At 30.8% G+C, this 230,039-nt stretch overlaps 13 protein-coding genes and 1 non-coding gene across 39 annotated transcripts; 9 read left to right on the top strand and 5 right to left on the bottom strand.

Annotated features, from left to right (window-relative positions):
* Positions 1-440: 440 nt before the first annotated feature.
* LOC116772432 (spermatogenesis-associated protein 20) lies at positions 441-5,554 on the top strand. 2 transcript variants are annotated; one of them, XM_032664637.2, is made up of 6 exons: positions 441-707; positions 1,420-3,030; positions 3,099-3,307; positions 3,374-3,594; positions 3,969-4,086; positions 4,555-5,554. In XM_032664637.2, exons 1-6 carry the CDS (start codon positions 559-561, stop codon positions 4,671-4,673), a joined length of 2,427 nt encoding a protein of 808 aa, XP_032520528.2. In that variant the 5' UTR covers positions 441-558; the 3' UTR covers positions 4,674-5,554. The 2 variants fall into 2 exon arrangements, with proteins under 2 accessions (XP_032520528.2, XP_032520521.2); XM_032664630.2 differs by having other exon boundaries at positions 3,969-4,101.
* Positions 5,555-5,624: 70 nt separating this feature from the next.
* Positions 5,625-14,004, bottom strand: LOC116775066 (ubiquitin carboxyl-terminal hydrolase nonstop). Of its 6 annotated transcripts, none has more exons than XM_061521143.1 (8): positions 13,951-14,004; positions 13,454-13,630; positions 12,914-13,149; positions 12,553-12,718; positions 10,215-10,325; positions 8,386-8,525; positions 7,336-7,968; positions 5,625-6,897 (listed from the first exon to the last, which is right to left on the bottom strand). In XM_061521143.1, the coding sequence occupies exons 2-8, from the start codon at positions 13,571-13,573 to the stop codon at positions 6,840-6,842; spliced, it is 1,464 nt and encodes a 487-aa protein (XP_061377127.1). In that variant the 5' UTR covers positions 13,574-13,630; positions 13,951-14,004; the 3' UTR covers positions 5,625-6,839. The 6 variants fall into 6 exon arrangements, with proteins under 6 accessions (XP_061377127.1, XP_032523799.1, XP_032523790.1 ...); XM_032667908.2 differs by having other exon boundaries at positions 13,823-13,960; XM_032667899.2 differs by lacking the exon at positions 13,951-14,004 and adding an exon at positions 13,810-13,941.
* Positions 14,005-15,161: 1,157 nt separating this feature from the next.
* On the top strand, positions 15,162-45,066 carry LOC116771576 (cytohesin-1). Of its 4 annotated transcripts, none has more exons than XM_061521148.1 (9): positions 15,162-15,322; positions 15,452-15,525; positions 34,194-34,326; positions 37,461-37,659; positions 38,335-38,596; positions 40,304-40,422; positions 40,632-40,743; positions 41,929-42,059; positions 42,908-45,066. In XM_061521148.1, the coding sequence occupies exons 1-9, from the start codon at positions 15,244-15,246 to the stop codon at positions 43,044-43,046; spliced, it is 1,248 nt and encodes a 415-aa protein (XP_061377132.1). In that variant the 5' UTR covers positions 15,162-15,243; the 3' UTR covers positions 43,047-45,066. The 4 variants fall into 4 exon arrangements, with proteins under 4 accessions (XP_061377132.1, XP_032519366.1, XP_061377133.1 ...); XM_032663475.2 differs by lacking the exons at positions 15,162-15,322; positions 15,452-15,525 and adding exons at positions 17,387-17,538; positions 19,366-19,688; XM_061521149.1 differs by lacking the exons at positions 15,162-15,322; positions 15,452-15,525 and adding an exon at positions 18,985-19,176.
* A 14,587-nt stretch (positions 45,067-59,653) lies between these two features.
* LOC116773892 (protein yellow-like) lies at positions 59,654-61,596 on the bottom strand. Its single transcript, XM_032666459.2, has one exon. It carries the CDS (start codon positions 61,529-61,531, stop codon positions 60,191-60,193), a length of 1,341 nt encoding a protein of 446 aa, XP_032522350.2. The 5' UTR covers positions 61,532-61,596; the 3' UTR covers positions 59,654-60,190.
* Positions 61,597-66,878: 5,282 nt separating this feature from the next.
* On the top strand, positions 66,879-66,950 carry Trnae-uuc (transfer RNA glutamic acid (anticodon UUC)). The gene has a single exon. It is a non-coding gene; the product is annotated as a tRNA-Glu (tRNA).
* Positions 66,951-70,001: 3,051 nt separating this feature from the next.
* On the top strand, positions 70,002-96,379 carry LOC116776569 (G protein-activated inward rectifier potassium channel 3). 5 transcript variants are annotated; one of them, XR_009752616.1, is made up of 10 exons: positions 70,004-70,379; positions 80,173-80,700; positions 89,173-89,614; positions 90,513-90,692; positions 91,268-91,457; positions 91,933-92,057; positions 93,696-93,801; positions 94,128-94,500; positions 94,801-95,714; positions 95,759-96,379. XR_009752616.1 is itself a non-coding variant. In XM_032669796.2 (9 exons), the coding sequence occupies exons 2-9, from the start codon at positions 80,303-80,305 to the stop codon at positions 94,874-94,876; spliced, it is 1,890 nt and encodes a 629-aa protein (XP_032525687.1). In that variant the 5' UTR covers positions 70,002-70,379; positions 80,173-80,302; the 3' UTR covers positions 94,877-96,379. The 5 variants fall into 5 exon arrangements, 4 of the variants coding, with proteins under 4 accessions (XP_032525687.1, XP_032525677.1, XP_032525703.1 ...); XM_032669796.2 differs by lacking the exon at positions 90,513-90,692 and adding an exon at positions 90,137-90,316 and having other exon boundaries at positions 70,002-70,379; positions 94,801-96,379; XM_032669786.2 differs by having other exon boundaries at positions 94,801-96,379.
* Positions 96,380-96,470: 91 nt separating this feature from the next.
* Positions 96,471-113,875, bottom strand: LOC116776561 (G protein-activated inward rectifier potassium channel 3-like). 11 transcript variants are annotated; one of them, XM_061521331.1, is made up of 4 exons: positions 113,660-113,875; positions 109,265-109,705; positions 100,253-101,310; positions 96,471-96,906 (listed from the first exon to the last, which is right to left on the bottom strand). In XM_061521331.1, the coding sequence occupies exons 2-4, from the start codon at positions 109,564-109,566 to the stop codon at positions 96,689-96,691; spliced, it is 1,578 nt and encodes a 525-aa protein (XP_061377315.1). In that variant the 5' UTR covers positions 109,567-109,705; positions 113,660-113,875; the 3' UTR covers positions 96,471-96,688. The 11 variants fall into 11 exon arrangements, with proteins under 11 accessions (XP_061377315.1, XP_061377321.1, XP_061377322.1 ...); XM_061521337.1 differs by lacking the exons at positions 109,265-109,705; positions 113,660-113,875 and adding exons at positions 101,531-101,762; positions 105,998-106,013; XM_061521338.1 differs by lacking the exons at positions 109,265-109,705; positions 113,660-113,875 and adding exons at positions 101,531-101,762; positions 105,878-105,990.
* A 5,025-nt stretch (positions 113,876-118,900) lies between these two features.
* Positions 118,901-130,050, top strand: LOC116771356 (hepatocyte growth factor-regulated tyrosine kinase substrate). Its single transcript, XM_032663201.2, has 13 exons — positions 118,901-119,056; positions 119,301-119,385; positions 119,480-119,583; positions 120,178-120,338; positions 121,907-122,022; positions 122,143-122,263; positions 122,332-122,439; positions 125,280-125,427; positions 125,869-126,029; positions 126,435-126,568; positions 127,718-127,844; positions 127,936-128,133; positions 128,234-130,050. The coding sequence occupies exons 1-13, from the start codon at positions 119,023-119,025 to the stop codon at positions 129,593-129,595; spliced, it is 2,859 nt and encodes a 952-aa protein (XP_032519092.1). The 5' UTR covers positions 118,901-119,022; the 3' UTR covers positions 129,596-130,050.
* Positions 122,575-123,001, bottom strand: LOC116771376 (U6 snRNA-associated Sm-like protein LSm5). The gene has a single exon (XM_032663224.2). It carries the CDS (start codon positions 122,899-122,901, stop codon positions 122,614-122,616), a length of 288 nt encoding a protein of 95 aa, XP_032519115.1. The 5' UTR covers positions 122,902-123,001; the 3' UTR covers positions 122,575-122,613.
* On the top strand, positions 123,261-124,993 carry LOC116771366 (targeting protein for Xklp2-like). Its single transcript, XM_032663212.2, has one exon. It carries the CDS (start codon positions 123,380-123,382, stop codon positions 124,823-124,825), a length of 1,446 nt encoding a protein of 481 aa, XP_032519103.2. The 5' UTR covers positions 123,261-123,379; the 3' UTR covers positions 124,826-124,993.
* Positions 130,051-130,652: 602 nt separating the features above from the next.
* LOC116772496 (serine/threonine-protein kinase ATR) lies at positions 130,653-150,225 on the top strand. Its single transcript, XM_032664711.2, has 29 exons — positions 130,653-131,024; positions 131,285-131,410; positions 131,485-132,904; positions 133,392-133,910; positions 133,979-135,449; positions 135,803-136,005; positions 136,078-136,214; positions 136,298-136,387; positions 136,705-136,889; positions 137,034-137,152; positions 137,237-137,340; positions 137,690-137,880; positions 138,679-138,815; positions 140,135-140,290; positions 140,917-141,143; positions 141,685-141,838; positions 141,939-142,049; positions 142,134-142,300; positions 142,571-142,700; positions 142,775-142,932; positions 145,946-146,102; positions 146,348-146,581; positions 146,978-147,209; positions 147,578-147,823; positions 147,918-148,074; positions 148,632-148,696; positions 148,991-149,174; positions 149,525-149,705; positions 150,004-150,225. Exons 1-29 carry the CDS (start codon positions 130,891-130,893, stop codon positions 150,130-150,132), a joined length of 7,524 nt encoding a protein of 2,507 aa, XP_032520602.2. The 5' UTR covers positions 130,653-130,890; the 3' UTR covers positions 150,133-150,225.
* Positions 150,226-157,567: 7,342 nt separating this feature from the next.
* LOC116774662 (sodium-independent sulfate anion transporter-like) lies at positions 157,568-181,285 on the top strand. 3 transcript variants are annotated; one of them, XM_061521296.1, is made up of 12 exons: positions 157,568-157,589; positions 162,959-163,133; positions 164,217-164,412; positions 164,502-164,722; positions 167,877-168,048; positions 170,475-170,639; positions 173,019-173,180; positions 173,394-173,534; positions 177,513-177,658; positions 177,741-177,989; positions 180,562-180,706; positions 181,135-181,285. In XM_061521296.1, exons 2-12 carry the CDS (start codon positions 162,960-162,962, stop codon positions 181,182-181,184), a joined length of 1,821 nt encoding a protein of 606 aa, XP_061377280.1. In that variant the 5' UTR covers positions 157,568-157,589; position 162,959; the 3' UTR covers positions 181,185-181,285. The 3 variants fall into 3 exon arrangements, with proteins under 3 accessions (XP_061377280.1, XP_032523271.2, XP_032523280.2); XM_032667380.2 differs by lacking the exon at positions 157,568-157,589 and adding an exon at positions 157,766-157,992; XM_032667389.2 differs by lacking the exon at positions 157,568-157,589 and adding an exon at positions 162,613-162,854.
* A 33,595-nt stretch (positions 181,286-214,880) lies between these two features.
* Positions 214,881-215,566, bottom strand: LOC116773776 (uncharacterized). The gene is made up of 2 exons (XM_032666242.2): positions 215,216-215,566; positions 214,881-214,984 (listed from the first exon to the last, which is right to left on the bottom strand). Exons 1-2 carry the CDS (start codon positions 215,505-215,507, stop codon positions 214,974-214,976), a joined length of 303 nt encoding a protein of 100 aa, XP_032522133.1. The 5' UTR covers positions 215,508-215,566; the 3' UTR covers positions 214,881-214,973.
* A 3,954-nt stretch (positions 215,567-219,520) lies between these two features.
* LOC116773084 (uncharacterized) lies at positions 219,521-220,254 on the top strand. Its single transcript, XM_032665470.2, has 2 exons — positions 219,521-219,868; positions 220,141-220,254. The coding sequence occupies exons 1-2, from the start codon at positions 219,577-219,579 to the stop codon at positions 220,149-220,151; spliced, it is 303 nt and encodes a 100-aa protein (XP_032521361.1). The 5' UTR covers positions 219,521-219,576; the 3' UTR covers positions 220,152-220,254.
* The last annotated feature ends 9,785 nt before the right edge of the window (positions 220,255-230,039 follow it).

Below are 230,039 nucleotides of genomic sequence, written 5' to 3'. Positions count from 1 at the left end.
AAAATACGTTAATAAAACTTTACTATTGGTGTTCGAAAATAAAATTAATGACTCGGTTGAAATAATAAAATTTAGGTCCTTTAAAAAAATACTAAGACGCAGAAAATATTTTAGTCTATATTCAGAAATTAGTTTTAATGGTTCATATAAAAGAAATGTAATAAAGTTTTTCAGAGTTTAGTCAGTAAAAATAAAAAGAATAGAGGTAACTTATTACATTAACGCCTAAATAGATTTGGTTATTTGTACTTTTTTTATGAACTTTCTCCCCAGTAAAGTTTGTGCTCCTATTAAATATAAAAAACTTTCTCTATTCCTTTTTCCTTTATTAATTTACATCACTTTTTTAAAATCAATTTTTGTATAAATTTCTAGTCTAGCAACTCTTGTAAGGGAACGACTAAAAGTATTAATATCGAATGTCAATTGTCATTTAAAGTTTGACATAGTCTTGTTATTTAGTTATTTACATACATACTATTATGAATCTTGTTATAAACAAGTAAAGAGCCTTATAGTAATAGGTGTCAAAGTGGCACTGTTTCAAAATTAATTATTATGCCTACAGGCCGTGCTGTATTTTTATTGCGACGTTTGTCGACAGGTGATAATCGATTAAAAAATATAAACTTCAATCAAAATACGTCAAAGGATACATTACTGTCTCACCCGGTTTGTATACATCGTGATTTGGCTTACAATAAAAGGTAAGTAAATAAAATTTACAATAGAAAATTATATACTGTAGTTTATTACACAATAAAATGATCCCGAGCGTTCAATTTTTTTAGTGTTATGTAAAAACTTCTAAGTGACCTTGTTTTCTTGACATATACGGACGTATATTTAAATTAGATTAAAGACACCGTTTAAAATGGGTGACGGTATGAGCTGTTCCATGAAAATTATTAAAAATATATATATAAGTTTGGAGTACAATATCTAGTAAGGGACTGGATAAAATTAAAGAAAATACAATTTAATTATGTACTAAATTAATTTGGTAAATGATTTATAATGAAATGTTTGGTGTGTTGACTATTATGTCATGTTGTATTCATGCTATAAATACTACCTTTACATTTATATAGTGAATTTTGCACATGGAAATGACTAAAATTGGAACAATAAGTATATAAAAACCACAATTTTCTTGCATTTTTATAAACAATAAGTAAAAGGGAAGTCGCATAAATTTTGCTAATGAGTTTAATGTTTTATGTAACTCACCAGCGCTATGTACATTTATTTGACTTTAAAATATTACATTCAGAGTTTTCAACACATGACTTGATTGCAAATTTTACATGGTCCAATTATGCTGATTGATAGCTTTAATAATAAGTAATATAAATTTACATGCACCCTATTGATTTATTTTTAGTCATACTAAAATTTGTCTAAAATATTAATTTTCAGAATCTCTGGATTTGGTCACTATAATATTAACCCAAAGCTCACAAGAAGTTACAGTGATAACATAATAAAAATGGCTTCTTCAGAATCAAGTGCAACTCCTAAGAAACACACAAATAAATTAGTGAATGAGAAGTCTCCATATTTGCTGCAACATGCTCATAACCCTGTAGATTGGTATCCATGGTGCCAAGAAGCGATTGATAGAGCAAAACAAGAAAATAAACTCATATTTCTGTCTGTGGGTTATTCGACATGCCATTGGTGCCATGTTATGGAAAGGGAGTCATTTGAAAGTGAAGATGTTGCAAAGATAATGAACGAACATTTTATCAACATCAAAGTGGACCGCGAGGAACGTCCTGATTTAGATCGTGTGTACATGCTCTTCGTTATGGCGACCACTGGCGGTGGAGGTTGGCCTATGTCCGTTTTTCTAACACCAGATCTACGTCCGGTGACTGGCGGCACATACTTCCCTCCTGAAGATAGGTGGGGACGGCCAGGATTCAAAACAATCTTGCTCTCCTTGGCTAAGAAGTGGAAAGAAAATCAAACCCAATTCTTGGAGGCCAGCATCAACATAATGGATGCCTTACAGAACATTTCAAATGTTAAAGTCGAAACGAATTCGGTGCCTGGTGAGGCCACTTGGAACAAATGCGTTAGACGATACATCACCAACTTTGAACCTCATTTCGGTGGCTTTGGAACAGCCCCAAAATTTCCTCAAGCCTCAATATTTAACTTTTTGTTCCATTTCTATGCACGCGATAAACAAAATCCGGAAGGCAAGCAATGTCTAGAAATGTGCTTGCATACTTTGACTAAGATATCAAAGGGCGGTATCCACGACCACGTGGCGAGTGGTTTCGCTCGATATTCTGTTGACAATGATTGGCACGTGCCGCACTTTGAGAAGATGTTGTACGATCAAGCCCAGCTGATGGTCGCCTATACTGATGCATATCTCGCAACAAAAGAGGAATACTATGCTGACGTAGTACGGGACATTGTTAAGTATGTAAATAGAGATTTAAGACATGATTTAGGTGGTTATTATAGTGCGGAGGATGCAGATTCATATCCAGTTTTTGGGGCCGATAAAAAAAAAGAAGGCGCTTTCTGTGTTTGGGAGTATGATGAAATCAATTCGCTGATTGGAGATAAAAAAGTTGGTAACGTCTCGTATTTGGAAATTTTCTGTGATTATTTCAATGTAGAGGAATCAGGTAATGTGTCCCCCGAGAGCGATCCGCACGGAGAACTGACGAATAAAAATGTTTTAATCATTTATGGATCGGAGGAGGAGACCGCTAGTAAATTTGAGATCACGAAAGATCAGTTGAAACAAGTCCTGAAGGAATGTATTGATATCTTGTATGAAGCTCGTTCAAAAAGACCGAGACCACATCTCGATACTAAAATGTTGTGTTCTTGGAATGGTCTTGCAATATCTGGCCTAGCACACGCAGGGCAAGGCTTGGGAGAGAAAAGTTTCGTAGAGGACGCCATAAAAACTGCAAACTTTATCAAAGAACATTTGTATGATCAAGAAAATAAAACGCTCCTCCATTCATGTTACAAAGCAGAAGACGGCAATATTACTCAAACGTAAGCCAAATGAATCTCTATAGTTTGTAAATATTGAACAAACTTATAGTAATAAATGTGTTTTTTAGGAACCCACCAATAAAAGGATTTTTGGACGATTATGCGTTTTTAATAAGGGGTCTGCTCGATTTGTACGAAGCGTCTCTAGACTTGCACTGGTTGAACTGGGCGCGTGAATTACAAGAGAAACAGAACGAATTGTTTTGGGATTCAGATAACGGTGGTTATTTCACTTGCTCCGCCGAGGACACTTCCGTTGTTTTGAGATTAAAAGAAGGTAAGCATATATTTTTATCTACTACCTTTTTATGTAAGAATAATATTTCATTTTACTATTTCACAGACCAAGATGGCGCAGAGCCTTCAGGCAACAGTGTGTCCTGTCATAATCTTCAGCGCTTGGCAGCTTACGCTGATAAGAGTTCGGCGGAAGAGGGGGGAGATAGAGAGAGGGATATGGCCAAAAAAGTGTTGATGGCATTTGCGAAACGGCTGATTGACTCTCCTACTGCGTTACCGGAGATGATGTCGGCTCTTATGTTCTTTACTGACTCACCGACTCAGGTAAAAAAAAAGTTTCTTATCCTGGTTGTTAGAGGTTATAGGTTTATGTTGGTATGACATTCGATGTTGTGAAAACTATCAGAAGTATTGACAAAAAAAATTTTAAGAGGCCGCAAAAAGTAAATGTGTTATTATTGAGGATTCAAAAATCACACATTTACTTTGAGTAACACGATCCGTAGACCTAAGAATAGAATATAATTGAAGCTCTAGAAATAATTTAATGTTTTATAATATTTCCTTAAACTTAACAATATCGGTATTAAAGTATACTCTTCTAATACATACTAACTACATGTATTACAATTATATACTTAGTAGTCAACCCTAGTTAAAGACTTGGTTGACAACCCTTAATCAAATTTGAATTCTAGGTGTTAATATCTGGTGGTTGTTCTGATCCCCGCACCCTTGCGCTGGTCCGCGCCGTTCGCTCCCGTTTACTTCCAGGTCGAGTGCTGGCCGTCGCAGATCCCAAGGATTCGCCAGCTGGTATGTCGGACATACGTGAGTCCACATCCTTATATGTATCATACACTATACCATAATACGCAGGTGTTTTATAAACGACTAGATATCCTTGTAACTAGGACGATAAGGATAGTTATTTTTTGTTAGGCATATATATATATTGCTAAGGAGAGACTTAGGCTACTGAAAAAAAAACCTAATTGGTTCCTTACCTAAACAGCTATCTGTCAGTAGACGTCCAGTGAAAATCGGTCTAGCCATTTCAGAGATCACCACAAACATACAGGGGCAGTTTCAAAAAAAATATATGATGGTACATTTATCGTGTATACATCTATGATTATTAAATGAAACGCAATTGCTTTATATTAAAAACAGAGTCCAATTTATTTTATCTGTCTAGGTGTGGCATATGGCAGGAGACTATTGTAATAATATTAGAATATTATTATGTTTGTGACATTAATATCTATTAATATTGTTTTCCAGTATTGAGTCGTATCCGTAGTACTGGGGAAGCTCCCACGGCGTACGTGTGTCGTCGCTACGCGTGTTCGCTGCCCGTCACGAGCGTTCAACAGCTGGAAACGCTGCTCGATGAACCTTAGACATGCAAACGTACATTTGGATCTTTATCAAATCTTTTTCATTCTTCTCCACCTGACTCGATTGAGATTTTTTTATCACGCAAACAAAATAACTAATGTTTGAAAAAGTCAGAATAGTGTATGTAAACCTTTCAGGTCATTTCAGTAGCAGTAACTTAACGTGTCAATTCATATCCATGGTCCCAAATGATTTTCGGAGTGCGACCTTTTTTGTCGTTTAAAATTTTCTAGTCATAAGTAATGAAACGTTCGAAATTTAAAAATTAAATAATGATACAATTGAGAAAAATTATGATCATTATTTGAGTTAAAAAAATATTGGTTCTAAATCAATATTACTTCTTCGTAAATCTTCAGCAATAACAATATATAGAGTATATAAAGTCACCATTTTTATATTTAAAAACATTATTTCATTCATAATTATTATGACATAAATATAAATCAAAACATTTTTCCTCATCTGTGACTCTAATAAAGCTCAAATTGATTTTCTTCTTAGTTCTTAGACTTGTACTCCATAAGAGAAATGTAGTAGGTACATTCAGCCTTTAGAATGTTTTAGTGTTTAATGAATCTCATTTTAATCAAATCTGAAAGAGAATAGTCGAATATTATTGTAAGAAATTAATTGTATTACCACTTAAAGTGGATCATATTTGATGTGATAGTTTATATATTTATAATGTTGTTAACACGGCCGAGCGCTTTGCTTCCGTAATACTCTAAATTAATCTCGGCCAAAAAAAATTGTGGTAGACTTAGACAATACATGTTATATATACATTATGTACTATTGTACTAAAATATTTAATTCTCAGTACATATGTTTGAGCATGTTTTTTGTTCTATTTGTGATAATCAATAAAAATAAAAAATAATTTGTTTTTAATTCAACCACACTTTTAAGGAAGTTATTTTTATTCAGAAAATAAGTAAAAACAAGAGCCATTGAAGAGATATATTTATTAGACAATTACTTCTCTCTCAGAACCATTTTATTTGAACGGATTCAATATGCATATTACAATATAATGATAGATAGTCATTTGATTATTTATTTCTTATACTATTACAAGTAAGCATCATTTCTTACATCCTGAACATTTTATAGTATACTTTAAAATATAGGGTTGTCACAATGTTAGTGACAACCCTATATTTATCAAAATTATACACCACAGATATTAGAAATTATATAAATGATTAATAGAATACACTATTAATAATAAATGCAATGTCACAAAGACGAAACAACATACAACTATTTAAAATTGTAATTCAGCATACATTCAATTATAAGATTATTAAAAATTTGCATGATTTTGTAAGCAAAATAGGTTGATCATGAATATTTTTCTTATATTTTATTACCTCACCTGTCTTGTATTTTCTGTTCTAACTTATACAAATATTCATTACATTTCAAATTATTATCAATCGACAGTCACACAATTGTTAGTTGTGAAAATTTTAATAAGGACACGAATTATAAAACAACGATAAGAATTTAATTTTTACGTTAAAAAAAAATCACTTTAAAATCGTGTTTATAAATATTAATATCACATTAACCTAATGTCAGTTCAGTCTGTTACGATCTAATCAATAGAATAATTACGAATAATAATAATGAAAAAACAAAAAAAAAATAAAAATTAAAAAATATCTATTATCCTTTCAAAATAAAATAATGCGAATGTCCCAACACTATCTTCACATGCAATTGAACGTCGAGGTAGTAAAGTGTTTCCGACAATTGATCGATGATTAAAACTATTGTTAATTTAAAATATATGATATGTCGATTGCGGTTTAATATTCACTAAATTGTCGTAATCGAATAGTTTTAAAACCATGTTATCTCATCAGCTCAATAAAGCAATAAAAAAATAAACTTACAGAGAAATACATCAGTCTACGTAAAATAATTTACTGGTCACAAGGATATCTACAATAGAGCTTAACTAAGAGAAATGTCAGAACTAAAATTTGAATACGCTAATATCACACGAGGAAATATTTACAAATACAGCGGAATATTTTTAATATTAACATTAAAAAAAAATAGACAAATAAAAAGCATTAAACATCACAAAACACCGAAATACGTTATGTTGAAAACATTTAAACTAGGGACCGTTTTATAAATTTTAATACTAGAGTTTAGCTCGAGACCTCACACTCGTACTCCAACACAGTCTTGTGATAGAACAGGAGATACCTGGAAAATAAACAAATACACATTTTTCATTATTATTATTATTTAAATATTTATTTAAAAAAATCCAAATCACTTGTGCACTAACTAGTTACCTCTGTAACTGTCTTAAGAAATAACTTAAATACTTTTTACTTTAATCTGACAGCCGATTGAAATCTGGCCAGTGACAAGCCAGAAAAAAAAAGTTTGGCTCATGAATTGTCCATTTATCAAAACTGGCCACTGTTTTAGTTTAATTCCATAATTTGATACAATCAAGAGCACAAACCTGGACCTGCAGGCTTGTAAAACGACTGCGGTACATTATGTATGAGACAAACTAACAGTTATAGGTCACAACTGTTGAACAGAAGCTAATATCAGACTCGCTAACCGTATTCATCGTGTAATACATTTAGGCTTAGATATTAAATGTATTGTTTTTTATTCACTACCCACCCTTCACTATCGAGAACTTCCCTCAAGGAGGCGCGTGTTATCATGTGATCGTCACACTTGAACCAGCTGCCCTTCATCTGTCTCACGTAGGCGGTGTAGTGACCAGCGTCCAGTGACCCCAGGTGGTTGACGACCGCGAACAACGAGTAACGATTATCTTCAAACACGCCCTCGGGGGCGTTGTTATTATCGGCCGCCTCCACAGCTCTCCTGTGAGTGGACATGAACGGCGTCATATCTAGTTCAGCCGGGAAGGACACAAAGGCGGATATCTTCCTGTCTATCTGTGAGGAATGTTCGAATCTTTTGAGGTGGAAGCTGGCTACTATCGGCAGTGTCTCCAGCGTCAGCTGTTTGGTCGATTCGCGGTACGCCCGGCAGTTTGAGCATTTTATCTTGGCAGCCGAGCCGAGGTGTTCGGCTCTGGTGAAGCGCTCGAGGCAGGCTTGCAGCGAGCCGGGGCCGGCCACGTCTAGACTTATGTCCCAGAAGGGGTCGATGGTGGTCGAGACCCCTGAGCACGAGGTACACACGACGTCGCTCTGCAACCCGCCAGTGAATATCTGATCTATGATGCAGTTACAGCGACCGTTCTCCTTCTTCTCAGTGTCCTCGACGCCGTTCATGCAATGTCTGGAAAATTATAATGGATAACATTAAAAAGGAATCTTCGTCTCGCGACAGTGATACAAAGACGGTCTTTGTGTATTGTAGGTGATGTTACATAAACAATAAACAATTTTTATAAGTCATATTTACTCTAAATTATTAGTTGTGCATACAGGTGATGTTCATGTAAGAACTTGTAAGACAAGTGGACAATGTCCAGTTTGTAGGACTTTATATTTTAGGTATACAAAAAAAATTTGATTTTTCTTCCTTTTTTCTCATGATCATAGCAAAGGATTGAAACCGTTCCCCCGTACTATATTTCCTCCCACTAACAAAATAAGTTTCTAACAGGCAAGAATGAATAAGACCCACCACCAGGTGGGGTGATAATCAAGAAGTATTTATAGCGTACTAAATGTAATTTTTTCATTACAGTACCTATGTAAGACGTCAAGCGTCGCTATGAAGAACTCGTGAGCGTCTTGCTGTTCGTAGCCGGCCAGGTGACGCGCGTGGGTCCAGATAAGATGAAGTAAACGGTGTAACGTCAGAGGGGTCTTCGCGCCGGAGTAGAACTCCTAATATAACATTAGGTCATCGATTTACAAGGTTTTCTTAAAATCAAATCTATACATACAAACCGTATAATTAAAACGGTCAATACAGAATGCACTATCATTTACAGGAAAACTGTAAGGTTGAAGAGAGGACTTTGATAATATATATGCCGTGTGTACAAAAAGTAGGCGAATCAATTATGTATAGAATTTTATATTTTTTAATAAACTTATAGATTGTAATCTAAATGAATGTATTTTTATCGATATATTGTTTTTTATGCTAAGGCTTCACTCGCACTGGAAACGTAGAATACTTTGCCGATGCAACGTGCTTTTTTGTTCGAGATAAATTGTCTACAAGTCATCACATCACACAGCATGTCGCATAATTTGTTTTATTTCATTATCAACAACTGGAGATATTTACGTTGTAGGTCAAAAGCACATTGCTTTTTTCTCACTTTAAGTATCAAAATAATCTATATAAAAAAATTACAGGCTAAGAACATCTACTTTTATCATAAACAAGGTACCAGCCCCGGCTTCGCACGGGCTCTTTACAAATAAGATAAAATAGAACATTTAATTTTGAGAATTATTAAACTTATATGATGACTTATATATCAAATGGTTTGCCCGATTCAAATGATTAAAAAGTAATTGACAGATGCTGATGTAGGCTTGAAAACGAAGTAATTTATTTTGATAAGACTTAATACCGTATTTATGTAAACAGCCTTCCAATAAACGTTTTAGGAATGCCAATTTTTAAAAGTTGTAAAATGGATATAGTCTGTTATCCTTAAGGTATAGACATATGCCATCGCGGACTTTAGTGTAACCCTCTATAAGATACACAATTCCACCATGTATTATTTTGTTATATCTCAAAGACTAGGCAGCGTTTTCGTTAAAAGCTTTCAAACGGCTCATGTTTTCCCAACATCTTCAATAAATATCTTTAAGGTACACAAAAGTAAATATAAAAACTTAACAAATTATATATTAAAACCTTCTTTGAGAGTCACACTATTGGGTGGTAATTACTGTTTGATAATCAGTGCAGTAGTTTTTCCGTTTATCCCGAACAGACAGACAGACAGACGCGGCGAGAGACTTTGTTTTATAATAAGTATTTATATATTTATAAATACTATTCTATGATTTTAACGAGTGTGTTAAATGGGAAATTGTTTCATTAAGACAGATGTATACTCGTAGTTTTAAAATTAGTACCTTACTAAAATAAAAAAAGTAACAAACTAAAAATACTCGTAGTAAGATAACGATATATAAAACACGTTCAAAAATCTGTTCCAAGATAACATACATTGACATGATATTGCCCTATACTCCTAGTGTTCCTAATAATATAAAAAAATAAAAAAAAATGCATAAGTGTAAGCATCAATCAAACAATGACGTATATCGATTTAAGGACTGTAACGCAAACGCTGTATTGTTTATCGTCTCTAGAATAAAGCACACACCAAATGGAAACCGGTCCGATGCTGAAAACGAGATCATATCAGAAACGCTAACATTTGAATATTCAACTAAATCAATATAAACGTAGAGGCGAAACAAATTCAACTCAATGACAACCGAGTGTGTGAATCTGTTCGCTCCTACTTGATACAGACATCCGTAGCTTGTAACTCCGACGAAATCAATAATGCATATAGCTGTGAGTTATTTATAGTTTACCTGGAAAAGCTTCGAAACCTCGCAAACGAGACATTTACCGGAGCCCTGGGTTTTGCATTTGTGCTTCTCGCCCAGGAAATAATCTCGTAACAGAGGTGTATGGATTAAAGTCTGTGAAACAAAAATATTCCTATATATATATTCTCCTAGAGTAGCCTTCAGTGTCTGCTAAAATTTAATCAATTTATAAAATCAATGAATCAGTTGTATTTTTGAAAGTTTAATTAATACTCAAACCCTAGATTTTGCGTGATAGAGTAAAATACATATATTATATACTTATATCTCTACATACTTTTTCGTTCATAAATATAGAAAGGCTTGATTAAGAATAATGACCTTAATATCGTACCTTATTATTTTTATCCAAACAGATACATAAATGATATCGTTCCAGTTTCGTTAGGATATTGCATGCGTTTTAGCTTTCACACTATATATATATGTTTCCTTTAATAGAATTATATTTTTCAATTTTTAGACAAAAGTGTATTATTTAACACTGTCCTTTTAAAGTAACTTTTTAAAATATAGAGCTTCTAGATTGTTTTTTCATAGAAAAAGAAAATCATTTCTGCAGAACCTAGGCATAATACACGTCTGTGTTATTAAAGATCTATTTAATATAAAACTTTACCAGAGTATTTTCTTCACAAAGTCAAAATTATATTTAATATTTATGAAGATATTTAAAATATTATTACACAATGTTCTAATCACAGCCTCTAGGAAACACTGAATAGATTTAAACGGATATATTGAAGGAGAGATCTGACGCGAAAATTTATGAAAGAAGTTTGGAGGGGGAAATAATCGTGTGAAAGCGTAAAAAGTCTTTGCCGGAAATAATCTGGACAATGAAAACATCCAAATATCAAAATCAAAACGGATACTTTGTTCAATAAATTAAAAATTAATGAAATAATTAGCTACAAAAGGCGGGGAGCTTTAAAGGGAGAGCTGTAATTATTATAGATAAAATTAACACTATACGGTATATTATTGTTAAAATAATATAAGGTAACCTAAGAGTGTCTGTTTTGGATATGATGTGAATTATTGGAGAGTCATTCATTCTGCTAAGAACATTTATTTAAAAAATATTAATATGGATTGTCTGGATCTCACAACAGACAGGAAATACAGAACCTATCTCTGCTTTACCTATTCATGATGAATGAAAAGATTTCGCATAGAGAGATTCTGACACATCAGCTAATTTTGGAAACGGTATATTACAATTAAAGTTTCAATATGGTAAAATCATCCAAGCCCTATAAGAATACCAAGGTTTAAGCAAAGATGAGCACCCAGCTTACAACAATAGCATAATTGGTTCATGGTATGACAAGTGGCTAGCAATAAATTCATACAACTGCAAAAGCCATACAAAATATGTTTAAATAAGCGATAGCCTTATGCACTTTAAAAAAAACGGTCAACACTATTACACTATAGAAATTTTACAACAATGCTTGTTGCAAATGAAATTCACTGATTATTAAATTATAATGACGCTCAGTCCCAAATTTTTTACCCTTTTGCCCATTTTTCCACCCTACACTGAGAGCTTTTATGTCTCGAGGCTCCATATTATATTTAATGATTACATACCTTTCATACAAAATAAACCAGTCTTATACAAATGATAATATTATTTACATAAGACTGGCTTATCATGCAACTCTTCAAACATCTTTCGTTTCAGGCATTCAGGAAACTTATCAGCACATTTTTTGCCAAAAAAATAGGGCCAAAGTTACCTTTGGTCGTTTGGTGTAAAAGCAGCAAGGTATGTTTATAGCATAAACTTAACTTTGATCTTTTCAGTTCTTACTCTATTACTAGGAAACTAAAATATAATAATTTTTTATTGATTTAAGTATACCACTCTTTAATCATTTACTTTTTTTACTTATCTCTATGAAAGGACGCAGTACATTGGCCTTTACAAAGTAGCTTTTGAAAGATTGTTGTTAAACTACCACCCTTTTAAGACAAAAAGATATCACCATTTTTGAATAAACTGCCATTACAATCTCATCTTATACAAAAACATACTTTGGCCGTTTTAGCATGAGTTTTCACAAAATTATTTGTATTTACTAGATGTGGTGTTAGGTACAACAATCAGAAAGAACCATTGAAATACTTCTTCATTACCTAATTTATTGAACAAGAAGAAAATTATTTAAAACATATTTCATATTGTTGTGCTATTTAATATAGATATATAGTTAACAAAAAAGTTAAGCACTCAATGTGTTTACTGAAATCTTTATATCATAAAATTGTCATGCTATACAATTTTATATCTAACTTTCTAAAAGTTACTAACCTGAACAATGCAATTCATGAAGCATGTTGATCCAAGGTTCTGTAATCCACGAAGGCCGATGGTGGTGTGAGGACTTATGAGACGTCTCTTACGCAATCTTCTCAGAGCCATTACCTCATTATTGTTAGGCAGCCATGGTGTGTATGGCACACTGATTCCTAAAGCTCTATACAGACAGAAAACACATATTACTTCATTAAATATTCAAAACATATTCATTTTCATTCATTCCATTGGCTGTCACAGATAAATTAATTTTATTAATGGTTAGAAACCAAATTATAGTCTATATATTGTCGCAAAATAATTGTGCTGCTTTGGGAAGTTTGAGAAAATATTATAATTAAAATTCAATACTTACTTAGCTTCTTTTAACCTGTAATTCCTTGATAGCTCAGTCAATTCTCTGTCATAAATGTAATCTTGGCACTGAGCACAAAACACATTACCATAACTGAGATCAACATATAGGAAGTGTTTTTTAGACTTGGAATGATCCTGAATGTGTCCATTGTAACAAGCAAAAAAAATACAATGCAGGCACGAATGCATTCTGGGACCTGCCTTGCCACAAGTAAAGCATAGACATGATGTAGCCTAAAAAACATGCTTGAATAAATTTAATTTTAATAACAATTTAAACTATTTGCAGAAACTTACTTCATTAGTGTTCATAATTTAGTTTAAGTAAAAATGTATAAGAGGTAAGGTATTCGATTTCGATGCATAAAACACAAAACAAACCATCAGCTGTTTTAAGGTCAAAGATTAGGAATCAGCTGACAATAGAATCAACAGTTAACTCTTTAACAAAAAGGTTTTTGAATTTAATTATGTATTCAACAAACGATCGTAATTATTATGAAAAAATAAGTATCAATGAATTTAGTTTTTCAAATACCTTATATCTTCTAGCTTCGTAGGAAGTGCATGACACAAAAAATGCATGTACTATTTTGTAGGGATTTGTGCCCTTTGCTGCTTTAAAATTGTTCAAATGTATACATCCAGTGTCATTCATTATTTCAGTAATAAAACTTGTAACCGGCTGGGTAAACTTTGCCTTTTATATATTGATCTAAAAGGAAAACAGTAATCTCAACAAGTTAAAACAAACAACAAATTAAAAATACGCACTTATCGTAACAAAAGTTAACAAGAAAATATAAATAGGATAAGCCATACGGGGCGTGCTACTTTTCATTACATATAAACCGCAAGAGCAAAATTGGTTGCATAGAAACAAGGCAGTCTTGCCTTGATTACACACAGTTCACTTCGAACAACGGTCTCTGTCTGTCCACTCCCTACTAGCGACTGCCGTCATACACAAAGTTCAGACAACTGTGAGTTGTGACAAACTGACAAATGCGTACGAGAAATAGATGAAGTAGGTACCGTAGTTAGGTAGGATGTGGACCGTCGCACTTCACGACGCGCAGACTCTATTCCTTTGAGTACCTACTATTCTTTCAATCAGATTTTATTATTTATAATCTGTGCCATGACAGTTCCAGACTTAAAATAAGAACTAGGATATATGCTTCGAAATATAAGAAATAAATAATTTAGTGATGATTGCCTTTTTTATAAAGCAATCGACTTAGTCGTTTAAATTTATATTAAGAACTATAAAAAATATGCAATACTTATGGTCAGCAAAAGTAATGAAAAGTGACTTGCAAATTGATAAAATATATATTATTAATCGAAAACTAAAAGAAACATTTTTATGTCTATAAAGCTTTATTAATAATTTACTATAAAATGCTAAATGTTTAAAATTGCCTTATAGCATTTCTTTAAATGTCTTATAAATTTGTTTGTCTCTTTATGTACTTTAAATTTGTCTCTTTATGTACTTTAAATCAATTGGTTGTTCTGTCTTAATGTACATAATAATAATAAAAAATACCAAGTAGTATTAATGATAGTCCATATATACAATACAATTCACTTTATTAATCTCAGTAATTACTAATTATTTCTTAATGAGTGGATATATATCAATGATCACATATTGGCTGTTTTTAGATAACACCTGCATTCAGAAAAAACATTAGGAGATTTTCATGTTAATTGAATAAAATATGTAAATAGGTGTCAAGCGTAAGTTAGCATTGTCCTATATGATAGCAAAATTCAGAACAGAATTCCTTTATAATATTTTATAGAACGAAACGTTATTTTTTGTTTGTACTAAAATAACAAAATTTGGGCCCTAGTAGTAATGTTACCAAAACAAAAAATACTTTTGCGTATTGGTTGGCAGTTACAACTTACAGTTCATCTAAATCAAATTTTAGTCTTTTATTATAAATTCTTCAAAATAAATAGAGATTTTTATTTCTACTTGTTATAAGTCGTTAATTTATTATTAAACTAAATATTGACTTTTTTATATGAATATGTATTCGATTATCTTTTCCTAAATTGCACAAACATAACTGAAAAATGACCTTCAATACAAGAAATGCACTGAAAGTAGACTATTTTTTAATAATTTTTACAATTATTATATTGATGGGAAAACTAATGTTTTAAATCAGTAAGTAAGCCTTGTACAAACTTTATTATAGACTGTGGTGGCTGTGTTTGACTGATGAATGATGATGAGTAGTAAATAAATATGGCTGCCAGTCAATTTTAACGATGTAAACTTTTGTTTACTGTTTTTAGTAAATATAAGAAATGATAAGTGAATTCGAAAATTTGTCTCTCGGAGGAAATAATGCTGCGAGTAATCATGGGGATCCTTTTACACATACGGGTATAGTACTGTTATATTTGTATGTTTCATGCATTCTGACCTCGAATGAATGCTATTCAATCTTGTACTGGGCAGTACATAATTATTAATTGTAAGACTTTTATCATAGAAAACTTGTACATTTTTTAGAGCTGACACCGGAGCAGCAAAAAACCTTAATAGATATACGACGCCGAAAAACTGAACTACTGCTAGAAATACAGGTTAGTGAGGATATTATGTTCTTGATTAATATAAAGGTGTGTCGTTTATATGTTTATACACTACCGTGAATCTTGCAAATATAGTTTTTGATTAATTCATCCATAGTATTTAGAAATCTCCTAATGTTTATGTACAATGTACAGTGCATTGAAAATAGACAGTTAAAGGGGTTATGCAGGGCCCTTTTACTTACCAAATATATAATGTTAATGCTCTGGCTAACAAGAAGAGACTTCCCTCATTCTTAATCTGTAAATCTTTTGCTTTAAAATTATATTAACTGTATGTTCACTAGTCTTAACTGTCTTTATACAAATGAAAATTTCACTCTTTCGAACTGAAAGTGAATCTGTAGCAATTTAATAAAAAACTTTTTTATTACTTGATTATTGCTACCTTTTGTTTCCAGTTAATTTTATTATTTGTATTATTGTTTTTCTTATTTTTGTTAAGATAAGGTAAAACATATTTGAAATATTTTAATTTATATCTTAATTTAATTTATGTTGAAATATTTTACATATATTAAATAAAGAATGTGTTGTTGACAATAAACATTCAATAATAGTTCAATGGATGCAAAACAACTGTAAATTCTACATCAAGCCTTAGACCAAATTATAGGCTTTTAAAATCATATTCATACATATAATAGTCAAGATAAATAAAAAAATATAACAAATAAAAGCCTACTTTTGACTAATGACATCTAAGATTTCCGCGATTTTTATTTATTTAAATGAAACTAGTATTTTTCGGATAAACTACATGTGATTATTGTAAAACTTTTGTACTTAGACTTCATATTAAACTACTTTTTGCTATTAAATCTCTTATGCCTCTAGACTATCTCATGATTTCTGTTATAACAATCAATTCATGCTTTGTATTTTACACTATTTAAATATGAGTATTAAAATCTGTTATTTTGTAATTAAAAAGTTTTTAAAGTTAAAAGTAGGATGATCCAAGTAAAATACCTAAGTCCTAAAATTTTAAATATGTCTGAGTATAAGCATATATTAATATGTATATCATAAAGAGTGAGCAAATGATATGCCTCATATATTACTTGTTTATCTTTGTGTCTCTCTGTTGCTATAACCGCAGTCATGTATTGATATGAACCTTTGTTTAGTCTTTGTTTCCCATGTTCATAGTTTGTAATTGAATTGTACTAGACAAACTTTTGACACATTTCATTTTATGTCCGACCGAGATGGAATAATGGCTTTATAATCATCAATTTTAAATAGGTGAGGATAATCTGCAATCTCCCGATCTATATCAATTTTATATATATATTGATTACACAATTATGAAATATGTAACGGATCATCATATCAGTTTTATAAGCTGATTTAATGTAATTTTTTTTTTTAATTTATTTATATGTAAAAGTTAGCACCTAATAATTTAAACATATTTCAAATAACATGTGCACATAAATTTTAAGAGCCTATTCTGCATGCTTCGTTTCTTTCATTTATTTACTAATTTCAATTAAAACCTATTATCGTAATTTTTAAATACCTCATAAAGAGTAAATGATTCATAGACAGTGTATGAAAATTAATAATTCTAAATTATTATCGTTAATTCAAGACTTAGGGTGTGATTGTGTAGGAAGTGTACAATACATATAAATATACAAAGCCTTCGTTTAATATGAATATAAGTATGCTAGTAATGAGGATATATATTTTTATCTATAAAAAGATTAGGTACAATGTAATTTTTGGTTCTTCTACGTCACTATGTTAAAGGGCACCGAGTCCTTTTTTTCTCCGTCCAATAGTAAATCCCGGTCCTTTCCATTCAAGCGACTGCGGTGTCTGACGTAAGCCGTCAATGTTTAGCTTACTACGAACGAGAGAGAGGCAGATAGAGGTTAGAACTGGCTCGCCAGTCGCCAGTCAGTGAATCAGTTAAAGCCGGCGTGCGGTGCGATAGCGTTGTCTCGGTTAGACGGTTACGGAAGCGTTCAAATTTCATAAAAATACGTGTTGTATGTAAGTGAAGTGATACAAATGTATTTTTTTTTTGTATTAATTGATAAAAATAGTGATGTTTTATCAATTAGTCGTGCTCGTCATTGATAACATTGATAAGTGGAATTTTGCAATGACTACATAGTAATTTCGCCATCGGTACATTTTACTAATGATTTTTGCAAAAAATAAATAAAATAATAGGTGAAGTTATCGATGTTTGGTTTAGAGTTGACACAATTTTATTGATTTTTTATATAGAGTTTTATTTTGTATAATTGCATGACTCATACTGCGTGTGTAAGTTATTGATAATAATTGTCAATGTTGTTAATTCCATACTGGTTTAAAATTCCTTAAACACAACTATTATCCTGTCTTGATATTCACTCCATGCGGGTAAACCTTCATGTTTCACAACATTGAATACAAAAAAAGAAAACCTTTATAATTCAAGACGCGTATATAGATGTAAAGTCAATCACTGGCTCCTAAGTAAATGCAAAATGTGATTTAAATTTTTTTGACGGTATACTTAAAAAAAATACTATGTACAATTAGGACTAAATTATTTTTGAGGTATTAGAATTTTTTAAATGATGTGATTCATAACTCATTAATACATTATTGAAGTAGTTATAGATTATTGTATCCTCAATTGAAAAATTATCTATTTACGTATTCTGTGGTTTTAATGTATGTGTCTATAATTTAGTTAAAACTATTAGTTGTGCTCGTCACTTAGCGACATGATTCATTAGCAAAAACTTGTACGTCAACTGTAACACGTAAGATTAAGTATTGCAGTAATATGTAGTTAAAAAAGTCTGCATTTAATACGTTGATTAATGTGTATGAAGTTCAAAATTTTGCAATTGTTCAATATTAAAACTTTGCTATCATAATATTTATGTCTTTCACAATCATGGATTCCCTCGAATTGTTAAACGAGTCATTGTTGATATCGTGTTTCCTCTGTGAACTTCCTGACTGTATTCTGCGATAACAACTGACCGTATTGTTTTGCAACATATTTTTTGATTTTACTACAATACTAGATTTGTTTGTTAAGATTTCAATTGATTCCATTTAAAGAATTCCAATAACACTTCCTCATTACATTTTCTATTAAGGCGTTTGTTTACTCACTGTGACATCATTAATTTACCTACATAGATGTGTTTGCGAGGCACTATCTAGAAAATACTTATAACCTTTCAACATTTTCGTAATAGAATTCTAAGTTTTGGTTTAACAAAAAGATTTCCTTATTTTTTACTGTAAACAAAACCACCATCGACAATGATCTTTGACTTTTTGCTTCAGCATGTTTCCAAAAAAAAATAGCAAGAGATAAACGAATGTAAACAAGCACATCGTATTTTGCTTAAAAATAAAAATGTAGGTACGTTGCCGATAAACGTCAACGTAAGGTGTTTGTACATACAGACTTGTATAAAGATAAGCTACGTATAGGTAGTTGTCACGGTGCCAAAGACGGTGGCGCACGCGGCTCTCTTCAGTCGAGTGCGTTCCTTAGCGGGAAGTGTATGGCGCGCGATGTGTTTACATTTTCGGCTGCTGTGCGGGGCGCTCTGGTGGCCGGTGCTGATGCGCTGCGCTCGCGCAGCACGCTCCTATGACGACGATTACGATCAGGTCTGTCTGCTGTCACTGAACCCGCTTGTTATGCACTGGTATCTATAAAGATGTCGTATAGCTTCACCTTATATTTTGGCAACAATCGTTCTAGTTCTAATCCTTGGCGAGTCGACCATATGTAGTCCTCCACTTATCACATGTTTGGCTTTGTTTGCTAATTTTTTTTTCTTATTTTACGGCTTGTAGGTTCGTGTGATTTTGGCTTTATATCGGGGGTTTTGTTCTCGAAAGGTTAGAGCCACGTTGTGAAATATTGTGTGATGTGCGTGGTGAGCTAGTGCTTCCGAGTAATGTTTATCAAGGCCGTGCCCGTGGCCGCCGAAGAGGAGCGCCGTGGTTCAGTGTCTAATTGGTTCTCGTCTTTGAGACGGGGCGGTCGCCGTAAACGTGAAGACAGCGCCGTGCCGACTGTTACTGTCGGTTACGGTTCATTAGGCAGGCGGAAGGATGGCGGCCAGGCACGCGGGAAGACGAGATCGGCATGGGATCTCACCACCGTCACCAGGCTGGTCTGTATATTAGGATATCACATTATATGTCAGTGAAAGGCGTCCGAAATGCGAACGCCACTGGAGTCTACAGATTGGCAGTTATCCAAATGCGCTGGATCGATCATGCTTTTCTCTGTCTGCGGTTAAAATTATTGCTATACACGATCGCTGTCATTTGTTTAAATTTCTTATGTTGAATATAATGTTTGATACAATATTACGACCTATGAATACACTATACATTATTAGATAGTTGACTATGAGTCATATCTGATAACTCTTATTGAATCTAGGTCTGTCGGTATGTTTTATTTTTCGAGTCTAAATAACAAACAAAATTTATCACTACGATTATTACTATCAGTTTACATAACTTTATAAAAAGAACAACTGAATTAGTAGCTATCATCACTCCATTGCGACATAAATCAATTCCACCGAGCGAGTTTTTACTTTCAAGGGCAATGAAATTAGGCTGCAGAGTGCAGGTTGTGGTGCGTCAGTATTTTATTTATACGTATATGAGATCAGCCTCCAGTATTTGAAATGAAAATCATATTCATTGCACCTATAATGAAATATATGTATATAAATGTATACAAAATTAAAAATCCCCTATGCCTGGTTCTGTTATCAACAAATGACTTGTTTGGTTTGCTATAAAAAACTTAACGTATGCGGATGGGACTGTTTGTTCAAAGATATATATATTTTGATAAGGACGAACTTTTCTTGAAAAATATTAAAAGTCGAGCGTCGTATGTTATCGTCTATGTTATTAAAGTTGTCGCATACATCGTTAAAATACGGTTTCAATAGAAACAGGGCACAAGACAAAGGTGTATAATAAAATATAAAACATTGTAACGTATGACATCATTTTTATATAGATGTGTGTGTTGACTTGAGAATGTTTGCACAACCCAATTATATGCACATGTGGAACTAAAAACAATATGACATTCACAGTTTGCGCTAGTGTGTGTATAACAATAGAATTTAAAATTATTGCATATTGAACTCTATTACTGAATGTATTGATGTTAAAATAAAATCCATCTGCTGCAGAACAAAATAAGCGTCGACTAACATTTATAGCGTCGCATAATGACGGTGGCGCTAAGATTTTTAATAGTAAACTTCTTTATTATATAAATCATTTTTTATTTCGTATAGTTTTAGTAAGAAATATGCTAATTATAAATATTAAGTAACTATTATTAAATATGTATTTTTTATGTAAAATGAATATACTTGTGTTTATAATATATTTATTAATAATATTAAAATCATCAAAAACATCAAAGTCCGTATTTCACCGTTATTGTAAAAAATGGGGAAGTAAAAAATTATTCATTTTGGAATTTCCATTTGCGTCACGAAGAGACCGGTGATTATAATTTGATATTAAATAAAGGTCCCTTTGAGTTTTTATTTTGAAGTTAATAAATTAGATTTCTCTCGTCGAAAACCTTTTTAAATGAAAGAAATTGTTGGAATATACCTAGTTCAACGAAATGTGCTTTGAGTTGCTTCGAAACATCATATGCGATGAGGTTGATTTTGGTCATGACAAAAAAAAATCATCATATAGAGTGATCCAGCTTTGTAGCTGATGCATCATATATGAAAAATCAGGTGACAATATTTTGGCATAGTAACTAACCCAGGACACGTTGTGCGGTCTTTGGCATTTCCGTAAATTTAAATTCATATACTCAGTTAGTGGATGTGCGAGCCAACAAAACGTCCGATATCGGTTTGCTTACCTTGTTAGAGTGGCAGAATATAAAGTTATCTATCTGCATTGCGTTTGGCAACACAAAAATGCCTGGCCATTATTGAAAGTGTTTGTTAGCGGATGCCAGATGCATCAGAGTCGGGGCTGATTGCCTTTAGTTCATTCACTCATATGATAATGAATAACACATCTCAATCCATTCCTCAAGGTGACGAATAATTATAACCACAGCGAGAGTTTCTTATTTTATATATTTTGTTTGGTTTTCGCAAGTTTTTAATATTTCCATTTATATATTTAACGTATAGCGCAATTAATGCATATTGGATTTACTTTTGTTTCTGCTGAATGCATAGCTTTTACTTTTAGTAAAAGTTTTGATTTTCATTCCTCCGTTTTGTTAAATTATTGTGAATTCTTGCCAAGTCTTCTGGTGCCGGGCGTCTGGGCTTCCGTCCAAGGTTTCTTTTGCCGTATATCGAAATAATGTTACCGAATTATAACCGTCACCGTTTTTATGTATTTTTTGATAAAGAAAAAGCTTCGCAATCCTCTTAGAATCTATATGTTTGAATAAGGGCAGGGCTCTCGGTTGAATGCACGTGAGCGGGGCGGAGCGCTGACCTTGGAGGGGCGAGGGGGGAAGTGCTAACATACCGCACGGTCACCAACACGTCAAACGAGTTATTCTTGCATTGCTTTACGAATGCGATTCTACAACGGTTTACGGTTAACAAATGATGCTGCAAATTAATGGGAAAAGAATTTGTTTTAATATAACATAGATCATATTTATTGCACTTCATATATATCTAACACATTGTATTTAAAAATAGACTACGAGCTAATTATGTCGTAACTTTAATGGGAAGTGCAGAACAAAACAAGTAAGATCAAGAAAAACTTATGAAGTTAAATACTTAAATGACTTGAGTAAGGACTGTGTTGTAGTTTATGAAACCCTTGCTTTTTAATAAAAAACCGGATGTCTTAAGTCAAACGAAGACTCTATACGTCCTCTGTATTTGATCTAATGTAAAATACATTGATTATAATGATGCATTTTTTAATAATTTATAATATCCATATTTTTTTGTCATTTGAGATATTCACGTTTTTCAGAAGCGTTTTTTTTTGTTCTTGCGAATGACGTCGGCTGTGTTTTGTGGTCGGTGAAAAATATAAACTTCATTATATTATTTGAAATACAAAGAATTAAAAATTGCTTACAATGATTTATATCGCAATATGCTTTTGTTTCGTTTTGAGGGGGGCGTGAAGCCGCTTTTCTAATTCTCTCAAGGGAGCATTTAAGGGTGGTTACCCAGCTAAAGAAATAAACGACTTCACGCTGTTTACCGTCCAAGGTACTTGTCATGGGACGTCTAATTTTTTGCCTACCCATGTCACCTACATCTGTTAACAGCACGGTAACAAATACTCGCTAACTCTCTTAATTTTAATCTTCCTAACGAAGATTGCATAGGATCTTTTTTACTTTTCATACCGTTCGTCTGAATTTAAATTTAGAACAGCACAGTTGATAGAAAACAAAACACTTCTGTTAAAAATTGACAGTTGTGTTTTAACATTTGTTTTACATCCAGGATATGTTTTTATTGTGAGCAATTATTTTATTTGTTGCTTTTAAAAATATACAGCACAATACACTCTATTATGTTAAAATATTTCAATATTACTCATAGAGTGAACATTTCATTATGTGTTATTTGAACTACAATCATTCATAATTTATAAAACAAACAGTCAAATAAAACAATATTAATATCCTGCCGACGCGCCATTGAACTTTGTCACCAAATTGAATGAGACGAATGGAAGATATTAAAATGTTCTTAGCTCAATGAACACATGTACCACCAATTGGGTCATCTCTGTATCTTATTATTATTAACAATGAATAGTTTTTGAATTGTTACCATACAAGATATCTCGTACCATATTTCGGTTATAAAAACTAAACCGAAGTTCACGGTCGCGATAAACATTAGATACTTATGGTCTGCCACATGGCCCGTCTACACTCCAGTCCACGTATAACCATTAAAATTAAACAAGTTTCTACCGCAGAAGTAGTTTTTAAATAAAACTTTAATTATAACAAGATTAATGAGCATCAGGTGTTTTGTTTACCGTTAGTTTAGTTCAACCTGTGCAATGATATTACGTACAGCATTTTAAAAGGAATAAATCAAACATATCTATCTTATGTAACAGATATTGTCATATAAATATTACTACAATTCAGAAATATCTTTCCTTTCTTCCCCATTCATTAATTAAGTTTTATATTATTTCATATGAATCATATACGATAAATGTATGGGATTATGATGAAGCACAATTAATAACTTTGAACGAATAATCTAACTACGCTATAAAATATTAAACATCGTATCTCAAGCTGCGATCGATTCAGAATGTGTCTGTTAAATTATAATCTAAAAATGTTAACTTCTACACATTGCAGCTGCTAAAGAAATTTTAACTAAGCTGAATTCACCTGTCTATGATAGATTACTATCTTTATAATAAATTATAAAGGAGAAAGTTTTCATATTTTATTGCACGTGATGATATTTCAGGGTTTCCAAAACAATCGACAAAGCCTATAAAATCTACTATATACGAAAATTCGGATAGTCCATTATATAAAAAATAAGTATTTTGGTTTATTACAAATATAGTTACATGCGTAGTACTGAATCCAGACGCCGCTGGAATTCCACATTTCCATTCGAGACCACGTGCTACGTTCTCATGATCCGTCAATATGAAACAATCATGTGTTTAGCGAATATCGCCTTTACATATTATATGATATATGTAAGTTAAGTTCATTATCCCTGGTTGTCAATGGTTGTTTGAATTTGTGAGGGCGTTGGCCCGCGTTCTTTGCATGTTGACTCCACACGCTTACTCCCATACCGACTGTCATTAATTCCCTCCGCTAATATTTTTATTCTTATTGCGCCCGGACCCTCGTTACATTTGAACGTAATGCGGCTATTGTATTCGGTTTTAAAATTTATTGCTATGATATTTATTTTTAGATCCATCTACAGGACTCCCCCTTGAGTGTCATTTATATATAGGAATTAATTGAAACCAATTAAGATATTCGTTTCCCTTAATGTTTTGTTATTATTATTATTATTATCAGTGTCACGCAGTCTTTGGCTGCTGGCGGTTGTTGAATCGAAGTTCATTTATCCATAAACCGTAAGAAAGAGTCTGTGTGAAGCTAAAATCTGTAACACTCGGCTCTCGATGACCGCTGGCCGGAAATATGAAGCCATTGTTAGGATCTTTTTGTGCTTCGACTTGGTACGTGTCTCGTATTTTTTCATTGTTATTCACATTTCTTTATTTACTATTCATTAATACTTGGAATGTGGTTTACTATGCTGTCCATGTGTTACATTTTTCTATATAATTTTTATATTTTTAATAAAACATTCCAATTATAAAAAATCATATATTTAAAGGTTTCAATCGGGTGTTATTATCGGGAACATAGTATTTGTTATCGAATACCGATTAGTTTCGCGGTAAAATACGTGCTAAATAACTTTGTGTACGAGACGATATGTCGTACGTAGGTCAAGAATGCGGTGACAGTAACTGGTAGTTACTTGGAGGGGCGCTTAGTATGAAATAGATGAATCAATAAATACACATATTATGCACCTACATTTTATTTAAATTTTTATGTTATTCGTGACCGCATACAATGAGCAAAGTAACATTTTATTATTTGATTTAAATATGCAAATTATTTACTCGTTAGCACGCTATGAAAATGTTTGGCACGCAAGTTATATTGTTTTTATAATAATTATAAGGCAAATATTATCTCATTATTAAGGTATTATAAGTTTGTAGTGTTCCTAGAAGTGTTATGTATGATAACAGCTTCGCAAGGTTTGTTCATGATAATATGTGACAAGATTTAAATCCTTTTCCTACGTACATTATAAACAAGTTTGTTGTCAAAAATATCACTTCAGGAAATCGTTAATTATGTTCTAAGAATTATTGTTGTTTTAATAAAGCATTAGTAGCTGGTAAATAATTTGTTATCAGAGAATATATTAAAGTCAAAACTTTATTTTTGAGTTTGATTTTCTAATTCTCATCGAAGCAGATTTGGAGCGAATGGAATATTTTATAAACTTTAAGGAAAAACAAACACGATCTAAAAATTTGGATGTTATATTTACAAGTATAATAAAATGATGAATTGTAATAATGTTTCAGATAAACATACTTACGTATGATATGAGAGGTACCTTTGGACCTCTGTGTCCATATATATATATTTAACTGTCTGTGAATAGCACTGTGCACATTAATCTTCCTTTGGAACTAATTTTCTTGGTATATAGTCAGTTAAATTGTTCACTTGGTAGTAAGATTTAGTCTGTTGTTATCAATTGATTTGTAAAAGATTAATAAAATATAAAAGGGCCTAATTCTATGACATTATTTAGAAATATTATGAAATTCTACTGAACCTAACATAACTCGGATAAACCTGTAAAAGTAATATTACCAAAAGGGTGTTTTTATTAACGATAAAATTTGTTCCAAACAACATCCTGGACGTGTGTTAATCATAATTTTATTTATAAAACTCAGGAAACATTCACGCTGTACATGAATATAACAACGACGTACTTAGTGGGATGTTTACAATACAAATTAGGGAATATAGTAATAGTGATCCAACGTCTAACATTCCCATCGTTGAACTTTAAATATTTATATATTAATTTATATATGACTATTATAACAGACACATAAAATTTATGAAGCGTTATAATAGAATATTACCATTTAAAGTAATTCTTATGTATAAGTATACTTTGTTCGTAGTATCCTTGAAGGTCAGATACTTCCTTGTCGCACGTCAAAGGTATAGCGTGAATTCTTTGCAAATTACTTCATCAGTAAACAACAAATACGTTTTATAACAGATGTTATATTGCGTGTTATAAGAATCTAATAACATAAAAATCTTTTAATGGATATATTGAATCAAATCTGATGCTAAATATAAAAAAATATAATAAGTAATTATATTATGTATCTAAGAAAAAAGAGATCTTGTGTTTGTTGTTTGAGAGGAATAGACTTTGTTACTACATTAAAAAATGTGAAATATAAAAAAATATATCACGCAATTGAGTTTTCTTGTCCTCATTTAAAATAGGATTGTACTTTTGTATATATTTTCTTAAATATTTAGTAGCTATTTCACACGGTCGGTACTTTATCATGTATCGTGAATTTTCGTTATCTCCGATTCAAAGAGCTCATCCCTTTGCAATTTATCTTAGTAATTTAATCAGGGTTTGAGACTGATCCTTCTTCGGGAACAGTTTCTAATATCCTATGCCATCAGGTCGAAAGTGATATTTATCTATGTAGGACACAATATCAGCATTCACAGCAAGTACACTACCTATGTCTGAATGTAGTAAATAAGTAGCGTCTTGAATAACAAGAGCCGTGTGCATTGAATTGTTTTAATTGCCTAAATTGTAAGTATTCATTGGATACTGAAACCTTACAAGTTTGTCTTGACTAATTCCAGCCTCCAAGTATCTTATCTCCTTCAATGCAACTACCTCTTCAACTTTTCTTATCTCGTAACCGGAGTTATATTCTCAAGTGTAACAATTGATGTTTCTTAACTTTCAGTAGCACTGTGTTTCATGTAAACTTAACATGTCATAATTTTCTTCACCTTTCACCGTTCTACTTACATAACTCTTATATTACATACGTTCTTGGCCTCTTTATAAATGTGTTCTCATATATTCGTATTAGTTAATTATATGATTGAAGTCTGCATCATCTTTTGTTCACAGACATATATAAAATACAAAATAATCAATATCAAATAATGTATCAATGTTTATGCGTGATTCACATAAAAGCCAAGAAACTGTTTATGTAGTTATTTTATAAGAAATATGTTCCACTTTTATATCTTTCTCTTGTAATCAAAAAGACGAAATAAAAACTATAGTTCACAGTTTGCGAGTTAAATCTAAAAATATAGTTTTAATTTCGTAGTTCTAGCGGAATGTACTCAGTTTACAGTATCCATAACATTGTCTTGTCAAAAACAAATAATTATCTATTGTTTTGAACTGCGATAGAAGCGGTCGTGTTATAATGAATCAGTCACTAATTAGGCATTCTAAAGAATATTTAATTATTTGCATGTTATTAACATTTTTTAGCTCGTTAAAACGTTATTAACTAATGGGCCTTGATAACATTTATTATTATGTATCATATTTTGTTTTTATTGTACTGTGGTCTAAAACTGTTAGTCTGATAATATAGCTGTTGGCAGTTAAGCCAAATACTTCAACGTAGCCGTAAATATCACTAGGCCAGACAAAAGGGCTAAGCCAGAATAATCCGTTTAAAAAAAAATGTGTACAAGAAATGGCCGGTATGATGCTTTAAAAATAAAAATGCTCTTCACATTGTTTGAGCACAGGCCGTGCTATTTATTTGAACAACTTTCAATATTCTCTTTATGCTTTAACATCATCTACTATAAAGTACAATTGTAACAATTGGTGTCTTCTCGAGTTTTTGAAATAATTATTTTAAAATGGTTTTTGTGTACATTCGTGTCGGTTTAAATACGTTCGCTCAGGTAATTTTTAGCTGATGTATTATTCAGCAGGAATTTCTGTTCCGTTTACTTTAGACCCTAGTCCCTGGTCCCTAGACTCTGCTTATTATTTGTTTCGTTTGAAATAACATCGTGTGGTACCTTTCGTTTCGTTCTGTATTTTTTATGTTAGAATAATTATACAATTATTCTCTGTATTTATATAATGCATGCTATTATACGTATGAGTTGGTTATAAACGGGTTATTTTGACTTCACTGACCTTACAGGTGCCTACATCAAATGTTATTAACACGTATGTATTTATAAATTTAAAATCAGTGCTATTTTTGTTTTCGAGTTTTTTTAATATTCTCGTTTCCGGTTGCAGAAAAAAAAGTTAAATAAATGGAAACTATAAGTAATAATATCGTAAATTATATTCAAGGGTCTTAGAAAAACAAGTGCTCAATTATAAACGTATACATAATATTATCTTTCCATTTTCAATATATGTATTTTTAGAAGGAACATGGAAAAGATAAAATTTTGTTCATTTATGATAATGAATTTGTCGTTTTGCTGTGCTGATTGCGTTCAGCTGTCCCGAAATAACAACTAAACTACGAGGTTTAAAAAGTAGGCGATATTATTTATAAGTTGGCTATTAGCCGACCATTAGTCCGAGAGTTTCGCGTTGAATACCGTGTAATGACTGCTCCTTTTGTTAGTAATTTATTTCATGGGAAATTGAATTGCGTTCATATTATAAACAAGCCGACTGCGCCACTTGCATCCGCAGTTTTAAAATGTTTTTGCATCCGTCTATTAATATAGGGTGTAGTTATATTTCCTAACAGTTTTATATTACACAAAACTAAACTTTCAAAGACGTTACAGTGTGCAAATAACAAAATTTATTGTTATGTATTAAATGATACCGTCAGAGGTAGTTTTGCAATAAATAATTTACCTATTGCAACACTAGTACTAATAATTTCTTTTTGTGTAATATTTGCTATCCATATACTGATTAGTACAAAAAAAATGTTCGTTTCCAGGATGATGATACTTAAAAAATGCAAACATATATCCTGTCTTGAGGCTACCGCCGCTTTGCTTGTTCACGTGAAAACAACTCATTACTTCAATTACATACGATGGAGGTACATTAAAATTATAAGACACAGTGTAAACTCGACCTTAGCTTAATAATATTAGAGTGAATAATGTAACTATTTATATTACAAAAAAATATATGGACGAATAGTACCTAAAATAATATCCACAATTCGGTAAATTTTCACTGGTTTATTTATAAACCATTAACCATTTTTTCTATACATATAAAGATTCAACAGCACTTTCATCGTTTACAATAGTAGTCCTATACGCATCCGGTTGCGGAATAGAAGCTGAATGCGGGGAAAGTGAATTAATAGGGGGAAAGTCTCGAAGGATTCGCAAACTGTCGATTGATATTACACCAATACGACAGACGATTTCTATAACTGATACATAAAGTATGTGTCTTTAAAGTAAATTGGATTTTTTTATGTCGTCAATTAAATGATAGCGTCTAATACGTTTAACCAATTATAGTTAGGAATGATCTGATGAGTATGAAACGGTATTACAAATGGTCTTTTGCAGTCTCGCTTCACTATACTTTGACTCCTGATGTAGATTTATGACGACTGCTCAATGAACCTGATTGGCTAAGGACTGTGATACTCTGAGTGACACTACTAAGGTGCGGGATCGAACGCTTGGAGTTTCATTATATTTCATATAAAATTAAATATTCAAAACATTATATATGTTTAACTAAAAGATTTGAATATTTTCATACAAATAACTAAAACAGTAGTTACGTATAGATTTTTTAAATGATGCTACGCTCTCTATATGTAATGTACAATGATGTAAAACGTGTAGGTATGTATTTTGTAACAAAACATTCAAGTTGATGGTAACGAATTCTATAATACAAAGATGTTATATAAAGTAATAAAATTTTCCTTAGAAGTAATTGGTTAATTAATCTCAATGTAGGAAAGTGTGACGGTGTCTGATATAATAGTGCAATTCTTTTGATGGATTAGATCAGTTCCGGATAGAGCATTCTTTGAATTTATGACAGTACATTTAGCACAGCCATTTAAATGATTTATCTTTTAAAGCAACTTTAAAACAAAAATAATAGTTCCAGGTAGGAACAATTCTAAAGTTAAAAGCCTGTAGAGTATTTATTTCGTCTTTATATCTTAGGCTGTATTCTCGTGATTAAAACCCGACAAGCCGTAACGCGTTTTTTTACGGTCAATCGTTCAAAGCATCGGGGAATTAGGTGCTATGTATTATATGCACGTTTTTCTCGTGTAACCGTACCTATTTTAAGTTTGAATGATATTATAGAAAATGTTATAAACGCCTTGATTTCCTTTCTTTTTTTTTTTCTTTGATATTATAAATTATAAGTAATATAGCATAATAATCGCTACATCTTTTTTATTTTTAATCATTCTTCCAATTTTAAATATCTCAATTTATACTTTTTAATAATAAGCAATCAACTACCCATTCTGATTATACGAGATTTAAAAATATTTTATAGGGATAGTGCTAGATCGATAAGTGAAAAATTGATTGGTCATAATATATTAAATTAATGGTTTATATCAGCCGTCGTGGATGCTGTAGTATACAATGTCGGGAGAGTAGTATAAGTAGTAGTTTGGGCTTAGTTAAAACTAATGCGCGGGTCGAAACTGTTCTGAACTATCCTGGACTTTGCAATACAGCTCAGCGCCTCCACGCTAGATAAACTTTCTGATCGAGCGACTGTCTGTAAATTAATCCCCGCAACGGTGTCTACGTACGAGACACAGTATTTATTTACTTTGATAATATATTTTATATAAAATATCATGTTTATATTTTCGTTATATAATAAGGTTAGTGTTTCTGGTTAGCGATTTCTATTTAAATGCTCTCTCTCCATTTGAATATTTAATTTCCATGGTATTAAAAAGCATTTCGTCACGCGATGTTTACAATTTTATTGACATTTAGCAAATTCATTTTTATCGGTGAAAGGCCTCGGTGCATATATGATCTCACAAGTATGATAGCAATTGTACTTTGAGAAAGCTGAGTGAAATGAACCAATTTTATTGGAGGTTTTATCAAGAACATTTATGTTCGCATTGTGATCCAATATGAATACTTGGTTATCCAAAGTGATTTTATTATTTTAGAAAGTATATATATGAAAGCTTCAATTGATTCCTAAAGGTCAAGGTTATTTCGAATCTATCCGAGAGACTGTTAACTGTAATCAGTCTAGTCGGATCTATTTTAGCCTGAGCTATAAATCTATTTAGGTCCAATATACAAAAAAACGCTTTTTCCTCACATGAGATCACAAAAAAGATAAACTTTCCTTCATCCCAATACTTCAGATGCATGGTTTGACATACTTTATAATGTTACGTGTTAAAAAGTGGTACACGTCTTCCCGTCTAACCGTCTTAACGTTTTCAATAGCTATAAATAAATGTTGTTTGATTGCTTTATAGAGTATTCAGATTTCTAAGCTACATTTCAAGTTCGCCTCGCAACTTTCAGGCATCTGCCGTACAAGTAAAAAGTTGTCTAGACGGTATTTTAAACATAGAATAGTATTGTATCTATGTACACACGTAGTACGTTAATTGCTGTCTTGCATCGGCTCCTTATTGTTAACTGAACATCCTTGTTATATTTTCTTACTCTTATTATTCCGCATAAAGCTTTTAGTGAAATGACCATTAATTGAGATAGTTTTTAACGTTATTCAGTAATCGTGTTTATTTTAATCTTAATATTGACTGGATAAGATTTCGCAAACACTGAAAGAAACAATGAGTGTAAACAGTAAATGCAAGGACGTGGACTGGCACACTGACATTCTCTTTGCCACCTCCGCAAAATGTCTACTTAAATTCTCTTTAAAAACAACAACACACTTTAGCATCTAGGCTGTTTTCGGAAATGTAAAACATAAAAAATGTTTTAAAAAGACAGGCCCGTTTCATTTTTTTATTTTTTTTTCGTATTAATTGGTTAGATCGCAGAATGTTTATTTTTATTGAATAGATATTGTTACCTTTGTCATAAATGTCGTCTAGACGAGGAAGAGGGTATCGTTCCCGAGGGGGACGGGTTGCCGACCGCAAATGATGTTACCCCCTCACTAGACCATGAAGGCGCTTTGTGTTGCTAATTAAAAACTATGTCTACATACTAAAAATATTATTGTTATGCTAAATATAGAATTATTGAAAACGTTTTACTCCTAGAACGTAAATAATATTTTCGTAAATTATTTAACACATATTTTCAATTGAAATTAATATTATCTTTTTTAATATATTAATTAATAAATTTGAAAAAGTCTAAATAGTTAGAATAACTATGCTCATTTTATTATACCTTCTATTACTATGTAGTACGGGTTTTGTCCTTTGTATGTCCGCATTGCGCTCTGTTGACTTGATTGCTTCAAGCATTATTTGCGCGTTCTACTTTCAAATGGTTTGTGATGAATTTATATCTATTAATTCTAATTTATTACATTAATATCTATTTTGTTCTCGTTATTCATTTTAATTGCAAAAAAATATGGGACTAATTTTCAGCTTAATTCTTAAATACTAACATACTTTAATAAATCTAGGTGAGTTTTGAATAAATAAAAATATATTTTCTTTTATGCATTAACTTTCATGCTAATATAAAAATGTACGAAAGGTGAGTTTAATGCTCATACGCGTTCCTTAACAGCTATCCCAAAACATAAAGAGGAAAAAAAGTTATGCTGTGCAAAAAAATTACAGAAGATTGAACAAGAAATAAACCTATTATTATATATTCTTTTATATTTCAACTATAGGAAAACTTTTTTATTATAAAAACTCTGAGTATAGAGTATAATTTGCGTCAATTTCGTTCCTTTTATTTTTCTATATATAGACTACAGCCTTTATGCAGAGTGAATATATAAATAAACATTCCTATTTATAAGTATAAAATGATGTGAAAAGACTATGTGAGTGACTATGCTAGGCCAGGGTGGGAATAATATTTAAAGTATGAAATCGTTGGTTTCGCGTGGGATTTTCTCTTTTAGTTTCGCTGCAATTTTACTGAATGTAAATTTTCTTTATACCCGTTCTATTGTATTTGACGCTCAGAAGAAGAGCATTTCCAACAATGAAATTTAGCTTCTGTTACATTCATAGATTAATTATGATGTTCTGCTTACGTAATGATCTTGAATATTTTCTTTGTCCGAATGAATCTGTTTACATCGCAAAGGCTTTAAGTAATCAGCGGACTGCTCTTTGAATTTTCATTATATATATTTTTTTTGTATCAAATCACAGAGCGTATAATAAACGAGCAATTAAAGCGATGTTTCAATTACATTTCACGTTATAATATAACAGTACAGTTACATCGTTCTACATAAAGAATTATCATAAAATTTTTGCCCAACCATCAACATTACAAGATAATAATGTGTGGCAATGTATCGTATAATGTGTAATTTATTCGAACACGCAGACGTGTCAGTTATAAAATTACGTTTAATTAATTAGTTGCGAAAAATCCTTGTTGTTTTTGAGCTTAGCCTCTATCGTATGATACCTACCTTTATTATTTTTATTAATATTTGAAATGTCTTAATTAAATTTTTTAAAACGATTTAATACTTAGAAAATAATATATATAACTTTTGCCTTTAGTAAAGTTGCTTATTATTAATAAGTTTATCTAATATTTCTGAGATACATTTTCTATAATGCTATTAGAATTCTGTTACAATTTCATTAATCGTACACCGTTTGATAGATACGACCGCTGCATTCCCAGTCGATAGCGGTTTGCCTTGTGAGCTCACTGACGTTTGTTTTGTAATTCAAACCCATTTATCAAATATGAGAAATTTTTGTCTATCTATAATATTCTAGTGATGCTTCACCTCTGATATTTATATAGCCTGTGAAAAATTTCAGCTATTATGTTCATTGTGTATTCAATTAGATTAGTTGAAGGTATTTTTCTTTGTTTACAGCAACTTAAAGATGAGCTCGGCGAGGTGGTGGCCGAACTGGAAGCCCTCGATGGACAGGAGGAGTGCAAACAGAACAGCAAAGCCAAACAGATGAGCATAGGAAGGAAGAAATTTAATATGGACCCTAAGAAAGGTACGTAACTATACATTAACATAGTTTGAAGGGTACTTTATTCCATAAAATGTACATTTCAAGATGAAAATTGTATATAGTGGATGTAATTATATGGAAATAACTAAGAATGTGTTGGATATCATTTTATTGTACTAAGCAAAACGTAAATGAACGCTTGTGTTATCATTACTGAAGTTTTGTTGCAAGCGCCCGTTAGTTGATTTTTGCATATTGGTTTTTTTAATATGCTAATAGCGACCGTAGATTCCATTGTACGTGAAGGTAACGGATTACGTGCGCAGAATAAAGTATTATCAGTGGTCTGTGCCATACGATGCTTCATTGGAGTTTACATCATGCAGCAGGTGTGTCTTTCCCACGTTAGCTGTCACTACATTGTTGACATAATTTGACCCGTCCCACGATTCTTATAATATTTCTTTAATATCGTTTATTGTGCAAACCTTGAATGTGACATATATGTGGATGTCGTTGTTCCACAGTCGAGAGTAGGGCATAAACAATGAATATAATACAGCGTTTGTTATTGTATTGAATATTATCTGAATGGTGTTTTGATTTTTCATATCACTAACGTAAAGCACTAACCTCGGAACATTTATATGCTCTGTATGTCAAACGAAGCATTCATATTCTAGATGAATACTGATTTCGCTGTTATAACTAAGCATCTTTGACACTATTAGCTTTGAAGTTATCCTCTTGACACAAACGAACCCTTCAGTAATTGAGTACCACTCGAGATGGCGAGGAGCGCAGATGGCTGTTTAGAGATTGTATATGTTTGTTATAACTTAACTTTGTATGTTGAGATATTGCTTTCCGCTTTGTTTATTCATACGTTCATAAAGCCGATATTTCAACAGGATGCTTGATTAAACGCAATTATGTTATACCCTTATCATATATAACACTCCGAGCTAAATATGTTCATTAAGTCTTTGTTGTTTTAACATGTAGGTATATGCCTAACCCTTTAGATTTTGATAAAAACCGCTACCAAAGATTTCTTCTTTATATAATGAATACACTATCAATTTGAATGATGGTTTATGTTAATTTTATCCGTTGGAATGCAATTTCAGCATCCGCAGTCCTAAAACTCAATACTGATCCTCATAAGTCTTAAGAGAAGCTTCTCAGTCTTGCTATAATAGCGTGTATTGTGTGAAAAATAAAAGTCATCATTTACGACTTACCGTATTAAGTTATCCAGCCGTCTCTTGAGATTTGCAAGCGACTCAATGCTTTTGATGAGGTTCGTTATATTCCACAGCTCGGATTTATTAGAGCTACGATATTATATCTAAATTGTTAATAACAGAATTCATTGCTTTGTATTACTCGTATATGTTAAATGGTTTCATTTTATCAATGAATTGCAACCCGTATTCCGTCTGGATGTCTGATGAGCCTGCGGTTTAATTAATTGTTACCGCCAGAATTCCTCAGTATTTTTTTTCACTTTAAATCCAATCTCTGGTTTCTCTCATATATTTCCTTAATTCCAAAAAATCTGAATGTTACAAATGTATAATAGACAAAATATACCTACAGATTTTTTAAGCGTAGCAGTTTAAATAAAGCAATTAGGTATAAATATTCTATATTTTATTTAAAGTTTTAACGTGAAATATATTAGAAACTAAATCTGTATATTAGTTAATGTCACCGTTTCCCCTGTAATTTTATAGTAGTGGGAATGAAGGGAGCCTCCTATAATTGTAATGTAATCATTTAATTGTGTCATTAGTATGGTAATTACGGCAGAATACATTGTGGTGAAGGTAAAATTGCTAAGTAAATTGTTGCACTTCTGCTGTAGGGGAATAGGAAATAGGATGCAATGCCACGCCACGGAATTCCAGAGTTATCACAAATACAAAAAACTACGCTGAATCTCCATCATATTTTGTGTGGCATTAATTATAATTAATATTGTATTTCAAGTTAAATTGATGACATAAAAATCGGAAAAATTTCGGTTACTTTGCAGCAGCTGTCATCACCGGAAAGGTCGGGAGTATGTAGTTTTTAAAAATAATAAAATAAAGCGTAGTAAATCGAAAATATTAGTTTCATTTAAATGAATATTCGCGAAAGTCTTGATCGCATAAAAATCGCAATCCGCAAAAAGACGCCCCGTTATTTTTGTTATATAACGTAATTTGGAAACGATCAAGCCCTACCCTGTTATCATGTTCTTGAACAGTCTAGTTGTAATCTGTCACTGTCATTATCAATTCAGCACACCTTCAACATTGTAAGGACTAGATTTTTTCAATATGACTAATGACTATGCTCTATGACGCGTGAAAAACTTTTTTAAACCGTAATGACCTGTTCACAGTAATGACTTTTTTTCTGCTTATTTACGTGTAGAATATTATAAGTTTGTACGTATATTATACTAGCTTTTACTCGAGATGTGCCTTCCTACACTACGGTATGGGTTTCATAGAGAAACCTGTCTGTTTAGAAAAATGTATATAGTCACTAACTAGCAATGCCATCTATATTCTGTATATTGGGACTTATAAAATACAACTCTTATAACACGTTCCCTAAGGAAAAACCCGGATTTTAGCTATACATTACTGTATAACTTCGTAAAAATCCATTCAGAGTAGATTATGGATGAAGAGTAAATAAAATGTTATTTGTTTCATCGAGTTTATTATATATAATGTGTTATTACTTGTCTGTTCTTAGGAAAAGCAGAAATATTTTAATGCTTACGGATTTCTTACAGTCAAACCCACCCGTCCGCCCCTATCCCAAGACGAGTGTGGGTTGTATGACGTCATATACACATCAGCGATATAATTTATAGCCTGTGACGTCATAGGGATGAATTTCTAATCCAGACATTCATATAGAGCTTTCTCTTAAGGATTCGTTTTAATTAATTGTGTCATTTTCAACTTTATATTTTGTTTGTATAGTGACCTTATTTCCTCGATATTACTATACTAAATACAAATTTAGATGCTGTGTACGGTTTTCCCAAACTGGTTGATATTGAAATTCCTTCGTCAGTGACTAGCTTATCGCATACTTTAATTTTGTTTTTATTAATAAGCAATCCGTATTAAATTTAGGTTCTCATATATGAATATTAAAATTTTCAGGAATCGAATATCTGTACGAGAATGGTTTATTACAAAGGACAGCGGAGGACGTGGCACAGTTCCTTCACAAGGGCGAGGGTTTGAGTAAGACGGCTATAGGGGACTATCTGGGGGAGAGATCAGACTTCAACGAGGCTGTGCTCAGAGCTTTCGTGGAACTTCACGATTTCACGGACCTCATACTAGTTCAGGCTTTGAGGTGAGATGCACATGTAGTATGATTAAAATAATCAAAATATTTGTATTAACTCGTCGACGATTACTATTCTTTGAAATTATTTGTTATGCGACATTATTACGTGTAAATAATTTTTATATTAGTCTTACAAAAACCAGTTTTCGTTTTTATACGAATATATATATATATATATATATATATATATATATATATATATATAATATAATATATGTATAATATTTTATATGTATTATATATTTTACAATAAAACCAGCGCCTATAACTGGATATAATCCTTTGGCATCTGTCTCATCTAGAATTCTGAGCCGTTACAACCTTAAAATTGAGGTTGACATTTATATTGATCCGTTACGTGTGTTATGGAATAATAAAATACTGTTATTTTGATGTTTTCTAACTTTATAACGTTACACGTATTACAAGGGACTTGTTCTATAGACATGCTGCTTAACTTAAAGCTTTGCTTTTAATATAACAGTCCTCTGAATTTGTATAACATTGAGACTGTTAATCTCATGGTAGCGTATTTTTCCTTTACTGTTGAACAACTAAAATACTGCAATGTAATGACTAATATATTCTTCTTTAAGAGTAAATCTGTTTTCTTCGATGTGATAATAACAATAATTAAATATATGCTATATCATCTACAGTAACCAAATTCGAATGTTTCAGACAATTCCTATGGTCTTTCCGTCTACCGGGCGAGGCTCAGAAGATAGACCGTATGATGGAGTCGTTCGCCCAGCGCTACTGTCAGCTCAACCCTGACATATTCACCAACGCCGACACGTGCTACGTGCTCAGCTTCGCCATTATAATGCTGAACACGTCGCTACACAACCCCAGCGTGAAGGATAAACCATCGCCCGAACAGTTCGTCGCCATGAACAGGGGCATCAATAACGGAGGGGATCTACCGCAGGAACTGCTCTTGGTGAGTTTGTAACACACGTAGGGACACTACGTTTTTTTCTTAAATAAGAAAGCAAAGGTCCATCGTTGAGGTATAACTTTTTTTTTTTTTGCCAAAAGGTAAGGTTCAACAATGAGGTATTATTGTTTTTTTTTTCTCTTCCTTTTATATATTTTCTCGTTTTAAGATCAAAAGTTTTTTTATTTATTTCAATTAATTTATGTTTTTAAATTTAAAATGTAAGATTATTAATTTTATTTTTATTTGAAAGAACAAAAGATAGTTGTTATGCTCGTTACCGTTTTACGTCTTTATATACATATGTATATATTATCTGACATAGATAATAATGTTAGCTGATTGTTTTATTATGTACATATAAATTTTAGTAACGTCTTATCAGTGTTAATTTTGTTTTAAAATATTTTGAACATAAAATTGCATTCGGTTCGCTATGTTTTTAAACGTTTAAAATTTATAATTAGGTTTCAGATACTTTAGGAAAATTCAGAATTACTTTCTAGAAACGTGTATGTCCTATGATTAACATTAAACGAGTCTAACAGAGTAAATTTGGCCGTTTATTGTATACAAATAAAATGTCACAAGTAAATTTATTAACAAAAAATAAGACTCGTTGTATAATATGAATATTGGTATAATACATAATGTACCAACGACGTATTATTATATACATGCGAGAAATATGTAAGATTATTATATATCTCGTGTGTTCACAGTCCGGGGCCGCGTGATAACAGAACAAACAGACGAACACAATGTTAGAGGTCTCATTGAAATGTATATAATATTATATTATACATAACCATTTTATAATAAATTTATCATATAATTATACATTGTATGTATACACTGGTGTATAAGAAACACAAAGAGTGTTATACTTTGACGGATGTCATGGTAATTTCTGTATAAAACAGACACGTATAAGTAAAAGGTGGGTGTGAGAGAATGTTAAAAATCAACGATTTTTCTTCAAACTAAATCAAATAAAACGTTTATTTCGTCTTTTAATAAAATTATACACTAAATTGACGTAAGCTGAAAAATGTTTACAAATAAATTAACACAGAACCGTTACATAATAAGTTATTAAATACATAAAGTTTGCCTCGAACTAACCTTTTGTGACGCATCTGTTAGATGTCAATAAAATTGATGTTATCATACTCAAAGTAAACCAGCATCCACACCCCGACTCCCATTCAGTTATAAACAAACAATGACTCAACGGACGCATTCTAGAGCTTGTTATTAACAATCAATATTCTATATCTTACATGTCATAAGAAAATGTATCAACAGAATGACAGTTTCATTATAATATTTGATAAGAGTGATAGCGTCCAATGTTTAGTCACATCTGAGCGTTGAAAACGTTCAGTCTGTATTTATATTATTCTCTTATGTAATGTATGTCATTATATATTTCTGTTCCAATATGTGCTAATATATACAGAGTGAGTAGAACTATCGGTGGGTTGTTAGTCACAGTCTTAAGATATGTGCACACTGATACCATTACACACATTATATATGATAATGATTATTAATTAATTATTTATTAAATATAAGCTATAAAAAATTATTGTCATTAAATATTAATGGATACTATTATATATATTTAATTTCTCCTTGTCTTAAAATTAATCTCAGAATGTGTTTGTATAGGTCATATTAATATAATTTTATATGTAAATTTTTCAGTCTCTATACGAGTCTATAAAGACGGAGCCGTTCAAGATACCAGAGGACGACGGGAACGATCTGATGCATACCTTCTTCAACCCGGACAAGGAGGGGTGGCTTTGGAAACAGGGCGGAAGGTACTCGTAACATACATACATACACATACTTACACATGTTCACATATATAATAATATATTATAAAAATTGAACGTTTTGACAAAAATAAATAAAGTTTTAATTTTTAAAATACATTAAATTTTGTATTTATACTGTAATTTTTTTTATTTACTATTATTTCATCTCATTTCTTATTAAATTTGTTTTAATTGGTTTTTATAATTTGTAGGTATAAATCATGGAAGAGGCGATGGTTCATATTGAACGACAACTGCTTGTACTACTTCGAGTACACCACTGACAAGGAGCCGCGGGGGATAATACCGCTGGAGAACATATCAGTTAGTATTTATAATGTAACATACATACATACAGAAATTTATAGATGTTACATACAAACTATATCATTATAAAAACAATAAAGTAATCATCATATGATACGATAAGAAATAAAAAAGTATAATATAAATAATCTAAAAATGATATGATGCAGTATGCTTATATAAATATTCATATATGGAAAGTTGGAACATACCCTTGAGAAAAATTACATATAGAATGTTCAACAATTTTGTGCAGTTTAAAATGTACATCAAACTTAAAAATCAAAATAATAATTATCAATATATACATAACATATGTATGTGGTTGAAAAAAGTCCTAAATAGATATTAAACATCATATAAAACATGTGGAAAATGATGTAAGATATGGAAATATATTAGGTTGGTCAGAAAAACATAGATTTCTTGTATACATACACTCATACACACTCACATATATATATATAAAGTTTTTAATTATATTTATTTTAATACATTTATAAGTAAATTGTTTGAATTCTATATCTTCTGTGTTTGTTACCTGAGTAAATAAATACAAAAAAGTGCAATGGAAAATAATCTTATCATCCAACTAAGTATGTTAGTATGTTATACTCACACTGATAAGTCAACTAAAATGAAGAAGTCATTGACTTCTTTTTAACCACTAAAGTAAAAAAATGTGTTTATATGTGTGTCCATCTGTGGCAATATAGATGAGGTCATTTACATTTGATAACTCTAGCTTTAGATTCTTTGCGGTGCGTCTTATTTGTATTAAATTGATATCTGTCCAAATGTGTAATGGTATCAGCTCTTTTCAAAGATGTTGTAAGCCGTTTTGGCATATGATTACTCGAATAAGAGCTCAACAAATGTTTAAATTTTCTACTGACTACAATATTCATATAAATATTCAATACATTAACCCATATATCTAATGATTAATAGTGTCATATGATATCATACTGCACTATAATTTTATTGCAACTGTAATTAACTGATTTTAAACTTAACAGAGACAGACTCACGATGTCTCAACAAATGTTGAAGGTTTAGTCACAAATGACCTTGAGTTCTTCTTTTCTTGCGCAATAAGTTCATGGTAACTATAAATGCAGCAAAAATAATTTATAATATTAGTAATAGTAATTGATATTTGACTGACTGTGATGTAAAAATTGTGTATGTTTTTATAACCAGGTCCGTGCAGCGAGCGACCGTCAGCGTCCTCACTGCCTGGAGCTGTACGCGAGTGGTGGCGCGGATCTCATCAAGGCTTGTAAGACTGACTCCGAAGGGAAAGTTGTAGAAGGGAAACATACAGTATACCGGTGAGACATATGAATTACACCTTAGACGTAACCTTTCAGCATTCCATGGATTCACCGTGCGGGTGCCGGGTCCATCGCGTTGCAGGGAGAGGAGCTTCAACAGTGCGTAGGACTTGCGACCCAGGTGTAGGTTTAACTGGGCCCTATCTAAAACGCATTAAACGCTCACCTCCGCCGTCCAAATACTGTTAGGATAATTAGTGTTTATTTTCTGCATTCAGAAGCGACACCTCACAAATATTATAATTAAAGGTCGCTAGTAGGATAAGGCATTTGTTGATTAGCGTTCGTATGGGAAGATTCTCGTTGTGAGGTGTCGGCGGTATTAGTAGTGAGTGAGTGAGTTTTTGGTGCACCCACATTCGATTTATTTATGTGTGACTAATAGCTGTTTGTTCTGTTTAATTATTAATATTGATAGAGCACTATTTGGTATTTGTTCTTAATTTAAAAATGAAATTCATGACGTAGCGGTAAATAATTTGATTTTTTATCACTAAATTGTTTTTTAATAAAATTCGGCTTCTAAACCTAAAATATAGTATTAATTAAATCAATCATATGATATGTGAAAAAGTGTAAGCTTGAGCCACGTATTTCTTCAACACGTATGGTCAAGTAATAAGTTCCTGTTACATTAAACATCCTATAAGACTGTTTATACACTCAATATAGCGGGATGTGTCTTGACTTGACATTTGTTGTTCACATTACTTATGTCTTATGTATAAAACATACGCATGTAAAAGTAAAAGATCTGTTCGATGGCTGCCTATTTTGTTATAAAATTCTCTATCACATTGTAAATCCAACCATATATCTAATATCTAATGTCTATTTTTCCACAGCATGTCAGCGGCCACGGCTGAGGAACGCGACGAATGGATAGAATGCCTAAGACGGTCCATCAGTCACAACCCGTTCTACGACATGCTGGCACAGAGGAAGAAAAAGGCACAACACAACCTTCACTCCGGATCACACTAGCGTTGGCACACCGAGCATGTTTACTACACTGTGGCACAGATTATACATACCTAGGACATTAAGTGTGGCTTTGGTGACGTCATCGCCTCAACTATACCGGGCCAATGATATGATACAACAAATATTGAGCTACAATTTTATAAGTCGGTTTAACATCATGCCTACCTCATGTTGTGGTATTAGTCACTGGCATTGATGCGTTCGGGACGTGTCGTGTTCTGAGTTGCAATCGTCCGAACGGAATTATCATAACACCAATCGAAACCAGTTAATTTATATGAGTAATAATAATATATTGTACTCTAATGATTATATTATATGAAAATACAGCTAGTGGTCGGACAAATTACGTTTATTAAGGGATGGTTTGAATGTTATATTTAAAGACGTAAGTGTATCGAATGGTTTGTCACTTTCTATTCGATTGATAAATATTATGATTAGAAAGAGATAGGAAATAGCTTTAGGGCGCTGTAAATATAGAGAGTAACGAAGTATGAGCCGACCGGCAACTGAGGTCAATGAACACAGACAAGTAATAAATTATACGAATACAATATTGAACACTTCATTGAATTCGTCATACAAGTTCACAACAGTGCCCCTACCATGAGTTTCTATCGACAATCTAAACAGTTTTCAGTCTCTCGTTTATTAATCTGAAAACGTATTATCAACGCAGTTATTTGAATGAAAAACTTTAAACTGTCTGCATTCAGTTCGTCGTGGACACTGATGGTAGGGGTGTAGAATCCTGATCGAGTCGTCCATCGTGATCGTTCTGTCTTAATAAATGTGATGCGTAATATACTTGTGCAATGATTTACAGAAAATTACAATAACACAAGTATTTTCCGCATCATATTTAAATACAGCATATACATATAATATTGTGATATTTACATGTAATTGTTTTGTGCGTCCGTGCATCACAAACGTTCTTATTATTGTCCATGTATATAACGAAAGCAAGACTGAAACATTGTTTGTACGATAACGAATTTTTTATATGTATTTTCATTTTATTTTTTGTACATCGTTTCCATATCATGTATTAAGTCGCTAAACGTCTATTGTTTCAGTTCGTATTGATGACAGCTTCGATGTATTTATTATAGAAAATTAATAAATTACTTTTTTTTTGGTGAATATTTATATTAATTCTTATTGAAATTGCTTTTCGTTGCTTCGACAATAAAGTTTGATACCATTACCGGGCGACCATTGAATGTTTACACGGTTGCCCGGATAGTCCTAACGATTGTATTCTGTTAAGTATTATAATGTATAGATATCTAGTAGTTAATGTAACATAGCGCTGCTCGTGGTGTAAATACGGCTTAAACGTTTATTTTTTTTTTTAATATATTTATCATACTTTTTTTTTTGGTAACGCTGAATATTATAGAATTGTATGTTAGATTCCGCGTTTTTTTTTATTATATATATATCATATAATATAATTCTAAACAAAACTTCTACGTATAATAAATTATTGTCTTTAGTCTCTAATACTATTTAATGTCTACTGGATCTTAATCTTAATATTGTTATATTTGTAACGGGACGTGTATGTATATTTGCTTGTTGATTATCTGTGTAATGGCATCATTAACACAAATCACTCGGTTAGACTCGTATCAGCTGCGTTTATCCATTGGATGTGATTATGCAATAATTTGTTCTTCATTAATTTATATATATATTTAAAAATGGCCTACACTGCACAATGGCTATATATAAAAATTTTCTTTTACTATATGTATGGAAGTTCATTAGTTGCATAGTACACTCGCTGTGGACAACAGGACATGTAAATATAGTTTTAGTTTTATTAACCGTATTTAGGGAAAGGTGCCTAACGATCTGTTATAGTTTTATAATAAGGGTAAAGCTGTGTAAATTCGCGTGGCAAAAATATTAATTTATCTCAATTGTAATGATTTATATGACAACTGATATGCGCATAATAATGAAGTTGTAAATAATTTTGTATGAAAGGAATACATTATTATCATTATATTGAGTTTTTATTAAGACCTTATAATATTTTGTTTCAGGTTACAGTATATATATATATATATATATATATATATAAATATTCAATACAGACGTATTCTAGTTACAATTGAAAACTATTGAAAATTAAGATGCAAGACAGGTTTGTATGTAAACAAATTAATATACAGTAGGAAATATAAATACATGCATGTGGGGAACTTGACTGTGAGTGGTAAATAATTGCATACTGGTATTGAATATAATGGGACAGGTTTTTGATGGTTTTGTTATGGAATATTTTGCTATGGTTATTAAAGTGTGTAACGTACATATCTATTATTTTAAAGGCTGACTTAGAAAAAAATATATTTTTCGATTATATCGGATCATTAACGATATTAGATCTGAAAAATTTCCAATCTTTTCCACGTAGTTTATATAGCTCCAACATAATTTAAAGATTATATTTTCGTTAATTTTTCTACCTCGCAGTATTAATGTCGAGGTCGATGTAAATAAAGTATTAGAGTTGGTTGCATGTTAGAGGAAAAAATATGACAAACCAATAATACGATAATACGAACTACGTAATAAAATGATATATAACAAGGATTGAAAGATTTCCTTTTCTCGAAGCAACTTTACAATTATATTCGTCAACATTGGCTTAGTTAAAATTTAAAGTTAGTGTAGATTTAGACCATAATATGGAGTTATTTTGTTATATTGAATAATATTAAAAACTTGATGCTGTTTGGATGAATGTACGTGTCTTCGCCAAAAACCTTCTGAACGTATTTAAATAAACTTAAAAAAAAAATTAGCTATAATTTATACCGAAGTACTATTTATTTCTCGAGGAACCATGTCATAATAGTTGTATTTAGTCCTAAGCCACGAGATATAAACTACAGATGGCGCTACCAGTTGGTTAGAATATCTATTTCCAATAATACAAAAATATTAGTTTTTGTCTAAAACTAATGAAGCAGTCCACTCAGTGGAAGACGTGTGCAAAAGTTTCTTTTCGATATTTATTGTTTAATAAACATTTACTTGAATTTAAAAATCAAATGCGTTTTATTTATGATCGTCTCGATAAAATTTCCACATGTTTTACAATAAATAATGAAATATCTCCGTAAAATAGATATAAAAAAAATCAGTGCTATACTTTTAAAATCAGCACTTGTTCGAGCGTGACGTTCGAGTTGGCTTCCTTTTCCGACGTCGGTGAAACGTTGGTTGTGTAAAAATTTGCTGAAACATTTAGAATAAATACAGTTACTAAACAAAACAGCATGATTATAGTCTGATTTAAAATTTATTAAACTTAGTGTCACGACAACAATTTTTTTTTTAATTTAGTCTAATTTGTTATTGATTGAACGAAAGACCTATCTTTATTAGCTGTAAAATTAATGTAACTTATGAAATGATTTCAGTCCATAATATAAAGACAAATAATATACTTATTTTTCCTTATTAATAAAGTTTATAAAGGGGCGGATCAATATGAATTTATAACGTTATTAGTTGTGAAGTCACGTTAATATGGACATAAAAATAAACCATTATAATTTTATAATGGTTATATAAAAATAAAGTGTTAGATAAGAGTCTGAATGTTGGCGTATTCTATTGCAGTTCAATCAACCAGGTTTACGAGTTTGTGCTCTTTAAACTACTATAAGAAAAAGCTATTACCGATAGTTAAGTGATGTCCACAGTTCAACGCTCTGTTGACATTCATATTTTTCAATATCGAGACGAGCATAATAGCTAGATTTCTTCTGTATTTCTTCCGTTTTTAACGCATTCGTAGTACATATTATTATATTATTACGGGTTCAGAAGTATTTTTTATACTTCTTTTGGAACTATTTGGTATATAGAATATATTTAAAAAATCTCACATTTGCAGATATAATGAAGCTGTATTTTCGTTCTATCATTGTAAAATTTTCATACCATAAGCATTCCATACCGTGCGGTACGATACACAAAAAATATTTGCGCTATAAAGCGCTGAAGGTTGTCCATTTTTATAGAACTGGTACTCCACTGGAAGTACCTTATTACACATGCGAATAGCGCATGGAGTTAATTCTTAAAATGTTTAAACCTCATCAACATTAGAATGTTTGGTGCATCAGAGATATCCTCCAAGTATATTGAGATCTTGAAACCTAAAAATTTTGATTTATTGCTGCAATTATAGGCAGTAATTTGTAGTTTTATCTTTATTAACACGACGATTTTGACAAATGATTTCAAGAAATTTATAACAAACTTATTTGCGGGAAGGGCGCGTTTTATTCGTCATAGTTTATGCTAAACGTCTTATATTTAACCTGCGCCGGGAGACAGAAGAACAAATATATAGCTATTTGTCTGTATTGATAAATGGGTGCGACACATCTGTTTTAAGAACCTAATTTGTATAACAATCATTATTTACTCATGTCTTATTTATACTTATTATAGCAAAATGGAAAATTAACCAGTTGACAAATATATTATCGGATCCGAGAGTTACTTAGAAGCAATAGTGATGTTTCTCGACAGTGAGTTAGTGTTTGTTATGAAATTTATTGTTAGATAACTTTTTATAGCACCGTTGTAAATTTGTAATCTTTTACACGGGTTCGCCTACGTTTCAGAACGTAAGATTGACAGGTTTAGAATCATTGTATTACATTGCATTCATTTTAAAGTTTGGACTGATTGTAACATAGTAACATTTTATTTACTTTAACAAACAACTAGGAATACTTCAGAGAATATTATTGAAATACCTTCAAATGTATTGAATTAAAATTTTATTTTTCAATTAAATAAGGTCTTGAAAATAAAATCTTATCAATATTGGTGGAAAATTCCTGTCAGGGTCGCGGGGACAAATATTAAGAAGGCTTTAATTCTAAAAATCTTATAAAACACAAAACCCTTTTTTATCAAAAATGTATACTTGTCCATTATATTAATCAAACTAAACCTGAAATGTCATTATATATATAGTGGTTTTTGCACTAAAAGTAAGTGCGCTAAAACGAAATTTTGTTTCATTTTATTGCTTTAAGCCTCTAGTTCCGGAGCCTCTAATCTATCTTAGCGTTCTCATATACAAGTAGGGTTGGACAAGGCCAATTTCTCTTGACGCCCTCCATATATATGTTCCCGTGGTTTCTCCATATCATATATAATTTCTAGTTTGTTTTTTTTACATATATCTGATATATTTATTTATTTTTGTTCCGAAATAGTAAATATATACGGTATAATCTGTTCACTGTTTCTGTAATATTATACCCCGTTTGACAGTCTGCAAAATAGGAGTTCTGATAAAAATATTCTAATAAAATGCTAATTGAAAGGCTGTTCTGATGTCAAGGCGAAATGCTATGGACACACATTTAGATTTTCGTGGGGGGAGGCAGCCACTTATCATCAAGTAGAAACTCTGTTTTTTTAAACCTCTATAGTTAAGGAAAAGAAATGTAAGAATATGGTTATTGAATATTTCTTCAAATAAAAGTAAAGAAGACATATGTAAGTTCATCATATTATTAAATATTCCTTCAATTGAAACTATGCCGTACATAAATGTCATTTTTCTCGACGCCTCACACAGGAGTCACATTTTATAACAATGCAGAGCCACTTGACCTCTGTAATCTGTCAAGGTTAAACCAGTTACCAATATAAGGTAACCAATTAACCAATTATTGCTTCTAATATTACCTGTTTTAGGTTGTGAACGCCATATTAGGTTAAAAATTAACACAATCGATTATTACATGAATGAGGAGAAAGTATAAGCCTAACAAATCTGAAATAACAGCAACATTTTAAGCTGTTATGATACAAAGCGATTACATTGAACACAATCACTATTTACATGCAATGTATTACGTAACACTTAATACTTAGATTACTTTTTGACACGCTTCATCTGTTTCTTTGTAACGGGCGAGTGAAAAGCTGTTGAAATGTTGCCTAATGTTACTCCCATAGTATAAGGAAGTGAAAAAAACAGTCTAAGAGCTCACTGTGATCGGAGCATAATTTTCATTAACCATTAAGTATGAAATAAAGAGTTATTGCTAGAAGGGATTAGATCTGTTAGTTATGTGGGCAAATTCATCATCATCATCAGCCTATAGGAGCCCATGCTGAGCAAAGGCCTCTTTTCACACGGAGAAGGTTAGAGCATTAATCACCACGCTTGCTCAAGACGGGTTGGCGATTTCAATCTTATAATTTGAAATTATAAGACCAGGTTTCCTCACGATGTTTCCTTCACCGTCCGTCAGTGGTGTCTAAATACTCTTAAAAAGTACATATAATTCGGAAAAAGATAACATTGGTTCTTGCCAGGTTTCGGATCCGCGTCCTCATGTATGAGAGGCGGGCCTTTAACCTCCAGGCCACCACGACTCTTTATGGGCTAATTATATATCTTTAAACCATATTCATTTTCAACGATGGCTTTAACGAATTTACTTTATATTGCAGGATTTTTCAATTTCTACAGAAGGCTATTAATTACAGGCCATCACAATCTACCCTTTTACACTCATTAACTGTAATATAAAATTTGAATTCAATTGTACCTACATATCGTATTGGATTGGAATTTTCAAATTTTTTTAAAATTTGGTGATCCTTTTTACGTATAAATTATTTTTAGGCACATAACACGTTAACTTAAGACGATTTATATATCAAAATTAGCTCACTATTATATAAATAAACAAAGTCTGTAACAAAATTTTACGTAACTTTTTCATCTATAGAGATGAAGAAATGAATTGGTTAAAACGAATTTTGATAATGAGATTGTCAATAATTACAAATATAAAAAAAAATTCACATCGCATTTTTATGTAGGTAAAAATATTCTCGACTTTACCAAGAAAAACAATTTTTCCTCTGTAATGAAGTGCAATTATAAACACGGACATCTGTCAAGCTATGACATTAATAGAACGAATTTGCTTTTAGGATTTACCAGCGAGATAATATCAAGGAGCTGCTTTCTGTACTTCTTGTTTTATTAGAGACAATAAAAAAATTAAAAAACAATCTGTAAAACTCCAATAAATTTCATACATTGCTTATGCGACAGTGATGTTTATATGAAAAGAAAGAAAAATTATGTTCAGTGAAAAAATAAGATGATATATATTAAATTTGTTTCATAAAGTAAATGACCATAAAGTATAAATATGAAACCACATTATATTTTGATATATTACCTGTAACTTTAAAGATCACCCTCCACTTCTTTCAATTAACGTGTCTCCACTAATCATGGCCTTACAGGGATCACGTGTTATAGTCATGAGGTAAAGATTACGAGATTCTAATAAAAAATACTTATATGAATATTTATTATCAAAAATAACAATAAATACCAGATGATACTAGATTTTTTGCGGCTCGAATTTAGAAATAAGGAGTAGGCAATGCTATTCCGAGTGTGTAGGACTCTAATAAGAAAATTACATCATAATAAGTTCAGTAATTTCATTCTTACACAATTTATATGATTACATAGATATATTTCTAGAGATTATACTTCTTTGATATACATTCTGGAATTAAACGGTCGAAGAAAAGATAATTGCTATCACTTAATCGTGGTAAGAATGAGATGTGGAAGTTCAAATTTTTACTATTTCTTATTGAAACCACCTACTTTGTATAAAAATGACCTCTATTTACACAGTGTTATGATCCAATTTACATAACATAATATGTACTATGGTTTTTTACTACTCAATAGATTAAAACCAAATTTTTTTATTGCTCGCGATGAAGTGTTCGTTTCTTTTAACTGCTGTTATTTTTAATATTCTTATAAAGGATTCTCCTTCGCAAAGGTCAATTAAAGAACTTACATCAAGACATTGTGTGATTTTTTTACCGATTTATTTATCACCTTTTCCAGATTCGTAACGTTATTTATCGTGATGGCTTCAGAGACACTTGGCTATCGTTAACTGTTGAATTAACCCAGATTGCCATTCATTAGACAAAAAATGCTCTGCTTATTTTAAGTTCAGGACATTTAATGAATCGTCGAGAGCAGATGTTATTTTTGAAATATAACTCAAAGTGCTATTAAGGTAATGTGTACTTTGGTTTTTATTTATTAATATAGTATAATCAATATTTTACGTTTGTTTTGTTTTTTTTTTTTATTTTGGTGTTTGTATAATTTGTTTAAAAATCCAAGTCTGCTACAAAAATCATAAAATATGACTTGGTCCTACAAAAAAAGATTAGCTAACAATTTGTAAATTCCTTTTGTATTCCATACACCTTTTTACCGTTGTCAATAGGTCATTCGCTAGTGCTATTTTAGTATGATTTATTCATGTGTTTGTAATAAACGAGCCGAAATATGCAAAGGTTGAAGCTATTTGTATAACAAACGTCTTTGAGAAAGAGCGAATTAAATAACGCTGTATCGTGTACATACCGCAAGTACCTAATATAAATTAATTTTTATTCAGAAAAAAATAGCCATTTCGAGTAAGGACTTAAATATTTGTACGACCTCTTTTTAATTGCCTTTTGTTTCTTATTTAATTTCATATAAATGTAAATATTAGTTCTTCAAAAGTTTAGTTTAATTTCGAATATCTAAATATGACCTTATTATTCAAATGCAACAAAGGTGCAATAGGGTTTTTTTTTTTTATAAAATTCAGCTTCTTTTAAACTGAATTAAAAAGTATTTAATAAATCTGGAAGTACCTATATAAGAAGCAGACTGAAAAAGTTTAAAAAGAACCTGGAGCTGGGATGTTCTTAATTCTTTTTTTTTTTTTGTGAAAACATTGTACGTATTTTATTATTTACAAGAAAATATCATGTAGCATCTCGAAATCCGTACCTACCGAACGTATAAATTGGTATTGCATTGAACAGTGAAATAAAATAAATACACGTTTCCTCCCCGTACATGATCCCCTTTCATTTCCAAAGTTAGATTGCTTGTACCGTCAAACTGAACTTACATTCAAACTTGTGATTAGATCCGCGAGTGGTGTTTGTTCCTACTTTTGCCTTTTAGAGCCAATGAAATCAGGGTATTAATTATTATTATCGAATTCATAATAAAAGTTATTTTTTTAATACTTTAATGTTTGACTTAATTTTTTACAATTTAAGTTCTATGTAAATTAAGTAATATGTATTCGTGTATTAAATTTAAGAATACATTTAAATATCAATAGAGTTTAATGTTTATAAATATGATTTTAAGTATTTTTTTATTATTTTTTTTTATAAATAAAAATATGTATATTACGATATACGATATTTTATAAAAAAAAAAGTCATTTAGCGGAAGTTTTTGTTGAGCCACTTCGACATTTCAATAATTTATTATTTAAATCGAAAAAGTAGCAACTTTAAAAAAGTGTAGAATTGTTTAAATTAAAAAATTTTTTCTTCAAAATTTGGCATTGACATTGTTTTTTGTATTTTGTTTATAATATAATGGGTTCGATCAAATGTTAATACACAGAACAATAATAAATAGAAAGAAACATTGCTTAAGTTATTGGAATATTGAACAATCTTTTAACGATACTATATTTTTTTATTTAAATATACTTATAAGAATTTCATCATATAAGATTAACATAAATATTAAATTACAAAACGTTTTCGACATCTCGCCATAATTTATCCGGTAATATAAATAATCAATGTCACGTCACGTCTGGTTGGGTGCGTTTCGTTTCTACATACGAGAGACACTTTACACAGACAATACGACAAGCTAACGAGCTAGAATACAAGGGACGCTGAAGACTGGCCGTCATTAAATATTTTGCAATTTCTGTTATTTATAAACCGGGCCGTGGGACACATTATTCTGTCAGTTTATGGGAAGCTTTCTTATTTATTAGATTTTTGTAATCACAAGCGTGTACTTTTTGCACAAAACATAACATATTGATATGAATATTCAGTTATTTGGGACCAATGTTTATCATCGATCATGTTTAAGGCACTTTTCATGAATATGCAACTCACAATGAAATTATGAACTATAGTTAAGAGAGTCTCATTATATTTTTTCTTAAATAATTCTATAACTCTTTTCACTATAACTAAATTCTTAAGTAAAGCTTGGTCTTGTTAAATAATTTACAATAACACTTATTTTAACATTTATTGAATATAAACGAATTATTTAATTAGAAAGCCGACTTAGGAAACAAAAATGTTTAGAGATAAATTGTATCAAAATAGCAGAGGCATCTTTTGCTCGATACATACAATGAATTATAGTATTTAAACATTAAACAGACGTCACGTTTTTAAGTATTTAAAATTCGATTAAATGTTTTGAAACTCAAGAGATACAAAAATTGTTGCAAAAAATTAATACAAAATAGCATTATTGCTGGATAGTTTTACGATTTTCCGTTATTGTATATTGTAACATTTTTGTTTATTTATTGACATAATGTGCAGAAGCCTTCGCGTTGCACAGTCACAAAAATTGTTACATTAATCATTTGTTTGTTCTATTAAAATCGTAATGGACATGTTTTGGAGTAAAATAAAATGAAATTTATTTGCAATCAACAATAATCATGTATATATTTCCTCATTTTAGCCGGTAAGCTATCAAGTCCTAATTAAAATTACGTATAACGGTCTTAATTGGGTCACAGAGCTTTATTAATCTACAAGCACATGCGTAGGCTGAGTCTTCAGTCGTATAAGCATTCAGCATTTTTGTTGAAGATAAAATTTATATTAATATAAAATGTTTTTCATATGATAATAGTTGAGAATGAACGTTGTATAAACACAATCTCTAGAAATACTGTTACACAAACAAATGTATAAACAATGCTATAAAACAATAACAGAGATGACAAGAGAGCATTGTACAGAAATGTTGCTCGGATATAACGAGTAAACAAATAAAAAATATATATAAATAACATATAATAATCTCATTATGCGGGTTGAAAGTGATTTTATAATTTAAATGTTCTTATTTGTTACAATTAAATACATAATGCATGTATATTTACTTTCACGAAACGAATTATCTTACAAAATTCATTACGAATAGAGAAAGTTGACGTGTTTATTATTATTGTCAGTATTAGAAGGAGAATTGACTCTCATCCGGTTCTTGCACCGATATAAAATTATACTTAAAATTTTACTCACAGCAACTCATCTTCCATAGTAAAGGTATAGATAAATTATAAATAATATTACTTTGTTTTCAAACTCACATACGTACTTAACCATTTGGCAATTAATTATCTGTTTGTCGTCACGAATATTTTAGTCAACTATATTAACTATTGTGCTGTGTCTGTCACAATATATTTGTGTGGTCTTTTAATAAAAAATTAAACGATTATGACTGAAGTATTTTTAAATTGTGTTGCCAGCTTAAACTATATCTATATATCCCAATCGTATTGATAAATTTTTAATGCCTTTAAATTTTATTGAAATTTAAATTTTAATATTTCCTCAATATTGCTTTTATGTTAAAAACAAAACATAATTGTGATAGTGATGTCGTATCCTTAACAATTTCGTCCTTGGCTAAGGTTAGAGACGCCTTATAAACAATTATTTAAAAATATGTATTGATCAAATAATACTGAAATAAGACTATGCTTTTCTTTTAGCATGCTTTCCAAAATGATTCTAAATTTAGTTAAATAATGTAACACGTTAATAAATTTTCATCAAATAGTTTACAATAGGTATATTTTTATGGTTGTCACGACTTGCGTGCGGCTAAATTGGTGACTTGGCAACGTAAAAAGTCCACAATACACTTACAACTCATTATGTTAAAATATTCTTGGATTTAATTTTTTATTGCGAATGACATGTATTTAATTTCGTATAAAACTGTCTTTATTTTCTATCATATTTTTCATTGTAAATTCATTTATTTTCCTGCTGAAATTATTGCAGATCCAAATCTGTATCTTCGATTTTATAATTCTGTTCCGAAATTTAAACAATTGTTTTTCTGCAAAAATCGTAGTCTTATTTACAATACAGGTTTTTTCGCACTGAAGAAAAGATTAAATTGTCGCTGTATAATTGCAATTTTTTAGTTAATAAATTATTAAGTACGCGATAAACCTGACACACATTACAGAGGAACAAATTTAACCTTACTTTTGAAAAACTGTTGGCAAAATTGATTTTAAGTAAACTCAAATCCATAATTATTTCAGAATGTTATTATAAATATACGATTCTCAGATTTCAATTTTAAATAGTGCTAATGTTATAAAATGCAGGACAAGTTTTAAGGTTTACCCACGGATAATCTCTCATAGTTATATTTTAAACCTTTGATTTATTTACAGCTGCAAGAGGTAGAACTGAGTATTCGTTATCATTACAGTTCGTAATCTGTATACTTTTTTTAGAAAGCGATCTTGTCCGTCGGACAAACAGGTAGAGAACATAAATATTCTGATTTTTGATTTTGGCAATTGAGATATGGAACCCTAAAATAAATATGTCCTATAATTTATTATTGTATAACTATTTAAGTTGATTAGATTTACTTTATGAACTATTTATAAAATAGAGGTGCACCTTTGACTTAATAGTAAGTCTCTCTCTTAAACGGTTGAATTTATTTTAATGGAGATTTTTATACATGGTACATTAGTTTTCTAGAACTAGAACCTTCTCGAACTTATTAGAAGGGCGAGGGATCAATTTGGTTTTGATTAAAGAAAAAGATGACTTAGAACTTTAACACTCGTCGAACAACAGCCTCTTGTACTCACTGCAACATGTTAATCAACGGTGAGCAAAATGTACGCGCATGCTTGTTTCATAAAGATCTTGCTTTAGTGCAGCAAGAGTCTACATATAATATCTCTAGTTATGCATTTAACATCCTGCTCAATAACCTGCTTTAAATATACAAAATTTAAAATTAGAATATCGTTCTGTCGATGACATAATTAATTGAAATTCTTATCTTTTTTTTTTATTTTAATTTTTGAATTATATTAAACCGAGCAATCGATCGTTATCTCAGATTAATTTGTTTATTGTATTAAGTGCTAAAAAATCGCATGCATATAATATATGATAAAAACACGTGTGCTGGAATTCTTAGCTAATTAAATACAACATTATGATAAGACATTTCATTAGATAGGTACGTCGTGTGTTTTATGTTAATTAGTTTTATGAGGTCAACTGCTTAGCGCAGTAAGGAGGAGGAATTTATATACTTAAGTCCGTTACATTCAGTTTTTATTCAACAAAAGCAAAACAGATTGTGGAATTTAAATAACTATATAAAGAAACAATTTAAACGTTTGAAAGTGAGTTAAATTTTCTTAACTTTGTTACTTATGGTATTCCATGGATATGTTATATAACATGGTATATGTATAGTTTTTGAATACATAATAGATACTTTTAAACGTGATAAAATAATTTAACCTTCACGCTCAGGAACGTCACACGTCTGCTATCTGAGTAATGCTTAATTTGTAGCAAAAATTTTAAAATTTTATGCTTTTTTACTTTTTAGGTACAATGAACGCATTTATTTGACGAAAATTTTGTGGTTTCCACGTTACTTAGTTTTAATGTAGTATTATGTTATATTACGATAACAAGGGTAAGTTACTGTGCATGTTTCTCAAGATATGTATTAAGGTTGCATGCATGAAAACTGTTTGGCCGAAGTACTCTTGACTTATCTGTGTACTTATACTGGTTTCGTACATTTCAATGTGGGCGTCCTATTTTGCATAATCAATTCTAAGTATTAAAAATAGTTTTTTATTATTGTATTTTTTTATATTAATTATTATTGAAATATATTTGAAATACGGATGCCCTAAACGCAAAACATTAAAGTATGTGCTACACGTGTGGATGCTATGATAAAAATTTCAATAGTTTAAAATTGAAAATTTTAATAGAATTTTTTATATATAACCTTTTTTTAATATATTAAATAATTATTAATTTCTTATTGACATTTTGTTTTGAAGTTGTTTTTCACACAAACTATTTCATATACTTCATAATTATGTAGTTATAATGTGTGCATATACTTTGAAACAATGATGAATTATTATTTATAGCTTAAGAAATGATTTGCATGTTGTATTAAATTTTATGGCATAACATAAATACTTCTTTGAAGTAATCATCTCATTGTATATAAAGAAATAGCAATATGAACTATTGAATAATAGATTTAATCTATTGCTTATGTGGTCCATAGTGTTGAAAAAGGATTAAGACATGTGTTAGGTCAAGCTCCCACAACAGGCCTTCCAGAGTGACCAGGAGAACATGATATCTAGGAGTATCTAGTGTTCTCTTTAGATCCTCAGTCCTAGTGATTCTGGTTATGACATCTATCACGAATGTCGACTATCTATAGCTGTTGGTGCTATAGGCTATAGACTGTAGTTTTGCTGAAGTATGCTTGATATAGCCGAATGTGTTCCACTCAGAAAGGAAGATAGCAAGACGGATTATAAGACGTGATCCAATAATGTAATAACGGAGTAAAATCTACCAGAATTATAGAAGTTTTACTTCTGGATGAAATCTGTTCTTCTGCATTAAATATAGTTCAACACACAACTTAAGATTAATCTAAGTTGTTAGTTTATGTCATGCAGAAGTTAAAGGGTTCATGATGATTCGAAGCTAAGAAAAGATATATGAATTTCATTATTTATGTATAATAAAATATAATAAAACAACTGTGATTGTATTCGTTTCTATCCACCCCCTTAAGATTTTTGTACGTTCGGTATGAACGTGACAAAATTATTGAATAGTAATCTCTCGAAACGAGTCATAGGACAAGTGTTTGATATATAATGACATGGGTTTCTTTGTTGTACTTAAATAGATTTCGGTGAGCACCGCAATTGGCCAACACTGTTGTATGTGTGATGAAATAATATTGCTAATTTATACCATTATATCATCAACAACACGACACTTACTGTTTTAATAAACTTACAACTAATTGTAGACTTAATTTTTAATATTTAAATCGACCTTACTTACTTGTACTTCATATTTCGAGAATTTCATTGATGCTTATAGTGACAAAGGTAATATAAAGTTGGTTTTATATGTACAGAAAATGATTCCGTTGAATTCTCTTTACTTAATTTCTTTTAAGTTCTAATATTATTAATTGAATGAAATTGAACGTTGATAATATTTCTTGAGAAAAAAAATGTATAACATACTTATTTTAATTTTCTCTGACAAAGTTAACTTCGTCTATGGTCATATTAATTGCGACGTTGGCTAAAGGTAAGCAAATTATGTCATACTTTATTCTTAGACAACTGCAATGATTTTATACATCGCGTTGTAAATACAAATTGTTTTGAATGTTTATATTGTGACGTTTAGTTACTAAATAAAAAAACACTGTATGAAATTAGACGAAGAAACAAACAAAATGACTATAGTAATGTTTTGAACATAACAATGTTGGTCTAAAAACTTGGGTTACATCCCAAACAGACAATATGTAATATTAATTACATCGAAGAGGCTGATTTGAATGCTAGGAGACAAAAAATGTAATGTTTCAGTAATTCAATTAATGTTCGTTAAACATTTTTGAATGATACATCTAAATCATTAATAAGATCACTCCCTTTTATGTCTAAAAACAAATCATTCCTGGAAAAGAAATCGGATTAGCGGATGATAAAAAAGGCATTAGAATATTTTCTCTTATATTAATCAATAAACATTGTCAAATGTGATATTAAGGTATGATCATTAAAACACGTACAGGCACTTTCATTGACAGAACCACTTTCTAAGATCACATTGCGAGAGGATGCTTTAATAATAAAAAAAAAAAAACTTGTTTATAATTGACATACTTATATCAAGTATTAATTTATATTAGCCATAACATTAGATGTATAATGAACTTTTTACATCGGTGAAGACAAAGAAGTTCGGGAAGTCTAAATAATGTATTTAAAAATGTAATGTGTTTAATTGTTTGCCCTCAAATGGTAATTATTAACAGATTTTTACACATTATAACATTTCCCTTTGCGATACTGTAGTCATGATTGACACTGACAATTCAAAATGGCGGGAAATGGTTCGCTGTGATATAAATATTTTTCTTATATGAGAAGTTCCAAAATGAACGATCGAATTTTGATAAAATTCTAGTAAATATTTTAAATTCTTTTAAATATTTATTTTATTTGATGCTAAGGCTCCATCAGGTTCGGACAGAGCAGTTAGTAAAACATATGTAACCAATAATCTATGGTACGGTATTATTAAATAATTAATAAGGGAATGTTATTTATTGCAAATCAATTAATAATTCTAATAAATAAAAATATTAACGGTAAAAGCTCATAAATTTATTTTTGAATATAAATTAAAAATATATTTAAATCCGCATTAACACTCGTGGCCTCGTCAATGTTATAAGTTATGCAAGCTTCAGGCTTGTTTATGCGTTGTGCTTGCAGAACAAGCTGTTAACACTTAATGTTAATCTGCGAAGCAAATAAAAACAGCAAACAAAATAATGTGATAAACACGTTTATTTCACACACGTCACAACCGTACATATTACATAGTTACATACATTAATATTATTATAATGGAATGCTTTACACTCATTTTACGGCTACATTACAATGATATGAGATAAAATAAATTAGATTTTTACTTTTATTTTATCTGAGCAGATTAACAATAGAATATAAACTATAAAACTCATTGTAGAAATATATTAAGTAATTTTAGGACATTTGTTTAAGTTAGAATGTTTACTGTAATCGCGACTTTGGGAATGCGTCCCCGACCTTTTGAATCACAAGACGACTCGGATCGTCTTGAACACGTTTTACAAACGTTCAAAAAGTGATATCATATTATCGTTAAGTTACAGTTACACTTATTTATTATAAAATTATAATATACAAAGCTATCTATATTGCGCTTTATCACTGAAAAGACCTTAAGGTCAAGGTAACTTTTAATATTTGGTAATTTACACGCACACTGAGCGTATTTAGGTTCATTCTTACGGTCAAGTTCGACCGAGAATGTCCAAAGTACTAAGCGAGTAGATGTGCTAAAGCTAGCAACACCATGGAAGCTACAAGTTTTGTAGCCGATGAGGCACCGTGCGTTGGCACGGGTGACTCTGGTTGAAGATCTTCACCGAATACGTAGCTTTTCAAACCCGTATAAGACTTAAGAATTCTGTAATTGACTTCGTCCAATGATACTTGATTTTTCACAAAGTTGTGAAGTCTGTTTACAACGACGTAAACGTTACCGCGGTCGTCGAAACTGAAACGGTCAACCCACTGTATGTAGTTAGGATCGCGGGCGATAGTCCGCTGACCTATTGAAAAATCTGTTGCTGTGTTCCATTCCGCAATAGTCGAGTTACCAATCAGACCGAAAAAGAGTATGCCAGTGGAATCCATCTTCATACCGTCAGTCTGAGACGCCTTGGTACCCAGATCGACTACATACGGACCGATAGCTCCATTGCCTACAGCAAACGATTCGTTCTGCAGAACCGAAGCGTTAATTGCATAAAGGTGAAAACTTGACAGCGGGCAGTAGTAGACAGTTCGGTCGACAGCTTTATCTTCTGTGTAAAATTGTGGCCCGAGGGCGATCCCGTCAATGTTTACAGGTAAATTCACAGTGGTGCCATTGATGCGGAATATCGCAGCCTCTGGTAACGAAGACATTGACTTAGTGTCTCTTAATTTCCATGATTTTTTGTCGCTCAGTCTAAATACGATGATGCCGGGGTCGACAGCGCTGTTGTCGGTAATGTATGCGAAGTCACCGTCGCGATTATCAACAACTAGGTCGTTCAAGTATGCTGTATTAGGGTTCACTACGTCCAAGGAAAATGGTATGCGTTCTAATTTATTTTCACCTGATTTTAAATCGATTAAAACTATCGAAGGTGGACACTTGGAGTTTGGTCTCGATGTAAGGGTGCCAATGCGTCCGTTGTCCAGAATCCACATAATTCCATTCCGGTCAATTTCAACGTTTTGAACGAATTGTAGAGATTCGCAATTCCCTACGGCATTGTCCTTCCAACTGGGGAAGGGTTTCAATTTTGGTGCCGTTGTTTCATTTTGGAAGGCCGGTATGGTCGCTAGGGTAGCGGGAACGCCGTCCAGCATACGGGGTAGTGTTAAGAATATGTTATTTTCATAGTAATTTATTCCTGATATTAAAACGTTTTGTGGGATGTATCGGCTGGAGTTAAGATAGGCATCACGGTCTTCGGGTGATTCCCACTCGAAGTCTATACTGCGCCACTCATAGATGACTCTGAATTGTTCTCTATGAGTCGGCTTCCGGGGCTGATCCCCTTGTGCCGCTGCGGCAGCGACGATCGCGAGGAGCACTACAATAATCATATTGCTACGAAGTCGCTTGGAAGCGTGTTACCCGCCCGACGCGAACGATGCGACTGACTTTGTATACATCGCTCTGCGTGACTCGCGAGCTAAACTCTACGGCACAGCTTTGCGTGTGTCACTATAGCACGTCATTGTTATTGACAACGGACGATTAAAAGATTCATACCTTAAAGATTATCTCATTCCAATAGTTGTTAGTATAAACGTAAACACGCACAGGGAAGGGTGCATCAAGGTCACATGTTCGCCCTCGCTAGACGGAGGGTCCAACAGTCTCGCCGGTTATGTATAAACCATTTATACAGGGAATCGATTCAAGTGTTCGTTAGCTTTGCATTTGAGAACACTCTAAAACTTTCGTTAACTGAAATGGTTTATCTAAAGACTTTAATTACTTTAAAGTGTCCATTAAATTGAATTAACAGTTTGCTTTTGTTATTGGATGGTTCTATCAAGTTTTTTTTTTATATTCCTACCTATGCGTGTCTTAAGTGCATTAGTTTCTTATACGCGGATAAACAAGCGGATACAGATATAAAAACATATTATTATTTAATTAACGTCCAAGTAACAGTAACGGGTTCTTTTGAAGTTTTCAATAAATCTGATTGTTTATGGATTTACCGAGTCATGAGTAATGTTGATGAGTAGGAATTATTGCTACTGCCTTTTTTTTATATAATTGTGTCATTTATTGTCACTTATTGTTGTTCAACTTTACAGGAACATATTATTTATGTATATATATTGTCATCTACTAATATTATGGTATGTAATTGTATTATAAAAATATAAATAAATTGGCTCACGATTAGAATAGTTGGTAGGAAAGAATTTTAATTCGAAATAGTATAGTGTTTGTTTGGTTGAGATTTTGTTTGAGTTCAAGGTGAGTCAGTCAGTGAGTACGGGTTTATTTGTTGACTCATCAAAATAAAGCAACGGTTCGCATGAGAACAATGTTTAAATATTCTGCTTTATAAAGTAACGGAGTTACATAGACTGGTCGCATCTAAAGTATATTTTTTTGTTATATAGTGATAACATGATACTTTAAATCATAAGAGATTAAACTAATAAAAGTTCGCAATGATTTTTGTTGTAGACATAAGTTTAAATTCCATAATTAATTTCGTTATTTAAGTGAGTTTTTTTCCTTAATTAATAAATAAATACTATTTAATTAAATAAAATAAATGCCTTGAATTTCTTCACGTCAGAAACGGGTGAATGATACTTAAAATGCGTTACAATTTGAAATATCAATCATTTATTTTACCCTTTTCACGACACTTTCAGCCCCAGCTTTAAAAGAGTGATGTAATGAACTGTGAACCTCGTTACATTTAAGTGTATATAGGAACTCCTTCCTCTGATGTACTTTAAATTTTATTTTTTTATTGAATTTATTTATTAATAATTTGACTATATTTTTGATGAAAATTTTAAATACTTTAAGGCTGTTTTCACTTTAGATGAATTGAACAGTAAATGACAACTGTTGTGACTGCTTGTGTTACGAGGTTAAAAGATTGCTTAGTTTATTTTTTTTTAAATAAGCTGTAATTCATTTAAATTTATTTATAACATTGCGATGTGGACTCTTCAAAGTTGATGGCATTGAATTATATAGTATAAAATTATTATAGATTGCTTTATTTACTGAACACTTAGTAAGATAATGATGAAAAAGTGCTTTCAAACTTACCAAAGTTAATTATCAATGAGATAAGGCTTGTGGGTGTTTTGTAAATATTTGAATTATTGAACGGCCTTGTAAGGTTATTAGAACTATATATATAAGCTTACTTTATATATATATTACTAATAATTTAGACATTAAGACCCTATTGTGTCAATAATATTAAAAAGGATTCACGAATTTGGTTTAAATTCAGTACGTGGACGAATTAAGGTCATTTTCATCATTTAGAATGTTATTTTGGGCGAAGTAGTTCAAAATAATTACGAAAGTTATGAAAACTTTAATAATATTTGCCTATATTTAAAATAAATATTATTTTGTTTAATATTTTTATTTATATTTTCATAATCAAATTTATTTAGTTACTCTATAATATTGTACATTTTAATTCATCATTGTTTTATTCGTTTTATTATATGTCAGGCATTGTATCATTAGTTCAGTTGATTGATATTTTACATACTAAAAATATAACAAAAACAGTGAAAAACAAAATTATCCATTTATATGTATTATAAATATAAAATATCACAATGTATTAAGGGTACATTGGATTTACGATGCATAAATATTAGAAGCGCATTAGCAATATGACCTTTACTGCGTTATAATAAGAGTGTTCAATGTTAACTATATAATTTAAAATTCAATATCACGTTCTGAATCCGACGCCAAAGGATCTTCCGTAGACGCGTTCAGAAGACAGAATTTGTTTGATGACTAAAGAGATTGTTTCTGTAAGGATTTTTGTTATTAAAAACTACTTTGTTTTAACGTAAAATACGCTTTGAATATTGATAGGATCGTTTACGTAATGGTTACTCAGCTTCGATCAATTTAATCGACTTAATTAGTGATAATAAAATAAATATAAAATAATATCTTTAAATTAAATCAATTGAATTGAGGTAGAAATTATATATATATATATATATATATATATATAATTTCTATATATATATAAATTTTAATATTACCTAACTCCACGCTTACAAAAAATATTTTGCGGCTAAAACTAGCCACATCGACAGTACCTACTAGTACTGTCTAAAAGAGAATTTTAATCGACAAAATACATAAAATTGCGCTAGGTATTTAAAAATATAACGTAATCTTAAAATTGCATAAAAGATTATTCTCCCTGGGATGAAAATATAATGAAAATCAACACATTTGACGTGCCATTCCCCTTCCGTTACAGACTTTTGTGACTATTTGTTAGGGGATCGATCCCTTGGGCTTTTTATATAAATCTAGAAACAGACTGATACTAATAGTAACCATTACAACCACGCAGATTCAGATAAATCAGGTTTTATATTTTTAGCTTTATATTTTATATTGGTTTAGATACTGATTATTGTGCCAGTTACAACTTTTTGAGTACTATAAATATTTAAAAAAGAGTCCGATTTAAAAATAGAACTCCCTATGTTCCTCAAAGCAGCATTGAATACTCAAAGAGATAATTGAAACGTGTGATATCTTGTTTTTTTTTATTTCATAAAGTCCTGATTTTCGTTGCTCATGTTAAACTTATTTAAAATCGATTTTAAAAAGGAAATTATTATTTAATGAATGTGTGTTAGAAAAGAAGGAGGCTATATTCGAGCTTCGTCCTTTTTTTGAAGTTCGATACAAATTAAAAAAAACACTTTATGTGACAGTGTAAGAGATATTTATGAATAAAGTAAATCAATTTTTTGTTTAAATTAATTTTGAATTTTTTATTCCTTCTGTACTTTCAAATATACTTAATATAATATATAAATGCAGCTGGATTTGTTTAGTAAAATTGCCTCTGATTAGTACCTGTGATTTTTGTACTTACTATACCAAACTACCCAAGTAGACATTTTATATTTGTGGCCAACAACAAACAACTTTGTATCGTCTCTACAAACAGCACGTATATAGTTTTTCATTCATAAATCTTCGTGAACCCTAGTAATAACGTAGAGTTAATTATAAAAATTACAAACGCGCCGTATGTACGGAATACTACCAGCAACCTGGTAATAGTAACTACTGTCATTAAAAATATGGTTTCATACTCAAAATAGAAGTTGGTACCTATTTGGAGTTTAACTTCTATTTTTAGTATGAAAACATATTTTTAATCCAAATAGGTAACTTAATTTCTTCAGATTAATAGTACATGAAAGACCGCATACTACATTTTTTTCTATTTGGAACATATTCGTTTTTCAATACATTTTTATATTAATAATTTAATACACTAAAACCTAACATTTGTGTGATGTTCTTATAAATTACCCCTCCAATACGCCTTGTAAACTCGGAGGTGTATAACAAAATTATCCATGCATATTATGAAGCAAATGTATTTCTGCAACCCGGAAACGATTTCTTTCCTTACGGCCATTTTAATGCACGCGATATTTAAGTAGCTATAACACTTATTTGTTATATTAAACACGTTATCACATGCATACGGACATCTAAATTCCAAATATTTAATTCTTTATTGCGATATAAATAATATTCGCATTAAGTATAGCACTCACCGACTTATACGTATACATGTATAGGCGATTTTCAATTATTGTCAGTAGTCTTAGGAAACTTCCATACAGGCTTAAATCCTTGAATTTTAGATAAACATGTTTGTATACACTGTCAGTTGTGTCTTACAATCTTTGCATGATTCTTGAATAATTTGTTTAAATGAAACTAATATAATTTAGGATTTTATTATTTTAAAACTACATAATCCCGACGTTTCGGTTACTATTCAGCAACCGTGATCACGGTGGTATATCCGAAAATTTATAGTTTCATTTAAATGAATAAAACTCGTGAAGTCTTAGATCTCATTAAAGTAATTTGGTTGCTACGACATATAATAAGGTACCATATTTAATAGTGTTATTATTATTTGGCGGTTGCTAATAATATTTCAGGGAATTGTGAAAAATACCATCTGAAACCTTTTATTATTGAAGAAAAGAACACAAATATTCCCTCTCCATACATATATATTTTTTAAAAGTTCTCTTAAAAATACTCATTGAAATAAACAGCAATTAATTCATAATTTCGGTACACTCAATATATATATTTTTATCAAAGCTTATTTCTTTTTACAAAGTTATAATAGGAAAAAGACCTTGGTATTGAAGTTACAAAATAATTTAAGTTTTTTTTCTATCAATTCCTAATAATCAAATGTAAGGAAAAATAGTCAATTCGTTATTATGTTACGTATAGAAGATTAACTCTGGCAGAAAAAAAACATATTTACAATGGTTGTTGCTCAACATTGAGTAAATATTAAGAAATCAATGCCAATAATGAAAAACTAAAGAAAACGAAGGATATAATTTATGTAACTATATTTTTGTGGTAGCGACATCTAGTAGCTAATGGACAAAATATATTTGTATTAACCAGGTAAGTGAAAAATCCAGTACATGGTTAGAAGCAGAGATGGCATGTTGACGCTGTATGGAATGTTTTTTATACGCTCTTTTATTTAATACATTGAATATATTATTTAATCATTTTATGTTATCATATTTATGACAATTTAAAATAACAATGATGGAGATAAATAATTATTGATTATTTATATTATCCACTAAGAAAATATAAGAAATTTTTAACTTCTCGTCTATCTCCCGTATGGTCTAGTGGCTAGGATACCTGGCTTTCACCCAGGAGGCTCGGGTTCGATTCCCGGTACGGGAAACTCCTTTTTGAATTTTTTTTTATAAATATATATTTGTATTTAAGTGATACCTCTTTTACACCACATTTAATTTTTAACCATCTATCGCTTCTTTCATTAGAAATAACGAAGGAGTAAGGAAAAAGGATAACGACGTTATGGCGGGGCTTAATAGTGGCTTGCATTTTTTTTCACTCTTCGATTATTATCTGAATCATTATATATATATATATATATTTAATTTGTATAATGGAATTAAAGGTAATATATCAATATTTTAGACTTCTTTTAATTAATAATACATTTTCCATATATTAAGTTAAGATTAAAAGGAAAATTTTAACACCCTGATTTTTCGAAAATGTTCTGTTATTACCTGTTGTTCCTAAAAAGGTTTTATAAAACCTCACTACACTTAAAATTGCAATCCATAGTTTTTTATAGTACATATTTTTTGCATACTCAAATAAGTATGAAAAAAAAACGAGAAAATGTTTAATATTATCTTTAATTTAATATTTTTTTGTTAGCTCATAATAAGCAAGTATGTAAAAATGGTGTATTCAGAAGAAAAAAAAATCAGTTTTTATTAAAATCCACTCACTATATTCTTGACTCAGCCAACCAACCCTTTAACAAGAATCTCTACCTATCTCTACACCTCTCTTTATTTGGTTTTTTAGACAATATTACTTTTATTTAATTTTTTTAACATATTATCTTTTCATGAGGTGATTTTTATTTCAACACATTGCATTAAATAAAAGAATACCATTGTTATTTTAGAACATATTTTTCTGTTCTGTTTACGTTCGGATGTGAATGTATATTTGTAAAGGGGATTCAAGGAGCAGTTGAAAGTCAAAATATTTACTTCACATTGTATAGCTCTGCAAAACAACAGTAATTTTAATGCTATACATAAAATAGTCGTGTTGTCTGTAGTTATATAACCAAGAATCAATATCATATGAAATTAAAGCTGAATATGTCGTGACATCTACGTGCAACGAATCATTTAATTTACAGCACTCAGCTTACTCTGTGGCAGCTTACTCTGTACTTTATACTATTGACGTAAGCATTTTCCGTGTATTTACTCCAAATTAAACGTAAATATTAATTTTATTTATACGAAACCAGCTGTTTATTGTCAACTCTTTTAGTTGTCTAATGCGCGGTTGACGGCAGACGCAATTATTAAGGCCAAAATAAACAAAACCTTTATGATTTCGGTCTATTGTTATGTATAAGCTAGGTTGTTTGTTTCTTTTTACCTAAGACCTATTAATAAAATTTTCTTGTAATATACACAGACATTGGTATTTCATATGGTTTAAAATTAATACTTACGTTCCGTGTAAATCTGATCTGATCCGATATGAAATACACACATATATATATATATATAATTCTTTTGTATTTTAAGTAACTCAACATGCATCTTACGTTACATGTCGAAGGAATAACACCGAGCGTCGATACTCGTGGCACTGTGAAAACCTTGGCCTACACAAGAAATTGCGAGAAATAACAAAGTATGCATAATTCAACAATTTGTATGCAAAAGTGTTTAAGATTTCGTCTAATTTATGTAATGAATCTGTAAAAAGAAATCGTTTTGATAACCATGTCCGAGAAAAAAAAGAAATTTTCTCCATCTAAACAAGGAATAAAAGCAAATACCTAGTTATTTTCATATGGCATGTTGTTTAAATGTTGATAAATAAGGGAGTATATTGTAGTGCTTACAATGGTTTTAGAATGTCCATGAGGGATTATATATCAAGCACTTAATCGGTTAGTCGTTGGCTGAAACTATTTGTAAACATGAATTTGTGTACTGGATCGAGAAAGTGTTTCTGTATATGCAACAATACTTGAAATTTACAATTTGTTTACCTTAAAAGATTTACTAAAATAACTTGGGGCTATAGGTTATCAGAATGCTTCAAGATCATTTATTTACATCGGACAAGGTTGAGAGATGCAGAGATATGGTCCAATAATTAGTTTACTAAAGGTTTACATTGTATTATCAACATAAGAATTTTTATATATAAAATATATAAAGATCAATTCAGTGTCTATAATAATGACATTGACATTGCCACTGCAAAGAGCAGCTGAAAATCATGAATGTTAACTTATTCTTATAAATTAATCAATAATGCAGTAGTTTGATAATGTTTGAAACGTTTGGTTCGAGGCGTCTACTAAAAATCGAAATATTTATAACGTTACATACTATATTACTATTATGTATTGCCTCAAAATGAAATTAAGTCACAAAAAAGAATAAAATATGTACGTGTTTTTACCGCTGAAAAAAGATCTCTTCCAGACTTCTCACAAGTTTATTAAGATAAACCATTTTTAAATATCTGTGAAATATCTATGAACATAATATTTTCGCTATAATAATACACGTGAGCTGCTATTTTAGATTTTCACTCTATCATTGCATATATATCTCTAGACCGTTTCTACTATAGAGTTCCTAATGTAAACATTGTTCTTTAAGTTTTTCGTGAAACGTTGACACACTAACACACTGCCAGGTTTTATATGCTTGTAGAATAATTATATTAAGGTAATATGCTCATCTACTTAAATAAAATCGGATCTCTTGCCCAATTCAAAATTGCGAAAATTTGTTAAAATTATTCAAGCGTCTATTTCAGTTTTATTTTTAAATTTCACGTTCATTTTGTTGTTATAAATTTTATTCGAGTAATGTATTCCTATAATTCATATGAACTGAATTCATATACTATATCATACTAAACCAAACCAATGCGTAGTTCGTATTGCGAATGTTTATATTAAAGCAAATACTTTTTAGTATCGAATTGAAATATAATTTTCACCACAGATAAATAATATTACGGTGCCAGCTCATTCCATATGTAGAGGAAATTGAAATGCCGTCATTCGATTTCGCCAAAGCCATTGGGAATGTTCATTAGATAACAGTTCCTTCAAACATACAACAGGCCTTCGATCATCGCACCTCGTGTTTATTTTTTAACGGCTGCGAACATACAAGTATAGGATATAACATTATTCAGCCAGTCACTGTTCTGACAACGCACAGTCGACATTCGACTCGTGAACGCGAATATTTTCCCGCTTATATTTCAAAACGCGAATTCATTTAGTGAAAATTCGGTTTGATACTGATCGCATTTTTAAGTACAAATATGCCTAAGAAGAAATAGTTATCCAGTGTTATAAATCGTTTTTTATATAGTTACATATACACTGAGCTGTGGAAACGTGTTGATGACATTGCTACATACATAACAGTGCCGTTTAAATTAATCTGTGATAGTATTTGGAAAACTGTGAACTAACCGTCTGTCTATATAACATTTTCGTTTAGTTTCGTGAAGTTATTTCGCGAAACGCTGTAACAAACGTTCTTTATGATAGGTCCATATATGAAGGTGAGTGATACATTAACCTCATTTATTTTATTGGTTATATTTAACGTCAAATAGAAATGACAGTTACGATAATGAGTGTTTTATTATTAAAGTAGGCAGAATGACGTGAAGCAGAATAGTGGTTATTTTATTATTATATTATGTTATGTGTTCAATTATTGTTTTTTTGTTAAATAATTTACACTACAATATAAAGTTTATAGTTTAATAGTGTAGACTATTCTGCATTCAGTTATCAGTATGAAAAACTTAATTCTTCACATCATCATTTATTTCAAATGTTATTTTCAAAACTCGTTTTTCTACAGATCTCTATTCTCAATTTAATAATTTCGATTCGTTTTAATTAAAATAATATTATTAGTTGAAGCAGTATCTATAAATACAATTGCAAAAATATTAACTGGTGCCTACCTTTAATATGCGAATTCTTGCATTTATTGTTCACAATTCGGTGAAGTCCCTTTTTTATAATAAGCCCCTTGCGTAAATTCTTGACAAAATGTAAGCAGATATTTATACGATAGGTAAATTGACCTTTAAAATTAGTATACTTACTTATTATTGAAAAAAGAGCCATAAAGAGGTTTCATGTTTTATGTAAAAAAGGGGAAATTTTCTTTCATGTAATATTTAATTATTCTACATACATATTTGAATTTTTCTCATAAACTAAATAGTTGACAGTTCCCAAATTATAACAGGCATGATGAGACACTCGAGTTCAAACTTTATTTGAGCATATGTAAAAAAAAAGTAATAAATTTAAGAACGAAAATAATCTTTTTCGATTTACTTCGTATTTGCTTTATACAACCTCTAGCGTATGTAGACACCATATTTTGGGGTTTTAATATTATTACTCGCAAAATTATTTTCAAGTGTATATCTTTAAAAATTTCTACAATTAGCTTATTATCTGACCATTAAAATTATCTATAAATATTTAAATTTAATACATGAAAGTTTATGCTACAGATGAGAGATCCACCATATATATGTTTCTCTTCTCATTTTCCAAGATATTTTATTTAAAATTTTTATTTAAAAGTTGAGTTTAGTCAAATCCTATAAATAGAAGTGTGATTAATATACTACGAATTAAGATGTAGCTATCAATTACAATGCGTCATCACAGACACGACGAGCGTAAAAACCTACATTGGCTGTACGTTACAAGCCCAAAACTCATTTCCGATTAAGTTTGTTTTCTATGATTAATACTACTTTTAAATCTTTTTTCATTTATTAATATTTTTTTTTGTAGACTGTACATCATTTACTGCTAAAAGGATAAACAGTTTCCTATTTCGATAATGGTACACCATTTTTTTAAGTTTCCGTTAGTATTATATAGCATTATGATCTATGAAATTGACATACTTTAGAGCAATTAATAGTATACTTATATACTCATAAAGTTACTATTTGGTCATCAATTATAACTTAAAATATTACTAATAAGTGCATATAATTCAAAAAATATCGCAGTGGCCGTTAAATTAGTTCCAATCATTGTGACCGATGTCCATGGCTTATGTAGTTTTTATAGTTAATACGAAATATTTACAAGGTCGAAACAATAAAGAACACGACGAACTTAATATGATAAAAATAAAAATAATATTCATTTATTATAACCGAATGAAATCAATTAAGAGATTGCTATTTCTTAATTAACGACTGTTTTATTTTGGAAATTTCATAAAATAATACTCTGGAATTATTTAATAAATATAAAAGGGATTTAATCAATTTTATTTCTGGAATAATACTAGCAACTGCTTGTGTGTATGTTCGTTTTACAATGTATAGGAAGGTTTTATTTTTATGTTAACAACAAGTTGTATCGCAAAACTCGTTTTAACTGATCAGCTCTATCGTAAACGAGCCGTTTAACACCTCATCCGTCAAAGACATTTAAACAAAAATAATATACAAACAAAATTTATTCTTATACCTTTCAAAATAAGATTGGATTTAGATGTACACTACAACAATATAATGATATTCTACGTGTGCGGCACTGATAACAATTTAACGATGTGATTTTTAAGATTGATATTTATTTTTGCTTATTAATAATGTGACTTAATTTTAATGATATAATTGACTCACACACACGCACACACGTACTAAAGAATATTATTCCTGTATTATATACACATATGTAAATATACATATGTAAATGGGAGTATGTCTGTGTTTATTTATTTTTTTTACACACTGAATTGGATTCTTAAATTTTATATCGAAATAATCGGTAATATTTCCGACAAATATTTTCTTATCGGATTAATAAATATAAATGTTATTTAATGTAGAATTGTAAACCTTTTTGTATTTGGTTGAAGGGTATGAGCTAGCGATGGGACGAACGAATGCAAAGATTGATATTATCATGAAGCTCCCAAGAGAGTAAAGACTAAAGTTTATCATATATGTTTAGATTACAAAGTGTCGTTCGATTCATGCGTCACTCAGACGGCCGTTTACAATAGGTATAATCACATCCACAACTATTAAAATTGATATGTAGCTTAAAACGATAATTGCATCACGAATGAGTGATTGGCTTAGTAACAAAATATATCGCCGTTTGAAATTGAATACAACATCATTGGTATTGGTAATATTATGGTTCTTTACGCGATGACGTCTTTGTAGAAGCCTGTACGCGTACGTAATATTATCCATACTAATATTATAAATGCGAAAGTAACCCTGTCTGTTTGTCTGTCTGTTACTCAATCACGCCTAAACTACTGAAACAATTTGCACGAAATTTGGTATGGAGATATTTTGATACACGAGAAAGGACGTAGGCTACTTTTTACCCCGGGAAAATGACGCATCTTCATGGGAAAATTAAGGTGGCCGACCTCTTTTACGCCTTAACTACTGAACAAATTTAAATGTAATTTGGTAAGGAGATAGTTTGAGACTTAAGAAAGGACATGTTACTTATAGTTACTTTTGATCACGGGGAAACCACGCATTCCCATGGGAAAAATTACTTTTCTGGCCAAGGAAGGAAAAACAAAAAACATCGTATATAAAAATGTATTGCAGTAACCTATCTTCTTCTTAAAATGTGTTAACCTAACCTATCCTATGACAATCCGATTAGTATGGCCTCATCCCATCTCGGCACAATTCAAACATACGTACAAAAAAGTACAGCTCAGGTTTTTTCATACTACTATACAAAAAAACTATCCAATGCGGACGAAGTCACGGGTAAAAGCTAGTAACATTAATAATTTCGAAAAGTTAGATTTTAATTAAAGACAAAAAGACACTTAACCGGTTAATAATTGTCTCAAATAACACACGTTATTGTAAAAGCAGTGTGATATATACATATTTATGCTTGTGAAATTAATTTTGCTAATTTTTTTTTTACAAAATATGATCCCTCAAGCGTCGCGTTCTCGCTTTACGTAACACTGAATAAACTTTCTCCGCACAAATACTTGTAAGCGATTTTTGAAAGCGTGTCCCAGTTTATCTTTATCCGAACATAAAGTCCTTCGAAGAATCAGTGGAATATATGATAATGTATAGTGTATTTATATTACTTTTCTCTGCGACTTCGTCTGTGCTATTTTTGATATTGCTCAGAGGGAAATTAGTGATGTCTATTTAATATAACAGATAAGTTAATCAACACTCAGCTTTTATCGTGTCATACGACTTCACACTGAGTGAAAAAAAAAAAAGTTATACCCTATATGATATTCTAATGTTTACACTATATTATTAAATATTAGAAAGTTTCATCACATCCGTTCAGTATATTTGTAAGTGAAAGAGCATAAAACATCCATACATTATCAATATTTTGCATTAATATCTGTAATAATAGAAAAAATAAAAGAGAATTTAATGTTATTTATGTCTGAGAAGGAAGTAATTGATAATCTCATAAATATATATGTAACAATAACATCTTATAATAGGAAAAATACATGTTGTTCCAAGAATAAATATGAATATAGTATGAAACAATAATCATAGTTTTATGGTGTACTTGTGATTCGCAGTTTCTTCAACAAGCTCTGCCAAATTTTAACGACATAGCAAGAAATACGAGTTAGTGTCATTTTGACGTATGTTTAAATAAAACTCCCTTCAGCCTCAATATAAGTTGTACGGGTGTTAATGAAAGCCTTCGTATACTTATTTAACTAACCTTATAAAAATTTCCTTACAATAATTTATTTTTTACAAAGCTTCAAATTAGCTATATTTACGTCTCTACACTATATACTTAGTATTAGTTTATGTTTTTTTATTGGTCAATAAAATCTGCGAAAACTAAAATATAATACAGGCAAAGGATTTAAAGTAAATAGATTATCTATTTGTACAGGACAATCTTTGGAATGGACACTTTCTATAAAGATAGCATATGATTTAATTAATTCTATATATAAAAATCCTTGCAAGAACAAATTCGATATCACGTTGGAAATAATTTTTTTTTCACAATTACAACGTGTTGTATAACTTAAACATAAGTATGCATTTATTTAATTAAATAAGGCTGTGTGTGTTGCATATAATGGGTTATGCATTAAAATCTGAAGTCACTGACTAACAAATCCATATCGGGCCACAGATACAGCAAAATAACCAACTTCGCAATTTATATATTCCTCGTGTAAAATACATTTGCGTAGACATTAAAAAACGCATTCGTTTACATATGAGTATTATATGCAAAGATACATGGACATAGTTGAAAATACATGAAAAAATAAGTGTGAAAATTTTACGCATTATTTACGAGTCATATCAGGTTTGTTAGTTAGAAATTTGGTACTAAAACTTAGTAGAAGTAAAAATCATTAAATTTAATATTTTATACACAACGCAAACTGTAGCAGGGTAGTTAGTGTTTATGGTATAATTAAATTTGATAAGTCAGTAGAAATATTATTATGAAAGCGTGGTCACCCTCATATGTTATTTGGTTCATACAAAATTTTTTTGTGCATTATGCCAAATTTTACTCATACTGCTAAAAATAGTAACTATATACATACGTCATATGTTCCTATGTTCCTTCCGTCATATGTATTTGTGTTATATACCTACCCTTTATTTTTCAATACATTTCGGGTATTCGTTATAAAAGAATATAAAAAAGTTGCTTTCGTATGGACAAGAAACAATATCCACTATTATTTGAAATATTTTTTTCATATATAAGATAAATATATCAACCATTGCAGTAATTATATGCAACCTTCTAGATTCGCATTGAAAATGTATTTGAAAAATGTTAATACATTTTACTTGTTTAAAGTTTGAGACAAGTATTCTTTGGGTAAGGTCCAAAGGTCACGTTTTATACCAAAATTTCAACGCAGCTAATGTCAAGCTATAATTAGTATACCACTAGCCTTGCAAGTATTTTTGCAAGCATTTTTTTATGTAATAGAGAAATTTTCCTTTTTAATTATTTAAGAGTATAAAATATATATCATTGTTTCAAGTATTTTTACATTCCCAAATATTTACTTCTTTTTGCAAAGGTCCATTTTGCTCATGTATCTCCTGTGTGTATTGACAATAACTTTTATTCGGGTTTTGAAAACCGGGTCTTATATATGGATTAAAAAAGGAATAGATGTCAGAAAATATTGAAAAACAACAGGTTTTTGAACGACACGGTTTGGTCATTTTTTTATCACCCAACTGCGGTGAACGAACGCCGGGGCCAACGCTCCGCTTCTTTTACTCAGAAATGAATTTTCATGCACGCGGAAATCTAAATGTGGGTTAAAAATATCAAATTATATATATCTTAAGACTTTACGTATTAACATGCTCCGTATAAACTCCGCGCTACATATCATGCTCTCGTGAACTTTATCGCAAACGGCCGTTCTAAAATTGAAATTAGCTCAAAATATTATACCGCTGTTTGGAAGCGTTTAGTAATTATTAAGTTTCAAATACTTTTATCTACAGCATTTATATAATCAACTGCAGAATAGTTTTTTTTCTTATAATTTGAAATCAATTTTCATTATGTTATTTAATAAAATTACTTTTCAGCTTTAGAATAATATTTTGTAACATTAATCGATAACAACGATGCTATTTTTTCCCCTTTTATATAAGTTCATAGTAGTTTCTCTTTGGTTGTGTCCGTCCAAATACAACCAAGTTACTCCGTTACCGATTGACATGTAAATCATATAAGTCATTTTCCGACAAAAAATAGCGCATATTAAGATGAAAAAATGTTTATTTAAATGATTTCAACTAAACAATAAGCAAGAATAATTTTATAATTGCATTGTTCACCGCAACGTTGATAATCACACAAACAAAAATGCGTGGTTAATTGAAGGTTAGTTTTGAAACATATACTGATAAAGTTCACCAGCCATAAACAACACGTGTCACATACGGAGCTCATGAACAACGACAATATTTAATATTTCATAGCTACTTTAATTAAAATATAATTATATTTTAAATTAACTCGGATAATTTTAAGTTATATTACATAACTATTTCATAACTGTCCATAATAATTTCCTTAATTCTGATGTATTTAATGATTTAAACTATTATACCTCGGACTAACTGTCATTGATGGCGGGACATCTATTTGGTTTGATAAAACTCACTTCGAATATTAATTTCATGTACGTTGTATGATACATTTGTTGCGTAACATTTTTTATTAAATTATTTCATATTTATAATTTTATATAAAAAATCATACAGCGGTATTTCAGTGTAAGGGTAAGAATGCGATTTCACACAAAATACAACATCCTTCAGTGGTTCCGCTCGAAACTTTACGGAATTTTAAATGAATTATAACCTATACGTTATCCCGGTTACTAAGTTACACGACTCAATAGTTTCGCCAAAATCCGTTCAGCAGATTCTGAGTGACAGCTACAAATACATAAAACCTCACAACATTCGCTCTTATAATTTTTAAAGGATTAAGAACGATTTTGATTTTTTTTTTTTAAAGTTTCATTCTGTACCAAGCTTTATGTTTACGATGTAGATATGTGAAACGCGCATTTATTATTGTCCATAACATATACAATATAATGTGCTATGAAGAGAGGAAGACATATATTAAATAATTAAATGATATTAAATTATATCAGATGTGACGTCCGTTTCTTTGGATTGCAGCGGGATGTGAGGATATAAAATATGCATAATGTTTGATGCTTCAAAAGATATGATAATAGTTTAAATGATGATGCAATTATTAATATTCTCACGGTTTTTTTTTTTAATGTAAACAATGAACATTTATTGTGTTTTAAATTTGCAGCTTATTTCCACTATCTGTATTCCAATTAAGGTAATTGCGAATTGGTATGGCAATTATTAATTTACACTAACAGTATAAAATTATGCTGACGTCACATTTTCTATAATATTAACTAGAAATCATTCAATCTAAAAATATGCTCTCAAATAAGACCATTGTTTACATCGCTGTTGTTAAATCATTTACCTCTCATATATTATTAATGGTTAAGTATTAAATAGATTGGTCGTTAGAGCTGGAATACTGGAATTAACGAACTGGAATTCGTCGTTGGTATCCACTGGTTGGCCTCGGGTTTTCCAGTTGTTTACTGCAACGAAATGCGGTTAAAGGTAATCAGCCGGCGCCAGCTAACCAGAAACGAATGGCAAGATGAATATAATATATCGGATTATGAAGACTGGAAAGGAATTATGTAATTTAATATAATTCACTACTATCGAAGTCTGAATTTTATTACTAGTTATAGCATTTGTAACTAACTATCCATTTTCAAAATATTAATAATAATTAAAACCATTTTTTAAATATTCAGACCAAAAATGTTTAAGAATAATAAAAAATTACCTAAAACGAATGATGTTCCGATACTTAGAATATGAAATTTTTAAATTTGGATATTTTCATTAATTTTTTGTTATGTAAAATTGTATGTTACAATCGATATATAACACTATATTACTATCTTACAAGTGACTATACTTACTAGATATACTTTGTACCGGCTTAGGTATCAACTATTAATGGATTCTAGAATGGAATTCAGACGAGAACTATTCCGTGTACAAGCTAAAGAAGACGTTTAATATTGCGAAGCATTAAAAAGCTGTGTTCATACTTTGTCTCAAGTGGACCGATCAAAAATATTACACCGTATCTAATTCAATTTTAGAACACATTTTAAATTTTATTAAAAGAAAACCGAGGTTATCCGATATCTGTATAATATTAATATTGATAAAAACTCTACCGTTCTCGTTTGGAGCGGGAACATTGACCTATATTCGGACGGGACACTTGGCACTCGAATGATACGAGTTCGAACGAATGTATGAAATCGAATACAGTTGGTATTTCAACGTATTTGGTTTAAATTTACATTAATTTGCACGTTTAATTTTGTTATTTAATTCATTGTTATCAACTAATTCTAGAATAAATGTTCGCATGCCTATGTATTTTTAAACTGTTGATACCTCTTGATATAAAAAAAGTAATAAGATTATTTGCTTATTTCTAGACAGTTCAGAAATTGTTTTATCAATATTTCAATAAATTTGAAAGGGTAATTCACAATGACCTATTATATAAACCTATTGAACTCTTTTCCTATATCCGTCTTTTTAACACTAAGGAATACTATTTAAATTAAATATAGTAACATATTGAGACTTACATATAAAAAATAATTATTTTCAATTCTTTATCTATTTATAATAATTTACGCACGTCAAGTATTTTTTTTTAATTAATGGTTTTGTTACTTTAATAACTTTTATTGTAAAAAGTAAATGTTAAACATTTATAAGTTAATAAACATTGAAACGATTGTGTTTTATAACACTCATATAGAGCGAGGAACAACTGAAATTATGTTTAAAAAATAAAAAAGTTTCCCTTAATAATCAATATATATATATTTTGTACTGTGACAGCAACTAAGAGTTTGCTGTGAAAGGTCGAATAGATTGTTCGTGTTACTAAACGTCTAAATATAAATTAAAAATATATCAATTGTGTAAACTTATAACAAAATGGAATCAATGTTCATTTTGTCATCAAGTGCATTGATAACTATAAGGATATCTGGTTTGAAATAGCAACCGTTTTAAGACGTATCATTGATTGAATGACTGACTTGCTCTAGATCAAATACAAAAATCAGTAATAAAAAACTATACTTACTTTATAAAAATATATAAATCAGTAAGTTTCCTATTACATACGATAACTAGTCAAGCAAATAATATGATATCCTAGCAACAATAAAACAAGTCTATCTGTAAATGTATACATATGTATATTTAATACTACAGCATTTATCTTTTTAAACACACGGGCAAATAAATTATTCTAAGTCCACCTTGTCGCAAAAATATACACGTGATAAACAAAAGCAACTGAAGGTTTCTTTGTCTTTTTTTTTTGTTAATTGGTTATCAGTAATGTGAGGTGTGTGACTAAAAATGACATTGATTTAAATAGTAAAGTTAAATAACAAAATTTTATTCTATAATAGTTACCTTAATATGAACTCCTCCGTTTTGTTTCTAATTGAGTCAGTGAGATTTTTTTAAACGTTTTTAAAAAACATGTACTAGTTTTCTATCGTATGATTTTTCTGTTACACCTTTCTCTTCATTCGTATGGACGTAATTAGTAGAAAAAAAATTAGAAAGGCTTATTAGTTAAGTAAAAGTTGCTACATCATCAATTACAGAAACTTATATATCCTTCTCTTTGTTTCAGTGTCAACATTTTTATCCCAAACATTATGATTTACAAATGGATATTATGATAAGAGTGAAGTGCTGTCAAGAAACTAAAAATCCAAAGTGACGAAGTGTTTTGGTGTCTGTTTTGCTGCGTTCCGTTACTTATGCTTTTCTCATTAAACACTACAAACAAAATGTCGGATAAAACGTCATCGTCTCTCGGTCCTAGAAGTATCGAGACGATTTCGGAGGAGGACGGTGAGTCGCCGTGGGAGAGATTACTGGGAGATGTTAAGGCTGTTCCAACTATTATAAAAACGAATGCGTCAAGCACAACTATTTGTAAGAGCGGTGACGAGGTGGCCATACCATCGGTTGGCGATCTTGAAGCCAATAAACTGACGCGGTCCAAGAGCCTCAATCAAAGAAGAAACAGCAGTGGCCTTCTCAGTACAATCCCTCGACAACTTCGACTTTCTCTCCGAGGCGTGCGTAGTGAACCTTCCAGTGTCAAAGATGTACCGACAACTAGAAACGATAGTGCTCTAAATCTTTTTCTTCGGTAAGTTCTAGAATTTTATCGTCCTTCAATCCACTTCAAAAAGAGAAGATGTTCAATACGACATCCCGTATTTTATTTACCTCATGACTCATGCAAAAAAAATCAAATTAATTTTTTTTTCGGTAGAGAGGTTGTATGGTATATCAGGGCCAAAAAATTTTGTTAAATTCTTATGTTTCTAATTCTAGTGTTCTACGAAATGCGTACGAAAACTTTTTGTTCGAAGACGGTATAATTTTACATTTGAAAATCATTTACCATTAACAGTTGAGACATACATATGGATAATAACAATTATAATAATTATGATGGTTGTACGTGTCATGTCATAAATGGCAAATGCAGAACGTGTACGTCTTCTAATATAATTTTCATTTAAAAAGACGTTAAGGTCACGAACAAAGGCGCCCACATGGCTTCACGCGTCGCCAGGGTTTATTACTTCCATATCGACCCCGCCTTTTATAATTGCTTTTCACATTTATAGCCTCCAAGTTTATTACCTTAATAACTTTTTATACGGGTCTATATGCCGAGATTTCTATGTAATTTCAATAATATATCAAAGCTTTAAAATTTACTATTTGAAAGTGACCGTTTCGATCGTTTTTTTTTTAGCTTATTTTTATCAAAGATCGGCATAATGTTACGTGTCTATTTGATTCGTATGCAAAATTCAAAAGGAAACGGACGTCCTTCTATTAAGTACGGCTGGTAATGATTTACAGGAAACTTGACGCCGCTGTAGACGCTACCGAAACAATAATTCTTTGACAATGAGAAATAGCAGCCTTATCTTTAGTGTTCGGTCAGGGTTAATATGCAATTTGTCCTGCTGAGTATTGAATTCCATGGTTTTTATTAAAAATAATTACTATACTATTGAAGCAATTCCTTTAAAACTGTCGCTCATTACAGTTTTTTTAACATTCGTGAATGTTATGTAACTTATTATCAACCTATGTAAAAGTTTTTAATCGTTCGTAAATGACGTTTATTTTATTGGCAATATTATATTAAAGAATCACTTATAAATTCAACACTCAACATGACCAAAAGTAAATAGAAAGTTCCTAGTAATCAATTCCTATTGACGTTTTTATTAGCAGTGCGAATTCTTAGCACGAATGTACCAAGAACGTCGCGAGGCCGTTCACTTCCTTCCAACTAACACTAAACGATTCCGAAACCCGAATACGATGTATGTTTTAGATGATAGGTACAAGGCAAAAATAACTTTGTGATTCTTATATCGTTTCGCACTAGTGACTAAATTTCTCTGCAGTTTGATATTCATTGTTTTCTAAACTTTATTATTTGCAAAACTTATTCCCACCTCATTTCTTTGGCGTTGCACGCGATACAGCCGGCCTGTATTTTTTCTGAACACGTCCTGTAATTTAGTTCTAAATAGATCTATTAAAATATTTTTAAATATGAATGACGAATAGAGGGCAATGAATAGAATAATTACAATGAGGACAATAGAACATCCTTTTGTCAGAAAAATATTCTTTACTGGTTTATATACTGCTTTGAATGCTAAAAGTTTGTAGCTATGATTTTATAAATATCGTAATAATAATATATCTTATTTGCGGAGATATTAAAACGTTATTTTTATATATATTATTTTCATATCAACTAATGATAATAAGATTGTATCTCAGTTTATTTGGTCAACCTAGATTCACCGCCTTGTTGTTATCGTCTAGATATTTTGGAAAGCGTTTGAAGTAGGTATTTTATTAACATTTCCATTTGCTTGAACTATTTTGAAACGTTGACGCATACAGTCACCTGAATAAATATTTGTAATTTATGAATTTAAACGGTGAATCGCTAGTAATAGTTAGTAACAAAATTTTTGATAAAATTTTATTATCTTTATGGATCTCCGATAAGATTTTTCTATAGATATATTTTGATATCATGTCCTTAATACTTGTGACCTCGTTTTAGTTTTTGCGAATCTTTATGAAATATGTTGCTTATTTTTTATATTTTTAAAGCTGGCCTGGTTTAGATCCACATATATAGATACGTGTAACGTCATCTTGTGAATCATTACAGGTAACACGAGACATGACAAACATATAAAGAAATAAACGTCCTGTCTTTAATATAAAATATATTAAATCTCTTGATCTTCGTACGTTTGTTAAATTTTCAAAGCACTGCATTTCTTATAAAGTAAACCTCACATTCAAATTGTCACTTGGATTTATCCAAAAATGTACTTGTTATTAAATGCCTACTTAACTTATAAGTAAAATGTAATATTTTTGTAACATGATATCACGGATAAATATAACTGCGATCGACGTTATATTTGAATAACAATAATTTTACGGTAGTTGCCTAAATTTGACGACCTTTGTAACGCATTCATATTATAAAGATGATATACAAAATGATTTCGTAACAACATGATGTAATGAACTGTCCACGGCCACCTAACATGAATTGGCTGTGTGATAAGTCTAAACGTTCATAGCTTTAATACAAGCTAGACAATCGTTTAGTGAGCATTCTTTTGTTCTAGTCTACTAGCCAGAATTTTAATCTGTAATTTATTTTGTGTTAAGATATTTTCTGAAACTATTAAGGGTCCCCAACAATTTCAACGTCAATCTCTGTTGAGATAGCGTAAAAAATTGAATTCAAAAGCAAGCCAAAAGTTTTTTTAATGGTCTTCATGTGTAATCACAATCAATCTCGCTCTTAGTTGTCAATGTGTTTTTGAACAACCTAAACAAAGTCCATCTATATTAATACATTCAAGAATTTGCAAGGTTATCTTTTTGTGGGTTTTATTCAATTAACCGCCGATCCTGGTATCTTTCCATCGTTTTTTTTTTAAGTTTTTTTCTTCGTAAGTAATACGAAATCTTCGAATTATTGCCAGTCTCTAAAACTGACTCATCTGAACCAGTTCAAAGAACCGTTGACGAAGTGGGAGATCAAAAACCTACGGTATATTCAGTCACCTCAAATTTTTTGTGTGGTTTAGAATTCGTATAAGAATAAAACATTAAAATAGCCCAAACCACTAGTTGTTGCTAAGTGTCAACCAGGCTTAAACCAAATAAATGTATATATCCATCAAAATAAATGATTAATGTAATATTCATGTCAGTTTAATGTAACACCTCGCAAAACATTTATACATTTTACTTAAAATATTTCTACGGTATATTCATTTTAGTAAGAATAATCACACTATTGCTATTTCATACTGTCCACTTAATAAAAACAAATCTTATTAGAATAAATTTAGAAATTTGATACATTCTTGTATAATGCTCGTATACCGCCATCTGTCAGTGAGTAGCAAAACCATCGTTATCCCACCTTAAAACTCATAGAAATAGGATAGTACAGTCTACTGGTACTATTTAAAACTCGCGTGTCACAGATTATAAACGACTTGGCAACAGCGTTTGAATCTTTTCCGAGGACAAAGTTCAAGCTAACCACTCACTAGTTAAAATACATGTGTGTTCAAAATGCTAATAAAAAAATGTGGTACGCACAAAGTATTTAAAGATTATCGCCCTTTGAGTTTTAGAACCTTATATTCAAAGTCTACGTCTAAAAACCTTTTTCAGAAACCAAGATAAATTAAAATCAAAATGGGTATCTTCTCTGGCCATTATAAATATACTAAGTTTCTACTGCGTTCTGTACTTTTTTGGGTATTTGTATACATTTTGTATATTCGCTACACATTTTTTAAATATATACCTACGTTAGATGATTCTAAGAAAAGACCACTGTCTCATAGAATATATAAAATAATTTAAGAGAAAAAAATATATATCTGATTTTCTGATTATTTTCTTTTATTATGTATTATATGAAACGTGACGTAAAAAATCGATCGACAGGTAAAGACATGTGACATTTTTTTATAAAGTATGACACCTGAGCTTTAAGATATCCATACAATCCAATAGATTTTTTGCAATTAGTTAGAAATATAACGTTTTATGCAACGCAACTTGTGTTAAATAAAATTGTAAGTTATTTTTATTATGTTATTGTTGTTATTATTGTAAAATTGTGAAGTGTGTTCGATTCGTTTGACGATTATATGGCTCTAGTAAATCTTTTAAGAAATTAAATTTTGGGCCCTCACTAACGTTACACATCCTCTATCTGGTAAATAAACAACATTTTCTCTGATCGCAAGAGCTATTACATAAATGTATGTTTTAAAAGTTTTTTATGTAACAGGAACTTTATTTGTGTAATAGATGTAATCTCAAATATTTTATTGTTATTAGTCGTTGTTAAAATAATTACTATTTATTACTTATTATTTATTATTGTTATAAAGAAGTATATCTTAATGGTAGCTGTATGAGGACTTTGGTTAACATTAATTCAACCAATGTTCTATATATTAAAATACTTTGACGTTATATTTAAGATATAAACTAGAATTAAGTAAATGGGTTTGAAACAGAAATGCGATGTTTATAACATATTACTTTTAGTAAAAATCAAATGATGAGAGCTAATACGAGAACGCATCTGCTTTTAATCAATCGGCTGACGCCATCTGTCTCTGGTATATATATATATAATTAATTTATAACAATTTTATTTTAAAACATCGTCAATGAACACGGAATTCAAGTATGTACTTTTCGAGTCGTCTCTTGCTGTTAGATCTTCTGGTTTTGACAGCGTCACTGCTGAGAATTACAGACTGACCACTATGTAACTTGCCAATATAAAACACAATATTGTAGAACCGTAAAATTTTGTTGCGTAATAACTTCCCAAAATATCAATAAAATATTTTTGTACATAATTTCTTAAAAACATATCTATTTACAACTTAAGACAGTGTTGAAATAAAATAAAAACTAGTTGATATTATACACTAGAAAAATTCTACACCAAAATTTTATCAAACATTGTGATGATGTTTTTTTACACTTGATAAAAACGATTTAATTAAATTATTTTATTGAATCTTAGACATTTAATATAATTTTGCGTGTTCTTAAATTGTGTGCTGATTGAATCCACAGTTAAAACTTTAATTTAATTTATTAAAAAAATAGCAAAATAAATCTTTTATAAAAATACACAAACCGCACAGGAATTGCAGGAATGAGTTAGAACATGATTGCTACAAGGTCAGCTGATGCGAGCCATTGGCGTCAGCTTTAGCTGCTTAGCTGAGCGCTTTTCACCTTAACCCCACGCTAAGACTATTTGTAATGAGACATGCGATAAGTAAACGAAAAAAAATAAACGATTTTATAAAAGTTTGACTTGAAAAATAAACGTAAAGATGAGTAAGGTCAAAATAGACACTGCAAATAAATGATAAAACAAAAACGGAATTAAGTATGTTTGGTATTAGGTTCTGGTGAACTTTACTAACACTATTTAAAAAACTGGCTCTGTACATTAATTAAGAAAAAAAAAAGCTTGTGAACACTATATAAATACTACATATTCTTCCTTCTTCATATTTAATTGGCTTGAATTGTTTAAATTAATTCAAAGAACACATCATAACAGCAATCACAGTATGGCTATTCATAAGTTATTAAACAACTCAGTCATTTAAAAACCTTAGAGAATGAACGAATTGAGATAAAGACCGAATTAACCGGAGATAATTTCTTTATCGCTGTGAGTAAAGAACTATTGTTTACTGAATTTAAATCTTTATCTTCAAAATGTTTAAAACTGATATACATGCGTTACATGTATTGCGAACAGTTGTTTTATAATTTCATATTCCTCTCTAATTGTTAATCATGAGACATCTGATTTAAATTAAGCCGTTATGCTATGACGCAGTCGCGATGTCTTATTTACTGATGCGTCATTTGGCTTCCGAAATAGTCTATAAAATAAAAATATATTCAAATCAGTTACATAACAAATGGAACACTTGATGGTGAATTAAAAAAAAAATTGTTGCGATAAAATGATGTTAATATAGATTTTAGTGAAAACATAGAGGCGACGTCGAGACGCGTCGCGGCGCCACTGGCTGCGTTGGCACGGGACGCTCGCGCTGTTTGTTTGTGATCTTCGGATCCGTTTCATTAAACATCTGCCTGTTTCAGTACACGAGTTATACTCCACACATACGGTGCCAGTGAAAAAACGCATTACGGTTTTCACTGCGACGCCATCTCTCAGATATCATAACGTTTACTTTGCAAAATGATTTCGATAACACTGAGAAAGTTTGTGGTGCTTTTGTTTGATATGAAGGAGGTGTTCAGTGAATCTCTTATTAACGTGCTCCTGAAAGACAGAACGGAGATATTTTTGTAATATTGATATGTCATTCCAACTAACCATTCTAGAACGTGCGGTTCGAAGATTGAATTAGGAGAGTAATTAAAGTTCAGGTTACGCTAAAATTGTATCAATAATATCGTTTTACTTATATTGGAAACTATAAAAGACTGATTGACATTAAAAACCGTTCGGTCGTGTGTTTTTGCTAAGTGTATTTATATGTTTAGAAGAATGTCGGGATTGAAGAGATGTATAAGTCAAGTATCTATGTTCATGACTGGCAGACCTATAAATTCGTCAGAATCCGCCTGGAGGGAGGAATTACAAAAGTAAGACTAACAGATTACATACGACTAATAAATAAAATTAAAATAGGTATAATACTTAAGCTTAACTCACCTTCATTAGCAAGGTGTACAAACAAGGTGACAAAGAATAAAAAAAAATTTCAACGCATACGATAGACACATTTATTTTATTAAATTATTACAGTCAATTCAAGGAACATAACTATGTATGTGACATAACAATTACGGCATTGTTTTGTCAACACATTTGTCCATGATTGCCACTCCGTTCATTAGCGACTGTGAAAATCATTTGAGATCGTTTAATTGCCCATTATAATCAACAAACTAATTATATTTCATACTATACTGACCAATACAAATATTAGCTCTGTCCCTAAACGAATCGAGTTGAGTTATTGATTAAATAAAACAAACCAATACATTTTATGTAAACATTATGACAACCGACAATTGATTCACAAATGACCTTTATATTGATTACTTCTTATAATACGAATATAAAATTTTCTATTGCTTTAATATTATATAAAAATTATATTCAATCATAATATTCGCCATCATCTAATACAATATTTAACGAGAAATATGAATTAAGTAGAAGTATTACATTTCCTTCTAAATATCTTTTCAAATTTTCATGAAATCGTTTAAAGGTAAAATTATGAAAAGGCAGAACTCGTCGAATAGGTTTCGAATGTACGTATTGTCTTTATAGAACCGCTATTCAATAATGTTCTCAGTAATTGGTATACGATTTACTGCTCGCTTATTAACATTGATGTTTGACATCATGATTCAGTATATAGTCGCGATATAATTATTATAACTTGATTTATACTATATTCATTAAGTTCAAAACAATATTTGTATGGAAAATTATTTGATCATACAGTTTTTTTTAATACATTTTAAATTAATGAGTTAACTAAGTAAAAAAATTCAGTGTAAAACAGCATGTGAATCTCATTTTTGTTTCGTTTTTAGTTCTTAGAAAAGTTCAAATTTAAGCTTAATTTATAGTCCTGGTCTGGTTTGGTCTGGTCTGGTATATAATATGGAGTCTTAATGTTCATGACTGTATTATTCGTCATATACATTTATATTCCTTTTATGGCACAATATTTGTCGATACACCTACTTACATAAAAAGCTTTCACAGATAACTTAGAGTGCCCTTTAAGTTGAATGCACAGATAGTTTGGAGTGTTCATAAAGCGTATTGAATAATGTCTGAAAATGTATATGTATTTATATTATTTAATACATAGAGTTCGTAACGCATGGATTATTAATCTCCATATTTGTTTACAAAGTCTTTCGAAGGGCTGACGGATGTGCAGTAAATTATTGTACATGGTTCAAATGTACGTAGCAAAATAATATTGTAAGTAAATTTAACACGCAATAAAGATTAAAATGAACAGTATGTTGTCACTATTTCAGTCATATTATGTCCAATATATGTTTATTTCAAATAAATTATCACCCGAATTTTAATTTGCATAGAAATTCCGTAATATTATTATGGTTTAAAGCCGGTATTTAAAATTTAGTTCTAAGGAATCCTTGTTTTCTTGATTCGCCCACTATTTTCGTACGTTGAATGTGATTATACAAATAATAAATGAATGGCATTTATCAATTCTGACGAGACGGAATAAATTATCTCATATACGCTATATTTTTATCTCGTATAACGATTGTGTCTGGAATTTTAATATCATTTCATTCGAGACAGAAATACAGAAATAGAAAATAACTAAATGTAAACAAAAATGTTCCTATTGTTTTAATGTATTTTCGCATATACAAAAAGAAAAAAGTCTTTCAATAAATAAAATGATTTAGTGAATATTGTTATCATTATATCTTCTTCCAGATACCGTCAAGCCCGCTATGCAGCGAGACGCGTCCGTAAGCGCGTCATCTTCAAACACGGAGACTGCAACGTCGTCCAATGGAACGTCGCCAAGCGCAGACGCCGGTACCTTCAGGACATATTCACAACCCTCGTTGACGCACAATGGCGCTGGACGCTGCTGGTGTTCGCTCTCTCCTTTATCCTGTCTTGGCTGCTGTTCGCGCTTATCTGGTGGCTGATCATCTTCACCCACGGGGATCTTACCCCCCCGACTAATAGCAACGAGACCTTTACCCCTTGCCTTAACAATGTTAATTCCTTCACCGGTTGCTTCCTCTTCTCTGTTGAAACCCAGCACACTATTGGATACGGATCAAGAACCACTAATGAGGAATGTCCGGAGGCTATTTTCGTTATGTGTATCCAGAGTATTGTTGGAGTCTTTATTCAAGCTTTCATGGTAAGATTCCATTTTATTAGTTACATTAACCCTTAGATTTTATTTTTCGATCATATAAATAGAACGTGTAAATCTACTTAGTTGGATTTTGCAAAACTTTTTTCCTCATAAAATAAAATATGTATAAAAAGTTTTGTGACATCATAAACATTTAAAGAGTAATCAAAACACGCTAGAAAACTTCCTGCTCCGGAGCCAATATGATAATAATTTAATATTAAAATAAACTTGGAAATGAGCCAAACGTATAAACGTATCGATGTGTAATCCAGATGCTGCCTCAAAAATAATAATTACAGAATAATATATGACCACTTACATTACTACGTTTTTATAGGATTTTATTTTACTCGAATGAATTATATTTTACGTTAGATTTTTCATTCATCACATTGACAGGATGTGGGTGTTAACTGTTAAAGATTCTGATTTTGAAAATGTTACACTATTAAATGAATCTCTACCCCGATGACCGTTAGAAAAAAATTGGTGCAGCTAAATCACAATAAAATTAAATTTTAGGTAGGAATCGTGTTCGCAAAATTATCTAGACCAAAAAAACGAGCTCAGACCCTGCTCTACTCCCGTAATGCGGTCATATGCCTCCGAGACGGCCAACTTTGTCTCATGTTCCGTGTTGGTGATATGAGGAAATCTCATATAGTTGAAGCACATATTAGAGCGCAATTAATTCGCCGCAAGGTATATTATTACGACAAAGCGGATACTGGTTAGTGATTGGGGATTTCGGTCAGCACGCTTCAACTTCCCGTCTTAATACCAACCCTATCCTCTAACACTACGGAATCTGATTCTCGTGTTATCCACAGGATATCTGAATCAGGTTCCGCTTCCTTCGGTTTTGATATTATATTCAAAACCTTTCTCTTGTCCATAGGTGGGTCTAATATTCGCAAAGCTAGCTCGGGCCAAAAAACGTAACACAACACTCCTGTTCTCGAGGAACGCGGTGATATGTCTCCGAGATGGAGAATATTGCCTCCTGTTTCGTGTCGGGGATATAAGAAAGTCACATATTCTGGAAGCACACGTTCGTGCACAGCTTATTAGAAAGAAGGTGAAGTATATCACCCCTAAGCGTATTATTGTAAAATGCATATCGTAACCGTTGTTGGACACGTGATATATATGTTTATTTATTTTGCTCCTATTAGACCCATCTAAGGTTTGCCTAACTTCACTCATATTTTTGTTATGACAGTTTTGCAAGCTTAATATTAAATGCTTCTTTTGAGCTTTCAGCATAAGTTTTAAATAGCATGTGCACATTTAATCAGTTCATAGTATATTTAGTAAAAAGCATAATGAATCTACACTGACAATTTTGAATGTTTTAAAAGAAATTTCAATTCATTAATCTTTTTCTATAATCTCCAATTATTGTAAGTATTCTCAACAAACATTCGGTTTTTACATTAACTATGCAAAATCATACTAGAAGGACATTAAATCAAAAGCGTAGTATGCAGACATTATATGCAAAATTAAATGAATGCATGAAACTGTCAGCTTCGTTACTAACTATTTTATTTATATATATATCCATGGCATGATCTGTGAAAACACAGCTTTTATTAATACAAAAATACATATTAATATATAGCTCTTTAATGGAAAATTATTTTATATCAGACAACAAGAGAAGGAGAGCTGCTGCCTTTTTATCAGCAAGAGTTGAAGGTTGGTGCTGACGGTGAAGAAGATAGGCTTATGTTCATCTGGCCTATGACCATAGTGCACAAAATCAATGAGCGTTCACCGCTGTATAACTTATCAGCCTCTGATATGTTGAAGGAGAAATTTGAGATCGTTGTTATGTTGGGTGAGTTTTTTTAATCTGTGTTATTAATCGAACCTAATGGACATTATCTGTGCATCGTCTAGTAGCAACATAAATCTAAAAAAAAGTATAGTAACACATCTAAAGTCATATGACCATAGTTTTTAATTTACTATAGTTTTCATAAAGTTAACGACCCGTTTTATATTTGGAGTTTTAATTTGAGAGCTTTAAGACAGATTTGCGTGGATGTAAATCGATGAACGGTGATTACATGTTCTTGGCACGTCCATGACCAAGACTTGGTAGCTTGCCCTGGTTTTTGTTCCAAAAACATCAATATATATAAAATATAAGAATGCTAGTATTCACAGACAATTTCCTTATTTATTATATAGTATCTTTAAATATATATGAACATGTTTTGCTATTCAAGGAAGTTTTTAACTTGAGATAATACATCAATCAGTGGAATTATTCCAGCTTTTAATTTTAAATAAAACATATGTTTCCTCAGAGGGTGTCATAGAGTCGACTGGTATGACAACTCAAGCTAGGAGCAGCTATTTACCATCCGAAATCCTATGGGGTCATCGATTTGAGACTATGGTATCATTTAGGAAGGAAACCGGAGAGTATGAGGTTAGTTTAGTAAAAATTGCCTTTTTTTACTTTATTTTTTATACTGTCACTCGGAGCCGTTTTGACATTAACATCGCATAATTGATATTTTTGAATATTATATCAAGCATTATAATCAAAACATATAGCTTCAAACAAAATTGGGAAAAAAGAACATTCCAACCAACTTGTTTGATTCGGTTTCCAATTTGGAAATGTCATCTTCTGAATCTGCAGGTTCATTTCTTGATGTTTTAATTTTTTTTAATTTACGGTGCTTCACGTTGATTTCATCAATCCTTATCGCTTAAACTTTAAAAAGTTTTGTTCTTAATCAATAAAATTTATTTACTACCACAACATATTTTTTGACTTTCCGGTAGACATAACAGAGGGTAATGCTCAGTAGAATTAAAAAAAAAGTTTTCGAATTTTGTTTTTTGTTATTAGTGTAATATATATAGTAATATTATATAGGCAAAATTAATAATTAATAAAAAAGATATCATTTTAAATCCTTTAAATTGCGCTACTAACGTCATTATATTAATATGGGGTTGTATTCATTGAGGTGGGAGGCGTAAATAATAATTGATTATACTGTTTTGCTTCGTTCATTCATATTGCGTTTTCCGGAACTCGAGTGATGTTTATGTTATGTATAATTTATACATAAATAATTAATAGTTTTATAAAATGGTTATAGATTGGTTTCTGGATTTTTATTTTATTGCATTATGAAGGTTGTTCTGGATGCATTGAATATATGTATATAGTGACTGAAATTTTTACTTATGAAATGTAAATTACAAAGATGTTATGTATATAAAATAATGCAGAATATTGTTACAAGTCTGTATGACTAATGACTACCACATTTTTTATAAAAACGGTACTGTTTTCCTCTCATTGTTTGGTATTCAGTAAATTCCAAGGTAGACGTATTAGTAAAAAGACTCGCAAAGATTTGTTTTTAAGTTAAACATTTATAGGATTTAATAAAATAAAAGTTTTAGTACCTCATTCTCGGTTACTAGAACACATAAAAATACGAGTCATCTATCTGTTTACAAGTGTTTGAAGTGTTTCATAAAATGTTTTAGCGTAACATTGTCTGTATACATGATGCATTATTATTTCTTAAAACTACAACAACAGAGGTGACTTCATCAGTAATATCAGCTAGAAGATCGGCTTAAGATCGCATTTAAATTTTAAATTTATCACATACAATACATTTTTCTCTAGAACTGGAATTATGTATATTTACACTGAGTCATGTTTTAAGTACACTTTATAATCGACTTTTAAAATAAGACGTTCACGATTTATGAGTTTTCTTATAGGTACATAAATTAATGGATGGATTTAAAAATAATATATAATTTGGTCGTGAAATTAATTCAGTATTAATTTTGTTAAGGTTAAGTGTAAGAGTTGGATATGTTGAGGATTTTATTAATGATACCTTTTAGAACGCACTTACACGTTTATTGCAAATCTAAGTATAGTTCGACCACTCATTTGTTGTTTACACCTGTTCACATTCAGGGGAAAAACAGTATATTTTTTTATTGATAGTCCTCAAAGCTTTTAATATAATTCAGATTATTGTTTACTAAAATAAATTTATGTATTATATATAATATAAAATTTCAGGTCGACTACACTCGCTTCAATAACACCTACGAGGTCGACACGCCGCTATGTTCTTCTAAACAGTTGGACGAATTGCGCGCTACCGTATCAACTTCACAGAAATTAGGTGAGCTTTTATCATATATAACATCGCTTAGAGCTTCGCAGAAGCAAAATATAATTTATTAAAGATTTTGCATTAATGAGACACGTTTTCCTTTAACGCTTACGAATTCTCGGAATCTATATTTCGTTCGTTTGCATTATAAGAAGGAAAATGAAGCGCTTAACAACAGGATACCCATTAATCGATCTCCGAGCGATTGTCTGTTGATGCGTATATTTAATACTTTATTATAAGGAAATAAATACATTGAAAATTACAAAATGAATTTTAATTTAATAATAGTTTTGTTTTTTACAATATAATCATATCGTACTTTTGAATTGCAGATCGTTTGTTAGGAACAATACCAAAAACATTCTCTAACGACACTTTAGACATGAGCTCAGTGGATTCCATGTCTTTGGACGAACACATAGAGATAAAAATACCAGAGGCCAGAGTTAGAGAGAATCGTCTGATGGCACAGAACAATTTCATACAGCATATAAATGAAAAGTCGAGGAACATTAGTCACACACATCTAGCCGTTGAAAATGAAATTCCAAAGAACCATTCTGTTATAGCTATGAATAATGTTAGAGATAAGGAACACATGAATAGAAGTCAGAGTCATTCTAATATGAAGAAAATGCACGCGTCCACCAACGGCATCACACCTATGATGAACGGTCACGATAAGGTTGAAGCCAAAATTAAAAAGTAAGGAACGAAACACTTAAGAAGTTCGAAGTATTCATTATTTTAAACGACTTTGAGAGATAGGTTTTTTGGTCAGAGCGCGTTTTTGTTTGCAAATTAATATAACAAAATGATTCGCTTTTTTTTACCTCAATTATGTATATTTTGTGTTTACGTATTCTTATCCGTAAATATTTTTAAGTCCAATGAGATATTAAAAGTAATAACCATAATACATTACCATACATTACAATGAATTATATTCATCTATTCTTGGATTAATGCAATTAATAATTATTAATTTATTATATTATTTTCCAGATCCCCCAGCGACCACAATATGGATAAGGTTCCAGTGATACCCATCCTAGTAACGTCCGCGGACAGTGAGGCTTGACGTTCAAAACATCGAGTTCGATTCATTGATTTACGTTGAAGTAGATTTGTGATATCATTCTATATAAATAAGAATTCAAAGTGTCCACGGAAACACGTCTTAAAATACAGTCGCCCTTAACGTTTTTTAAAAGTTTCTCTCCTGGCGTCCGGCCAGAGTTTCCTAGAATAACAACAATTTACGTCTGATATATCTTTATCTAGAACCGTTCTTTGTTATATTACGAAATTAACAATTATATTATAAAACACGTGAAACGTGAGCAAAAGTTCTATACAATGTTTCTAAACTTTTACACAATAAAACATTCCCATTAACAACATCCGAACGTCAAGTTTTCTTATTTTCTATCGAATATTTATGCTTTTTTTATATGTATTAGTAGAATTTTAATCGTCTCCGTACTTCGTCTGCTTCAACAGCTAGTGATTACGAAACAGGGTTGTATTTAAACCGAATATTTATTGAAATTTTCTAGTTGAATTGGAAACGGTAAGTAGGTATTGCCGGTGTCAAAAAAAAAAATAACTTTTAGTGAATTTTATGAAATACAAAGATGTACTGTCTACATTCATTTTTTTTCTACGCTATTATCGGATATTCTTACTTTATTTGAGCCTCTAACATTATATCTTTCTGAACATTGGATATTTATATCAAGCGACTAAAATTAAATTAATTAATTGTTACAACGAACTTTCGACTAAAATTAACACTGAAATTTATATTTAACAGTTGCATTATGTGTTGTGTAACTTTTAAATGCTTTATTATCATCACCTTGGCAGGGCCCCTGTGAAATTTTTTGTACAAAAGGTTGTACACGTTTGTACAAAAGGTTGTACACGTTTGTACAAAAGGTTGTACACGTTTGTACAAAAGTTTGTACACATATATTCGAGTGTGTACGTATTGGGTGAAATATATTATATTTTGTCCAATTACGTATAAAGTTGTGATAATTAATTAAAAAAAAATCGTCTTTATGTTACGTTCATTAGGATTAGAGAAAAATCCGTGTTTTTTTAAATTTTAATATACAATAATTTGAAAAACTATTTTAAAATCAGGAAATATCCTTACTCAGGATATCGTTTTATCAGCTTTTTAACTTTATACAAACATATTGTAATTGACTTGTCTTCCTGTTAGATGCTTTTATAAGTATTTTTAACCGACCATAGTTAAAAATGAGAGGGCCAAAAAATTTTAAAAGAAAATTTATATAAATTCGTTTGTATTAGAAATGTTTTCAGTGTCTTTATGTAATATATTGTAAAATTATTTACATTGAATGTAAGAAAAAAAGGGATAATGGAACTCTAAGGTCCAAAATTTCTTTGAACATGGCTGTTATTATAAGTATTACTTTGAAGGATGAAGTCAGGGGCCTCAACGGCGCGGGCGTCCGAGTATTTAGTCAAATAAAAAGCTTTTAATCTCGCTCATGATTTATGCGTATTAGAAAATAAAAAAAAAATATGCTAATTGAAAAACTCATAAGACTTTTATTTCACACCCACACTCTTTATACATTTATATTATAACAAAATTAAATTATAATTGCGATATATACATCCAATGAAATAAATCATGTGCATCTAATAAATTTATTACATTTTTCTTATAATTTGATAATACTATTAATGAATTCATTAAAATTATAAAATAATCTTTAAAAAGTTACGTCGACTTCTTGGAAGCGCTTAAAAAAATCAGCGCCATCTAGTAGCGAGTAACTATTAATATCGTCAAAAATCAAAGTTACAGTTGACTTAAAGCTAATAATATATACTTAACTAAAATTTATTGCTATTTGACATCCTTAATCACTGTATTCGGTTGCTTTTCATCATCGCTCGATGAGGAATGTTCTTCGGCACTGTTAAAATAGTCTGGGGGATATTTCACAACAGACGGTTTGTTAGTAAGACTCGCTCGTCGTAAAGCGTCCTCAACCAGCCTGTCTGGTACCATATTCATAAATGGAGTATTACATAGGACCGCTGACAGCGGTGATGTCGTGTAACCTGAAAATGTTAGTATTATATGAAAATACCATCCTGTGCTTTGGAGACGTTAAAGAAAATATATCGGATTACCTGTCTATTAGAAATGATAATTTAGTAGAGGGAGAAAGAAGGAGAGTTATTATAATAAAAGTATATATGTTAGGAAAAAAATCTCTTTTATATTTAAAACAGCCTGATCCGATTTAATCTAATCTTAGTAAAATTATATTATTTAAAATGAGATAAATTTTATTAAGCTGCAAAATAAATTAAATGTAAAATATACTATATCGTTAGATCTAAGATTTTCGCGAGTATTCATTTAAATGAAACTAGTGTTATTCGGATTTACTACGCGGATTTTATTATTTAAAAACTACATAATCCCGACGTTTCGGTTACTTTGCAGCAACCGTGATCACGGGCAGACGAGGTGTGTCCTCGTAAATAATAAAATCCGCGTAGTAAATCCGAATAACACTAGTTTCATTTACTATATCGTTTATTCGTATTTAGAATGTACAATACAAATGGCTGTTTGTTCAAACACCATGATAAGTTTTTTATGTATCGACACGTTCGGTAACTCGGAACGTTTTACTTTGTCAACTCTACGTTAGCTATCTTTTGTTTCTAATATGTTATGCTCAGTTGAGAACTAGTATAGGTCATAGTTGATAAATTTTTGTATATATTATTATTAAAACCCATCACCTTATCAGGACACACACAATAGTAAGCGCATCATAACATGTATGTAACTTAACGAACACAAGCCTCTATGGTATTACTGAAAACCTTTTTTATATTCAAAACTGATGCTATGCACTTCAACAACATCTTCATTCAAATGTTTAAAGGCGTACATCACAGGATACATAATTCATCTATATTAACATAGAATTGTGATGACTATCATATCACTAGTTATTATAACAATGAAACAAAACTATAACACTAAATAGGAAATAAATATCAACACCGATGATGTTTAATAAATTTTTTATTTTTATAAATAAGGAGGTAACTTACACGTTGCGTTATCTTAAAGCTAAATACATGATCTCAATAAGTGCACATGTAAATAAAATATAACACATTATATTACAGCATAAATATCGGAATGTATTTTCAAATATTCGCACAACCTTCGAGACATAACATTATTTGATTTATTTCTTAGCAACATAATTTTTCAAGAGATTCACATATATTACGTGACTAGTGAAAAGAAATATTTATTATTGGGAAATTAAATATTCTCGTTTAACAATGTATATGTAACATTTTGTATATCAATTAATACTATTCGATTTTAAAGAGTGACGGTGAAATCTCCGTTCTTGTGTTCTGCTTTGGGCGCTGGTTCGGGATCGTGGCGTTCCGGTAATTTGAGGACCATGGGCTCTGTGCTCTCTGTACACAACACAACACGTACACATAAATACTCACACATATACAATAACTACGCAAGTCTTAGAATAATTTGGTCAAACGAAGATACATTGAGCTTATTCACTCGATTCGTTATTATACGAATTGGCAATGACATTAACAAAATAATATTATATTAACGGGCCATTTACGATTATCATAGATGAATCTATAAGTTAAGGAATGGCAAATGATACGATTATTTATCAACTTGATATCAAATACGCCGCTGACAATGAGGTGTGCGTTTCACTAATCATGCATAACTCTTGATACGTTATCAAGTACACGAGAATATACTAGATTCGTTCTATTGACTGAACCTGAATTATGATTTTCAACCAAGAGCATTGTTATACAATTGTTGAAGATAACATTAAAATCATTATCATTATTCAGAGTCATATAAATTTCTGTAATTCAGTAGTTAATTGTTACATTAATTGAATTTTGCGCTGGTAAAACAAAAACTTTTTTTTTTATTATTATATAAAGAGTGTAACTATTATTTTTATTTTAAACTGATCCTAAGTTTACAGGTTAAAGCAATTTCTTTTTTCCCACAAGGTTCGTGTGAAAAAAGAAATTAATTGAAATAATATAAATCGTACATTTAACAAATCTAGTACATAAGCTTTTAGAACGGTATTTAAAGATTTTTCTTCTAATGATTAGTCGCTTCTTTCATATCCTTCGCCTCATAAAGAGTTTTAATAGTAACTTGGAAATTAAAATCTCTTTATATTAAGTCCCAAGTTAAATGTATCAGTTGTATATCATCGCAAATTTCTCTATCAATTCTAAAAAAAAACTTAACTATAGAATAAATAATCATGAAAAGGCATTCTTTTAAATTAAAATGTCAGATACATACGTGGAATTCATAAATAAATATGATTTAAGATTTCCAAACAAACCATAAATACTTAACACCTGGTGTCACATTTTATTTAAATACCGATTATATTGTATTTATTGCAAAGCAAATATTATTCCCCAACTTAAATATTATTTGTATACCCGAACGGCGAACAGATATATTTAGATTTTAAAGTTTCGAACAAATTCAATGGAAACTATTGGAATAAATGGTGTGCCAACAAGGGAATTAATGGCAATTGACTTTAACAATTGTGATTGGTTCTTAAAAGGTAAGCGAAATATTATACGTATCCTGTGTCAAAAAGGGGGAGTGGTGAATTATTTGACAGTACATCCTGCTAAGATTCGTTACCATGTGAAGACATTGTTCATCAGATGAAGTGATATAAATGACATTAGACATATGAGCTTTACTTCATTGAAAACTAGAAATCTGAAATGATATTTTTATTTCCAGAGAAATTCACTTAAACATGACAATCAAAACGAGCGTGGTTATTAATGTTGAGTTTTATTTTTAATGTGAAGATTCATATTTCAGCATATTTTAGATGTGACACACCCTAATTTCCCATTTATTTTGCAATAGTTCCAATATATTACTTGTTTTTTTTTTCAACGAAACAAATTGGTTTCTATTGATGTCTTTTCCATCAATGAAAGAACCGTCTCGGGTTCCTGTGCGTAGAAATCATTTCAGTTTGGAGTGTTTGTGTGCAAAGTGGGTTAAAAGCATTGTGTACGTTGCACCGATCTGCAATCAGTCTTAGGCAATAAATAGGGTATTATCACGGTTTGAGTTCGTTTGTTGACCTAAGATAATTTATGTTGTTGATAATTCTAAACATCTCATTGCGGAAATGTCAATCTATTTGGCTTTAAAATAATTAAGAATATTCCACACATTTTAGAGCATCCAAAGATGTTTTAAGGTTTTCACACCAATCTATCTCCTACACATCAAGATAAGCAACGTTACAATAAGCAAACATAGAACGAGCATCTCTCTTAAAATTATGCGTATAACAACGTTTCATTTAAAACTTACCGATTGATCTACGCTCAGCTTGAGTACCGTAAAACTCGTCCAGTTCTTTTGCAGAACAAAGGGGCGTGTCCACCTGCGATGTCTCCTCGAATTTAGAATAATCTACCTCGTAGCCCTGGCGCTCACGGTTATATGACACTAATGGCACAAATCTATGTCCCCACATTATTTCACTTGTTGTATAACTAGATCGCGCCTGTGTTGTCTGTCCGGTAGATTCAATCGTACCTTCCAGAATAACAACTATTTCAAATTTCTCTTGAAGCACGTCTGCCGCAGACACTCCATAGAAAGGACTGCTTGCATTAATACGATGGACCATTGTAATTGGCCATATAAAGAACAGATTACTATCACAGCCGTCTGCATTTAGTTCTAATTCTGTCTGGTAATGTGAGAGTACTTCGCCTTCCTTTGTTGTTCTCGTTCGAATTAATTGAGCTCGCACACTTGCTCCAATTATATGAGATTTTCTCAAATCACCGACCCTAAACATAAGGCACAATTCGCCGTCTCTCTGACAGACAACAGCATATCTTGAAAACAGAAGCGTTTGCGTTCTATGTTTAGGTCTTGTCATTTTGGCAAATACAATTCCCACCATGAAGGCTTGGATCATAACACCAACTATACTTTGTAGACACATTATGAAAATAGCTTCTGGACACTCCTCTGTAGTCGTACGAGAACCATATCCGATGGTGTGTTGAGTTTCAATACTAAATAGAAAACATGAAGTGAAATCGTTAATATTAAAAACACAGGGCTTCCAATTCGATGACTCTTGCATGGGCGGTAAATGCTCCGGTTCCAGGTCTCCGTGTGTAACGGCAATCAGCCACCAAATTAGAGCGAATCCCAGCCAAGAAAGTATGAAAGAAAGCGTAAATATGAGTAGGGTCCAGCGCCACTGGGCGTCGACAAGAGTTGTGAACATGTCCTGGAGAAAACGCAGCCGACGCTGTGAGATCTTCGACTTAAGAATGTTACATTCACCATTTTTAAGAATCGCCCTTCGCCTTGTTCTCCTCGAAGCTCCATGTCTATGAGAACGGCTCCTGTAAATAAATATATAAATAACTTAATAGTTTCATGTTGATGATTCTCATTAAACATACGTAGGTGATCAACTGTAAGTGTGAACGAGTAAATCACGCTTATACACTACGACCTTCGTCAATGTTAATATTCTTAATGCGAGTAACATAATACATAAACACAGAATATAATTATAATTACAAAACGGACAAAAGAAAAACGACGAAACGAAAACAGTACGGGATTATTGGAGACGGCACAGGTCGATCGACGAACCTCTTGCTGCCTGAAGGATAATAGACTCCTGGTGAGAGATTCCCGTTCCCCGAGACCGGTTTGACTTTATACCAGTCGTCGGTGAGGAGGTGGGCCTCCTCGCGGCTGGGTGACTCCGGATCAGCGTGCATGTCGTGTGCTCGCTTCACTAGCAGCGGATCGTCTGCGTCTTCATCCCCCGGAGCTCGAGTGAATCCTGAAGCATCGCACGCGATAATGTCGCGGTCACGACTGCCTATATCACGCGCGTTAAACGCTTTGTAATTGTATCGCGAAATTCTATATCAAAAATTATCAGTTCGTCTAAGGAAAATCTGTGTGTTGTTAGAGCCTATCTTGACGTCTGTATACATACAGGCTGTGGTACCATGTGTATTCTACATACTATGAAATTATTAATTTAAAAAATATTTAAATACAATAATACTACCCATTAATTCTTTTGTTTTTTTTTTCTATTCATTAATGTTGATGTCCGTAAACTTTCATTTATAAAGTATATTAAATACTTAGCCATACCAGACTAAATATATTATTATACAAATATCATCTTCTATATAATTATCAGTAATAATGTTGTTAGAAAGAATGTATTGAATAAAAAAAAATAGATATAATTTCTACAGCTGTATAAAGACGTGTCTCCTTTAAATTTAATAATCGATTTAAAACTGCAAATTACTTATTGATTCGGCTACTAATTAACTGATCTCGAATCATTTAAATTTGAAGGTTATTCCATATATACTGACCTATGTTTAGTGTTTACCTTTACTATGATAATTATATTTTTTAACCGACACTTATTAAACAATACATCGAATTTATATAAAAAACACTCCTATACGGCTAACTGTTACATTATAAATATTTAATTCAGCTAAAACAACAATGTTATTTAAATTAAAGATTTCAAAATTGTTTTAAACATCTGGTATGCAGTTATTTATATAATATAACAGTAATGTATCCTTTTTCTATCCTATTCAGCCATACTAACAGGCTCTAAAAAGATTATTCATAGGAATATATATTTTTATACGTTCTCTATATAAAATATTATTAAATACCATTCATAATCCGAAGTCAATAAATTAAGAACGACGACGTATTTGTTTCTTTTTAAACACGATAATAATGCAATTCCGCTATTTAATAATGAAGATGAAAAAAAAAACAGTGTCCAAATAATGTATGGTTTGACTAATCTGTGTTGTTATGCGCTAAAATATTGTATAAAATTAAGATAGATCTCATCGTGTAGAGACTGAAAAGTTCAAAAATATTTATAATAACTTCTATTGTCATTTCTTCTAAATTCCTAATTAAAATGTTATTATAAGTATTTATACAAAACTGTATTAGGAAGCAGTTTGTTGAACAATTTGTAAAAAACTATATGTAATTTATTTATATCTGCTTTTGTGAAACATATTTACGTGACGCCATTGATATTAAGACTACTTTAAATTAATTATCGCCACGCCTCCGTGTAAATAACTTGATACACGATTTGTTATTTATTATTGATGTACCTACTTCGGTAAATAAAAGTAATTCTATCGTGATATGAAAATCAGCTCTAATTTGCGATGTTTTTTATTTATTCAATTCAAAAAAGAAAATCCTTTATTTATAGATTATTCTACGTGACGTTGGATTGTAAAATATAAATAAATTTTAAGAACACGTCAAACGCTATGGAAACTCTTTTCTGGATTTTTCTTATATCGGGGTTTTATAATCTGTCGAAGTAATATTAATAAAAATTTTAGTCCGACAACATAATAACAGCATTAGATATGTTAAAGTGACACTATAACAATAAACAAAATTGTTTGATGGGATTTTGTTTGTGTAGAAATTCTATAGTACCTATCCATAGGTACTTTTTCAGCTATCATATTCACGAATAGAGGACTTTTGTCAATTTTTAGTATTTTTAAATCTAGTGACATTTTAACGATCTGATAATGAAATTCCTATATACGTATATAATTTTAAATAAAGGCGGTGTTGAGCAAATCAATATAGGACGTGTAGACTGAGGAATTCATGAGTAAATAGGATTTGAACTTATAGCTTACATCTAAATCTTCCTAATATCGTCCTAATTGTTTTATTTAAAGCTTAATTTATAATACAGCGATTGATTTTTGTCGTTCCTTTAAACAAAATGCTAAGTAAAAGTTATGTTTATATATTTATTTTCCATTTTCATACTTAGGTTTTTTTTTTTGTTGTATTCTACATATTAAGGTATTAGTTCTTTAAAATTGTTTCGGACTAATGAAAATAAAGAGAGATACAAGTTAAGTGATACAAATTTGTAATATGAAAAAAAATATTAAAAATGCCATAATAAAGAAATAAAACTTAAAATGTCGATTGCTAAATGAGGAAATAAGAGAAATAGCAATAAGATGGAACAGAATCATTCAGAGGCTACTACTGGCTACTTGAGTGAAACGTAAAATATTATGCTTTGTACATTTGCCAAGACGAACTTTATCCAAACAATTAAAAGTTATTCAAAAGTAATATCAAGAATAATAAATATTTTATATTTCAGTTCTGCATCTTTTGGAGACAGTGTGGCAATAAGAGTGTTAGTAATTATTATTAAACTTTGGCTTATAATAGCTCGTTCTTGTAACCACATTTGTTAAGAACTAACACCAAATCATTTATTCGTATATAAAAGGTGTTTATTAAATATTGGAGTGATTGCTGTTGTTTTTTTTACTCCCTAATTCTAAAAATAACTCTCAGCATCCCGATGATGTTATATAAATCAAAATGAACGCGACAGTAACACTCCGTGATTGTACCCTCCGCGCAATCATGCACTTGAGAACGCGTGGCCACCCTTTATTAGTTTGATTGAAATACATGTATATAATTATTATTGCAATGTACTGGAAATTAACATTCAATCGTTATGTGTTGTGTTATATTTGATTTAACACATGATAATTTTAAATTCCCAGCAGAAGTTTCAATTAAGTATCAAACAAAATGAATACAACATGTCATAATTCAAATTAAAAGTTTTTCGAAGTGTTGATAATTATTACTAAATTTGTTATCGGACTCAATCAAATATGGAGATATTACCATATAAAAAAAAGCACTAAATAATCTATGCAACTCTTGATTACTGTACTAAAAACCACAGTGAATTATGCTTATTCTAAGTATCTATGGTCACAGGAAATACGCAGTGTTGTCAGTTTCTCGTTCAATAACCTAAGTTTGAACTGTGATGTGCGAAGATTTATATGAAAATCTGTTAACGCTCCGTACGCAGTTGACGATGAACTTGGAATAAGCGTACTTAATGTTAAGAAGTTTCGAGATATTTATTCAAGTCTATTCGAATGTTTGTGATTACATCGAATTACTATAATCATGATTAAATTTTATATAATGCTCCATAAACATGGATAAAATATTAAATACTATCATTTATTATAAGGCAAGTGAGGATTTAGCCTGGGTTTATTGTTTGAGAAAATGAAAAGACGCAATTTATCACTTATAATCTTGACGTATCAAATGTTTACCGGTTTTCACGGATTTTCTAGATTATTAGCTTATCCTCTAGTTTCACTAGTGTCAAGGACCTTGACTTTAAAGCCACGTCTTTGACGTGAAATTGACGCTTTTCGGATTTACTAGTTTTACGACTAGGATCTTAGGCTCTTCATACAAGATCATATGAACAATGAATTGTATTTTTGCGAATGCGTATCTATAATCATATCAATATTTTAGTGTTTATCGATTGATGTAGAGTTTTCTTATTACATTCCTATGAAGTTACTGTGTAATAATTTTGGCCTTTCTATTTGTAGATATTTTTATATTATATTCAAGTATGTTTACAGAATATAGGTACTATATATGCACATATAAATAAAAAATAATTAAAATTATATTCTTAAGTTTCAAAATTGCGATATTACCCATCGTAAGGCCTAAGGCCTGTCACTCCGATTGTTAACCGAAAGTGGAACGAAACTCGGTCAACAGCGATAATGACTTTATCACTTTATTTACGTTTTCGTCGCATTACAGATCACATCATGTATTTCACGAAACATTAAAAAGCACACACTTTAATAGATTTTTTTTTTATAAAAATAAATACTCAAGATTGTACACGTTCGCACTTATGTGGAAAATTCACAAAACTATTTTGATAAATAATAAAATTATCTTTGCCCCGATTAGATACTGGGCCTTCGAAGATTCTGATTCACAATTGTTTATACGATTAATATTGATATTGCAATAATTATAACTTACGATTGTCAGCCTATTGAGTTATCCATCACATGAAATTTAGAATTTAGTGTAACACAAAAACTACAAACTAAACTTATGTAATATATTTACGATTTTTGAAAGACTTGTTCAAAACCGTACCTCTTATTCTATCAGCTTACTTAGTTTCCGCAAGAATTTTGATTATATGCTCAAAGCAGTGTGCACTTCATGTTTTTGTATTCATATTTATCTGTCATATTGTTTATTGTTAGATTAGTAGATAAAAAACCGGATAGATCCAAATTTTACTTCAAATCCGAGAGTTCCGTACCGTAAAACCAAAGTAGTGGCCTGGACGTAGAATAGCAAGAATTCTGTTAATAAATTATTATTAGATATTATGTTGCACCTAAAATTCCTCCAACGTAAAGATAAATTAATCAGAAACAAACTTAACTTTAGAGTTAAAAATACTTTTTGAAGTTACTACAAATTTACGACGCTTGACAATTTTCTAACAACCAAGCGAGTTAATCAGCTTTCTAACTGAATTCACATATCTAACTCAAAGCTAAAATTCAAACTAGGAACTATTTTTTTTATTGCTCTCCAACAAAGCAGATATGTATGATTGTGTAATTTTTATTTCAGCTTAATGACTTCAAAGTTCCTTTAAAGCTGGTTCGGTAGACGGCCAGAGAAAGCGCAAGGTAATCATAAAAAGAGTTTTGTATAAAGATTTGCCGAACCCTATTCAACGCTTTAAATTAAAAAAAAAGATTACGCTAGTTTTAAATAATTAATACTTAACATAAATAATTAGATTCTATTGTTGAAAAGCTTATAAGTTATAACATACAATTTTTACAGATATTTATTAGATAAATGCCAAAAAAATACACTTTTGAGCGCATACAAACGCATATCTTTGTTAACAGAAGTACCCTCAAGTATGTAAATTTTGTTTAACAATATAGTTATTTTTCATTCATTTCTTTATTTTTTTGTTTCAATATTTCCTTCTATCTTTTTAAATTTGTTTAATAAAGATAAGTGTAACTACTAATCAGGTAATTCCAGTGTTTGTCGTTTATGTTGACGTATCTATGTTTGTACGACATCAGATTAACATTTTACAAACGCTATTAAATATAACAAACGTGTCACGAATACTACCGACTCTTTTAAAACTACTACCAGCTTGGTGAAGTTGAATTAGGCTGCATATTACCTATAATATAATATTTATAAATGTATGGGGAAGACAATCAGGAAGCAATTAATTTTATATAATATATATAACAATCAATATCTATGTATACATATTATATAATAAGTACCCCGCCGCGTCTGTCTGTCTGTCTGTTCGCAATAAACAGAAAAACTACTGCACCAATTGCCAAGCCGTTTTCGCCACTCGATAGCGTGATGCTCAAGAAAGGTTTTAACATATAATTTATTAAGGTTTTGTATTGATTTGTGTGTACATTAACTATATTCGTTGCAGATGTCGGGAAAAAATGAGCCGTCTGTCAGCTTTTGACGAAAACGCTGCCAAAACGCTTTGAGATATAACAAAACAATGTATGGGGGAATTGTGTATTTTATATAGGTCTACAAAAAAGTCCGCGACGGCATATGCCTATCTCTTAAGGATAACATACTATATCCATTTTACAACTTTTAAAATTGGCATTCCTAAAGCGTTTATTGGAAAGCTATTTACATAAATACGGTATTAAGTCTTATCAAAATAAATTGCTTCGTTTTCAAGCCCACATCAGTAACTGTAAATTACTTTTTAAATCATTTAAATCGGGTGAACCATTTGAAAGTTATCATAATATAAGTTTAATAATTCTCAAAATTGAATACGTTATTTTATATTTTTTGTAAAGAGCCCGTGCGAAACAGGGGCTGGTACCTTGTTAAATTATATATTACACCCTAATCATTCATTTAATCTTTGAATTTCAATGTCCTTGCCAACGATAAATTATTTACTCTTTATTTTTGTTTCATTTAAGATTAATTACGTCATAACGATTATGTTATATTATAAACCACGTCTATATCTCGGATAAGATTTGAGTTGATTTTACGTTTTAAACAACGGAATGGCTTATGTATGTTTCATTTTTTTTTTCATGATGTAAACGTTCATAATATATATGTAGGTTCTTGTTTATTCATCCTTAAATACCCAACATTTTCCAAGATGGTTAACTCGTGCGGAACTCATTATTATGAAAAATTTTTGCATAAATATTTATTTATACATGTATATATTAGGTTCGTAAGTATTTGAATCCATAACAAATTATGTATTTTTTTTGTCATCAGCGGTCTCTTAATACCATTTCGTTCTCCGTTTTTAGTAGATGGCGAGCTTCATAGTTGCTCATTGATTTTTTCGTAGGGTTATTAGCTAATAGTATAAAATCATTGAATAGAATGATGTTATGACTTAAGATCAAGCTTCATCATCTAAGTCTTTCGAAAGTATTAATTTTAAATTACATAGGTACTCCCGACGTTTCAGTTACTTTGCGGCGACCGTGTTCACGGGCAGTTGAGATGAAAATGTCTTGTACATTAAAATAATAAAAAAAAGCGTAATGCATCCAAAAATATTAGTTTTATTTAAATCATGCTTCAATTATTGTACTGTAAAAAGTCTATTTACTGATAGCTCTTAAAAATTGATAGCCTTTTCCAGTTATTAAAATTTCAAAGTATTTTTATTTTGGTACTTTTAATATAAAATTATTCTGTAATTAACAACGAATTACATTTTACTTGCACTAGAAGTTTAGTTATTTTAAAACAAAAAAGTTAATATTATTAATTGGACAAAGTCTTGTTAAGACAAGATTAAAAAATGTTCATTGGTTAATTTTAAAAGGATTAAAATGGGATTTAATCTTAGAACAAAATAAGGTTTATTCTTGTTTAATTTAACGTAAAAAATAATAATTCGATGTCAATTCTGATACAAATCTTGTTTTATGAGGCTTAGATTTTACCTCTTTAGACTTGTAATAAATATAAATGACGTATTGAGATAGCAAAACAATTCCAAGAATGTTTTTCTTTCTCAAAAAAATTGTGTGAATAAGTTTATAAACAATATATATTTTTTCATTCGTTACTCTTTTACGTTCAGTTTCATATACAATTAATAAAGTACTATCGTCCAATTCATATTGTTTTCAGTAATTTCATTATTCCTGTCTTATATCGGAATTAAGTCGGGATTTAGGAACAAAATTTGAATCAGGGTCTAAGACGCTTATAACATATCCCTCGTATTGTGGGCATGTATAGGTTAAGTTGACGTCTTAACGGTCTGTATCAATACGTTTCGGTAAATAATACTGAAAACGTCACAAATTTTAAATTATCAGTAACATAATATGATCATACCTACAAGTCTCATGTCTGTATACAGTGCTATGGCCGATGGAGCTACTGTATGTGGGCACTCTATGAAGACTGCTTGATTGTCGGATCAGCGGTGGCTTCAGGAACCCACCGTCGTATCCCACGCCCAGCATTGGGGACTCCATCACTGAACTATCTAGACAGCTAGTCTCATCCGTTTCCTCTTCAATAGCACCCGGCTTGTAGAAGATCTTTCCAGCCGATAGGGCCGGTCTGGACTGGATCTCCTTTTGACCTTCATCCTTCCTTAACTGCATTTCATAGTCCAAAGCGTCTGTACTCATCCTTATTTATTATATTCGTCACGATACTCTAACACCGTTTAAGTCATGCATTCTTCTTGTAATGACACAAATACTGTCGTTATGTGACATCATTTCGAATGTGTTTAACGATTTATTGGCATTCATTGGTGACGAATATCTGTAAGAGATAAAAGATCTTTGTTTTACAAGAGTAGGTAACTAAACTAAGTACCAGATTAAGTGTAAGTACTGACTAATGATACCTAAATGTTAAAACCTTGAAAGTTCACAGTTAATTTATTATTATAGTTTTATATTATAAATATGTCAAATACATATTCTAGACAGATATTGTGATATTTATATCTAAAGAAAAGCTTCACTCCAGTCTCCACTGCACTAAAGTAAGGCCTTATGACAGCCAATTTTTGATAGCTAAAGCTTTGTATGACGACATGATAAGTATTTCTTTATCATAATTAATTGGAAACATATAAATTTCTGGAAGACTTATAATGTAAACTAACCTGCTTTGGAAATGCATAATTACAAGAAAATTATTACATGTAAGTGCTATTGAATAAGAGTCCTTAAAAACAAATTATTTGAGTAGAAGAGGAAGTATTAAATAATGTTTATGTTGCAGGTATATACGGATAGTGATCATTTCGTTAAAAAAAAAACCTACGTTAAATAATCGTTTAAGAATTATACCTACTAGTAACCATTATGTATTTAATCAAGTAACCACATGCAAAAAATGCCCTACAAAGTTTTGGAAACGATCTAATGACCCCCACTGAACGGAAGCTGATTTTCGACTGAAAAACCCAAACAAATCGATCCATTTGAGAGATACGATACCACAGACAAACACACAATTTGAAGTTAAACTTATACCACCCCTCTTTTATCGTTTGGGGGTAAAGATAATATTTATATTTTAACAGTGTTTCATTTCAAAGCCAAGGATGTATAATATAATATCATTATTTTTGTATGGATGTTCAACCATTGCCTGTAGAAATGAACGACGTAGGGTTTATAAAACAAAGAGTGTAAGAGTGTTTGGGGACACATAAGGCATAATAAGTAAATCATTCATTATTATTTATTAAACAAATTTTCATTTAGGTAAAATGTTCAACTGTCTCGAAATATAGATTGAGATATAACATATCATAATTAAACGCTAAAAAACTTCATTTTTGTAATCATTAAAAAATGCTTAAAATAAATTAATTAATAAGAATATTTACATATTTTATGAAAAACGACATCTGTTGTCGAATAGTTAAAAATCATATAATTTTTTTAATTTTTAGTCTTCTATATTATTTTTCTAGTGCTTTGTAGAAATATCGAATACATTAAGATTTTCTAATGAAACAGTTTTCGATCTTTATAATGAAGATATTACTAATATGACTATGTACTACTGCTATACTGGAAATCGCCTGATAATTTATTAAGGCAAAATTTTTTCATAGAATAAATAGAATACATAATTAAAAAGGCGTCACTGAAACAAAAATGTATTTACAACACAAAACGATTTCGTCAATTTTATAATGTTTTAAATGATAATAATCGCTGTAGCTGCTATCATAATTAACGGTATTTATAAATAATGACGGAAGAAAAGCAAAATTTACTTAAAAATATTACTGTCTTGAGTTCCTGCGTTTTGACACGAAGTGTCCTTGCACTCATTAGGATGTTCCTGATCTCCATGACAACGAACGGATGCCTTTATTTCCTCCCACTAAGATGTTAGATATTGCGGAAAATGAGTTATGACTTTATTCGCGCCAATGGTAGGAAACGAAGTCATTGTAGTTCGTAGTTATTGTAATTCTTACTTGTATGTTGATGTATTACTTTAAAGGTGTGAATAATCTTCGTAATGAAAAGTAAAAGCGTGATACAAAAATACTTAACGAACAATCAACTAATTGGATTGCAAATTAAACTTTTAGTTGTTGTAATTGACAACAAAACTTTAATTTGATCTTAACAGCGATAATTTCTATAATTAAAAATGAACAAAACTAATTCCTTTGGACTGTGAAATTTATTTCAGTCTACCGAGATTTCACGGACTTGCGGCAATACTTAGTACCCTTAATTAAGCGAAGAACGGCTTTGAAAAAATTCTTAAATGCATAAATATAAAAATCAGTCTATTTTTTCACATTAATATAAAAATATTCGAGTAATTTCGAGTACCAGACAAAAAACTTAATAATGAATAAGAAATTGTAAGGATATACGGGTGACAATAAAACATAGACCATATTATAGTCAAATGTATACCTAGACTCGAGGCCACTATAAATTACTGTGTCTGAACAGTAATTAATAATGAGTTCGTTAGCTGCTGTTCTTATGACGTGCTCTCACGTGAATGTCAAAGATAATGCCAAGTATGACAACAGTGAGACGTAGAAAATAAGATGGCGTTATAATTATACCAAACATCAATAAATCTATCACTTAATCTGTGTTGCTGAAAGGTATATCATATAGTTGTTCTTAACTAAATTCTACAACTATTCCTGATGCTAAAAGGTATATTATGATATAGTTGTTAATAAAGCCTAAGTTTTAGAACTATTCCTGAACTTACACATAAGTTACGCTAGATAAAAAGATATAGTATCCGTAAACAAAATTCTTAAAATTCTTATTCATTAATCATATCTGTATTGTTCACAGCCTCGGGTCACGCTTGGTCTATATTAATTGTTACTACTGACCCCATAATTTACATTGAACAATAACTAGGTGTAATTTTTACTATGCATTCAATTATAAACTGTTGATAATTTTTTTTACATTCGTAACCGGAAGTTGTTGTTAGTTTGTTAGTTGAAATCGTATATTTTTAATATACAAAACAATAAAAAGCTAAAAATTTTAAAGCATCTGTCTTAAATTATTAAAACCTAAATATCTTTTGTCTTGAATGTCTTTGTTGTATGTTTTTTAAATATATATATATATATATATATATAATGTAAAATTTTCATGCTGCCTTCATTATTTTTAAAACCTTACAAATGAGTCATCATAGTAATAACAATTATAGAAAGTTATTTTTTTTTGTAAATGGAACTTTCTAATTTTAAATTATTAAGTTTGATAATCTGCATTTAAACTTTTTTGATTAACTAAGTATCGTCTTTTCTGCGTTTTAATATCCGCATTGCTACTTTGTACTATGACATTCGAAGCAGGAAGTTTCTATTTTGGGAGGCAATTGATTGCAATCTCAGATCGACTCCTCGTGGTCCTCTCTCTGATTTAACTGAGCGAGCACTATAAGAACTAAGTGATAGAAATGATGTTATTAGGATCATACGACTTTGAGCTATTCTTCTCAATGTTATATGGGGAAATAACGGATACGCCAATTTTGTCTAAGACTGTATGGATAATTTTAATCCTGAAAACCGAGCTATATAAATTTGCCATAATTGAAAATCCATTTGGAAAAAATATTTTGATTTTGTAATAGCATTCATGGATTAAATAATAATAATAATAGTGAATTTACCCTAAAAGTGTGACTCAACAATGAAATACATGGCATCAACTAGACTTGACACACGGTACGTTAATTAAGGTGGGTTATATTAGATTTACTTCAATTTTTTTTTTATTTGCTATTCGACAACATTTTTAAGTTTTATTTGTTGAGTGCCAGCTATAGTAATTAAATTAAAATTAGTACTGGCATTATGAGAACTTAGATTTTTTTTATTTACTTCGAAAATTAATGTAATTTTTTTTACTGCAATAGAAAGTAAATGGCATAATAATTTAGGGCTCAAATAAAAAAAATATCATAAATTGTTTTTATTAAAATAAATTAAATATTAAAATTAGAAACAAAGTATTTCCAAACGTGATTTCTTTATAATGCTTGTTTTCCATCATAATCAATGAGAGGAAATAACTGAAGAAATATTAGCAATTCATATTAAGAAATGAACAATTTACAGAAGATATGCATATTAGAATTGTCCTAGCTTCATAGATAAAGTATAATATATAAGTTAATATGATCTGTACTAAAGACTTTTCTAATTTCGAATACACGATAAAAAAAAACTAGGATTATACATACCACACTAATATTCATAAGGATGACAGAAATTTTTGCATGAATTGCGTTCAAAACTGGCACTTTTTAAATATCTTTGTGACCATTTTTCTTTTTTCAAGCGTAAAGTCTTTTAATTAAGCTAAGATCACATTTGGATTTGGATGTTTCAAACCCTGGATTCGCGGATCCTTTGCGTGCGACCTGAACGCCAGGATAGCGGTGACTGTCAAGCGTGCAGACTCTAGCGTGGTACCTAAACCAATTGTAAAGTGACTTTATTTGTTAACTGGCCACGCGCTCGAAACAATTGATGTACCACTGTTAGTTGGAGATGAGATTTAAATAGTCATTTGTTAGTTAATATGTAATAAGCGTAATGTTTGGATTATGAAATTCTGCCTCACTAAGCAGGACGGCTGCTTAATTACAAAACACAGAAAGGTAAAGTTTACAACAAGCTTTATTTAGAAATTTTTATTCTGACGGAGTCCCGTGAACATTATTTTATTAAAATCTGAAAATTTAATTTTTGTTCCTTACTGTGTCTTACAATTGCAGCCGAAGAGTTGTAGATATCTGAACCATAGTTTGTACAATTTACTCCAAATTTCTTCTATGTTTTAAAAAGCTGTGTCTGGTAAAATTTGAATTTGCTAAAGTTGTTCGATACGAAAAATAATTATATTTTTAATCAAATTTTAAAATAATGTAGCTTCTAGATTGGTCTATAATCAAGGCAAAAAGTTTGACAAAATAAGCTCACTGCCATCATTGAAAATTAGTCAGAGATTAAACAAAAAGTATTTTATGCAAATGTACAAGTTTCGTTCTTGAAAGTACCAAGTAAGTAGTTGTCAAAGTCAAAGAAAAAACTGTGATAGTCTTTATTCAAACCTGATACAGTTGATTTGTTTGTTGCCTTGGTTAGCAAAAAAACATTACAAAGTTTATTGATCTGTAAAAGGCGAATCAGCGTTTCATTTCAGCATTATCATAAATAAAAAAACTATATATTTCAAAACGTTATCGACTTCTGAAATCCAATCCCTTGATACATTTAATTTATGCTGAATATAACAAAGGTTTATATTCTAACAGTACTTAAAAAACATGTTTGTTCTTAAATTATCAGTAATACCTAAATGGAGTGAGTTTGTCTTGTGACTATAAACGCACCTATTCCGTTTACTGTCAGGATAGCTGAGTTAAATAGAAGATTATCCAACAATGTAAACGGGATGTTAGCGGCCAAGGTAACACTTGCTTTGTGTGTCTTAGGGATTGAACACATGGCAATGTCGTTCTTTTTTTTATATTTCATATCATATCTGATATACAAACCAAAAATAATGTGCACAATCCTTATAATAAACTTTATTTTATTCATCGATAGAACATAAAGAAAAAGTTAAATAAATACGAGTAGTAAACCCATCCAACCTGACAAATGGAAGAATTAAATGAAATGTATAACTTTATTTCAAAATATAATCAAATATACAATAATACTTTTTACATACTTAACTGTTCTATATAATAAATAGATCCACAACATTGCAAAATAGTATATTTCGTTACTTAAAGAAATTATAACCATCAAAACAATATTTTAATTTAAAGAACACATGATAATACAAATACTATAGACAGCCATATTGTATATTACGTGGTAATAATTTTCATACAAACCGTCCCCTTGCAATTATCATCCGACGTGTCATAAAGACAGATCATTTCATTCAAGAGCAGGTCATTATCAAATCAGTCCCCATTGTCATTGCTCTTTCGACTGTCACGGCCGATGCTCTTTCCGACGGCCTCAGGTGCATCCCGAGGGTCCTAGCTGGAAATGAATGGGTCCTAAATGAAAATACAATTGACACTCCATTAAATAGTTAGTTCGCACCTGCTCTTGTACCGTTAGCAAAAATTTAACTGGCTGAATATTTTAATCCATTGTCAAGAAAAAAAACGAATGTCCGTACAATAGCAGCCAAGAGGCCTTTATAAGCTTTTTTATTGCGTTAAAATTAGTGGTCTATTTAATTATAGTTATTATTACATACGGATTCATAAATTTTCAAGCGGTACACAATTTTAAAGAATTTTTTTTCTTAATTTTTTTTTATAAATTTCTGGATATTATTATGTTTTTATTGATTTTTTTTTCTTTTATTTTGTTGTCGTAATTAATGACAATTTAGATGAGGACTTTATAGTGACAGATTTCATAGGTACATGAAATATTAAAGAAGTTAAAAATACACAGATCGTCCAACAAATAAAAAAGTTGACATTTAAAATATTCCACGATGCCAGTACGAATTAAGCCATAGCATAAAAACAGAGTTTGAAATATTTGACAGAATGGGTAAATTCACACTCCTTAAACCGTTAATCTTGGGTTATTATAAAGGTTATATATGGAATTAGTCTCTCATTAGGATTGATCGAACCCGACACCAGTCTGCGATAATATTTCCCTCTCATTGCAAAACTGATTTAGATTTTAGAGTGAGGCTTTGACAGCAAAATTTCCTTAAAATATTTTAATATAACTTATCGCTTATTAGAGACTAGGACTTCTATGGAAATGGTAATATGGACATGCATTTAAATTGTTAAATTGAGGTTAATATTTGTTAATTTAAAATAGGACTTTTACTTAAAGCTGCTTTTAAAATTTATGGCGGATTTAGACAAACAACTTATTTAAAAATGTTAATCATGCTGTATTAATACAATTAACATAATGGTTAGAGGCCAGGGAACATCAGAATAATAAGATTTATATAATTAAGCTGATTAAATATATGAAAATAAACTATAGACGATAGACTACGCGGATTTTATTATTTTTATTTTATATAAACGACGGGAAAATGTAAAAATAAAATAATAAAATGTTCACTTACATATATCCGAAAAATAAATTTTAATTTTAAATGTGTACATACTCGCTATACTCTAAAATATCATTATTTCTACTAATTTTATCATAAGTGCATCGTTAAACTAAAACCGGACAGTTTTTTTGTGTTTTTTCGAATTTATATAGTATAGTATAGTATGATAGCATCGTCTTATGAATATTATTTAAAAAACTTTAAATAGTAAATAGTCCCGTGTTAAGTTTAACGAAATAAACTTGCGGTTACTTTACAGTTCTGCCTAAAGTATGAAGGAATGTTATGTAGTATGGGTAATTGGTCATGCTTAACTTACTCACAACACTCATAACTCAACTTAATAATTCTTTCTAGAAACTAACTTACTTTTTCTCTTATCTTTAGGATCTATAATAGGAGCCACCGTTAAATAAAAAATTTAATTGTAACTATAGCAAAATAAAAATTAATAGACTATGACAGATTAAAATTACGAGTACATCATATATTTTCGTAAACCATAAGTGACATACCCGACATTTAAAATAATGAAAGAAATAGAACAGTAATTCGAATAACTGATAAAATATTTTAAAGTTTTCGTAACATTTTTTTTTTCGTAAGATTTTCATAGTTTCCATGAATTTGGAATTAAAATTTAAGTTAAGTAGGTACTTACGTCAATGGCTACTTTTCTCAGAATAGTTGGCAAATATAATTAATAGGATATTGATTTAAGATGTGGATTAATTATCAACACTAGTTTCCTTAACTCCATGATATCCTTGTAAATAACCTTCAGCGCACTCAATTGTATTTCGAGGGTTGATAGTTTTAGCTTTATCGCGGTGAGACTTCTTTCGCATGCTTTTATATCACTGTCCAATTTGAGGATACTTATACGATTTTCTTCAATTTCTTTCTTAAAGTACAAATGGATCATCATTGCTTGTATACTTACAACACGTCTCAACTAACACAATCATACATTTTCACTAGTAAAGCAACTCAAAGATAACAGGATTCGTGTGAATCAGTTATAAATAATCTCTATACTTTAGATAAGACGAAAGTATGAACGATAAGTGGGTCGCATTAAAAGTTAAAATTATTTTTTTTCAGCCAAGTAAGGTGGTCGTTCCAAATTATTCAATTATTGACACAACAGTTAAGAAAATAACTTGGATAATAGAATGCTAAAAGTTATATCTGTTTAATATAAGACCTATCATTGGAGTATAAAAGAAAAAGAAAAGAAATATTTCAAGCGGCAGTGTCATTGGCCGAATGAAAAGCGGAGGCACTAGCTGCTTTCACCATGTCTTCTGTAACAGGGCGGAAAAACAAAAGTTTACGGAACATAACATTCAGCCACTGACCACATCTTAAACAAAGTTTTAAATCTAAAGCGTTTACATATTATAACATTCCTGAGTACCTTCAACTACTTTTAAAATAATTTATCTTTTCTAATTTCCTTCCAAACTTACATGTTTAATAGGAAAAGACAGCACTATAAAAAGTATTTACTATTTTAAAAGTCATCAACATAAAATAAAGATAAATTTACAACAAATGAGATTCAAAAAATATAATGAATGAGAGCGATCGAAAACAAATAATGTCCATTTAGAAGTAAGGGAAATATTATTTGCTAGCGTTAAATTATTGAATGCAAAATAAATAATCGAAATCATTTAAATTTGAGAAATTAATGTCAAACATACATGAAAAGTATAAGACTAATTAATATACTAGTAACAAAATTAAAAAAAAAAACTGCTTTTTAAAAATCTTATGATAGCTGGACTTATTTATTTCTCAGAAAGACATATTTTTGCTATTTATTTCCTAAATAAAATAAACATAAAAATCTTTAAAAAAGACTAACTTTTTCTATTTAACGGCTTAAAACGTTATTACATGATTTATACAATGTAAAAAGCTTGTCGCAACATTTAAAAACTCATATTTCCCTACTTTGTTTCAGTACGTTAATGATAACGATCAATACATCAAGTTTCTTAATTAACTTCATTATTACACAAGTAAATTTCGCCTGATATTTGATATTTATTTTTTCTCAAAATCAATTAAAATATTTTTATTTAAATAGTTTGATTTGTCTTTAAAAAAAAAGGTTTTTTTCAAAACATAATTCAATGGTTTGGCTCGTCAAAACGAATATAAGTCATATTATATTACTTATCTCCTTTTAAATAAAACGTTCTTGTATTTAAAAGGAAAAATAAATAGTGACATTATAATGAAAATAATATTTTAAGTGACGTATATTAATTAATATTTTATTTCAGTTTTACGTGAAATGGAAGTAGGGATCGAACTGACTAATAACTTGACAATCAGGTTAGCCAACCATTAAAAATAGTAACAAAATTGACAAAGTGAGCTGTCATTTTTCTGTCCATCGAAGAAATCATAGTTGATTTTCTAAAACAAAACTTTGCTTGCTGGTAACGTTTATAAATATTAAACATGTTTCGAGCTAATAACTTTGATAAATTATTAGGTAAGACTCTTTAAAAGAAGCATCTTTATTAATGTAAGATAAATTCTGTCGTAATAAATTTATCATAATATTGTTCTTTATATTTAGTCAACGATTCTATGTAATTTGCATTACTTTCTTTTTTATGAATACGAATTTAGAGTAATTTGTTGGAACACAAAACGAAATTCTTTAAAATTTTCCTTATAAAAAGAATGAATGTCATTCCTATTGTTATGATGAAATATTTTCCAATTTGTTCTAGATAAAGCGACAAGTAATCTACGCTTGGACCCCGATTGGCCCTCTATCTTACAAATATGCGATCTAATTAGACAGAATGACTGTTCGTGAGTAGCTTTCATCATTATTCAACCCCATTAATGGAATGATAAATTCAATGTCATATCAATTTCAATGGCTTACATATAATTTTATTTTTAGACCAAAATATGCAGTGGCTGCTGTTAAGAAGAAGTTGTATTCACAGAACCCCTACCAAGCTATGTTTGCACTTTTGACTCTTGAGAGTATTGTTAAAAATTGTGGTAAGTTTATCAAGACATACATTTTTGCAATAATTACTCAGACACATACCTTAATTAATTTTAAATCATATCTCTAGCAAATAATATAATATAGTGAAAATGTTGAAATCATTTAAATTATAATGTGGTAGTAATTGTGGTCTATAAAGTAATGATAAGGTAGATTTGCAATAGTTAGTTACAAGGCTTTTGAAAAGTAAAAATCTGTTTTCAGAATTTTAACTTCCTAAAAATATTATTGTATAAGTAGGTATGAGTTATTTTACCTGTTTTCTTAAACAATTGTATTGGTTTTAAAAAGAATTGAGGATATCGGTACGCTTTTTATTCCTTTAAGCTCTAAAATAAAAACCACTTTAAAACAAAATCCCGAGATACATCATATAAAGTTAACACAAGGATTATATAGTAAGCATTCAAAAGTCTTTATTAAATTTTATGAAATATTTATAATTGTATACAATTTTGTAGAAAAATTTAAATATTTTACTTATTACAGTACTACCTTACAGTTACACTTATCTATAATATTAATGTCATATTTTATATACATGCATGTATATATCTACACGCAAGAATGATTTTATGTGACAGGATCTGGAGTTCATGATGAAGTCGCATCGAAGGCGTTCTGTGAAATGCTCCGTGATCTCGTTAAAACAACCCAACATGAGAACTTGAAAACCAAGATATTGGAATTAATACAAGCTTGGGCATTTGCTTTCCGGAACTCACCAAAATATAGAGCTGTACAGGTATGTAGATCTAATAATATAAATAGAGGTGTCTTGTACACTATACCAACATAATAATAATAATAGATTTAAAGCTCATTTGTGTTTTTCATATTACACAATATTAATTTTTTTCTGTTGTTCGGAAGTTACATATATCAATATCTCTCATAATATTAATTACAACTGAATTTAAAACCAGCATTTGGTTGTTCTTTTCCTATTAGTTATATTTATTGCATGCCTTAATAAAAAAAAAACAATTCTGTCTGTATCTAAGAAAAACAGACTCTATATTGACACAGTGTAATGGTTCAATAATGCTATTGTTTGTAAACAAACATTTACTGTTGTTAGTTATGGAAAAATTTTCTTGTTATCTGTGAATATAAAACTGTTTTGATTTCCCCAATACAAAATAAAATTCAAAATTAACAAATGCATGTTGTAAATGAATCTTATTAGGGTAACATGAAATTTTATATAAAAACATCCACTTCAAATTAAAGCAGAATAACTGACTTGAAGTGATTTGACATGAAGTGAATATTTTCAGCATTAATACAAAGCATATATATTTAAAATTTCTATAAATGTGGTTTTACTGAATAAAATATATATATATATTTTAATCCTAACAGAGAAGCCAACAAGTAGTAGGGATGGGGATAAAGTGACTTATTATAAAATGAAAAAAATCGAATGAATTGTAATATTACATTTCCAATAGTATTCATAATTAATAGATTTCTGATTAAAAAGTGGTTTCTAAAGAAGCAATTTATTTTTACTCCAATAATTATAATTCATTATCATTGATACACTCCACGACTAGAAAACAGAATATAAGAACAAGCCTTACCTGATAAAGAAAAATTATTTATTTAATATTATTATACATATCACAAGCATTCTTGATAAGAGCCCGAACAATTTTCTTATATTTATAATGTAAAATAAAATAGCATAGGGTTATCTATGTCTGTGTAGTGTGTGTGATGAATGACTGACAAGTAAAATGTATTGCTTATTGATTTGTGTTGTGTATAATCAAATTAAGAGCTCACTAGCTGAGCTTCACTTATAACCTATAGAGAATTATCCTAGTGTTGAGTTTAAATTCATCTCTAACATACCTTTATTTAAATATTGACAAAAAGTATTATTATAAATATATCTATGTGTCTATCTGATTACCAATTGTAATAAATCAGTTTATTCTGCTCACAAAGTGAAGTCAAAGACCTCAATTATTCTTAAGTACGTAATATAATAAATGATAAAATGTACGACTAGTACACAATACTCATTTAACTGCAACAGGCCTTGTAATCGTACAAACATAATAAACCTAAACAAATCTAATGTTCGAGATATAAAAAATAATGCTGCTTTGGTAAAATGACGTTTCACATTCATTATCATATTTATCAGTCATTACCTTTGTCATGTGTGAGTCACACCTGTCATAAAACATTACAGTTAGAACTTGTTGTGTAAAACTTTAACAATTTTTGTATATATCATTCTTCTTTGAAACATCTATCAGAGGTTAAATACTTTTTTTTGTTTTATGATATCGTTACTAGGACACTGTGAATATACTGAAAGCCGAAGGTCATAAGTTTCCACCGCAAAAAGAATCTGATGCAATGTTTTCTGCGGATACAGCACCAGAATGGGCTGATGGTGAAGTTTGTCACAGGTAGTATTTAAAATTTTCTTAATGATTTCAAAAATATTTTGAGCAATTATCCTTTGTTATAAAATTTTAAATAACAATATTGTTAAATGTCTTTATAAATTGGATTTTTGTTTTATTTAGGTGCAGAGTAGCATTTTCTCTTATGGTTCGTCGACATCATTGTCGTGCTTGTGGTCAAGTGTTTTGTCAGCAATGTAGCTCCAAGACATCAACATTGCCGAAGTTTGGCATTGAGAAAGAAGTAAGGGGGTGTATATTATACAAATTATGATGTTTATTTCGAAGAGCATAATTTATAATTTTCTTTAGGTCCGAGTGTGTGAGGCTTGTTATGATAAAGTAAGCCGTCCACCATCTTCAACAGCAAAGTTGGAAATTGTAGATACTTCTAGTGACTATGGACCAGCCCAACCCCAAGTAAGTAACTGAATTTTTCATGTATATATTGTTTTAATTCTTGAAATGATATCAATTGAAATTATGAGTGAGGTTAGTACACATAGTTAACTTTGATTTATTTATAGGATAAGGTTTCTGATTAAAAAGCAGAAGTTAAAAGAAAACGTTTATTATTACTATATTTCTTAATAGTTATTGTCCCTCATAAGATTCGCCAGGCATTTCACCTCCTGGTACCAACATGGCTATATTGTTTCCATTAAGGAGAATTTGATCTAATTTAGTAATTTTTCTTCCTTCCGGTGTAGATTCATATTCCGTTACATCGTCTAATAACATATTTACAAAATCGTCGAAGCCCTGTAGCGTTCCCACCATTTCTTTGTCGTTTTTCATTATTATATGAATTCGTGATCCAATACATTTGTCTACTAGTTCTAAAGGTAGCAAAGTATTAGGGTTTGGAAGTGCTTGTGTCATATTGTTATTCCAGTTTCCTCTTTAACAGTAAAGTTTTTAATTATGAATATAAGGGTAAAGTTGATCATTGATCATTTGATTACTGGGTGGTGACATTTGACGTTTCCTTATAGCTGTCATATTTATAAACTCGCAATTGTTTATGGTAAAAAATTGAAAAAAAGTTGAAAGTTGGTAATCTTTAATTTAACAATAATTTACATATATATATATATATATATTAAATTTAAAAAATATTAATTTTAGTAATAAATTTTTCTCATCGATGGATTTTATTACTTAGCTTTGTTTTGAACAAAATGTCTATGGACCTGGAATCCAATGCTTAAGAATAGTTAAAAAATATATATTTGAATCAATCTGTGACAATTGACAGCGGTTTGCATAATATTTTTCAAATGCATTTAAAATAACGGTTTGACGTTGAACAAAGTAGGATTTAATTGGATTTTGTTTTAAGTATTTCATTGAGTTTACCATGTCTAAAAATTTTATAACAAGATATCGAGGTGAAATTTACAATACACCTACTGGAAAATTATATATCAAAGATGAACCAATCTCACCAACTGAAGAAGATTTTGGTGTTCACTATAACTTGGACTATCCCATAGAAGACAACTATGCTATGAAAAAATCACTTTCTATGAACGACATAGCTTCGCTCAGAGAAGATTTTTTAAAACTTGAGGTTACTAGTAACCAGGATGATATGTATTCTAGATACAAGAAACATTGTGAAACCCAAATGCTATCAAAAACAAAGTTTGTTTCCGTGGCCGAAGCAATATATCACTATCAGAGAGATACACCAGACAGGTTTCACTCATCCAGACCTCGCATATTCCGTCCTCAACGTAACACGGGACACACTGGACTGACTGTGCCCCAATCACCAATGTTAAGATGTAAGGCTCGTTCTCGCCCTCAACATGTACTCTCACAGAAAGAAAAGGAAGAAATGGAACTTCAAGAAATTAAGAAATTTAAAATAAAGGCTAATCCTATTCCCAAAAGTGTAATTGAAGGCCCTAAGCATCTTCCAGAAGTGTCTAAGAAGCCTATCACAGTTCCAGAACCCTTTAATCTGACTGAAATACAAAAGAAGGTCGCTCAGTCCCCTGACCATGTTCAAAATTTCAAGGCAAGACCTGCACCTAAACATATTCTAGAGAAACCACATATCCCTACTAAGCCACCATCATCTTTAACAAAACCGGTTAGCCCCAAATTTCATTACAAGCGAGCAAATTCCGCCGATCACATCAAAAATGATATTAAAATTAGTAATCCACCTGTTAATGCCAAAAAGGCAGAAAAGTGTGAAAAAACTGTACAACGTCTTGGTCCTGTGAAACCTGAACCATTTTCGTTTGAGAAGAGAGATGAAGAATTAAAGAGGAAGAGAGAAGAACGCATCAAGCAGCAGATGGAGGAGGAACGGAGGCTTGCAACTCAATTCAAGGCCCAGCCGTTGCCAGCGGCTGTGAAGAAAAGGATGCAGAATGTTCATTCTAGTCATCCATCAGATGCCTCATCTGAAAACAAAGAAAACCAAACCCATGCAAAATTTGAAGCAAAACCTCCAGTTGTTCTCTACAAGGAGCCTTTCAAACCGGTACTTAAACCAGTCCAACTGAAAAAACCGATGCCATTCGATTTAACAACAACAAAGAGAGCTGCTGAAAGAGAACTGTTTGAAAAGCAATTGAAAGAGAAAGAAGAGGAAAATGAAAGATTGAGACTTCAAAAGGAAAGAGAAAAACAAGAGGCTGAGGAACGAGCTATAGCTGAATTAAGAGCGAAGCTGGTACATCACGCCAAACCAGTACCAGCATTACACCCATTCATTCCTGGAAAGTCTGATGCACCTATAACAGTTCCAGAAACACCTAAATTTGTTAGAAGAATGAAACAACATTAACTAGACTTTATTTTAGATTTTTATTGATCATGAATATCTTTACTTTTAGACTAATTTAGTTTCTAAATGACATGTTCTTGTTATAAACTTGTCTGTAATTATGGACTGTGCCAATTTTTTAAAATAATGGGCTGTAAATTTTCAAACTGAATATAAATACAGAAAACATTTTTGTTTTATTTTGTTGTGACCCAATTTTAAATTGATTATAATATTAATATTACATAAGCATATCCATTACATTGTTAAACTACATACCAAATTTCCAACTAATTTAATTTTTATTTCAAATATTGTTTTGAATACCACCTAAGATACTCTTTTTTAATCAAATGAAAAACCTTCAAATAAAAAAAAAAATTAGTTATTATTAAAAATGTAGACTGTTTTAATTTCTTCTCACAGTTACATAATGTATCTTTGCAAATTTAATAAACTGTTATTTCCTTCCTAGAAACGACCTGGCAAGTCAGCTGAGGAGTTGCAGGAAGAAGAGGAGTTGCAACTAGCCCTGGCCCTCAGTCAGTCTGAAGCTGAACATAAGGAGAAGGAACGAAAGTCAAGATCTTACATCGCACCAGAACAAACACTACATCCTACCAGTAATGTTTTATAAAATTAATAAACAATCTTCTCTCCTACTTGATGTATGAGTAACAAAATATATTCCAGTTTAGGCCTGAAATCCAATATTGTGTTGTTGCCAACTATCATTCATCACTTAATAGTTACAGGGTTCGTTAAATTCAATAAGGCTTTAATATCTTTGAATTACTCAACCTCATTGATGTATATACCTTTACCATTAATATTTAAAACCTTACAAAAATATGTTTATATAATAACAACTTGAATTAGACAGTAGTCAGATACAAATAATTTTCGATATTACTTTTATTCTACATATAATTTTCCACTATCAGCATTTGAATGCCATAGATTTTGTCCATATTTGTGTCTATAAGTTTTTGGTTTTAAATCTTAATAAACATAAACCACCCTTGATTATACTTAGAAGTAAATATAGATAATCATAATTTCAGTTTCTCCTACTCCCTCGTCTGTGAGTGCGTCCCCTGAACACAGTACGGCTAACTCGGAACTGTCCCGCTACTTGGACAGGAATTACTGGGAACAAAGACTGTCAAGGGATCCCGCTGCACCTACAGCTCCCTCCTCGCACGCCACCAATGAAACTCCTGATGTAAGTAGTAACACTTATTATTAAATACTAAAGAATATTTTTTTTTGTAAATGTTTTTACGACTCTGGATATGAGTCCTTTTGAGACTACAGAACAAAGATGCTCTAGTATTGCCATATAAATGTCAGGTAAATGTTTTCCTTGGTCTAAATTTACAATCAATTATTAATCTGTCTAATGTAAGCTTTTTATTCTTAGTATTTTCATTCCTCATACTATTTACCACTCAGGTTCACTTAAATATCAATATGGTTTAGCTAAATAAAACTTCACGCATTTTTTTCTTTCTAGTTTGACTTCCATAATTTAAATGTGATTAAACAAAAATTCTGCAAGTTTTTCTTTAAAAACTCGTGTTTTATTAAATACGAATAAATTTCTTAATATAATAATATAACATTTCAGCAAGATTTCACAAAACCTTCAACTAGTAAGGGACAAGAAGATGAAGCAGAGGATAAAGAGATTGACGAATTTGTCGAATCACTCAAATCACAAGTGGAGATATTTGTTAATAGAATGAAGAGTAACTCGTCACGGTAAGTTTGAATTTTTAATTAGTATGCCTTTATGCCAGGGTAGAGCCTTTAAAATTAATAAAAAGTGAAAAAAATATATAGTAGAATGAAACCCATTAAAAAAGGAGGGGAATATTATAAGAATTAAAGGAAAAATCATTTACGGGCGATCTGAGGTCGGGAAGGGTATGAGGGTGGGTATTTAAAGGTAAAATATTTGTTTTCTCGACTTCCGGCAAAACTAAAATTCCTAATGAAAAATGTTATATGGCTAAGACGTAGGTAATTAAAAGATCTAAAACTTTTGTATTTACACTTTTTTCATATAACTTCCTCGTAGGATTTTTCTTCAATATGGGAGCAATTTTCAGAACCATGACAATTTGAACATAAATTTGTGCATTTCAAACCATATTTTCGGCAACCACATTTTAAACTGTTATATGCAGTTCCACAGCTGCAGCAAATAGTTTTGAGCAATATTTCCGGAATTAAATCCTTTTGCAAAATTAAGGAGATTTTTTAATCTTGCACTAAAATATCATTTAATTTTAATCTTTAGGTCACGTTAAGCATACATATTTTCTTAAGAAATTATTACTATTTTTATGATTGCATTGATTGATACAGATACAAATAGACATAGTATTTTATATGTATATAATAATTTAAAAAAAATCGAATTCGAGTTATTTCTATTTTTTACATTTTCTGAGAAGATTTACTATTGTAACATATATATATATATATATATATATATATATATTCACCATCAGAAACACCACCTGGTTTTTTTAATTTTTCACAAGAATTTTGAGGTTATATGAAAAAAGTGTAAATACAAAAGTTTTAGATCTTTTTATTGCCTACGACTTTGCCATATAACATTTTTCATTAGGACTTAGTTTTGCCGAAAATCGAGAAAACCCATTTTTTACCCTTAAATACCCACCCTTATACCCTTCCCGACCTCAGATCGCCCGTAAATTATTTTTCCTTTAATTTTTATAATATTTCCCACCTTTTCTAATAGGTTTCATCATACTATTTTTTTTCTTGTTTTAAATATTATCGACATTGGGCTATTTAACTAGCTAGTAATTCAAAATATACAGAAAATTTCAGTATAAAAAGAACATATTTTAATATTTAATCCCATTTTGGTTTCAGTGGTCGTTCAATCGCCAATGACACGTCTGTGCAAACATTGTTTATGAATATAACAGCGATGCACTCGAAGTTGCTGAAATATATTCAACAGCAGGATGATAAACGAGTTTATTTAGAGAGTTTGCAGGTACATATTTGAAAAAAATGTAAAGTCATAATAGCTATTATTTATGTCTTGCGAGTAATTTTAAAATAAACTTTAATGTTATTATTACTAGGATAAGATCAGTCAGGTGCGTGATAGTAGAGCTGCTCTTGATACTCTTCGGGCCGAGCACGCGGCTAGACTTGCCCAGGCGGCTGAGGCCGCTGAGAGACAGAGACAAATGCAAATGGCCGCCAAGTTACAGGCAATGAGGAAAAAGAAACACGAGTACTTGCAGTACCAAAGACAGTTGGCACTGCAAAGAGTTCAGGTATATAAATAACATTACTGAATCTTGTTATTTTTTTTAACAGTAATCAGAATTATAATTCAAGCAATGAATTGTTAATAACGATTTCTGCCTGTTCCAGGAACAAGAAAGGGAAATGCAAATGAGACAAGAGCAGCAAAAGCATCAGTATATGATGTCAGCCAACAGTGGTTTTTACATGCCTGGTGTTTCGATGCATCAATTCCAGCCTGGTTATCCCAACCAACCAATGTACGCCAGTTCTCAATTCCATCCACAAATGATGTCCCAAGCAACAACCGATGGTTCCATGCCTTTACCTGGACAACCACAAATGTCACAAGCTAATATACCCGTGAATGTGAATCAGATGCCAATGTCCCAATCTATGCCACCCATGACAAATACTTTTGCTATGTCCACATCCGGTATGGGAATTAGCCAACCTGGTGGTCAATCTGCAATGAACCAATCTAATGTAAGGCCAGTAATCAGCCAGCAATTACCTATTCAACAGCAAATGATGATGCAGCAAATGCAACAAATGAGAATGCCAAACCAACCAGGTGTGCATCAAATGATGCAGCAAAATGGCCATCCTCCCCAAAATATACAAACACAGAATCAACAGTCCTCTCAGCAAATTCAGAAACAAAATGTCCCGAATCAACCTCCCAGCTCTATGATGCCTCCAATGGCAATAGGTCAAGCAAACATAAATCAACCTAATCCTAGTAACCCAATGTTTGGGATGCAAATGCCAAATATGAGAATGTCAATGATGTCGGCCAATCCACCCAGTAATAACCAACAAGTCCCAGTTCCTGGATATCCAATGCATGTACAAAACCCGCAAAATAATCAACCAACTGGGACTCAAATGTCTAATGTGCCTCAAATGCCATTACTAGGCCAACAATTACCAATGCCAAATCAGCATATAATACAAGGGCAGCCCATTCAAGTTGGTCAACCTCAAGTACAACAAATGCCACATCAACCACAAATGCACCAAAGTCAGTCATTACCACAAGGGGGCCAATCTCAGGGACCACAAATGCCACACCAACCACAAATGACCCAAAGCCAAACGTTACCAATGCAAGGTCATCCCTCACAAACACAACCACAACAAAATATGATGATGCAGCATCCAGGTCAACCTTTGCAACAAGGTCAACAGATCTCTCAGACCAACACACAAGCTATGAACCAAGGCCAACAAATACCGAACCAGATGCCAGCTAATATGCCACAAATGATGCAAGGTGCTATGCAACATAGTTCACAAATGCAGGTTCCCACAATGTCTAATCAGGGTCAGCAACCAGTACAACAGAATATGCAAGGTCAAACCATGAAGCAACCATCTTTCGGTAACGGCCCTCCAAACCAACAGCCTGTGAACAACCAACAGCAAGCCCAAACCCCATTAAAGTCTGAACATAACAATAATACTGCAGAGTTGATAAGTTTTGACTGAATCAAAAAATTCAAGTCCGTAATAGTTTTATTTATTAGTATTGTTAAATGGTAACTATAAAGGTTATTTAAATTAAATATTTTCGCAATAACTCACTTAGGAATATGTCATGGTGTTAAATTTTGTGATAATTTTAAGAATATATTATACTCAGCTTTCAATATGTTGACCTTTTCAAATTATAAATTAATCTTATCTTAGACAGCAAAGTTCATCACAAAGTTTCAAATAATATATAACATTATTTGCAAGTGGTAGCCAATTTAGATTTTAGATAAAAGGCCTTGTAATCTATGTAAATGTGCTAACTGTAAAAATATGTGTTGGTATTTAGCTTATTTAGAGAAATAACTAAAGAAGATAGAAATTCTTATTATTATTATTCCTGCATATTGTTGTTTTATATTATTTACAAATAAGTTATGATGTATAGTAATAATAAATATCCCTTAAAATTGATTTTTTTATTTGTCGCCGACTCTTTCAATAAATTGCTTCAATTATATTATTTGGCATTTGTCATTACAAAACGTTTGAACAACAAGAAATCTTAAAATTCATTTAGACGTTTTAGAGCTTAGCAAGTATATAGTAATTAATTATTATTTAAAAGTAGTTGTTGCACTTAACTTCACCTGAAAATAGAGCAGTTGCAATTACGATGAAATATTGCTTGTTTTAGTAGTAATTACTTGTTTTGTAAATTCTAAGACGATTTTAACGAAGATGTGAATTTTTGTTTGCTTCTACTATCTTGAATTAATGATCCTTTCATTCCCTTTTGCACTGTTACTTTGGATTTATGGTAGGTATAGAACATGAAAAAAGAAAGTCGCTATTTCGAACTGCTCCTTTTCCCTCATTTATTACAAATCGAAAAGATTTAAAAGCAACACGTAGAAAAGTTCTATTTTTTCCTGGAATTGCCAAAGTTCCACAAGCTTATTATTACCTTTTATCTCTATGGCATTCATCAAACGAGGCATTGTAGTCGAAATCTTAGCCTGCTCGTAACTAAGAATGTGTTTAAAAAAACAGGTCTGTCATTTATGTTGACAAAATAATTGGAAAAGCGAAGCGGGAAAAGTATTTTGGATTTTGACATGATAATTTAAAATATCGTTTATAGTTGCTACATACTTTACAGTTTAGAAAAAATATGTCGTATAATACAAATATAAGATTATGAAAGTTTTTCTGCTCTTAAGTTTTAATTGCAAAAGTTTCTAGTAAGTGACATATTAAACATACATAAAAACTTTAAACCGTGTAATATTTTGGTGAGTTTTTAAAATATGGAAGAAGAGAGTGATGGGCCTTTTAACGTTTGGCAAATGTTTAATGCTCCAATAAACGTATTGTTTCAAAACCTGGAGCATGCAGAAGACGGATTGGTTAATTTGTTGACTTCCATTTTAAAGTTATCAGGGTATGGTATGATTTGATAATTGGAAAACTGAATAATTGTTTTCAAAAATCAACTTTATTCAGAAAATAACCCTAACTATTTTATGCACCAGACTTGATATCACATTAAAATCAATCATAATAAAATAGTGAATTTTTTATTCTTGTTTGAATTATTTTATGACAAACATTAACATCTAGTTGACTTGTGTTTATAAAGTTTTATTGACTAATTTCTAATACTTGTAACAAGTTTATTTTAAAATGTTCTTTTTACTGTAGAGACTTATCTGAAGTGTTGGTTCCTAGACCAGGAGGTTTTAATTGTCCAGAATCATACTATTGTGCTTTTAACACATGGCTTATTGGAAGATTATTTTATATAAGCTCCGTTGAAGCACTCCACAGGTAATTAATAGTTATTATCAATTATTTTATTTTTACAAAGTAAATTTAAAATTGAAGTAATTTTATAATTTCAGGATACATGAAACCAGCAAAGATGCCCAACTAAAAATTTTAAATATTTTATGTATTAATGGAGCTTCATTTTACAAGAAAATCCACTCAGAATATTATACAATTATAACTAATCTTTTACAATTTTACTGTGATTTTGCAAGAAGTAATGAAACAGAGTTATTAATACAGAATTTTACTCCAGAACAAGTGCAAATACCAAATGTAAACATTAAATTGGAACCAATTTATGTAAAAGTTAATGATCTTGCTACATGCAAAACATTGATAAGCATAAATTTAAGATTATTGGCAGAAAGTATCCCACCCAGTCTTCTTTGTAATATGACGGGTCATGAAAATGGTATTTTTGATAAAATATTAAATGCAATAGAAAATTTTAGTATAGATATGAAATTAGCGGGATTAAAATTCTTCAATAATTTAATAATGAATATCAGTAAAGTACCCGTGAGTGAGTTCCAAGAGATGTTTCCAAATATTTATAATAATCTACTCCTTATCATGAAAGCTTTGATACAAACATTGAATGTATTGCATGATAAAGGTGAAATTGATAATATGATGCTGATTGATTTTAATTTATTGTATATGGAACTCATTAAAATTGTAGGAGACAGTTTGAAAATTGAACACAGAGATGATTACACAGATATATGCAATGTTGTTCTTAGCAATACATCAAACAGAATATTCAATAAAGATCTCAAACTGCTTTGTTTATCGATGAGCGGAAAAATAAATTTAAATGATGATTTTACAAATATTGTTGACATGGATTGTGATGAAATAAAGTGTTTGGCAGATTTCTATTGTTCTCATATAGTTGAACATATTAATACAGAAAGAATAAAAGATAAAGCAACTGATTTTAATGAAAATATTTATCTAAATAGAATTATATCTGTGATAACATCTGTAAAAGCTTGTGACCAACCGAATATTGATATATTTCTTATAAATCATCACTTGTCAAGATGTCTAAGCGCTTTGTCCGTTTTAGAGAAAGTTATTATAGGAAAAGTTTATAAGTTAGAAACTAATATGATAAGTAAACAAGAGATTAAATTGGTCTGGTTAACTCTAGTAAGGTTGGTAAAAGAGAAGAAAAGTGTTATAATAAGTAACGAAACAAGTACTAAATTGATAATGAACATAATTGTGAGCACAGCAAGCTTGCAAACAAATCTGATAGCAGATGATGTGAACATTGTACTTCAACTCATATGCTTCCAGGACTCTCATATGTTCACAGAGCAGAACTTTCTATTCACTAATAATATTAAGTTGAATATCTTAAAGTATCTGTTAGTGAATAAACTGATTATTTCGAAGAACCCTGCACATGAGAAATGGAATAAGATTATAACATTCCTGTACAGTTCCCTGATGAGAAACAAAGATTCATTACAATCAAAACAGGTATTTGTGAATTTTAAATTATTATATATACATTTTCTTTTTATGATAAATGATAATTCAAATAAATGATAAATTTCCTAGGATTTATTTCTTAGACACTTGAGCCTTATCTAAAGATATTAAGTTTTATGAAATGAGGGTTTTAATAAACTCTGTTTGGTAGAATTAAAGTTTTCACATTCCAGTTCATTTGTTGCTATACTCTGGATGTTGCGGGTTCGAATCCTGTTTATGTTGATGATTTTTTCATTAATTATAACTGAATATTGCTTTTATGTCAAAAATATACTTATATAAAGCCTATTTAGTGATGTATGTTCTCATATATTAACGAAAACTTCTTAATATAAACAAACAATGCAGACGAAGTCGCTGGTATCGGCTAGTAAAGAAAGTTTATAAATATATCATGAAACAAACTTTCCATCTCTCTCTTTAGGGTCATTTACCCGTCGCTAATGACGTCTTATTTTATATATTTTTTCAGATTATCGAAATATGTCCACTGTTTTTGGTAAACAAAATTTTATCTGCAAGCAAAATTATCGGAGAGATTTTAATTCCCGCCTTCATGTCCAAAGAAACCAGATGTCAGATTGAAGTGTTGAGAATATTACCAGCTATTGTGTGTATTTCATTAGGACATTATGACATTGTTAAAACCGTATCAAGCGGTAACAGTCAAGAAATATTCAGTAACGAAAATTTCTCTTTAAATGTTATTTGCAAAAAATGCCATGATACGACTATAAAAAATAGCAAAATAGTCCACAAAGAGACTGAGATGTTGACTTTCAGTAATACTTCATATTTGAGCGGTTTACAAAGTTTATTCGTAAAATTTATTAATACAAAAGATACTGAATTTGGTACAGACTATTGGAATTTAGTTGAGAGGCTTTGCAATCATTACTATATATTTGATCACGGAGTATCAACAGATATAATGCAAGAAAAATATTTAGATGACGTCTTAACAACTTTTAAACCATTCATTAACGTTCAGGTGAGTGACGAATCATAGAAAATAATTTTAGTCACAAATTACCACCAAATTAAATTTTATAATTTCAGAATAACAAAGGCCAGGATTGGATATCAAATCGTGACATGATAATGAATTTATGTGTGAATCTTCTTGTTAAATCAACAATAACAAGTCTAGAAAATAATGATTACAATCACCAAACTCAGACTTTAGACCGGATTAAGAGTCTAGGACTGTGTAATAATGAAAAATTAATTCTGCCAATAACAAAATTATTAGTCTACTTCATTACGCATCCACAGTGTTCTTTAGCACCGAAGGCTATCGTTTATTTGAGAGATGTTTGCGAATATCAAGATCTGACCCCAAATCAAGTGTATCATAGATATAAGAAGGACTTTTGCAAGTTGTTTGTGGAGTGCAGCCTTTATAATGGAAAAGATTTTGCTATTTTTCTTCTAAAAGTCGTTAGAGCATTCGGATTTGTTGGATACAGAGATTTTATATCCAAAGATATCCATCACTTTTTACCTTATCTCATACCATACTCGGTGACTGTAAAGGAAGTTCCATCCATGATAGAAGAGATAGCGGTTCTGGTGCAATGCTCGGTCTCAGATTTCCTTATTGAGAGATTTCCGCACATATATGTCCATGTTTATTTAACGGAATCAAAGGAAACAGCAAAAAAATGCTTTGATATCATTGAGAGATTGACTAAAACGTCCACTCTGAATCTAATAAAGAAACATTTAAGGGTTATTTTGACGGAGTTTCTTTTGCAGTACTGCTGTAATCCACAAAAAGTTTTGGAAGCTTGTAAATACTTAGCTTATCACGACCTAGACGCTTCTTCACCCCAAGGCAACATTCTCAAGAGTTCAGCGCAAGTTGCAGACTTTCTTAATCCGAAATTTTTAGGAGTGTTAGCTTACTTCGATCACAAGCTCGTCAATGCCAAAGTGGCTTTGTCAGTTAAACGTAAAGCGTTAAAAAGTTTTTCTGCCATAATGCAATTAATGGGTACTAGATATTTAACGCCATTAAGGTTTAAAATTTTGGCCACCTTAAGATCGGCTTTGCCTCTAGCAAAGGAATTTCCTATTATTCTCGCAGAGGCATGGTCTGCCTTCATCCACAACATTGACAGCAGTTCTTTGGGACCCCTATTATCCAATCTTGCGGCGCCACTATTGCATCAGATGGATTACGCACCAAATGAAATTAATAGCATATTCCAATACATGATTCTGAAAAACGAAAACCTCCTTAGTTCTCATATATCAAATTTGTTCTTCTTGGAAGACTCGAATGTATCAGACAACGTAAGAGCAGTGATTAAGAGACACGTTAAGCGATCACAGCCGGAGAGTTTTCAGGATCAAATAAAATGGTACTTGCAGCATTTGAATCACGACATACCCATCATTAAGGCCAACGTCTTCTGTCACATGGAGAAACTATTGAAGAATAATAGGAGTGAAATACATAGATCTATATTCGGCGGCCGAGCGATTGAGGCGGTCATTGTTGAACTCATTGATTCTCTATTGATTGGTAAGAATTACTTGAGGATTATTTTAATGCCCTTAATATTTACAAAAAATATATTCTTCATAAAAAAATATTCCGCTGCGTGATCTCATGATTAACAATTTTAAAGTGATTTGCATATTGCTGGTTTGTTTCAACTTCCGACGAGTTAAGTTTTGTAGAAATTTACTTTGTTATGTATTAACTTCCAGTAATTTTTTAGTTATTCATTATTACGAATAAATGTAGAGTATATTCAAACAATGGTGCTAAATTCAAAGAATATTAGCCAGGCTTTAACCATAACATATAAGCCTTGGAGACGTAATAAAAAACCAGTTGTTTGTAGTGTAATCAAAAACTGTTTTTAATTGAAGGTTGCAAGGACATTAACCCTCAAGTGTCCCTGGCGAGTGGTTCCTGCTTAGGTCAACTGGGTGCCATAGAAGCTGGTCATCTCCCGCGCCAGTACGTCCAACCTGATAGATCTCCATTCGCCTTCTCCATTAACGACGATTGCTTTGCCGCTACGGCTCTCACTGAACTGGCTAGAGCTTTTCAATACGAGAAGGATACTATGGTGTGATATATATTAATTTGTCTTAAAATTTATAAAATGAATCTAAGCTTACAATATTTCTTATAACAACAGAATATGGACTGCTACGCTCTAAGTATACAGGAGATATTGAAAACTTATGGTATATCCCCGAACGGCTCTAAGAAGGAAGTGTGGGATAGCTTCTCAGAAAACATGCATCAGTTAATGTCCCCACTGCTGAGCTCTAGGTATTTTTTTTATATGATACATTATGTATATAACACCTTCGTTGTTATTATTGCTACAAAATTAATATCGTTTCTATTTAAAGGTACACACTGGCCTATCCATCACAGCCAAAGAAAGTTCATCCTTTATTCGGATCGATGTACGCCACTACGTTTTTGGAATGGGCACACAAGTAAGTCACGTTTCAGTTATGCATCAGGTGGTTTTATGTTAATATAAAAATACATATCTGGTAACCGGGGTTCGCTCGCTGTTTTCTTATTTTAAATCGTGTTCAGGAATATCGTTGTTGTAATGTATTGTTTGATAGCATAGAAGTTGTTATGTCAGGAAAGCAGGATAAAGTGTTTTTTTTTGCTTGAAAAACTTCTTCAAACGCTAGACAACTGGATTGATTATTCAAAGTTATTTAAAAATGGAGCCGTTTCCGAGACTCTATATATATATATATATAGAATAAGTTTATACATTAAATTCTAATACTTTCAGTTGGTCGGGACAGCTCATTGATGTAGTAGAATCCGACAGTATAAAGGATCTTCTTCGTACAGTTCACCCCAGTATGCGGCGTGACGTTCGAACGCTGTTCCTCTTCCTTCCATATGTTTTGTTACACGCTATAATGTCCAAAAATAACATACGGTACATACAAGAGGAGATATTGGCTGTTATAGGTAACTATATATATACTATATCACAAACGTTATATTATCACGACTTATTTTATATTATCTTATTAATAAAATGTATGTAACTTAGCCACAAATGTAGATATTTTCTTTATTAATTTAAAGAATAAAATCTAAAATATGTTTCAGGAGGTCAACATTCTAACAATGACCGCAGTGTCTCTACTGAGAGATCAAAGTATAAAATATTAAAACATATAAAAATGACGCCAAACATAAATCCGGTTCATACAGAAGAAGGGAATCAAGTGAGATTATACATTAATTTAAAACAAGGTAATATGCTCATTTCTTAGAGATATATTTGTTTAAAACAATAAAAAATCTTTCAGACCAAATGCAGCAAAACTATATACACTTTATTCGACTTCTTGAATCGCTGGCTCCTTGAATGGACTAATGTCAAACAGAAACCGTTAGAAAATGATAACTACAAGTAAGTTATTAATGTATTTGAAGTGAAACTTCTTATGCGACTTTAACGAGGTTGCGGTAAACGTTTAACGCTTCGGGAGGGGGGGGGGGGGGACAGCGAGAGGGAATGCGTGGAGCTCGAATGCATGCGCACAATCAATTGTGACTTTGTAAGTAATGTTTTTAAAGTTTGTCTTAGAGGAACACTTAATATTCCTTTAAAATCTATTTCTACCCCCTTCCCTTCCTGTTTTCATTACAAAATTACGAAGTTTCACTTCTTCCGAGCGTAGGGACTCCACGCATAATTAATTTTGTGTTTTATTAATAATTTTCTATTTAAAATAGCTCGTCGTATATCTTATTAACAGAGCAATAAAGAAATTTATGGATTCGTTTGACAAATTGGCTATAGCAAGAGGGAATTACGCATGTGGAGAGTTGGAACGCGCATTGCAATATCTAGAAATGTATATGGACGAAGATAAGGACAGAATACAGGAACAGCTGCCTTTCCTTGCTGAAATATACGCGCTGCTGGACGAACCGGATTCCGTCTCTGGTACGTTCGCATGGTTCTGTGTAAATAAACTTCTAACATCACTATACTTGAGCCTAAAACTACATAGCAATATAAACACTTGTATAAAAAACAAATCTATTAATTGATTTCTTAATCTGCCCTACCTATAAATACTGTATGTGTGGAACTTTTATATTATTGATGAAATACTCGTAGCATTGTTTGAGCTGTTGGCCAAATTATCTGAACAACCAGAAATTACTCAGTTTTACATTCATAGTTATTTGTTAATGCCTATTATAAACAGTAAACTAATATACATTCATAATATCAAGGCAGTATGGCTGTGAAAATGTAATATATCCGTGAACATTTGAGGTGAAAAGTAACCAAACACATTAATTAATTAATATAAAATTTAGATATTTAGATTACGATTGTAGTAAGAACAGGATATTTTAATTTGAAAAGCGTCAGAAATGCGACTTAAAAACAGTCCGGGGTTCGATTCTGTTTCTTTACATGTTATTTTTTGTTTTCTAATCTAAATAGGGTATACATTTTTACCGATAGTTATTTTTATAATTATTATCAGAATGGTACTCGACTATCATTTTAACTGAATACCTTCAGTATAAAGCCGTAGAACATGTTAAATCATTGTCCTAGCAGGAAGGAAAAGCCTATTCACTCTTGCCTCGACAATATCCAAATTTTACGTGCCCATGTTTCAATTCTCTTGTATAAAGTAAATTAATAACTTTTTTTTTGTAAAGTGTTAGTCAGTACATTACTCTATTTAGTACTATGTAGTAATTTACAGGTGTAACGTTTCAGGAATTCTATCGATCCAGCGCGCTGAGCCGTCTTTGCAGGAGTTGATTCTAGTGCAGGTGGTGACCGGCCGCTTGCAGGACGCTGCACTCTGTTACGAACGACTCGCTCATAGACACCTGGACGAGCACAGTCTGCAGGTTAGATTCGGACTAGCCCGTTCAGGACAGGCAACGAGAACAAAGTCCATACAGCCTTGTCTTTTGTGTTTTCTGTCTTGAATCATGTTTTATAAGTCAAGCCGGGGTCATGTCTTATATTTCTTTTTCTTCTTGATAGCCCATAGTCCATAGCCTGTCCTGCAAAATTTTTATTTAATAAAAAGCTTGAAAATAAAAGCTTTTCAAGTTGTTTTTAAGTACTTGAAGCAGCACCCTGTAGTGTTACTTATATTCAATTTGATTCAGAAAAAAAATCATATATTGAGGTTATTGTATATACCAGGAAATCTAAGAACATTAAATATAAGTTTTGTACCTAATAAAATGCGAAACTTAGGAGTTAATGGATGAAATGGGTTACTGTTCCTGCCAGTAACTTATTATTAAGTAACAAAATACAAAACTAGCAACGTTGTTCTGTTTGAATAAGATCGAAGCAACGGTAAAAATGTTAAGGTAATTAAGGTAGCGGATTTTCATATGACCATAATCTAGAATAATAATAGTGACTTGACAACACTTAAGTCCTGCATAAGTTTATCAGGTGTAGAAAATACCACGTACAAAGTATTTTGAATAGAAAATGCAAGATACTGATAATAATTCTGATACTACGGTAGTGAGTTCACCGCCTATGACATCATTTCCACCTTAGTAATAGACAATCACTATCCAGTTTAATTAAAAAAAAAAAAAACTTTTAAATTAAGAATTTCAGATAACAGATACAAAACACTTTCAAGAATAGTATCTGTAATACTAGATACAAAACAAATGTGTTCTATTTACTCGTTGGGATGAAAATAAATCTGCAAGAAAACAAGATTTTATTTTAAATTAATTTTAGTTTAATTTTCACAAATGAAATTAATGTTACTTATGAAAAATTTATGAAGTAGGACAATACAAAATATATCATTTTTAAGCAAACTGTAAAATACTTAAAATAGGCTTTTTAAATATTACATCGCTCATTTTTCTTCGAGTACGACTAACAATCGTACCATGAAACGAAATACTATATTTTTTATTGTAGGGCAGGTATTTAAGGTCTGTAAGCAAAATATCTTTATATATATTCCGATGTTCAAACATCTATTTAGTTTTTCATTATAGACGTCAAACAGAGAAAATGCTGTAGATGAGATTATTTAGAGAAGATAATTTATTAAGTTAAAAAAATATTATGGTGTGAATATAATAACATTAATTGCCAATAAATACATATATGATTATTAAAATAAAGTAAGTTCCCACTTCATAGTGTCCAATTATGTTATTACATTTATACTACACAGGGCATGACGGATTGTTACCTAGCCCTGGACCAGCCCTTCACTGCCCTCCGTCTTCTGAGCGAGCGTCAGGACGAGCCGCCCGTCGAGCTGTCCGCCGAGCCGCTCTGGAGGTTGGGACGGTTTGAGCAGCTGGAACACCTCACTAATACACCTGTAGTGAGTATTTGATAACCTCACTAGTAACTTCTCATTATATATGTTTGTTCGTATAAATATAATTCTAACATTATAGCAATGTTAAGCTATTACTACAATAATTAAACTTCTAAATTTGAAAATGTAGAGTAAAAAAAATTAATCAAAACTACCAGCATTCGAACCCACAACCTCTGAAATATAGTGTGCCAGTTGCTAATTAAAATTTAATATATCGTTGTTTTTTCTGTCTCGTTGTACTACTTTGATTATTCTTCTCATTTCTATTATTGTATTAGATTTTTTATTGTTATTTTCATGGTTTTATAAAATTCTATTTTTATACATCGTACATATAATTTGAGATATATTATTGAACATTTAATGAGATCTAAGATTTTCGCGAGTATTCATCGGAATAAAACTAGTATTTTCGGATTTACTACTTTTTAATATTTTTTTTATAACTTATAAATTACTTCTCAGCAACCGTGAACACGGGCAGACGAGATGTAATGTCTGTCAGCTGGTATTGTTATTTATCATGTACCGCCAACGATTTAATTGTCTGGCGTACCGCTCTTTTAATGTTTAACATTTATCAAATATCGCCTTATATTTGATGTAAATAATTCTGTTATTTTCAGCCTCCGTCCCGCGAAAACTGGGGTCTGCTTATGGGTAGAATTCTTCTAGCGTATCGCAAACAAGATGAAGATTTGTTCAAAGTAACCTGCGATAACGCAATAAATAGATTACTCCTGCAGATGGATGGCGAGAGTCAGGGTGAAAACGCCCTTAGAGGTGGATATCAAAGCGTTCTAGGTTTGCATATCGTGAAAGAAGTGCAACATGCGCAGGAGTTGTTACATAGGTGTGTTGTCTATGGTTCTCAAAAAGGAGGTGGAGTTTTGTTTATCATTACATTAAATTTCCAATACAGCACTAATGCTCTATGATCGTCGATGCCTTTCAATTGGTATCTATATTTAGAGAATATAAATATCTGTTGAGATTTGAAAGCAGATCTTTAATGATTTGTAGGTTCTATGAAGCTCCAGTAGTTATTTGATCAAAATGTTTTTTAACATAAATATATTTGAATGTTCATAAAACAAGCGAATACGTCGAATATGTAAATAATATCGGTTCACCAAAATTTATTTAACAGTGTAATATTTAAAGAAGTATAAATTAAGAACGTCTTAGTTTTTTTTTTTGTAGAAAATTAATTTACATAGTGACGTTTCAGCGTAGTACACGAGAAAGTTCTTCAACAAACCTACTCAGACTAATAATTGCATATTTCTTGGAAATCTCTAGATATTTCTTGTATTTTTTTAAATTTCAAACTGATGTCTTAGCTAATAAAACGTACTTTTGTCACTTATACAATATACTAATGTATATTTCAGTTTGAAGAACTTACAAGACGGAAATGAACAGAGCACTGAAATGATAAACACACTTCTTAGTGAATGGCGTCTGAGGCTAGCCGTAGTACAGTCCGACGTACGAACTATTGAACCGTTGTTAAGACTTAGAAGGATATTGCTGCAGCAAACACAGGTGACACTAACTTATACATTTATACTATACACATATATGTCATATATATGTATATATTTATTTAGAAGAGGAATTTATATTAACGTTACTATATTCGCAGGAGCTGTTAGAACCGACACACGCCGCAACGGCGAACAAGTTAAAGGCGTGCATCGGAAATTTCTGGCTACAGAGCGCGAAACATGCGAGAAAGGCTGGTATTTTTCAACAGGTATTGCTATTCATTAACACACATGTACGCCTTATTCTAGAGAGGTTTTAAAATGATAAATAATAATGGGATATTTTCGTTTAGTCCTACATGTACATCCTCAACGCTGAAGAGTATAAACCGCCGGAGTTGTTCATAGAAAAGGCCAAGATGTACTGGTCACGTGGACAACATGAGTCCGCCTTCACCACACTGAAGCGGGGACTGGAGGAGGCTTTCCCCTCAACTGATACGCTCACACCGGAACAGAGGTACCGAGTCATATATATAGAGGGGAGTTGTTAATTGTACTAGTGGTGCCAGACTAGTCTATAATAACTATCATTTTGTTTTTATACCATGACACTTGGATAAGTTTTCAAGGTGGTAGAGCCTAGCTGTATCAAGTAACTCGTCCATGAGTGACGGTACTACCTCCATCAGGTAGGCCGTCTGCTCGTTAGCCCCCTTTAGCATAAAAAAAACTTCATCATGCTAAGACAATCATAAATTTTTCTATATATCATTGGCGTGTTGTTCAGGAAAACATGCGCTAAAGCGAAACTGTTGATAGCCAAGTACAACGACGAGACAAGCAGCGTGGACGTTAACGTTAACATCAATTATTACAAGGAATCAGTTGACGCTTTTGAACATTGGGAGAAGAGTCTGGTGAGGGACAACTCTATATAAATGATACAAATTAACTTCATAGTTATGATTAAATAAAATTTTGCAATTTAAAGGTGTGTTTGGGCGCGTATTACGAGAAAGTGAGCTCTATCGACACGAACACTAAAATGATGTGGTCGCGCCGGCTTTACGCTCTCAATAGCTATGGAAAGTCATTGCAATATGGACATAAGTACTTGTATCAGAGTATGCCGAGGATGCTGTCAATATGGTAGGTTATATTTTCACTTAATAACCTCTAAATCTTATAATAAATCTGAAATTACTATTTGTTTGTCTGTTCTAAGGTTATAATATCAGGTCCCGTAGGACGTCCCCCCCCGCGGGGAGCGGTGTACTGGTGGTCGGAGAATATCTCCAACCTCCGGGTCGCCTGCAACGGGGCCAGGAGGGCATATACCCGGAGTAGGCGACGCCGCCCCCAGGACGAGGAGCGAGATGGCCGGCTGTACAGGATCTACGTCGCGAAAAAGTTGATCCTGCAGCAGGCCATCTGCCGGGCCAAGGAGGCAGCCTGGCTGGAGCTGGTGGAGGGTCTCGATCGAGACCCTTGGGGCCGACCATACAAGCGGGCGCGGAACAAGCTCTGCGCCCAGTCGGCCCCCATAACGGAAGTGCTCCAGCCAGCTGTTCTGAGGGGGATCGTGGGGGAACTCTTCCCCGACGCTCCTGCGGGATTCACTCCCCCCAGAATGGCCCGGCTGACGTTGGAAGAGGGCGAACGCGTTCCGCCCACCGTCACGGAGTCTGAAATGGAGGCGATTCTGGCTCGCCTTCAGAGTAAGAAAAGCGCACCGGGTCCGGACGGGGTGCACGGGAGAGTTCTTGCTCTCTCCCTGGTGCACCTCGGGGAAGCCCTCAGGGAGCTGTTCGACCTCTGTCTGAGGTCCGGGCAGTTTCCGAGGGCCTGGAAGGAAGGCCGGCTTTGCCTACTCCCAAAAGGCAGCCGGCCTCTGGACTCGGCTTCGGCGGTGCGACCGGTGGTTGTGCTGAACGAGGCGGGGAAGGCCCTGGAGAAGATAATGGCCACCCGTCTCGTTCGGCACCTGGAGGAAGGCTCGGGCCCGGGACTGTCAGAGTCCCAATTTGGGTTCCGAGCCCGTCGGTCGATCGTCGATGCCCTCAAACGCCTGAGGGCGGTGACGGAAGAGGCGGAACGCAGAGGAGAGGTAGTGTTGGCGGTGTCGTTGGACATCGCCAACGCCTTCAACAGCCTCCCACACAGCGCGATACAGGTGGCACTCGAGTACTTCGGAGTGCCCCTGTATCTGAGGAGGCTGATAGGCGACTACCTCTCCCAGAGGAGGGTGGCAGTCGAGAACCGGAGGGGGTCCATAGAGTGGTGGACAGTCGAAAACGGCGTTCCACAGGGTTCGGTCTTGGGACCTGTCCTGTGGAATGTCGGGTATGACTGGGTCCTGCGGAGTCGCCTCCTCCCCGGATGGGTGTCATTTGCTATGCAGATGACACCCTCGTCTTATCCCGGGGACGGAGCTACAAGGAGGCGGCGCGGCTGGCCGAGGTCGGTACTGATCTCGTGGTCAGCCGCATAGAGAGGTTGGGGCTTCGGGTCAGAATCGACAAGACCGAAGCCCTCCTCTTCCGCGGGACTGGGCGGAAAGGACCCCCGCCGGGTGCCACCCTTCTCATAGGAGGAGGGAGGGTCAGGGTGAGCCTGACCATGAAATATCTGGGGCTCACCCTTGACGGAGGGTGGACCTTCGTGCCCCATTTCAGGGAGTTGGGGCCGAAGGTCATGAGGACGGCAGGTGCGCTGGGGAAATTCCTCCCGAACCTCGGAGGACCCAGCGCAGCTTGCAGGCGGCTATACTCTGGGGTCTGTCGGAGTATAGCCACGTACGGTGCTCCCGTTTGGGCTGATCGACCGATGAGCCGCGGGGTCAAGGCCCTACTGCGCTCGGCGCAAAGGGCACCCGCGGTGAGGGTGATTAGGGGGTACCGTACGGTCTCCTGGGCCGCAGCGACGGCTCTTGCTGGCGATCCGCCCTGGGATCTGGTGGCGTCGGTTCTCGCCGAGGTGTTCTCTTACGTCTCGGGTAGGAGGGCTCTCGGAGAGAACCCTTCGTCAGAGGAGATCCAGGCGGTTCGCCGGCAGGGGGAGTCGCGCCTTATGCGGGAGTGGGGGGAGGACCTGGCGGGCCAGCCGTACGGTAAACGTACAACGGCTGCGCTCCGTCCGGTCCTAGAGCGTTGGATGAGGCGGAAACGCAAACCCTGACGCAGGGTTACTTTCCGCCTGACGCAGGTTTTCACCGGGCACGGCTGTTTCGGTGACTACTTGTGTCGGGTGGCCAGGAGAGAGACGGGAGGAGGCTGCCATGAGTGCGGCGCTGCGGTGGACTCAGCCCAGCACACCCTCGAGGTGTGCCCGAGATGGGCTGCGCAGCGCCAAGACCTTGTGGCGGCGCTCGGCGGAGTGGGCTTGTCGCTTTCGAGTATCGCGGAGAAGATGCTTGAGAGTGACAGGTCCTGGATGGCGGTGTCCTCCTTCTGTGAGACGGTTATGTCCACGAAGGAGGCATCTGAGCGGGAACGGGAGGTTGCGGCTGATGCACCCTCCCTCCGCAGACGACGGACGGGGGCGCGCCGGGGGCGATATCAACGCCTCCTCCAATAGCGCCCCTGCGCCCCGGGCTGGGGTCGGGCTGGTAACCCGGCTCCTGTGAAAGCCCGGCGTCGTCGGGGCGATCCTAATTGCCGGGATCGCCCCCTTTCTCCGAGGGAGTAAGTCCGGTCTTTGCCAGGACCGGCCAGTCGCTGGTGTGCCCTGTCGCTGACAGATCCGGGGTGCACCAACATAGCGGCCGATGGCTTTCGCAGTGGTTTTAGTGAGTAGGGACCTGCCCAGGTCGAGTCTCACACATCCTCTCCGGCCCCACCAAGGCCGGTGAGACGGCTCGTAAAAAGAGTTTCCCTGCGTCATCAAAAAAAAAAAAAAAAAAAAGGTTATAATATCAGGTACTTATATTTTTTATGTATTCGTTACTTTAGTTCGTGTTAATACTAAATATAATTAAACATACTCAGGAAAGAGTAGTGTAAAAACGACGTATCTTTAGAAAATACTATAGATACAGCTTAGAATTTTAAATTATCGTTATTTCTATGAAATAATTTTAATGGAACATTTTTTTCTCAAAAATTATATTTTATTCCTAAGAGTTTAAGCATGGCTTTGTGGTGATCAAATATTTTTTTTCCAGGCTGGATGTGGAAGTGTCGTCAGCAGATCCAAATTCTCACGCAATAGTGACCCAGATGACGGAAGTTATAAAAACTTATTCTGAAAAGTTGCCTATTTATTTATATTTTACGGCCTTCTCACAAATAATATCGAGGATATGTCACCCAAAAATAGAGGTAAAAGTATTCACTTAATAAATGAATTTAAAAAAAATCTGGAGACGAAAATCAGGTTATTTCTATGATATTGTACCTCATGCTATATATGTGTTGCTTTGACTTAATAATATGTAGAATACGGAATTAAATGTATGAAAATTAAAAATAAATGTTGTTGTATGTTTTTTTACACAATACAATGGAATATTTGTCATTTACGGTCCTCAGATAAATGTTTGATATTCTTATTCTGGACATTCCAGGTGTATAACCAGCTGAAGGCGATTATAGTGAAACTGTTGGCGGCTTACCCGCAACAGTCTCTATGGATGATGCTGTGCGTGCTCAAATCTAGTTACCCTGCTCGCGTGGCTCGATGCGAACAGGTTTTAGCCGATGCACGACTCAAGCCATTGGGCAAGCTAGTGCGTGACTTCAAACAGCTTGCTGAAAAGCTAATCGAGCTGTGTAACAAGCCGATAGCCGGGAAAGTTATGGTTGGTCTCACCGACGGTATATATCAGCTTTAATCTGTGTCATATTGAAATCATAATGAGCTCTAAGTCTTTCGCGAGTATTATTCAAATGAAACTAATATTTTCGGATTACTACGCGTTGTATTGTTATTTTTAAAAGCTTCATAGTCCCGACGCTTCGGTTACTTTGCGTCAATAGTGATCACGGTTTTTAAAAATAATAAAATAGAGCGTAGTAATCCGAAAATATTAGTTTCATATACATTGAAATCATTTAAAATAATCCTTATATTACGAATTTTTTTTTTAAACATGTAATAAAAAATATTTATTTAAAAATGATAACGCTGATGTTTCTTAGAGAGTAACTTATTTATAACTGCCCCATTATATTAAGTTATTACTTACCGTTTCTAGACTGCAACAGTCTCGAGTCTGGTGCCAACTTTGCCGCGTCTTCTCGAATCGGAGAGCTTCAGCCACATAATGATGCCGTTCCAAGAGTTCTGCAAGATCGTTCTTCCGTCTAAAGCAGCGAGCGACATGCCCTTCAGTATACCAACCGAGCCGAAGGTTCATATAGCGGGGATTCAGGAACAACTTACCAGGTTGCCATCTCTGCAGCAACCCAGAAAGGTTACCTTGATAGGTAAGGGTAATAGATATCTAATACTCGTGTAAAAATTCAAATGTAAAGTATGGAATGCATATATCATCGGAACGACCGGGATTCGAACTTGCGACTCCGGATATATCTCGTTCAAGTTGCTTTGTAATTAAACTATCGTGTCATGACTAGAGTCGGTGAGTTAAGTTTAAAATTGCTATATACTTATGCAGGACGGTTCCTTTTACAACTATATTTAGTTCTGACCAACGAACGACATTTATGATAAAAAAATAAACTGTTCTAATAAACAATTTTTTATCTATTCACCTCCTTCAACTTCTTTAAATTCTCTTACAGAATAGTATGTGTAGCATTATAATATGACAATTTTTTTTTTGTTCTTCTAGGTTCAGACGGAAAGAAATACATCATCATGTTGAAACCTAAAGACGACCTGCGAAAAGATTTCCGTTTGATGGAATTCAATGGCGTCGTTAATAAATTCCTTCAAGACGCGCCTGAAACTAGGAAGAGACGGCTTTATATAAGGACGTACAGCGTCCTGCCTCTCAACGAGGAATGTGGTCTGATAGAATGGGTTCCCAATCTCGTTGGATTACGACCGATCCTGATACATATATATAAACAGAAAGGTAATTTTTGGACCAAATTCTTATTTTAAATTAAAACACACCTGGCCGGAAACGATTCAAATTTGTAAAAAAAATAATAATGTATTTTTTTTAGGCATTCAAACCAGCAACAGTGAGCTTCGGAAAATGATGTGTTCAAGTAACGACAGCGTGGAGAAGAAGCGTGATATATACGAGAGGTTGTTACTACCGCGACATCCGCCCGTCTTCCAGGAGTGGTTCAGGAAGACCTTCTCGGACCCATACGGATGGTATTTAAAAATTCACACTGAAATTACTTTTTCTTACATGAAAATTTTGTCAAAAGTAATATAAAATATAATATAAAATATGAAATGAGTATGAAAAAAAAATTGTTTCTCTCTTATGTGGTTATCTATTAACGATCGACTCTCGACCATGATTGATTATTTCATGCCAATAGTGGTACAGAAATTACGCTATGTTCGACATTCAGTGACAACACACATCTATTTTATGTGTCAGAGTTGTGTTAGTGTGTGGAATGTTCCTTATATATGAATATCTAACACATTTTTTTTCAAAAATCGTTTTATGCAATTATGTCCATATATAAATTAATTTGTAAGTTTGTTAATTCCCTCGATTCTCGCGTAATGGGAAACAGACGCTTCACATACTATGATGAGTCTCAAGTCAATTATTTCAAAATTTTCAAATTATGTACATATTTTAATGTATACACTTTGGTGTGTAAGTGTTTTTCGCAAATATTTTGTAGAAGTCTCTCTCCCGCACATTTTTGAAATATTCAATAATAATCAGAAATTATTTAATGTCAATACAGGTATCAGGCGAGGTCAGCGTATATTAGAACCACTGCTGTTATGTCCATAGTCGGTTATATTTTAGGTAAGTAATGGTATTAATTTTTCTATATTAGCATATGTATATAACGTGGTAATTTTAATATATTTTAATTAATATGCAATAAACTTAACATAAATTTCCGAATAAAACGCAACATATATTTTTAATTAAATTATTTTTTTTATTTATTACGACCAAAAACATTTTTCAATCTGATCCCGTACTATATGTTGTTACTCACTATTAAAAAGTCGACTGTAATGTTTTTGTGAGTTAGGGGATCTGTTAGTTATTTATTTTTACATTTATATATATCTATATATACCACTTACCAAGGTCTAGGCGATAGACACGGTGAGAACATATCGTTCGACTCCACTAACGGTGACACGGTGCACGTGGACTTCAACTGCCTGTTCAATAGGGGTGAGAGCTTCGAATGGCCCGAGCGGGTGCCCTTCAGACTCACACACAACATGCAGGCAGCCATGGGGCCTCTCAAACACGACGGCATGTACAGGTTAGTGTTCTAAGCCTTGTCTGGTTTGGATTTCAACTGTATGGAAGAGTTTGTGTGATTTGGTTAAATGTTTCATTCAAAACGATAGAATTTTTAAACGCCGGCTTTAAGTGATGTTTAAAATCGATTCTAAAGCCAGCGAGTTAAAAATCGGATTCAAGAACTAGAAATTTTATGTTTTTCTTCTATTCGGTCAAATATCAAGACATTAAATATAAGGGTAGTTGTATGTTTTGTATTAACTTACTATAGTGTTGCTTTATTGATATACGTTACATGTATAATACAGAAACGAACATTCGATCCATAGTTATTTAATATAAAATCTTAATAATTCCCATGTTATGCAGGAAATGCTGTGAGGCTGTAACGCGAGTGCTGCGGTCTCAGACGGAGGCTCTCATGTCTGTGGTTGGTCCTTTCGTGTATGACCCTCTGGTCGCCTGGAACAAGAGACACGACACGGGAGAGAGGACCAACGACCAGGCGAAGTTACATCTAAAACATATACTGCAGCGTCTTAGAGGGATGGTCAGTCGTTTTTTCGAAACCTGTAGCATGTAGAAGTACACAGATTATATATATTGGATATCAATATCGATAATTATTTAATCTTTCAACTGAACATTTTTTTATATATAGATAATAAAATTCTATAATGGGATGATCGTATACTTTTCATATTGTTGGAAATATATGCCTTAACTTAAAACATAACGATTTCTTTATTATTGGAGTTATATAACATTAACACCAATCCAATATAATATAAGAGCAGTAAAAAATATCTAATCACTACATTGAATTGGTTAAAATGTATTAATTTCAGGTAAAAACTAAAAATACGGAGTTTTCATTGTCCCTGTCACCAGAAGGTCTTGTGGAGCATCTGATAGCTGAAGCCACGAGTGTGCATAATCTGTGTCAGATGTATATCGGCTGGGGATCGTTTTTGTGATTATATTTAAGAACTATGGAATCATTGTAATATTCTATTAAATTTATTTGAAACAGTTAAAGCGAATGTTATGAATTTGTTAATTGTTTTTTATTTTGTGTTTAATTTTTCATCCAATTTAATATAGGAATAAAAAATAACGTGACCGGAACAATAATTTTATATGTATATATAAATTCAAAGTTAAAATGCTTCTTAAGGTTGAAATTACCTTCAATACAGCGTGTGTTTTATTACATAAGCCTTTAAAATCATTAACGAATCCCTTCCAAATAATTTTGTCTGTACGAGTAGTTACGAAAAAAATTATCGTGTGTGCTGATAATCTTAAAATAACCGTACATATAAAAAAATAATAATTTAAATTTGTTTCGAATAAACACTGAAACGGCTAGATCGATTTTGATAAGATATCCACGGGCGGATAGCTGGTGTATTAAGAGGTTACTAGGCTATTTTAAGTTGATTTCGGCTGGCACAGTTAGTCACTAATGTTACTTACAACACGATTCACGCAAAAACTATTTTAAAGGATTTCTGTGATTTTTTTTGTTTAAGTACCATAAAGTTAAATATCAACAGAATACGTACGTAAAGTTATAGTTAAATAATTTTAACTTTAGCCTTTGAATCGCATATTAAAAAGGAATATGCTAAGAACAATTAAATATTTTACATTTCCACAACCTTTTAGAGCGATATTTTGTGCAGTGAAAAGCTGTTTGTCGAGTCGGATTAAAGGGGAATTTGATCTAGCTCGGTTTTAACTGACAGAGACAACGGGATAGAATTTAACCCTTTAATAAAAATCGTCACCGTGAGCCAGACGAAATTTAATTTATCTCGCCCTCCTCGTTTTCAGTCCCAATACAAAGGGTAGGTACTTTGGGTTTTCCAATTACAATTAATTATTCTGGCAATATAATAATTAGCCGCTGTTCGTAATTTAAATCATATCTATCTTAACATTTATTATAATGTTTGCTTTTTTGCTATAAACTATTTTAATTTATCTGGGGACTTTTATTCTTAAGTATACACCAGCCTTATTACATTGCAAGATTGTTAATGATGACACAACAAAAGCAAACTATTTTTTGCAATTTTTGTGTCGGGTCTAGACAAATGTCCTAAAGGGCTTCTATATCAGCTACATATAGCAACAGTTAATTTCTAAATTATTGTAATTTCAAATAAAAAACTATTATTATTGTTTGACGAACTAATATAATAGCGAGTTTGTCAAAAATACCCGACGATCTCAGTGCGGATAAAGCCATATCAAAAAAAAAAATAATCAACTGCTTAACGGATTTGAGTGCTAATTTGTCAAATATAGGTTATCCTAAATATTTTGTATCACGTTTTTTACAACATATTTTTTTACTACAATTGTTTTATAAATAAAAAAAATAATAATAATAAAATACGTAATTATTTCTTTAATTACAATAAATGTACAAAACAAGTAGGTACATTATAGTGTAAAAGCTAAAAAGTAAATGAAACGTTAACGCGAATGTTAGGATTCATATACGCTTTCATATTTATTATTGTTACATAATTTTGTAAAGCCTTTGTGTAGTGTATTTGACAAAGGTTAACGCGAACAAAGCTATGAGCCCGGAAGCAGCCATACTACTACATTAATTGTAGCACCAATTGAACGGATGATTTACATCCATAGCGCAATTCAGTTACACTGCGATTTAACCTTCATGCTTTTAGACTAACCTTCCAAATTGCTTTCATTGTCACTTCGGCTATTTTTGTACTTTTTTATACAATTAAAGCGAACTTGAACAAACTACAATGAAACACAAACTATAAACATCTTATAGACATTCGTGCTTTGCATTACAAAGCAAGAATTTCGTTAGTGAGTTAATGGTACCTACTTGGTAGTCATCAATATTAACATAAATAACTAAAGGGAGAGATGACATGAGAAGACATTAGCATACTATGCGACAGACGACTCGCGCTTGGTTAATTTTATAGATCATAAATATTTACTTACATACATCGCTGTTTTATGTTCATGTCATGTCTGAATAAAAACTGAAAAGTTTCTTCGGACGGGATATGTTACGGAAATGAAAATTGAAGTAAAAATTAACGCCTCTCTTTCAGTGCAAAACTGTCAAATATTTCGTGTCTACAAATAGTTTTGAGTTGTCCAACATCCATTCTCCGTTTGTAGTACAAACGATTACTTTTTCAGAGCACAAATTGCCTTTACTGAAAATAACTCTGAACAACTATAGATTTTAACTTTGCTCGGTAAAACTTTTCCTTTACCCATGCTTGTCTTTTCAATAAGTTCACTGCAAATTGGAAGATAAAGTTAGCAGGAGATTGAGCCTGGTTTATTGTTCAACATTTAACAAGAGGATGCTTTTGTTAATTCCGGTTTTACAATGGCAAGAGGTTGATTTTACTAAGTGGGTTCTTAAAAACTTTCCTTAGACGACATTTTATTTTGATTTACATTTACTCGTTCCTTCTTGTCTATTGTTTTCTATTGAAGGCAACTTAGCAGTTGAACAAATGTTGTTAAGGCTATTTAACTTTTGAGTTATAATTTGAAATTGTGGTTAAAAAGGATTTTTTCCGGACTGCTCGGCAATTAGGTCTTGTATTTTGGCTTTAAATTAAATTTTTTAAACTTTGTAGAAACCATCAAATTATAAAATTTAAAGGATGACTTAAAAAAATCTTTAGAATGTATTTACACCGAAATAACAAGAGCGATATATTGACGTAGTAACTATGTACATAGTAACAAATAAATAAAAATAAAATATAATAAAAAACGTTTATTATTTTCTACTACAACATTTCATTTAATAATTTTAGAAAAAATATATTAAAAAAAAAACAAAACAGTTGTATAAAAAATAAAAACGTGATAAACAGACATTAAATAAATACAAACAATAAATTTGTTTCGTAAATTCATATTATTTTAAACACGCCCGGTTTATTTATTATATGAAATATACCAAAAGCGATATATTTTAATATCGCAGGTAAGGCTAGAAACGTGTCTAGTCCGTGACCCAGTGTCGGTTAGTTCTGACAGGCAATATCCGGATGATCCATTGTTCATCTCATTGAGTATTCTGTACGCGACCGGCCCGTGCCGGCGTTCTAAAACCAACTGCAATTTTGTTTGATATAGATTTTGAAATAGCGAGTAAACAAGGATGTTATTATTTTGCAAACTAGTTATAATCGTAGTTCTTCACATATTTATCTATTTAAACTATGACTTGTTCCATTTGTTTGTTCAGAATTCTTATCATTGTATAAATTATAAAAAGGCAAAAATGGAAATAATTCCAATTAAGAAAATTTGTTTCACTAAAAAATACATGTTTTATTATCAATATACGGTAATTTTAAATTAATTTTACACCTACTACAAACTTAATTTAATAAGAATTACGTAGCTCAAAAGGCATAAATTTTCAAAATGTTAACGTAAAACAAAATTGCAAAGTACAATAAAATCAAGTTTTTTTTTTTACAAAATAAACATCAAAGAGATCAATCTTTACGTCGCTAGTCAGTCGGGGGAATTGTCAACGAACGTTGTGAACAGTTTCCCTGAAATAAATGATAAAATGACTGGAATTACTGTTTCCTGTTTTTATAATAATAAAAAAAATCCTAAATTAAAATAAAATGCAATATGAAATCAGCAATTAAAATATCTTTTGATATATAATTATTTTTATATATTTAGAAACACGAAAAATTACTTTTATCTGTTATTCGGCTTTTAGATGAAAGTTTTTTAATTGCATTCGAAACCTTAATTACTCTTGAACCCCAACGACAGATAAGAGAGCTGTAAATAGTATTAAACGTTTCTTGAATCAAGATTAGGAGCTCTGCTAATGAAAAAGTTTTTTAAATTAAACGTATTATGCTCTGAAATTTAATTGAAGAAGGTATCTTAGGCCCACGGATATTTTATTACTAACCGAACAAAACTTTTGGAATGATGGAGGAATTACAATTAGCTTTTTCCTTTCGAAACCTAAAATATTTCAAACGAAAATAATATCTAAAACGTGATATAATTAAGTCTAACAGTTATGTACGAGGCTTAGTTATGTGTTTTAGTATATGTATATATATATATATATATACTAAAACACACACAATATATATATATATATATATATACATAACAAAGACCAATAAAATTTAATTACAATAACAAATCGATAATATTTGTACGTATAAAGGATGTTGAGTGTTATTCCGTATCAAAGAGGGTTTTATAAGCCAAACAAATGTTGCACATTATGGTACACATAACTTAAATGTAGAGTGAATGTGAGCTAAATTATATATATACCTAAATATAAAAATTACATTTTTATCTGTAACTTTTTTTCAAGGAGAAAGTATTCGTCTCAAATTGTGAGTTAATTAAGAAACTTAGTTAGAACAAAGGCTAAGTGATGGAATGTAACTTAAGTGCAATTACTTAGTTGGTAAAATGTATTTTGATTTCAATTAAATTTAACGTTTAAAAAGCAATAATAGTAGATTTAAATTAATGAAAGTAATTCAAGTAAGTATTCGTCTGAAATGTGAAGCTGAAGTACTAAGAAAAAAACACAATTTTATCTTATTTTCCTGGATAAATATACACTTAACACTCAAATGAAATAGGGTATATGCAATAAAACCACATTTCTCAGTATTAACAACATTTCTATCTTTAAATCGCGATATATTATAAGGAGCAATTTCAACATAAAAAACAATTCCTAATATAAACGTGTCGTATAAATCTTATTTTATATTTATCAAACAAGCTGCAGATTTGGAGGCGAGATGAAATTCAATAGCTCCACAACACTTATCTGGATGTTTCGAGGGCTATCACAAAAAAGGACAATGGGCGAGCGTGAAATTAGGTATTGCGGCATTGTTTTAAAATGATATAGAACATTTTGGGGTGCTATGGTTTCCTTTCATATATTTTTTAATAAATCTGTATTCAATCTTAATAATGAGACCCTAAAAATAAAGGAAGACAAATTGAGATTGTTATTTAAATTGATCTGGGCACGCCTGCACCAAGATACTATAAGAGATTTCTTTTTTCAATAAATTTTATATAACTTTGTGTAATGCTTTTCTATTCTTTTTATGCAAAATAATATTATTTGTACATGCATGTCTACTATTTTATACAAATTATATTTTCGTGTTATGTACAGTCTTAAATTAGAAGTATGAGACCATTGATTGGGTCTTTACGGAAGGTTTTAGAGTTTATAAAGGCAAGTATTGTAATGTTGCCATCAAAGAACGTTATCTTATGAAATTATTTTTTTGTTCGGTTTGATATGAATTTTGTGACGGAATTTTTACATTTGCTAGAATTATTTGACACTGTGAGTGACCGTGTAATAAATATTATGTTATATCTTCTTATTTTCTAATGTTATTTAAAACATATTGTTATAAATTATGATTTAAGTTTAGATTTCAGAATGAAAAACAAAAACAAGAAAATAAGGGAGTAAACAAAAAAAAATAAGTTGTTCTAACTCTTTAGAAATAAATTTAAAATAGGTATGGTTCAGAAAGTTTTTTTTAATTATTATCATAGTTGATAAGGAAGCAATAGGTTCTAAAGAATGTTACTGACATTCAGATGACTGCTTATTATATTTGCAATGTTGAGGCCAACCAAACTATTTTGATTTAAATTATAACTTGTCAAACAGTATGCTATAATACTTAACTTATTTCATTTTTTTTTTCTCTGATATTAATATGTTTTTTTAGATTTCTTGTAAGTTGTTATCGTTTTTTATATCAATTTACTACTAATTAATTTGAGATGAATCAAAATATTTTACGAATCCTTTTACTTTCGTCACACGATTCATCTTTCTCACTTTGTGCCACACCTTATGTAACTTGCCCGCTTACACAATCAATCTGGTTTCTGGTATGTTTAAATAAAATTGTTTTTATTATATATTTGTTAAGCATTTATTACGGCTCTTGTTAAATCAGTATTCTATTGCTTACAGAACCAAGGCTGGAATATGCGTCACAGCCTCAAAAGTAATTAACGCCTGCTATGTTTCACATTTTATACGTTTGAGATTCCATAATTCTAAAACTAGTGAACTGATTAAGAACTTTATATAATATCAGAAAACGTACAAATTACGAAATTAATTCTTTTATTATAGTTATTAAAATTTTTATTCAATAACGAACGAAAATAGTTTACAATTAAACGACACTGAATGCACTTGTCATAATGATTTTATTGTATGAACTCTATTAGCGACAAGTATTAACAAATTGCAAGTGACTAAGTTATGTAATTTACTGAAGTAAATTTGTTTTTAGGTCGGTTTTATACTGGCGTTGCATATCAAGTATGGTCCACGTTTTAATATAAAATAGCTCGAATTTGGTGTCGTCTTGAAAATGTGGGTAGAAATGAGTTCTGAATAGGAATAATATGATTTTGCCATGACCTTATCTGGAAAAAGAAATATGTTTGTAGATATATTAGATTTGTTTGATTTAAGGCATTCGTTTTGTGCAGATAGAGAATAAATTGTAATGTGAATTGGACATTATTTTTATTGATTAACTATCTCTTTGTAAATTTCCTGTATCATGTTACCAATTGCAATAAATAATTATCGCAATATATATTATCTTGGTATTAGGTAGATCTTAAACACGTCAGCATGTTTAATTATCGATTCCCTCTGAAGTTTTTTGAAGCTATAGCATTTATTTTATTATTAGGTGCGTTCTGTACTTAAATTAATTATTTATAAATATCTTTTATATAAGTATTTTTTTTATTGACTGAGAGAAAAATTTCAAAGAATTGTAGTAACTCGCACAAGTGTGTCATAATCCATCGAGTCCTAGTAATATTCAAACTGTCTTATTTTCTAGAAAATGTATGGGTATGGTTTTTAGACGGAAATGTTATTGGCGATTTGAGTCAAGCAAAATGGATATGGTACCATCTCTCCGATTGGGGGCAGTAAAACCGTTTTTACGGTTGTCACATACAATATTTTTGTTGGGTTTAGTGATAATTTTGGATATAAACTTATATTTTTGTATACGTCGGATGTCACACACAATTTTTTGGTGTTAATATTGAACAAGTAACGTAAAAAAATTAAGAACAGATATATTTCAAGTCGCTAATTTAAATAGTGTTTAATTTTTTGTAATTTGAAATCTTGATAAACAAAATGTCCAATTAAATTTTTATGTACATACGCGTTGTGGAAGAAGGCCGGCGACAAGATTGAAGGATTTTCCTTAAGTAAATCTAAATTCTACTGGCTTTTAAATTGAATTTAAAATCTTGTCAGATTCCTATTTCGTAATATGTAAATTTCTAAATAAAACCGGCAAGAAGTGTGTGGCTACAGGTAAGTGGTGTTACAACCATAACTTATATTTTTATTATAATATATTACAAGATTTATATAAGCGAAACTTTCCTCATATATAGTCAGCCTTTGATAAAAAACTAATCAAACATGAACAATTTAAAAAACCGTGACGGGAAAATTAAGATGATTACGTTTGTCAATGGTGACAAGCGCGGCAGTTTGCAATAAACCGCTGGTTAATGCGCATGCGCAAGTATTATTTGGTGCTTACATATTTTGAGTGTTTGGAAGTGTTGAAAATGTCTGTATATTGACAACGTCGTGCTTGTTTTCCATGCAATTGTTTGTTTATATAATCTTGTGATAAGTTTAAAAAAAAGAATTTATTGTTAATTTTGAATTTAATTTAAAATATTTCTGATGTCCTGAACTGCAACAGGTGAGTGCATGTTTTTAAAATAAATAAGGTACATTGAACTAAAAAAATTTTGATATAATGAATTTGAATAAATTAAACACGAAGTATTACAGAATATTGATACTTTGCATTATTTAAAATAGAAAACGAATTTAAATTGATAATGTTGAAATTGCCGCCAATACCTCTTCTACCTCAGACGATTTCTTTTATTTTCCAATGGCCCATGTTGAACAGCGAGTGTAAGATTGTCACTACTTTTTAAGGTCAAGGACAACAACGATGAGGTATTTCTTCAATCCATTTATTATGAGATATTTTTACATTATAAGCGGGACTTAAATACTTGGCAACAAAAATGAGATTTCCGTTTTTGATAAGAAGTGTCCTTTAGAAGGTTACCCCATTATACATAATTAATAAAATATTTAAATTAAAAGCTTATTCAAACCAGTCTCCATTAGCTGCAAAACAGACGTTAGTACATTGAGGCCAGTTATCAATAGCATCACGTACTGTTACTACAGGAAAATTTTTCACTGCCAATTTTATGAATTGTTTTGGGTACTCCAATTGTCATGGCGTTTAGAGCAAGCCTTATTATTGACAACTGGTCATAAATAATTATTGAGTAATAGGAAAGCCTATACGGAGCCTTCAGCATAAATTAAGTGACTTTTGTTAAAGTATTGTTCATAAATGTTTTCTGTGATCTCACTTTGGGTACTTCTTAAGAAGCTGTTTTTTTAGTATCATCCTATTTATTTTAAACTGTTAAGAAAAGACCATTGCTTTCTCTTACACTACATTAAGACTCTTGCCTCGTACCTCGTCTTGCGCTTTGTCTGGTATCACAGCTTGCACCTCGCTCGCTCGCAAACTAAAAAATAATATTAGAGATAAGACGCGAGGCGAGCCGCGAGCGAATATTTACACTCTCACCTTGTATTTCGGCTCCTGCCTCGTCTCGCGACTCGTACGCGAGTGGAAACCTACTATTACAGGATGTAGGCCCTAAGACATCTTTAAAAATACGTAATGTGGTTCTAAGTGACACCGTCATGTCCAAAGTTGAAATCTTTTCTTTTCAAACGGTGTTTCTTGAAATTATGCAACTACAACTTTTCGTTTCCTTTTATCAACACAGTGAACAATCGAATAAAAATTAAAGATTTCAAATTCAAAAGAAATATTCTGTTTGTTTTTTATTTTATGAATGGCCATATTATTGGCCAGACGAAGTATTATAATAAGAAAAGTTTCAAGGGCGATTTTAAAAGAATCAGTAGCGTATTATCATTAAAAATTAAAATTTATACAGATGATTAAAATACTTATGAAAATATAATCAAATTAAATATTGGATAAATAAATACTGTAACCATATATATGTACATATATAATAAAATGAACAGCTTGTTATAGTTGTAAATGAAATGAAATGTTCAGGGATTATTTATTATTAAAGTAACATTTTATAGATGCGAATGATTTGATGCTAAATTCATTTCTATATTTTTATTAAACTGTCATACATAACTTTATCATATATTTCTGTCCCAACGTTATTCATTTTGGAATCCGTTCGGCTAACGATTTATAGAAAGCAGTTATATTGTAACTATAAAAGGTTAGTGTATATTTTGTAAGATTGTATTATTATTTCATATTATTTTAGTTTCAATGTGAGCTTTTTAAAGAAAGCATTTTCGGTGTTTCTGTTTATAAAACTTTGTATTGTCTAGATTTAGAAACGAAACACGTTAGATGCTTAGATTTATTGTGCATACTTGTGCTGGACAATACATATATTTTTTAATAATTCTGACATAACGCATACATTGTTTTGTTTCCGTGTTTTTCTAATAAACTAGTTAAAAGATATAGTCATTTCAAAGAGTTATAACCGTGAGTAATAAAACGGTTTTATTCGTTGTTTCATCCATCTATCCATCAGCTTTTAAGGTCTTCGCTGGACGTAATGTTCTCAAGGATGGCCCCATTTAGTCTGGGTTTTAAATCTAGCTGTTTACCTACAGGGTGGGAGGCGATCTTTATATTTTGATGTATTTTTCCGAAGGTATTATTCATAGACAAAATCTTTATATACATATTGAGGTGCTGAAGCTTGTATAAATAAGCTAGCTGGCTTGTATAAATAATTTTATGTTAATTGCTATAATAAATTGTCAATTTGCAATTCATGTCCATTGTGAGTCCCAAAAGTTTAGTTTATTAAATTTAACGCTTCATTTTATCCCTTCAGGTGATAGAATGCTATCATACTTAGCTTGATACATTATGTTTATATATACATACGTCTGGCTTCGCCTAATTTATGTTTCAATTATTTAAAATGATATATTTCAATACAGATTACTAAGCATAATCAACATTAAGGGCAATGATAACTAATAGTTAACATATAATTAAAACGAATGACACAACTTTGTTGCATTTTAATAAACCATTAAAATATATTCTTTCTTTAATTCCTTTTTTTGTTGGAAGGAAATTATTCATTAATTATAAAATACTTTGCTTTAAGTTTCAATTGAGTTGTTATTGGTTTCGTTCTTATCATCTTATTTTAATCGTGACAGTACACAAAAAAAATTTGACCATGACAAAATGTTTGGAAATTTTTCTTAAACATTATTTTCATATATTTAGTAGGGCAACTAAATCATGACGTATAATTATTTTTTAATAATACAGATTAATAATCTACATTTATTAAGTGCAATCTACAGACAAATGTCACTGTTGAACCGATCATAGCGTCTTATAAACTTAAGATTATTGTAAAGTTTTGTAAAAAAAATATCTATTAAAGTAATTTCAAAAGCATCGGTTTAATATCTTGACAACAAATATTGTGAACTATTTGCTTATCTTAACACCGCTCGCATTGTTAGGTGTACCTAAAGGAACAGAATATGTATAAAAGATAGATTTATAAATACGTTACTAGGATAACTATATTGCCAGAGTGTTAGACGTCCGACTATCACTCCATATATCCAACCATCGATACATAATTGCAGGATTGACTATTGAACTATAACAAACGTATTTACAATAAAGATCGTACATATTTGTTCGTGGTTAACCAAAGTCAAACGTGATTGTGAAACATTAAATATGACTACGTATTTCCTACATATAGGTTTTGTTATACAAAAAATTATAACATTCTGTAATTGTATAATCAAAATATTTTTTTTTAAAACATTTTACTCTCTTCTAAATTGTGTGTTATTTATTTATTTAATGTTAGTAAATTATTATTTAAACACACGAGTTAACTCACACAAAAGGGACGTAACCTCCATGATTGGCTACAGATGCCTTTGATGTCAGATTTTTTTACTCGTTTGGCTATAATTGTACGTGAAACATGGAATAAATTTCTGATCAATTCTAACATAAATTTTTGTGAATAGAGAAATAGCTTATACATTTTTATGAACATGAATGTGGGTCAATATTGATTTTTAAATCCTTTCAGTTCAAGACAAATTTCTGTACAATATTTGTAATGCATTAAATATACAATGTATCCGAGTGTATCCTAGTAATTTGTACTAAATGAATGTCAATGCCACGTTTAATGAATTATTAAGTCTGTGAAAACGAGTTTGATGTCTCGTGTTTTCAAAATGCGGCATTGTTAATTATGACATTTTCTTTACTATATATTTTGTTTTTAATGCATGTGGCTTGTAGAGTATGACTAGAAGATAGTGATTAAAATATATTGACCGATTAATATGTTTTATAAACTTTTAAGGATAAGTGAGCAAAAAGAATATTTAATACTAAATTTGATAATTCCATTCTAGTTATTAGAATAGATTTTAAAGAATATTAGATTGATAGTGGTTAGTTTAATGCTTACTTACGTTATAAATGAAAGTTTCTAAGAATATGTGTATGTTTGGTGCTGCTACACGAAAACTATATCTACTGAAGAGATTTTACTAAGTGAATAACTAATATATAGGCTATATATTTTTTTTAATTCCAAGTAATTGTAATGCTGTATGAAGTCAGGGGTCATTGATTACAGATGGCGCTGCGAATTACAATATCTGTTTTATTAAAGTCAGTCACATTCATCAATTATTTATCTCTGAGCACAACTCCGAAGACCATGGGGACGAAGTCATTAATATTAAGTAATTTAATATAAATTAACTTTTTAATTAACACGCAATTATTTTATTATTAAGTATCATTTCTGGGAAGAATATTGCCGCATGTAGTCATATTTTTCGTAACTGACACGTAATTGTTAAATTAAATAAATATATGAAATTGTATAACGTGAAACAAAATCGAAATTTTGTAATTTATAAGTTAAAAATTTAGTGTTAATATCAAGGTAAAGCCCATTAATACAATCAAGTAAAAGCTATTAGAATAAGTTACTTATGGTTAATAGAATATAAAGTGATAAATCATAACACTCAATACAACTCGATCGTATAACAAATTTTGAAATGCGAATAAAATTCGATACGTCACGCATACCTGTCGTAATAATGGAAGAAATACATAAAAAAATATTATTATCGCATAGCGTTTTCAGAATCTGCATCTTATTTTCTCGATGCAGTAAAAAAAATTGAATTGTTATTTATTTGAGATTATTGTATAAAGTTGTATTTTAGCTCGGACCAACGATTGCAGGGGATTTAGAAATGTTTTATAGCCTCATGCGGCACTTGGGTTTATTTCCGAAATAAAATTTCTCTTTTCTCATGTTCACAGTTAAATTTCTATCAACATTCATCTAGGTGCTTCGGAAACCAACGGATATCACATTAAATATAGACGAATAAACAAACGCTTCAATATTATATAATCAACTCGTAACTGTACATAATGTTTATAAATACAAATGAATATATTACATTTTAGTATTTATATCCATAAAAACTTTTATTTATACTTAAAGTATAGTTTTCACTTTATATTACAGGATGATGAAAATAGATCTCCGGAGACTGGTAGGGCGGGTTTTCCCCATAGTTCAATGGTCGAGGTTATATGACGTGAACACCGCTGTAGGGGACCTCATAGCGGGGATTACCATCGCCCTAACTCTCATACCGCAGTCTATTGCATATGCTTCGTTAGCTGGATTCGAACCTCAGGTGAGGATAGATATGTTTTTAGACTGTGGTCTTTTTTTTTTTGTTGCATTCATGTTTAGATCAAAGTCACTCAAAGTCGACATGACGCAAAAAATAATTGCAGCATTTATGTTAAAGTAATTATTATATCTTAAAATTAAGTTCACAAATTGTTGTGATCATTCGTTTACGTGACTTTTATTTTTCTTTATCGAGAAATGATACAAGATAAATATTTTATGAAAAAAACATAGATTTGGAATTAAATGTGTGTATAAATTAAAACAGATCTGATGCATATCGACATATTCATTGATTCGTCACAATTTTTTTTTGTCCTTTCATAAATATTAGTACTTATTTCGTCAGTTACATTAGCGATACAGATGAAAAAGTTTCACAAAATACTATTGTTCGCTGTAGATAGTTCTCAGTATCATGATACCCAAACTATACATTTTCCATTAAAAACAAAACGTTAACTTAAATACTGTAAAGTAGAAACTTTTAACTTCTATAAAAGCTGAATCACTAAGTTGCAGTTCGTCTAATGGATTTTTATCAAGCGTGTAGAGACTGACTTGTGGAATACAGGAAAGTTGTTTTACCCCTTCTGCTCTTGTTAGCTTTTCCTTGGCAGTTTTATAAAGAAAAAATAACCAAATAAAGCGTTTCCAAATGGAAATGTTTGAGTTTAGCGGACATTCATGTTGGAAAGTTTTTTAAATTTTATACTTTGGTAGGATTTTTTTTAGTAACTCTGCTGCGCTTAAATTATATAAAAGTTGTGCTTTATTTTGATTGATATCTTTTTTTTTATTTGACCTTGTATGAAATAATTTCACAGTAGAGAGTTTTGTAAGATCTCTTTGTTTTTTTTTTGTGGGCAAGAGCAATAATCTGACTTGACGTTATATGTAATGAATGATATTTTGATGTACCAAGGCTCATAGCTACTAAAAACTCTTGTTCAATAGAATAGTTGATTGCTTGACACACAAGTCATGTTTATGATAGTATCTGTTGATTAATAATAATATTTTTTAAGTAAAAAATTGGGAAAAAAAATGAATATATTTTATGTATGTATATACTTTTTGTTAGTATGGCCTGTACGCGTCATTTGCTGGTGGGTTCGTATACGCGTTACTGGGCACCTGTCCACAGATCAATATAGGGCCAACAGCCCTACTTTCCCTTCTCACATTCACTTACACAAACGGGACGAACCCTGACTTCGCTATTCTTCTCTGCTTCATCGGTGGCATCATTCAATTGATAGCTGGTGTAATCCAATTAGGTAAGATTATTAAATTTCTATTTTTTTAAAAAAATGAATTTAGTTTGCAGAAGTATGATTAAAATACAAAACATGAGTTTCCCTTTCAGGTTTTCTTGTGGAATTTGTATCACTACCAGTCGTTTCTGGGTTCACATCAGCTGCAGCTATAACTATAGCGTCTTCACAAATAAAAGGTCTTTTAGGTTTGAAATTTAAAGCAGAGAATTTCATTTCAACGTGGCGAGGAGTTTTACATCATATTGGTGAAACGAAGCTAGAAGACTCGCTGCTTGGACTCTCTTGCTGTATTGTACTTATGGGAATGAAGGTCAGTGTATACTGGTATATCTATTTGTAATCACAAGTTAAATCGGTAAACTTCGCTGTTAAAAGTTCAATGTCAATCAAATTGTAGATATAACGTGTTTTGCAACTTTTTTATATCACTTTAAATGTAAACGAATAAACATGGGCATTACCAGCTGTACGTGAACAAATATGAACTATGGCAAATATCATTCTCCGAATCGAATCTTATTTGGTTTAATTTAGCAGTTATTTATAAACTCATAGTGAATTTTTGTTTGTCACAACTTTTTGTAGTATAAAGATGTTAATCACTTAAGTAACGTAACCTTGAAGAAAGGTTGTAAGAGAGATTATGTGATGGCAAGATCTGAGATAGCTAACAACTCATTACCGGGTTATTGTTAGCTAAGGGTTTTGAAAATGCATTGTTCTGTGCGGTATGTTCTATGAGGTTAAATGATTTCTATGATTATGTGCAAGCAGTTTTCCTTCAAATTTTAAATATCTGTTGAGTTAATATACCTACAATTTCTATCGGAAAAATATAAAATTTTAAAATTCCACCGAGAAATGCTTGAATGAAATCTTATTATGCACCAGCATGTTCTAAAATTTGATGTTCTCCTTGTTTTCATGAGTTTACACAGTTGCTTTTAGTTGGAACATTGAAGCAGAAAAATAAATTTTAAATTTATTTAAATTCAACGCTACTATTTTTAATGTCGTACAAATCTAATTGTCTAGTTGGATAGCTACCATTCAAATATTTGTTAAACAGTAGAATGGATTATAATAAAAAGCAAATAGCATAAAAATAAAGTCCAATACTACAATACATAATAGAATACAGAGTAACTAACGACACAGAGCTAAGCTCAAATCTCAGCTAATTCCGGAACATATTAAACTCTCTCGGGAAATATAATTGCTTCTATTGTTTGCAGACTAGTTTTACAACTTGTTACTCCTCGATTCGTGCTCCACTTAGTAACCTCTATCTGTGCAGCGAATAAAAAGTAATTGTCCCTGCTCCGTTATTGTTATAACTTTACAACTTTGAATAACAATACTGTTATAGTAGATATAAACTTAATAATAAACAGAATTATTCCCTTCATTGAGCACTGCTCAATGGGTGACAATAGTTTGAATTATCACAAATATTGACGATTGTTTCTCTAAACTAGTTAATTTAATCGTGATTTTTAATTAAGTTTCTATTGCAAGATTACAATATGAAACTATAATTCATGATAAGGGCATGTAACAATAAAAATAGCAGCCGACTTCAAAGTAAAAATATTTAGGTACTTTTAAATTTCGAAAAGTCAAACAAACAAACAGTAGGTTTTAAATATTATTTAGAATTACAGTGCAATAAAAATTTAAGATATTATATTTGTCACTAGCTTTACGTACATATATTTAAATTGGTTACGAAGAAAATATTTGTACTAAATTAAGTGATTCGTGAACCATCGTTTATGAAGTCGGTTAAAATACATTAATATAAGGTAAATAAAATTCAATCGTCGTAAAGACATCGCCGAGAACAATTTGAGGAAGTAATAGTTAATATTACGTCGTTTGACCTTCAAGACTCGAGTAAATAATTCGTGAGATACGGAAAACCTAGTACATTTTATTATACCTACTGTTCTATATCTTTTGACATTGAATTTAAATATATTAAATAGAATTGGCGATGTTAAAAGTGAAATCATTTTGTTTCAAATAAATAGGTATTAATTTATTCATGACGTTAATTTGGCGTAAATGTGTTGAAGTGAGAAAATGTACAATTTAAATATAGTTCTCGTAAAAAATACATCCATGTTTTTAGCCAACATTAGGGAAGGATTCAAAAAATATTTCTATGCCTAAATATAATTAATTACATTTGTTACTACACGTTAATAATTACGATATCTATCTATTATAACAGAAATAGTATATTAATTGTAATCAAATTTATTCAGCTATCTAAGATATTTTATAATAATATATATTTTTCTTATAACGTTAATACTCAAATACTTTATATATACAATATATTTTTGTATTATATCAGAAAGAAAATAATCTTATGAATAGGTTTTAGAAATTTAGTTGATAATATGCATGATACATAAAAAAAACAGGTCTTAAGAAAAAATCACCAAAATGACTATGTTGTGATCCTCAAAAGTGCTATTTGATGAGTCTCATACATATTCCGTGAGCCCGCTTCACTATCAAATGTCTGTTAGAAACATAACCTTAAGGATTAATATTAAATGTGAATACCAAAAATATTGCATAAATAACGACATAATCTTTCAATCATTGTTCTTGTAGGTTAAGAAAGTTTTTATAGCTAATATGAGATCATAAATTATGTAAGCACATTGTGCCAGTGTAACAGCTGACCCTGATTGCTATACGATAAACTATACCAACGAATAAGCGATATTCTCTGTGTTCACTGTAATTACGTATAAGTAGCTAGTCTTACCGAGTATGGTAAAAAACCTAGTCAATGTTTATTTGTTACTGATATATTATGCATTAATTATATTTACATATATATAATAATTCCTAAAGAATTGCTCGAATTGTAAGATTTTAGACATCGAAGGAAAAAGACGATGACAGAAACTTAGTCTATAAGAAACATTGTCAAGATTAAGGATGGACAGATTAATTTAAGCTCGTCTTTCTATGTCTCACTTATATTATCACGTGTGTTCTATTAAGTTCACTATATTTTTTCTCTGATGTATGAATAAATTAAAATTAACATTTAAAAGGAAATTATTATCAATATGACTATTCCAATCTCGGACTTAAGGTATATTAAAGTCACGGTTAAGTTGTTCAATATACTATTTTGATCTATTCGAGTAGGTTTTTCATTTTATATTGGGTTCCTATCTTAAATTCAATAAAATTGTATTAACACATATATTAATAGTATAAGTAAAGTGAATGCGATGAATTTCCGAGAGATGTATAGGAAGTATTTGTTCTTGTGAAATTCATGATTTTAAATAGCTCGTTTCATTTTTCATTAAACCTACATAAATTCCATATCGATCGTTTTCATTGTTTGATTTTTTATGTATAAAAATATATGATGTGCTTCGCTATTATCTTAAAAAATTACAGTTTATGTGAGAGCTGAAAATTTTCAGGCTCTTAAAGATGTTCGTCTCAAAGACAAGGACGAGAAAAGTCGTCGGTCACAGATACTACAGCGATGTTTTTGGTTCGTGGGTGTGGCGAGGAACGCCGTGGTAGTGGTTACAGCTTCCATTATAGCGTTCTTCGTCCACCAGGACAAAGAGGTTCCTCTTATACTCACAGGTAATTAATACAAATTCCTAGGAGCATCACATTAGCATGTAACTCGTGAGTAAAATTAATTTAAGATGAATTATTCTTCATATAAATAAAAGGTTTTGATCAAGTGCTGTTGGTTACAAAAAAAAAAAACTAAATCAGGTAATTTTAAGCTTATACAGGGGATGTTTCATAAGACTTCCAACTATTTCATAGCTATCTTTTCAACTCTTGAAAACACATTGGGAACTCAAGATAATTTTGGTACATACTATAACATTTTTATCAAATTATTTGTGCAAACGGTACAAAGGTGATACTCAAGTTTCACTTTACTTGTGAATTGTATTCGACTAGATTATTTTTAACTTATTTAGTAATTTTACAAATAGTATCACACAATTAAATCATCAACAAAACTATGGCTTAAACCTGCAACTGGCGTAGCATTTTGGAATCCTGCCAACAGAATTGTCGCCTTAATTAATTTAGTATTCTATAGAACTGATTGTAAAATAAATGCACTTTAAGTAATGTGTAAAACTTTGAAAAGGAAAATCATTCTCCATAGATATAAGAGATTAAAAAAGCAAATATAATTTTAATGTTCCTATAAATTATTAAAACTATTACAGCCGCCATTTACTTTAACATTCTGAATGTAAACGAATTTCTTCCTCATTAAATGAATTGAAGAGAAAGCGGATTATATAATTACGTAATTACCATTAAATTCCGTCAAAGGATGCAGTCTATTGATAAAACTGTGAAACATCCGCAATCTTGAAACTCGTTTATTTTGTAATTTTATTTAGTAACTAGTTATTTCCTGCGATTTCGTTGGAATTTAAATATTATTTTATGACATCTGCTAAGATAGTTCGCTACAAGCATGACGAACAAAATCGTACATTACTTCATACTTTAATAGGATATATTTTTTTTACTTTGTGTTTTATTAATATGCACGGAGACAGATTTTTCAAGATAATATTATACTGAAGTTTTTTTTTTATATGAACTAAAAGTAGCCTCGACACTAATGTGAAGTAAAAATAATAATAACAATATACAATAGAAATGAATTCCGAGTACAACATCTCATATAATATACCGTTATTGTACTATTCTCATTGTTTATATGCGAGGTACAATATTAAAGCGTTACACTCATATTATTTCATAATCTCAGGGTTCAGACTGTTATGAATTAAATAGTCTCGGTTTTAATATTCTATTTTTTGTACCATTATAAGTGGAAAATTATAAGCCTTTTGTTATTAGAGATGACAGTAATTTACTTTCTACGTGAGAATAATATGTATATGAATGTTTAAATATATCCGTGTCAGTGAGCTCAACGGCAAAAGTTTAAACAATATAATGTGAAACACGAAGTTAAATCGAAAACAGATATTAATATGTTTGTAAATATATCATTTAACGATAATTCATAGTTTTCACATTAAAGTTAAACTAACGAGGTTCACAATTTATGCTGTTCACGTTTAGTGAGGCAGTTAATATCAGAACGTGTACGCTAAAGACCAACACCGACGTGCACCAGAACAAGAATTAATCAAGTCATTTCTATATTCCCCAACGGCAATTACTATACAATATATAAAAGTTGTACTGCACTGTAGTGAACGAGAGCTTGAAATTAAGATAGTTAGAATACATATGTTTGGAGATTTGATAATAGAGGTACCTAAAATCATTGGACAGTTTCTCTCCCTTGGCGACACGGCATGTCTAGCAACTCACTAAGCCATCGTTGCTAAGCTTATTCCGGGTAGGACTTACGATATCCGGGGGGATTCTCCTCGTATAAAATTGTAAAAAAAGATCGGCGTTAAAGCTAATATGAGTGGAAATTGAGAATATATTCTATTAATAAAGTTAAATAATTTATTTGTAACAGTACGAATTCCAACACTTTTTTTAAATAACTTTTGCAAAGCTATGTGTTAGAGGGATAAATATACATTTGATTACGTCCGTACAAATAAGATAAATACTCACAAAAATTTACAAAGAGTAATTGTTATTTATAAAATGTATTTAACTACTGCGATACAGCTTAAAGCTTTTAACATCCGACACAAAAATAATGGACTGCATTTCCGCCTGAACGTCTTTCTACTAGAAATTTATAAGCATACATTAAATAATTTATTTGTTTTGATTAATGTTATATGACAGTAAGTGTAAGAAAACTTACTGGAGCTAATTAAAACCGCAGCGAAATGTATAATTTAGTTTGCGAACAAGGAGGCCATTTATTAAGTCTGAAGACAATCTGAAATAAATAACGTGGAATGAGCAAACAAAGTTACGAATCTGTGTACGCTAAATTATCATGAATAAGTGAATTTAATATGAATTTAATCTATTTGTAAATCCATGTCTTCATATTGATTGTAAGCTAAAAGCATCTATTATTGCAGGTGATATAACTCCAGGTCTACCAATTCCAAAGCTGCCACCTTTTAAATCGATGGAAGGTAATTCGACAATTACTACTGGTGAGATGTTATCTCACTTGGGCTCAGGACTGCTAGTTGTACCCCTAGTCGGAGTGATATCCAATGTTGCCATCGCCAAAGCCTTTTGTGAGTATTGTTTTTAAAGAAATAAAAATAATTTTATGCTTATAATATAGCATTACATTTTCTATTTTAAAAATGTTTATAATAAAAACAAAGCTCCCAAAAAAAATCTTTATGTAATAAATGCGTTAAATTTTATTGAGTTAATTGTATCAGTGAGCCAAAGTTCTCGATTGTTAAACAAGTCAATTCTTAATGCCATTCTATTTTAAAATCAAATTCATATATTCATTTAACATCAATGAATATTTAATTCACCTTAAAAAGGTAAAACTTCTTTTAATCATAGTAGTTGTAAATCCTCTAGCTTTATTTAATGTAAGGCACACGAATGCTGTAAACGTTGGAACGACTTGAGTGGTCTTCGGTTATGCTTACTAATTAACGACCGTAATGACTCCGTCTACAGAATTGTTTTAATCAGATGAATTTAGCTCTTATATGTCAATAATAGGGTTTAATTTTGGGTGTTGTTAATTGACTGGGGGTGGCTAAACCTTCTAATGAAGGGTTAACTGCGAGGCATCATTAGTGTTTTAGTTGGGATGAATTGAATTCATTTTACATGAGTAGGATTTTTTTGTTGATCAAACTGGGTGTGAAGTTTGTCAGTTATATTAGTCTTTTCATAGTGATGATGACGTAAATTGTTTTATCCGGTCCCATTGCGCCGTCCAATACCCAGTAACGCTGCAAAGCCAATAGGACTGACAGCTACATTCAAGTCGAAACAAAAAATCCTTTGGACCCTGGTCACGATTACTAGAATTCAGAAACATATTCCTATATACATAGTTCACATAAATTATTTTTATATAAATATATTTAAAAATCTACTAACATATACTAGAGATGTACCTATGTTTTTTTATATTGTGTCATATTTTTGGTTTCAAATAATAATTCAAATAACATTTCTTAAAAATTAAATCTAATTTCGTCTTATTAATGTCTGACCAACTTATGATGTATCGGTTGGTGATTGATTAAAATTTCGCCCTCAACCAAGGACAACTTTGATATATTGAGTACGGAAATTGAACCTCGGTGACTTTAAATCTTGAGTTTGTAGTCTTAATCCTCTTGGCACGACTTGAATTTTATTTTCTCAGTTTATTATCTTTATTACTGTTTATTTAATAATTTGTATATAAAGTTTTGTTTGATCCAATGAAAGTAAATGGGAAGGTTAATTTTTATGGATGCCATTAAAAGATATAGATGAATTATATTTACATTATAACCAGACATTTTGATTGTCAAATCCGTTTTGTTTATAGGAAGTTGTAACCGGCCAAGAGTTGATAATTAAAAGGTTGAATCAGAAACTTTACTATAGTATTTTATTCTTAAATATACATATTCAATTTTTATCCATTAATTTGGTAGATATCAAAAAATATTAGCATAAAGTTTTTCCCTTCTAGGAATCGTTTAAAACATTTAAAAGTTCAATTTAATGTAATTTAAGTATATCATAAATACGGTAAACCAGACTAATTTTCCGTTTACATTTCATTATATTATGAAAATTTATTAAATACGTAATATATGTCCATATTAGAATCTATATTAATGTCTTTATTCACATTTTGTGAAACTATCTTCAATGTTTTAATTCTCATACACTTTTTATTTAATATGTTATCTGAAATCGACGAAATAAGTCGTTTATTTTGTAAACAGGTGATAAAATGTCCTTAAGTGAATTAAAATTTAATAGTTCCATTCGTATTCTTAAAAAAGGAATTTTTAAAAAAGGAAACGACATAATTATAGAACTATTATACCGTTTTGTTAGCTTTCAAAAGGTAGTGCGATGAGAATAAATGCATACAAAAAAACCTGAAACAAATAACTGAAGCAAATTAAATACAACAGTTGCCATTAAAAACGCCCTGGAGCGTCCACGTGTTAACTTAATTACGATGAAAAAATGTTTTATTCGAATACGAAGTATACTGTCATGAAAATAAGTTTTGAAATGTCTATTTGGATTTCGCTATATCAAGTTTGCTGAATGAGAATAACTAAATACCGGACGAAGTTTTACAATATTTGACTTAGCTATCTCAATTTAAGCCTGCAGATGGGTTGAAATTTTTTTTTGTTTATGATAGAGATTTTGTTTTTAAAACAGAAACTTGATTTAAACACTTATAACATCGTAGTTTTTTATTGTGTACAGATGAGATCTTTATTTGTAAATTCTTTCATATATTGTATGTACCTTGTATCTTAATAGCTTACACTTTTTAATATTGGGATGACTTTAAGATATGACGTATGTATTTGATTTAATATAGTAAATGATTAAAAAATATATCTTAAGATAATTCTAAATATATATATATATATATATTGAAATGTCGTATGTTGCAGCTAAAGGTAAGACATTGGACGCTACGCAAGAGATAGTGTCACTCGGGGCTTGCAACATTATAGGCTCTTTCTTCCGCTCATTTCCCGTGAACGGTTCGTTTACGAGGAGTGCTGTAAGTGATGCGTCAGGGGTTAGAACCCCCGCGGCAGGATTTTATACTGGTAACCAAAATATATTTATTATATATACATTTAGTTAGAACATATAATAACAGTTTGGAATGAACGAAATTTTCAGAAAAGGATTTTTTTACTTTCAATCAAAAAGAAAACCATTTTGTATTCTTTTTATCTGAAGAGCTTTATTCATATTGAATTTTTAACTATAATTTCGTCCTATGCCTTTATCTTGATGTAACACATATTATATTACAGGTATAATCGTATTACTAACTCTGGGTGTGCTGACCCCCTACTTCTATTTCATACCTCGCTCCGCCCTCTCAGCGGTCATCGTGTGCGCTGTTCTTTATATGGTTGATATTAGTGTTATTGGAACCCTATGGAGGACAAACAGTGAGTATAAGAATAAAAAACGCCGGTTTCCTCTAACTGAGATATCGGTCGTTCTTCACTATGTAAAACGTTAATAATAATAGTAAAAATATGTCTATTAATATTTAATTGAATATAAAATTTAAATGCATTTTGACAATAGCAAGTTATTTCTTAATAAGGAACATAATCATTTGTATGAATATCTTATTTTCCTTTGAAAAGTTACTACGAAAAGATAAGTTTATAAATTGCAATACATTTCTTTGTGTAAAAACTTCCGAGCAATTGGTTTCAAATATTTAGTTTTTATAGAAAGATAACTGTAACTCAAAACTCTATCTCCTTTTAAAATCTTTCATAAATTATTGTTCAGTGTCTGATCATAAAATTGGTAATGCTCGAAGCTGGGAAAGTAAATAGGAAAGTTTGTATGCTCGATTTAATAGCTTTTACAGAATGTTTCAGTGAACTATTTCTGTAGGTTTAGTAAGATACTAGTATGTGTTATAAAAATAAAATTATTATATTTAATTTCGAGAATAATTTATTCTTAAATCAAATTATTTGTTATTAAATATTTTTATAGAAAGTTTAAAAGTTTTTAATTCCTTAAGTGTTGGTGTTTGATATAAGTTTATGAATTATGATTATTTAAGTAGGCGTTTTAAAACAAAATTCATCATTGTGCAATACATAATGAATTATAGGAAAAATACATAATATTTATCCGTCCAAATGGCGATTTTATTGTCATTTAATTTTAGAATGTATATAAATTTATACAAAAGCCATCTACATAATTTCAAATAGAGCCTTAAATCTGTTATCATTACAAAGCTTTATATTTTTTTTGTGAACTATATTTGGAATTCATCCGGAAACCTGACATGTAGCATAACAAACGGTTTTAGAAACTCATCAGCATATTCATGTATTTTCTATATTTTTCGCTTTCACGTCGTAACTGAAATACATTTTTTTTCCCGTCATAATGCATGAAACGACCACAAACGGCATACTGAAACAGACTAAAAACTAATTAGGATAGAAAAACTCTTTTCGAATGTAACATGTGCGTTCAATTAAATGAACTTTATCGAGCCATGCATATGTCAAGAGTAATTGTGATAGCTTTTGTTATATCCAACAGACGACGAAATCATGGAACAATACAGTGCCTACACTTATTACCGTTTTTCCGTTAAAATTGGTTTCCATCTAGTTTAATTTTATTTTCCATTTCCAACTGACAAAATTTGCTTTATATGGTTCCTATAATTTAGACATAACAAAAGATGAAATTTTAAATAAAGACTAAGAGTTTAATAAATTAAAACGTTATCTTATACTTTACATACAGATAAAGATAGTCTCATTTAAATCTTTATGTGCCATCCCGTTCAAGCGTGATTCACTGACAAATTATCATAATTAGGCAGATCTTGAGCCAAGATCTATTATATTCTTCTCAATATATATTTTGTTAGATTTTATGTTCTGGAAAGTTTCATCGATATATTTTTCAGCGATATATTTTTCTGAAAAATCGATTCTTTTCAAACCGATTTTTGATGGCTTAAAGAATCGTAAAATATTTTTAGGATAAATTGTAAACCATTTTTTGGGTTAAACAATAATGCGTATCATTTAATGTAAGTACATTAGAAATCTAAATATTCGAAATCACAAATTAAGATCGATCCCGTTTTTATGTTTAAAAATGTATACATTGCTAAGGACAGTTTTTCTAACATTTATTTGAGTTTTGGCTTTATGATCCAGTCGCATACTATGTATGTAAATATTCTTTATACAAATATTACACGAGATGAGTAGATTGTTTGTTTCCATTTACTGCAGTTATATCAACTGCAATCAATTTTGGTACTTTGATGGTATAATTAAAGACAAAGTCTATATATTTATGAATTTGCATAATAATGTGAATCTAATATTTGTCCTGTTGTTAATACAATAATTTTAATAAGAATAAATAAACATCATTATCAGTTTAGGCAGTCAATATAATGAATTAAAAAGTATAAATGAAAAAAAAAATCGACTATGGATTTAGGATTAGCTCAGAAATAAACAAAGAGATTGTAATGTTGATTCTGTTATTTTACAAGTTTCAAAATTTCCATAACTGCTTAATAATACAATATAATTCAAGTTTATGGGAAAAGTTAGTTTCCAAAATATAAAATGTAGCTCTGTGCCAAGACACGAGAGCTCTTAAAAATTTAAAGCGCCATTAGGATATAGATACACAAAGAAAATTTTGTATTATCTTTTTATGATTATTATGAGATAATAAATAATTTTGAATATAACCATTATCTTGTTATACGTAACATTATTTATAGACTCTATATTGGGATGTCCGTTTTCCGGATTTTTTGTTATATTTACGAAAAGACATAGATTAAATCCCAAACATGAAAATTCAGTTCGTTCGTATAATTTGAATACATATTTCATTATTATTTTTTTCAATTTAATATTTTTTTCCAATAGTTATCTTCAAACAAGACACGAAGAAATACTTTTATTCTGAATCAAAAGAAAACGGAATTGGTTTTTAAATCATTATATTTTATATTTGTTATGGCCAAAAGGGTTAATTTAAATAAAATTAATCTATATTTCAAACCCATTATACCAAACATCTAGAAAATGTATGTAGATAACTTGGAGTGATGTAATCCTTTTCAAATATTTCGCAGCTACTCTTTCTTCCTAAGATGTATTGAAGGATTTTCTTCTTAAGATGTATGTAGTTCTTGATCTTCAATGGCATCAGTCAACCGAAAGAGACATGAGTGATGACTATATTCCTATAAAAACAAGAAACACTTGCTTTACAAATCCATTCACTAAGTTTTTGTCCGATTCTAAGCAGAAAATATACATCCCATAACCGAAAATCGCTGTACATGTTTATATTTTTATAAGACCTAAAATTCAAATTAGGGTTGGCAGAGAGCGGAAAACAAAGTCCATTTACTCTTTGATTTGAAAAGATAACATCATTGCGCGTTCGGTTTGCGTCACACAGTTTCATACGCTCGGAGCTCAATCACGAGCCTTTGTAAGGTTTTTCAGAATTCAATACGATTTTTGTTTTATAAAATCTCTTTGGCTTTGTCAAGACGTTTTCCCTTACATTCTTTGTTCTTCATTCTTCATCTAATGTTCAAAGTTGTACGTCGAAACCAAATTAAATGACTATCAATCAGCTATTGATAAATGTTTCGTTTTATCCTTTTTTTATTTACTTATTATCTGATTTTTCCGTTATATGTACATAGGAATTCTTATTTTTATTTGTTACTGGACTTTTCGATAACTTTGAAGTCGCCGTGTAAACTTTAGGACGAAATAAAAGTTTCTGCTGGTTATTCTTGCGATTTTCTATCTACCTCCAACGATTTATTACTTCTATCTTGTATTTTTCCGCACACATAATATGTTCATTGTGGTCGTTGGTGTGGTATGTAATACTTTTGAGGATATTCCGGGTGTTAAATAATTGGAAACTGTTTTTTTACTAAAATAAGGTTTTTTTAAAATTTTTAAGCCTCATAAATAAATATCTCCTCACATTCGATCTGAGTTTTATTGAAGAGTATATAAGGGATTGACTTGGAAAGGTATACTTGGCTACTTTATGTTCATATACTGCGGACTTCCACACTCGTATAATTTTAATGCAAGACGACTTACTGTAAAACTTCAAGATTTTATGTTAATGTATTCAGAGCTCTATCCAGAACAATATTTGAAAATATTAAGAAAGCGTTTCTGACGGACATAGATAAGCAATAAATGACAAGAATTTTTTTTTCACGTTCCTAAGATTACGGTTACTACAAAGTTATTAAAAGAATGGGTAAAAAATTATACATATATATAAGTATACGTGTCTTGCATAAGATAACATTGTTTTACCTGAGATAAAGTCATAAAAAACCTCTTAAATCATTATCATTTCAGGACTTGATTTGATACCACTATTCGGTACATTCCTAAGCTGTCTAGTGTTTGGTGTTGAGTTGGGTTTGGGCTGTGGAGTCGTGATTGACGTTCTGCTTCTATTGTACTACAATTCAAGACCGCAGTTAAATATTAAATTTGTCAATGTGAGTCGACAACACTACATTAAATTATTTCTTCTCATTATATTCTTCTCCATAAATTGTAAATGTATAATTTAATTTTCAGGACGACAATCTTCCACCCCATTACTCCGTAGAACCAGTAGGTAGTTTGAATTTCGCTAGTGCTGAGAAGGTTCGTTTAACTTTGACCGCTTTAAAGAAATCGAATGAACTGACTGATATCCGGCTAGATAATAATTTACGAGTTATAAACGATGGGGTCAGCAATACAAGTGAATCAAGACCGCGGGCTGGTAATGTATTGGTGGTACATTGTAATTCACTGGTCAGACTGGACTACACATTTTTACAGGTATGTACGTACATGATATTTAAAAATTATTATTAAAATTAAATTATCATCAGCTTATTTCGTACTTGAAACGAGTTGGGACACTATAGCTCGATTGACAAAGATAAAGAGATGTAATTTCCCGAATTTCTCAAGTTCAAAATCTAGTCAATATTTGTTAACCGTATGAAACTTTTATTATATTTTATTTTATTTAAAAAATATTTCTTAATTATTCAAGTGCTTGTTATTTAAATAGCGTAACTTTATTCTTAATTGATATTTATTGTGTTTCATCCTTAAATAGTTTATTTTAAAATTCTCAAATGAGAAATAAACATATGATTAAAATATACATCCTACATGAGATTTTTGTAAGCGAAGGAAAAAAATTTCGACTTGATTACGCATGTAGATGTTATCACTAAAAATAAGTAGGTTTATCTAATATATTCATAAGAGAAAAAAAAAATAAACGGTTCCTTTCCTAAAAGTCGTTCCATTGTTGCGGGATTTGAACAAAACCGTGTGTTGTAAAACTTTCCGTTATTAATTTACATAATCAGATAGAAAAAAAATATATAAAAAGTGATCACTATAAAGTTCACAAAAATGAAGTGAACTAATATTCTTTTTTAAATTGAAAAACGTTTCCGTTACTTTGGATGTACTATAATTATATTATATTACGTAATTCAATTCAGATAAAATATGTTCTAAAAAAAAATATTTCTTCTTTTAATATCAAATGAAACCTCTCATTTTGAAACCAATTGATATCAATGTGTGTGCCGTTCGGTTCCGCCGTTAAATAGATTACTGCTAAGTCGAAACAGGTAAAAGCCAAAATGTAACGTAATATAATTATATCATACGTGAGATAAATCCGAAAAGTGTTTTTAACGAATTCTGACGTTGTCACAATATATTCTTAATAATCTTGTAATTTTTTTTTTTATTGCGTAGTGAAATATAGTTATTGTGATTTTTAAAAGATAGGTGTAACACTTGATTGGTCCATGCATGTACAGTTGGTAAAGTTACCCTTGGTTAACGCGAATATCAAAAATACATTTAAAAAATTATGCCGTTAATTAAGTAAAATTTACTAACATAAATATATGCGTAGAGATTTCTCAAACTTTACTTACATTTCATCATTACATACATTTGAAGTGAAGTTAGATAAAATATTACTTTTAACATTACTTTTTACAAATTCAATATTTAAATTAAGTTGATATAACTAGCTGCAGTTTGTTATTTGTTTAATATACTCATTCGAATGAAAGGGATACATTATATAATTGGTCGTTATTATAAAATAGCGTAAAGTTGAAGTAATTACTCTGCCACAAATTGAATATGAAAAAGTAAATATCGAATTTTAAACCTAATGTAAACGGTACTCAATATTCACTAGCACAAGCCACTTTGTTGATTTTACCTTTAAAATACACAAGACCTTTTATTAATGGTAATAATGGTTCATGTTATGAAACATGAGATATTTTCCCTACACAAAAGAATAGCTGCGAGTAATGGGTTTCACTACAGTTTTATGATAAAGCCTCATTTGATATAATGATGTTGTTTTAATGTTACATTATTTAATATAAAATATAAGTTTAATGTCATGGAATGAATATTTATAAAGCATTTGGAAGTAATGAGACGTTTCTGTTTGGTTTTTAATAAAGTATTAATATAGATCAACATTTTATAAATAAATATTTATCTTCCGGGGTTTTAACGGAGTAGTTTATCGTTAATGAATAGGAGAATGCGAATATTTTTTCTTCCCCGTTGCAAAACTTCTTTAAATATTATAACATACGTGCGTTTTTTTTTCTTGTCAACGAGTTTACCTACTCAAAGGCTCTTTAATTTGAAATATACTGGCAGTGTAAAATAATTTAAACTTTAGGATTATATACATGTCATCGCCGCTATCTTAAGCAACTGAATTGGTCTTGCATTCTTTTAATAAAGAGCACCAGACCAGACGTCAGCTGTCAACAATATTTAAATATCGCTAAAGCTAGTTTAAAGTTGTGGGGTGTATTTCTGTAAGCCACGTCGACCACTTCTGCATGTGGAAGGAGATTTTTTGGTCTCCTAAGCCAACGAGAGGGTGAATTCACAAAGCAAATTGTTTATATTAAATACATTGATGATCTATGTTCCGCACAACGATAGTACTCTAGTGTGATAGATAGCCTGTGTACGAGTTGATAATAATTTAATACTACGATCCCATAATCACAATATGACAGACATATATTAACATATAATTGATAACTGTTGTCCATTTTGAATTGCTGTATCTATTTTTTTTAAGAAATGGAACGTTATTTACACATATTTTAATCTTTTTTTTTGTTATCCGTATGTTCCATATTTGAAATGTCTGTTTGTGTGAAATATAATTTTCCTTTACATACGTTTATATTCTAATATTTTCCTTGTCTACGGGACTATAGCCTTTGTATTGGATTCCACTTGGCATACACAATTAGAATGATTACGACGTGAGCTGATAAGGGTTCTTTTAAATTTAAGAAACACATATAATTGTAATTATTATTTCCAGAGCCTCAGTATGCTGGTAAGCGAATGGTCTCTCCATGGTCACATAGTATGGTGTGACGCCAGCCCGCGTATACAAGAACAGCTTAATAACATGTTACATGACGTCAAATTCTGTGATATTCAGTCACTATCTGTGGTACTGTTAGGTGAGAAATATGCTTTCTTAAAGTGAAAGAATTACATACAATATTACAAATATATGCATATTAATTCAAAGAGTAAAAGAAATGAATTTATAAAAAAACTTGTAAGGTATATAATTTGCTTGTTGGATTTTTTTTTTAATTTTTTGAATCACACTCAGTTTTTATGTTTTTTTTTTTAAGATCGAAATGGACTAACGAGAAAAAAATTGATGGTTAGCATCTATTGTAGTCCATTTAATTCTGCCGCTTAAAGGTGCAGGTGTTGTGTTAATTATTTTTTGCAGGAAATTTATTTCTAAATAAGAATTTGTACACTACCAGTAGTTTCAACCTACGATTTATATATGTTTTTCATTTCAAAGCCAAAAAAATTAAAAAATAAATAAACAAAGACTGAAACCAGTGAACAGTATTTTTTTTTGTTTCAGATTTAACAATGGCAGCACAAACAGGTCATTCCAGTGATACAAGACTTTAATTTGTTTTTTATTATTTATTTGATACTTATATAATATTTTTTTTATTATTGACTTGGAAGTTTTACCTTAAGATGTAAATATTAAAGTGTTTAATTTATAATTTCGTATTTCATTTTATTGGAAGATTCTCGTTCAGTCTAATTTTCAATAATCAATTGTTTTTTTGTTTGTTTCTTTTTATTAGTGTTTTAAAAATAAAAATAAAATATTAATTATAGTCCACTAATATTGGACACAAAGACTTATAGCCCTAAGAGATTAAACGCCGTACATATTTTTAGTCGTATCTCAATAAATATTACGAAATAAAAGTTAAAAGCAACAAAGATTTTAAAAATTTGTTTTATGAAATGTATTGAACGCGGTTTGAAACATTTTATAATGTTATATTTCTAAATATCAACAAATATTTCTAAACACAACTCAAACATTTTACTGAACTATCCAAACCAAACCTAAATATCAATAAACTCTGATACACAATCGGAAATACAAATAAGCTGAGTCCGGTTTATTGAAATTCTATTGTGTATGAAAGAGTCAAGCTTCAAATATGTGTAAAATACGATTCCGCTACATAGAATTAAAAGAAACTCAATAAAAACCACACAAATAAGATGATTTTCTCAAAATCAATTACCTCTTTCAATAAAATCGACCTTATCATATTATGTTTGAAATAATATATTCTGGACACAGAAGATTAAGAACAAAAAACATTTTTATTATATTATGATTTGCTCAATTGAATCATAACTATTACTTAAAAACGAATACATTCAAATTATTGCAATAAAAGTACAAAGCTTAAAATATAATTTTTAAGACAAATGTCAAATTATTTTGGTTGTGATACTTGCAATAAAATCTGCGCAAGAATATAAGTGCGTAGTTATTATAAGTAAAACCTTGAGGGTATATATCTTATTTAAATCTAGTTTCAAATTAAAACTATTGGAATTAAAGTTACAATCAAAAAGTTATGAGAAAATAAAGCTAACCCATTTAATAGTAAGAATATTCAAACTATTCACTGAATTGTACGAAGGTATGATTTCTATCTATAAATTCTACACAATTCGTGATCGTTACATGGTCCAGTCTAAAAAAATATGTGTTTCTGGAATATGCATTTCTATAAAAATGTGCTCTTAAATTTAAATATTTACTACAAATAATACTTTTACAAGCGATTTTATAGTTTCGATTTCATTCAATCGTTTTTATTTGCCATCATTTTTATTGGTGAAACGTGATTCTAATATCTTTTTTGTAATACATTGTATTCGTAAATACCATTCTTACAGTTTTATGCAGACCAGTTCAAATAAAAGATCGTGGACACAAAAGACAGACAACCGTATACTTAGTCTAATTTGGCACTGTCACGCTATGTCTAGAGCATTAAGAGTTTTTCATTCATAAACATTCGCACGTTACAGCATTAATGTAAGTTATTGATGGAATATGAGGCACGCTTCATATGTGCGACGATACAATTTAGACAGAATGTACTGTTAAAGAAAACTGATTTAGTGTAATGCCTACATATTCGTTAGTAACACTGATATCGTTAAGTAGTACTGATATCGTTAAGAGTCAGAAAGAATGGAACTTATAGTCCCTCCTCTAACCATTATCATTAAATGAAAAATGTGAAGAGAGTTATAAAAAGTATTTTTATTATTTTGAACAGTTTTATAGAAACAACTCTCAGCAAATAGTATCGTTTATTCGATGCTTGTTTCAAATATAATTTTATATTTAATCGAGCGTTCCGCAGATCAGCAACGTTCGTATACTAACATGCATATGATTGGATGTTTTACTGCGGCGTTGAGTAAAAAACAAAAAAAAAACGTGGTTTCTGCAATTTTTTTCCCTCAGGTAAACTAAAACCAAATTGGTAAGTTATCTGAATTATTCTCAGTTTTAATTGATTTTCAACAATATAAGATACGTTACGGAGTAGGATACTAAAAAAACAAGATCGTTAAATAATTGTTATTTATAAATACAAATGTAAAATGGTCGTCTTAAAATTGATGTATTGAAACAATAAAATTATCGTTTAATATATTTTGTTTAGAATTCACGTTATGTTATTACTTTTCTACAATTTCCATTAACTGTAAACTATTCTAGACATATATTCAAAACATTATTTCGAGTTTAAATTGTTGTAATTTTTCTTTTGTTCATCGTTTTTATTTCAACCAAAAAAGAAAGCTCTGTTTATTCATTTCAGCTTTTTATTTGTCTTGTCTTTGCAAATTTAAACGTAGTTAAGAATTTCATCAATGTAATATATTACAATGACTGCATATTTTTATTTCTACATTTAATTTAAATTATTAACCCTTTTTATATTCTAATTGTATATATTTGTATGTATTTCCTCTAATATTAAAAAAAGAGTCGGTTAATTGAGAAATACTTTGCATATTGGCCCATATTATTGGCCTTTGTTTTAAACCGGAAAAGGGGATATAGTAAAGATACTTTTTTTATTATTATTTCGACGCGTAACACAGCAATATCCAATGATCATCACAGTCAAAGCTCGTTTTATTTGAAAACAGAGTCGAATACACTGTTGTTATATTTTGTTTATATATAGTTCAAAGTAAAAAACGGAATATTAGTATATACACAGTCATTATATGGATATAAAAAATATAGGTATATATTTTTTTATTTTATCATATTTATTAGACTCATTTTTAAATCGAAACATTTACAAAGCGGCTATGCCTACGATTTTCGCTACATGTAAATATTTACTTTTGAAAAATTAATTATGTGCATATTCGAGTACTCTATTGAAAATATTTTATGTTTTCACCCATTTTTATAATAAACTATTGATGAATTTAAATATTTAAAGATAACTAGAAAGATAACGCTGAATCCACGGTTGCTGAAATTTAATTATTTATTAAAATATTCGTGTAACGTTTTGTTTTCCCTTAAAACTACTGTAATATAAAATTATTGTAAGTTATTTGAGCTAAAAATCTAGGCACAGTAAATATAGTTCAAGTTTATTTACAGCAAAGTAAACAAAAATCTTCATGAAAACGCAAAATAGATGTTTAATAATAATTTAATATTGAATATGTATATATAATTAAGCAAAATATAGTTATTCTGTCGTTCCATTGTTTCATGAATGCAATAGAATAAAAATTTGGTTGAACTGTTTTTATTTTCTTTTCTCCTTATTTTCTTATCTAAGAAAACACTATCGGATCTAAAAAAATATTAATGAATGTTAAATGACGTATATACAATTTATCAGAATATTTTTATTTTTTTGGTGTAATAATATCAATAACACTAGTCAAAATTTCCAAAACAACTTTTAGACTTTGGTACTATTAAAAAAATAACTTAGAAAATATATTTATTATTAACTGGAATAACAATTTTTTGTTTCTTTAAAATATAACATTAATAGACCCCATTTTTCAATTTTTGTGGCAAAAGGATTATAAATATATCGTCATAAATATAATTCTCACACGTCAGATAAACGATAAAATTGTTTAATGAAAATTTATCATGAGTACAATCATCAAAATGTTTCATATTATGTATTTTTTTATATGAATGTTTATTCAAAGCCTGGTGCTTCCCCGGTCGAGCCCGCCCATGTTCGAGCTGTATTACCTTGACCACAGCTAGGCTCTATCTCCTTGTAAATTTTATTTTTATCTTTCATATCATGTCATTATAATGTCACGTTCCAGTCTTCTAAATGCTTACATGTTTACAAAATGTATGATTTGTAATTAGTGAGTACATAATTCATACTTCTTTTTTAAAAAAAATAGTTACTTTAAATATTTTTTTGATTGTCTTTGAATTTGATAGAATAAGATTTTAATGCCAGAATTGTCGATATCTTTTCTTACTTAAACTATATAAATCTATATTATCAGTTTTGTTTGGGATTACTTAGTTTGAAATAACGTAACGGTTGTAGTATTTTTTAAGTTAAACTTAACATGTCAAAGACCCAACTTAAAAGTACTCTATGCCTTCATAGCATAATTAAAAATAAAAACATTATTTTTAATAACTCAAATATTCAATGTTCATGTTCTCTCAAATGTTTTTTTTACTGCATTCGACAAATTTAACATTTGAATGAAGTAGTTCAATTGGTCCATTGCGTGTTCATGATACTCATACGACTGAAAACGATACGTGCTGTAATTAGATATTGTTATATAATAATATTGTTATAGAAATTACTTCGCCTTCACGTAATAACGTGAAGATGAAGCAATTTCTAGTGTAAATTGAATATGAAAATATTGATTTTTAAATCTAATGTAAACAGTACTCAATATTTACCAGCATAAGCCACTGATGATTTTGCCTTTAAATACACAGGATCTTTTATTAATGGCAATAATGGTTTATGTTGTGAAACATGAGATATTTTTCCTATACAAAAGAAAACCTGCAAATAATGAGTTTCATTATAATTTTGTAACGAAGCCTCATTCGATGTAATGATGTTTTTTAATATAATAACAGTCAATATAAAACACGTTGAATAGAAAGCATTTTTGAAAAAGCTTTCGAATGTTTTTGTTGAGTTTCTTAACAAGCTATATATATATATATATATATATATTATATTATTTTCATTATTTATCAGAGGTTTGTAAAGAGCAACATAATAGTGCTACAAAATAGTATTGTTTTTATGCTAGTTAAATATAACTTTCGTATTTTATTTTAAGGAATACCTACTTATTTCAGAAAAATTCTATTCTTTTCAATTTCTTAAGCACATTATAGTAAAACGTTGTTAAATGTGCTTTAAAAATATTTTATTTCAGATTTGAAAAAATATAAAAACAAATTCCAGGGAGACAAGATATAAGAATTTTGTTTCTATGTGAGAAATTGAATATGAACGAATAGATTGTACCTCGTCAATATTTATCTTGAAAAAGTTATTTGGGTAGGTAGGGGTGAACAGAGAAATCACAAGTCCGTCTTTTAATAACAGTTATTTAATCCACGTCTGATACGTTTAAATCAGGAAATATATAGCAGTATTTATAGTATATAGTAACAGTAACACAACAATCAACTTAATCAGATTCTGAATAGTAAAAGAACTCGGACTCTAAGCTTTTTATCACAAATTCAGGACGGAAGCTATCAGCAACATAGAAGTCAAATCAAGAAGGCTGCCCGCCTACTATCTACACTAACGCTTCACCTGGCTGTTTTTAACAACTGGAAGTCAAACTGATAGGTGACAATTACAGACTCTCATAACACAACTCTTATTCTTTAATTGTGCACTCAAAACATATCAAAATTTGATATATGATCGGAGATCTAAATAAGTGGAGTCCGGTTCATTGAAATTCTATAGTATTAATTGAAGCTTAAGTCCAAATATGTGTTAAATGTGTGATCCTAATATATGAAAATTAGACGAAAAGTGTATTATAATGAGTATCATTATTTATGGTATTCTTAAAAAACAATGAAATTGTCTGATGAAATCTTCTCTATAACTAAGCAAGTGATTGAAATATATTTTGGAGAATTTTGAAACTTAATACTACTTATTGCGTTGAGAAAAGTCTAACCTTTAATATTATGAATGCACTAAAGCAAATTACATAGTTATAAGCAACGAATAAAAAGTAAAATTACGAGTAATTGATTGAAAAGGTGTTCAAGAACCGTGATATTTGGGATTGAATTTGCTGAAGTATTTGCTTTAAAGGGTATTTTTTTTCATGAGAAGTAATTTTTTTTATTAAATTTTGATAATGACAGGTCCAATATAAAACCGATAGAGAAAAAATGGCACGCGTGAAGCAAGAATTTTACGTAAAACTACTAAACAGGAAAAATGGATATTGAAAATGTAGAACATTTAATACGTGAGTAGAAATTGGGATTTAGTTTGAAAAAAAAAACATGCAATAGATTTTAAATGAATATAAAAGTTATGCTTGTTGTTTGGAATTTTATTTCATAGTTTTATACGTCTACTATCGTAATTGGTAGCACGTGAGTTTAATGTCTTTTTTTGTCACACATTTTGGTTATTTTGATCATTATGCATCAGGATCAATTTAAATTAAAAATTGCAGAATTTATAGATAATAGTCATAGAAAAAATGTTACTTTAAGTTAGTAGTAGTAATACTAATACATCTATAAAGACATGAAATAAACAAAAAGTAAAGTTTTTAAAATGTAGTACATTGTTTTAGGTCTCGTAGATAAAGATAATTATTATTATTATCTTCAACATTATTACAAAAACAATGTTAACCGAGATATTACCTCATGTATTCAACAGGATTTTAAATATAACATATTACTTAAACGTGCTTTGGTTGTTACTCTTATATATTACTTTCATGCTCGTAATTGGATGTTTTACTGCGGTGTTCCATATGTAATCATAAGTAATACAAAGCTTCTTTACCACGTTTTTGCTCCAGATAAATAAAAACCGAATTATTTTGATATAAGAAAAGAAATTTCAACTTACCATCATTCATCAATCATACGTTATAGTAAATTTATAAATGTAGTATATAAATAATATAAAAGCATTATAAAACGAAAAGTATGCGGTTTACGGAACGCACCTTAAATTTTGAAAATCATAAGAACAGACACCTTATGGCCTATCTAGAATATTGTTATCAATTTAATAATTCGCATAATAAATTTATTACGAAGTGTAAATGGGTTATACGAAATGAACGCATTAGAATCTTATACTTATTTACGCAACCCAAAATGGGAAAGGCATTATTCTTTCGTACAATATTTTTAATGCTGTTGGGTGATTAATTTTCCCCATATAACAAGTAATCATTTACCGCCAATTGGAGAAAATTACAGCACGTTTATAAATCTTTACTGTAAAAAACGTGTATACGGTATTCGACATTGTATTTACTACGTTTTCACATAATTTCATAAAATTTTGTGTTTTTATTGTAATAGAAACTGTTGGGATGCTGAAAGCAAATACCGGAGTAGTTTACTATTAATTTCATATATTTAACTAAATGATTTCACTATTACCTAATTATTATTACATGATTGTAATTTTTTATCTGTTAAATGACATTATGTAGGTACGCAAAATTTTAAATTTTTGCTTTTCGCATGCTATTTTTTCTCTATCAGTTTTATTTTGGGACCTGTCAAATCTAATAAATAATCACTTTTCATTAAAAAATAACCTTTAAGCAAGTTCAATCCCAAATATCACGTTTCTTAATTACCTTTTCAATCAATTACTCGTAATTTTACTTTTTATTCGTTGCTTATAACTTTATAATTCGCTTTAGTGCATTCATAATATTAAAGGTTAGACTTGTCTCAACGCAATGAGTAGTATTAAGTTTCAAAATTCTCCAAAATATATTTCAATCACTTGCTTAGTTATAGAAAAGATTTCATCAGACAACTTCATTGTTTTTTAAGAATATCATAAAGAGTAAGAGTATAGATTATAATACACTGTTCGTCTAATTTAAGCTTCAATTAATACTATAGAATTTCAATAAACCGGACTCCACTTATTTAGATCTCTGATCATATATCAGATTTTGATGTTTTGAGTGCACAATTAATGAATAAGAGTTGTGTTATGAAATGTTTGTAAGTATTTACAATTATTATTACAATAAAATGTTTTAAATCCCGTTGAAATTTTTCATCACTAAACAATAATCCTTTGTTATTTCGATTTTTTTTGATACACTTCAAATAATATAAGTTTTACATAAATGCTTATATTTAATATTAAAAATTTATTCCAAAATAGAATTATTCTGACACTTAAAAAATCATTGATAAAATAAAAGTATATTGAAAGTTAAGAGGAACGAAAATTATCCGTCAAATTCAATAGCTAAATGTTATTTAAACGATAATGTTTAAAATCTGCCATTGTCACCCATCAATTTGTGAGAAATAGCTTAGAGTGCGAGGCATACTACAATGAGAGTTTGATTAAGTTGGTTGTTTCGTTACTGTCACTGTATATTATTTATACTTAGATATATTTCTTACTTTTATAAAAATATGAGTGTCCGTCATTTGCACTTATTGAACGAAATGCACTACCACTACATCGGTCAATCTGGCCGAAATAAAGTTGGCCTTTCCAAAATAATAACAACAAGCGCTCTTTTGCCTTCCGATTCTTCTGAAAATGTAGAGTTTTGTCGTCCGTCTGGTCGTAAGATGGTAAAAAGGGGATGGATGAACTATGTAATTTCTCTGCAACATTTTTAAGGTGTATCCTATAAAATACTGACAAACTGGCTTCTTTACACAAATGCTCATGGCTGACTAGATTGGTTTTAACTTAATAATGGCCACTAATATAAGTATCTTTTCACGTCTCCAAGGTTACCAAATCAGTGATTTGACTATCGGCAGCATTAGCTCAAAACCATAGTAAGAGAAACCGGCCAAAATTAAGTTTCTAGGTTACCTTGAAACCTAATAACTAATTGGTTTATTCCAAAAATATATTCCGAATAGTTGGAATCAAGGTGAACAGACTCCTCTTGGAGGTGAAAAGACACGTTTGCATTTTCTTGGCTTTAATGTCACAAGATTGGCATCCCCCATTTGGAGAATGCCTGAAGATTAAATTAACACGATCTCAAGAGAGACCACGGTTCCTTTCCAACTCTACTTGATTCCGGCTGATTCCTCAGTTGGATTAATATCACTCTACAACTGTGATATCATTCATTTGAAAAAACACGCGGTAGCAGGAGCAAAACTAGAGTCTAGATAATAATAATAATAATCGCAATTGGTCCAGATAAAAGTCTTTAACAATTATTCGTAGAACAGTCCGACGATTAAATGAAAGTTAGAAATCCAGATAAACAGACTAGGGAATATTCCATGGCTAGAAGTATTACCCTGTCGAAAGCTGGTAGGTTATTCTCTAAAGCTCTCCCCAATAAACTTGTATCCGTTCTATAGGTCCCATAACTTTGAAGATTATGGAGGTAATTTAAATCGGACGGTAATTATCAAGGTTTGTACGGCTTCACTTCTTTGATAAAGGTACCACTTTACCAAGTGATCCAGGAAAATAGCTGTATGATTATTATCATAGGGTTTAACAAATAAACAAGTCATTCATACTAACAAATGTATATAATCTTATTTATCACAGTCCACAGGGGATAGATGTTTTGAAGTTTCAAAATTGTTTACCTTAACTACACCATAATTTCATGGCAGATATTGTGGATAGACGATCAGATGGATTAAGTAAGAGAGATTCTTGTTAGTTAGGCAAAATAATAAATAAATATTAAAGCCTTTAGATATAACATTAGCTTAGCTTTCAATAAACAGAAATAAGTAAAATTTACAACATTAAATGAAAGTTGTTTTAAGATAAATTCATAGCGAGTTTCATAATTACAATCCATCAACCCCTTTTAATTCAAAACGAAAGTTTTATGTTTATTTTAACAAATAATATTTATATAATGCGAAGTTATTAAGTGTAATAATAATTAATTCAAACATATTTAATATATGTTTGAATTAGTTATTATTAGTACTGGATGTGTAAAGCGGAGTCCTCTCAGTATTGTGACAGTTAAATATAATTCGAAATTTCTTTATCTTAGTAATAATGAAATTAAATATGGTTAACTATTTACAGCTGTTAGTATTTGTTGTCACATCTAGTTTTCTTGTTATCATACTTCTGGAAAATCACAGAATTATGATTACTTTGTATTCTGTAAGTCATACATTTTATTTTTAAAGTCACTAGATGTAATGTGCTGAGAAGAATATAAAAAAAACTTTTATTTGAATGAGCAGTACTAGATACGGTAATAAATTTTTTTACACAAATCGTAGCATTATACGAGTACATGTTATTCATTGTTGCATGCTATATTAATGAATGTATATACAAACAAACAAACCTTTGATCAAAATAAAATGCCTAAAATGTTTTGGTCAGCTTTAAAAGAATTAATAATATATTTTTATAATTTTAAAAATGCCCAAATCGACAAATTTTTCTTCTTGTATATTGTTCTTCTGGTGAAGTTAATTAAACGCATATTTGGCTTCCTAGCTCAATTTCATTTTTGTGTCTTTGTCCTTTTTAATAATAAATTAATTTTGTGATGCCCACATAAAAACATTTCACTTTATTTTCTAGGAAACGATTTTGTTGAAACACGTTTTCTTGGAAATTTATTGGACACAAAATACCATTATATCAAAAAGAGCTGAAACTGGTAACTTCGTGTTAGTTATTGCAAAATGATGCACATATTTAATATGTATATAGTGTTTTAAAAATATTTTTTCAAAACCTTTCAACCATGGAAAATAAAAAATAATTAAATAGCTACCTATGAAATTTTGAAAAACCTATATATTAAATTAGACAAGATTCGGATTTGGTCTGTTTCGGACTTTCTGGGAGTCGATGATCCCAATAAAAAATTTTGCTTATCGTACTATTAATATATTACTGGAAAACGTTTTGTTTGGGTGAAAGGAATTAACATTACTAACTAACGTATACATATGCCACGTTAAAGCTTAAGTTGAAGCTAGCTTTTAAATTAAATGGATATGTGTAGCAATCAATTGGTGAACAATTATTATGTGACGCCATTTTATATATGTTAAAATTTTCAGACAAAGATATAATAAATAAAATAATATTTTGTACACTACTCAAACTTGTATATAAAATATATCGTTCTATCAATTTCATGAAAACGCTGAGATATTAATAAACAAAAATCTTAAAAGTATTTATTATAATTTCTATATGAAGACTAAAAACAAAATCTATTTTTAAAACGATTCTGACCAATATATAATATTTGATACAGAATAGATATTTTGTTTGAATGAACATAAGCTGCTTGCAAATTAATTGGAAGAAATGAAACATTCACAAAGATGTCTCATTTATATTATAATATACGATTGTAATGAAAATTAGGCAAATTTTTTTACAGAGGTTGAGCGATAAAATCAAAATATGAAGTATTTTCCTTAATGAAACGGTGCTTGACTTACAGACGTCAATATAGTAATAATACGCCACTTGGGTAAGGCTTTTTAAATTTACATTACTTCTAATAATGCTTCGTTTGAAAGACATTTTCCTTATATAAAAGAATCCCTTTTTATTAGGAAATTCAATAAAACATAAATATTTCTGATCTTGCAGACGTCTATTATTATGGTTAGTAAGAATCTTTTTAATGTTAATTAAGTGAGTAATTTTTTTGGGATTGCTTTAAAAAATATTATATAACATATATTCATTTAATATAATTTTGATGTCTTGATATAACATTAATATTACTTCAAAGTTTAATAAAATTGCTTTTAAACTTAATAGGTATAATTTTGCAATCTGACAGGATCAGTATTAAATTAATTATCGAACCTTTCTCTGCTATAACTAACTAATTACCCAAACTGAGCCTTATTATAACAAGGCGTAAATGATTTTCAATTAATTACCTAAATATTATTAAATAATTTCAATTAATCAAGTATTTCGAAACTTATTGTTATAGTATTAATATTTTTCACTAATTTGGTATTCATAGTGTAATATAATTTTTATTTGAAAATGTGAAAATTTTTCGAATATACACTTTGAATACAATACAATACAATAATAAAGTATTCTTTAAAAGAAGATCGGAGACATGCAATTAAACTTAACGTCGGTGTTAATGTATACATTGAGGTTTACGGGTTCTGGTCAGAGCGTTTCACAGGAACATTCCTTCACACTACTCAACTGCACCTTCACACGGGACATAAAGACTTGTATCGGCAACGATAGCTGTTTTTTTTTTAAATGAGTGTTCTTTCCAACGATGCGTTTTAACAAGTGACCCAAATTGAATTATCATATTAAAACCATAAAGTCACAGTTCCACATCGGATTCTTTCTGATAATCGTCATCAAAAAAATACTATGTGTAAACTTTGTTAAAGCAGCTCAAATAATGATATTATTTTAACATTAATTTTAAATAATTATTTTATAGCTGCACTTTAATTATATTACAAGACAGCTTATCGTATTATCGTGAATATATTCAATTTTGCAGTTGCCCTAAGTTATAGAATACAAGCTTTATCTTTACCTGCTAAAATCGAGATCATGTACCCATTCGATCTTTAATTAAATGAAGTATTGTAGACCTACGTTGTCGTTAGATTTCTTTTACGCTTTTTTTTTATTTAAAACATATTTAAAGATTTTTTTACTACAAACTAAATGTTATAGTTTCGTTAAATCTTAATGTGTTTTCAATTTGCAAAATATTTTCAGGATAATTGCTTTAAGATTCAATAGCAAAATTAAAGCCACATATCATACATGATTATATACAGACATACATAAGTAAAACGTATTGCTCAGTACAAGTAATTTTTAATATTTCATACGACAGGGGTCTGTTTTAAATTCTGTCGAACATTTTTGATGATAATCAAATTATATTATCACGTAAAATTATATTTTACGTAAAAATAATGACAGAATAAGTTAAAATGATCAGTAATTATCGGGCGGGGAAGGTATTTATGGCGAATGAAAGAACGTAACTTTTCTCAAATCCGGAAGACGATATTGCGGAAAAAGAAATAGAGCTTTGTTAGCTTTTTCATATGATGAGTTTTCTTGTTTTAAGCAACTCTGTCTTAATTCCTTCTTCTTCCGGTTATTCTTTGTAAGTGAGTTGTCTGAGAGCTGTACCAACGCCACTCTTATCAATGTTAGGAGGTTGGTTACTGACGTGGCAAGTCATACTTGCACTTGGATCTCTCTAGATAAAGATATTTGAGAGGAGCATAAATTTTACCACATATCCCGATCTAAACAGTTAATAGTTTCTGACTAAGACATGATTGTATTATTATGAGTATTGACAAAAGATAAGAGGAAGCCATAGGTCTGGGTAAAGACTTTTGTTTTTTAGGTGTTCTTTTAAATGTCTGATTTTTAGATGTGTGGCATTAATCATCCCAGCTTTTTTCGTTATTTATGCCAAATTCTCGCAAGTGACATTCAATTCTTGTCCAGTGCTACAATGATTGGTCGAATGTATTTTTGGTTCACTTCATCAAGACTCACAACATATCTCATTGGACGCAATAGTTCTATGTTCACATTTACATTTAGAGCGTCCCTAAAAAGACGATGATCGCTGCTCGTATAAATTCTATAGTCTTCGAGGGATTTCTGAATAAATGACGTTTATGAAGCCTAATTAAGTGTATCTTATTTTCAGACATACTATTGGCGGATTTAGCCAAAACACTTTCATTGATGATTTTTCAAAAAAAGAATTCTTCCAAAATAGTCCTTGAATCTCAAGGAAGTTGTTACCTTCAGTGGTTTTTACTTTTTGAGCCAAATACCTTTACTTTGTTTGCATTAAATTTACCCATTACTAGTGTATCAATGGTTTCAGTAAGAGACGTAGACTTCGCCACGTCTTTGTACATGGATTCTATGCCGTTAAGAAAGTATCTTTTATCCATATTTATCTACATACATACATACATACATACATACATATAATATCTACAAGCCATCTGTGAAAAGGGTTTTTGTAGTTTTAATAAATTTTGTTTTTTTACATCAGCCTTGAGTGACTTATGTATTAAAAATACAAATTTTTAATACTTACCATCACCTTCATTGGAATATATCGCCCTGAAACAATAGTCAGGGCTTTGTTTATTAACATGCTGGGTGCATCACCAAAAATAAGGTTGACGATAACAGACCTAAGATATTAGATGGTTCTCCTTGTATCCTGGAGGTGGTAATGTTTCTCAAGAAATTTATTGAAAACGAGATTCAGTACCATAGTCAACATTGAAAGACTTAGGTAAATTGTTCAAAAGACCAAGGAAAATGAAGAACTGTTATGCCTTCTATTTGTGCACTATGAAAAGCCTTCTACGCCATCTAAACTCTGCTTGCAGTATGCAGTGTAGAGATGATGAGATTAAAAAGTGTTTCCATGTGTGATGTTGCCGTAGGTAAATAAGATAAGTTATAAGAATGGAATAAAAGATAAAAAACTCACTTCACTTTGAGTCGTCACATGAAACATCAGCTAGGCATACCTTCTAAGTACTTTTTAAATAATGTACCAAAATGTGCAATCGTGTAATGTATATTCATTAATCGTGTAATATATAATAACTTATAATTAACTATGAATAAGCGTCATAAGCACAGTAAAATACGAAACTATGTTTAATTGAATTAAACATTAAATTAAAACCTGGTTAATGCAACATATCTCTTATAAGAGGGTACTGAGCAAATTATAGAATTATTTCGTAAGGTTTTTTTTGAAGCTCAGATATAAAATATTAGGAACGCCAAAAGGACTTCTAAAAATATTTTTAATAATATACGAGTATATTTATTGCAAGAAAATGTATCGAAAAGAATCTAAATATTTAACAAAGAAAAAACTGATGTTGTTGTGAAAACTTTACTCCTTGTAATATTATTCCTGGTCCATGGAAACAACGGGCCAAATATTTGCCAACCTCAATTCTAGGTTGTTTGTTGTCGCTTTACTTAGAGTTATTCTATATGGGATTTAAATATTTAGATATGTGCACATTTATATGGTTTGTTTAAATTTGTAAAATTAATATTGGAATGTAATATTGGTTCATTGTCACAACATTAATTATTTGGTTTAAATACAAGCTAATTCGTTACTTTATATCTAACTAAAAAGTAGATTTTTCATAAAATTCGTGTCATTTTACAAATTAAAACTTTCTCAAAATATATTAACTTGTTATGGTTACTCAAGCTATAGCATCCAGTATCAAAAAACAAATGTTTTCTATTTAATTTCATTAATTCAAAACGAAAAAAAATATATAAATCTTTGAACCTTGAAGTATTCTTATATGAAAATTTTAGATTTTACTGTGAGATTCTGTCGGGAGTTTGGAAGTGTAGGTACGCATTTGAATAAAACTGTTTTTATTTTCTATTTGTAAAGGCACAGGATTTTTGATTTATTTTTAAAAATATATTAACAGTCAAACCATATCATTTAATAATGTCATACATTTATTAATTGCATAATGCATTCAATAATGATGTAACGCAGAAACTTGAGAAAAGAATTTCAGTATTAAGCATTAGAATTGGAATACAGCAAAAGACCTCGGAAATAAATATAATGACTCAATTATCATACCAGCTGATTATTTTCAGTGAACGAATTTTACTTGCATATTGTGGAGTACCAATAATTAAGTTGTCAATGATTTATACATAGACTTTCTTTTAGTGCTGGCCTTAAGAAATATTTAGATCCAGTTAAATGAAACTAGTATTATTCGGATTTACTACGCGGATTTTATTATTTAAAAACTACATAATCCCGACGTTTCGGTTACTTTGCAGCAACCGTGATCACGGGCAGACGAGGTGTGAATGTCTGTCAGTTGGTCCTTGTTATTTATCATCTACCGCCATCGATTTCTTAATTTTCTGGCGTACCGCTCTGGATGCCGGCAGAATGCGCTCACGGTGTCTTGAGGTCCTGCGGTGTGGTTTCGGACATGGGATTTTATATTTTTAAGAACGGGGTCCCAGGTGTTTGATAGATTCCAGCCATCTTCTCTATTGAAATTGGGATGTTTTTTAATTTCAATAACCTCGCGAATTAATCTCGGTATATACTTGTCTTCCCGAGCGAGGATTTGAGGTTTATCAAAACGAATGTAGTGGCCTGGTTTGTCCATTGTGTGTTCACACACTGCTGACTTCGACGCGCGCCTGTTTTTGATATCTGAGATGTGTTCCTTAACCCTTGTACCGATGCTCCTCTTCGTCTGTCCAATGTATGACAAGCCACAGTCACAGTCGAGTTTGTATACACCCGCTTGTTGGAAAGGAATGTTACTCTTGATTGGTCTCAAGAATTGGCTCACTTTCTTATGTGGTTTGTAAATAGTTTTAATGGAAACCTTCTTCAAGATGTTGCCTATTCTGTCAGTAACTCCCTTCACATATGGTAGTATCGCAGGTTGTCGTTCAACTGTGGGTGGCTTCAGGTGGTTCTTGCGATGCTGGCGAGGCACGGGCAGGTTGTTGATGGTGAGAGCATGTTTTACATGCTGCAGCTCGGCCTCTAGGTGGTCAGCATCACAAAGGTGTTGGGCTCTCTGTAACAAAGATTTGCCAACGGTAGCTAACTGTATAGGGTGGTGGTGCGAGTTACCGTTGAGGTACCTGTCCGTGTGTGTGGGTTTCCTATAAACAGTATGTCCCAAAGTATTGTCAGGATTCCTAACGACAAGTATATCAAGGAAAGCTAAAGAATTATTTGCCTCTAATTCTATAGTAAACTGAATCTTACTATTGATAGAATTAAGATGGTTCAGAAAAGCAGATGTTTTATTTTTATTTAATATTGTGAAAGTGTCATCTACATACCGTTTATATATTAAAGGTCTTATAGGAGGAGAGCAAGGAATCGTGTCGTTAGGAATCCTGACAATACTTTGGGACATACTGTTTATAGGAAACCCACACACACGGACAGGTACCTCAACGGTAACTCGCACCACCACCCTATACAGTTAGCTACCGTTGGCAAATCTTTGTTACAGAGAGCCCAACACCTTTGTGATGCTGACCACCTAGAGGCCGAGCTGCAGCATGTAAAACATGCTCTCACCATCAACAACCTGCCCGTGCCTCGCCAGCATCGCAAGAACCACCTGAAGCCACCCACAGTTGAACGACAACCTGCGATACTACCATATGTGAAGGGAGTTACTGACAGAATAGGCAACATCTTGAAGAAGGTTTCCATTAAAACTATTTACAAACCACATAAGAAAGTGAGCCAATTCTTGAGACCAATCAAGAGTAACATTCCTTTCCAACAAGCGGGTGTATACAAACTCGACTGTGACTGTGGCTTGTCATACATTGGACAGACGAAGAGGAGCATCGGTACAAGGGTTAAGGAACACATCTCAGATATCAAAAACAGGCGCGCGTCGAAGTCAGCAGTGTGTGAACACACAATGGACAAACCAGGCCACTACATTCGTTTTGATAAACCTCAAATCCTCGCTCGGGAAGACAAGTATATACCGAGATTAATTCGCGAGGTTATTGAAATTAAAAAACATCCCAATTTCAATAGAGAAGATGGCTGGAATCTATCAAACACCTGGGACCCCGTTCTTAAAAATATAAAATCCCATGTCCGAAACCACACCGCAGGACCTCAAGACACCGTGAGCGCATTCTGCCGGCATCCAGAGCGGTACGCCAGAAAATTAAGAAATCGATGGCGGTAGATGATAAATAACAAGGACCAACTGACAGACATTCACACCTCGTCTGCCCGTGATCACGGTTGCTGCAAAGTAACCGAAACGTCGGGATTATGTAGTTTTTAAATAATAAAATCCGCGTAGTAAATCCGAATAATACTAGTTTCATTTAAATGAATACTCGCGAAAATCTTAGATCTCATTATTTAGATCCAGTGCCTAGATTAGTAGATTACACTTTTATAATATTCATAGGCTAAAATAAAATCTGTTACCACTTTTTAATATCTTAATTAAATTGTTTTTAAGATCCAATTAACTTTTAGTTTATGTAATAATATTCAGCTTTGCTTAAAATATTTGTCATTAGCAACTCTGACATCCCAATCAGATGCAGAGCAGGAAGTTCCACTATCTTCCTAGTCAGTTAGCTATTATTTAAAAATCTTTGTTTTAGAGAAACCGATCCCTTTGCCATGCTAAACATCTAAAGATGTAATATGTGGATTACTTTCTCTTCAATAAACCACACAGAAAAGTTAAATGGCCATATATAAATGACCAACTATCCTTTTGAACAAAAATAAAGATAAAGGAATATTAAATTAAAAAAAAGCGTAATATTTATTTTATATGTCTGGATTCGATAACAAAATCAAATACTTTATAAGAGTAACAGTTTTACCTCGATAATTTGGAACATAACATTTTATAAAGATGCATGCTTCTGTTAGCCGATAACTTTGATTTCTAATATATGTGAGCAAAAATATATCACACAAATTTTTCTTGTCTTGTAAAAACACAACTAAATTATCGTGGAGAAAAGAAAATTTTACTGTTATTCAAATTTGTGCCTTTTACTTCTATTCTTTATTATTTAACTATTTTCATTTAATTTTTACAATTTACTGAATGTTAAATGTATATCAAATACTATATCTATTAAATTTAAAATGTGCTATAAGTTGTTAGTTACAGATTTTTTTAAGCGATTTAGAAGGAGGTCATTAATTCAACCCGTATGTATGTAATAGTTCCAGAACTGCCCACTTTTCTTTTGCTAGTCTATATTAGACTCTGAACAAATGTTCCAAATTTCAAAAGTGTTTGTATGTATTTTTGTATGTTTTTATTTTTTACTTTTTAGTTCTGTTGTATTCTTTCTAAAAATACCTACATAGATAAGTTATTTACGTAAAATTTTGAAGTCCGTTTAATTTTTTTAAATTTTAATATATAAACATAACTGATATAGGGATAAGAGAGAAATTCATCTGATATAAAGCTAAAATATAGACTTATGAAGCAATATGAATCATGTCAGTTTTACAGCTCAAGTAGTAGATGATTTTATTTTAAATCTTTAAATGGTGTGAGTTACTATAATAATAAATACATATTTATAACAATCAAATTAATGATCACAAATAATTTCAGTAAACTTTGCATTTAAAAATATTAAATTAAGAAAGGTTATGAATAGTAAGCTTATATAAATTTCTAATAAACTAACTCCTTTTATACTTAGTTTTTTGCTAAGCTCAAGGTTCTTTAGCAAAAATAGGATCTATGAAATTAATGATGAATTATACATATGTGTCTGCTATACTAATTATATCGACAAACCATAAAATATACAAAACACTATAAATGTTAATTTACATAGCATTACATCTTTAGTTAATGTGTATTTTATAAAATTTTCCATTCTGACATTATGTCTATTTTAGGATAATAATAGAAATGTTTTTTCTCATAAAAGATTCTCTATAAGTCTGCTTATTTCTTATTCAAATGTTTAAATTGTCAAAACTAAAGTATGTTCCGCTATTTATTACTTTTCCTTTAGGATTTATACTATATAGTATAAAGACTTTCTTGGGTTGCTATATGTGTAGGGAAATTATATTATTGTAATATATAATATATATGTAATATATAATATCTAATATATATAACTGATTAACTGTACTAAACTTTGTTAGAATCAGCTGGAAATTACAAAAAATATTTTTAGGTAAGTTTTTCATTTGTAACACAACCAAAAGGGTGTAATTTTTTCATTACCTTTAATAATTTGTTTGTCTCAAAATAATTTGAGTGTTGCATAGTCTATTTAGCGAAAAAGGCTATAAGTTATAATTTATTTCAAAAAATTGAGATCTGTTACAATATTGCTAATTTGTTACCCAAGATGTAACATCGAAAACCTATTTATGCTTGCGCTTCAAAAACTATTGACAATAGAACAATTCAGATCTAGAAAAATGTCCTCGAAACTAATATATTTCGGATTTTATTATTTTAAAACTATATAATCCCGTAGTCATGTAGTTTTAAAATAATAAAATCCGCGTAGTATATCCCAAATATATTAGTTTCATTTAAATAAATAAAACTCGCGAAAGTCTTGGATCTCATTAAAAGTCCTCGAGTCTGTAACTATCATAGTTTAGTTCCAATATCTGCTTTTGTGTTAAAAACAATTATTAAAGCATCTGAAGAAAGAAATTACGTTAAATGTGTATCGTAATATTAATTCTTATGCAAATTAAGTATCATTTTATCAAGAGCATTTATGTCATAGTAAAATACTCTTTGTTTCATCCCAATTAGCCATTTTGATTAGAAGTTATCACGACTATAAAACGCTTACAATTGATACCTAATAATAAATTAATTTCCAAAGAGTTTTATCAACATAAAATACGTAACATTAATTTATAGTACCTCTTTTAGAAAAAACTGTCAGTGAAAACATCAAATCACTTAATTTCAATTAAGATCTTAGAATAATATCCCTACTTATATTATGAATGCATAAGTGACTCCCTCTGTCTGTCTATCTGTGACGTTTTCATCCCTAAACCGCTTAACCGATTTTGCCGTATTTTGATATATAGATAGATGGAATGGCGATAAAAAACCTATATATTAATCCATATGTTATTGAAACATAAACTACATTATTTTAAACTTTCACAAATATGTCCTCCTTTGTTTTTGATGGAAAACCTAAGAAGCGTCGATGCAGATATTCAGAGATTTAATGTTAGATGGAAATATGTCAACAGTTTGTTTTTTACAAACACTATTATGTACACATGAAGTTTAAACATGGAATGATGCGATAATTAAATAACAAACATTTGTACTTTAAATTTCCAACAAATATAAAATATATACTATGTATTGCTAAACATGTAATATTAAACGTAGCTACATAGATACAAAGGTTTTATTAGAATTTCATTCATCATTCATTCTATGTATTTATCATGTTAATATTATTGCTATAAGTTTTGTGTAAAAAAATTCTTAATTTAAATTATTTTTAATAAATCATACGTACTACAGATTAAATACAATTTTTAAATTGCATAATAATATTTGGTATAATATTAAAGAATATCACAACGAGGCTAGAAGTACACAAAAATTAAAATGACCAACCTTTTCAAATTTACTGTATAACACTTATACATTTTTTATCATTATATTCATAGTTTTTTATTAAATGAATTCAATTTTAATATAACAACATACATTTAGATGTAATTATAACTAAAATTATTCGTATATTGTACCTTGTATGAGTGAATATGTTTTAAATAATAAGACAACTTCTTTTGTCTTTTAAATAAATAAAATTTTGTATTTAAGTATGTTTATTGCTTTTAACATTTTAAAACTAGGATCTTGCATTTTTTGGGATATTGCATCGGAAATATTGAAATATCTTTCTACCAACCGTTGTTGCCCGTAGACGGTGTGAATCTTATATGGGAAGGAATAGCTGAATGAAAGACAAATATAGAAAGATATGCCAGTAGGGTAAAACGAAGAAAAACTGTTAATTAATAATACTTTTATATTAATGTTTTTGTGTGTATTCATGCCTGCGTGTTACATACGCGCTACATATTATAAAATAAATGAACAACACCGGGGCAACATTGTTGTATGGATAAAATATCATATAACAAGTGATTCCGCTGACTCCGCGGAACGAACTCCAAGCCGTGTGAACCAGAAAGTTCCTGATATCAAACACGGTATGGAATGGCATTGCTATCCTAACATCGGGGCAATCATGTAGTCTTAGATATAGGTTATAAGTTTTAATATGTAATTTTTATTATAATATACATATAAGTAAGTTCCGTAGTTTTCCTAGAACCTCCGGTTGCCATCTTATATAATTTGCGTGCGGGAGTTTGAATGTCTGTTTGGGACACAAACAAAAACGTCATATCATTTAATACAAACAAAGTTAATGAAATTTAGTCTTAGAAATATAACATATAATTTTGATAAGTTTTCTAGAATGCGATACTAAAATGTAATAAACATATTTACAATTGGAGGGATTCTATTTTTTTAATTTAGCGTTTCATTTATCCTCTGAAATAAACTTCAAAGATGAAATATTTAATTATATTTTTCAAAGAGATATTTCATTATTAATTACGTTCACATATTTCTGTAATATCATAATAAAATAATGGCAATTTCGGTTTAAAACATTAAAAGTATTGTTATTATCAGCTTCTGATTATTCAATATTCAAAATTTAAATTGTAGCAACAGCATTTAATCTTGTAACGGTACAGGACCTTTAAAGGGTTCGAAATTCAAATTACAGTTGCCAACGGCGCAGAGAATAAAGTCTATTCTCTTTGATTTGAGAGGATAACTTCATTGAGCGAGGTCGGTTTGCATCACATGGTCTCTGACGTTCGTAGTTCAATCATGGGCCTTTGTAATATTTTCCTCATTCGAAATGATATTCTATTCATAATTTGCTTATTAGTTCGTCACAATTTAGTTTACAGATTCTGATTAAAAATTTGATTAAATTATATTAACCTATAAGTTTACCCCACTGTACTTAATACTTCTGATACGAATACAACAATTTTTTAATCTGTTTTTGAACATGGAATCGTCCTAATATTAAAAATGTTTTTCAATATCACTTCACATTCACATAATGATCACACTTCCACTTATCCTTTTTGTTATTAGGATAACATAAGAACACGTTCGGACAAAGACGTCACTGATTATTTAAGAAAAAAACAAAATATATTAATTAATATTGTATTAAAGAAAAATTTTAAGGAGCGCTGTTTTGATTTAAATATAAATACAAATTACACTACAATCCAAATTTTTAATAAACATTTATTTTATTAACAACACAAAAGAATTTTTTTTCCAACATTTTTAATTGTAATTATTATAATCAAAATGAGCGTAATCAATGTAACAAAGAAGTTCTATTACTACGAAAGGCAATATATAACTCAAGGTTCGAAAGTACTGTGTGACCTTAGTGGATCTATTGACATGTCAGCAAGAGTAAAAGGAATTTGGTTGAAGAATTTTAGTTCGGAAATTATAAAGTCAAAGACAAAGCCCTGATAGCCTTTAAAAGGAAAAATGATGTGATTTTTTAAAAATATTGGAATTTCAGTAGTTATAGAGAGACGAAACTCTTGACTGACAACAATTTATTGAAAATTATTTTAAAGTACCCTGCTATATATAATATCTCAATTATTTGTGAAAATAATAATTCAATGAAAACCTAATGGCTTTGTGATTTTTTTAATCTCGTAAAATCAAACCACAATTGCAAACAACACTACTGAAGCTATAAATGGTTTCTGACCACAAGAATGTGAACATTGTTTATAAAAGTACTATGAAGCCGACAATGACTGTAGCGAAAATAGAACTTGATCCGTTCGGTGAAATTAAAATAAGAAATAAAAAAGAATAAAATGAGATTATTTTGAATAAAAAGTGATATTTCTTATGTTAAATAAATTTGCAAAGTAATCTTAGTTTTATAATCATATTTTCCATTTCTCTCTTCGAATTCTTAGGGTGGTTTTAGGTTAATAACTGTCAAAAAGTTAGCTGTCAAATATATATATAAAAGTCCAAAGTAACTAACTCAAAATTGGTGTAGACGTTAAAATATACCATTATTGATAATAAAACGATAAGAATTCCCTTCCATCCTACTTTCAACATAACTTTCCTCCAAACTCAAAAGTACACTGTTAAGGCTTTTTCTATCTATTTTTCTCATCTTATACCGTGGCTAATGTGTACGTGGTTGAAAATATAATAAATAGTTCCATTTCTTGTATTAGATTCCATAATGAAAGAAGTCTAAAAATTATTTTAAGAGTTTTTCTGGTCCGTGAGTGGTTTGGATTAGGTTTTAATTTTCCTGATTCAGGTTATTATCTAGCCACTTTGCTAGCACTGGATATAATTTTACTTAACACAGGGAATGGATCTCTGTAACTCTCTCACTCGATAATCCCTTTCATCCACATACTGGCCTGTTATTTCCACTCTAACATCTGCATGGTGCTTTAGTTCATCACCCAAAGTATTCATCGCTTTAACTAATGACACTATCTTCAGTATTTCTTTCGCTATCTGTTTTTAAAAACTATAATTTATGATTCAAAAGCAATATCCATCTAACTTTGTTAATTTAAATTATCAGAACATCGAGCTGAAAAAAAAAATCGATAAGTCTTAAATTAATAAAATGAAGAATTTCTTTTACGCAATTGAATAAGCTCGCCAATGACCCATAAGTTAGGCTTGCATAAATTTTATACCAATAAATTCCATACAAAAATATGATTATACTATCTATCCACTTCATCCAATAGTACCTGACAGTATTTGATGTTACGTGTCTGACAGTATTGCGATATCGTCAGCGAAGGCTAGAATGGATTCTTTGTATTTATTATTGAACTTGAAGAAATTATTTTAGTTTTATCTTTTCCAATATTCTATTTCAATATTCATTATGCCTTGAAACTCTTTTATAATGAAAAGTATTTCCATCTCTCATTTAGTTTTAGATGTCATTAAAAGAGATCTTGAATTCATGTAGATGCGATGAATAATAAATATAGCACTAAAAGTTACAATTCGTTTAATATAGTAGTTTCAAACACACCTTTACAAAAGAAATGTTTAAAATTGCTTCCTTGAGAACATTGCGGTCTATTTCTGCTTAAAAAAAAGTTTTCAACCGTCATTTGATCGAGTAATCGATTGAAATTATAATAAAAATTAAGGTCAGTTATTGCTCAGCAGCAGATGGGAAAAAGTATAGCAAAGGTCCCAAATTCACAAAAAAGTATTTTAACAATGGAAAGTTATGAGTTGTAAGAGTGTTCAATTAACACAAGAATTTTAGTTTCTAATTTTAATTTTTTTTAACAATGACTCACTAAATATAAATATGTAAACACTGTCGTTTTTGCGTTTCAATAAGATTGTACAATCGCAAATCAGTATACTAATGTAATATAAATAATCATTTATAGCATCCAGTACTGAACAGGTTATTTATATTTGTACATTGTAACTAAAACACTGCACGTTTTACAACACATTCTTTTCAATTAGCTTTAGATTAGAGCAGAAATGGCTCAAAATAGATTAAACATTTTTATCTAAATTAGAAATTCTGCACATTGTTAGAGTATTTGAGATCACAGTCGGATATTTATATTCACAAATTTACAACAGATCAATAAAAAATAATATACGATATAAACAAATGTATCACGAAGTTTTAAAAAAAAAACTGTAAGACTAAAAATAGTAATCTTCAGAATATTTTTATATTTCTGTATTTTCTATATTTTTATTTAAGCCACCTAACAAAATTTTACTATGTTAATTTACTTAAAGATCGAAGTATGTCTGAGTATTTACTCTTGAATAAGTAGTCTTAGCCAATAAAAGTCATTTTTTTAGATAACATTGGAGAATTAATTTTGTCGATTTTTAATGGTAGTATTTTTTTGCCTTAAAATAAATATAGAAAGAAGTAGCCATAAAAGTAGGGGATATTAAAAATTAAATTACAAAAAAATTGCACTGAAATTATTTTAAACAATAAAATTAATATCGAAAATTGAAGTTTACCAAATTTGGTGTAAGTAACTTGATATTAAACTGAAGCGGAAGCACATTATCCTATGTTTGTCATTTGGTAATTTGCTACCAGCATTATGTATTCATTATTAATAAGTATTTCATATATTCCATTTTGAAAATTTGCTTCCATTAAAATTTATACAGTTGTGAAGGAGCGAAATTGTAAATTTATTTACCTTTTATTATACAAACAATATGATTAATATTACTTTTATTAAGACTGTTAGCAAAGAATCTATTTTATGTGACTTTTATTGCGATTCTTAAAAATATGTGTACATATATTCAATCAGTATAACCGATTTGCGTTTAGAGCTTTGCCAGCATGAGAGCAGACGGTGCACGAAAAGTATAATAAAATATAAGTATTTCTGTAAATTTACTTCAGATAAGTTGTATTTCATTTAATGTTCAAAGATTCTAAACGATTTCGATACAAAATCTCTATGTTTTTGATGTATTTTGTGAGAAATCATTAAACGTCTTTTCACGTAAGATTACATTGTCAAATAATTCAGTGAGGTCTTATAGCAATAACTTTGAGATTAACTAGTGAAACCTTTGACGTCATTAATATAACAATAGTGCTAGGTATAGATACAAATTCGTATTTATAACGGTTAATTCACATTCGAAAATCATTTGTGTATCCTATATCAGACGTAATATTTGTCGGTTTGAACTACCATTTTGATATTGTCTACACATAATTTATCAGTTCCTGTGGCACTACACAGTAATGAACATAATACAATTTAATAAACGAATAAATTTAGGCTTCTTTGTATTTTCCTTAGCAACAGAAATATTTTTTTAAATAATAGCAAACAATAAACTCATGCCATAATTGGTACATTCATCATTATTGAATAGAATAAGGGCCAGTACTTAGAAACATGATATTGAAATTCAAAAATAGATTGATTAAACTTTTTTATCAAATATTTGTTATAATTATTCACAATTTTAGTAAACATTAAATATAAAAAATAAACACATCAATAATATTGATTTCTTCTTACGCTTAAACTTATACCAAATTCGAGAGGTTCAGATTTACATCATGCATAAATAAATAGACAATTTGGTGGAGTATCGTCATCGCATTCCAATTTGTTATGTATGATTATGCTAAATGATGTAATTCACATATCTCGTGACTAGTATTTTCCGAATCATATTATCACAGCTTTGTGTCGGTATTTTCATTAGCTTCTTATGAGTTTTTTGTTCGTGATTGTGTCTAAAAACTTGGTCATTTTATTTATCTTTGAAATAAACAGATTTTGCTTTTAGTTCTGAGGCAAAGTATTTTGGTTATGATATAAATAACAAGTTTTTATTCTTCTCTGATCTTCTTTCTGCATTCATTCCAATGTACATCAAATTAGGTTCAGTAGTATGGAACCGAGGCTGCGTAATAGACGCAAAACATTTTACTTTAATTTTTTATTACCTTAATTAAATGCCAAGAATAAGAGGGGTAAAAGATTTTTTCATATTGCGGAAACCAACCGAGTTTATTCTTTCATAAATCTAAAAGTTTCCAAGATCAGTAAGAGTGGCTACTATTTCTGAATTTGTAATTTACTAGTAAAGTGCTCTTGCGGAAAATTTAACGTCTACAATACTTTTATTTATCATATATTAAATTGATCAGGTATTATAATATTATTGTTAAAGTAACCTTTTGATTTTATTTCAGTTTTGTTTTGCTTATAGTCGCTTGTGTAGGATTTATATATTGTTATTTCGATTATTCATGTAAAATTTTGTAATTAATTGAATTTTTGTGATCGTTTGATTGTATTTCTTATCACAAAATGTACCGAAACTATTTAATATCTCCTCTATTTCACTACAGTTAATTAAAATTATAGAATAAAAAATAACAATCTATCGTCAATTGTTTCATCGGGATACACAACCGTGGGTGTGAGCCATGTGGAATTTACGGAAAAGAAAACGGCAAAAAAATCGACACTGACTCTTTTGAAGTTAGTATTAAAAAAAACTTAAGTTTTTTTACGTACCACTTGTTAATTTCTTGTTGTTAATTAAGGTCAAATTAAATATAACGTTGGTTATAACTCAAATTAGGACTGAAGTGAAACAGTAACCGAAGTAGCATCTGTGGTGTCTGTACGATATATATGTAAGCATCGTCTCACTACACCTCAACCCCAAGTCAACCGTATAAAGGAAACATAACAATCTGACATACAACGCCAGTATTACAAAGTCAAAATCAATTCTCTAGCGTTATATAAAATGACAATGTGTCTTAAAAATTATACAAATAATTTTGCAACCTTGACATATTATTTATTTATTTATATGACATAATTATACGTGGAAAGAAATTATAGAAATTTAAAAATAAAACCAGATAAAAGAAACATTATCAATATTTTTATGATTTATATCTGTTGTTACAATGAATTGTTGTTACAATGAATTCTTATTTTGTACTTTTTAACTAATCTAATTGAATATTACATAACGTAGGATACATTACTTTTATTATAAAAAATATATATCTTTTCATATTAAATATTACGGTGCGAGAGTTTCTGAAAAGTAGGACATATGCAGTGCAGTGTAACCAGTTCGATCAAAAATTATTTTTATATCAGTATAATATGTTTTAGCATCAAGAACTATAATACTTATGTTATGATTTCTAATTAATTTTTTATTTCCACAAACTATTGTTTTGGGGTTATATTTAAAAAAAAAATATCTTGCATTATTTTAAAAATAATTTTTAAGTGCTAAAAATAGAACATAAAATAAGAATGTTTTCCAGTTTTTGGTAATAGATAGGAAGCTATAAATAATTTTTAAAAGTTTTGACATTCAATTGTGACGAAGTGTTAATAAAATAATTTCATTTTTTGGGTTGAACGTCAATATTTTTACAAACCAACTTCAGATTGATTTGTTATCAGTTATTCTAAAATACTTTTATTGAATTGAATATAATTTTAAACCAAAACTTTAGTGTTATTTTAAAAGCTTATTCTAGTCGTGGTATTGGCTGAAGAAAATCAAAAAATATATGAGACTTAAGTTAAAGAGTCAGTGGCGGTTTTATCGAGTTATATTATTTAATTTAAAATGACAATTTGTTAGGGTTTCTGGCAAATTTTAAAGCTATCTAATTCCTTATAAACGTTAACGATATAGGTTAATTTCCCACATATTCAGTTCATAGTATTTAAGCACATTCTCAGTTCTTCCTTATAGGTGGTAGTACTTATTCGCTCATAACTATACATTATTATTAAGTTCAGTCAACAGAAAAATAGATTAATAAATTAATACGTATTTCTTTTAAAAATGATTACTACTGTTCTATTAATATTCATTAAGAGTTTATTATATAACATGTTTAATATATTATATTTAATACAAGGATTTAATAAGCTGATAGTTTGACTTAAAATAAGTTTTTGGAACAGAAAAAAAAATATGTTTATTTGATTATTGTGTCCGTAAAAACAAATAAAGTCAGTAAGTTATCGGTTTATTTGTTAATGAGTTGCGGTCAAGGTGTTTTATTTTGTTTGTTTTTCTTTTATTTGACTTTCAAGGCCAGTACATGTTTTTATCGTGTAATTTTGAAATTTATGAAAAAATATTATTGTTTATTTACCATGAATTAGTATGTCCATTCAAATGGATTTTTGCAACAGTGATGGTAATCTGAAGCAGAGATTATCTATTTTTAATAATTTTTGGTCCATTTAAAACTCTAAGTTCTAGTGAAAACATTTAGTTTAAAGTCTTATTATTTTTTTTATATAAAAGAAATCATATTTGCAACATTTTTCTCGAGATCACCTTTTACTTCAATCAGTGTATTCGAGAAGTGGTCTCTCTTTTGTAATTAGGTTGAGAATTCTATCTCAAAAATTGTGTAAAGAAAGAATGTATTAAAAATAAATAAAATTAAAACTCTCTAACTAAAGTGTCTAACAATAAATAAATTCTTTAAAGCTTTCAGTAAATTTTATCCTCAAAGAGTTAATGAGGGAAGTTGGCGTAACGTAGAAGTTAAAAAATTGACTGGAAGCAAATTTTTTTTTTTTTGTATTTATTTAGAATAATACGCAACAAGTAATATTAGATGTGGTTTCAATGAGTAAGTGAGATGACCAACCGAGTTACAAGACATTTATTTTTTTGGATGAGGAAAACATAAGTCGAAATTATTACAATACACAAATAGATATATTACTGTTTTACGCATGGAAAAAAGTTTGTGTTTCAGTTTTTTTTGTTTTTTTATAGCATTTCTCCTTTATTTAAATTATCATTATTAATGAAAGCAAATCGTTAGCCTTCAAAACATCATTTTTTCTCATTTTGAAAAGCGTTATTATAATCTTCTATTTTCTCTTCTTGGTATGTTTATTTTCTTAAAGTGATGTGGTAAAATAGTCTACAAATGCAGTTATATATCGGCATGACTTCGGATCATGAAGCATCAATTTTCGAACCTGGCCTATCTCAACTCTTCACCCTACTCTACGAGACGCAGGACCTGTGCAAAAACATAACGAAAACCACCCAAGAGAGCACACTTTATCAGGCAGGTGCAGAGCACGCACCACCTGCCCGAATAACCACATCGGCGCCATGAGCATTAATAACGAATGCAACATAGCTATAACTTGCGGCTGTTATAAATTATTATAAAAACTTAATGATTTTTATAAGTAAAACGAAATCAAAGACTGTTTAAAAGGAGAATAGATCTCCATTTGAATTTTGGTATAGATACGACGTTGGGACGACACGGCTGTTCAGTGAGCGGAGATGTTGAAGAATGAGGAACCTTCAAGAAATACAAGAACATTTAGAAGAATTGAAGTTTCATTTTAAAATAACATGGAACGTGCTGAAATAAGTGACGTTAGTGACGTCAGCGATGCTGACGTGGCTCTCTTTAACAACAACAAATTTGTATTAAATCCGATATGTATTTCATAAATATGTATATATTGGAATAGAGTTTTACAATGCACTTTTTTATTTTACTGAGTGTTTTACCGGTATTAGAATATCGGGACAATCAACAATCACAACAATGAATGGCGGCCACAAGTAGATAAAAGTATGATTGACTAGCGCATCCATATCCCCAAGATTTGTCAGACGAGGTGGAATGGGCTTGGCAAAAAATGCTACTTTTAAGCAGAAAAAACAGATTAAGACAATCGCGCAAGCCAGGAATATATTTCTTTGGTCTTTTGTTTTATATAAAAATTTTTTTAAGAGCATACTCATAAACTATTTTTATGAAAAAATTTGCTCTTGAATCAGACAGCGACAATAAAGAAGAGAACGCTACTTGGTCGCTAAAGGAGCTATCAAAAACGAGAATGAGAAAAGAGAAATTTTCGGTTCAAAAGACAAACTGACTTTGTTGCCTTTAAATAAAACTATTTAATGGCAAGCGTATTCATTAAAAATAATATGTGTCTCCAGTCTTGACTACAAGTTGTCTACTTGTAATAAAAAAGCTTTAAAGGTTCATTGGTATACTTATACTGAATATTTGTAGACCATATTAAAACGAAACGGTTAATTGAAGTATATGTTTGAACTTGTATATTAAGAAGTTTAAATAAAATGTTTCCAAATATCCGGTAAAACTTGAAAGTATACCTATTTCTTCGTTAAAACTTTTAAAAACCGAACGTTATTGGGTTGTTGTGAAGAAAAACTCTGGTAGTCAGTCGTTGTCGCCTTCGAAGTAATAATGAAGACTTTGACGAAGAGAGCCGCTTGATTAACTTCTAAATGAAGTTGTGGTCGCTTAGGCCGAAGTTTGTGAGAAGAAATAATAATGAACCGAATGATTGAGAATGTCAGGAGAGATGACTAACACGAATTTAATTGCTATTACATACTATAAAATTTATGTTCAAAAATTTGAATGAGAAGCCTTACAAAACACACGTTAAACACTCACCTCCACCATCCAAGCTCCTCTCTCTACATAACCAAATTTGAAAAAACCTACTAGAGCTGCCTTCGAAGTACGTTCTAAGAATGAATTGATATTAGTTATGGACAGGCCCAGGTCTTTTAGTAGGTTGTAAAACCATTTTGCCGTTATACCTCTCGCTCTCAATATTACCGCGTGCGAATCCACGACGAACCTATTTCGAGTGAGTTCGCTTGTGAGCTCGTAATATTTATTGACTTTGATGGCATGGTCTTTGGAAATGTTGGTTTCCTAAGGAACCGTAAGCTCTTTTATAACAATGCGCTTTAAAATTCGCGAATACATAAATATGTCTGGTCTGGAGGGCGACGCACAAATATCTTCTGGGATTTTGTATTGTTTTTCATAAGTATCCATCATTATAGTTCACTCCGAAGCGGCTTTAAAGATAGAGTAAGGCTTGGTCTTTGATTTTGTAGCCCTGGTGCCTTGTCTCACAAAACCTACTGATCGCTCGTTTGTGGTTATTTCCATTTGCGCTCTGGCTACCGATAGACTAGCCATGTATGATTTCTAGAAAGCTATCGTGATGATGTGAATATTGACCACTATCCACGAGCACCTTACTTCCCACCTGCAAAATGCTTAGCAGTTCCAACTGCCTCCCCACAGATGCAGCAAGTTTTTTCGGTACCTTTAGCCTATCTTTCTAAATTACTCTGATCTGGGAGAGTCATTTGGAACGCATTGAGGTTACATTTTAGCAATGCTGGCGACCAATGATGAATTAAGATGCGCCATTTTAGTGTTAATGGGATGCAAAAATCTCCTATGTTTAACCACTCCTTCTGCATCTCTTAACTCATTGCATGGATCTTAAATTTATCATTCTTGTCTTGCCGAACAAAAGACTTCAATAAAGACCGTCTAACATTGATCGTATGAGGTATATCTTGTATTCCGCCTACCGAGACACAGAGAGTGACATTTATTTGGTTTTGTCCTTAATCCATTCTTCCACACAGAGAATTTATCCACTTCATGCAATAGTATCTGACAGTTTTGGGTGTTACGTGTCAGTAATGCGAGATCGTCAGCGAAGGCTAAAATGTATTCAGTGTATTTATTATTAAACTTGAACCGGTCGCGGTATCCCCATTTTTTCTCTTTCCTGAGTTGTTTATTTATTACAATATTTAATACTATTAGAGATAAAAAACAACATTGGAATAGTCTACATTGTAGCTCAAAGTTTTTGAAGGGCCTTCTTTAGTAATTATAGAAAACTAAAATTTTGAGTAATATGACGCGATTATATCACTAACTAGAGGTGAAAAATTGTACCACCTTGACGCAAATAGCATTAATTCATGTTGTATCGACCCGAACGTGTTCTCTAAGTCTATCCAACAGACTGTAATTTGTCCCTCGCTTTTCCTAGCATCTTTTAAACTCTCCGACAGGAAGGGGTTGTGTTCTAGGCATCCAGAAATCCCGGTTAAAAACCCTTTCTGGTATTTGTTGCTATTTTTTGCTGAGGATGAATCGCGTCATTCTCGTTTGTGGAACCGAGAAATAAATTTTCAATATAGTATTTGTTAAGGCTATCTGTGTAGTATATAGTATTTGTTAAGGCTATCGGTCAATATCGATCTTTCGGATCAGTAACTCGATCTTATTTGGTAATGAGGACAAAAATTGCTTTTCCAAAGCACTCCGGGATTTGCTTCCTTGACCAGATTTTATCGTATATATTTATGAGATGTTTACAAACCGAAGACATTTTTTAAAGACTATATATGGGATACCATCGCGTCGGATCCCTGTGCAGATTTACACGATTTTCTCTTTACCTGGCTACTTATTTCTTCTAGCGCTTGTGGAAAGCAGTGGAAATCGTTACGGGGAATTCCAGATTTTTGTTCGTTGGGGTCCGTATAGAGTCTTACACTTTAGGCACTTCGTATGTGCTCTTTAAATGATTTTAAATTTGTTCGTTGGTCATGAGAAGTTGTCCGAGTTCTTTTTTAAAAATGGTTTTTGAATACTCAAAAGGGTTTTTATCAAAATCTACCTCCTGTTTTGCCCAGTCAAAATTATCGCGATATTCCTTGAAATAATTATAGAATCGACCTTAACGCCCTAGCTAATTGATGACTAAGGTGATTGTCGCCTAGGGCTTTGACTATACGTAATTTTTTTATTAATTCCCGGGTTTTCCTCCTCATAATGAATTATTAAATGAGTAAAACATTTTAAAACAATAAATATTTTAGAAAAAATATTCTAAGATGACAGGGGAAAAAGGATTCATATCTATAAGGAAAACTGAAATTTACTAAAATCAAATTAAAATATAGTTTATTACAAATTAAAAACAAGCAGCTTTCTAGTATCGTTTTAACATTGACTTCAGTTACGCCATTTGATTTCCAGTTTAGTAATTTCCTGAAACAGAACAAAAACCCAAAATAATATTTGTCTTCATTCATAAAATTATTTTATATCAAGTTTCAATATATCGCAAAAATGTTAGAAAAAAATATACACTTAGTTCTATCAAACCACTACAATCTTAATAAATAATCTGCTTAAATAGTTATATAAATATATTTTTTATAAAGATTTTATTGAGATTGTTTTATAGGTAAATAGGAAATGTAAAAGTAAGTATCTCACCTGGAATCAACAAACCGCGCATGTTGTTTTGTTCGTCTGCCGAGTAATCGGAAAAGCTGTTCAGATCATATACGGTAGGGGAAGGTCTGGCATTAGCTTCGTTAATTTCTTGCAAGCTTTGCACAAAAGCCCTATAGTGAACTTCTCTGTCAGCTGCATCCTTATAACTCTTATTGAAGTCGTTAATATATTTTTCAAAAAGGGCAGGAGCGTTGTTTAAATCGTAGTGAGGCTTATCACCTAGCGCAACTGCTACCAGAGCTAGTACAAATACAGAAATTACGAACTTCATCGTTAATTATGGATGTAGTATATGTTCCTCGTGAATCTGAATGATTAACTGATTTAACCAACTGAATTACAAGCCTTATATATTCGAGAACAAGGAAAATATGATCCGAAAATATTATAATAAGCAAATACATACCAGCATGTGTAGTAGCCTGGTAACAAGTTGATGTTTTTATTATTTATTTGTAATGTTCCACCTTTATTTACATTATTATTATAACTTAGAGCTTACTGCTATGTTCAAAAATGTTCTGTTTTTTATTAAAACCAATAACATTTAATACAACGGTGTAATGATATATTTTTGTCATAATTAATTTAATAAACAAATAAACAAACAAATATTTTTATGAAATCGATATGTTAATTTTAAAATATGAATAAACTATTCTCGATCGAAAAAAAATATATTAAATACAATAGATGGAATGAGTTTTTAAGGCTCTTTAATACGCTTCCTATTTTTAGTTTCTGATGCCTCCTAGAAATAATATCCTCAAACAATTGATTTCTTTACAATATTGCTTACCATCTACTCGTAAATATGTCTTCAGAACTCGGAAAAAAATACATTTGAAAGTAAAACAATATGAAATTTTAGAAATACAGTTACTATAATTAAAACTTTTACTATTACTATAATTAAAACCTTTATTACTATAGGTAATAACAGCGGTTGCTTATTAATTAACATGTGTTTTTGAATAAAATCTTAATAAATGGTTTATATATAAAATAAAGACCTTAAATATCTGGAAATATTCATAGACAGTGTAAATGTGTCCCTAGATATAAGTATGAAATAAAATAAGATACCCCGGATTAAAAAATGCGAAAGAAATAACTGTGTTATTAAAATCAAAGACAGACTTTTAAATGCCTTTGGGATTAATCGATACATCTTGGGGTACTACATAAAAAGAATTTGGGTATAAATCGGGAGACTACGGCAGCCTTATCGGCGTGATCATATCGCATTGCTTTTATCTCTTTTGCCAATTTTAACCTCTAAAGAGATAAAAATAACATGCTCAAAATAATCATAAGATGACCTTAAAAATCTTATGATATACCACCTATATCGCAGGACAAGAAGACAACCCATAGTTAATTGTAAGGTAATAATAATTATGGCACAAGAAGTAAAAGTACATAGTATTCTAACTTTCAACGTTTTAGTAAAAGCAAATTATTAACTTAATTACTTTTTATTGTTGTTTATTTTGAAAAACGAATTCAGATCTGGTAATTAGTTCACTGGCGGCTTTTTTTAAATTATCAATACCAAATAATTAAATTTTGTGATTATCTAAGTACAATAAGCCTCTTATTCAAAACATATAAAAAACTTCTAAATAGATACTTAGATGTATACATGTTATTTGCTTTTCACCTTCATAGAAAATGTATATATTATGAGGTTGACAAGATTTTTTTTAATATATATTTTTATATTCAGAAAAGTTCTTAACGTACTTTTTAAAAGAACCAGCGTTATCGGGTTGTTTTGAAGTAAAACTCTGGTAGTAAGTCGTTGTCTGCCCTCGAAGTAATAATGAAGACGTTGACGACGAGAACCGCTTAATTAACTTCTAAATGAAGTTGTGGTCGCTTAGGCTGAAGTTTGTGAGAAGAAATAATAATGAACCGAGTGATTGAGGATGTCAGGAGAGATGACTAACACGAATTTAAACGAAGTTTCAAGTTGTTATTTTCGCTTGTTAACAGATTATAAAAAGAACTTTTTAAAGTCTTACGAAATTTTTATGTATGTTCGATTGATTTCAGAGAAATATATTTTTCATTTGGCGGAATAAAAATTAAATTATTATTTTTTGATATACTGCGCAGTTTATTATATTATTTTATCCGACATTTCGGTTACTTAACAGCAACCGTGATCACGGGCAATAGAGATAAAAGTGTGTGACACTTGTAAAATAGCATGATAAATCGTTGTGTACATCCCAAATATTACATTAGAATGAATACTCGCAAAAATAATTATTCAAAGAATTTAAATCTTAGCTATTTTTCCTGAGTTCGGCTGTTACAGTCACGCTAGCGAAAGGCTTCATAGCATCAAGGATATATATTCTAAGATTCACAAAACGAAATTTTATAATAGAGTAACTCGTACAATAAAATGATTTTGTTTATAAACTAATATTTAAAAAAAATATGGGTGGACATTCGCTGAAAAGTCCACTTGAATAAAATTTAAATAACTCTCAATATTCCGGAAATCTTTTTCCGGAAAATTGTGGAGAGAAAACAAATTATCGTAATAAAAATTGGACGTTTATAAATGAGTCATATATTTTTCGTTTTTTAATCAAATATTTGTGTATAACCAGAACCAAATATGGTAAGCAGTTGTTACTTCGGTAAAATATAAATATAATTATAGCTACATATACATATATAAACATATCTAATTTCATGATATTCGGTTCTAAAAGATAAGAGATGAAGATGTTAAGTTCGCCACGAGAATACTTTGGGAGTAAATCAAAATTTCAGAAGTCACAGCGGCACTAACCCATTCTTGAGACTTTTAGATTTATGAAAGAATACACTTACTTGGTTTCCGCAATGTGAAAAATTATTTTTGGTACTTGCGAGGATTTCTGGAAACGTTTGTATCTATAGTAATACTACCGATAAAATGTAATTTTTGTGTCTTTAATTTTTGAATTTAAAATATTTGAATCGATTTCAAAAAAAAATCATTGATTTTTAACCCATATCACGTAGTTGTTGGTTGGTTATTTATCAAAACACATACGATTCTTATATAATTTGTGCTTCTACACTCTCTCAAATCCTGTTTCACATCTTATCATTATTTATTATCTCATATTCAATAGTTATTTCTATTAAGTGACAAGAGCGGAACAAAGGAAATAAATATTAGCTGAACGTTTTAACACTTACAGTATTAATAACATGTAGACAAAATTTTAAAGGTCAACATTTTTATTTTATGGTGTGGAGAACTAAAATTTTATCATTTGTAACAATTTACTAAAGACCGAAGGTGAATAAATATTAGATATATTAATTTTTAAGGTTTTTTTTTGGCTTTACTTACAAAGACCTACAATTGGATCACTTCATTAAATTGTAATTAATTAAAGCGAAGAGTTTTGCAGATTAATAAAGTTCATGTTCATTTTTAAACTAAAAATTTAATTTGTAACCATAGTCTTTTATTAATTTATTAAGGTTTTTATAAAAATGCTTAAGACCGTTGCTGTCAAATTTCAAGTTTAATTAAAAAAAGTTTAATATAATCCGATCATTTATAAATTAAGTTTATAATATTTTTTATGGGAAATAGTTTTAATAACTAAATTCATTCCATTATTCATTTTAAATTTATATGAAAACCGTTTTTATTTTGTTACTAGTTTTGGCCCGCGACTTCTTCCGTGTTAATTTCGAAATTAGTTACATATGTATAGTTAACCGGGCGAACTCTATTCCGCCCTAGGCCATAAATAACCAGATATTTGAATTTAGTAAGTTTTTTCTCTTTTTCGATCGAACAGGATTAAATATTCTATGTCCGCCTCCTGGTTCTAAGCTATCTCCCCACCAATTTTCAGCCACACTCCTATAGAAGTTCTTGTACCTAACACAACCTTATTTTATGTACACATATATATTTTTTAGTTTTACTGAACATCAACTACCTATTTTTAATTCATTATAGTTATTTAGATCGTCTATGATTTATGATATTGAAATTGTAAAACTTAAAAAAAATGTTGAACACAGTAAAAAAATAATTAAGGCATTATGTTTATCAGATACCTTTATATATTAAATGGAAAAAATGGAACGTTTCAAGTTCCGATAAATATTTGGTTACTAAAATAATCTCAATAATAGTGTGAAAAAAACTTGTTTCCATGTGATAAAACGGACAGATATGTATTTGTTTATTATAATAATTTCGGCTCGCGTTTTCCTGTTCCGCAGAATATATAAGCCTGTAAATCGATGGTTTTACTCACTCATCTAATTGTATTCACAGGAAACACATACTTTATTCATTATTAAACATGAAGTTCGTAGTTTGCGTATTTGTGCTTGCCGTAGTAGCAGTGGCACTAGGTGACAAGCCTCACTACGATTTAAACGACGCTCCCGCACTTTTCGACAAATTTGTTAAGGATTTCAATAGAAGTTACAAGGATGCAGCTGACAGAGAAGTACACTATCAGGCTTTTGTTAAAAGCTTGCAATCAATAAACGAAGCTAATGCCAGACCTTCCCCTACTGTTTATGATATTAACAACTTTGCCGATTACACGGATGAAGAACAAAACAATATGCGCGGTTTACTGTTACCAGGTGAGTAAATTTTTATTAATAAAAAAATAATTTTTAATTACTCTTTGAACTCAAGGAGTTGGTGAAATCTCTTAACTTTAAATTTTGATATCTTTATATGCATGTATTATCTTAATTGTAACAAAGGTTTTTTTTTAATTAGTGATAAATCGTATCGTCCATCCTTCCACATTTTTTATAACACAATAATTTAAGCCGGTCACGAGATTTTTTTTCAACAATTTGATGTAATCGGAGTTACCTGTTGTATAAATGTTTTTTTTTTGTTTCAGAAAACGAGTAACGTACAAAATCAAAATATTTTGTGACCCAATGGTTTTAAATATTGTTCGAAGAAATGGCTATTTTTTAAATTTTTAAAATAAATTTTACTTTTAATAACTCAATTTGATATTTATAATTTCCATTTTATTTTTACTCACACCGTCTCCCAAAGTAAATTAGTGCCAGAAACCAAAGTAAGGACCATTATAAATATATACATAAATATAATAATATTTTTTCAATTACTGTTACATGTGGATTTTTTTAGTAAAATCGTTAGCAGGTTGTTGCTAAAGGTTAAAAAAGGAGGTTTATGTTTTTTTTGATACATCAGCAGACTTGTGCCGTGGAATTGTACTGTGTAATTTTCGACTTAATATTCTCCCTACTTAAATCATTGTGATCCGTGTCCGATTAGCTTAACATATATTTCTGGTTGTAAATACATTATCTTGTTATAACGACGAGATTTCAAAAGGAAAATTATTAAAAATATGAATGTCACGAGAGTAACAAAATTTAAAACACATGTATAATACAAAAGTTAAAACATATTTGCGAACTCTTAATCAAATACCACATTATTTGAGATCAAAGTGGCTAAATCAACAGAACGCTTTGTCAGTGTTTAATGTTAATTTTGAAATGTATTATTTGAAATGTATTAGCAGTGTGTACAATCATGTAAATGTTTTATTAATTTGAATATTTTCATCGAGAACTTTTAAATTTATTTTTTATTTAAGCATTTTACAAATTTATCAAATGGAAAGCGACACAACTGTAGCTCAAAAATTGGAACGTTAACGAGATTAATGAGCACAACTTATAATATTTGATATAGTTTATTGTACTACTAATATTTTCAATATTTTTATTTACATAAGAACTGTTGCAGTTCTTGGACTTATTAAATAGTCTAATACAAAAAAAACTTTTCATTAAATCGTACCGCATCTCTCAACTCTGTCGTGTTGTGTGTGTTGTTGTGTAAGTTATGATGCTCATGCTAAAGACTAAGAAGCTATAATAAGAAGTAATTTAGATTTCAAAGGTACTAACAAAACATATCGTTGCTAAAAAACCGCTGCCCCTCATGGGACTTTTTAATGTTATTGTTCTAGTATTAAAACGGACAACTGTATGCCTTTTTTATTCTTTTATTGCTATTTAGTACATATTATTGTGGTATTTTAATTCTCATTTTCACATTGTTGTCTATCAAATGTATAATGAACCAGAATATCTATTATATAATTAGAAGCGGAATGGAATTTTATTATAGCCCGGATATAATAACGGAATTTACCCTTTCGTTGTTAACATTGGTGGGACAATGTCGGTTATTTTGTAGTGAAATTAATATATTAATTTAAAGAAATTTTGGAATGACCTCATAGAACGATAAATGTTTATGGTTATTTCAAGAAAATCTCCGATAGTGATAATGACAAGTATAACGTATGAAAATAAAAATAGCAAACACTTTAAAGTATGTACAAGTTTAAAGAAAAAAAATATTTCACAAGTATAAATAAAGAAAATAATTCACAAATATTGCAACATGAATTATAAAGATATATAAAATGGAACATGTCAGAAGAAATCCAATTTGGAAAAAGTGAAGAAAAATTTTTTTTCTAAGGTTCATGAAAAGGCTTCTTTAATAATTCAAAATGTGTTGCTTTAAAAAAAATTGCCAAACGTTATTTTTGTATCTGAAATTTTTCCTTATTTTTATGGTAATCAATTTCTTGAAAAACCGCAATTATTTATGTTATACTTAACACAGTTTCATGCTCACGTCCTTTAAAATATCCTACTTCAGTAAAGCCTTCGGGAACTTAACAATAATGACAGCGAACACTTTGGAAACAAAACATCTTAATACAAAATGCAGATTAAACATAATATTAGTCTGCGCAAAATAAAGTTAAAAACATGCTTATACGAGTATATATAGTTAAAATATAACTTCGTGGAATAAGTATAGATTTTTGTGGAACGAAGATTGTCTGCATCAGTAAAAAATTATGGTCATACTTTAAATTTAAAGGTTATTAGTACTGATTTGAATTTATTTATGAAAAATGTGAGACAGTTTCAAATTGATGGTGTTTAACTGTTTTAATAAAATACCCTACAAGATACCACGAGTCTACATCGCTAAGCAACAAACAGAGAATTTCAAAGGGCGAGAGAGAGAGAGAGAGAGACATACTGCTATATCAAATCTTATAATACGGATATGTAATACAAATAAAAGTAGAAGTCTATCTTTTTTTACCAACCAGAGATTAGGAAGGGAGTATTGTCCGTCTTGATTTAATTAAGGTATCTAGATAGCTAGCTGACGCACAGATTTGAATTTTTAATGAAGTTTTATGAAACTATACCACTATTTCGAGTGTATAATGTTAGTCTGAGAAAATTTTTATATTTGATTCTGATTCTGACTATTAGATATTGATCGAGTTTTTGACCTCTCACTACTGATATTCAAGAGTCTCTCAACTTGGACTTGAAAATGTAACCTCTGCTATCAAAAAAACAAGAAACCAATTGTGATTATGAGCTCATGTGGGTGTTTATGTGTATATGTACCTGTCTTTCTATATTGTAATTCTTAAATGGATCGACCGATTTCATTGCAATTCTTCCATTTGAAAGTTTCGTAGTGTAAGTTGTTCTACGGTTTTCCAAAAGGATGTGAGGCATTAAGCAACAATAATAGCGTAGAGGGTTTATGCAAAATTTAAATATTTTTGTTATCATATATATTATTTTAAAAGTAACATTAACTTAAACTGCAGCCAGACAAAATTATCATATTATGATCAGTTATGATATCGTAATACTACTGGTACAATACATTTGCGTTGTGTCCTATGCTTTTGTATAATTCATTGTCTTGCTTCATGTTTCCAAATATTTTTTGTAAACACATATGTATATAGGGAGACTCAACACTAATAATAAACAACCTTTTATGTAGTATTGTACAAGGGCAACCTTGACTGAGACAATAAACGGACGTAACGAGGTCACATATTACAACTATAGACAAATCATATTAAATAAACTATAAAAAAATGGTTGCATAATGTTGTCTGTTCACTAAGATGACGACACGACCTTTTGAACTCTGAGCTCAATTTATTTTTTAATGATTTTAGTAATATCAATAAGTTTGATTATATACTACTTGAACTCTTACGCCATCAGGGGATTGATAAGTTATTAGTATCTGTAGTTGGGACAAAACAGTATTAATAATTTTGAATCAACTTACGAAAAGGTGATAAAAACAAATACAGAGGGAATTAATAATGACAAAGGATAATATTAGGTATAAGTTTACCGTCCATATGTCTATGGGATAATGGTTATTAGGAAATAATTTCCTACGATATTTTTTGTGTTCATTTAAGTTAACAATTAACGACAAACGAGAAAAAATTATTAAAAGATCATCTATCTGCTCGCCTTTGGAGATGAAATATTTATAGTCAAATTATACTTTATCTGAAAAAATACTAAGAAATAATTGTTCTTATTTTCAATCATTATTTTAGAAAAATTAAAAAGAAACCCATTCATCTGTATTCAAAACAAAATAATTTTTACAATACTGTCATATTTTATTGAATTTTAATATCATTCCTTCACTATTGTCTAAAAAATTATTTTATTTACATATAAATTGACATTGAAATGAGTAACAACTTTCCAACAATTATGAACTTAAGATAAAATAATGAGTGTCCTGTTTTTATTCTGCTATGAATAAAAAGCTCAATTATGTTGGCAATTCTACTTAAATGAGTTGAAGTTTTAAGTAATGTTTTTTGCTAATAATCAAGTCGTGAGTTCTACCTCTTAAAAAATACGACGCAAATTGTATAGCTAATTTAGCAATCCAAAATATTTTTAGCCAATAGGAACTGTACGATCAATCTGTCCTTATTATAAATAGTCATATTGTTTCTAGATATCTGAAACATACAACAAAACAAACAAGAGTTAGGCTTTGTTATATTCTTACGATTAATTTACTCAGTATAAATTATATTACTAGCCTAACTAGTATAACAGGTGGTGTTAATGTAGATAATATTTTTTTCAAGAAGACTTACAAGAGATTATGTAAACATTTTTTATTCTGTAACTGAGAAAAATATAAAATAAAGTATATGACATTTTAATAACACAGTAAAAAAATACGATAAATTCTTGGAATTTTTTAAACTAAACAAGTTAGATAAAACTAGTATTTTTCGGATTTACTACGCGGATTTTATTATTTAAAAACTACATAATCCCGACGTTTCGGTTACTTTGCAGCAACCGTGATCACGGGCAGACGAGGTGTGAATGTCTGTCAGTTGGTCCTTGTTATTTATCATCCACCGCCATCGATTTCTTAATTTTCTGGCGTACCGCTCTGGATGCCGGCAGAATGCGCTCACGGTGTCTTGAGGTCCTGCGGTGTGGTTTCGGACATGGGATTTTATATTTTTAAGAACGGGGTCCCAGGTGTTTGATAGATTCCAGCCATCTTCTCTATTGAAATTGGGATGTTTTTTAATTTCAATAGCCTCGCGAATTAATCTCGGTATATACTTGTCTTCCCGAGCGAGGATTTGAGGTTTATCAAAACGAATGTAGTGGCCTGGTTTGTCCATTGTGTGTTCACACACTGCTGACTTCGACGCGCGCCTGTTTTTGATGTCTGAGATGTGTTCCTTAACCCTTGTACCGATGCTCCTCTTCGTCTGTCCAATGTATGACAAGCCACAGTCACAGTCGAGTTTGTATACACCCGCTTGTTGTAAAGGAATGTTACTCTTGATTGGTCTCAAGAATTGGCTCACTTTCTTATGTGGTTTGTAAATAGTTTTAATGGAAACCTTCTTCAAGATGTTGCCTATTCTGTCAGTAACTCCCTTCACATATGGTAGTATCGCAGGTTGTCGTTCAACTGTGGGTGGCTTCAGGTGGTTCTTGCGATGCTGGCGAGGCACGGGCAGGTTGTTGATGGTGAGAGCATGTTTTACATGCTGCAGCTCGGCCTCTAGGTGGTCAGCATCACAAAGGTGTTGGGCTCTCTGTAACAAAGATTTGCCAACGGTAGCTAACTGTATAGGGTGGTGGTGCGAGTTAATTGGCTCACATAAGAAAGTGAGCCAATTCTTGAGACCAATCAAGAGTAACATTCCTTTACAACAAGCGGGTGTATACAAACTCGACTGTGACTGTGGCTTGTCATACATTGGACAGACGAAGAGGAGCATCGGTACAAGGGTTAAGGAACACATCTCAGACATCAAAAACAGGCGCGCGTCGAAGTCAGCAGTGTGTGAACACACAATGGACAAACCAGGCCACTACATTCGTTTTGATAAACCTCAAATCCTCGCTCGGGAAGACAAGTATATACCGAGATTAATTCGCGAGGCTATTGAAATTAAAAAACATCCCAATTTCAATAGAGAAGATGGCTGGAATCTATCAAACACCTGGGACCCCGTTCTTAAAAATATAAAATCCCATGTCCGAAACCACACCGCAGGACCTCAAGATACCGTGAGCGCATTCTGCCGGCATCCAGAGCGGTACGCCAGAAAATTAAGAAATCGATGGCGGTAGATGATAAATAACAAGGACCAACTGACAGACATTCACACCTCGTCTGCCCGTGATCACGGTTGCTGCAAAGTAACCGAAACGTCGGGATTATGTAGTTTTTAAATAATAAAATCCGCGTAGTAAATCCGAAAAATACTAGTTTTATTTAAATGAATACTCGCGAAAATCTTAGATCTCATTAAACAAGTTAGTTTAAAAAAACATGTTTGGTAGTATCTCATGGTGTCACATTGTATAAAGAAATCAAATAATTAGCATTATTAATTTTTAATGTTTTTTTTTGACACTTTTTGATTGCTGTTATATATCAACTTTAATGATGGTCTTAAGATGTCTTAGAGTAAAAAAATGCGGGCACAAAAATTTATACACATGTATATATTGTATTTATTAATAATATATAATTTAAAAAACTACCGTTTTATCTCCTGGAAAAATATTCATTGTACAAGTAAAAATATAGTCTGTTGTTCCAAAAAATGTGGTGTAAAAAATTGTCAACATTCAATAAAGAATTGCTGATTACATAAATTATATTAAATGAAAAATTGGGAATGGAGACGATTTATTTGTATTCCATAGAGCCTTATAACAAAATATATGTTTCTTTAAAACAGATATCTTCAAGAGATCCCAAGGTTGTGTATACTCTTTATATTTAAACGATTTCAATGATATTACGTATAGAGTTTGTTATAGAATTATATAGAGGCGACGTATAATTTAAGTGGACATTTATCCGTTTGTTGAATCTAGTATTCAGAATAGTTATAGCAATACATTAATATAACACAATATATCAGCAAAAAATAAAATAAACAACCAACAAAATAATAACCGAATCTAACTAAACAATCTGACACTCTTTTTTAATATACCGCTGTATACATGACTAGTCCAAAATAAGTAAATGAAACTATCCAGATATATGTATATAAATATGGAATGAAAATCGTAATAAAGTTATGCATTCTGGATAAATAAGTTACAGAGAAATCTACTATATAGCAGCATGAAACTTATTGTCTCATGAATAAAATTAGAAGTTTTATGTTTCTGATTTCTGAAGCTCGAGTCCGTTACTTATAGTTGACCAGGTCTTGAAACAGCGATTTTTTATGTATTATGTTAAAATTATAACTTAAGTGTTAGTATAAGATTAGCTGAAGCCTTACGATTAGCATATTGCTTGGTGAAAAATTGTTTTGTGACTGCGATTGGCCCAAGCATTGGACAAGACAAAGCCATGGACAATAGCTAGTAAAGCACACATAATTATCGACATTTAAAAATATGTTTACGTCTCAAACAGGTTCAGGTAATGGAAGAAACCACAAGTCTATAAGTCAACGGTAAATAAGGTATTGAAAATTTGGCAAGTAATGTAAAATTAATTATCATAATCAGCAGCTAGGTGCTATGTATAAAAAAATATTAACGGCTGATTCGCTGTGTTATATTTACGTTTATATTTTTTTTAATAGAATTTTATTTTATATATTATATAAAATTCTTTCATATAATTTTTAAAATTCACTTTATATATAATATAGGTTTCGTTAGCTGAACGGCAAACGTCAACCGTCCTATTAAGGAAATATTATATACTTGCTATTGCCTGCAACTTCGTCTGTGTTTCCGTAGTTTTTCGTAAAAAAAGTAGCATATGTCTGACCTCAATGTTCAGTGGTTTCGATGTAACAGACAGATTAACTTTCGTAATTTAGTAGGGCAATATAATATGTCAATCCACAATAATGTTGAAAAATATAGGTAACCGTAGAATATTATTATTAATAGCTGTACCCGCGACTCCTTCAGCGTGTAACTCCTTGTTTGTTATTAAGTTAATGTATTGCTTATATTTTTTAGATCACTTTCACATGAGGCTTAAGTACCTATGGAACGAAAATACTTCAGCGCAAAGCTAGCGGGTAAACTATGTTGAAAGTTTACTCGTCCGGCATGTGAACATAAAGATTTCTAGAACTGCTAACCCGGGAAACAAATTAGTGGCTTCTTGTTATACCATTCTATTTATTGAACTATAAATTTTGCTTTCGCCCTGTATATTAGACAGTACTTTATTATGAATCTCAGATGCTTGGCCATTGCGAGGAGTTAAAATGGACCTTTCGCATAGCCAAGAATTGTCCCTATTTAAAATATTTGTTACGTCACCTAGACCGTCGATATAAGATTTTATTAGGATAGCACTATTCAACATAACTCAGGTCTCAGAATAAGTTTTCCTTGATGTAGTTGTGGATGGGTACCTTCACCAATCTTTAAAAATATATCAGAAAATTCATGATCATCCGGGTTATCTCCAGTTTTCACTCGCATAATTATAGTCAAATGCACCGATTGTATATCATGCCACAAATAAGAGCTTTTTAGGCAAGCCATAACCTCATCAGCTCAGGTTCCCCATGGTATTACCGGTAAGGTTTGTCGGAAATAACCACAAAATAAAACCGTGATACCGCCCATTGGTCGATTATTTTGTCTTATATCCCTTAGAGTTCTGTCTACCGCTTCTACTCCTTTTCGATGGGCCATCGTGCATTCATCCCATATGATTAAATTACACTCACGTAATACCGTAGTTTTGTCGCTTTTTCTTGAAATACTACAGGTTGAACTTTCGGTGCGATCTAAATCAATTGGTATTTTAAACATAGCATGAGCAGTTTTTCCTTGCGGTAGTAATGTTGCATCTATACCTGATGAAGACATGCCAGGAGCAATTTTACGATGATTTCGAACATAAGCTAATATTAATTTAGTCAAAAAGGTTTTCTTAATTCCTCCAGGTGCATCTAAAAACTATATTTTTCTAAATTATTCTGAACACTCTCGCACACGCGATTATGGACTGAACGTTGTGCTGCAGTCATCTTTAGGAAACCTTCTACCAAGAATATGTTCTTTGAAAATACCTGACTCGCCATCTACAGGCCTGTCACGGCGTCTACGGTTAAAGACACCTCGTTGCTTAATGTAGGTATAATAGGATGGAACTTATACAAAAGAGATTTTGCAAAATTGTCAGTTTGGCAAAGTCGAAAGAATGCTAATAAAGTTAATAAAGTCTAGGGTTCTTTAATCGTTCTGTAACATTTTCGGCGTTGAAATATATACGTTGACCGCCTTCGAGTTGAAAATCCTTATGGGTCACAGGTGGATATCTTTCGTACATGTCAAAACTTAAAATCCGCCATACAGCTTCTGAACAGCTGATATGTCTGCCTGACTGGAATCTAGTAACTTCATCATGTTCATTTCTCAACGCAAAAGTAGCTTGGTCACTGCTCTTGTTAATATACTTACAAATATATTTTATTAACTCTACACTATTACACATGTCTACATTTATGTGAGTTTGAAATGCTTTAGACAATACAGGCGAATACGGAACAACCCACTTCTTATCTAAAGTAAACTGTTGTCCAGACACTCGCTTTTCAACAGTAAAACCACCATTGTCTCTTGAACGCGACGATATAATGGGTATCCATCAGTTATCGACAGTTATCAAAAGATATTGCAAACTGTCGTAAGCCCTGTGGGTTTCGAAAATACGGTGCAAAAGCTTCTAATGACGATTTAAAACAGCATACATAAGAATTATCCTGATGCAACATTTTCTGAAGTTGTGAAATGAGTTCAGTATTTAAATTCGGAAAATATTGATTTCTTAAAGTCGACTGTTCGTTGTAGTCGGATACAAAATATATTTGAAGAAATTTAGGTTGATTTTCAGGCAAAAGGGACTTTATCAAATGGTAATCCTGACATTGTCTCTTAAAAGTAGGCATGATAGGACCTTCTGAGATTCGTTGAGCACCAATTGATGTTATTTGAAATGGACTAATATAATTGCGAATATTGTCTGAGAACTGTTTAGATTGCACATGTTCCCTTAAAAGTAGTGATTTCGAAGGTGCCGCTGTATGCCGTAACTTCCTCTCAATGTAGATTTCAGTCTCGCGAGATAATGCCATTCGCGGTCAGTCGAGAGCTGCAATTCTCGTTGTGAAGCAGTTTCAGCTTCGCGGGATAACGCATGTTGTTCTAAGACAATGGTACGCCTAAGCTCTTGTTGAGAAGAGCTATGAGACGTCCGTTATGTAGCTCGTCTCGCTCTATCAGGTGCTAATCGCATCTCTCTCTCTGGAGAGCTTTCATGGGATCGAGAAGTTGAGGCACTAACTGTCATGGAGTTTTACCGATGTGCCTCTTTCCTCTGCCGATT

This window comes from Danaus plexippus, chromosome 8 (genome assembly GCF_018135715.1).
Source record: "Danaus plexippus chromosome 8, MEX_DaPlex, whole genome shotgun sequence".
In the NCBI taxonomy this organism is placed as follows: domain Eukaryota; kingdom Metazoa; phylum Arthropoda; class Insecta; order Lepidoptera; family Nymphalidae; genus Danaus; species Danaus plexippus.
The sequence above is the reverse complement of the archived record's forward strand: the minus strand, read 5'-3'. Positions and strand labels throughout refer to the sequence as shown.

Excerpts from the sequence above, each read along its gene's own strand:
- LOC116775066 (XM_061521143.1), bottom strand. The coding sequence starts at position 13,573 with ATGAATGACACTGGATGTATACATTTGAACAATTTTAAAGCAGCAAAG. Across the intron at positions 13,150-13,453 it reads ACGAAGCTAGAAGATATAAG|GCTACATCATGTCTATGCTT; the intron begins GTATTTGAAAAA and ends CATGTTTTTTAG. Across the intron at positions 6,898-7,335 it reads GAAGTTCTCGATAGTGAAGG|GTATCTCCTGTTCTATCACA; the intron begins GTGGGTAGTGAA and ends TTTATTTTCCAG.
- LOC116776569 (XM_032669796.2), top strand. The coding sequence starts at position 80,303 with ATGCTTTTCTCATTAAACACTACAAACAAAATGTCGGATAAAACGTCA. Across the intron at positions 90,317-91,267 it reads CGCAATTAATTCGCCGCAAG|ACAACAAGAGAAGGAGAGCT; the intron begins GTATATTATTAC and ends ATTTTATATCAG. Across the intron at positions 94,501-94,800 it reads GTTGAAGCCAAAATTAAAAA|ATCCCCCAGCGACCACAATA; the intron begins GTAAGGAACGAA and ends ATTATTTTCCAG.
- LOC116774662 (XM_061521296.1), top strand. The coding sequence starts at position 162,960 with ATGATGAAAATAGATCTCCGGAGACTGGTAGGGCGGGTTTTCCCCATA. Across the intron at positions 163,134-164,216 it reads TAGCTGGATTCGAACCTCAG|TATGGCCTGTACGCGTCATT; the intron begins GTGAGGATAGAT and ends ACTTTTTGTTAG. Across the intron at positions 173,535-177,512 it reads AACCCTATGGAGGACAAACA|GACTTGATTTGATACCACTA; the intron begins GTGAGTATAAGA and ends TTATCATTTCAG.
- LOC116772432 (XM_032664630.2), top strand. The coding sequence starts at position 559 with ATGCCTACAGGCCGTGCTGTATTTTTATTGCGACGTTTGTCGACAGGT. Across the intron at positions 3,308-3,373 it reads TGTTTTGAGATTAAAAGAAG|ACCAAGATGGCGCAGAGCCT; the intron begins GTAAGCATATAT and ends ACTATTTCACAG. Across the intron at positions 3,595-3,968 it reads TTACTGACTCACCGACTCAG|GTGTTAATATCTGGTGGTTG; the intron begins GTAAAAAAAAAG and ends TTTGAATTCTAG.
- LOC116771366 (XM_032663212.2), top strand. The coding sequence starts at position 123,380 with ATGTCTAAAAATTTTATAACAAGATATCGAGGTGAAATTTACAATACA.
- LOC116771576 (XM_032663475.2), top strand. The coding sequence starts at position 19,470 with ATGTTTATCAAGGCCGTGCCCGTGGCCGCCGAAGAGGAGCGCCGTGGT. Across the intron at positions 40,744-41,928 it reads TACCGCTGGAGAACATATCA|GTCCGTGCAGCGAGCGACCG; the intron begins GTTAGTATTTAT and ends TTTTATAACCAG. Across the intron at positions 42,060-42,907 it reads GGGAAACATACAGTATACCG|CATGTCAGCGGCCACGGCTG; the intron begins GTGAGACATATG and ends ATTTTTCCACAG.
- LOC116773084 (XM_032665470.2), top strand. The coding sequence starts at position 219,577 with ATGAAGTTCGTAGTTTGCGTATTTGTGCTTGCCGTAGTAGCAGTGGCA.
- LOC116776561 (XM_061521331.1), bottom strand. The coding sequence starts at position 109,566 with ATGAGTACAGACGCTTTGGACTATGAAATGCAGTTAAGGAAGGATGAA. Across the intron at positions 101,311-109,264 it reads TACAGACATGAGACTTGTAG|GAGCCGTTCTCATAGACATG; the intron begins GTATGATCATAT and ends ATTTATTTACAG. Across the intron at positions 96,907-100,252 it reads AGCTGAGCGTAGATCAATCG|GTTACACGACATCACCGCTG; the intron begins GTAAGTTTTAAA and ends TAACATTTTCAG.
- LOC116773776 (XM_032666242.2), bottom strand. The coding sequence starts at position 215,507 with ATGAAGTTCGTAATTTCTGTATTTGTACTAGCTCTGGTAGCAGTTGCG.
- LOC116772496 (XM_032664711.2), top strand. The coding sequence starts at position 130,891 with ATGGAAGAAGAGAGTGATGGGCCTTTTAACGTTTGGCAAATGTTTAAT. Across the intron at positions 135,450-135,802 it reads CATTGATTCTCTATTGATTG|GTTGCAAGGACATTAACCCT; the intron begins GTAAGAATTACT and ends TTTTAATTGAAG. Across the intron at positions 136,890-137,033 it reads GGAGATATTGGCTGTTATAG|GAGGTCAACATTCTAACAAT; the intron begins GTAACTATATAT and ends AATATGTTTCAG.
- LOC116771356 (XM_032663201.2), top strand. The coding sequence starts at position 119,023 with ATGTTTCGAGCTAATAACTTTGATAAATTATTAG. Across the intron at positions 127,845-127,935 it reads TTTATTTAGAGAGTTTGCAG|GATAAGATCAGTCAGGTGCG; the intron begins GTACATATTTGA and ends TATTATTACTAG. Across the intron at positions 128,134-128,233 it reads TGGCACTGCAAAGAGTTCAG|GAACAAGAAAGGGAAATGCA; the intron begins GTATATAAATAA and ends TGCCTGTTCCAG.
- LOC116771376 (XM_032663224.2), bottom strand. The coding sequence starts at position 122,901 with ATGACACAAGCACTTCCAAACCCTAATACTTTGCTACCTTTAGAACTA.
- LOC116773892 (XM_032666459.2), bottom strand. The coding sequence starts at position 61,531 with ATGATTATTGTAGTGCTCCTCGCGATCGTCGCTGCCGCAGCGGCACAA.